The sequence below is a fragment of the Podarcis erhardii genome (genome assembly GCF_964252035.2).
Source record: "Podarcis erhardii genome assembly, chromosome: Z".
Classification (NCBI taxonomy): Eukaryota; Metazoa; Chordata; class Lepidosauria; order Squamata; family Lacertidae; genus Podarcis; species Podarcis erhardii.
Genome location: NC_138504.1, coordinates 8621809 through 8910166, shown reverse-complemented (window position 1 = coordinate 8910166; position 288358 = coordinate 8621809). Strand labels below are relative to the sequence as shown.

General features: G+C 42.8%; 4 protein-coding genes and 5 long non-coding RNA genes across 30 annotated transcripts in view; 4 read left to right on the top strand and 5 right to left on the bottom strand.

The window, feature by feature from the left end:
- Positions 1 to 47450: 47450 nt before the first annotated feature.
- On the bottom strand, positions 47451 to 101782 carry LOC309334075. Its single transcript, XR_014152841.1, has 3 exons — positions 101719 to 101782; positions 81443 to 81546; positions 47451 to 48787 (listed from the first exon to the last, which is right to left on the bottom strand). It is a non-coding gene; the product is annotated as an uncharacterized lncRNA (long non-coding RNA).
- On the bottom strand, positions 50380 to 73609 carry LOC309334071. Of its 2 annotated transcripts, XR_014152834.1 has the most exons (4): positions 73539 to 73607; positions 66924 to 67045; positions 59276 to 59369; positions 50380 to 51330 (listed from the first exon to the last, which is right to left on the bottom strand). It is a non-coding gene; the product is annotated as an uncharacterized lncRNA (long non-coding RNA). The 2 variants fall into 2 exon arrangements; XR_014152833.1 differs by lacking the exon at positions 66924 to 67045 and having other exon boundaries at positions 73539 to 73609.
- LOC309334058 lies at positions 72042 to 189375 on the top strand. 8 transcript variants are annotated; one of them, XR_014152813.1, is made up of 6 exons: positions 72053 to 72066; positions 122681 to 122771; positions 131274 to 131379; positions 150102 to 150194; positions 152040 to 152122; positions 167802 to 168312. It is a non-coding gene; the product is annotated as an uncharacterized lncRNA (long non-coding RNA). The 8 variants fall into 8 exon arrangements; XR_014152810.1 differs by lacking the exons at positions 122681 to 122771; positions 131274 to 131379; positions 167802 to 168312 and adding exons at positions 180263 to 180477; positions 187972 to 189375 and having other exon boundaries at positions 72042 to 72066; XR_014152812.1 differs by lacking the exon at positions 131274 to 131379 and having other exon boundaries at positions 72048 to 72066.
- Positions 136531 to 206126, bottom strand: LOC309334045. Of its 12 annotated transcripts, XR_014152795.1 has the most exons (5): positions 200659 to 200788; positions 198688 to 198759; positions 180783 to 180872; positions 138090 to 138139; positions 137517 to 137531 (listed from the first exon to the last, which is right to left on the bottom strand). It is a non-coding gene; the product is annotated as an uncharacterized lncRNA (long non-coding RNA). The 12 variants fall into 12 exon arrangements; XR_014152792.1 differs by lacking the exon at positions 200659 to 200788 and adding an exon at positions 205989 to 206073 and having other exon boundaries at positions 136531 to 138139; XR_014152793.1 differs by having other exon boundaries at positions 136531 to 138139.
- LOC309334035 (protein EOLA1-like) lies at positions 200828 to 211975 on the top strand. Of its 3 annotated transcripts, none has more exons than XM_081848220.1 (3): positions 200828 to 200953; positions 207082 to 207368; positions 209341 to 211975. In XM_081848220.1, the coding sequence occupies exons 2-3, from the start codon at positions 207116 to 207118 to the stop codon at positions 209562 to 209564; spliced, it is 477 nt and encodes a 158-aa protein (XP_081704346.1). In that variant the 5' UTR covers positions 200828 to 200953; positions 207082 to 207115; the 3' UTR covers positions 209565 to 211975. The 3 variants fall into 3 exon arrangements, with proteins under 3 accessions (XP_081704346.1, XP_081704345.1, XP_081704344.1); XM_081848219.1 differs by lacking the exon at positions 200828 to 200953 and adding an exon at positions 201085 to 201148; XM_081848218.1 differs by lacking the exon at positions 200828 to 200953 and adding an exon at positions 201085 to 201148 and having other exon boundaries at positions 206997 to 207368.
- A 2323-nt stretch (positions 211976 to 214298) lies between these two features.
- On the bottom strand, positions 214299 to 218817 carry LOC309333978 (heat shock transcription factor, Y-linked-like). Its single transcript, XM_081848103.1, has 2 exons — positions 217997 to 218817; positions 214299 to 215172 (listed from the first exon to the last, which is right to left on the bottom strand). Exons 1-2 carry the CDS (start codon positions 218558 to 218560, stop codon positions 214393 to 214395), a joined length of 1344 nt encoding a protein of 447 aa, XP_081704229.1. The 5' UTR covers positions 218561 to 218817; the 3' UTR covers positions 214299 to 214392.
- Positions 218818 to 220187: 1370 nt separating this feature from the next.
- TMEM185A (transmembrane protein 185A) lies at positions 220188 to 231543 on the bottom strand. The gene is made up of 7 exons (XM_081848127.1): positions 231383 to 231543; positions 225935 to 226111; positions 225068 to 225275; positions 223864 to 223947; positions 222439 to 222615; positions 221655 to 221778; positions 220188 to 221494 (listed from the first exon to the last, which is right to left on the bottom strand). The coding sequence occupies exons 1-7, from the start codon at positions 231418 to 231420 to the stop codon at positions 221250 to 221252; spliced, it is 1053 nt and encodes a 350-aa protein (XP_081704253.1). The 5' UTR covers positions 231421 to 231543; the 3' UTR covers positions 220188 to 221249.
- Positions 231544 to 250119: 18576 nt separating this feature from the next.
- Positions 250120 to 252289, top strand: LOC309334043. Its single transcript, XR_014152786.1, has 8 exons — positions 250120 to 250192; positions 250314 to 250416; positions 250516 to 250599; positions 250836 to 250940; positions 251236 to 251287; positions 251389 to 251478; positions 251558 to 251640; positions 252162 to 252289. It is a non-coding gene; the product is annotated as an uncharacterized lncRNA (long non-coding RNA).
- Positions 252290 to 276108: 23819 nt separating this feature from the next.
- Positions 276109 to 288358, top strand: part of IDS (iduronate 2-sulfatase) — a 12571-nt gene continuing 321 nt past the window's right edge. The window contains exons 1-9 of the mRNA XM_081848044.1: positions 276109 to 276547; positions 277930 to 278066; positions 280126 to 280303; positions 280446 to 280534; positions 281915 to 282115; positions 282982 to 283152; positions 284403 to 284529; positions 285789 to 285962; positions 287746 to 288358. The exon at positions 287746 to 288358 is cut by the window's right edge and continues 321 nt beyond it. Of these exons, the coding sequence (XP_081704170.1) occupies positions 276124 to 276547; positions 277930 to 278066; positions 280126 to 280303; positions 280446 to 280534; positions 281915 to 282115; positions 282982 to 283152; positions 284403 to 284529; positions 285789 to 285962; positions 287746 to 288260 (2016 nt within the window). The 5' untranslated portion in view covers positions 276109 to 276123 and the 3' untranslated portion in view covers positions 288261 to 288358. The remainder of the gene's footprint in view (positions 276548 to 277929; positions 278067 to 280125; positions 280304 to 280445; positions 280535 to 281914; positions 282116 to 282981; positions 283153 to 284402; positions 284530 to 285788; positions 285963 to 287745) is intronic.

Sequence of the window (288358 nt, the reverse complement as noted above, 5' to 3'; positions counted from 1 at the left end):
GTCCTCTTATTCCTTAGCCTTTGTGTGGCTCTTTTAGAGAGAAGGGAGCATGGGGACAGGGCTAGGATGAGTTGGCTCTTCCTGTCATAGGCTCTGCCTTGATCCAGTAGCATAACATGGGTTGCTAGTGCCTGGGACAAGACAAGTATCCTCAGCCCCACCACCAATAAGCTGGAACGAACAGGCAATAGCTCAGTGACCTACTAGAGTGGCAGCCACGGTGCCCCATTAGAGTTGAGCACTCCTGAGAATTTTGTGCCCATGTCATCTTTCCCTTTGGCCCCACCCATCCGACACCACTGTCTTGATCTACTGTTTGGGCTACCTGAATTCCATCCCACCAGTCTCGATGGGCACCTACCACCACTGCCTCAGGGCTAGATCTTAAGATACAGGAAGGGTTACTTAGGTGAAGGTGGATTTTGTATATATTGGGTAAGCTCAGGTGAGCTTCTTTTCATTGTTAAAATATTCTCTCTCTCTCTCTCTCTCTCTCATTTTATTAAATATTCTGTTTCACAATTTAGAATACTCATTTAAACACCCTTAAAATACCAATGACTTCCCCTCTTCTCTTTCCATGGTTCATTTTGCATATCATAAATCCCTGCATATTTTACATAAACTAAACCATTCAGTATTCCATTATTACATCCATCAAAACTTATTCACACTGTTGAATTTATCTTAATGCTGCCAACGTCAATTTCCCCCATATATTCAATAAATGTTTTCCAATCTTCTCTAAACGTATGTTCTTTTTGTTCTCTTATTCTATATGTTAGGTCCACAAGCTGCACATATTCCATCGGCTTAAGTTGCCATAAAATACTCTGATTTTCTTGACAGGAAGATGGAATGAATATATTAATTCCCTTTCATTTTTCGTTATGTTTTCAGGATCTACCTTATATTCGTCACTGTAATGTGTGTGTGTGTGAGACGTGTGTGTGTATACAGCTTTTAATACTGAATTTAAAAATGCTGCAACCCACCTGGGACCTGATGGTGAAGAACGGGTAATAAACTCAATAGTGCTTATGATGCTACAACTGGTTTATCAGATGGTTTTAGCCATTCAGGCATTTGCCAGTTAAATAGAATATGTCTTTCCGTGTATCTACACTTTGCTTTCCCATTGGCTGTTTCATGTGGGATAATAAAGAGCACTTATCAGCTGGGGGAACCAGCCCCAGGCTGGAGATCATAACTGAAGCTGATCCCATATGACGCGTCAAAAATGGAATAAGCTAATTTGTCACTGTTTTGTTATGACTGGCATGTATGTGTTTAAAATGAAACTTAATTTAAATCCAATTTGTAGCATCTCTGTGGGTGGGACTATGGGATAAATTAGTTCAACACTACGCTGTGGTTGGAACCAAACACTTGATGGCAAGGCTGCTGTTGGAAATTGGACTTGATATTTACCAACAGAAAGTTCATGGGTTTTTCTTTTTTAAAAAAACAACCCCACATTATTAAACATTGTATCCGCCACCATCAATATTATTATTAATTCTGCACAATTCCCCAACACACACACACCCAACAACCAACTACAACACAGGCGCTGCCTAAGTCATCTGTTGTTCTGGAAATGGAAATTCAGTCATGGTGGCATCAAGTGATAAAAGAAGCTTTTTTATCGAGACATTTGTTTCAGTTGCCACTTCAGAAAATGGAGATGAATTAAGAGAACTGGCTGTTGTGTTTTGATATGAACCAGAAGAGTCTAACTGGAATAAACAAGTATGAAGCCTTGTGGGGGTTGATTAGTCACACACTGGGAGGCATTCTTGGAGCGAGGACTGTTCACTCTACTTTCTTCCTACACACACACACACACACACACACAGGGAGGGAGGGAGGGAGGGAGGGAGGGAGAGGCTGCTTCAGCAGTAGCATCTCCCAGTCTGACAGAACCGCAAAAAGCAGAAAATAGCACAGTAGCTTTGCTTCAGGGCTCAGAAGAACCTTATCAGGAACTATAACAATAAAAACTCTCTCTCTCTCTCTCTCTCTCTCTCTCACACACACACACACACACACACTCACATCATATGACAGCTGGGTACCACCAGTAAGCTCCATATAGTTTAAACAAGTGAAGGGAAAAGGGTACATCCTCTAACAGTTCTGGAGGCATGTGATGGGCAGCCATGATTGGCTGCAGCTTTCTGGATCCTGCTCACCAAACAGTGACCTTCTAGGAATGCTGACTCTCCCTAGGGAAGTGTTTCTCAAGCATGGTTCCCCAGCTGTTGTTGTACTACAACTCCCATCATCCCTAGCTAGCAGGACCAGTGCTCCTCAAGGGTGATGGGAGTTGTAGTCCAACAACAGCTGGGGACCCAAGCTTGAGAAACACTGCGCTAGGGAGTATTTTGGAGGCATGCAGGAGCCTATGGCACAAGGTCAGAGTGGTGAGAAGCACAGAGAACTCTTGCAGATATGGGTCATTGGCTGAAGCCGAGATGTCCGTTTCCCCTGTGGCCCAGCATGCAACTACACACCTGAGCTATAGGGAAGAGCTGGATCGTCTCTATTGAGTTAGAGCTGGTTGTCGTATTTGTTGTACAAACTACATTTCCCTATGAACAATTCGTAGCATACTTGTGGAACTGAATATGAAACAGTCATTAACTGAAGTGTTATAAATCTTTTATCATTCTATTCTTTAGGTGTTAATGCTCTTTGATTGAGTTTTATTTTATAAATGTGCATTTAATATTGTGTATCTATGCCATTTCCTCCTTTGGTATATTTACCATGACCAGGATGTATATTTCTGTTTTTGTTTTTTGCTTCTGGCCTTTCTTTCTTAAAGAAGAAAATAAATATATATAGTTTAATAAATTCCTGCGTTATTTCAATCCTCTGATTATCTGTGTTTACTGAAATGTTCACTTTGTTACCTGAATATGTTTACTTGAGTTATTGCCCAGCTTTCCTGCAACTTATCAAGACATCATCTGTGCTTCTTATCGTGAAACTGTTATTTACCTGTATTCCTACACCAATTACAGTGGGCCGATGTTTTTTGTTTTGCAGTTTGCTGTGTATTTATTTCAGCATGCATTAGCATTACCTAGGAGTCAACAGGGCTTGTTGCGAACTCTGAGAGAGACATGTTCTCTACTGAGGTATTAACACTAATCTTGAAAACACATATTATTAACCCACAGACAGTAATGGCTACCTTAGGAGCTGTTATAGTCCATCTTGTAAATCCTTCCTTAGTGCATGGATTATTAACCCTGTAGACCATAATCACTCCTTTGGAGGCGCTAGAGCCATAGTATGGCTATTCAGCTGCCATGCATGGCCACCAAGGGCATGATCAAACTCCCTATGAAGATGACAAAACTGCTTTCATACACCTTAGTAGGAGCAGAACACACACTCCACTATTTGAGAGAGGGAAGTTGGTATACAATAAAAAATCAAGCGAGAGGTAAAATAGATTTTTATTAAGGTTACCATGACACCACTTTGGGCTCCTCCAGATCACCTGTTTATTCATCCAGATTTGTTTGTTACAAAGCTTACATGGAGAATAGAAGATATCCAGTCTTTATTGAGCAGAGACGTTACATGACAATGAGCATCTGTCCAGATTTGCTTGTGTATTAGAAGTTATCCTGTTAACCATTCTTTTACCCTTATACACGTCAGTCCATTTCCCCCTCACTTTCCTAACTGCAAAACCTCTGTGCACTTTAAAAGAGCATTTGTTGCACAAAGGCAACAGTGTACTTCAATCCACTTTAAGCCTAACAGCAAGGGAACACTATTTCCTCCATGTCTTTTTGAGGGCTTGCCAAGGGCATCTGGTCGACCACTGTGGGAAACAGGATATTGTGCTACAGGAGTTTTTGGTCTGATGCAGCCAGCCTCTTCTTACATTTTAATGATGGGGCAGTAGAGAAAAATGACTCATGTGAAACAGTGGAATCAGGCACCTGCAGATAATCTAACAGAATAAGGGAATTTGGCCCTGCCAGGCAGAAGAGGTGATGGAGGAGGAAGAAGAAGCTGGAAGATACTTGTTTTGCCTCAACAGACACAAAACATCCTTACAAGCCCCTCCAGGAAAGAAAGGATTTCACCACCTTCAGTTGTAGGCAAGCCTCTGTGACCTTGGTAGGAAGGTTCGGACAGAATTACTGGGGGGTGGGGGATCTCATGGAAGGTAAGAAGTTAGCAGAGGAAATTTGTCTGCAATGCTAGGTTTAGAGTACTATTCTTCACCAAACCAGGTAGCTGGATTAGCATATTGTGGTGGTGTAACCCTCACATAAGGGACGTGGGTGGCACTGTGGGTTAAACCACAGAGCCTAGGACTTGCCAATCAGAAGGTCGGAGGTTCAAATCCCCACGATGGGGTGAGCTCCCGTTGCTGGGTCCCTGCTCCTGCCCACCTAGCAGTTCGAAAGCACGTCAAAGTGCAAGTAGATAAATAGGTGGGAAGGTAAACGGTGTTTCCATGTGCTGCTCTGGTTTGCCAGAAGCAGCTTAGTCATGCTGGCCACATGACCTGGAAGCTGTATGCCGGCTCCCTCGGCCAATAAAGCGAGATGAGTGCTGCTACCCCAGAGTCGGCCACGACTGGACCTAATGGTCAGGAGTCCCTTTACCTTTAACCCTCACTTAGTAAACTGTATTGGGGATTTTACCTGCTTTGCCTTAGTTCATGGGTAGGCAAACTAAGGCCCAGGGGCCGGATCTGGCCCAATCACCTTCTAAATCTGACCTGCGGATGGCCTGGGAATCAGCGTTTTTTTACATGAGTAGAATGTGTCCTTTTATTTAAAATGCATCTCTGGGTTATATGTGGGGCATAGGAATTCATTCATTCCCCCCAAAAATATAGTCTGGTCCCCCACAAGATCTGAGGGACAGTGGACCAGCCCCCTGCTGACCCCTGCCTTAGTTCAAATCTGTGGGAATATTTAAAAGGGAGATCCCTGTTCTCCTTGCTACACCCTCTGAATTGAAAAGCACGTTGTGATTGTACTTTTGCTTGTCACGAACGCATCTCTGTGTAACACAGAGGCATCTGAGGCCAGCACATTCATGAGTTCCACATTCAGAATATGGGGATGAACCTTTCTGATGACTCAGGCGATCTGATAACTGCAATTTACAGAAGCCTGCCTCCTGGGAGTGGGTAGGCACATCTCAACACAGGTTCAGTATCATAGTTCAGATCATGTCTGCCCCTCTGACATGGTTTCTCCCTTATCACATACGTGTACCTGAGCAAGGTGTGGAAGAAACCAAGTAATGTGGAGACCTGGCAGACAGATTACCGATGCAGCAGCCCAGCCAAGGAATTTTCCCAAGAAATCTTGAATGAGCAAATTGATTGATTATTTAATTTCTGTTCTGCTTGATATATTAAAAAGATCTGTAAGCTGGAGCAACAACAGACAGCTTAAACAAAATATTAAAAATATACACACATTAATACAAAGTGAATACAGATTCATTTTCCTTCTGACACACCTTCCCTTACAGTCTCTGGGCTTTCACTCAAACGAATTCTCAGCTCACCCACTGGAGTCTCACAATGAGAAGAGTTCCTGCAAACAGTGGATTTCACCCTAGTCTCCCACTCAAGGCTTGTTTCTAATGGGCAGGTCCAAGGTGGATGGTACTGTATTTCCTCAGGCTGCCCATAGCTGCATTTTGCACACCCAGTTCCAGCAGCAGCAGGGGGCCAGAGGATGGGAAAAGGGCCCCCCTCCACTCATGGCTCTTCCTTTACTCTCCTCCAGCTGCAAATGTACCTTAATTTTAAAAACAGGAATACAGTGGTACCTCGGGTTAAGAACTTAATTCGTTCTGGAGATCTGTTCTTAACCTGAAACTGTTCTTAACCTGAAGCACCACTTTAGCTAATGGGGGCCTCCTGCTGCTGCTGTGCTGCTGCTGTGCGATTTCTGTTCTCATCCTGAAGCAAAGTTCTTAAACCGAGGTAATATTTCTGGGTTAGCGGAGTCTGTAACCTGAAGCGTCTGTAACCCGAGGTACCACTGTAGTTACTAATAATAGTTAACCATGCTCTGTCTGAAAGATTTCTGAAACTAATGTGTGAGAGGGTTCTGTTTTTTTTAAATAAACTGTATGAATAGCAGGGTTTTACTTTTAATTTAAAAATTAATTAAATACCAAAATGTCATCCTTATTTTTTGTGGATAATTCTTAAATTAATTTTAAAATTAAAACTTCAAATTTTTAAAGCGGGTTTCACATCAGTGCAATAAGATACTTCTCGGAAGTCTGAAAATTACTGTATGTCTAATAAGAAAAAAGCACTGAAGAGTCAATGTTAAAAAAATAATAAATCTTTTGTTCCCACCATGACTTCACAAATGGTCGCTTTGGCTGAAAAGGATAAGATCATCTGTGATGTTGATAAAGCGGTATTCTTGGAGACTCACAGGGTACCATCAATCAAGCGCCTTTTTTGTTGGCTTCTTCTGTTGACGTTCCAATATTACAACAGCAAATCATAATCCTAGCAAAGTAAATAGGCTCTGGGGAGAAGGAGTCGTAAATTGGGCCTGCCTTGATCAAATGAACTCTATCATGAAGGTCTCTTAAGTGCTGAATGCCATTCACTTTCCAGAAGAGGGGGAGAAATTCAAATTTGAAAGAGGTGGGTGGGCTGAATTGAAATGCAGCAAATTAAAAGCTAAGGGCCAAGCAGATTAGGAATAGGCTGGATTTGTAGCAGTAATTAGCATCATTATATCTAGTGAGTTATTGCTGTGTGTTGTGTTTGCTCAGCACCCCCTCCCAGCTTATTATTTGTTTAGCTTACTTCTTCTTCTTATCATTATTAATTATTATTATTATTATTATTATTATTATTATTATTATTATTATTAATTTTGTGGCCCACTTTTTGGTTGCTATCAATCCTTGCCATCAAAGCTGCTTCCTGAATATCTAGGGAGTCTTGCATGTGAAGCACCTATGGGCTTTCTTTCCCTCCAGTAATGCTTCTATAATAATGCAATTAGTGAAAAACCCCAGCTTTGCTTGATTTGCTAAGCAAAAGTTTGCTTCACTTTGATTTTTTTTTAATTTTTATTTTTTTGCTTAGCTTGATTTTCTAAGTTTGGTTACTGAAATCTGGACCCAATAAATTGTTTTCAAAAGACAAACACACACGACAGCACTAAGCAGCTGAGGTGGCCAGTTAGCAACACCATGATCATACTAAACCACATTAGAAGCCTCACTTTGGTTAACTCACGACACTGTTTTATTTATTAGAAAAAATATTTTCAAACTATCCTTCATCCTTCTGGAGACCAGAGCGGTAGTTAGCCATACTATAATAAACAAATTAATAAGCACAAACTTTAAAATAGCAGAATACAGTGGTACCTCGGGTTAAGTACTTAATTTGTTCTGGAGGTCCATTCTTAACCTGAAACTGTTGTTAACCTGAAGCACCACTTTAGCTAATGGGGCCTCCTGCTGCTGCTGCGCCGCTGGAGCCCGATTTCTGTTCTCATCCTGAAGCAAAGTTCTTAACCTGAAGCACTATCTCTGGGTTAGCGGAGTCTGTAACCTGAAGCGTATGTAACCCGAGGTATCACTGTAACAGCATAAATGGTACATAGGATGCCTGGGTGAATAAAATGGTTTCAACCTAGTTCAAAAAGGACTGTAAGGATTTGAAGAGGGAGGGGAAGCTGGGGTATGCTACCCTCACCGTAGACTCCCTTAACATGTAAGAAGCACAAACCCTCCAACATTTTCTGATGAAAATATGGACATCCTATTCTAATAATAATAATAATAATAATAATAATAATAATAATAATAATATTCTCCCCCTCTGAGTGGGCAGCCTCATTGAGTGGGTAGTCCCACTCAGCAACTTCCAACATATATATATATATATATATATATATGCAGGTTTTGGTGTCCTCGGGTGTCTTCCCGTGTAAAAGTTGGGGTGTCTAGGCGACGTTTCGACGAGGTCTCACTCGTCATCTTCAGGCTGGTGCTTTCGGCTTCTTGTTACTGGAACAGAGCAGGATCTCAGTGTTTGAGTTCCTATAAATACTGTAGAGGGGGTGTGGTGTATAGCCTCCAATGTTCTGGGCAGAGAGGAAGTTCCCAGGCTAGTGTGCCTTTTCTTCTTTTGTTCCTTAATTACTTGAGAGATATCTTGAGTGATTTCTTGAGTGATATCCTGAGTACCACTTAGGTGGGTCATTAGGTGTGGATTAGTTGTTAAAGTCTTTGTGTCTTGACCTCTTGAACTTTGTGAAGAGTTTTCCTGAGAAGATGGCTGTACTGTACTTAGTTGTGCTCTGGCTTGGCTTCGTGTATAGGGGCGAGCTGTGGTTTTGTGGCTTGTGTCAGCCAGATCTGTGTAGGGATTGCAGGGGGGTGCAGCATCCGGAGGTGCCACCATGGATTGGCTACTGGATGGTGTCTGTAATTCATCTGTGGAGAGGGTCTGGGTTTGGGTCTGGTGTGGTTGATTGGTGTTGGCGTTCTGTGTGCCTCTGGATCTGGTGTCAGTTTTTGTGGGGAGGGCTAATTTCCAGATGTCTGGCAAGCGGGATGTGTCGTCACGCTTGTTCATGTTGTGAGGGTGTTTCTCTATCTCGATGGCTTCCATGATTATTCTCTTGTGGTGATGTTCCGTGTTAAAGAGCAATTTGGAATCTGCAAAATTAATTTCGTGTCCTGTTTCTTTCATGTGTTGGAAAAGAGAGGAAGTTTTTTCTTCTTTTTTTGACGGCATTCTTGTGTTCTGCGATACGTGCATTTATTCGTCTGTTTGTTTGTCCAATGTACGTGGCTGGGCAGACTTTGCAGGGTATTTCATAGATCCCTTGGTTTTCCAACTGGATTTTATCCTTGGGGTTTCTGAGGATATTGGCTATTTTTTGGTTGGTGCAAAAGGCTGTTTTGATATTGTGTTTATGGAGGATTTTGCTAATTTTATCTGTAGTGCCCTTGATATAAGGAAGGAGGGCCATGCCATTGTTTTCTTCTGTGTCTTGGTTTTTGGGGGGTGTTTCCTTTTGGATTAGCTTCGTAATCCTGTTTTGCTGGTATCCATTGGCAATTAACACGTTTGAGAGATTCTGTAACTCAGTTGTCAAGTGGTCTTTGTCAGCCAGGCGTTTGGTTCTGGAGATGAGAGTCTTGGCTACGGAGTTTATTTGTGCAGGGTGGTGGTGTGATTGTGCATGTAAGTAGCGGTTGGTGTGTGTTTTTTTCCGGTAGATAGTGTGTCCTAGGGAGCCATCAGGTTTTTTGTAGATTAGGACGTCAAGGAAGGGAAGTTGGTTGTTGGCTTCTATTTCCATAGTGAATTGTATTTTGGGGTGTAAGTTGTTGAGATGTGTGAGGAAGCTATCCAGTTTTTCTTTCCCGTGTGGCCAAATTACAAAGGTGTCGTCAACATATCTGAGCCAAAGTTTGGGTTTGTGTTCTGACTTGTCTAAAGCATTGGTTTCAAAGTGTTCCATGTACAGGTTTGCGATGACCGGTGAGAGGGGTGATCCCATAGGTGCTCCTTCTATCTGTTTGTATCTTTGTCCATTGTGGATGAAGTACGTGTTGGTTAGGCAGTGGTTGGTCAGGTCCAAGATGTATTCGGGGGGATTGTATTTGTTTTGAATAGCTGTCAAGGCTTCATTAATGGGCACTTGTGTGAAGAGAGATACAACATCGAAGCTCACAAGTAGGTCATTAGGATGTAGGTTTTGCTTCTTTATTGTTTCTATGAACTGGAAGGAGTTTGGTACGTGTGAAGAGATGGATTCTGCATAGGGCTGAAGTTGCTTGGCGAGAAATTTAGCGAGATTTTGTAGAGGTGAGCCTATGGAGCTGACTATTGGTCTGAGTGGTGTTCCTTCTTTGTGTATCTTGGGGAGGCCGTAGAGTTTGGGGCATCTGGATGATTTTTCTCTGGGGATGATTCTTAGCTGGATTTCTTCACTGATAGGAGAGGCTTTTATTTTGGATTTGGTGGTTTTTTCCAGGTAGGTGGTGGGATCTGTTTTTATAGGTTTGTAGGCAGGATCTTGGAGTAGATTTGATAGTTTTGCTTGGTAGTCCCGAGGACACCAAAACCTGCATTCCTGTACCCGTGAAAATCTACGAAAGCAAATATATATATATATATATATATATTTGCTTTATATATATATATTAAACATTAAAAAACCTTCCCTATACAGGGCTACCTTCAGATGTATTCTAAAGGTTGTATAGTTACTTATCTCCTTGGCTCAAGGGTTGCATAGCTCTATACCCTCCAACATTTCTCTGATGAAAATAGGGACGTCCTAAGGAAAAGCGGGGCAATCAGAGATCCAGTCAGAAACTGGGATGGTTTCTGTGAATCCGGGGCTGTCCCTGGAAAATAGGGACACTTGGGGGGGGGTCTGGGTTTCCAAACAGCTCTCTTCCTGTGATCTTCTTGGGGTGAGAACGTCCTTGCAGAAGGGTGATGAAGCCGTGACAAATGCCCAGCCTTGCCAGTCCCTGGAGCCATGAGGCTGAATGGTTAATTCAGTCCTGGATCTCCGTGACACAAGCAATCCAATCCTGCTCCTAATGAAGTCGGCAGTAAAAGTCTAGTTGATTTCAACAGAGCACAACAGCAGCCAAGGGAAGCCCTGGCAGTTTGTGCCATTTCATTATGCTAGAGGTCTACCCTCCAGTTAGGTTCCCAAACTATTTACAACAGTCCTCACGGATGCACAGGTGTCGAAAATGCAGCACACACTATTGCACTGAAAAAGTAACTTTGACAGGCCTAATTTACCGAGACTGATTTATGTGACAGCGTAAACAAATCATTCTTGTCAAATTCTATATTGAAAATGGAGTAAATTGATTGCAGAGTCAAGTGCACTAGTAATTTCAGGGAGAATTGTGATTTCATTTGTAAAACTCTGCGGCAACAACAGAAGACAACCCCCTCTCCCCGTCATAGTGCTGGCTGTGGTACTTGAAGAGAGATTGCCCCCCCTTCTTCCTATTGGCAGTGCTTTTCCTGCTCTGCCTTATAGCTGTATGTTCAGGGAAGTAACATGAGAATTCTCCAGAGATCCTTTGTACAAATACACAGCGGAGATCAACAAGAAATCCTCTGAGTGAACAAAACATTCTCTGTGTGTTTTCTAACTCCTCTCACAGCAGAACATGGTGGCAGATGAAAGAATAGCATGTAGATTTCAGATGGGAATCATTTCTGTGTTAAGGAAGAATGACAGAAGCCATGATGGAAAGGGAAGGAAATAAGTATATATGGCTAACAAACAATGAGCCATGTGCCGGGACCCTGCACGCATTTATGCTTGTTAAATATTGTTAAAAGTTAATGCCCTTCACTCAGCTGTAACTGTGGCCAATAAGTCGCACAGAACCGGTTATGATGTGGATACGCATTCTCACACCACTCAGGAGACACAAGCAATCAGTTCAATGGGTGATGCACCTCCAAATCGTCATCTACACAGGCTGCAAATATGGGCAATCCATGCAGAGATCTCCCTTGGTGGATTAGGGCAAGTGTGTGCAGGGTTGTGAGGGCTCAGTCTTGTTAGTTTAGGAGCAGTAACATTCTTCTTCTTGCACTTCCTTAAGCTAAGCAGTGGCTGTGTACACTTGACTGTTAAGTGGGCTCCAGTTTGCTCCCACTACTGGTCCCTGAAGCCAGAATCCATACCTATATGGCAGTTTTCCATACCCTCCAACCTTTCTCCAATGAAAATAGAGATGTCCCATGCCATAATGATAATTTTACTAGTTCTACCCCACACATCTTACTGGGTTGCCCCGGCCACTCTGGGTAGCTTCCAACATATATAAAAACATAATACAACATTAAACTTTTCCCTATTCAGGATTGCCTTCAGATGCCTCAGGGGTTGGATAACTCCATACCCTCCAACATTTCTCCAATGAAAATAGGGACATCCTAAGGAAAAGTGGGACATTCTGGGATCAAATCAGAAACCGGCAAGGCTTCTCTAAATCAGGGATGTTCCTGGCAAATAGGGACACTTGGAGGGTTTGGTTTCCTGAGAAATTCTTCCATTCAAACCAGCTTCCATCCAATTTGAATTCATAAACCACATTCATGTGCATATCTGAGGCAGCTGCTGCACATGCCAACTTTATGAACAGGTGTTGGAGGGTTGCAGGTGTGGAGAAGGAGGGGAAGACATCCTTGCTCCCTCTATGGTGTGTACAGCAATGTGGAGGTGCAACTTGAAAGACAGTGAAGGGAGGCGGGGGTTGACCTTAATGCTTTTGAAGCCACTAACGTTTACATATCCTGAGAGAGGTAGCTCCCAGGAACTGTGGTGACAGGCAGCAGGGAAAGATGCAGGAAGAGAAACTTTATAAGAAGCATGGTGTTAGGGAATGACAATGTATTTGGGATATGCAGACATATGAAGAACCTGAGCTCTATGATATGTTGAAGTCTCACCCATCTACAAAAAGGGAATGTGAATATTTGGGGCACCTAAAGAGGCATTTGACCTAGTACCCCTCAGTACTAAAACACCTTACTTTTGTGGGGTTCATCAGAACTCTGACCCAAATATAGAATCATGGAACTGCAGCATTGGAAGGAACCACAAGGGTCATCTAGTCCAACCCCCTGCAATGCAGGAATCTTTTGCACAACCTGAGGCTCAAAACTATGACCCTGAGACCTTCTGATCAGCAAGTCCTAGGCTCTGTGGTTTAACCCACAGCGCCACCCGCGTCCCTTGACAAGGATTAAGCGCATGTAATTAAGTATAGGTGTGAAGGATGCGCTATGCTTGTTGGTGTGTGTTCTTTTTTAAATCAACATTTTATCTGTTGAAGCTGCAATCCTATATGCACTTACATGGGAGAAAGCGCCATTGAACTCAATCAGAGTTCCTTCCGAGCAAATATTCATAGGATTGCATTGTAAATTGGGTAGAGCTTTTAAAATGCTTTCTAGTATTTAAATTACTAAGTGGATTGACCCCCCCCACCCACATCATCCCCCCCCAGCCCATACACCATTCTCCCTTATGTATTTCTGCCTCATTTTAAGCAATGACTTTCACAAACAAGATCACAGGGGTCAATATACTGACAAATACCCCTTCCTCTTGGTTCATGTGGGAACCAATGACACTGCAAGCAATAGCCTCCAGAAGATCAAAAGAGACTACGAGGTTCTGGGCAGGAAATTGAAGCAATTAAATGCACAAATTGTCATCTCATCTGTCCTCCCAGTTGAACGACGTGGCCCAGGGAGAGAGGGAAAAATAGTGGAAGTGAACAGCTGGCTTCGCAAATGGTGTAAACAGGAACGGTTTGGATTCTTAGATCACGGACTGCAGTTTCTTGAAGATGGACTTCTGGCAAGCGATGGGCTGCACCTCACAACAGTTGGGAGGAATGTTTTTGCCAAAAATCTCAGAAACCTCATCAGGAGGGCTTTAAACTGACTAATGTGGGGGAGGGAGACAGTGCTCCTGAAGGTAGGAGTCTATCAATTGATGAAGATGATCATCCAAATGTCATAGACCAAATGGAGCAAACAGCACGCAGACTTAGTGGTGGGAGGAAAAAATCCTTAAATAAGAGACATGGGGGAATGATTAATGGACTTCAATGTCTGTACACTAATGCGCAAAGCATGGGAAATAAACAAGATGAGCTTGAGCTCTTGGTACAGCAAACTAAATATGACATAATAGGCATCACTGAAACCTGGTGGGATAAGTCCCATGATTGGAATGTAATAATGGAGGGATACAATCTATTTCAGAGAAACAGACCAGACAAGAAAGGAGGAGGAGTGGCGTTATATGTCAGGGATGTGTATACCTGTGAAGAGATCCAAGATTTAGAACCTCAAAGCCAAAGTGAGAGCATTTGGGTCAAAATTAAGGGAGAGAAGAATAACAGTGACCTCATTGTGGGAGTTTACTATAGATCCCCAAGCCAAACGGAGGACATAGATGATGCCTTCCTGGAACAGATGGCCAAGCATGCAAAAGGAAGGGAGATAGTAGTAATGGGGGACTTCAATTACCCGGATATTTGCTGGATGTCAAACTCAGCCAAGAGCATAAGGTCAAACAGATTCCTCACTGGCCTTGCAGACAACTTCATTGTCCAGAAAGTGGGAGAAGCAACAAAAGGAACAGCCATTTTAGATCTGGTCCTAACCAATGTTGATGACCTGGTTAGTGGGGTAGAAGTGGAAGGATCATTAGGTGCGAGTAATCATGCTCTTCTGAAGTTTACTATACAGCGGAAAGGAGCAGCCAAGCATACTAGGACTGAATTTCTTGACTTTAAGAAAGCCGACTTCATAAAACTTAGGGAAGTGCTGGGTGAGATCCCATGGACAGTAATACTAAAAGGAAAGGGAGTTCATGATGGCTGGGAGTTTGTTAAGAGGGAGATAGTAAAAGCACAACATCAGGCAATACCAATGAGACAGAAACATGGAAGGTGCCTAAAGAAGCCAGGGTGGCTATCTAAAGAACTTTTAACTGAGTTAAGATTAAAAAAGGATGTGTACAAAAAATGAAAAAGGGGGGAAACCACCAAAGAGGAATTCAAACAAATAACCAGCACGTGTAGACATAAAGTCAGAAAACCTAAAGCACAGAATGAACTCAGGCTTGCTAGAGAGGTTAAAAACAACAAAAAAGGCTTTTATGGGTATGTTCGTAGCAAAAGGAAGAAGAAAGAAACAGTGGGGTCACTCAGAGGAGAAGATGGTGAAATGCAAACAGGGGACACAGAAAGGGCTGAACTCCTCAATGCCTTCTTTGCCTCAGTCTTCTCCGATAAAGAAAACAATGCCCGACCTGAAGAATTTGGAGCAAATGATTCAGCAGAGGAAACACAGCCCAGAATAACTAAGGAGATAGTACAAGAATACTTGGCTAGTTTAGATGTATTCAAGTCTCCAGGGCCAGATGAACTGCATCCAAGAGTATTAAAAGAACTGGCAGATGTGATCTCAGAACCACTGACAGTCATCTTTGAAACAAAACAAATTCCTTCCAGTAGCACCTTAAAGACCAACTAAGTCAGTTCTTGGTATGAGCTTTCGTGTGCATGCACACTTCTTCAGATGAAGAAGTGTGCATGCACACGAAAGCTCATACCAAGAACTGACTTAGTTGGTCTTTAAGGTGCTACTGGAAGGAATTTGTTTTGTTTTGACTATGGCAGACCAACACGGCTACCTATCTGTAACAGTCATCTTTGAGAATTCCTGGAGAACAGGCGAAGTCCCGGCAGACTGGAGGAGGGCAAATGTTGTCCCTATTTTCAAAAAGGGGAAAAGAGAGGACCCAAATAATTACCGCCCAGTCAGTCTGACATCAATACCAGGGAAGATTCTGGAGCAGATCATTAAGCAAACAGTCTGTGAGCACCTAGAAAGGAATGCTGTGATCACCAATAGTCAGCATGGATTTCTGAAAAATAAGTCATGTCAGACTAACCTGATCTCGTTTTTTGACAGAATTACAAGCCTGGTAGATGAAGGGAATGCAGTGGATGTAGCCTACCTTGATTTCAGCAAGGCATTTGACAAGGTGCCCCATGATATTCTTGTAAAGAAGCTGGTAAAATGCGGTCTTGACTATGCTACCACTCAGTGGATTTGTAACTGGCTGACTGACCGAACCCAAAGGGTGCTCATCAATGGTTCCTCTTCATCCTGGAGAAGAGTGACTAGTGGGGTGCCACAGGGTTCTGTCTTGAGCCCGGTCTTATTCAACATCTTTATCAATGACTTGGATGATGGACTCAAGGGCATCCTGATCAAATTTGCAGATGACACCAAACTGGGAGGGGTGGCTAACACCCCAGAGGACAGGATCACACTGCAAAATGACCTTGACAGATTAGAGAACTGGGCCAAAACAAACAAGATGAATTTTAACAGGGAGAAATGTAAAGTATTGCACTTGGGCAAAAAAAAGGAGCGGCACAAATACAAGATGGGTGACAGCTGGCTTGAGAGCAGTACATGTGAAAAGGATCTAGGAGTCTTGGTTGACCACAAACTTGACATGAGCCAACAGTGTGACGCGGCAGCTAAAAAAGCCAATGCAATTCTGGGCTGCATCAATAGGAATATAGCATCTAGATCAAGGGAAGTAATAGTGCCACTGTATTCTGCTCTGGTCAGACCTCACCTGGAGTACTCTGTCCAGTTCTGGGCACCACAGTTCAAGAAGGACACTAACAAACTGGAACGTGTCCAGAGGAGGGCAACCAAAATGGTCAAAGGCCTGGAAACGATGCCTTATGAGGAACGGCTAAGGGAGCTGGGCATGTTTAGCCTGGAGAAGAGGAGGTTAAGGGGTGATATGATAGCCATGTTCAAATATATAAAAGGATGTCACATAGAGGAGGGAGAAAGGTTGTTTTCTGCTGCTCCAGAGAAGCGGACACAGAGCAATGGATCCAAACTACAAGAAAGAAGATTCCACCTAAACATTAGGAAGAACTTCCTGACAGTGAGAGCTGTTCGACAGTGGAATTTGCTGCCAAGGAGTGTGGTGGACTCTCCTTCTTTGGAGGTCTTTAAGCAGAGGCTTGACAACCATATGTCAGGAGTGCTCTGATGGTGTTTCCTGCTTGGCAGGGGGTTGGACTCGATGGCCCTTGTGGTCTCTTCCAACTCTATGATTCTATGATTCTATGATTCTAATATCATCTAATAAGATACCATGGGGCAATAAGAGATTATGGCTGCACACATATTACCAGTTTAGGTCATTCTTGTTCTTCATTCAGATAAAATGTGGTAGCATCTCTAAACTTCATCAAGTACTTGAAAATGTGGGAGCCCGCATAGCCAATCAGATCAGCCAATCAGTGTGTTATTAGGCAGTGATTCTGGACAGGCTGACATCACTGAACATATAATGCTGTTTTCATGTCATTTGTAAACCACTATGAAATACTTTCGGAGTGTGTGTCGGTGTGGGTGGGTGTATGAAATGTGGTATAACAATTTAACAAATAAAGAAATATGCATGAGGACAGAGAGAAAAAAGGTTTAACAGACTGGCATTTGCTTTTGCATTATTCTTAAAATGCTATTTGTAATCCACCTTGTAAGGATTTTGTCCTCAAAGGGGTCGTAAACATGTTTTCGCAAGAGGGAGAATGATTGGGAACCTAACCTAGAAAAATAGATACTCAAAATAAATACTTGGTTTCTTCTCGGCTAGTCAAAAGAGGGAAATAGAAGAGGCAAACAGATCATAACACTTGGCTCCTGACCAGCTAACTCTTCTCTAAGTAGAGAAAATCGAGCCAGTAAGTTATGCAACATGGACATTTCTGGAGGACTTTGGGGTCAGTTTTACTAATCCCTCTCTTGCTTGCTTTCAGAATGTTACTTGAAGGTACAAGGCATGTAAAAGACAGACTAAAATGAAGTGTGCCACACGTAGCAATTCATAAGAAAAAATAACCAACACAGCACTGGACGGAATGAGAATTTTCTTTTTCTAAAAAAAGGTGAAGGGGGAGACTAAACCTTCTGGTGCTGTTGGCAAACAGTACTGAATATCTGGTTGCTGAGCATGTCTTTGTCCTATTTCAATATTTTATTAGATTTTATTAGCTTCTTCCTTCAACTGAATCCTTGGATTCAAATTTAAAGTGAAACCCACGATATATTCCCATTTTTGGGATCTCTGGTACATTTTTAAACCCGAGTAGCAAAGAACCTTCTGCTTCCCAGGAAAAGTAATTCCTTCTGTCTTGCTAATATTCACCCTTTGTATTAATCTTTCAGAGATTTCTAAGGTCAATATGAAGTAAGGAAACAGAGCATTAAATTTCTAAAATCAATAGCATGTACATAAATTGACATTCATTACTCTACAGCAATTTCCAGTTTCTCCTTGATTGATTAAAGCCAGGGGTTGAAAATAAGTGCTTTTCCCCTGCCTGGAGAAATTCCCAATTGTCCATGCTGTGAACCTTCCATTATGAGACATGAGACAGCGGTAGCAGTCCATGGTTCATTTCACACTGCCACAAAATAGACTTGTCATTCCACAATCGAAAGTAAGAAACCTGATGGAAGAGCAATGTGTCAAAAACTTGTCAAAAGAGGCCTTGTGTTCAATGACAATAGAGAACAAGGAAGCTATGCTTGGACATTTATGCCAGCCAGCTTTTGCACACAGGCGATAATGCACAAAAATTATCCCTGCAATTTGTTACTTACCGTTCAAATGTGCTATTGAACAGCTACTCACAATTTCTTGCTAATTAATCCCGAGCCCACATTAATTTATAGAAGATAAACATTTGCAATACAGATGAAATGAGTCAATTTAGAAAAGCCAAAGAAGCAAAACACTTGACTAAATAGCTGCTTAAATGAACAATAAATAAATGAAAAGTATATTTTGTTTGTTTGTTCTGAGACTAAGGGCTTATCTACACTTCTCCTTGTCCTAGTTACAGGCAGGTAGCCGTGTTGGTTACCCCTGGGCCGGTAAGATACAATCTAAGTCAAATCCCTTATGAATACACAGTGGAAGTGAGGAACAGATTTAAGGATTTAGATTTGGTGGACATAGTGCCTGAAGAACTATGGATGGAGGCTCGTAACATTATACAGGAGGCAGCAACTAAAACCATCCCAATGAAAAGGAAATGCAAGCCTACCTACCTAGCAACTATTACTGAAGTTCCTCGAATGCTGCAACAGAATTTAAACTACTATATTTATTTTTCAGATATTCTTTGAAAACCTCCCAATTAGAAACAAATTCCTGTTTTGATTTATTCTTTATTTTTTCTGATAAACCATCTAATTCGGCATATTCTGTCAGCTTTTGGATCCAATCTTGTATAGAGGGGATTTCATTACTCTTCCATTTTGCTGCAATCAAAACTCTTGCTGCCGCCGTCGCATATAAAAAGATACCCTTCCTCTTTTGTGGAATATCCAAATCTGTTATTCCCAGGAGGTAGGCCTCTTTTTTTTATTGAAAGAGATCTTTAGCATTTTTTGCAGTTCTGCATGTATACTCTCCCAGAATACCTGTATTTTCCTACATGTCCAGCACATATGGTAGAATGTTCCTGAATCTCCGCATCTCCAACAATTACTTGACACATTTTTATACATTTTTGAAAGTTTCCATGGTGTTAGATACCATCGATGTTGCATTTTTTGAAAGTTCTCTCTAATCGTGTAACAGTTTGTGAATTTCCAATTGATCTTCCATAAATTTTCCCATTGGGCCATGGTTATTGAATGGCCAAAATCCTGGGACCACCTCACCATTGCCACTGTTACCTCCTTTTGGAAAGAGTTTTTCTTTTAGAATTTACAAGATCAGATTCGAATCGGGAAATATCTACTGAGAACCCCTTTTGTTTGTTAGATTTAAATTTTTCAAATAACTGATGGTATTGGAACCAGTCTGAAATGTGTTCTCTTATTTCCTCAATTTTTAAAAAATTTATTTGGTTATCTTCATTTTTTAGAAGTATTTTATATGTTGGCCAGCTTTCCTGAGTATTTTTCCGTTTTACTGCTATGGCTTCTACTGGAGAAGTCCACCACGGGACTTTAGGCTCCATCAGGTCTTTATCCCATACAGCGAAGAGTGACTTTCTTATTATATGGTTGGTAAATTTTTTATGAATTTTCGCTTTTCCATATATTAGGTAGGCGTGCCATCCCCAACGGTTGTCAAAACCTTCCAGGTCCAGGAGGTCCGGATCCCGCAACGTGCACCAATCTTTTAGCCAGGTGAAACAGGCTGCCTCGTAGTAAAGTTTTAGATCAGGTAGGGAAAAGATAGAAGAAATTAGATTTATTGAGAATAAGTTTTTTTTAAAAAAAATATTTTATTAGGATTTTTAAACATAAATGCAAAGATAAAGAACAGTATAACATATATCATAACATACTTTCTTAACATCTTTGGACTCCCTCACACCTCCCGCTCCCATTCACATCGTTGTCAATTCTTGCCCGCAATTTATCATCTTGTTTACACTCTTGGGTCAAATTCATTTAAATATAGTCTATTAATTCTCCAATAGGTTTATAATTTTTCCTCAAACTTACTTATCATCTTAATTCCATCTAGTTTAGTGGTGCACAATTATTTATGATCTAGCATCCTTTCTTAACATTCAACCAAATTACAGTGTTTTTTTAGATAAATCTTGAATTTCTTCCAATCTTCTTCGACCCTCTCCTCTCCCAGGTCTCGGATTCTGCCAGTCATCTCGGCTAGTTCCATATAGTCCATCAGTTGCATCTGCCACTCTTCCAGTGTGGGTAGATCTTGAGTTTTCCAGTTCTTAGCGATGAGTATCCTTGCTGCCGTTGTTGCATACATAAAGAATGTTCGGTCCTTCTTTAACACCTTCTGGCCGACAATGCCCAAAAGGAAGGCCTCTGGTTTCTTGGTGAAGGTATACTTAAATACCTTTTTCAGCTCATTATATATCATTTCCCAGAAGGCCTTCACCCTAGGGCAGGTCCACCAGAGGTGAAAGAATGTTCCTTCATTTTCTTTACATTTCCAACATTTATTATCAGACAAATGGTATATCTTAGCGAGTTTAACTGGGGTCATGTACCATCTATATATCATTTTCATTACATTTTCCTTCAAAGCATTACATGCAGTGAAGTTCAACCCAGTGGTCCACAACCTTTCCCAGTCCTCAAACATGATATTATACCCAATGTCCTGTGCCCACTTTTTCATAGCTGATTTAACCATTTCATCTTGTGTGTTCCATTTTAACAGCAAGTTATACATTCTTGAAAGTACCTTAGTCTTTGGTTCTAACAATTCTGTTTCCAACTTCGATTTCTCCACCTGGAACCCTAGCTTTTTGTCGTTTTTAAAGACTTCTTTAATCTGAGCATAATGTAGCCAGTCTCGCACTTTATCCTTCATTTTCTCCAAACTCTGCAATTTCCAATTGTCTCCATCTTTTTCTAGTATTTCCCAATATTTTGGCCATTTGGCCTCCATATTGGGTCTTTTTCGGGCCTTAGCTTCCAGAGGTGAAAGCCACCTTGGAGTTTTGTTTTCCAATAAGTCTTTGTATTTTGTCCAGACATTAAACACTGCTTTCCTGACAATATGGTTCTTAAAGGCCTTATTGATCTTAACCGTGTCATACCATAAGTATGCATGCCAACCAAAAGCATTGTTAAAACCTTCCAGGTCCAATACATCAGTGTCTTCGAGGAGTAGCCAGTCTTTTAGCCAACAGAAAGCTGCGGCTTCATAATACAGCTTTAGGTCTGGCAGGGCAAAGCCCCCTCTTTCTTTCGCATCAGTTAATATCTTAAACTTAATTCTGGGCTTTTTGCCCTGCCAGACAAATTTAGAGATATCTCTCTGCCACTTCCGGAAGCACTCCGTCTTGTCCACAATCTGTAATGTTTGAAACAAAAACAGCATTTTTGGCAATACATTCATCTTAATAGCAGCAATTCGGCCTAGCAAAGATAGCTTCAATTTTGTCCAACTGTCCAAGTCTCTCTTAATTTCAGACCAACATTTTTCATAGTTATCCTTAAATAAATTCAGATTTTTTGCTGTTATGTTTACTAGGTATTTTACTTTTTTAACCACAGTTAGTTCTGTCTCTCTCTGAAACCGTTCTGACTCTGTATCTGTCAAATTTTTTCCCAACACCTTAGTTTTCTGTTTATTTAATTTAAATCCCACCACCCGACCAAAATCTTGAATCAGTTGTAATACTCTTTTTGTACTAGATTCTGGCTCCTGCAGAGTCAAAACTAGGTCATCTGCAAAGGCTTTAAGTTTGTATTGTTTCGCTCCGACCTGAATCCCTTCCACCAACCGGTCCCCTCTGATCATATTCAAGAGCACCTCCAGAACCGAAATAAATAACAAAGGGGAGATCCGGCAGCCTTGTCGTGTTCCTTTTTCAATTTTGAACTCTTCTGTAACCACATTGTTAACTATCAATTTAGCCTTTTGTTCTGAGTATATTGCATCAATCCCATTCTCAAAACCCCGTCCCACTCCCATTTCTTTTAGATTTCCCTTCATAAATTTCCAAGAGATATTATCAAAGGCCTTCTCCGCATCTATGAAGATTAACACTGCTTTTGTGTTTATTGAGAATAAGTTTAATTATGAAAAAAATGTGCATTGGCAATAAGTAATATGAATTTGAAATATGGAATAGACGGGAAGTTGGGTCTTTAGTGTTAAGATCAATAGATGTTTTATTGTTTGCCAAGAAAATTATGTGTCTATGGTTATTTTTGTAATTTGTGTGTAATTTGGTATTTGTGTTTTTTGTGTGTTTTTTTTCTTGTATAAATAAATATTAAAAAAAAAGAAAGAAAAGGAAATGCAAGAAAGCAAAGTGGCTGTCTAATGAGGCCTTACAAATAGCGGGGGAGAGAAGGCAAGCAAAATGCAAGGGAGATAGTGAAAGATACAGGAAATTGAATGCAGATTTCCAAAAAATAGCAAGGAGAGACAAGAAGGCCTTCTTAAACGAGCAATGCAAAGAAATAGAGGAAAACAATAGAATGGGAAAAACCAGAGATCTGTTCAAGAAAATTGGAGATATGAAAGGAACATTTCGTACAAAGATTACCATAATAAAAGACAAAAGTGGAAAGGACCTAACAGAAGCAGAAGACATCAAGGAGAGGTGGCAAGAATACACAGAGGAATTATACCAGAAAGATATGGATGTCTCGTACACCCCAGATAGTGTGGTTGCTGACCTTGAGCCAGACATCCTGGAGAGTGAAATAAAATGGGCCTTAGAAAGCACTGCTAATAACAAGGCCAGTGGAAGTGATGATATTCCAGCTGAGCTATTTAAAATTTTAAACGATGATGCTGTTAAGGTGCTACACTCAATATGCCAGCAAATTTGGAAAACTCAGCAGTGGCCAGAGGATTGGAGAAGATCAGTCCACATCCCAATCCCAAAGAAGGGCAGTGCCAAAGAATGCTCCAACTACCGCACAATTGCACTCATTTCCCACGCTAGCAAGGTTATGCTTAAAATTCTACAAGGCAGGCTTAAGCAGTATGTGGACTGAGAACTCCCAGAAGTGAAAGCTGGATTTCGAAGGGGCAGAGGAACCAGAGACCAAATTGCAAACATGTGCTGGATATTGGAGAAAGCTAGAGAGTTCCAGAAAGACATCTACTTCTGCTTCATTGACTATGCAAAAGCCTTTGACTGTGTCGACCACAGCAAACTATGGCAAGTTCTTAAAGAAATGGGAGTGCCTGATCACCTCATCTGTCTCCTGAGAAATCTCTATGTGGGACAAGAAGCTACAGTTAGAACTGGATATGGAACAACTGATTGGTTCAAAATTGGGAAAGGAGTACGGCAAGGCTGTATATTGTCTCCCTGCTTATTTAACTTATATGCAGAATTCATCATGCGAAAGGCTGGGCTGGAATTAAGATCACCGGAAGAAATATCAACAACCTCAAATATGCAGATGACACAACCTTGATGGTGGAAAGTGAGGAGGAATTAAAGAACCTTTTAATGAGGGTGAAAGAGAAGAGCGCAAAATATGGTCTGAAGCTCAACATCAAAAAAACTAAGATCATGGCCACTGGTCCCATCACCTCCTGGCAAATAGAAGGGGAAGAATTGGAGGCAGTGAGAGATTTTACTTTCTTGGGCTCCATGATCACTGCAGATGGTGACAGCAGTCACGAAATTAAAAGACGCCTGCTTCTTGGGAGAAAAGCAATGACAAACCTAGACAGTATCTTAAAAAGCAGAGACATCACCTTGCCGACAAAGGTCCGTATAGTTAAAGCCATGGTTTTCCCAGTAGTGATGTATGGAAGTGAGAGCTGGACCATCAAGAAGGCTGATCGCCGAAGAATTGATGCTTTTGAATTATGGTGCTGGAGGAGACTCTTGAGAGTCCCATGGACTGCAAGAAGATCAAACGCATCCATTCTTAAGGAAATTAGCCCTGGGTGCTCACTGGAAGGACAGATCGTGAAGCTGAGGCTCCAATACTTTGGCCACCTCATGAGAAGAGAAGACTCCCTGGAAAAGACCTTGATATTGGGAAAGATGGAGGGCACAAGGAGAAGGGGACGACAGAGGATGAGATGGTTGGACAGTGTTCTTGAAGCGACAAACATGAGTCTGACCAAGCTGCGGGAGGCAGTGGAAGACAGGGGTGCCTGGCGTGCTCCGGTCCATGGGGTCACGAAGAGTCGGACACGACTAAACGACTAAACAACAACAACAGCCGTGTTGGTCTGCTGTAGTTGAAACAAACAAAAAAATTCCTTCCAGTAACACCTTAGAGAACAACTAAGTTTGTTATTGGTATGAGCTCATACCAATAACAAACTTAGTTGTTCTCTAAGGTGCTACTGGAAGGATTTTGTTTTGTTTTGTTTCCCCTTGTCCTGTTGCAGTGCCCTTGGGGGAAACTGCCCCTTAGCGCTCCATTGAAACAAACAGCAATTGGATTTTCTGCAGATTGTTGTTTATTCCAATATAGAGCTAAGGAATGTGTTTTCTCTGAGAAAGGAGAGGGCAAGTGGAAAACCACCCTGATCCGTGTTTTCTTGGCAGAGGACAAGTGGAAGTGTGGACATGCCCTAAGAAGATAAGGAGGTACAAAAGTACAGGATGCTAGCCTTAAGTGCAGCCGTTCCAGCTGTCAAAAGAATGTACTGATTCACACAGTTATTTGGAGGCCTGTCCCTACATTATGACTTTGTTGGCATGGTTAAGAAACTCAAACCATGAGGGGTAGCCCCTTCCCAGAAATGGTTTCCCACATGATTAGGAGGCCAGACCCCATGCAATTTGCTTCCTTTGGTAATTCTGCTCAGGACCATAGCTAGGGGTGGTGAGGTGGGCCCCCTCCAGGGGGTGAATTGAATGGGTGGAAGTGGAGGGAGGTTGGAGGAGAGGCGGAAATAAGAGCTAATTTGTCCTTGGTTAGGGGGTGCAAGCTGGACGGTTCTGCCAGGGGTGCAAAATCACCTAGCTATGGCTCTGATTCTGCTACCAGCATAAAATAGGGATAACTCTTTTTCAGAAGAAGAAAAAAAGAGGTGCCAATACTCATTTAACTCATTTAACATTGTGGGGGAGGGGGGAGATGCTAGTCTGTGTACCTTTGAGTACCCCTAGAAAAGAAGTACTGGGAATAACAAACATTTTGTATGGTGAGATGGGTTATTAAAAAAACACTATTGAACCCACTGCAAAATGGTGGTTACTTTGGCATAGTGAGTCATAATCTGGGCCGATGGCAGTCGGATAACCACTTTGGCTCATATTCGCCATACTTCAGTTGTCTGGTTGACCCAATGCTTCCTTGCAAAGCATAGCAAATCATGGGTACTATGAATGTAAACAGACAAGAGTTCATAGATAACACAAAAAGTCCCTAAGCAGAAATTGTAGCTAAATCTGTAGAAACTACATTTGTTTGCGGTCAGCTCAAAGACAACCTTGAATGCTTGGCTGGCTGACTAAATTCCCTTCAGGCTAGCGTTTTCCATCAGACCAGCATAGTGGCTGTCCAACAGTTAGCTCCTACATGATTTTCAGTAACTTACATGCTCATTAAAAAATAAACAAATAAACAAATAGATGTAAAGAACTATTATATTAAACATAATGAACAATGGATATAAAGAAATATAAGTGCATATGCACACATATAGTATAATACTACTGAAATAAATAATATTTCATTAGTTAACAGCTTTCATTTTATTCTCAGCTTCTTCCATGAGTATTATATTTATATCATGTGAGGAGGGTAACGACAGAAGTGATGAAGGGCAGGGTGGAATTTTGCAGATCAGGTATCATTAACAGGAAGTTCCTCTTTGCACAAGCACTTACCGTATTCTCCCGTGTATAAGATGACCCCTATTTTTTTTAACCCAAAATTAATAAATCAATATTTTAAACATCAAATAGAACAACTTTGATATTTTATTAAATAGTCATAGCACCGGCACTGGCGTAGCAACCCCCAGGGACACCTGGGGGGCAGGTGTGTGTGCGCATGTGTGGGGATAGTAGCGGAGCTTGCCCCACCAACATCCGAGATTAATTTTTTTAAGCAAAAAACATTGTCTTATATGTGGAAAAATACGGTAAATACATGAGCAAACCATCAAAAATGAAATCTGGATGGGTCCAAGATCAGAGTATTCAATTCTCTATTTTTTAGATTTTCCAGCGTTGACCCTTGACAACTATAAATATGGTTGGCAACATGTGACTAAAGCATACTTCTAAGTTAAGTTTATTGCTTGCAGCCTCCCACTCCACTAAACATTTCCACCAGTTCAAATGTTGCATCATTAGTCCATTTAATTGCAATCTGCACAAAATAATCCATGGAAGTGTAGTACAGCTGACAAGGCTTTGAGAAATAAAAACCATGTATGTATTTATCCTTTCTGCCTTCAGGAGGAGATATAATCTGTTCCCTGTCATGCTATGATGATGCCAAGGAAATTGGAAGAGCAAAGAAACCTTCGAAAAAGTACGTGTGTGAGAAGATTTTAAAAATCACTTGTTTTTAAACTTTGGTTTCCTAGAAATTTTCCTCTATCAATGATTTGCAAACAGGTTCTATTCCTCACTTTAAAAATTCCTCAGAGCAATTGCATTCTGTTTCCCATTTAAAAGGCCAAGTCACAAGCTTGGAGGTGGATGGAAAAAACATTTTTAAACCAAATGAGATTAGCAATTGTTTTCAGATTTATTTCAGAAGGTTATATGCACAAGGGCCTGAAAATGAAGGAGATATAGAGGACTTTCTTAAGAAATATGGATTACAAAAAATTTCGCAGCAAAGTATGTTGATTTTAAACGAGAAAATAACAGATAAAGAAATAGAGGGTGCCATTCAAAATATGCAATTAGGGAAATCTCCAGGGCCAGATGGACTAACATCCAGATACTATAAAACATTGAAGGACTGGTTAATACAGCCGCTTAAGGAGGTTTGTAACGAAATACTAGAGGGGGAAAAGGCACCTGAATCGTGGAAAGAAGCTTTTATCACACTTATACCAAAGACTGAAACTGAAAAAAATCAGATTAAGAACTACCGCCCTATATCATTACTAAATGTGGATTACAAAATATTTGCTGATATTTTGGCAAAAAGACTGAAGAGAGTGTTAGTGGAGGAGATTCATAAAGATCAGGCAGGCTTTCTCCCAGGAAGACATTTATCAGAGAACGTAAGGAATATAATTGACATTATGGAGTTGTTAACTGTAAATATTAATACAAAAGCGGTGTTGATTTTTGTGGACGCGGAGAAAGCCTTTGACAATATTTCTTGGAACTTTATGAAAAAGGATCTCCATGGGATGGGGGTAGGCCAAAAGTTTGAAAATGGTATAGGTGCAATATATTCTGAACAAAAGGCAAAACTAATTGTAAATAATGTGGTAACTGATGAACTTTCCATAGAAAAAGGGACACGGCAAGGGTGCCCAATATCCCCATTACTTTTTATATCTGTCCTGGAGGTTTTGTTGAATATGATTAGGGGGGACTAGCTGGTAAAAGGAGTTCAGATCGGAGCCAGACAGTACAAACTGAAGGCATTTGCAGATGACTTAGTATTGACCTTGCAAGAGCCGGACACTAGTACAAAGAGAGTTTTAGAGTTAATTCAAGTCTTTGGTCAGGTGGCAGGATTTAAGTTGAATAAACAAAAAACTAAAGTTTTGGAAAAAAAATTAACAAATGTTGAAAGAGAGAGTTTTCAAAATGAAACTGGATTAACGGTGGCAAAGAAAGTAAAATATTTGGGGATTAATATGACATCCAAAAATGTGAATTTATTTAAAGACAACTATGACAAATGTTGGACAGAGGTAAAGAAAGATCTAGAAATATGGTCGAACTTGAAGCTTTCCTTGTTAGGCCGAATTGCAGTGATCAAAATGAATGTATTGCCTAGAATGTTATTTTTGTTTCAGACACTACAAATTGTGGATAAACTAGATTGCTTCAAGAAGTGGCAGAAAGATATATCTAAATTTGTCTGGCAGGGCAAAAAGCCCAGAATAAAATTTAAGATACTTACTGATGCAAAAGAAAGAGGGGGGTTTGCCCTGCCGGACTTAAGATTGTGCTATGAATCAGCAGCTTTCTGCTGGTTGAAAGATTGGCTACTTCTTGAGAATGCAGACACGTTGGATTTGGAAGGATTTGACAATAGGTTTGGTTGGCATGCATATATATGGTATGACAAGGTTAAAGTTCACAAGGGTTTTAAAAACCATATTGTTAGAAAAGCATTATATAATGTTTGGATTCGATATAAGGATTTGCTGGAAAATAAAACTCCTAGGTGGCTATCACCTATGGAAGCCAAGGAGGTGAAGAAACCTAACATGGAATCTAAATGGCCAAAATATTTTGAAATTTTAGAACAAGAAAGTGGTAAATATAAATTACAGAGCTATGAGAAAATAAAGTCTAAAGTACGAGATTGGCTCCATTATTATCAAATAATGGAGACTTTTAAACAAGACAGGAAAATTGGTTTCCAGGTGGAGAAATCGAAACTAGAGACAGAATTGTTAGAACCCAATACTAAGAATTTATCAAGAATGTATAACCTATTGCTGAAGTGGAATACAATAGACGAAACTGTTAAGCCAGTTATGATTAAATGGGCACAGGACATAGGTCATGACATTATGTTTGCGGACTGGGAACAGTTATGGACCACCGGTATCAAATTTACGGCATGTAATGCCTTAAAAGAAAATATTATGAAAATGATTTATAGGTGGTACATGACCCCAGTCAAGCTCGCGAAGATTTACCATCTGCCCAATAATAAATGTTGGAAATGTAATGAAGCCGAAGGTACCTTCTTTCACCTTTGGTGGACCTGCCCAAGGATTAAGGCCTTCTGGGAAATGATTTATAATGAATAATAATAATAATAATAAATTTTATTTATATCCCGCCCTCCCCAGCCGAAGCCGGGCTCAGGGCGGCTAACAATAATCAAATAATCAAATAATCACACATTCAAAATATTCATTATAAAAATTAAAATCAAATTAAATTAGTGGCAACCAATTAAGCAATATTCTGTGCAGGTTGCCAGAGGAGGGAGTCAGGCTGCGCCCTGACCAAAGGCCTGGTGGAACAACTCTGTCTTGCAGGCCCTGCGGAAAGATGTCAGGTCCCGCAGGGCCCTAGTCTCTTGTGACAGAGCGTTCCACCAGATTGGAGCCGCAGCCGAAAAGGCCCTGGCTCTAGTTGAGGCCAGCCTAACCTCTCTGAGGCCTGGGACCTTGAGGATGTTATTATTTGCAGACCGTAGGTTTCTCTGTGGGGCATACCAGGAGAGGCGGTCCCGTAGGTACGAGGGTCCTAGGCCGTATAGGGCTTTAAAGGTTAAAACCAGCACCTTAAACCTGATCCTGTACTCCACCGGGAGCCAGTGCAGCTGGTATAGTACTGGATATGTGATCTCGCAGCGAAGACCCCATAAGGAGTCTCGCCGCGGCATTCTGCACCCGCTGGAGTTTCTGGGTCAGTCTCAAGGGCAGCCCCACGTAGAGCGAGTTACAATAATCCAGTCTGGAGGTGACCGTCGCATGGATCACGGTGGCTAGGTCAGGGCGAGAGAGATAAGGGGCCAACTGCTTAGCTTGGCGGAGATGAAAAAATGCCGCCTTTGTTATAGCTGTAATCTGCGCCTCCATAGAGAGGGAGGTATCGAAGATTACACCCAAACTCTTAACGGACGGTGCTGGCACTAATTGCACCCCCGCAAGAGATGGGAGTTGCCCCCTCAATCCCATATCGTCCCGGCCCAGCCAGAGGACCTCTGTCTTCGAAGGATTTAACTTCAACCGGCTCCCACGTAACCATCCAGCCACAGCTTCCAGGCATCTCGCCAGTGTGTCCGGGGCCGAGTCAGGATGGCCATCCATCAACAGATAGAGTTGGGTGTCATCAGCATACTGATGGCAGCCCAGCCCAAAACTCCGGACAAGCTGGGCGAGGGGGCGCATAAAGATGTTAAAAAGCATCGGGGAGAGAATCGCACCCTGAGGCACTCCACACACCAAGGAGTGGCGCGATGACAATTCCCCCCCAAGCGCCACCCTCTGTCCCCGACCAGAGAGAAACGAGCGCAGCCATTGAAGGACTGTGCCCTGGATCCCCACGTCGGCAAGGCGGTGGTCCAGGAGTTCGTGATCGACCATGTCGAAGGCTGCTGACAGATCTAGAAGAATCAGCAGCCCCGACCCGCCTCGATCAAGCTGCCTGCGGAGATCATCTGTTAGGGCGACCAGAGCCGTCTCGGTCCCATGGCCAGCGCGGAAGCCGGACTGGAATGGATCCAGAGCAGATGTTTCATTCAGAAACCTACCAAGCTGTTCAGCAACCGCTCTCTCAATCACCTTACCCAGGAATGGAAGATTCAAGACCGGGCGGTAATTGGATAGATCTAAGGGATCTAATGATGTTTTCTTTAAGAGCGGACGCACCACTGCCTCCTTCAGTTCCCCTGGGAATATCCCGGTGCCAAGGGACAAATTGATGATATCCCCCAGGGGGGCCCGCACCTCGTCTGGACACGCTCTAATCAGCCATGACGGGCACGGGTCAAGAGGACAGGTGGTGGGCTTTCCAGCTCGGAGGAGTCTGTCCACATCGGCTGGAGATATCCGGTCAAAGTGGTCCAATACTGGACCCGAGGACAGTCGAGGGGCCTCCAGTTCCTTTATTGTATCCAAATTGGCAGGGAGGTCATGGCGGAGCAACAGGACCTTCTCCGCAAAAAAGCTCGCAAATGCCTCACAGCTGTGTGTCAGATTATTATTTAAATTTGGCTGTCCTTCAAGGGACGTTAAAGACCGAATTATACTAAATAATTGCGCCGGGCGAGAGCTAGCGGATGCAATGGAGGCCGAGAAGTAGGACTTCTTAGCGGCCTTCACTGCCATCTCATAGGTTTTCATAAAAGCCCTATAAGATGTTCTTGAGGCTCCGTCACGGGCACCCCGCCATACTCGCTCTAGCCGTCTGAGGTCCCGCTTCATTTTCCGAAGCTCCTCGGTAAACCAGGGAGCCCGGTTTCTGCGGGGTCGCAGAGGGCGCTTAGGTGCGATCTCATCGATGGCTGCCAGGAGCTGGGTATTCCAGCCCTCAACAAGCTCAGTCAATGAGTCGCCAGGGGGAGCAAGGTCCCGCAAGGCTTGACGGAATCTATCAGGGTCCATCAGCCTCTGCGGGCGAGCCCAAATCGGCTCACCACCTAAGCAGGGTGGGGGTGGAAAGTCAATCCTAGCTTTCAGAGCGTAGTGATCAGACCATGGCACCTTCATCGGAGGAGACATGATCACATCTATACCGGCGCCAAAGATCAAATCCAGCGTGTGGCCTGCTTGATGTGTGGGGCCCGAAACAAACTGGGAGAGCCCTAGTGTCGCCATGGAAGACACCAGGTCCAGAGCCTGTGAGGAGGGAGTGGCATCAGCATGGAAGTTGAAGTCTCCCAATACCAATAGGTTAGGGAACTCCAAGGCCCAGCCGGCCACCACCTCCAGCAGGTTTGACAGGGTGGCTGCTGGTGCGCTAGGTGGCCGGTACACCAGCCAGACAGCCAAGCTCTCCTCGGAGCCCCACACTAGGCCAACACATTCAATGCCGGGGATCGATGGCGATGGTAGAGCCCTGAAAGAACAATCTTCCCGGATTAATAATGCCACCCCTCCCCCCCGGCCCACAGTCCGTGACTGGTGGAGGACGGAGAAACCCGGGGGCGCCATCTCTCGTAAGGTAACAGTTACCCCTTCGCGCACCCAGGTCTCCGTCACACAAGCCAGGTCGACCCCCTGCGAGGTAAAGAAATCTCGCAGGGTGGCGGTTTTGTTGCCTATAGACCTGGCATTGCACAACACCAGTGAAGGAGGTGAGTAATCCTTGCTCACCCTACCCTCGTCTCTCGGGATGGGGCGCAGATTGGAAGGGGTACGAGCATATCTGTATCTCGATCCCCTTCGCTTATAACATCTGCCCCCACCGCCATACCTCCCTCGCCCCTCCACGGTAGCAATCCCAAGCCTCATAATAACCTCCATTTACAAAATAGAAAGACAAAACAACCAAAAAACAATTGTGCCCAAACAAAAACCAATCCCCACCCCACTCAATATCCCACCCCAAAACAGAACAAGATAGAACAAAACAAGAATACATAGATAAAAACCACCATTCACGGTGGTACAACAAAATAAGCAATAAAAACATGTTTAAGACATTTTAAAATATATAAAACATCTTTAGCATTTACTGCAGCAGCACCGTCCTTAAAACTATCAGGGAGGTGAGCCTGGACCCCGCCCCCTAGGCCAGATGGAGTTAGCCTAAGGAGGGAGAGGCCTTACACTCCAAGCACTCACGATGCAGCAGCAGCAATGTCCCTGGCCTCAATGAGGCCTCTTAAAGCCGTGGCGAAGGTGAGCCTGGGCCCCGCCCCTAGGCCAGGTGGAGTTAGCCTAAGGAGGGAGAGGCCTTACACTCTAAGCACTCACGATGCAGCAGCAGCTTAATGAAATTAAGAAGGTACTTAAATGTACCTTTCAAAAGAAACTGGAGGCATTTCTCCTGGGCATGGTCGGCCAATTGGTTCCAAAGAGGGATAAGATTTTCTTTATGTACGCCACTACAGCAGCAAGGATCCTTCTAGCAAAGTATTGGAAGACACAAGAATTACCCACACTGGAAGAATGGCAGGCGAAAGTGATTGACTTTATGGGACTGGCAGAAATGACCGGCAGAATCCGCGACCAAGAGAAAGAGACAGTGGAGGAAGATTGGAAGAAGTTTAAAGTATATCTTAAGAACTGTTGTAAAATAGAGGAGTGATAAAATGTCAAGGGGAAGGAAGACGCAGAATTGCAGCTAAAACTGTTTGATGATTTAAGGTGAAATTGAGAATGACAATGAGTTTAAATTTAAAATTTAATTGGCAAAAAGGGTTGTTGAAAAACTGTAAAACAAGGATGCAAAAAGGGTGAGGTATGGGGAAGTCCGAGAAACGAGGCGTATGAAAATGAGGTTAAGAAATGATATTTTGTTTGTGTGTTTGTATTTGTTGATGTTTGTGTGGTGTTGCTGTTTAGTGTTAAAAATTGGAAAATTAATAAAAAATTACTTTAAAAAATAAAATAAAAGACCTTGCTGGAGTTTTTTTAAAAGACTGGAGAACAGCCTTTACCAAAGTTGTCCTGGGCTTTGAAGATGCTTGAACTGAGGACACAAGGGAGAAATGTGCTAGGAAGAAGGCATGCTTGGCAAATCCACACTGGGTCAGCTCCTGCCTGGAAACCAATGTCCCCACTGTGGAAGGACATGTGGATCCAGAACTGGCCTCCACAGTCACTTACGGACACACTGTTAAAACCGTGTTCATGGAAGACAATCTTACTCAGCTATGAGTGATCACCAAAGAAGAAGAAGAAGAAGATTCAGTGAAGAAAATTTTTGCTTCAAGTGGCGAAATGGGAAGTGCTGCCCTACTCCACTGCCTCTATGTTGCTCCATCTGCCCTGCTGCCTCTGCCACCGGCCTTGGCGCCAATTTCTGCCAAGCTCTCACCAGAAATGAGTGCGGATGCTCCATCACTGGTGGACGTGGTTGGGAAGGCAGGGCACCTGTGGGGCCTTCCACCTCCCAAGGCAGCTGCCTCACCCTGCCACATGAGTGGGCTGGGCCTAGGGAATTCCAAAGGGTAGATGCTGGCACACTAAAGGCCAATTCTGACATTGTGCATGGAACAAACCTCCTGGTAATCCGCAGGATGAAGTGATCAGCTCTGTATGTAGGGATGAGATGATCTTTGGACAACCTATTTGATGGCATTTACCAATCGTGCAGATCCATGCCTTAGTTAAACCAAGCACATATCTTAATCATTTTCACCTCATAGTGCTTTTTAAAAAAACATCGAAATAATGAGCTTGCTATTGCAGACCAAATTATCCCAGAGTTAAACAATTCAAAAAACAGATTCTTCAGGGAAAAGGTGAATCTGCTGAGTGTTTCTGCTTGGCATATTCCACTGCATGCCCCTCCCCACCTCCTAAAAAGCTCAGGGCATCTTTTTAATGCATTCAAGGGTGTTGTGTGTACCACCTGTCACACATGGCTCACTCTGGGAAGACGCACTGGGTTTCTTTTATATAAATGATGCTTGCATATTGCAAACAAAGGGCTCAGGTCAAGACTAGTGAACTTTGCCTTGAGTCAAAACAAAATAAAAAAAATCCTTCCAGTAGCACCTTAAAGACCAACTAAGTTAGTTCTAGGTATGAGCTTTCGTGTGCATGCACACTTCTTCAGATACACTGAAACAGAAGTCACCAGACCCTTCTATACAAAGCCATTTTTCACCTTCTCACCCCTTGCTCAACTTATTTTGCCGCTTTTATCAAAATTTATACCCCTTCAACATTATTTGGAATCCTCCCCCGAAATTCTGCAAAAATACCTTCTGGAAGATTCCTCAAGCTCAATATCATATGAGGTGGCCAAATTTTGCACTTTAGCAATCAGGAAGCGTAAATCTCTTTTGTTGAACGGCACACTGTGAAGCTCCCTTGTGTAATAATTTTCTTTTTCTTTTTTTCTTCTTCTTCTTGATGCTGTTGTTGATTTCCTTTTGTATGATCTTGTGGTGTTCTGTGTCACTGGCTTTTGCCGCAATAAAACTTAACTTGACTTGCTTTTTCCTGTAAGACCTATTGCAGTCGTTAAGAGTCGTCAACAGGCTCATCACAGCTATCTGCCAATCACCCATTCCCACCACCCTTCTGAGTAATACCCCTCCCCACCTTCTCACTATATAGAAGGGTCTGGTGACTTCTGTTTCAGTGTATCTGAAGAAGTGTGCATGCACACGAAAGCTCATACCTAGAACTAACTTAGTTGGTCTTTAAGGTGCTACTGGAAGGATTTTTTTTTTATTTTTTTTTTACTATGGCAGACCAACACGGCTACCTATCTGTAACTTTGCCTTGATTGTTATTTGTTTATTGTTATTGTTGCATTTGTTTTACACGAAACCAATAAAATACATATTATATTAAAAACAGGAAAACCCCCAGAAACCCAGAAGACTAAAGTCAGAGATTGATGTGCATTATAATGAGTGAAATAAGTATTTGATCCCCTATCAACCAGCCAGGTGTCAGGCTACCTGGTATCTTCACTGTATGTTACGAGCTGAGATTAGAAGCACCTATTGTAAGGGTGAGGTCTTACCTGCAATCCCAGCTTATTACAGTACCTGTACAAAAGACACCTGTGGACAGAAGCAATCAATCCAGCAGATTCCAAAGTAGCCACCATGACCAAGACCAAAGAGCTGTCTTGTCAGGGACAAGACTGTAGACCTGCACAAGGCTGGGCTGGGCTACAAGACTATTGCCCAGCAGCTTGGTGAGAAGGTGACAACAGTTGGTGCAATAATTCGCTAATGGAAAAAACACAAAATAACTGTCAACCCCCCTCAGTCTGGGGCTCCATGCAAGATCTTATCTCGTGGAGTTGCGATGATCATGAGAACGGTGATGAAGCAGCCCAGAACTACAAGGGGGGAACTTGTCAATGATCTCAGGGCAGTTGGGACCATAGTCACCATGAAAACAGTTGGTAACACACTACGCCGTGAAGGACTGAGATCTTGCAGAGTCTGCAAGGTCCCCTTGCTCAAGACAGCACATGTACAGGCCCATCTGCAGTTTGCCAATGCACATCTGAATGACCCAGAGGAGAACTGGGTGAAAGTGTTGTGGTCAGATGAGACCAAAATCGAGCTCTTTGGCATCAACTCAACTCGCCGTGTTTGGAGGAGGAGGAGGAATGCTGCCTATGACCCCAAGAACAGCATCCCCACCGTCAAACATGGAGGGGGACATATTATGCTTTGGGGGTGTTTTTCTGTTAAGGGGACAGGACACCTTCACTGCATCGAAGGGACGATGGACAGGACCATGTACTGTCAAATCTTGGGTGAGCACCTCCTTCCTTCAGCCAGGGCACTGAAAATGGGTCAAGGATGGGTATTCCAGCATGACAATGACCCAAAATACACGGCCAAGGCAACAAAGGAGTGGCTCAAGAAGAAGCACATTAAGGTCCTGGAGTGGCCTAGCCAGTCTTCAGACCTTAATCCCATCAAAAATCTGTGGAGGGAGCTGAAGGTTTGAGTAGCTACACATCAGCCTCGAAATCTGACTGACTTGGAGAGGATCTGCAAAGAGAAGGGGGACAAAATACCTCCTGAAATGTGTGCAAACCTGGTGGCCACCTACCAGAAACGTCTGACCTCTGTAACTGCCAGCAAGGGTTTTGCCACCAAGTACTAAGTCATCTTTTGCAAAGGGATCAAATACTTATTTCACTCATTATAATGCACATCAATCTCTGACTTTTGCCTTTTGGGTTTCTGGGTTTTTTTTTCTGTTGTTATTCTGTCTCTCACAGCTACAATAAACCTACCATTAAAATTATGGACTGGTCATTTCTTTGTCAGAGGGCAAACGGGCAAATTTAGCAGTGGATCAAATACTTTTCCCCTTCACTGTAATATGCTGCCAATACCTATTGCTGTTGTCTGTTAATACCCCCCACATTTATCCTTTTTGGGGTGGTATGTACAAACAATGGAGGTGCTACTGTGTTTATTATTGGGGGGAAATGTATGTTTGTGGCAGAGACTGAGAGCATTATGTTGAATGGGGAAGTGGGGTTAGACAACAGAATTCTGCTCTGAAGCTCTCCACCAGCCTCATATCTAAGTTATGAATATACAAGTTTGGACTTAACTGAAGTGACATTCTCAGGTACTTTCCAGTGTTCAATTCTGGGTTAAAGAAAACATGCAACTTCAGCTAGCATTATGTGTAGTTCCCATATAGCAATTGCTGTGAAATATAAGTTCATTGCACGCAAACTTAGTTTTATCCATTTACTATGTACTCCTGATATGCCAAAGCAGGACCATAACCACCTTGATATGATAATACGTGCTCCTTTGCTTATGCTTGCCATTGTTTTTTTAAAAAATATCTCTCACTCTGGCTCTGTCTTCTGGCAGAGAAAAGGCAGGCTATTAAGCTTCTTTGCCACCAGGTCAAACTTTGTTGATTGCTGTTTGAGAGGTAGTGGATGTTCTTTCAAAGTGATTTGACTATGCTTTCTGGCTTACAGATCTGATTGCTGCATCCACAGGAATCTGCTTTTCTCCTTTATTGAAGGCTACTAATACGAGAGCAAACATTTTACACACTGGCATGGTGACACATAAGATGTTTTAATGATGTGATTATACTAGCTTGTTGTATTGTGCTTGCTGTGTGTGGGCAATGATGTTATAAAAGAGAATGATGCTCTCCTCTGTAACCAGATGTTTTCTGTAAGCAGAAGACCAGGCCTTTGAATGACATGTAATAACCCATAGAAAAAGAGGGAGAACAAACCTTTCAAGCATTTATTTGACACTCTTCTACACCATTTAAGGGATTGGGTGAATGCCAAAGGGTGGCAGGAAAGAACATTAGATATTTTTCTACTCCTTTGGTAGTAATGAAAATATTTCTTAATCAGTAACAGTCAAAAGATATTTGAATGTCTCACAACAGAAGCTGCACCCTCCCCCTGTGGAGACAACACTATATTTCAGTTGTTCACAGTTGCAATGAAGGTGCTCCCTGGGTTGTCTTAGATGACAATCTAACACAGGCATTTAGTAGTGTTCAACTTCCAAAATATTCAGTCTCCAAGGCTATAAAGATAAACAGCTTTAAGGGGAGTTGGAAATAAATAAATGAAAGGTAGCAATCATTGCAGTGATGAATGTGAGGGAGGGCAAGAAGATGAGTTGACAAGCTTCTACACCTGGTTATCTCCCACTTGCGACTACCATACCCTCTAACATTTCTCTGATGAAAATAAGGACGTCCCATTCCATAATGATAATTTCACTATTTACAGTGGTACCTCGGGTTAAGAACTTAATTCGTTCTGGAGGTCCATTCTTAACCTGAAACTGTTCTTAACCTGAGGTACTACTTTAGCTAATGGGGCCTCCCACTGTCCCGCCACCATGCAATTTCTGTTCTCATCCTGAAGCAAAGTTCTTAACCCGAGGTAATATTTCTGGGTTATCAGAGTCTGTAACCTGAAGCGTCTGTAACCCGAGTTACCACTGTATACCCCACACATCTTATTGGGTTGTCCCAGCACTCTGGGCTGCTTCCAACATATATAAAAACATAATAAAACATTAAACATTAAAAAAAAAACCCTCTTCCCTATTCAGGATTGCCTTCAGACAGCTCAGGGGTCAGAAAACTCCATACCCTCCAACATTTCTCCCATGAAAATAGGGACATCCAAAGGAAAAGTGGGACATTCTGGGATCAAATCAGAAACCAGGACAGCTTCTCTAAATCAGGGATTTCCCTGGAAAATAGGGACACTTGGAGGGTCTGGACTACTGCAATGTGCTCTATGTGGGGCTATCTTTGAAGGTGACAGAGAAACTACAACTAATCCAGAATGTGACAGCTAGACTGGTGATTGGGAGCGGCAGCCAAGACCATGTAACACTGGTCCTAAAGGATCTTCACTGGCTCCCAGTACATTTCCAAGCACAATTCAAAGTGTTGGTGTTGACCTTTAAAGCCCTAAGTGGTCTTGACCCTGTATAACTGAAGGAGCATCTCTGCCCCTATTGTTCTGCCCAGACACTGAGGTCCAGCTCCGATGGCCTTCTGGCAGTTTCCTCACTGCAAGAAGTGAAGTTACAGGGAACCAGGCAGAGGACCTTCTTGATAGTGGCACCCTCCCTGTGGAATGCCCTCCCATCAGATGTCCAGGAGATAAAGAACTACACAACTTTTAGAAAACACCTGAAGGCATTCCTGTATCAGGCAGCTTTTAACGTTTGGCCTTTTTTTATATGTGTTGGAAGCCACCCAGGCAGATGGGCAGGGGATGATGATGAAGATGATGCTCCTTCAGTGCAGAAGAGTCTCTTTAAACCTAAGGCAATGATTCTACAATCCAAGTGTTAAAATAATAAAACCAAACACAAAATGGCCAACAGTTCTTTTTCTTCACACCTGTACTACATGAATTGATCCAAGGTTGACAACAAGGTATTATAAAAGCAAAAATGTTCCTGTGATGTTCTGCTTTGCGGGCACATACTAGGAGTGAGACTGAAAAAAAGGCTTTGTTAAAAGGGCAGGAATACTACTACCATTTCATATTGAAAGTTAAGTGGCATACTTTATGTCATTCTATGCAACTCCTACTAATGGAAGGAGAACAATAGATCCCTTCAATAAGGGATATCAGAGAGGCCATTCCACTCTATACAAACTTGATAGCTTGTGAATTTCCTCTTTTCAGATACCTTTTCTGATCAGGAAAACAATTAACACCAGAGAGAAGCAGTCTCAAAAATAGTCCTTGTATACTAGGCCTTTCATATCCCCCCCCCCAATACCTAAATTTAGGGAGAACTATCTCCCCTGCTTACAGAACTGAGAACAGGATAGGTAGTAAGGAATCAAAAAGAAGGCATCAGGTGTAAGAATGAAAGGTGGGAGGAGAAGACCCTAAAGGTGCATAGAAGACTATTTATTGCCCCAAATTTTTGAGTTCAGAGGTGACTCTCAAAAAGGTGCTTTCAAGAAGAAACCATACAGTCAAAGGCAGTTTTTATTTTTCTCCAAAAGAACTCAGTAAGAATTACCCTGAAAGAAGAACTATGCATTGTAGTAGTTAAAATGTGTTGGGCAATAAATTATCTTCTGTGAACCTTTTAGGTTCCCCCTCACTTTTGGTTATCATTTTTCAATAAAGCCCTACTGGGTGATTTTACTCACTGAAATTAATGGATCTAATGTCATGTCCATTACATTTGAATGTTTAGCTAACATTGGATATAACCATCTTTTTTTGTGTGTGTACTCAACTACATGAAATACCCAGGGCTTTCTTGAAAGACAAAAGCAAGAAAAAATTGAGTTTTGCATGAATTATGCAAAATAATAGAAACTGAAACCTGGGTGAATCAGTCTTGTGGCCTCTGTGACACTTGGACCCAGGGACCTGCAGGCATTCTGTCTGTCATTAATACAGTACCACCTACTTTCCTGCTGCATCCCCATCACTCTATGCACGCAGATACTCACAAAACCACCGTAACTCTCCCAAACTCTTCATTAAAGAAAACTGATTTTCCTTGGGCTGCCTTGAACTTTTCACTGGCCAAAACACATTAATTGGTTCTACATATATGCTTACCTGTACATGTGTTGCCCTTCTAAATTGTGTCTAAAATGGCCATAACATACAATTTGAGGATTGGATAAAATTGTGGAAAGTAAATTTGAAATTTACAGACTGCATATTCTTGAGAATTATATGAAAATGATGTATAGATGGTACATATCACTGGTTCAACTGGCAAAAAATGTATAAAAATGAAAAGAAAGAGTGTTGGAGGTGTGAAGCAGAAGGTACGTTTTATCATATGTGGTGGGACTGCAAAAAGGTAAAAGCTTACTGGGAAATGATATATAATGTGTTGAAGAAAATGTTGAAAATAACTTTTGTAAAAAAAACCAGAAGCCTTTCTACTAGGTATCTAAGGCCAAGACATACCGAAAGAAAAGAGGGCTCTATTTATGGATGCCACTACAGCTGTGTGAATGTTGATTGCACAGAATTGGAAGACTGGAGAAACACCAACTAAAGAACAATGGCAAGAGAAGTTGATGAACTATGCAGAACTGGCAAAAATGACAGACAGACTACGAGAAAAATACAACAGTGACTTTGAAAAAGAATGGGAACCATTTATATTATATTTGCAGAAACAAAGTAAGTCTATAGACTTGATGGCATGATTTAAATAAACATTCACATCATTAGTATTAGAAAATGTGTAGAAGATAGAGAAATAATATGGTGTACTTATTTTCATTTTTATGTTTTTAGGTTAGATGTTATTGTATAAATATATTATTAGTATTAGTAGCAAGGTGGGTGAAATGAGAAACATACCAGAAGCGGAAGTTGGGGGAAGCCTAGGAAGGGAGGGAGAAAAGAATACATAGTAAATGTTATGGATATGAGATGTATGTAATGAATGAAAAAGAAAACTGAATAAAAATTAAAAAGAAGAATAATTGTGTCTAAAACAAGTGCATGCGTAGGAAGAAATTTTGTTATGGCGTTTCTTTTTCACTCTGAGTGGAGGTTTAGGAGAGATGTTAGCTGTTTTGCTCTTTGCAGCAGAATTGCACTCAAGAAGTGATAATGACAATAACACCCTCATTAAAAAATAAAGCAGGCATTAGGCTTTGAGAAAACTGAAATGCTTTGCATGGACTTAATGTTGTGAATACTGAAGTCAAGGAGACGTTGCCCCACTGACTTCAAGGATGCTGAATGTATGGTAAACTTTATTTATGTAGGAAAGAAATATCAGACCAATTAAGAGCAAGCAACAAGAAATGATCTAAAGACTTGTGCAGTTGGTAAATGGGGAGATGAAGACAGCTGCTTCATACCCATCATATTCTTTAGCAAGATGCCCGAACAGATCCCTGCTCTTTCCCCTTCTTTTCATCCTTTTACCCTGCTCTCTCTGCAGTGCAACTTCTGCCCCCAGTTACACATCACCAGTATTTCATGTTCAGGCATCTCGGCAACAGGAACCTGAGGTCTTGGGCAGAAAATAAGTTTGCTCTCATTCTAGCATAGCAAAATCACTAGCACTGGAAATGGCCAGCAGTGATGTTTGGGAAAGATGGCATTTTGGGCATGCATCTCAGTTATTCAATGGGTGGACCAGGAGTCTTCTTCTGAACAAAGAAATCACATATAGATTGTGTGCTGTCAAACATATAGCACTGGATTTTTCTTATAGGTACATGCCAATGGTGGGAATTTCCACAAATATAACAGTTTTGGAAGGTAACTTTTAAAGAGATAACTTCTGAGTCAATCCCAATAATCCAAGCATTAGCCTTACTTAATTTATATACTTCACATATGGACCAATTAAGAAGTATGGAAATAATAACACATTTATTAACAGCAGCTAGAATGGTAATAGCCAAAACGTGGAAAACCTTTCAATGAATGAATATTGATCACTGGTATAATATAATCTGGCAAACAGCCAAAATGGAAAGGCTGTCACAAAAACTGAAGGTGGCAAGGGAAGAGAAAAAAACAAGATAATTTTTACATGTATGATGTGACTTTACTAAATGAAACAACACAGAGACCTACAGCGTATCTTGCAATATGGTGTAAATAAGCAAGCATTACTCATTAGCTCACTCCTATTGCAAGTAAAGTTTTGAGTAATACTTGCAACCAAAGAACTCATGGTGTACATGGAATAACCTAATCTATGCTACCTTAAGCTACTTAGCAGAAGGGTGTGAAACAAAAGTGATAAATATGCAAACAATTTTATTTTAAAAACTGAGCAGAGCTTCTATAGTGGTTTACAAAACAAGATAAAACAAATATAACACAACACAACATAACATAACAATATATCATAGTAATATATAACGTGTTGAATATAATGTTTCCTGGGGGTGTTTTACCTGAGATCCATATATGTAAATTTTCAATATCACTTACGCTGTGAGCACATAACATTTTATTCTGGAATCAGTGGAGACTACTTGTTGATACATACTCTCTATTAGAGAGAGTTGATACATAGTTGACACATACTCTCTATTATCTAGATTGCATAATTTTGCCCCTTCTTGAAAAGCTGGTTTCATTTTAAAAATTAAAGCTCATTGAAGACTGATTCTGCATTATTCTGCAATATGGCCTTTCGGATTTATTTATTTATTTTAAACCCCCATAGGTGGTCCCAACAATGGGAGGTGTTGTTAAGGATGATTGTTTAATTGACACTGAAATGAAGAATGGCTACAGTAAATGTGTCCTACTGAAGGCTTTAAGATGGGGATTTCCCATGGGGCTATATTAAGCTCTCTGAACTCCTAGATAGGTTGACAACTACTGTAACAGTTACAGATAGGTAGCCGTGTTGGTCTGCCATAGTCAAAACAAAATAAAAAAATTCCTTCCAGTAGCACCTTAAAGACCAACTAAGTTAGTTCTTGGTATGAGCTTTCGTGTGCATGCACACTTCTTCAGATACACTGAAACAGAAGTCACCAGACCCTTCTATATAGTGAGAAGGTGGGGAGGGGTATTACTCAGAAGGGTGTGGGAATGGGTGATTGGCAGATAGCTGTGATGAGCCTGTTGACGACTCTTAACGACTGCAATAGGTCTTACAGGAAAAAGCAAGGGGTGAGAAGGTGAAAAATGGCTTTGTCATGTATAATGAGATAAGAATCCAATGTCTTTGTTCAGACCAGGTCTCTCCATGGTTTTAAGTTTGGTAATAAGTTGCAATTCAGCAGCTTCTCTTTCCAGTCTATTTCTGAAATTCCTTTGTAATAGAACAGCTACTTTGAGATCTTGTATAGAATGTCCTGGGAGATTGAAGTGTTCTCCTACTGGTTTCTCTGTCTTGTGATTCCTGATGTCCGATTTATGTCCGTTTATTCTTTGGCGTAAGGTTTGGCCTGTTTGTCCAATATAGAGAGCTGAAGGACACTGTTGGCATTTGATGAGATCTCGGGACTATTTAATTGCTCATCGTCTAATATTGTGTATGCCATCAAATGCCAAACCTTATGCCAAAGAATAAACGGACATAAATCTGACATCAGGAATCACAAGACAGAGAAACCAGTAGGAGAACACTTCAATGAGTGAGTGAGCCTGAGTGAGAGAGAGAGCTATGTTTGTCAGCTCTAATTATGTTATTTTATTTGTAAGATGCAGAGCCTGTGCTGGACATGTACAAGATATTGTATGGAATTATTTGGGTGTATCTTTGAAGTTTTTGTTCTGTTTTGAAGAAAGTTCTGCAAATAAAGTTTTGAATATCTAATGTTTTATTCCAAAAGGAGTCAGTTTGTATACATCCAGTTGCTTCAAGCTGCACAGTATTAACATCTGCAATAGGTGTATCTACACCTGCCCAATGATATTGTATATGGGCATTTACCAAGATTATCCTAATTCAGTTGGAACATGTAGACAGGAAAAGGTGTGGATAATGTAATTAAGGGGAGAGTTTTCAAATATGCATCAAATAACCACATCCATCCTTATGTAGCATGCTGAGGATGAGCATGAATGATTTTTGACTTGGAAAAACTCTGCTTTTATGCTTTAAACAGGTTAGTGTGTACACAGCCTTTCTTACCAAGTCCACAAGAAAATAAAGGTAAGGAAAACACCATCAGTAGAATTAAGAGCAGAGTGTAGTCGTTTAGTCATTTAGTCGTGTCCAACTCTTCGTGACCCCATGGACCGAAGCACACCAGGCACTCCTGTCCTCCACTGCCTCCCACAGTTTGGTCAGACTCATGTTTGTAGCTTCGAGAACACTGTCCAACCATCTCGTCCTCTGTCCTTGTGCCCTCCATCTTTCCCAACATCAGGGTCTTTTCCAGGGAGTCTTCTCTTCTCATGAGGTGTCCAAAGTATTGGAGCCTCAGCTTCAGGATCTGTCCTTCCAATGAGCACTCAGGGTTGATTTCCTTCAGAATGGATAGGTTTGATCTTCTTGCAGTCCATGGGAGTCTCAAGAGTCTCCTCCAGCACCATAATTCAAAAGCATCAATTCTTTAGTGATCAAGCTGAGCGACCTTTTGGCTTTGGCCCAGCCCAGCTCTGGATCTACTTGTACTTGTCCTCCGCTCTTCCTCAGTAGCATGTTGGACACCTTCCGACCTGAGGGGCTCATCTTCCAGCGTCATAACTTTTATATGCCTGTTGTTTTCGTCCATGGAGTTTTCTTGGCAGGGATACCGGAGTGGCTTGCCGGTTCCTGCTCCAGGTGGATCACGTTTAGTCAGAACTCTCCAATATGGCCATCTTGGGTGGCCCCTTCGCCACGACAAGGCAGTGATCCATGAAGGAGAAGAGCAGAGTACAAATCTGAAAAGGGTAATTAAATAGAGATACAGCTCACTAGTGTAAGTAGGGTAAACACCACCTAATTCACTTAGTCAGCAAAACCATTCAATCTGAAATACATATGTACCATACACAAGCTAATCAATGTATAAGAAATAATGCATGTTGAGACGTCTTGTAAAGATACACCTTAAGAAAATCAAACATGCATAATAATATTTGAATTCATGGTATAAAACGCATGTTAGAATGTCTTCCACTATTCATAAGCACAGCAATATCTGAACTAGGAGGAAATGGTTTGCAGAGCATCTCAGAACTTGTCTAATGCAAAGAAATCCCATAAACCCAAAACCAGTTCTGCATGTCTTATGTACAAGTTTGTTAAATCTTGTGATACTTCAGAGAATGATTTCACTGGGGACAAAATGTTGAGTAGCATGAAGCTGGCCGACTGCTGGCATAGAGTATGTACTCTCTCCCACTGCCAAAGCTGCCATTGCCCCAGTTCTCTCCACAAGCTGCCTACCGCAGGCCCCGCAATACAACTACCAGGAATCCTAATGCTACTGCTGTATGCATGTCAGTTTAATGTGCATAATTTTTATAATTTCTGTAATGCATTCTGGTTACGTAATCTAGATTTTCTGCTCATTGAGTTTAAGGTGCTTCATTGGGGGAATATATAATTTATGGCACAGAATCTACAAGACCCAGCCAGCTCTCTATACTCACAAATGAAATAGCAACTTGGTACGATCTTCAACTGCATCAGCTCCCACCCACCAAGGAAGGGTGCTGCTATGCACAAGGACCCATTTACAGAGCCATATAAGATGAGCTCAAAGCACCAAAATGTTGTACAGTGGTGCCCCGCAAGACGAATGCCTCGCAAGACGGAAAACGCGCTAGACGAAAGGGTTTTCCGTTTTGGAGGTGCTTCGCAAAACGAATTTCCCTATGGGCTTGCTTTGCAAGACGAAAATGTCTTGCGAGTTCCTGCGGGTTTTTTTCCCTCCCCCCCCTTTTCTAAGCCGCTTATCCGCTAAGCTGATAAGCCGCTAAAAGCCGCTAAACTGCTAATAGAGTTAATCCGCTAAGCTGTCAATGGGCTTGCTTCACAAGACGAAAAAACCGCTAGACGAAGAGACTCGCGGAACGGATTCTTTTCATCTTGCGAGGCACCACTGTATATCCTTTTTTGCTTGGAGAGAGAGAGAGAGAGCACCATGCAAAGTTGTCACCATAATTTGCATCATTACCAGTTAAATGTGGGCTATAAATTATTTCAAATAAATAACTAAATATTACTTAAAACTTTCTGTATCAGAGATTGAAGAGGATTGTTCTTGCCTGGTGGTTAATGGTGGAAATACGTCTCTATACCTTTAGGCACCAGGTGATATCGTTCCTCTTCAAACAAGCCTTTGGCTGATTAACATCCTATATCCTTTTAAACGTGCTTGTGGGAGGAGGAGGGTTATTCTTTTGTTTTTGCTCTTGTGTTTGTGTATTTTGGGTTTTTATCTTTTATTTTTATGATGTGGACCATCCTGAAATCTTCAGATAAAGATGATGATGATGCCATCAATATTTGAAACTTCTCCACAACGAGATTTGAACAGATTTCTATGCTGTTTTGTATCCCTCTCATTCAAAGACCAAACTACAAATGGCACTAAAATGTCTCACTGGAAGTTCCCTCTCCTCTAAACAGCCACTGCAAGGGGTAATCATGACCAGAGCCACAGTATGTAAAGTGGGGGGGGGGCTGTCCACACATTTCAGAAGCTCTGGTTCTGATTATAATTGCACCCACCCACCCCAGCTGCTATTTGTTGCAGGATAGATGGACCCATTATCTGAGACCTCAGGGTATAGAGTGGTATATATTATTATTATTATTATTATTATTATTATTATTATTATTATTCCCATTATAAGCAACGGGAGCATCTCTCTATGCCAAATAGCAGCTAGACTGTCTGGTCTGTGGTGTGTGAGGAAAGTGTTAACCTCCTATGTGCAAATACACACTATTTGGAATGAACTATTTGGAATAAAAGGGACGCGGGTGGCGCTGTGGATTAAACCACTGAGCCTAGGACTTGCTGATCAGAAGGTTGGCGGTTCGAATCCCCGCAATGGGGTGAGCTCCCATTGCTCGGTCCCTGCTCCTGCCAACCTAGCGGTTTGAAAGCACATCAAAGTGAAAGTAGATAAATAGGTACCACTCCAGCAGGAAGGTAAACGGTGTTTCCGTGCACTGCTCTGGTTCTCCAGAAGCGGCTTAGTCATGCTAGCCACATGACCCGGAAGCTGTACGCCGGCTCCCTCGGCCAATAAAGCAAGATGAGCGCCGCAACCCCAGAGTCAGCCACGACTGGACCTAATGGTCAGGGGTCCCTTTACCTTTATTTGGAATAAAAGAACAAAAAAAGGATGCAACTTCCAGGGATGCATTTAGTGTCACGTCCAATGTGGCCCACAGAGGAATGCTGAGTGGAGTTCTGCAACTAGAAATCCATAGGTCCAATCTGGCTCTGCTCTCATGAACACTTAGTTAATGGCTAGGGAAGAACCAGTGTGCTGCAGTAGCCCAAGTTATGTGTATTGGGGCAAACATAAATAACTCTTAATTTGACATGTATGCTTACGGCATTTGATCAGGAATGAAACCTGTTTTGCAGCAGGAAACTTTGCAGCAGGAAACATAAATTGGCCTCAGGTTAAGGAACGATTATTGCCCCCACTCCAGTACCTAACTTGAATCCCTCTTCTAGAATCTTAAATAAAATCATAAGACCATGGGTAGAATAAGCTCACGTTCAAATGTGGGGGCATATGAATTGCTGTTGAAATGCTTCCTGATGTTTCTGCAAATGTGGGTTAAGCAAAGACTCCCCCCTCTTTCAAATTTAGTAACGAATAAACAAAACCGTCAGTTGTTTTTTGAACGAATGTTACATTTTATTCTTTCAAAAATGCAACAAGAGTGCTGGCATTGTGCCAAGAATTTAAAGTCCCCTTAAGGAAATTGCTCAGTTTTCCTGTCGCTTGCAAAAGAGATGCAAAAGGTTATGTTTATTTAGGATGAAGATGGACTTGTCAAGTCACTGTGTGGTATGATCCTCATGGAAATGCTAATGCATTAAGTCTAAAACGTTTCTGCACTATCAACAGCTTCCATTCCACTCACCCCCTGGAGAACATAAATTGACAATAAATGATTGACATTCATAAATGTGCCTTCAAGCGGATTGGGGATAATTAGTAAAGCATGTGGATAACCACTCACAGAAGCCAATTGTGGCAAATCCACAAAATAAGGAACTTCTAATGCACATCAAGAGTGGCTTAGTTGTCTGAATCCTTCTTTTCAAAGGTTTCATGTGGGTTTGATTTACCTCACCACATTCAAGCTGAACATCCTTCCCACTCTCCCACACAAGACCTCTATGTCTTGACTTTCCGGGACCAAAACAGGAATGAAATAGCATTCCTGATATTTCACATGTTAGCAGTCTGAATGTTTCCAAAGACACCATATTTTCCACATGTCAAAGTCCGGGAATTTAGAGGCACTTTTAGATTGCCTATACTGCAAAAACTCCCAGGGTTTCTGAAAAGAAAAATATGCATAGTTATGGGGGTTCCCCCTTCAATTTGACTAGGGAAGTCAGCAATGAAGGTGGTGGATATTGAAATATTTAAAATGAGAACAGCAGCAACATTGTTGGCCTTGAAAAATTTGGGATTAGAAGATTGAGGAAGAATATAACCAATTAAACTCTCCTTCCTATCTGATCTTCATTAGCTGCGAAACATTACTCAAACCCCTCAGCCTCTTCGCTGGCTGCAATCCTTAATGAATTTACTCTCCCTGAAGCAATCTTCCTGACTTCAACTGAGTTAACCTGGATCGAGTGGTCTGTGGATTTGTAGGCTGTTCCTATCTTTATGCTACCCCACCCAAAAGAAACAAGAAACGGATGTTGGCTTATTTCATGGGTGGATGTTCTGTATTATTTTATTAATACAATCATGGCAAGTTTGCAATGGCCTTTGGCTGGAACAATAAACTTATGAACTAGAAAAAATAAAAACCCTTAAATTAGGGGGAAAGTAGAAGTAAGGGGTTTCAAGGATAACTCCCACAGTATAATGTTTTATGAATGACAATGCTTTATGTTATCTGTCATGGGTATATTCAGTGTTAATGATACACCACATCTGGGATGTCAAAATGTATTAGAGCAATGAAGGAAAATGTAAACTAAACCCCACTGTCTTTAGAGTGGGAAAAGGTATCTAGGGTAGTACAGAGATAGCAGAAGCCCTCATGAATGAGTAATAAGTGTTTTAAGCTGGCAGCAAGAAACATACCTTATGCTGATAGCAAAGAATTGCAACCAAACCTTCTGGTGTTAATTAGGACAAAAGAGTGTTACCCGCTGCAGAAATTGGTGATAAAATGCTCTGATTTTATTTACTGTGGCGTGCTATGTGCTAAAAATTAAGTATATCAGTGACAGTAGTAAAAAAATAAGTAACATGACAACATCAAAATGGGCTGTTCAATGATAAATGTGTTTCTCTTGAAAGGTTTTAAATGCAACAAAAATTTCAGAGAAAGAAGCCAAAGGTAAGCATTTCCAAGTCCAATTGAATTCAGTAGAAAAAAACCTATGTGCACAAGTAACATTCGCACTGAGACCAATGGGACTTAGATATGCTTAAAATCATGCCCATTATTTCCAACTTTTAGATCCCATTTTTAGATAAGTGTGTTTTGCACATACAAATACTAAAGGCTCATCCACACTTACCTTTCCTCCACTCTTCAAAGGCACGGCACATGATTTGAGGCTTCATGTCCAAGCACCCCCCTTTGAAGGTGACCCAGAAACTACAACTAATCCAGAATGTGGCAGCTAGACTGGTGACTGGGAGTAGCTGCCAAGACCACATAACACTGGTCTTGAAAGACTTACATTGGCTCCCAGTATGTTTCTGAACACAGTTCAAAGTGTTGGTGCTGATCTTTAAAGCCCTAAGCGGCCTTGGCCCAGTATAGCCGCTCTGAGCCCGGCCATGGCTGGGGAGGGTGGGGTATAAATAAAAAAGTATTATTATTATTATACCTGAAGGAGCGTCTCCACCTCCATCGTTCAGCCCGGACAGTGAGGTCCAGCTCCGAGGGCCTTCTGGCGGTTTCCTCACTGCGAGAAGCCAAGTTACAGGGAACAGGGCAGAGGGCCTTCTCAGTAATGGCGCCCGCCCTGTGGAACGCCCTCACAACAGATGTCAAGGAAATAAACAACTATCTGACTTTTAGAAGACATCTGAAGGCAGCCTATCTAGGGAAATTTTAAATGACTGATCTTTTAATGTACTTTTAATATTTTGTTGGAAGCCGCCCAGAGTGGCTGGGGAAGCCCAGCAAGATGGGCAGGGTATAAATAATAAATTCTCATTCTCAGTGCTCTCCTTGCAAAACCCCCCTCTTTAAGGCTCAGTTGGAGCAATCAGCAATCTGTGGAAAACGCAGACTGACATTTGCTGTGATTCAACATTAAAGAGCGGGTTTTCGTGGGGAAAGCTTGGGACAAAGCAAGCAAACAAAAACCTTGGAAATAAAAGGCAAAAGGTATGTGTGGATAAGCCCCAAATCCCCACCTTAAGTAGACAAATTTCAATTTTCTATAAAGATCTAGTTTATAGAAGTAAGAGGATCAACTAGTAAAGCTCATTATGGCAGGTGGAGGAAGACAGAAGGACCTGTTTAGTTAAATATATTATTGTAGGGAATGCACTAAATGGATCTGTGGCCCATGCAGATAGCATTGCCTGCATTTTCCATTCAACTTGATGATGTTCCGCACAAGAAAATTAATGTGACCAAGAGATGGAATTGAGGAATTGGCCTTTGCAGACAGTGCTAGGACATTTGTTGGCTGCATTCTCTCCCTCAAAGTCCTTTTGTACTTCATAAAACTCACACCCACATCACCAAAGGCCCTTGCACATTATTCTGGAATTGGCATTTATAAGCTTTCTTAGGAAACGGGGTGATTTTCAGTTTGATGTTCCTAGAAATTATTTGTACTGATGAGGCGAATCCAAATGATCCATTTTTAATCAAGGGATTCCTGGAGTGAAGTACTGTGGTGAGAAGAACCAAAACAGATTGGTCTTTAGCCTTAATTAACATGACAGTCTCTCTCTCTCTCTCTCTCTCTCTCTCTCTCTCTCTCTCTAAAAATGCTAAAGTCAGGCATTTAGGAAGAATTAGGAGCCTGGATACCCTCTGTAAATGCTTTCTGAGCAGAGTTCAAATGGGTTTTTTCCCCTTATACAAAGCTAGCAAATCTTCTTTCTTTCCTGGGCTGTCTTTGTTCCTAACATTGTGGCCACTGTGGAAGGTCATCACACCTCCTGGCCATATCAAGTAGAGAGCAGTGGAGGGTCTGAAAAACACCAGGGCACTTGTTAGTTAAGAACTCTTGAGTCTCTAATGAAGTACTAAAAAGTTAATCACTGAAAAGGTGGCCTCCTAGGAGGATGAGAATATTTGGTTAAAAAGCAAAGCTTGGGCTGGAGGAAGGAGCAAATGCATCTGTTTGTTTTATTAAGGACTGCAGAGAACATACTAGAGAGTTTAACTTAAAATATGCACAGCAACATGCCGTGACTGAATTCACTGCTGTCTGACAACACAGACAATGCTCTAGATATGCAAAGTATTATATTTAAAATTATAGTTGCACTGCACATCAAAGGGGGGAATGTTTTGTTCTTTGTTGCAACCAAAACAAAAAACAAAAACCCATCCACCCCACCCCACCCTCACATTCCTGAGCTCTAAATTGAAAGTAATTTAATAGTCATATTTAAATGCATGAACATTATTTATAATGGGTTTCTGAAAAGCAGTTTTGCTGAACAAATGACAATAAAACAGTGCCTGAAACAAATTTACCTACCATACCTATTATCAGTAAGCAGCTTATATTTTATGGAAGGATTATTTCACAACTAGGACAAGGCTTTCAGAACAGGGTTAGAAACACCAAACAGTTTCGAACACAAAGAATTACAAGTGCATCTCAAAGTACCAGTGTGCCATGGAAAAGAAACACTTAATTTACTATCGAACATTTCAGCAGTCAGTGTAATCTGTTTGAGTCACTCTTACCAGGGATGACACATCTTCCACCCCCCACCCCACCCCCTTTAGAGCAAAATATGGGCTGGAATACATTGCTTCTTGCTCAGTAGGAAGAAGTAATTCTGACATCATGTTTACCCCAGCAACCTCTTACAAAAAAACAATTCATGCCCTCAGTAATTCCTTCAGAATGGAAACCAGTCAGTTAAGGGTGTCAACCTGTAAACTATTTTTATGTACCGATAACAGTGCTGTACATGCTTTTACATGGCTTACAATAAAGGGGCCCATTCAGGGAAGATTTCTAAGTTGGTGTGTGTGTGTGTGTGTGTGTGTGTCCTGCTTTACTTGGCAAGTATGTTTATTGCAGTTAGTCTGGTGTTCCACTGTTGTTTCCTATTACATTTCACTTTTAATTTGCATACCACCTTTTTATATTACTATACACAAGGAGGTTTACAAGCGGAAATGATGATGATGATGATGAATATAACATGTGGAAAGGAGATCCACTTCTCCTAACACTTAGTGATATGAAGGATGCATGTGCTGGGGAACTGTGGCTCCCTGGCACATATCCATTACGCGTTAGGAGACATGTGTCTCATTCCTACACTTTTAAGTATTTTACTGCAGCAGAGGCGGATTTACGGGAGCATAACTGGTTCAGTCACACAGGGTACAGAGACTTGGGGGTGCTGCAACTATTACACAGCATGGAAGGCAAGAGGCGGGGTTGTTGTTGTTTTTGCCAAATTCTGGCATCACACAGGGTGTCACTGAAATTTGAGACCTCAAGGTCTGCCACCAACTGCAGCCTACACTAGTTTAGCCACAGCAAACATTGTTTCTGTGTAAAGTAGTCAAAGGGCCAGAGACAACAAGCACAGGTTCCACTTACCAGGAAATTGTTAAAAATATTATCTTTGCAGTAGCTTCCTCCACACAGTCTTCCATGCTACTGAGCAAAACAGCAGAGGAAAGGCAGAATAGAACATGTACACCAATAACACACTATCACTTCTTTGGATTACATCACAAATGCAAAGTTCACAAAGACCCACATCTGGAATGTGGACTGTTTGGGGCTCTATATGAGTGTCCTGCATCTTCTGCAACTGGCTGTGCCCCATCAGAAACCTCAAACAGAAACACTTTACTACCACCTGAGATGAGAATGGCAATAGCCTGTTTACACCGGACCTTAGATTTATTTTAATGTGACCTTCCCCCATAGCTAATCTAAATACTTTGGGTCAGTGTTTCCCAAACTTGGGTCTCCAGCTGTTATTGGACTATGACTCCCATCATCCCTGACCACTGGTCCTGCTAGCTAGGGATGATGGGAGCTGTAGTCTACACACAGCTGGAGACCCAAGTTTGGGAAACACTGCTATAGACCTAATATTTAGCATAGAAAAATGCTGTCCACTGAAACATGCTGGTTTCTTTTTAACTTAGTTGCCATTCAAGCAGCATCTGTTGTTTAACTGTAGTTTTATTGTGCTTCTATTTTTTTGCAGAAAAAAGTCAAATGCAGCAGTTTGACTTCACCCCTGAGATGCACTCTACTGTCTCTCAAGACAGATGGATGGCAACAACATTTTGTGTGTGTGTGTGTGTGTGTGTGTGTGTACCTCGTTATTTCATTTGAAGGGAAGTATAATTTTAAGTAATAAACATTACTAAAAACAGCAACAATAATTAATAACATGCTGTACTGGGGTTAGTTTGCAGAGTCAGCTCCTGATCATCAAATGCTGATAAACCAGGTGTTGAGAATATATGCATATGAGCCAGCCCAGTAAGGGTTTTATGTGTGGGTTCAAATATTTATTCCTATGAGTGTGTGTGCTTCACATTCCCCACCCCACCCAGTCTTATATGCACTGAATTAACAACACTGATTTCAGTGGCTCTTAGGGCTCATCTGCACTTTCATTTGTCTCACTGCTTTCCCCCCAGGAAAACCCATTGTTTAGCACTGAATCAGAAAGTGTGGCAATTGGGTTTTCTTTGGATTGCAGTTTGTTCTGATTTAGTGCTAAAGAGTGGGTTTTCCAGGGGAAAGTGGCAGGGCAGAGGCAAAACCACTTGGACCTGTCCCTAGAAAGCATGGGACAAACAGAAGACCACTCTGAGGGTGCAGAAGAGTGCAGCTTGACTTAGGTAAACTCCATTTTAAGAAATGTTGGTTGCAATATAAATTTCCGGGGCAGAAACAGAAGATTTATAACAAAAGCATACATTCATAAACTCTTGATTTGGCGCCAAAAAATAAAATAAAAATCTTGTATAAACAAGGCAAACTCTTTCAGTTGCCAGATACAGTACAAGGTTTTACCCGGAACATCCAAATGGAGAAATCTCTCCTAGCTTGGTTCCGGCTGGGTCCTTCAAGAAGATACAGCTGCTGTATGAAGGGTAAAGCTGAAAGATGAGTGGCTCTAGTGCTTGCTTACTCAGAAACACTTTAAAGCTCAGAACAGGGGAATCTCTTTTAATAGCAGGGTTCACTTGATTTGATTGCTTACAGTGAATTTTGTAAAATATGTAGGAAAGGCAACATCTGGTTTGGTTTATATCAGCTGTTTACATAGAAGACACTGGAAGCTACCACCTGAAAAAATATTATAATCCTCATTCAAAGGGAACTTGTCTCAGAGTACTATAGGACACATCAGAATCTGCAATTAGCCAGCTTTTCACCTCTGGGTGCTGCTACACTTGGGAATAAATAAAAACACGAATCCTTTAAGAACAGCTCAAATGTAATTTTTGTTTTAGGAAAACATACATAGAACTATTCTGAAAAGCGATGGGTCTCTTTTATACTTGTCTTTCCTGATTCATCCTCTATCTTTCATTTGCAGTTGATCTCTGATTAAACAATCACCAGGCTATCGTGGTTAGGAAGACTACTGCAACAGTGCATTGCTAAAAACTGAGCAAGCATAAAAAGCAGGTAGTAGTCCTTTGTGCCAATTTTTAAATCCATTGATCTCTTTGATAAATCAGAACTAAAACAGAAAGACAAAGGTGATGTTTTCTAGGAATGATAAAGTCAGAAATCAACGTTCTAAGGTTACAGTCCTAAGCACATGTTAAGTAAGTCCAAGGAAGTGAGTTGAACTTCTAAGTAAACATGGATTGGATTGAGTTTTAAGAGGTGGCTTTGCACAAGTCCAATTGCCAAGGGTAACATGATGAGTATGGGGGTAACATGAAGGAAGTGGCAATCGCTTCCTGCACTGTCTTGAAAATCTGAAGAGAGAGTGTGTGGCGAAAATAAAGGGCTTACAATGTGGCTGAATTCATACTGAAAAAATGCTGTATTGAAAACAATATGCCGTTTTTAGGGACACGGATGGTGCTGTGGGTTAAACCACAGAACCTAGGACTTGCCGATCAGAAGGTCGGCGGTTCGAATCCCCGCGATGGGGTGAGCTCCCGTTGCTTGGTCCCTGCTCCTGCCAACCTAGTAGTTCGAAAGCACGTCAAGTGCAAGTAGGTAAATAGGTACCGCTCCGGCGGGAAGGTAAACGGCGTTTCCGTGCGCTGCTCTGTATCACCAGAAGTGGCTTAGTCATGCTGGCCACATGACCTGGAAGCTGTACGCTGGCTCCCTCGGCCAATAAAGAGAGATGAGCGCTGCAACCCCAGAGTTGGTAACGACTGGACCTAATGGTCAGGGGTCCCTTTACCTAACTTTTATGCCGTTTCTACTTGTGATTTTTGATCTGCAGGGACTCATTCACATGTGCAAATCCTCTGAAGTCTACAGTCATGTGATTATCACTTATGTCAGAATGGTCTCTGTCCAGTTACAGGCATCACCTACTCTCGGTTTTTAAGGAGTGGCCACATGCCTAGTAGTTGTCTGCTTCCACTTCATTTTCAAAAAAAGGCCCTCTGAGTTCCCTTCATCTTTACTGTCTGTTAAATGCTGTCCTTTGAAGTGGGTGGGGGATTTTGAGAAGCCACAGATGAAATGCAGTACAGTTTCAATTCCAAATCCTGGCTTAAAACAAACACCCTCTTAATTGCTTGCAGTGCATTTGCTGGCTGGGATTCCGGGGGGTTTTCCCAGCCAATTCTTCAAGCAAACTACAAAACTACACAGAATGCCAGTGAAATTGTGAAAGCTGTTTACCCTGCATTTCTGAAGATGGAGCAATGCTAAAATCAGTGCTCAACATCTTCTAAAGCTGGGATCTCCAATGTGGCACCCATGGGCGCCCTGAGACAGCCACCTTCCCATTTTCCTTCTGTTAAATTAGTAGTCTATGGTCTTCACAACTGTTTCTTGGATTTCCAAATGTGGTCCTGGGCTTAAAATGACTGAGAACCTCTGTTCTAAAATTCTCAAGTTTTAAAGCACTAAACAGGCTATGACAGGATTCCAGAAAATGTGCAAGAACCCATAAAAGAAAAGAAACTTCTGCCCTCAATTTCATAATGAAAAGTCTGTTTTGTGGACTTTTTGGCTGACCTGATCCTCTTCTATGGCATTTGGAGAACCAGTGCAATAACTTTATTTCCAAATTCTTTCAAAACCTCAACGCAGATATGTCTTTAACAGCTTTCACTTGTGTTTGTAGGAGGCAGGGTGGAGTATTTGTGGAAGGTGAAAGAAAACCATAGTCAGAAGTATTTATGTGAGATTGGTAAGGAACCGTCAAATAAATCCCAGGATCAGGTTGTTACCATGCAAACACATATTCTCCCAGTCTTCTCTTTCATATAAATCCCAGGATCAGGATGCAAACACATGTTCTCCCAGACTTGTTTTAAGGTCCAGCCTTTGTTTTTGTACTTGCACTTATATTTGCTTCCCACTGATGTATGATTTCCTTCTATAGGGTACTAATGTTCCTGCTCTCCTGTTTTGTTACAGACGTGTGGTGGTTTGATGTCGACTTTATATTTTCTGTTTGTTCTCCATACAACCGAAAACAAAATAAAAAAATGTTTTTAAAAATATTCAGGAAAATACAAATGTACTTCTTTTGGCTGTGAAAAACAAACAAACAAACAAACAAGTTTCCTTCAACTTTGCAGCCTATTAAATGTATTTCCTTTTAAGTGGGAACATGACATGATGATACTTTGGTTAGAGTGGGTTCCTTAAAATGATGACTCACAGAGGTACATTTAAAGCGCTTGAGAATCAATTCTTTTCGTAAGCTCTTAAGCATTATTTCAAGCATGAAATGCACTGGTTAACTAGCAAGTAGTAGTGAAGGCATATCCATGTAATAGATGCCATAATATTTTCCTTTCAAAAGCCCAGCCCTTGACTGAGTTGGAAAACCCCAGTGTTGGGTGTTAACGATGATGCTGAACATGGCATGCAGCACTATTATATGCTACCAGGAGGAAATATCTTCTGCAGCTGTTGCATGAAGAGGAGGTACCCAGACTCAGCAATGGGTTAGTGAATGTTGCTGCCACTACAGCAGGGGTGGGGGACATTTTTCAGCCAAAGGACCATCCCTTTCTGGCCTACCTTCTTAGTGCCACACGTGTCAGTGGTAGGTGGGACCAGAGGGAAAACTGGGTAGAGAATAAATGTCAGGGTGGGTGCCTGGAGCAGGTTGGAAGCAACTCAGACTGTGTCAGTGAAGTTAATGAGCTTTATTCAAAGAAACAAAACAGCTCAGGAGGGCAGGCTGAGTGAGCACAGCAACTCTTCCCAGTAGACGTCTCATGGAGGTACTCAAATGATAAGTGCAGGTTCCGGATTGGTTCACTCGGGGAGAGGCGGTCCTTCAGGTATTGTGGTCCTGAGCCATTCAACGCTTCATAGGTCAAAACCTGCACTTTGAATTGTGCCCAGACACTAATTGGCAGCCAGTGCAGTCAGGCTAGGATTGGCATTATACACTCAAACTATCTTGCCGCAGTAGTGGAGCCAACTTGAATAAAATATTCAAGTGTGTATGTGTGTGTGCAGGTAAGTCCTGCCCCATATAACTGATTGACCCTGGCATCTAGGAGTTGGCTCCTATGTGCCACAAGTGAGTAAACTGGCCACCAAATTCTGCACCAGGCAAAGTTTCTTAACTGTCTTCAGAGACAGTCTTATGTATAACATTGAAATATGTATAGCATTGCAATAATCTAATCTAGAGGTTACCAGAGCACAGATAACAGTATTTAGGCTATCTCTGTCCAGATAGGGATGCTGTTGGGCCAGCAGCCAAAGCTGATGGAAGCCATGCTACCAAGGCCACCTGAGCCCCAAGGGATAGCAATGAATACAGAATAACCCCTAAGCTGCATATACACAGACTACAAACAGTGCATTTTTTCTTTTAGGTAAAAACACAGTCAGCTGACAGTGATATCAGTCATTCATCTGCATGCTGAAGAATGCATACAATGCCATTGGGATATAATAATATTAGTAAACACATATTGCATCCTGCGAACAGATATGAGGGTTGTGCAGCAGCTCTGTGTATACCTAACATTATGAAACAAATTGGAGTGATTTGGGGAGAGGTTCTGACTATTCTGAGCCAGATCGCACAGTTGACAAGTTATCTTGAGTCAGATCAAAGACTGAGTGGCTCTGTAGCCTCAGCTGCCCACAAAATGTGCAACCATTTGTTTTTGTTTTCCAAAACACAACAAACCAACTGAGGAAACACCCAGAACTTGAGAGGGAAAGTGGTGGTGGGATCTTTCATCTTGAAAGACTGGTTTAGCTTTTCATCACAGTGAATTATTTCCCAAGGGCATTCCAATCACATTGATTTGGGGCAAGGGATTTAAAACTGTGCTTTAGTTTAGTCTATCATAGTATCCCCCAAAATTCATGGGAGGCAGAACCCCACCCCCACCCCTTGAGGTAACAGGGCCCTTGCCAGGAGTTTAATTCCCAATGCAACTCCGCCGCCTCCCCCCCCCCCCCGTGATTCTTATTGTACTCACTCCAAAACAGTAGTCTTCTCTTGGGAGAGAACCATTTTAACTATCCTTCTAAAATCTGCCAGGCTTCATCCCATGTCTGCAAATGCATCCAATTCTGGCAGAAAAAGAAAAAGGTGCCCTACATGAAAATCCTGGGATGTATCCACCTACAATTTGGTAAGTTAAATCCACTTTAGAAAAGCTGCTATGCCTGCAAATTCCATCCACTCTGTGAAAAAGAAAAAAGTTATAGCCACTTTAGATTTCCTGTTGTAGTGAATAGGGTGTATGGGATGAGAACTTCATTTTTAACAGATCCGATTTGGTATCAAATAACAAGTCAAATCGAAAAGATACATGTGGCTTCCAAACAAGTCATGCTGCTTCCCAACATGATAGATACAAATCAAATCTTGTGCCTGGTGCACATCCCCAACAGATACCGTATTGTTCGCTCTATGGGACACACTTTTCCCCCTCCAAAAATGGAGGGGAAATGTGTGTGCATCCTATGGAGCGAATGCAGGCTTTCGCTGAAGCCTGGAGAGCGAGAGGGGCCAGTGCGCACCGACCCCTCTCACTCTCCAGGCTTCAGGAAGCTATCCGCAAGCCTTCTGAGCGCGGCGGGAGTTCAGGAGGGAGGTTCAGGAGGGAGGTTATCCAGGCTTGGTGGTGTTCCAGCAACTCTTTTAATACTCTTTTGGTACGATATGCATAGCAATAACTTAACAAATCTGGGTTTCCTGGATCATACTTCATTCAAAAAATGTCAAACTAAATGACTTTCATATTCTTTAAATTTCTATGGGTTGCAGATAGCCTTGGTTCAGATAAATTGAATTCTACTGTAATCCCCGAGTACTTAAAGGATTTTGAACATTATCTTGATAATTATTTTGTCTTCTTTTTACTCATTTACTGACTTATATAGGATTTATAGTATTTTTTACTGTGAGAGCTTCCCCTGCAAATAAGCAATCCCATTGAGACTTCATATATTACTGTTTTGGAGCATCTTTCTTGCTATGGTAATATTTCCTAAATTGCTTTTGAACACAGTAAAGAATTCAAATGCTAAGTTCTCAAGGCATTAAGGATCAGCTGGTGCCTCCTGCAAAACTCTTGACAAAATCCCATTAAGGAAGGAGGGAGGGAATTCTGCTGATACAATTCATCATACTGTGCATTTATCTAATTCTTTTCCCCTCAGTGCTCATTATGAATTTTAGTAGTGAGACAGACATTTCACTTCTAAATATTTCAGTGATGTCAACAGCTTATTGGTTCTTCATATTCTCAAGCTGAGATCCACCACAGACCAAACATCTGTCAACCCAAAGGAATTGGGTTTGGAGGTACTGCAGTATCTCCCCCACCCCCCTTTAAACATGGTATCTGAAAACAGAAAAACCATAATCCTGAACCTATCTTGCCAATGAACAGAAAGGTTGAGAATAGTATGCACTGATCAGTCGACTATGCAAGTCAAAACTTGCCCCAGGTCCTATTTGCAAGAAAAAATGTAGAGGATGATGATGATGATGATGATGATGATGATGATTTAATATCAATGCACACATCACAGTGGCCACGTTATCCATGTCCAGGAAAGGGTCAGTTGATGCACCAGCTGATGATAGGCATTTTTTTTACCATAGAGGCCATAAGGGCCTCCATGGATAAATATGGTTTCAAGAACATCCTACACTTTCAGAGGGAGTGCAACCATATCTAGAACAGGCAGACCTGGGAATCATTTACCCATAGTGAAGCAGGACTCAGCTTCAATGTATTGATCCTCATCTACTCCACCACTGTATCCAGTCATGTGTTCAGCTTATGCATGGCCTCCCCTGACTCAAATTTAATGGAAAAGTAGAGCTGTAGACATGTAGTCCCCTGATGCTATTCTCTGGTAACGGTCATGCAAGAAGGAGCAGAACCACTGTAAAACAGTGCCTCCAACTCCCAACAGAAATGCTCCATTGACTATGGTCAATGGTGTCAAAAGCCACTGAGATATCCAATGGTAGCAGTAGGGTTGCACTCCTCCTGTCTCTCCCTTGAATGAGCTCTTATGTCAGGGTGAACACGGCTGAATTTATGCCCAACACATGCCTGAAAATGGCAGGAATGCCTGGAATGGTTCCTGGTAATCTGTTTCCTCCAATAGTGACTTTAGGTGAACTGCCGCTGTCTGCTTGAGCCCCTTACTCAAAAAGGTGGTATTAGACACTGGACGATAGTTATCAACACCTCAGGGTCTAGGGAGGATTTTTCCAGAAGGGGGCATAGTACTTCCTCATTCAAGACAGTTAGGACAACCCAGCACCAAAATTATGTGTTAACCATCACCTGGACTTCCCCTGACTAGATCCTCCCCACTTGCCAGCTTGAATGGACAAGCCAGGATAGGCAAGGGTCAAGAGGTGGAATGGACACTTTGAAGCACAATGTCAACATCCTACGGCCTCAATAGCTGGAACAGATCCCACAGAACTGGATAAGTCAGGATAAGACAGAAAGCTCACCAGCAGTGGCTACCATTTGCCTTCTCCATGTGCAAATCAGCACATGCTGCTGCTGCACATAAACTAGGTGACCTATACATGGGAGTGCTGGTGCAAACTGAAAGGGGCAGTATGCACATAACTGCATAAAAGCTCTCATTGCCATGCAGAATGCAGGCAAAGGAGAACAGGCTCACATGTCTCTCAATGCAGAAAAGAAAGTGTATCTTCTCATATGTATTGTGCATGATTCTCACCAGCGCCACATCTGGTTGAATGTGGCCATCTCTGATTGAGGCCAAAGTAATTTGTCCAAGGTCACAAAGTACATTTACAGCAGTGCACTGAACTGAACATTGCACCTCCAGATTTCAGTGTAATGCTTCAAACCTTCATGATTTTTAACAAAGTAGTACCTTAATGCCATTGACCCCCCCAAAAAAATTTTAAAATGACAATGACAAGATCTCAAACATGATTGGAAGTCAATTCCAATGAGCTTAGTTGGGATTTAATCATAGGAAAGCACTTAAGTGTAGTAACTCATCTCAGAGTACATAACAGAAATGGTGAATCTAAGCAGCATGGATGCAACAGTACCTAGATATGGCACTAGAAGGGAACTTATTTTAAGGTCACATTCTTATGTGTATCTACTTAGGAGTAAGTTCCATAGTATTTTCTAAGGTTTACTTCTAAGTAATCATGCACAGAACTGGGCTGCATGCTTTCTAAACAAATAACAGGATATAAGAATAATACAAAAGTAACAATGGTTGCAGCATAAATTTATGCCTCAGTCAAATCAAGACCGCTTGACCCTGTCTCATTGGAATAACTTACTGATATATACATCTTATCAGTCTGACAGATCTGAGCTACAAAGCCAGGTAGGTGTGGATTAAATAATCTTAAATCACAGTGTTCAGTTAAGTGAGCTGCAGACTGCAAGTGAGGCTTCTTAAAGCATTTACCTGTTCGGTGGTGTGCAGCTATAATGAGGACAGGTAAGAACTTTCAAAGTTCTGAAGATAATTGGCTTTGCTACTAAAGGGTTCCAAAATCAAAATTATCTCTCATTTCTGAAAGGATAAGGATCAAAACGATCCTTAATGGTGACAACAGAAAAAAATCAAAGCGCTTGGATTTTTTTTGTTATTGCTAAAAATAAAGTAATAAATTACAGAAAATCAACAATATGCTATTGTATAATTCTTAATAGGGAGAATTCCACTATTCCATCAAGGGCCTCTTCAAATTTCCTTCAGTTGGCATTTCCTTCATTTAGTTCTTTTATGCAATGGGTGCACTGACCCCCAATCTGCAGAGACATTTGGGAATATAAAAAGATAATTTCACATCCACTGTTTCCCCTTAGCTGTAACAAATTAGCTACATTTTATACTTTTGTCCTGCTCTTTTTATGAGCATGGAGAGTTTAAACAGAAAGCATTCACAGTACATAGATTAATTAGATGTTTCATTTAGGGGGGGGGAGGAAAATGAGCTGCAGAGTATAATATAAAACACAGCAGGCTTTGACTTTCTGCCTGAAAGCGGTTTTAAAGAAATAATAATAATTAAGAGGGAAATGAACAGCACATGGTATTCTATGCATAAATCAGAGATATTAAAGGCAAATATTTGCTTTTAGATTATGAAGAACTGAGATTTAGCCATAAAAAAGGACTTGAGATGTTAATTTAGCTAAACATGAGCTCTAATCAGTCATTCGTCCTGCGTCTTATTCCATGGCCACGTGTAACAAAAATCAGAGGCAATAGTATTATAACTCAACCTTTCACTGCAAGATGGAATTGGGAAACGTCTCCCCCTCCTTATCTCCGAATCCCTTTGCACACCTCTAAGCCCCATCGCACATTTAGAAGAAGCAGTTAGAGAGCTGTATGGAATGCAATAAATTAATCTGGACTTAGTGGGTGGATAAAAGGTTCAGATGGGGTTTGTTATAGACCTGGATAATGTGAATAAAGAGGAAAATGGAATCTTGCATGAACATAACGGGAAAGCAAACAGAGGCAGTGAGGTGGCGATGGCAGCTTTTTGTATTTTAAATACTGGTATTTAAACAGCAAAAATCCAACTTCAATCATCTGAGTGCAAACAAATATTGAAATACTGCTGCCCTGACTTCAGAGACCCAACAAATAAGAAGTTGTGTCCTCGGACAGTGATACACAGTGGGCCCAAGAGCATCAACATGGGAAAGTGGTTTTCTTGGGGGGGGGGGGCGGAATTCCGAACCAATTCCAGGCAGCTACAAATTCAAATGTCTCACACTACAGCAATTAAATCAAGAATGAGTTCAAGGTTTAAATAAGAGAATATGAATTAGTTTAGAACTATCCCCAAGGCATTGTAACCAGTGTACAAGACAGCTACTGATAAAGTGCGACTGGAATTCAGCTGTCATGGAATGTGGGAGTCAAATATGGGACTGGCTCCCTCCAATGCAGCATTCCAAATGGCCTATTTTTATGTGGTGACATCATAGCAGACAATTCAGGATGCACCAAGAAGTCTGCTAAATGAAAAGCTGAGGATTTTTTGTTTAAAAAAGTATATGTTGTGTAGTCAGGCAGTCAGAACTTTTAGATTAAACTAGCTAGTCTTATTTGTTCACCACATTTGTCCTCCTTCTTCCAAGAGATAGCATTTGTTATTGTTGTTGTTGTTTAGTCGTTTAGTCATGTCCGACTCTTCGTGACCCCCTGGACCAGAGCACGCCAGGCACTCCTGTCTTCCACTCCCTCCCACAGTTTGGTCAAACTCATGCTGGTAGCTTCGAGAACACTGTCCAACCATCTTGTCCTCTGTTGTTCCCTTCTCCTTGTGCCCTCCATCTTTCCCAACATCAGGGTCTTTTCCAGGGAGTCTTCTCTTCTCATGAGGTGGCCAAAGTCTTGGAGTCACATGTATGAGATAGCATACATGGGAGTAATTCCAATTAATCCAGAAACCAGCAGCTAGACTGGTGACTGGGTGTGGCCGCCGGGACCATATAAAACCGGTCCTGAGAGACCTGCATTGGCTCCCAGTACGTTTCTGAGCACAGTTCAAAGTGCTGGTGCTGACTTTTAAAGCCCTAAACAGCCTCAACCCAGTATACCTGAAGGAGCATCTCCACCCCCATCGTTCAGCCCGGACACTGAGATCCAGCGCCGAGGGCCTTCTGACAGTTCCCTCACTGCGAGAAGCGAAGTTACAGGGGATCAGGCAGAGGGCCTTCTTGGTAGTGGTGCCTGCCCTGTGGAACGTCCTCCCAGCAGATGTCAAGGAAATAAGCCACTATCCTACCTTTAAAAGACATCTGAAGGCAGCCCTGTAGGCAGGGAAGTTTTTAATGTTCAATGCTGTATTGTGTTTTAATATTTGGTTGGGCAGTGGCGTAGCGTGGGGGGTGCCAGGGGTGCCGGCCGCACCGGGCGCAACTTGGGCGGGGGCGCACTCGCACTAGCAGCTCTCTGCCCCTACTAAAATCCACTGGTTAGGGAGCCCGCGCTCGCTCGGCTTGGCGAGGAGGTCGCAGAAGGGGGAGAGCAAAGCCTTCTGCCGCTGGCAAAAAAAGGAGAGGAAGCCGGGCGGGCGGGCGGGCTGGCTGGCTGGCGGGGGTCTGGCTGCGCCTGCTGCTGCCGTTGCCGCTGCTGCCGGGCTTTGACAGCTTGGCGAAGCGGAGGGAGAGGTAATTGCGTCTCTCTTTCCACTGGCCGCCTGGGTAGTGAGCCGAGCGGAGCAGGGAGTCTGGCGAGGGGGCGGGAAGAGACTTTCCCCCCTTTTTCCCACCTCGCCTGGTCAAAAAGGAGAGCGGAGTCTCCTCAGGGTGCCCTCAGGCAGGGCAGGGCAAGGCAAGCAGAGCGAGGAGGAGAGAGAGGGGAAGGGGGGGGGAGCAGCCAGGAAACGACGCGGTGTGGAGGGGGAATCAATTAAGGAGAGAAGCCTCGCTGCTGCTGCTGCTTGGGAGAGTAAATTACTGTACTTGCCTTGCCCCGGGTTAGGGGGCGCAAATTATTTGCCTTGCCCCGGGTTGGGGGGCGCAAATTACTTGCCTTGCCCCGGGTGCTGATAACCCACGCTACGCCGCTGTGGTTGGGAGCCACCCAGACTGCCTGGAGAAACCCAGCCTGATGGGTGGGGTATAAATAATAAATAATTATACAGTGGTACCTCGGGTTAAGTACTTAATTCGTTCCGAGTCTTGGACTTGTGAACCAAACCCTGTGGCTTGGTTCACATGTAACATTAAACTATTGATTTAAACAAACTGGAGTTTAATGTGAGCAAGCAGCATGTTCGTACACCCTCCGAAACCATAGTCTGGTTACAGGGAACCAGGCAGAGGGCTTTTTCGGTAGTCACACCAGCCCTGCGGAACAGCTATGTTATTTTTAAAAGACACCTAAGGCAGCCATGCTCAGGTAAGTTTTTAGTGTGCGATGTTATATTGTGCTTTTACTATTTTTTGTTGGGAGCTGCCCAGATTGGCTGGGGCAACCCAGTCAGATGGGCAGCATATAAATGATTAAAGTCGTAATAAAATACTTATCTATCTATCTATCTATCTATCTATCTATCTATGAAACACCAGTCAATCAGGTGTTCCCTGCTGCAGGCACCTGTTATATTTAAACACACATTCAAATATAGCAAAGTCACTCCCCCCCCCCCCTTGCATGTAGGATATGGGTACACACTAAAAACATAACATAATAACCAGAAGTACATAAAAAAAGGATTCATTAGCAGCGAAATCAAATTAATGTTTCCCAGTCTGCAGAAGATAGCAGCGAGGAACATAAGAGGTCAGCTGCTATCAGCTCTCTGTACAATACTCTAGATGGCTTCAGAACCCCAGAGATGCTAAGTAAGTTGGACAGTTTAAAATGACTCCAGGACATGGAGGCAGAGTTCACTTGGAAGTCATGAAATTTCACTGCATCTATGATGGCTGCTTTGCGGCATTATAAGAACAAACACTCACAGCACTCACATCAGCAAGCAACTTTGAGACACTGTTCTACCTTCTGTACTTAGCTAAGCTCTTATATTTTTAAACAGCAAGAGAGGGAGAAAGAGGAACCATCAACATGCATTTTTTAAATATGTTCTTTTCTGCAGTTCCAATGCTGAAATCACATTACCTCAAAACTAATAAATGCTTTTCGAAATCTGCCAGAGCAGGAACAGTATTTCTTAGGATTCGTGGCTTCCAGTGCAAAGGGGAGGAGTCCACTTCCTGTGTGGTCAAGTGTTGTTCCATCTCCTAAGCAGGAGTGGAGAGAAGAGCAAGAAGCAGTAGGTTCTTCCATGGTGTTCCTTTTGCAAGAGAACTTCCCAAAACATTGTGTCCAATGCATTTTCTGGGGGATCTAGTACATTGGTACCTTGGGTTACATACACTTCAGGTTACATATGCTTCAGGTTACAGACTCCGCTAACCCAGAAACAGTAGAACTTTGCTTCAGGATGAGAACAGAAATCATGCTCTGGTGACACAGTGGCAGCGGGAGGTGCCATTAGCTAAAGTGGTGCTTCAGGTTAAGAATAGTTTTGGGTTAAGAACGGACCTCCGGAATGAATTAAGTATGTAACCAGAGGTCCCACTGTAGTTACTATGTCTTACAAGATGGTGTCACATGCTAGGTCATCTCAAGATGGGATTTTACAATAACTGGGAGGTGCCCATAAAACTCTCACATCTGTCAGAAGACATTTTACTTTCCATTTTTATTGGAGCCACTTACACTGTTAAAACTTCAGTCTATCTGGGTCGTTGTTTTTGTGCTATACAGTGGTACCTCGGGTTACATACGCTTCAGGTTACATATGCTTCAGGTTACATACGCTTCAGGTTACACACTCCACTAACCCAGAAATAGTACCTCGGGTTAAGAACTTTGCTTCAGGATGAGAACAGAAATCGCACAGCAGTGGCGCAGCAGCAGCAGGAGGCCCCATTAGCTAAAGTGGTGCTTCAGGTTAAGAACAGTTTCAGGTTAAGAACAGACCTCTGGAACAAATTAAGTACTTAACCCAAGGTACCACTGTATATGTATGCAAGCATATGCACATATAATGCAGAGATAATGAGTGACCCGTGAGCTTTGCAGCTATGCATGGTCCCCCCCCCCATCTCTCTCTTTCATTAGATTTTAAAAAATATTTGCACAGAGGTTTCCATTGCTTTTTTAAAAAATGCTGACAATCCACACAATAAATTTATTACAGAGATAAATCTGCCGACAATATTTTTTATTATTCTTATTACACTCTGTATGCCGCCCTTCTTCCAAACACAAAATACATAATAAAAGCAAGAACCAAAACAAAAACTAACCAACAGCTCAGCTGGTTAGAGCATGGTACTGATAACGCCAAGGTTGCAGATTTGATCCCTGTATGGAACGGCTGCCTATTCCTGCATTGCAGGGGGTTGGACTAGATGATCCTTAGTGTCCCTTCCAACTCTACAAGTCTGTGATTCAATAACACCTCTCCCATTTTATCCTTTTGTACCAGCAGGGACATAGTTGGGTGTCACATGGCTAATTTGGTAAGCCAATGATCATGGTTTGTTGGTCCTGCCTTGCACTGGGAGATCAGCAAAATGAAAGTGATATTTCCATTCATGCTAAATGATATAACATGCCAACAGGGCCACTACATCTCTCAGCTTTTACTTTGGATGCAAAAGTCCACAGAATATTAAGTGATTATCTTGCTAAATCCTCTTTAATTATTATCCAAAGCATTCATAGGGCTTGTTTTGTGCCAAATGACCATTATCTTAAATTTTAATTTATGTAATGTTCCTAGGCTTAAGAAAATAATTGTGTGATATAAAACAGGACTGACTCTCTTTAAAACACACACACACACACACACACACACACACTCTCTCTCTTCTGTAATTGAGCTGAGCATACTAGTTCCAGCCTTTTCACAACATAATCTGATATGGGACTTTATTTTCTCAAGGGACTCCCTTGATCGTCTCTTTATAGACATTCAGTCTCTGCAAATATGCTTGTGGTTTCTTTATCAGTAATAGTATTAGGCATGAATGCTTTGGTATACAGTATAATGGGAAATTAAAAGGACTCTCTGTATATACATTTTAGTACAATGGGAAGAAAATGAACAAACATTATAAAGGACTCTGCAAGCAGAAAACACTGTCTAAAGGTTTATCTTGCTTTTCTTTTTTAAAGAAACTGGTAATTGAATATATTTAGACTATTTTGTTTCCTTTTTCACCCATTTGAACTTTGCTACTCAATATCTGACTCTCGGTGTTGCCATGGGGAAGATTGTAATGCCATGAATTCAGGGAAGTAAATTTGTATGTGTAGTTGTTTAATTTGACAAAACCATTAACATAAATTAACTCCTTTTATAGTAGATTCTCTTCTGAAACAACTAGATACAGACACATGCATACACATACACAGGATCTCTCTCTTGGCAAGACTGTTTCCAGGATTTTGGAAAATGGGCTCTCTTTGCCGGTGAATGTAGATGGACAGACAGCACATGAACCAAGTGAGTGCTCAAAGGTACTTCTCCCCATCCACCCCTTTCCAGAAAACACTCTCTCTATTCTTTAACCTACCTCCTTACTCCTCTAAGAAATCCAAATTTGGGATGCGGAGGAAACAAAGGTATTCTCACTTTTTGCTGGGAAACTTGAAACTTTTTGAGAGTTCAATGCTAAATCAGAATAACGGCACAGTCAGATCAATGCATACTCCAAGAATCTCTGGCGCTTGCCCAACCCAACTGATTTCTAGTGCAGTTAATTAGATATCACACCAGTTGAATGTTTCCTGTTTTAGGGAAAACCACCACATTTCCCATTTTGCAAATGCAAATGAATGGATCTTTAGTCTTAACTATAACTGAACCTCCAGCAGCAACCAAAAGGTTGCACTAGAAGATCCTCAAGGTCCTTTCCAGCTCTACGATTCTATGATTCTATGAAACTCATTTTCCAAGTGTGGATCCTTATGAAACCAAAACCCAGCACCATCCACCCACAAGAGGGAGGTTATCAGTGTTGGAGAAGCAAACCCCTGGCTTAGCATTATAGATAAACTGGGGGTTGTGATTTGTTTTGCCCTAAGCAAATTTTGATAAGGTTTGTTGCTATTTTACTGATAACAGTTTATTTGGAGCAAAATAAACCATATTGCTTCATTCATAATAAGGGTTGTGGTTTGTTTTGTCCACATGATAAACTATGGTTTACTGTAACATGCAAACTGTGGCACTGTGTGGAAAAGTACCATATTTTTCCTTGTATAGTACTGTATTTTTCTGCCCACGTGTATATTTTTGGGGACTACAAATTAGGAAAATGGGGGGAGATTGCCCAGAGTTGTTGAGTTTTTTTGGGGAGGGGGGATGAAGGAAATTGCTCACTCGAATTAACTACACTGCCACTCGCACACCCAATCATCACTAGCCCTTGGCGCAGCCACTGATAACACGCCCAAAAGCCTCTGACAATCTCCGGCTCACGTCCCCCCTATGCACTATCGATGTATAAGACGACCCCCCCAATTTTAAACATAATTATTTTATTAAACAAACCTCGTATTATACGCAGAAAAGTACAGTCCTATCCTGTTTCTTCCCTGATCTCAGCTTCTGCTACTAACAAATGTTTTCATTGAGCAAACCCCTCCTTCAATGTATTTGAATAGGAAGTAAATCAGATCTTTCTCTCTCTCTCTCTCTCTCTCTCACACACACACACACACACACAGAGAGAGAGAGAGTATGAGGCTATGCACACAAAGTAGTTTAAAGAAGATTTTATACATCTCATATGCACATGTTCTTTGCATGTTCCACATGATGTTGTCCTCATCCCAGGGTCAGCCCACAATTTCCTCCTCAGAATTTAATTATGATTTTCTAGATTTCCTGGATAATGCCATAAGGGGGGAAATCCAACATAAAATCACATGGATGTACTGAACATAAAATCATGTGGATGTACTGAAGCATATTGTGTGAATGGTTTTGTTTTGTTTTTACAGCTGTGGTGATGTTTTGCTGGGTGCCGTCTATTACTACACCCCCTCCTTCCATTGGCAAGGAGTACCTTGGTGGGCTGCTGATGGAGCCAGGAACAAGAGACGCACTCACACAAACACACGTTTGTAACCTGCTGCTCTGTGCAGGTCTGGTATATTGGAAAACCTGTATCGGGGTGGGGGGGTGGGAAGTGGCCACATGCACAGCTAAGCAAATAACTGCACGAATGTGCACAACTGACTTCGGGTTTCCGGAACTCAAGGTGAGTGGGGAATTATTATTTGAGTAGAGGTGACAACACCCAGTCAAATGCATCCCATCAAGCACTGCCCACTAGTGTACATGAGAAACATTTGAGTTCAACTGAAAACAATCATGTGAAGATGAACATGCACAAAACCACACATAGATGAATTGGATCTGTGTAACCCGGGTGCAAGTAGATAAATAGGGACCACTTACCAGCGGGAAGGTAAACGGCGTTTCCGTGTGCGGCTCTGGCTCGCCAGAGCAGCAATGTCACGCTGGCCACGTGACCCGGAAGTGTCTCCAGACAGCGCTGGCCCCCGGCCTCTTGAGTGAGATGGGCGCACCAACCCCAGAGTCTGGCAAGACTGGCCCGTACGGGCAGGGGTACCTTTACCTTTACCTTTAACCTACATGCACATTAGCATGCTGTTGCGTACACAAGTGAAGTATATCAGATAAAATGCAGTGGCAATGAATAAACCAGGATAGAATCAATATGAGATTATGCGTTGCAGTCAATCTAATACTACCCAGAGAAGCCCCACTGAAATTAATGGACGTGACTAATTTAGGTCCATTAATTTCCATGTGTTGTTTTTAAAATGCAGCTCTTGGGTAGAACTTTGTAATGCTGTATTTAAATTGTTGCAACGCATCCTTGGATCTTCTGGTGCAGGGCAGGTAAGAAATCAAATTCATGTTACCATTATTAATCATAATACTAATAAGGGTAAATTGGATACAGCCCTATGTCTGCTAACCCTGTGGAGCTGAATGATTTGTTTTGATGGATTAACTGTAGAATAGAAGAGGAGCACTTCTAAGCAGCACTGAAAAGACAGAATGCAGAGACTGCCTGTTCTTTGCTACAGTCACATGTTAATCTCATATTTGGCTGATGGCCGTGTGTTGTGCCACCCTGTTCTATATTTTGCATGCTGATTGGCTTGTTATTCACTTCTCCCCCAGTTGGAAGCCAGAGCAACTGACGAGGTAAGAGCTGGAAAACAATTACAGTCTATCGAAACAGCCACATTGGTGCTGCGTGTGTTGCAATACTTTATATAATTTATTGGCCATTACTACATTTGCCGGCATTTTTTTTATTTTCTTTTTTAACAAGATCAACATTACGCATTTCTATGAGGACATTTGGGAGGAGACTGGAAACAAGGCTCCAAGAAGGCCTGCTTTAAAGAGTACTACATTTATTTGGTCCACAGTGAAGTCTTGGCTTGGTGCTGCTACTAGGTCTCAGCACACTCTGTACATCTATGAGGCAAAAGGACAGATTTGATTGAACTAACTAGTTAAGGTGCTACAAACTTTGCAAACTTGCATATTTGCAAGACAACAGGGGATCAGTAGTTGTGTTGTTTTTAAAATGCTGCTAGTGAGTCTTCCAAAATGATGGCTACCAAGCCTGAGCTGCCGTTCTCAACACAGAGGCTGCGAGAAAGCACTGTGTAAATTAGATTAAGTAGGGGATTAGGTTACGGTTCTCTCCCAGAGCCTGAAAATCTAACAAGATCTATTTTTATTCTCATCTCTTTTCCTTGAACAAGATAGCATGGCAAGACAGCAGGGCCAATTTGCTCAGTGGAAAGGCACAAACTGACATAGAGAGAATTGTATATTCATTCTCTCACTAGGGCAGAGTTGTGGACTCTACAGTTTGCACTGGTCTTGTGAGCTGGACTTTGTGCCAATGTTGCAGCTCCCAGTTTCTGAGTTCTTACACCACTTTTGATATTTGAGACCTCAGCATGGCACTGAGATAAATAGCAAACTGATGGGAAAGTCACCAGAGGGTGATCTTTTAGGAGACAGTGGTAGCCAGGGGTGTGCCTGTTGGACTACAGCTTGCATTGGATCTAGCCAATGTGGCTAATGGCTAGGGCTGATGGGACATGGTCCACAAAATCTTGATGGCACTGTTTTACAAGAAGTGTCCATTCTTTTGGATGCTCTGATACAGATAAATGGAGAGATTAAAACATACCAAGTGGGTGAATGAGCAGGTGAGTTGCAAACATGTTCACACATGGATAGTCACCACATCCCAAAAAGTCACCATATGGCTGTTTCACTATTCCAGCGAACAAAAGCTGGGAAATATTGCAGACTGATTATGTGTACATGATACAGGGCCACCTAAGCAGCTGTTAGGGATTGATGTGGTGTTAAAAGGGCTGAGGAAAGCCTACCACAGAGATTACAAAAGCTAAGATTAGCACCGCTGCCTTAAGAAACAGTCACACTTTTGAATCTATTTTGCTCTGAGATTCTGGTCTACAGTACCCTTTTTACTTTAGTTTACTCACTGTAAAAAAAATATTGCTTGTTATGAAAAAGAGTTAAGATGCTATAAAACACACTTCCTAATGTACACTAGTCTTTGTTGCCTTCCAGATGTTTTGGACTACAACTCTCATCAGCCTGAGTTGAAACAAGCCAAGCCCTACCTTGCGGGGAGTCCTCAATCATAGCTTTGTCTGAATTCACTCATTGGCAACACGTCCCCAACCTTCCCTGTGAAAGTAAGATGAGACTAAAATCATGCTGTGGTAGAACAATGATTAAAAGGAAAAATGAGATTCTGAAGCTCATTTTTCTGTAGAGTAAGTGCTCTGTAATACACATCCAGACAGGGGTACTGATACCCAACGCAATGGAAATGTCTGTTAGAGTGGCTCCTAACTGCTTATCCATTTAAAAAATTAACATTTAGATTAAAATTTAATTTTTCTCCAAAACCAATCCAGTGCTGCTAAGGTCAGGTTAGCTAGCAAATCTAATTATTTTAGAAATGCAGCCAACTGAATGCATTATAAATAACAACACATTTCCATATTTTTCCATACCTGATGGGGGTGACAATACATACATGACTTGGAAGTCTTTTAATGACAGCATGGGGAAGTACTTTGGTACTTCAGAGACAGCATTAGCAACCAGTCCACAGGTGTGATTATTTTATATATTTAAAACAGCTAAAACAAATGAACGGAGATGAATATGACAGCAGCAGAAGAGTCCTGCTAACAGTCCTTCTAGTCCAGCATTTAGTTTGCCACAATGGCCAATCAGATGGTTCTAGGAAGCCCACAAGCAGCGCATGGAGATAGCCCACATTTACAGTTATTGTGCAACAACTGGCAATCAGAGGCACTGTGTTTTGGGAGTCCCTTTTGGTAAAGCACACTCTGTCAGCTTCCCCCCACTCCCTGAATCTACCTCCTCCTGTCACCACGTGTAGCTGCTTCTGTTCTTCCCCATTTCTTTCACGTTACTTGCCAGGCTGAGACCCACTAAGCACACAAGCAATGGCATAGAATCATAGACTCATGTACTGCTCCTCTTCCCAGGGGCATAGTACTGTCCACAGGTGCCTGGGGCAGGTGCGTGTCCAAGTGGGGACAGAGTATGCTTACCCATCCCTCGCCGCTGCCAGCGCTGGGCAGGGGCAGAGTGTGGAAGGTGCTCTTCACAGTGTTATTATTGTTGCCAATTTCCTTTGTATGGTGCTTTATATTTCAAAGGAAAAAATCTCAAAGTAGTTTACAACTTACATTAAAACACCAAATAAAACAATCTAGAATAAAACATTACAGGAGAAAGTCAACTATAAAGTATACATTCAAAGCAAAACTAATTAGCAGGAAACTAAAATGCTATCTTAAAGATTTCGAAATAAAACATTACAAAGGAGGTCAACTACAGAATGCACATTTAACACAGCAAAGTTAACAAAAAAAATCTTCAAAAGAAAATGTTACTAAAGGAAGTCAAATATGCACATTTAAAACAGCATAATTAGCAAGAGACTAAAAATATTACTTTAAGTGTAGAACGTATCTGCTACTGTTGCTGCCAACCCTGCCAATGGTGGTTCATGGCGGCTGTGGATGCTCAGGTTCGATGACCTGTTTCTGAACTAAGGAACAACCAATATGGTCTCTGGCTTCTTCAGCAGCCTCAGCTTTTGTAGCTGGAGTCAGTCAGGGCTTCACCCTCCCAGGCCAGGTGGGAAAAGGCCTGCAAGGCAGGAAGCAGCTGTTCTAGGACTCACAGCCAAGATGATTTCTGGCCTCTTCAGCAGCCTCATCCAGCCTTTTGCTAATGATTCTGAATTGTTCAGGGTCATTAAAATAAAGACAGATTGTGGTGAGCTCTAAAAGGACCTCTCTAAACTGAATGAATGGGAGGTAAAATGGCAAGTGCAATTCAATGTAAACAAGTGTAAAGTGTTGCATGTTGGGGCAAAAAACCATAACTTCACATATACACTCATGGGATATGAACTGGTGCTAATGGACCAGAAACAAAACCTTGAAGTCATACTAGATAGCTTTATGAATATGTGGACCCAGTGCATGACAGTGGTGAAAGAGGCAAATTCCATGCCAAGGATCATTAGGAAAGGAATTGAAAATAAAACTGCTGGTATAATAAAGCTGTTACACAAATCTATGTTGTAACGGCATTTGAAATAATGTGTATAGTTATGGCCACCTTACTTCAAAAATGGATATTGTAGATTGGAAAAGGTTCAAAAAGGGGCAGCCAAAATGATGAAGGGGATGATAGACTCCCTTATAAAGAAATGTTGTAGCATTTGGGACTTTTTAATTTAGAGGAGACAAGAAAAAGTTGACATGATAAAAGTTTATAAAATTATGCCTGGCATGGAGAAAGTGGATAGAGAAAAGTTTTCCTTTCTCTGTCATTACAGTCATACCTCGTTACGTTCGGTTCAGGTTATGTCCTTTCAGGTTGCATCCCGCAGCGACCCGGAAGTACCGGAAAGGGTTACTTCCGGGTTTCGACGGTGCGCATGCGCAGATGCTCGAAATGACGTCACGTGCATGCACAGAAGTGATGAATCGTGACCTGCGCATGTGCAGACGCGGGTTGCGTTCTGCTCATATTGCGAACGGGGCTCCAGAACAAATCCCGTTCGCAACCAGAGGCACCACTGTATAGTAGAACTCACTGACATCCAATGAAGCTGAATGTTGGAAGATTCAGGATGCTAAGATTCAGAGGGTGGGTTTGTTTAAGGAAGTTTTGAATATTTGATGTTTTATTGTGTTTTAAATATTTTGTTGGAAGCTGCCCAGAGTGGCTGGGGAAACTCAGCCAGATAGGCAGGGAAGAAGAAGAAGAAGAAGAAGAAGAAGAAGAAGAAGAAGAAGAAGAAGAAGAAGAAGAACTTATTTACAAAGCACTTAGTTAAACTATGGAACTTTCTTTCGCAGGAGGCAGTGATGGCCACCAACCTAGATGGCTTTAAAAGAGGATTAGACAATTTCACAGAGGCGAGAGCTATCAGTGATGGCTATGCTCTGACTCCAAGTGTTGGACGCTTCTGAATATCAGTTGCTGGAAACCACAAGGGAGAGTGCTCTTGTGCCCAAATCCTGCTTGTGGGTTTCCCACAGGAATCTGGTTGGCAATTGCAGGAGCAGGTTGGGCCACTCACCTGATCCAGGAGGCTTTTCTTATGTTCTTATGCATAACTTTAATAAAGTTTGATTGCATCCTCTCTTAACTCCCCAAACATAATCCTTACTTTAAAATACTCAAGTACCCTGATCATTCGGGTTGCCCCTTTCTGCACCTTTTCCAACCCTGCAATATCCTTTTTGAGATGCAGCAATCAGAACTGTACACAGCATACTATGTGATTTGTTGTTGTTTAGTCGTGTCCGCCTCTTCGTGACCCCATGGACCAGAGCACGCCAGGCACTCCTGACTTCCACTGCCTCCTGCAGTTTGGCCAAAGTCATGCTGGTAGCTTCAAGAACACTATCCAACCATCTTGTCCTCTGTCGTCCACTTCTCCTTGTGCCCTCCATCTTTCCCAACATCAGGGTCTTTTCCAGGGAGTCTTCTCTTCTCATGAGGTGGCCAAAGTCTTGGAGCCTCAGCTTCAGGATCTGTCCTTCCAGTGAGCACTCAGGGCTGATTTCCTTCAGAATGGAGAGGTTTGATCTTCTTGCAGTCCATGGGACTCTCAAGAGTCTCCTCCAGCACCATAATTCAAAAGCATCAACTCTTCAGCGATCAGCCTTCTTTATGGCCCAGCTCTCACTTCCATACATCATGTGATAATCCCTCCCAATTACTACTGTTTCTCCTAACATGGGGATGGGATATATATAAAGGAAGAAAGCACCCTCCCAGTTTGATGTGATTCAGATTCCTAAGCTGTACTGGATATAAATTGTGAACTGGGTTTTGCAAAGAGTTTTACAAAAACAAGACTTGAAAGTTACCAGCACCAGCAGTGCTATTTTTCCAGAAGAAGAGGTGCCAGAACTCATCACGAACACCACTCTTGCTCTCTTATAATGGTAATGGCACCCACCTGAGAAGTGCCGGAACTGAGTTCCTGTCAGTTACGGCTGGGGAAAAACCCGTGAGCAACAGTGAGATAAAGTTATCTTTTTAGAGATTCATTTCTGTGCTCTAGAGCCTTGTAGACAATGTAATTTTAAAAATAATAATTGAAAAGAAGGGTAGCTAAGCATATGGGGGAAGAATCTAATTGTCTCAACAGACTCATAAAGGTTGTCGGTTTTGAGGTGATGCTGATGCCAGCCTAGTTTCACTAACCTTAAAGCCATTTTCAAGCCAGCTGCAGAGAAAGCAGATCAGCAGGAAATAATATCAGTGACTCAGCACTCTGCAGCAATGACCAGCAGGGTGCTTGTGCAGAGTCATCAATTTCCTCTCTCTTGATAGGGAGTGGCAGCTCCATTCACACTGCGGAAAAACCTTCTTCCCACACATCATTGTAGCAGACATACACACACAAAAGCAAGCTTCACTGTCAGCAATGCAGACGATGGGTGGGTTGCTTGGTTTGTTTTGCAGATTTAGAAAACTGGAGCATCTATAGTTTATGTATAATATAACTATACTTTGAAAGTAAATGTGTTCAGCAAAGACAAGTTTTCTTGTATGAAAGGGACAAATCAAATTATCATTAGAAACTACTCGTATATAAATATATAAAATATATAAATATATAAAACTATGTGTGTGTGTGTGTGTGTGTGTGTAAAAATATAAATATAAAACTAAATGTAGTTTTCTATTTAACATTATAAGCAAGTTTGAAACAAAAGATATGACTCTAAATGTGCTTTTTTTCATTCCCCAAGTCTGAAAATGTGCTCATAAAGCCACATAGCATGGGTAGCATGGATACAATCTGCCCGGAAATTAATGCCCCATAAAAAACAAGTGTCAGCTTTGGTTCATTAAAATGCAAGCTATCTTATACTTAAACACCTCAAAAAGACTTCTATATTGTAACTATCAAACAAAACGGTAGAAGGGCATTACAAGAAAACTGTCCTTTTATGGCCTTTCTCTTGAATATTTTTTTAAGACTGGAAATGGGAAGCACCAGAGATATAATCAAAGAATGAATCTGGGACATAGAATTCCAAACTGATTTTACCCAATCTTTTAAAATCTATAAATCTCTACACGAAGCCCAAAGATCCCATCCAGCAAATTACTTAAGTGCCCTGGATAACCCTAAAGTATTGTTGGGCATTTTCCAGAGCCAGTTTTAATGCTCGCACTTTAGAACTACTAGAGGGCAGATATCATGACATCCCAGTTGAACAAGATTACATCCATGCAACTCTAATGAGATTGAATCCATTGGGCACGTTCTTCTATACTGCCCGTTGTACCGTGATACCCGAAGAGAGCTAATTTTACCATTATTAAGGAAATTACCGGTATCTGGCCAAACAGAGGAAACTTATGTTAAATACCTTCTTGCCAATAAAGATCTGGATATCATCAGGCCTATTGCGAAATTCTGTTTTATAGCAACAAGGACAAGACAGGCTGTGGTGACAGCGATGGCTGGAAAATGAGTACTGATTTTAATCTACGGAATACAGATTTTAGCTGAAGGAGTGTTATTTTTAATGTAAATAAGTTTATAGGGAATTTTTAATTACTTTTGCTTCTTTATGCAGTTGTGCTGTATGTTGTTGTTATTAACTCTGCTGTCTGGTCTTTGGCTGCAATAAAGATTGATTGATTGATTGATTGATTGACTGATTGATTGACTGACTTCTATAGTGGAGTTTGGGGTAATTGATACATTTAAGTTTTGTTAATCAGGTGCGGGTGATAAACTAAGACGTTCAAAAATATCAGCTAGATACACTTGTAAACACAGTCCTAAACATGTTTACTCAGAAGTAAGCACCTCAGGATTCACTAGGACTTTATCACTAGTTTGCACTCAGGACTGCCATCTTATGATTAAAGCCTGTAAAAATGGATCATGGTTGACTGAAATGCACTCGTTAGAAAAGCAAAATATTGAATTGGAAGACTTACATTTATCATGGGTTGAGCAAGATCCAGCTACTCAGCTCTGCACCTACCTCAAAGAACTTTTGTTGACTAGGAGGAGGTTAAAGGGCAAAACCAAGGAAGACCAAGGATAAAGGCAGGACTTGAATAATCCTGGCACCACAGAGACACTCAGTCATTTCTGTTCTTGTTACCAGATCTGAATGAAATTCTTACTGTAATAATTGTTTATGAGTTTATGAGCCAGACTGAGAACTTCACAGGGTTCTAAATCAGTGATCTAATTTAATTAAATAAATTTATTAGAAGGGCCATTTCTTCACCCTGATATTGTGTGTGTGGCAAAAATGAGAGCAGCCATCCAGTTCGGGGGGGGGGGGGGGAATCTTACAGTTCAGGTTTTTTCACTGTCTTTGACAATTTTAGCAAAATCTCACAAGCCCCTTTTTCCCTACTCAGAGGCTGTCTGAACCGGAGGTAAATTACCCCTTTGGCACAGCAACTGTCCTGGATTTTGGGGTGTGCCCTCAACTGGCAAATTACATTTTCAAAGTTAACTCAGCTGCACACTAGAAACTCCTCTTTGATCGTTGGCTGCCCTTTCCTAGTAGGCATGAGTCCATTAAAGCTTGTTTGCTTTACAAAGTGATCTCATCTCTTGACTACAATGGTTCCTTATTAGAATTGGGCAGAGACCATGAGTTTTTGGTGTGCGTAGATTTTCCCAAATACTCACAACAGCAGGTTTGCTACTCCTTCTGTATTTATTTAAAGCTGCACTATTTAAAGAGACCCAAAACAAGGGTTGCCTTCTGTTGGGACCCTTCCATATAATCAACTTTGCAGGTGCTTGCTTATGTCCAATACAGAGGGTGGCAGAACCAGGGTCACTCACAACCATCTTTCCCAGATAAGAACCATTTAAACCACTCTGCCAAGCATACAACTACTTCCAATTGTTCCTAGGGTTGTGTCTATAATATTACTGCAACACATTATATGTAGTGCTGCATCTGGAGACACTTTGGAAACTTCAGCTAGTTGCTCACTGGGGCAAGGCGGTTTGAGAATATCACACTGATTCTGCCTCGACTGCACTGGCTGCCAGTTAGTTTTCTGGTCCAATTCAAAGTGCTGGTTTTGAGCTATAAAGCTTCAAATGACTCAGGACTACAATATCACAAGGACCACCTCTCTCCATATGAACGAACCTGGACCCTGTGATCACCATCTGAGGCCTTTCATTGTGTGCCTCTTTGAGAACATGAGAATGGGCCTTTTCTGCAGTGGCTCCCCTTTTGTGGAATACTCTCCCCAGGCAGGTTCATTACACCCCTTTAGGCACAAGGCAAAAATGTTCCTCTTCAACCAGGCCCCTTTAAATGTGTTGCGGGAGGGGGTTTGTCACTTTTGTTATTTTTTATGTATTTTGTGGTTTATATATTGTAATTTTATTATGTGAACCACCCTGAGAGCGATGGATAAAGGGCAGTATACACATTTTAATAATAATAGTAATAATAGTAATAGTAATAATACCACCCATTGAAACAAGTTTCAAATCCATTTTTATAGCTCTCATCTAGGAAATAAGAGAAATCCAGCTCTATAAAGCTGCTAGCAATCTAGAACTCAATTTTCTCCCCCCTCACAGAACAGTTGCCATGGTTCTTTGGAAGAAGTCATGGCAGTTAAAGTGGTTCTGAACTGAATTAAATAGGCCGCAAAAGTCACACAAAGGGGCCAATAGATTTTCTGCTTGTTCTGTGCTTTCTAGACATGGGTCTGAGCGGTTCAGCGGCAGGCAGCAAGTTTTCCCAGGAGAATGAGCCAGGGCAAATGGAAAACCACTTGGACCTGTGCTTTAGGACAAGTGAAGTGTGGATCAGCTCTCAGTCATACTGAAAACAGCTTTGTGAACAAAAATATTCTGTTCTCTTCTAGTTTACATGGAGAGGGGAATCAGAGGTTGCTATGGTTTTAGTTTGTTTGTTTTTTTACATCCCATCAAAACAACTTACTAAAAATGTCCAGCCATTAAGTTTGATTACTTCTATTGATGAGGTAGGATAGAAGTCTTTCACAAGTGCAGCTGGGCACTATTCTGGATCACATCCTCTGAAATGAACAGTGAGATGATTTGGTCCTGGTAGCAGGAGAACCCGCATGACTGGGTAAGTTAAATTGGACAGCTTTTTAGCATGCAGTCAAATGGATAAATCAGACCGATGAATGAATCAATGGCTCAGATAAGAAAAATGGGATTAAAATGTTCAAAGAACTATTTGTATCTTGCATCTATTAGCATGAAACAGTTTGGTGCAAGTGTGGGACGGATGGACGGGGAGCAGAGAGCACATTACTTGAAATAATACTACAAAGTTCAGTTACTACTATAAAAATGTGTTTCTCCAGCCCTTTGAGTGGTTTTAAAAGTTGTCTGTGCCAGAATAGAAAGTTTCCATTGCCTCATACAATCTGTCAAGGAAAACTCAGATCATATTGTTTAAATCATCTTTTATTAATATCTTCCTACATTTAAGAGATCAGAACAGCTTAAAGCTAGCCAAAAGTGGAAGTGGGGAAGCTGGAGGGAATAAAAGTGCTTTTATAACTGCACCAGGGAATTAGTACTTGACAAAGGCTGTGCTTTTCAGATTGCTTTTCTCTGAGCTAGTCCCATGGAGGCAAATGGGGCTATTCTGGACTAAGTGGCTTGAAGGCTGCAGTGATAGGCAGATAATATTAACAAGGGTCTGTCTCATTCTTCCACTGAAATCACAGAGACTCTTGATGTACACCAGCAAAAGAGCAGCATCAGCAGTGACTCTAAAATATAGCATACTTGATGTTGTTTTCACACTTCAGCAAAGTACAAATAAATAACAGAAAGAGCAGCTAAAAATTAGTAAAAATGGAACACCCATGTAAATAATAACTATGGAAAGGGGGGGGGGGCATTAATTTTCTGTTATAATTTAAAAGGCATTTTTTCCGGTTATTGTTATTTCCAAAGGAAAAAATGTGGGGAAAAGATTTCAGTGGAATAAGGGTGATAGCCAAGTAGAAGAATACCATGCTTTGTTCATACACGTTCCTAGCCAATAGTGATGCAAGAAATCATGCATTTGTGTGTTTGCTACTTTGTACTTGAACTTCTGGCGATATCCTGCTGAGTCTCTATGCTGCAGCTTAGAACAAACTTTTACCTTTCCACCTGCTGTCTCTTTAGTGCCTTTGGAGGGACAGCGTTTTGGACTTGGTTCTGGTAACAAGGGGAAGGGGCCAAGCCTATGCCAAGAAATGGGCGAAGACATGCCAAAGTCATGTTTCAGTGTGTCGTTTTGATTCAAAATGGCGGCCTGCATCCAAATATCAAGGAAAAGCACTGCCTCCACCTCAGGAACCCTTGTGCCAAATTTTGTAACGGTATCTTGAGAGGCTGCCAAACACATAGAGAATAAACAACCCAACATCCAGACATTCAGCCAAAGCACTTTCCAAAATATATAGTAGGCTAGTCTGGTAGCCATAGGCTACCAGGAATTCTGTCCAGGTGAGGAAGTGGGTTGGTGGACTGCTCCATCCCTCCTCTGCAGCCAACACAGAAATACAGCTCTCACTCCCTCCCAGCCCCTGGCAGGCCTATGATGCGCAGACTGATAACTGTTGAGTGCTTATTTATAAAGCTGTGTTAGCATCACTGTTAATCTCTAAACTGAATAAATGATTCTGCAAGATACACTTGAGTTACAGGAGGCTTTTCTATGTAAATAGAAATTTGATCAGGTTTAAAATATGAATATTTGCACCCTACCTACAAACACAGGGTTCTATCCAACACAAGTCCTACTCAGAGTTGAAATTAATAGACATGACTAACTTAAGTCCATTAGTTTCAATGGGCCTACTCTGATTATTGTAGCATAGGCATTGTGTCCCCACCTAACAAAAAATAAACTCCTCTGGTATGCCCAGTAACTTTCAGAAATGCTTCAACCTATCAAAGTCAAAGGACGCTTCATTCTTGTTTGCTACCTTTTTGTGAGTGTTGGACTGAGACAAGGCAGAGGGAAGCAAGAAAGGAACAACACTGAAAAGAAGAGTGGAAAACAAAATTTTGCAGCATTTCTGTACTTTGCATGTTTCTGTATTCCAGAACTTCAACTACAATCTGGTAGAAAGCTGCACAACAGGACTCACATCTGATTAAACATACGTAGGATTGGACTGTTAACCTTACAAACGGTCATGGATTAATGGTTAATTATAAGAAAGATCCTTTATGGGAATATTTAAAAATAGGTTAAAAAAGTAATGCTTGCCAACAAAGAGATAAAAGGCCTGGTTGTAAAAATGGAATAACACTCTAAATAATACTCTGTTTAATTGCAAATCAACATGGTTTAGTGATCAGAGCTGCACCATTGTTTAGGAAACTCTGAAAAAGTACCACTTGGAAACTTGATTTAAACGTTTATTTATATCAGGGTTTTTCCTAGCTGGTTTAAATAGCCTTGATTCAAAGCAATTTATCCCGTTCACAAGTTAGGGCTGCAATTTCACTTCCATTTTGCACTTGGATGCAGAAAACCTGAGTTTAAATTCCTGCTCAGCTCAGCAGCTCACCTTTGAAATTTTTCTCTTCCTCTGCCTAGCCTACCTCAAAGGGTTGCTGAGAGATGCAAAATGTTCCTTCAAGCTTGTTGTCGAATGATAAAATACAAATGTAACAAATGGCAGTATTTATGTCTACATCCATGTAAAAAAATATATATAGGGGTACTCCTACTCACAGGTAGCCCCACTGAAAATAATGGACATGACTAACACGCAGCTATTAATTTCTTTTTTAAAAAAATAATGTTTATTACTTTTAAAACTTACAAAAAAGAAAGAGAAGAAAAAAGACAAAAAGAAAAAATAAAGAAAGGGGGGAAAAATACAATACAATATATAAACAATACAAAACACATTGACACATTGACCTAAACAAAACAAAACAAAAACAATTTAAAAACATACATCATACCATTTCAGTACTCTATCTTTCATACCCTTGTTTCATCGACCTCCTCTCACCTCCCTTTTTGTATTCCACTTCTATTAATTGTTTCAGCAATTCCTTTCCATCTTTCTCTATTTTCTGTCATATAAACAGCTTAACTTATTTTTACCCTTATTTTCCATTAATACTATAATGCTTATTTATGCTTAACTCCTTATAACATTTCTACTAAAGCCATAAGATTTCATTCCAACATTTTTCTAACTGTCAGTAATTTTACAATATTTCTATTTCTAAAAATAAACTTTAAACTTTTTCCAAACTTCTTCCACCATCTCTTCTCCCTGGTCTCGGATACTGCCAGTCATTCGTCAATTCCATATAGTCCATCAACCTGGTGATCTTCTGTCCGAGGCTCTTAACTCTTTTCCAAGTCCCTTCTGCAGGTCTTCTTCATATTTATACATGCACTTTACTTTGTCTTCTACTGATCTTGTTCTTATTTTCCTTCCTTTGATACTGAAGAGCAGATCTCGGGGAGCTCCAACCTAGCAATGCTTATTCCTTCTCGACAGGCCAACCAAATCTCCATGGTTAAATCTAAAATCCATAAGGTATTTCAGGACATGTTTCAAAATTCCTCCAAATCTAAAGGCCCCCACAGCTCCAATCTCCTCACGACCCAAGTCCAAATCCCAAAAGTCAATAAATCCCTGCATGAAGGGATCTATCCAACTTTCCTTCTCCAGTCCAGGCAGGGCTCCGATCCTCAAAATCTGACTTTTTCTAAATTCAATCATAAAAGGCCTCAACTTATGGTCCTCAATTTGCCTCTGTAAGGCTGGGGCTCCCACTTGTATTACTTTAGGTTCAACAACAGCAACTTTCTCCTTCGCCTTCTCGACAATTTGCCCTGTCAAAGTAGATTCCTGTATCAGATCCTGAATAATTTCTGTATTGATGTTCACGTTTTGTCCCAAATTAGTCACTTTTTGTCCCAAGTTAGTCACTTTTTGTCCCACGTTATCAATTTTAGTAGTCATAACATCTGTCTTCTTGTGGAGTTGTTCCAACGAGTGACTTATCTTGCATAATGCAATCACTAAAGCTTCTTCTGTCGACCTTCTCAAATAGTCCAAGGTCAATCCCTGATTCTCACAGTCTCTTATCTTGCAGCTGGTTCCCCCAGCTCAGCTCTTATAACAGTTTCAAAAGCTCCCTCTAGAGGGAAACAGTTTCTATTTGTATCAATCCTTTTAAGCACAGTTCAAACAGTAAATATAGTTTCAATTTTCAGTTACTTTTCCTCCTTTTTAAACGCAGAAGAGGACAATGGAAACAATATATTTCTCTTATTTAGCTAACTGTCAAGATATGTTCTATTCACAACCAATGAACTTCAAAACGTCAATCTTACTGGCAGCCCCTTTCCAGGTTCAGAGCGGTGGTTATTTAATTTTATCACTCTCTCCTGCAGGCTTGCGCGATCCAAAATTTCCCCCCTCTTCTCCTGCTTCCAAGGGGGTTCAATAGTTTTAATCGATGGAAGTTTAATCCTTTGCGGAAGACTTTCCAAGACCTTAGCTTGCAGCGTCTTTGCTTCAATCTATTTACAAAAGGGGAAGGCGGACTTCCTGTTTGAAACCTTCCCGTTTCGGTGCCAAATTAAGACATTTATAGATCCAATTTTCCGTTCTACTCACGGGTAGTTGTTTAAAATCGAATTGTCCACAGGAAAAAGTCAGCGCTCTCCGGCAACAGCAATGCGGCTTCACTCCGTGAAAAAAGCAATCAATTCGAAGCACCGCGCTGCTCACCCCACGTCGCTCCGGATCCCCGAAACTGGGTTTCCCCGCGAGTAGGGGAGGCGCAAAAGGTGCCAGCCGAATCCCAGGTTCACAGGCTTCTCTCGCCTGTGATTTTTAGTGGGTCTCCACCTTCGCCGTGGCGGCCAGACCTTGTTTCCATGGAATAAATTCCTCCCGATCAGAGAAATTCCGCCATTGCCAGAGGTGCTAACCCGGAAGCCCTCCGCAGCTATTAATTTCAATGGGTCTACTGTGAGTAGGACTTAGTTGGATACATGCCGTAAACAAACTCCATAGTCTATACAGTTGCTTCAACAGCCACATAGTGTAGCTGGTGTTACTTAAATATCAAAGCCAGCTCTAGAGTTGCATGACTGAAAACTGAAGCTCAGTGTGAACAAGTAGAGGCAGGCAGAAGGCCCCTCAAGAATGGCTAGAGCAGCAATGTACAAATGTAACAATATATTTAAAATGTTCAATGTCAGAGGTAAGAGAAAAATTACATTATGCACCAGCAATACTGTAGAAGTATCTACAAAGGTTTCATCCAATTTTAGATTAAAGGTTCGGGCAACTTTGAGTGCAATCCCAATCCACAGCACTCTTGTTCCTTGCGAAGACTGCACAAGTCAGAGTTCTTCCCTCTAGCAACAGTGTGCTAGCTCTCGGTAAATCAGAAATGGCTTAATGAATTTAAATCATTTTCTGGCATCCTGATTGTTGAAACTGGATGTTCCTGCCATTTCAGATCAATTAAGATCTGTAAAGGAAATGTTTGTTTAACCTTTATGATGCTTCTCATTTGCAATTGCATCATACGTTATGAATTGTGGGCAAAAGGAAAGGCAGTGTGTAAACCAGCATGCATACAAAACTGTTCACACACACCTGGAGAGCATGGCACCTTTTAGAAAGCCTGCATGATCCACTGAAGTGATCTAGATGTTCGAATATGAGTAAAAAAAACACCCATGCGGAGCAGAGAAACATGTTCAAATTCTATTCCATGCACTCTCCACTTTACAGAGCCACAGCTATATGGTATCCATGGTTTTCTATCACAACACTCATTCATAATTATTGCAGAAATATGAGTCTGACCCTGAATGAACTGGTAGCACTTCCTACTGAGTCACTAGTCCTATGTAGCAGATGCCCTTTGTAGCTGCACTTCAGAGGAGAATGAAAGAGCTGGATGGAGCAGGGCCAGCCCAAGTCATTTCAACACCTGAGACGAACCACAAAATGGTGCCTCCCTCCCTACCAGGGTGGAAGGGGTGAGAGAAGTTCTACATCAGGGACAAGATGGGGAATAAAAATCTACACTGGGATCTGCTGCCCCTATGGATCCTGCTGCCCCAGGCAGTCACCTCATCTTGCCTCATGGATGATCTGGCTCTCAGCTGGAGGAGGTATCATGAACATCTTGAAAGAGATAGTGAATGTATTGAAGACAATGCTTTGGGAAGAGTAGCCCATGACTCCAGGATTGGTTAGGTGAGCAGAATTGCTCATTTTAATGCCTATAACTATTAAGTTTTTTAAAAAATCTTTAAATGGAAGTTGGGCCAAAGTGGATCCCCTGATCTTGCCATTGTTACATTGTTTTACTCATATTAACCCTAGCCTGAAATAGGTTTGTACAGTGGTGCCTCGCAAGACGAAAAGAATCCGTTCCGCAATTCTCTTCGTCTAGCGGTTTTTTCATCTTGCAAAGCAAGCCCATTGACGGCTTAGCAGATTAGCGGCTTTTAGCGGCTTTTAGCGTCTTATCGGCTTAGCGGATAAGCAGATAAGCAGCTTAGCGGCTTAGAAAAGGGGGGGAGGGGAAAAAAACCCCGCAGGAACTCGCAAGACATTTTCGTCTTGCGAAGCAAGCCCATAGGGAAATTCGTTTTGTGAAGCACCTCCAAAACGGAAAACCCTTTCGTCTAGCGGGTTTTCCGTCTTGCGAGGCGTTCATCTTGCGGGGCACCACTGTACTGCCATGACAACAAACCAAAACAGCTTAAGGATTGTTGTCCTACTCTACCTCTAGAAAAATGTTTGTGGAAAGGAAACTAGAGCCAGAACATTTTTTTTGCAAGCAAGCAACATATGCACACCAAAGTCTGGTTTATAAATCTGTAGCATCAAATGATTGTTTGCTCCTCTTAGGACCCTAAGACATTAATCACCACAACTACAATATTCATTAACATCTGACGCTAAGTCATGAGCAATAAAGATAATTAAGCATTGGTTTAGAGAATTACCAAGTGATTAAATGTATGTGCAAGCCACCTCTTAGGAGTACTGCACACATTGCATATTTTAAGTGCACACCCAAGAACTTCTAAGGATAAAAACAAGGTTTGTGAATACATAAAGTCCCAAAGGTACTGATTGAATGTATCCACTCTTAAGTGTATACTCAGATGCAGGTTGTTCTGCACAATGTGTGAAATGGCTCTCATTAGAAGTTTTAACAAATTTAGAAGTCTTAATTAATATACTTCTGAGTTTATCCTCCGAAACTTTATAAAACTGGGTTCTATAAAGGATGGGAGAAATAGTTGTAGGGACATGAAAATCCTGCGTTAGCTTTAAAGGATGCTTTCAAATCAGAGCTGAATCTGGCAATCCATGCAGGCTAGGAATCTATCTCCTGCTTGTCACATCTATATTAAATTATCCACTTTCTTTCCATTTTACAAGGAAAGATGTCAGTAGAACATTACTTATCTGTCAGGCTACAGGCCTTGGATGCTGAACAAAGTGCCAGAATCATGGCACTACAAGGCTGCAAATCTACCACAAAGGTATCAAGAGCAGAGGGTTATGCAAAAGTTGTACCTAGGATGATTCTTGGAAGACAGTTTGCCAGCTGACTGTTCTGACTGGGGTTGTGTGTGTTTTTTTACCTGAGGTTATATTTAAATTTTACACAGCACCTGTGACCTGGAAAAGTGCCTGGGCTCTATTGATATCAGGCAGACACCTTCACTGTACTCTTTGGCACCTGCTGAAAAACATTTTTATTTTGATGAACCTACCCAAGTATCTAGAATGCTGATGTTTTTTAGTTTATTGGGTTTTTTATTTTTTAAACATTTGTTTTAATTGCTGTTACCGATAATTTTATTGCCCCCCCCTTCTGTAAACAATTCTGAGGTCCTCCCCCAATCAAGCGGGATATAAATTTTAATGGCATAAATAAATAATAAAGTCCCAGTGTTTAGGATCTCAGTTCCCATACCTGCTGGGCTAAGCTGCCCTTAATTGCTGTGGGACTGCTCCATTCTTCAATGCACACTTCGCACATTATAGAAGGCTAACACTTTTCTCAGATATAGCTCTTCTGTGAGAGGACAGCTGTACTCATTTCAACCACTGTGGTTGTTGATGTTGCGCGAACACTATACCCTTTACAGCACATTCAAGGCACATCTCCCCCCTCAAAGAATTCTGGGAACTGTAGCTTGTTAAGGGGTTGCTGGGAAATGTAAATTTTTGAAGGGTAAACTATAGTGGTCAGAAACTTTTAAGGGAAAGAGTATGCCTTGAATGTACTTTAAAGATATAGTGTGTACGCAGCAGCCTAAGTGCGTGCGTTCCACTACTGAGGGAGCAAAAGCATCCAAGCTACTGTAGCTGAGGGGAAAACTGCTGCCAAGGACAGACACACAGGAGTGTTTTTGCACTTGAGTTATAAACACCAAGAAGGGGTTCGTACTGGAAAAACAATGCTCACAAAATGGTATGGGCAGATGGAAGGAGTAACTGGGGTACTGGTTAATATACGAAAGGTACCTGCAACCATTGCACAGCCAACTTCAAAATCCTAGTTGCAATAGAAATGGTAGCAGTGGGTAGGGAGTGTGGATGCTAACAGTCACATTGCAATGTGATTTGAGTGATGGCTAAAACATGGCACCCTGGTAACAGAGGCCCTACCACAAAAGAAAAAAAGATTTCTGGCTCTCCCTGCAACAGCAAATAAACCATCTAATCTCTATTATGCAAAAACATGTCCTTGGTGGGGACAGCACCTATTCAATTGCCAGAAACAAGCAGTGTCGTTGCCAGCCTCAAAAAATGCTGACTGTGTCGCTTTCTTGTCCCTCCAAGTTATCCCCCTTCCCTTTCAAGAGTCCTGTCAGCATTTTGTGCTTTGCGTAGCCCTTGATTACACACACGCTTGCAGCACTTGTTTGATCTTGTTTCCTTACCTGAGTCATGGTAGACTCATGAGATCTCTTTTCCTGCTGGTGACAAGGGCTTCCAACATTCCCTTTCTTTTCCTTCCAGGAGCCTCTCAATGTCTTAAATGCTGGCCACAGAAATGCTGCCGTTTGATTCTTTCCACTTTCTCATCCAACACATATAGACTTCTTGCTGGGTGCTTTAGGGTTCATCAAAGCTCCTGGAGCCTCAAGCCATGCTAAACAAACTCGCCCCCTCCAAATATTTGCCATTGTTCCTTCATTCTTCATCTTTAAAGAGACCCAGCACACTTTTTACTTTCCTGGTGCCTTCAGGGGATTCACTCAGGAATCTGTTTTTATTCTTTCCCCACTTAAAAAAAACACAGCCACACTCTTTCTTACATTTTTCTGAGATTTTATTAAGAGTTTATATTACATTGTGCATGCATAAATTGTTTTTATTGGTATTGTTGCTGCTGCTTTCTTATTTTAAGCTAAAACATGTAATAACTGGCCTGGGTCACAGCGCCCACAGGTTTCTCTGCATTATGGACATTTTTACATCTGAAAAATGATGGTAGGCAGGCAGCCCAGTTCACGTGAAACCCATACACAGAAAACAGATTTTTGTGCATGTTTTCCTTACTTGATGGGTGGTTCTTTCATAGACAGACAGACAGACAGACGATAGATAGATGATAGATGATATAGATAGATGGTAGACAGATAGACGCAAGGTACTGGGTAGGACCTATCTATTTGCACTGTACAGAGCAGATGGTGATGTACTTTCCAGTCCATCTTGCACCAATGGGGGGACTCAAGGGTACAGAGTAACAGCAGCTTTTTATCTAAAAGAAAAGCACTGGTTTAAAGTGTGGCACTTACTGTAACAACTTCATAGCACTTGCAACAGATAGGAAGAAATGGCAACCTGTGGAAAACCTGTATTGCCATTTATGCTGATTGAGCGCTAAAGAGAAGTTTTCCTTGGGGATAAGCTGGGGAACTCTTCATCCAATATGCCAGCTGCAACCTTACTTGGATGGAGATACTTTAGCTGCAATTACTGAAGGTCTGCTAACATTGGGCATGGGTCTACCTCTAAAAACAATCCAGAAGCTGCATCTGGTCCAGAATATTTCTGCAAGATTATCACCTGGGACTGGGACCATGTTATGCCTATGTTTTGTCAGCTACATCCACTCCCAGTCTGTCTCCTGGCCTAATTTACAGTGCTGGGTTAATATTTAAAGCCCTAGCTGGCTTAGGACCAGGTTACCCAGAGGACTTCCTTCTCACAAATGGCCTTATGCTGCTCTAGCCATTAGGGAGGGTGTTTTTGGTAGCGTCACCCTAGTAATTGCACAGCCTTCCCAGCAGCACCTTGTTGGTCATTTTGGCTCTAGGATCAAATCTTTCTGTTTGCCCAGGCCTTTTATATAATTTACAAAGTCTGGGCCTCCTATCTTAAAAGTCTGTGTTTCAATTTCAGGGGTGCAGTGATTTATGATTTTGTGTCTGTTGCATCCATGTATTTTGTGGTTTATTTTATTTATTTATGGATTGCTTCCTAGGGAGCATTTTTAATAGATTTAACAACACAGTAAAGCATTTCTAAACCAAATGCACATGTAAGGATAATTTTTGAAATTGCATATATAAAAATATACAAAGCCAACGGGAATAAAAACACTCCACTTAGAAGGCTTGTTGAAAGAAGAAAGTTTTCAACAGGCACTAAAAGACGATACAAATGGTGCCTGCCTGATATGAAATGGAAGGGAGTTCTAAGGGGCAGGTGCTGTCACACTGTAGGCTTGATCAGATGGAACAGACCTCCTAATGATATGGTATCTGTGAGTTGGCCTCTGCTGCAGAGTGCAGTGATCAGTTGGGCATATAAGAGATTAGACAATATTTTGGGTTTAATTTTTATTTATTTATTGTAAAAGCTTTATGCTACGGAGCAGCAAACCAATGTAGAATACAGAAAATATATTTGCAGACTGCCATTCTTTGGCACAATTGTCTTTGTACACACTAAGGATGAGATCATAACCCCACTTACCTGGGAGTAAGACACACTGAATTCAATAGGCACACACAGGAATTTACTACTAGAAAACATCCTTCCCTGGCAATTAAAAGCTTCACACCCAGTGAACAGTTTGGGAGTATCTGATGTACAAACTTTGATCTAAGTGGATTTGGGCCTGACTGGTCCTTTTGATAAAAGGCCATATAAGCAATTAAGAATATTTTGTTAAAATAGAAGCTTTAAATAAAATCTCCAATCACTTCAGTTTTTCCTTATAGATGATATTTCTAAGAAGGAAAACACAATTCAATTGAAGCCCCACAGTCTTCAGCCCAGAGCCCACTCAGCCATTAGCCTCTGGTTCAGAAAAGGACAACCAGAATGATCAAGGGGATGGAGAGATTCCCCTATTGGGAAAACTGCAGCATTTGGTACTTTCTAGTTTAGAGAAAAGGCAAGTAAAGAAGTGACATGATAAAAGTTTATAAAAATATGCATGGCATGAAGAAAGTGGACAGAGAAAGTATTTTTTCTTTTCTTTCTCTTCTAACACTAGAACTCGTGGAGATCCAATGAAGCTGAATGTTGGAGAATAAAAGAAAGTAATTGTCATGCAGCACATACTTAAGATATGAAACTCCTTCCCACAAGAGGCAATGATGGCCACCAACTCAGATGGCTTTAAGAAAGGACTGGACAAATTCAGGGACAATAAGGTTATGCTCTGCCTCCATGAGCCGAGGCAGTAACACTTCTGAACATCAGTTGCTGGAAACCTCAGGTGGGGAGAGTGTTCTTGAGCTTGAGGGTTTCCAAAAGACACCTGAGTGGCCACACTAAGAACAGGATCCTGGACTAGATGAGCCACTGGCTAATCCAGCAGGGTCCTCTTATGCTTTTAATAGCTGCATTGCGCACAAGTAGTGGGGTGAGACAAGAAGTAGGGAAACAGCTTCATATTCACATTCGGAAGCTTTCGGGGAATGCATACCCCCATCAACACCATTTGTGTTGATAAATTAATGGGAGCTCAGATTCTACTTTTCCTGATCATCGTGAATAACCAACATCAACAATAACCAGCAACCTTGCCATTTGCAAAGAAAAGCAGGGTAGGTAGTATTTGTACACCAGTTTGGAGATACGGAATTTGAAGGAAAACACATTCATTTGAACAGCATGAATGTTTGCCTAGGCAGTAAAAATATACTCCACATAACCCCTCTCCAAGATGGTAAAGTGACAAATATGCAAAAGAAACACACATTAAATCTGCTGTGATTTGGCTGGAAGAAAACCTGGCAGCCTCTCCCTCTCTTGTAGATACAAAGGAGATTTTTTAAAAAGTTTGACTACATCAGAAGGCAAATACACTTGAGATTTTTATATTTTAAAAAAGGTTTTGCTCATTTAAAGACACACACAGCACATTAGCAGCTTCTGACTACGAATAAATTTAAACTGCCAGTCCATTATTTTAACTCTCCCCTAACCAGCTGTTGAGAATGAGATTTCCGTCCATTCTTATTCTCCCCACCAAATAGCTTACTGAGGTATGAAGTCTGAACATGAGATTGAACTCTCACATCAACCCTAAACTCACTCTCACCTTCAGCCCAACAGTAGTCTGCAAAAATTGAAATAATAGCATATCAGGAAGATTTTGGGCATCACATAGCAGGACAGAGTCTCAAACAAACATGTGCCCTTATAAGACCACATTCCCAGCATGTTCACACTTCTGTCTCAGCGATGTTTATAATGGTTTGGTCATGTGCACGGAATGGAAAATTGGTTGGTGAAGATGTACCTTTTTGCCCAAGCCTTTGGAGGGTGCTAGGACCTATAATGAGTCACTCAGTTTGAAGTTGTTTGCCATCTGCTGAACTTGTGTATCTTAAGGATGCTTTATAGAGTGTGTGATACATGTTTGTGTGTGTGTGTATATATATATATATATATATATATATATATATATATATATATATAGTATTCAGGCCCAGGACCAGTTGGTGCAGTGTGCAGTGTAATGCGTTACCATACAGAAGCTACATATAGATTCTGGCAGCTCCTAACTGTAGCCTCACAAGTCCCTCCATACACAAGGCTTGAAATTCCAGTCCTTGCAATAAGTTGTCCTGCTTTCCATGACAATTTCTGCAGTCAGAGTGACCTAAATAATTTCTTTAACTTGCATAATTTGGTGCAATTTGGGCTCCCCCCCCAACTTTCATGCATAATGCAAATAGTCCCAAATATTTATTGCATTTCACAGCTTGAAAGCAGATTCACAATTCTAAAATATAATTAAGATAAAGGATCCAATACCTGAACATCCCTGGTCATCAAATGCCAACCCCAAGATAAACAAGTAAGATAAAATCTTCTGGTGCTTATAAAAGCTGCTCAGGATTTAGTAAACCTTCAAGAGAAACATCACGGTAGAACATCTCCCTTCTTCACCTCTGAGTATGAAGCACAGATAGTATTGTCAAGAGGGTGATTCTAGTCGATCTTAAAATATCTGAATTGGACCCAAGGGAGCTGAGCTGTCTTTCAGGTATGAAGAGCCATAGCATTACCAGTTACAACTGGAAAGCTATTGGCAGCCAGCACTGGTATAATGCACTCCTAGCAATCCAGTCCCATAAGGAGACAGGTGGACACATTCTGCACTGGCTGCTGTCTCCAAACAGCCATTAAGGATAGCAATGTACAGAGCGTGTCTCAGCAGTCACAGCCTCAAGGTCATGGAAAGCATGAATGGCAGCTGCTGGTTCCAAATTGGGGGGGGGGGGAGAGTTGAAGTTTTGCCACCAGTTGGTGAACATTTCCTCAGTGTGAAATTGCCACCACTGAAACAAATCCAAGAGCACCACAAGGCTGAGAAACCATGGGAGACTAAACAAGAGAGAGAGAGAGAGAGAGAGAGGGAGGGAGGGAGAGGGATGGAATGTTCTACTACAGGTTGATAGAACCAGCAGATCTTTATTATTTTTATCAGCATCCTTTGTCATTTTCTGCATCTGTTTCTCAGTAAAGGACAAACACATGTTGGCTCTTCCTTTATTTTCTTTCAAAAATATGTTGAAATAGCATCCAGAAAAGAAATGGCATTTCAATTTTTTAATCAGGGGAAGGGCAACAGCTAATTGAAAGAGCATATGTGAGAGATTTTTGGTCCAATCCCTAGCACCTCCAGATAGGGATGAACAAATTTCATTTTCTCATTTTCCAACCATAACAATTTGCATTTTTAAAAAATCCTGATCAGTACAAATTTCTACCAACGCGTACTTTTGAATACAGTTTTAACTAATACAGTGGTACCTCAGGTTACAGGTGCTTCAGGTTACAGACTCCGCTAACTCAGAAATAGTACCTCTGGTTAAGAACTTTGCTTCAGGATGAGAACAGAAATCGCACGGCGGCAGTGGGAGGCCCCATCAGCTAAAGTGGTATCTCAGGTTAAGAACAGTTTCAGGTTAAGAACAGACCTCCAGAACGAATTAAGTTCATAACCAGAGGTACCACTGTATATACATATTTTGAAAGGAATCTTTCTTAATATAATACATTTTTATGTTATTTCCACTGATAAATGCATTTATTTTGAACACTTTCCCCTAATATAACAATTTTGGTGCATATTGTTTGGGTGGAGAATCACATCACAAAATTCGGAGAAGTGTAAATTTTGAAAGATAGCTGTTACTTTGGTTTTCATATTGGTTCAAGAAGTGCAAAATAGACAGGTTTCCATTAAAATACACTCCAAATTGAATTTCTTCCCCGAGCTGCTGTCATAGACTGGCTGGATGCAGAGGAGTGGTGGGGAGGAACCATCTGGGGAACCCCTAGAGGAATATGGCACAGAGCCTGGGGAGTGGTGGTGGGACAACAATGAGAAGTCAGAGGGAGAAGAGGGAGCAGACTGGGAAGAGGTGGTGTTGGAAGCTGAAGGAGCAACAGGGTTTAGTGAGCAGGAAGAGGTTGTGGCAGACAGCAGTCAAGGATTAGAGGCAGAAGAGGAAGCTGGAGATGATGGGGGCCAAGAGGATGCAATAATGCAGGCTGCTGAAGGATCTGGGGAGGGGTGTCCTCCCCCCCCTGCTGTGAACAACTCCTCTCCCCCCCCCCCCGGTCTCTCAGAACATGCACAGAAAGGAACAGGGTGGACCAATGAGATACAAGGTGATGAAGCCTTGGGCTGCTGGGAAAGGAACTGGAGAGGACCCTTAGAGACCAGTGGGAATGCTGGTACCTTCAGTCCTTGCAACTGCCTCACTGGGGCAATACTTAGTGGGAAGGGTTGCTGTGACCACTAGGACTGGGCTGTTTTGGTTGCTTTGAATAAAGAGTTCACGAACAGTAGGTGTTTTACTGACCTACTCCTGACTCTGGCTCCTGACAGCTGTCAGGCAGTGTCAGTAATACTGAACTAGATGAGCTCCTGGCCTTAATAAGCATACAACTTCTTCCAAGAGATTCTCCACATCAGGAACATGGAAACTCCGCAATTTGATGAGCCATCTGTGTAGGGAACCATCCTAAACTTAAACAGGGGGAGGTACTTATCACAGGAACACCTGTGATGTCATCCCCATGGCATTTCTGCATTTCATACAGCACTGAACACAATACCAATCTAAATGTAACAGTATCCGTAGTGCCTTCTCTATTTCCACAAAAATGAAGCATGGCTTTCCAACATGAAACACAGGAGTATTTTCATGCCTGAAGGAGTGGGTGGAAGCCCTTTGGCAGTGCTGGGATCTTTTACTTTGGAGAGTATTTTCAAGCCATATTGTGCTTACAGAGACTTTTTGATACCGCTCCAACAGAGGAGGGGGCTGCATATGCAATTCTTAAAATCCTTCCAAGGGAAAAAAGTTTTAAAATAAGAATTAAAGACAAAGAAGTAGCAGATCATACAGCTATGGCCAGAGGGGTATGTGCGTGTATGGGGGGGGGGAGAGCAGCAACCCCATCTGGCCACTTAACGGCATTTCCCATTAAACCTTGCAGAAGAAAAGCAGGCCCTGTGCAATCACAATGAATTTACCAACTACAGATGTCCTCAACAGGCAGGCAAAGAAAGAAAGGATTGCGCCCTCTCCTGGTGGTGCTTAGTGCTGCAGGCAGCTCTCTCAAGCATGCCTGAACTCAGCACGGTTGCTCTCCCTTCATACTGGCTGACGTGAAGCAATCCTGCTTAGCTCTGGGTCCCTGATTTGTGCTCCTGAAAACCAGCTGATCTTCAGGCGCTTTGGAAGCTTCACAAAACAACTTTGGCCAATTCTAAGCCTTTTGGTTGAGACCTGCCCTTAGCTTCATGACATCAAGTGTAGCGTGGGTGGCCATGCTTTGCCCAAAGTGGCCTCTATCAATGAATTGTCACATGTCACATTGGTCACATTACATTGGTCATGGGTCATTTGCCATATAACCTTTTCTCCCCATTTTCTAATAATCATTACCATACATTTGACACTTGCCTATGAAACATTAGCTATTTCTGTATATTGCCATAAATTGGGGGTAGGTTGGGGTGATGTGATTCATAGTTTTAGAGAAAGCACTTATCTACAAGGCTACAGATACATTTTTGAAGCTGAAAAACTGTTACCTGTGTCACAGCTTTTTAAAACACATTTAACAAGAAAGCATTTAAACTACTAGTGACATACTTCTTGATTATTTTTGTAGGGAAGATCAAGGTACCTAACAAACAGGTAAAGGTAAAGGGACCCCTGACCATTAGGTCCAGTCGTGGCTGACTCTGGGGTTGCGGCGCTCATCTCACTTTATTGGCTGAGGGAGCCGGCATACAGCTTCCGGGTCATGTGGCCAGCATGACTAAGCCACTTCTGGCGAACCAGAACAGCGCACGGAAACGCCGTTTACCTTCCCGCGGGAGCGGTACCTATTTATCTACTTGCACTTTGAAGTGCTTTCGAACTGCTAAGTTGGCAGGAGCAGGGGCCGAGCAACGGGAGCTCACCCCGTTGCAGGGATTCGAACCACTGACCTTCTGATCGACAAGTTCTAGGCTCTGTGGTTTAACCCACAGCGCCACCTGCATCCCTACCGAATAAATAGTTTAATGCTAACTGGAGTTAAAAACATGAAACATTATGTAAAGAAGCTTACAAAAGTTACATTGGTCACTACAGAATGACCCTGTTGTCAAAGGAATTAATTTAAACATATCCATAGCAGCTACATCAGTTTCTTGAGAAAAGTGAAAATACATGGCTGAAAGTAAAATGTACTTTTGGAAAGCAGAGGTGTAAGCTATGATGGCATTCTAAACTGTTTCCTGTATTGCTGCTGTGGCATTGCCCCCCCCCCCCATGCAGAATGTGAGGTTGTTCTCTCTAAAGCTAGCAATGGCCATAGTCTAATAATGTACCTCCAGGAGTGATTTCTTCTCATTTGAATTCTCCTGTCCTTTGCAAAAAGGTCCCTGTGAGACCCATCTTATTGTATTTTTCTCAGCAGTTGCACCTCAGCTAGAGAAATCCTTCCCTCAAAAAAGGTTCATCTAAGCCTTACCTTTTCACATACTTAAGTGAAAACTATTTTGCTTAGGTGGGCACATGTACACAAGGGTAAGCGTAGGCCAGCAGATTTTTATAGCAATGTTTTTGCTGAATTTCTTTGTAGATGGATCTGCCTCTTGGTGGAATTTGAGTCTTAAAGCAAAGCTACTTCCTTAATATATTCTAATATTTTTGTTTTGGATTTCAGGCAAAAATGCTATTTGTGTTTGGCTCAAAAGGATGATCCTTCCATACCTTTGGTGGGGGTATTGTTCTTTCATCTCTGAATGGGTTGTGGTTTCTACAAGAAAATAGTTCTTGGGTTTGGATACCATGCAGTATAATCACTGGGGGAAACAGACTGAAAGTTAGGTGTGTTTAAATTACACTGAAATCAAGGCCTTGAAATATGTGGCGACATCCCACGTATGCGTAGTCAGATCAAAGTCCTTCTGTGTTCACTGGGATGCTTCCAAGTGTGTGTAAGACTGCAGCTTTAGTTCCACTAATGTTGTTGGGACTTAAGCATGTTATGCACATCTACTCAGAAGTAAGTCCTACTGAATCCAGTGTGGCTTATTCCCATGTAAGCATGCATTAAGACTGTAGTCAAGGCGGGGCAGATGAATACAAGAATTGAATTTAAAGGTGTGGGAGAAAAATGGGGTGGCTAGATGCAAAAATAGGTCAGGTATTAACTAAAATGGTTGTGTAGAATAGGAAACCTATGGAATGTGTAGTAGGAGTGCCAACTCCCTGGGGCCATGAATGCCCTAGCCCCCACATTTAAAATGGGGGCCAGGATACCCACAAAGTGCAGAAGCGTGAGTGCACTACCTGCACAAGTAATGTCAGCATGCCCCTGAGCATGCACACACATCCTGGTGATGGCATGCAGCCCCAGGTAGTTGCAGTCGCGGGCGCAAGCCGGCGCTGCTGCGGTGTAGCTTGTTGTACAAGCTGCACCTGATGAAATGATCTCTTCTATCCTTTTTTGTTATTGGCCATCTGAGTGAGGTAATGATGGGATATGCAACACAATCCTATGTAAGTGTACTTGGAAGAAAACTCTACTGACTTCATTGGGTTTTACGCCTAAGTAAGTGTACACACAACTGGAATCTATCCTCAGTTTCCTGGGCAAGTTACTCATAGAATAGAGTCTCATAGAATAGAATAATAGAATTGAAGAGTTGGAAGGAACCCTGAGGGCCACCTAGTTCAACTCCCCGCAAAGCAGGAATTTCAACTAAAGCATCCATGACAGATGGCCATCCAATCTCTGCTTTAAAACCTCCAAGGAAGGAGAGTTCACCACCTTCTGAGGGAGTCCGTTCCACTGTCAAACAGCTGTTACTGTCAGAAAGTTCCTCCTGTTGTTTAATCAGAATCCCCTTTCTTGTAACTTGAAGCCATGGGTTCAGGTCCTACTCTCAGTAGCAGGAGAAGACAAGCTTGCTCCATCTTCCATGTGACAGCTCTTAAGACATTTGAAGATGGCTATCACATCTCTTCACACTCTCCTCTTTTCCTGGCTAAACATATCAAACACCTTCAACCATTCCTCATAAGGCTTTGTTTCCAGACCCTTGGTCATCTTGGTTGCCCTCCTTTGCACACATTCCATCTTGTCAATATCCTTTTTAAATTGTAGTGCCCAGAACTTCCCTTGATCTGGTCACTATGCTTCTGTTGATGCAGCCTACAATTGCCTTCTGGGAAATTGTTTTATGAACGGTTTTGTTGTAAGAGCAAATGCCATTAACTTCACCTGATATTACCCCTGGCTCTGCCTAGTTAGCTGCCATGCACTCCACCCTTCCTGGCCAAATGAGCACCATCCACCACCACCAAGAATCAATAGCTTTTGCAACACACACAGCAGCAGCTGGCTGCCACGAGGACTACTGAGCTAAGGTCAGAAATGCTGTTTTCATGAATATATGACTATGTCACACTTCTAGCCTTGTAAAAAAAAAAAGTTGAGATTAAAGCTAGTCATTGGATGAAGCTATACTGGCTGCTGATTTACACCAGCTGAGGATTTCTAATTTTATTTCTGCTTGACACTTCAAAATTAGATTCTTTCTTTTAAAAAAAAAGAAAGAAAAAGAAAGGCATGCTGCGTCAATGTGTAGGCTGCAAGTGGAACAAGAGGGTTTGCTTCCCTACAGGCTGAAAATGGAAACTATCATTAGTAATAATGTTCTGATTTCTAAGATTCTCTGAAGAAAAAACTTGCATTCGGGAAAGGAAATCAGGCTGAGGTTTATCCTAGTTGCACACTACTGACATAACACTGTTCCTTTTCTCCCCCTTCACATTTCTCTACATCAGAAACACATCTTCCCAAATATTCCATACATGGATTTTTTTCTGTTGGCTGCTTTGTCATATGACTTGCAATAGCTACTGAGTGACAGGAAGGGGGAACAGGGCTTTTTCTGTTGGCCCTGCCTTATCACTTAATGTTCAACGGAAGTGTGAAAGGAGTTGCCCACAAATAAGCTCCTCCACACATTCAGGATTTCTAGTTATATAATTAGGACACTACAATCTACCGTTATACGTGCATAAAAGGCCCTTTCACACTTTTGCTGGTGGTACATTTCTACTCCCCCTCCCTCCACACATTCAGCATATGAATGGAAGGAACATGGGAAAAGGGCTTAGGCGAAACAAGAATGGACTCAGTCCTTACCTTGCTGGCTGTAAGAGGTCATCAGACATGGCCATCCACAGAGTACAGTTACAAGCTTTTTCATGCAGGACAGTCGAAGCTGTCCTCCACAGGAAGTATGTCGGGCATGGAACTTTAGAGACTTGATCATCATGTTAGATGATCTCTTTGTACCACTCAGTTTACATTGTGGTTCAGCCAAGTGTGAAATCTTCTTGTTATAGCTGCTACATAGGTCCAGTTTGACCAATAAGCTACCCTGCCTATAACAGCATTTCAAAGGGATCACAGAACTGCAGCAAGGTAGAAATATTTCCATCCCTCAGCATGGCCTTCTTGCATATATTTTGGCTGCTGAGTAGCAATGCAAAGAGGAAGGTGCTATGTACTATGGTACATGAGAATGTCTACACTATATATACTGATACAGATTATTCCCTCACATAATGGTGGGAGTTGTAGCATACTCTCCAAAATTTCTCCAATGAAAATAGGGCTGTCCTATTCCATAACACCTGCCCACCTAGCAGTTCGAAAGCATGCCAAGTGCAAGTAGATAAATAGGTACCGCTCCGGCGGGAAGGTAAACGGCGTTTCCATGCGCTGTTCTGGTTCGCCAGAAGCGGTTTGTCATGCTGGCCACATGACCCAGAAACTGTACGCCAGCTCCCTCGGCCAATAAAGCGAGATGAGCGCCGCAACCCCAGAGTCGTCCGCGACTGGACCTAATGGTCAGGGGTCCCTTTACCTTTATTCCATAACAACAACAACAACAACAACAACAACAACAACAACATTTTTTATTATTTATACCCAGCCCGCCTGACTCAGTTGCCCCAGCCACTTTGGGTGGCTTTCAACGTATATAAAAACATAATAAAACATTTTAAAAACTTCCCTATACAGGGCTGCCTTCAAATGTCTTCTAAAGGTTGTACTTACCTCCTTGACTCAGGGGTTGCATAACTCCACACCCGGCAAATTTCTCCAGTGAAAATAGGGACCTCCTAAGGAAAAGGGGGACATTCCGGGGTCAAATCAGAAACTTGGGGCAGCTTTTGTAAATCCAGGACTGTCCTGGAAAATAGGGACACTTGGAGAGTCTGTTGTAGTTTATCAGAGATTTCTAGGCCCCATCACAGAACTACAGTTCCCAGGCTTCTCTGGGGGCAAGAGAACAACCATTATCCTAGTTTAATGGCTCATCCACACTTACCTTTTGCCCCACACATACTACGCAAAGGTCTGTACTTTCCTGGCCCATGTCTGAGCACTACCTCCTTCTTTTGCTCCACTGCTTTCTTCAAGAAAAACCCACTCTTTAGTGCTGAATTGGAACAAATAGCAATTCAGGTTTTCTGCAGAATTTTTTTCAGCAGTAAAGAGTGGGGTTTTTTCAGAGAAAGTGTTGGGGCAAAAATAAAAAAGTGCTCAGACAGAGAGCTTTAAAGTGTGAACCTGTGCCTAGAAAAGCAGCACAAAAGGAAGTGTGGATGAGCCCTAAGTGTGGATATGCCCTGTACAAAGACCTGTCCTTTCAGTGCTGAAGTTGTGCCCTGAAAGCACATTACATAAATGTAGGAAAGACTCATTCCACATGGCATTAAAATTAAGCTGTTTCTTGAACAGAACAGAGCAGCTGGTAAGCAGTGCAACAACAACACTGTGCAGCCGTTTAGGGCACATGGGGACAGGTAGGAAGGAGAACCAAAGCTAATTGAAATTTCAGGGAAAAACAGAGAAGCAGGAAGTTATATGCTTCTGGGGACGCCTCTCAAAATGTCCTTGTGATCTGATCAGTTTATTTACCCTGTGTTGCTGAAAACGAGTAAATAAAAGCCTACCACATATACAAAAAGGCAATTAAAATCTGCATTCATTTCAGCATTTTATTCTAAGAAGCAGGATTTTAGATCTAGTTCTAAGAAAAAATATGACAAGAGAGAGTTAAGGAGTGTATGTACGCATTTAGAAATCTGAATACTGATTCAGATAAATAGGGGGCTTTATAACTCTTTTCACATAAAATCCAAAATGCGGGTTTTAATCTGCATTGTTTTTGGTCTAGTTTCATTGTTATAAACAGCAAGCAATGTCTTTTAGACTTTTTTTTTATTAACAATGAATGTCTTTTCTTATTTTTATTAAGAAAAAGAGTCATAAATTAAATATCTACCAAATTCCCACCTATCCTAATATATTGTAATGTTTGCCAGACAGCCCAAGGCACAGCAGTTAATCAACTCAAAATCTTACATTGGTCACCACAGTATTCTGTAGCACTTGCATTTACTTTTCTTTTTTAAAGAAACTAAACAATACATTTCATAGCACTTTGTCAAGAACCAGTTTCCCTCTTGCTTATTCTTCTCTACAGCCTCGAGAGACTAAAAGAGAGAACCAAACTGTTTCAGAGCTGTGAAATTAATCAGAAGCCACAAAACCAGTCCAGAGGCCCAGAAGCAGATGCCCTACCTGAGATTTCCTTTTAATCCATTCTCTGAAACCTAGCTAAATTTCAGATTGCCGCAATCTCTTTTAAATTAGATATTTATTTGCTAGAGAGAAAACACACACAGAGGATGGAGGCTCTCTCCCTTTTTTTCTGCACAACTGCTCCAACTGGAATGTCTCTGTCTCTTTTTTCAAGGAAAACTTTTGTGACAGAGGCCGTGTTTGTCTTCTGTGGCAGTTCTTTTCTCTGCTTCCATTTGGACATTTGTTACGGGAGCACAGCAAAATTACAGCTAATGAATGAGAAATGAATAAGGAGCCACATTATTGCCAGCAGTGAATGTCTGTTCTGTGCTCGTGTGAGTGAAATGGGGGTGTTTCCTCAGCTTGGATTTGAATTCCACATGAAAGTATGAACTCTACTAAATCCTCCTCACACACTGCTCTCTATGCAATTGTTATATGAGTCTTCAGTCCCTTTGTTATGCAGCTGCACAGCAGTATACATGCACTAGTCTTGTGTAAGGACTGGAGTTCCACTGGAGTCCTGCCTTAACAAACACATTTTAGCAAACAAAGCTTGGGGTCTGTTTCAGTCGAAAATGCACTCTGTGTCTTTTTAACAACTTTTCCATTTTGTTCAGGAGTGCACACATCAGCTCTCCAATATGATTTCTCACTTCTTCTTTTTCAATGCCTTTACAAATGTTTGAATATATAGTTCCCATTGTAAATTCAAGCCACATTTCCAGAAAACACATTTCCAGTAATGAAGGACATGATTGGCAAGGTATCTAGGATGCCTCCAGGCTGTTACTATTTTGTAGTAGGGACTTTAGGTTTGCACAACTAAGGTGGATTAAAGTGCTCTCTTGCCCTAGTAGAACAGATGTACTTTACAAAAATCCTGGACTTTTTGTGGTTAGGAAAGTGATTGTGAAATATACTGAAAAGATGTGGGGTGAGCAAATGATTAACAGGGAGAAATATAAACACCCTGTAAGCAAACAAAGATGAGTGCAGGATGAATGCTCATTGTTGTATAACTGCCCTGTAAACAAATCAGAATGAATGCCCAGTAGAGACTGGACATAGTCGAGCTTCCATGTAAGCTTTGTGCAAGCAAGGCAGGATAAACCAAGAATAAACAAGGCATCTGAGGATATCTTAGTATGCTTCCTCCCTTTTCTGCAAAACCAAACATGGTTAGTGATATGGGGGATAGTGATGAGGGGTGAGCATCAGGACTCGCACTTGTGGGCACTTCCTATATCTTAGCAGGAAGCTCAGGTATACAGGGTCCACCAGATCATTTCAACAGTGTCTATGGAAACTGTGATGGGATAATGAGCTGCTTGTGCGTAAAAGCTTGATCCCTCTGGGGTTTGGCTGGTCATCCAAACCGATGCACTAACGGAGCCCCCAAAGCATGACTCCGTCAGTCGCTGGTAGAATCTGACAGTGGGCGTCTACGGAATTTACGCCAACATAAAAGCTCTTTGACAGACATGCGCTTTCGAGACTCTCTGCGTGACAGTTTCCGGCGAAGGGTGGGCGTTCCCAACGGGGGTCCCGTTACCTCTCCACTACTCTCACTGGAAGCATCCCAGAGCCTCCCCTCCGCTGTGACTCCTGCACTCCCCCTGCTGGTTCCCTCTTCTGCTGCAGATTCTCTCCTATTCTCCTGGAGCCTGTCCACCACCTGTCTCTCCGATGGCAGTTCCCTGACAGAAACTATCAAAATATTCTAGAACATTAGTGGGGAAGGACTTTGCAGAACCCAGTCTGACTTCTCTTAACAAAGGTTTTCTTCTGTATTTTTAATAATTCTAGATTTTATTATGCATGGCCATGGATTTACTTGGGACACAACTTGGACTAAGGAGTTTGTCCTCTGGTATGGAGGTTGGTTTTTAGTGACAAGTTGTATATTTTTGTTTGAAGATAAAGAATGCTACATTCTTAAAAGATTCATGCAAAGAAGGCATACAGAGCTGATAACTTACTAAAATCTGACAGCTAACTCTACAGCTCCGTCTTTTCATCCCTTCTGTTTGACTTGTTTCTTCCAACATCATCCATACAAATATCCTGATTGGGGGAATATGGATATTCAGGGCCATCCTACCCATGAGGCAAGGTGAGGCAAGTGCCTCAGGTGGCAGGATACACAGGGACAGCAGATCTAGCCTTCAAGGAATACAGTGCTCCTTGGAGGCTAGATCTGTCATCTCTTTGGCATGCCCCATGCCAACACTACAGTAGCTTCTTGGCAAATAGGAGGTAATACCCTTGCTCCTGATGTAGATCTTTACTCATCCATTTTTTTCCTGGCATAGAAGACACCATTTTGTCATTCACAGTGGTACCTCGGGTTACAGACGCTTCAAGTTACAGACTCTGCTAACTCAGAAATAGTACCTCGGGCTAAGAACTTTGCTTCAGGATGAGAACAGAAATCGCACAGCAGTGGCGTAGCGGCAGCAGGAGGCTCCATTAGCTAAAGTGGTGCTTCAGGTTAAGAACAGTTTCAGGTTAAGAACAGACCTCCAGAATGAATTAAGTTCTTAACCTGAGGTACCACTGTACTTCAGGTGCCAAAATGTCCTGGGCCAGCCCCGCTGCTACTCTTTAGGAAATTGCCTTCACATGTACAAGAACATGAGTTTTTAAAAGTGATATATATTGTCCATAACTGTTTCAACAATAGCTGGGGGAAGGAAATCATTTCCTATTGCATTGGTAAGAGTTTTAGCTACTGAATCATATATCAGCAAATATGTCACATGGCACATATAGATGTGCTGGTGTCTCAATAGATGTGTCTTACCTCTAGGCCACATTGTCTAGACAATTTTTCATTTGCTATAAGACTACCAAGGACTACAATCGGAGCTGGCATGTGCATAAACATATTTTAGTTAATTATTTTAATACATTTTTGTAACCATTCCAGTAGCATTTTTTTTTACATTTGTCACTATTGTGTGTACATTTTCTGAAGAGGACAGTGAAAGACACTTTCCACTGCACATTTAGCGTCCAATAAAATGCCCTCTAAAAGTCCACATATCCCAAAGAAATAGAATGGGCATCTACCACTAAATTTCCCACATTATCTAGAGCAGTAGTTCCCAATTGGTGGGACCAATTTGTGGCACCATTCACAAAAACTACAATGACCGCTCCCCACTTAAAACGGGGGGCGCCTTTTGCGTGGACGCGTGCAGCCCTGGATCTGGAGTGGCCCCATCAGCATAGGCTTTGCCTTCCCTCAGGTGGGATACCTGGAGGTCCCCGCCTACCCCAGCGAGTTGTCCAATCCCACCTGGGGGAAGTGTTGCCAGGGAAACCAGGCCAGGTAAGGGGAGGGATTACCTGCCCACACAATAGAGGGTGGATCTTAATTGTTAATCCTCACTTGGCTCCAGAGCTTCTCCCACCCTACCCACCCTCAGTTAATGTCTTCTTTTGCAGGTTAACTTTTCTTCATAGGTTTTGCAGGTTAACCTGTCTCCACAGGTATGCGGGCGCTGCTACGATAAGGTCGCTGTTAAAGGGCCGGAAAGGAATTTCCCTGCATTGGCAGGTTTCGCCTTTCCCGTAGCAAAACGTCACAACTTTGGCGGTATCAGGCCTTGGGCGGAATCCTTTAGTCCATCTTCCTCTTTGCGGCGGCGATACCAGGGTTCCCCGTTAAAGGGGTTTTTGAAGGGAGGCTTTGGCCGTACGCCGAAAGGTCGTCATTGCTCTCCCCTGCGGCGGCGTAACGGGGGCGGCTATCTCTGCTTGAACATATGTTCTCCAGAGCCGGCCAATCCCCCCCACACACACTGGATAACCCTGATGCTCCCTAGGTCCCCGGCTGGGGACTAGGGAGGGAGAACGCCCAATGCCTGAGCCAAGGTCTACCCACATTTGAAATTTAATAAAGTTGTGGCCAATTTAATCCCATAGCACGTTGTCTAGAGTCGTTATTCCACATGACGGGGGGACCACTCGGGATCTGGGGACTCCGCCTGTCCACGCAATAGAGATATCAACATTTTCAAAAAGCGGGAGGGGGGGGGGCTTTTGAAAAACAGGAGGTCTGCAATACTTAGCTAATTGGGAACCATGGTCTAGAACAATCCGAAAGAGTAAGTGTTGCTCTGGTTGGGTTATATAGCTGGTCTGACAAACAAAATATGTTTCCTTCAGGAAAAGTCTGATGAACTCTAGGAAGCTGTTTTTCTTCCCAGCCAACGATCTCAGCAATGCTCAGGGGCAGAGATCCTCATATGAGATAGAGAACAGCAACCCAAGCCAGCAAAAAATTCAGTTCCTGGCAAATATATTATAGTCACTGCTACTACTCTTTTTTTTTTTTAGGTTGATTTCTTTTATATATATATTATTCATTTTAAAAAACATTTATATTGTCATACATTTTACAAATTTCCATCTCTTATACCAGTGTTTCCCAACCGGTGTTCCGCGGCACACTAGTGTGCCGCGAGACGTTGCCTGGTGTGCCGTGGGAGGGCACACTCATTGAAATTAGAATTAGACTTTTGCCCCCCGCCCGCCTTCAGAAGAGGTCCAGGACCTCTTTGCTCCCCCCTGCCTGCCTTCCCGGGAGAGCGGAGAAACGCAGCGTGTTTCTCCGCTGTCCCGGACAGCTTTTGAAGGCAGGCAGAGGGGAGCAAAGACTTTCGCCCCCCGCCCGCCTTCAGAAGAGGTCCAGGGCCTCTTCTGAAGGCGGGCAGGGGGCAAAGGTCTTTGCTCCCCCGTGCCTGCCTTCCCGGGAGAGCGGAAGGTCTTTGCTCCCCCCCTTCAAAAGCCGTCCGGGACAGAGGAGAAACGTGCTGCGTTTCTACGCTCTCCCGGGAAGGCAGGCAGGGGGAGCAAAGACTTTTGCCCCCCGCCAGCCTTCAGAAGAGGTCCTGGACCTCTTCTGAAGGCGGGCGGTGGGCGAAAGTCTTTGCTCCCCACGCCTGCCTTCAAAAGCCGTCCAGGACAGCGGAGAAACACGCTGCTTTTCTCCGCTCTCCCGGGAAGGCAGGCAGGGGGGGAGCAAGGACTTTTGCCCCCCGCCCGCCTTCAGAAGAGGTCCTGGACCTCTTCTGAATGCGGGCGGGGGGCGAAAGTCTTTGCTCCCCTCTGCCTGCCTTCAAAAGCTGTCCGGGACAGCGGAGAAACACGCTGCGTTTCTCCGCTCTCCCGGGAAGGCAGGCAGGGGGGAGCAAAGACTTTCACCCCCCGCCAGCCTTCAGAAGAGGTCCTGGACCTCTTCTGAAGGCGGGCGCGGGAACAAAAGTCTTTGCTCCCCCCGCCTGCCTTCAAAAGCCGTCCAGGATAGCGGGAAGCGCTTCCCTGCTATCCCGGACTGCTTTTAAAATGCTGGCGGTGGGGAGCAAAGCCTTTCAGCCCCCGCCGGCCTTCCTGGACCTCTTCTGAAGGCCGGAGGGGGGGGAAGGCTTTGCTCCCCACCGCCAGCATTTAAAAGAGGTCCCTGGAGATTTCCCTATAGGCTTTCTTCTTGGGAAGCAAGCCCATAGGGAAATTCATCTTGCGAAGTGCCTCAAAAAACGGAAAACCCTTTCGTCTTGCGGGTTTTCAGTCTTGCGAGGCATTCGTCTTGCGGGGCACCACTGTATATATAGTCAATATAGGCACAGAGTTAATTTTTTAAACATTTTCTAATGGTGGTGTGCCTCGAGATTTTTTTCATGAAACAAGTGTGCCTTTGCCCAAAAAAGGTTGGGAAACACTGTCTTATACAATCTTTTGGACTTCCTTCAGCTCCTCTGATGATCTCCCATCTTTAAGATTTCTCCTGCATTTCTTAAATTTATATTACCTTTAACCTCATATCCAATAACATCCTTTTCATTCAGTAAGGCAATAAGTCAAATTATTCCCCTTATAAAACTTCCTGCAAACCTATAAATGTAATCGAATTGTCACAATTACTTTTTATATAGTCCGTAAATTTACGCCAATCTTCTGTAAATCTCTGGTCACACTGGTTTTGAATTCTTCCCGTTAGTTTGTCAAGTTCTGCATAGTCCATCAATTTCATCCTCCACTCTTCTTTCGTTGGTAATTCCTCTTGCTTCCATTTTTGTGCCAATAAAATTCTTGCTGCCGTCATTGCATACAAAAACAACTTACAATCATTTCTATTTATATCAGTTCCTACAATGCCTAATAAAAATGCTTCTGGTTTTTTAATAAATGTATATTTCAACATTTTCTTCATCTTGTTATATATCATTTCCCAGAAGTTTTTAACCTTTTTACATTCCCACCACATATGATAAAATGTTCCTTCTTTTTCTTTACATTTCCAACATTTATTGCTTACCTTACACATTTTTGCAAGTTTGACGGGTGTGATATACCATCTATAAAACATCACTGCTACTACTCTTACCAGTATGGGTAGTAGCTTCTTCACTCATGATTCTACCCATAGGAACTGTGCTTCTGACACACTTTGTGCATGTCAATATAACATAATCACTTCAGAAATCACCCAGAAAACAGGGCTGGGACAGTCACCCCAATAATTTCCTCCCTCTAGTCCCAACTAGTTTTCGTTTGCAGAGTTATCACAAAATACCAGCTACCAGTGAAGGAAGGCCTACCTTTATCGTCTTCATCATTATATATTAAATTTGTATACTGCCCTTCACCTGAGGGTCACAGGGTGATTACAACATAAAAATACAAAAAGGGGAACACAAAACATATAATAAAACTAACCCAAAAACAAACTAATAACTTCCCCCCAAAAAAGTTTTTATTATTATATTTATCATGGGCTGAGACAGATCCAGATGCTCAGCCTCACTCTCCCTGGCTTCATATATCATTTGTATCTCCTTGTATGTAGTACTGCCTACTAACAGCAGTTCCTTCCATTTTCTGAACCACTTGAAAATGCTAGATGATGAACATCTTCTGGCTATACTAATTGAATGCTCTTGATTCCAGTTCTACCAATTCTGTCTTTTCATCACTGGATGACTACTACACTTGGGTACTTTCTATTTTTGGAAAGCTAACAACAGATCCATATTCAATGTTCTTTCAAGATGGTTACTACATGAATTAGAGCAGATTAATAGTGTTTATCTATGAAGAGCAGGTTGTGTAGGTGGATGCTGTCAAGCAGAAGTGAGTCAGCCTGTTTATGACTGAGGATCACAAAGGGAAAGTATCAAAACAAGATGGGTTGCAGTTAATGCATTTAAGCATGAAGGTCGCAAAGTTAATGTGACCTTCTTGTATTTTCGAAAAGCCAAATACATTTTAATAGTAACACAAAAAGATACTTATTTCAGAAATTACGGTTACATAATTAGATGGACGCAATAAATAACTGCGAACAATCAGCAATCATGAATGTTGATGGAAGTACATTAATAACAAGAACAAGCACACATTGGGAATATGAACAGAGAACATATGGGCTGACCATTAATAAAGAATAGTCCTATGCTTTGGAAAAGTTTCTCTGGCAAATAACTACAAACTTTTTACAGTTCAAATATAGCAGCTAATGCTGCCAACTGATTCACAAAACATTTTTTACCACGTGTTTAGCTCCCGTTGCCAACACTTATGTGACAAGGAAACTGCATGCTGGACATTTTCATAAAGCCATCCTCTATATGTAAAAAAAAGAAGAAGAAAAAGTTTTATAATGGTGAGGAACATGGTTGTATGATTCCATCCTACAAAGTGTTATTTTCTCTAAATCTCATGCAAATGCCAGGTGAAAGTTTTGTTTTGTTTTACATGTGAACTCATTGCTGCCATGATACACTGTGAGATATGTAAAGGAAAAATGTGATAATGAGTTTTATTCCCCTGAGGCTGAGTAATATAGGACACAACATGCTCCATACATCTGCATTCACTATAATGGCACAGCAGAAACAAACCTCACTGGACAATCTGGGAAACCACAACCAATGCTAGCAAGCATGTAGCCCATGGGAGGTTTTCCTCATAGGTGTAGCTGAGAGGGGCAGGAGGGCAGCTGCCTCCCCCACCCCCCCAAAAAAATCAAGTAAATAAATAAAAATACTTAACTAACTGACCAAATGTTTCCGTGGGTAATTTGGTTTTGCCCCCGTAACATAAAGCCCCCCCCCCAAATAAATCCTAGTCACACCCATAGTTCTCCTTGCTCGTTTTTGTGCTGTTATGTTGAATACCAACAAGGAAGTTAGTACCAATAAATAAATTTTCTAGATAAATAAATATAAACTCCAACTTCTTTCAGCTTTTGTAAAATTATTATTCCTTATCTAATGGCCTGCTTTGGTGACTTTAAGTTGCTTCCATCTACCATAAGTCTACAGACAGGAGCTCCGGCATAATAAATTAAACATGAATACTGGTTTCTTCCTCTCCTTTGCCTAGCTGCTATTTTGCTCCCAGAGAACCACCATTCAGTTCAGAACACTTACAGAATTAGCTTGCTGAGCATCTAACTTTTCCTCTGTTGGTTCGTCTCTCTCTCCTGCTTTGAGAAAGTGCCACTTCTGCCAACATGATGTGCCATGGCTGAAGTCTGTGCATTTAAAGCCAATAAATCAGTAAATGTGAGATAGTGATTCCAAGTCACATTTCATACACACATGGTGACTTTTGTAAATAACACTAAGTGCATACATGTGCAAAAGATACTCTGTTCAGATGTGAGTAGTAACACGAGGAAGCTTCTTCCATTAATTTAGATGCTCCATATACCCCATTAAAAATAAATTAATGGAAACACTCCTTTCAAGCTGTGCATTACCTCCCACCTAGGAAACAGAGGCACAATAATCCACAGTTAAGCATTTTTCAGTCCCACTGATTTCAATGGAAGCCTGTGGGCTTCTACTGAAATCAATGGGACCTTCAAATGCTTAATTTTGATCTGATTTTTGCATTTTAGAGACTGTATGTTAAATAAAATCAAATAGTCACTACTGTAAGCAAAAGGTTAAAACTCATCATAGTATATTTTCAGCTGGTGGACCAGGAACTCTAACAGCAGAGTATCTATGACTGGATGATATGCCCAAATATTTATTTTTTGCCATTTGGATTTTTGGTACAGTAAAAAAACAACAACTAGGCACATAAGTATGCAAGGCTTTTGAAGAAACTCAGACATGGTCATTCAATACTTTCCTACAGCTTCCTACAGCTACTGTACTGATCTTTACATTGGGTAGCCTGGAAGAACTATGGTATAATTCCATTTGGCATAGTGCACAACAGGGAACACTGGGTAGGAAAAAGTAACATTATTGGCTTCTTTGGGATATTTTGTGTATTTCTAATTTATCACAAGTACTGAACCAGCAATTTTGGTAGAACCTATGAGGACACACCATTTATAAAACAGGCCAAGCCATTGACATCTGGCAAAGACAACAACCTGGTTCACAAGTCACACTAAGTCAAACCATGGCCTTGTGTGATCATGCGGGCTTCTGAAGAGGTGATTGCAGTTGCTTTGCTCCTCCCTGGCCATTCTGCTGCTCATTCTGCTGCTGTGGTGACCTAACCTATGATTTTGCTTAGCACAGGGGTTGGGAACCTCAAGTCCATGGGTGTAATTACACCCCACCAGTTGCCCTCATTTGGTTCAGCAGGCCATTTTGGTCTAGCCGCACCGACTTTTATATGACATGAGATACAGGGTAGGGAAAGAAATTGTGGCTGGGCCAAAAAGGGGGCTGCAAGTGCTGCCAAATCAGCTGATTGGTGGGACCCACACAGGAATGAATATTTATTTATTTATTTATTTATTTATTTATTTATTTATTTCCCGCCCACCCTGGGAGGCTTCCAGCAGAATATTAAAATACAATGATTCATCAAATGTTAAAAGCTTCCCTAAACAGGGCTGCCTTCAGATGTCTTCTAAAAGTCAGATAGTTGTTTATTTCCTTGACATCAGGTGGGAGGGTGTTCTACAGGGTGGGCGCCACTACCAAGAAGACCCTCTGCCTGGTTCCCTGTAACTTCGCTTCTCGCAGTGGGGAAACCACCAGAAGGCCCTCGGAGCTGGACCTCGTGTCCAGGCAGAATGATGGGGGTGGAGACGCTCCTTCAGGTATACTGGGCTGAGGCCATTTAGGGCTTTAAAGGTTAGCACCAACACTTTGAATTGTGCCTGGAAACGTACTGGGAGCCAATGTAGGTCTTTCAGGACTGGTGTTATGTGGTCTCGGCACACAGTGCTTTGAGGCCCTATCAGCTGATTGATGGGGCTCTCTGCAAGCAGTGATCAGCTGACTGCCAGTGCCTGCTGGCACTATTCAGCTGACAGTGATGACAATCAGCTGGGATTGTGCAGCTGAGGGGGCTGGAGGAAGCAGCTTAGATTCAAAGCACTGGAGGATGTGTTTCTATGCAGGAGAGAAAACATATGAACCCAGACTTGTGGTTTGGCTCTCCTGAACAAACCACAAACCATACACCACAGCACAAACCTTAGTTACAGCTCACGTATAGTCTTGAGAGAGCTGAACTACAAGACCAGGTTCAGACAACGTGCTAAATCAAGCCATGACTATGAACAGTAGCAGAATGACCAGGAAGGAACAAAGCAGCTGTAATCTCCTTTTTGGGAGCTCACAGAAAGTCATAGATTGGTGTAGCATGATGTGTGAACCAAGCCACTCAACATCTGTTCATTTCATAACACTTGGGCAAATAAGTAAGACAGCTAGTGAGCAGGCTACTGCCCAGGCACAACTCCATAGAGACTTCTTTCAGAATACAGTATTGCACTTAATAAGCACCTTGAAAGAACCACTGATACGTGGGTGTGAGGTAGACTTATGCTCAATCTACACTGCTGTACCTAAACCACAAACTTTAGTTGTTGGGTGGGTTGTGTTAATACATCTAAGGGTTAAACTAGCCTCACTATGACCACCAAAGTATTTGCTGAGCTAGACTAATAGCATATTTTGTTCAGTGTGGCTGTTCATATTGGTTTTATTAAATGTTTTGAGCCTGGGATGGCACTCTGGGTTTCTAGATGGAATCAAAACATCTTCTATTTATGAAATCCATTTCAGACACTTGCAAACACTGTTCTCTAGACATGCGTACCACCTAATGGCAAAGTAAACCAAACCTATGTGAATTATCCATGCTTCTGCTATGCATACATTAAAAAAAATTCAACACAACCTTGGCCTAGTGCCTTTCCCCAGCTTAACCCAACCAATAGTGCCGACAGACAAACTTCCAAATAGCAATATTAATAGAAGATGATTCAAGTCTGAAAAAGAGCCTGCTTCTTTTTGTTTTTTATGACTAACACAGGTGCCAGCTACACGGTAAAAATAAACATAAAGTGCTGGACGTTCCAAAAGTGTGAGATGATTAAGATCACACCGCCCTCCACAATGCTGGGTAAATCTATCCTATAATTTTCTTTAATATTTCTGTGGGTTTGCAATAGCAAACAATAACTTAAAATACAAAGAACGCACAGATCTGGAACCTCTCTCGTGCAGGATTAAGGGCATCTCTCTTACACATGCACAGACACAGACACACCTGCTAAGTGTATCTGGCTATGACTGCAGTTCTAATCTCAGCTCAGCCACAAAATCACTAGATTGTATCAGAAAAAGCACTACTCCTCTAGCTTCAGTCCTTCATCTGCAGCAGGAGGAGGCAGTGCTAGCTTAGTTTAGAGGCTGCAGTGAACAGTCCTGTTGTTGGCATTTGTCTGTCTTGAGTGACAATAGAGTGCACCTCCAGGGGTAAAGTCAAACCTTTGTGTTAGCAGCACTGAAGTGACCTCCCTGGGGTGCAAGCCTGGGCAGTGTGTTTGGACTTCTTGGGCTGCCCAGGAGACAAGACCCCCCTCTTGTCTCCAAAGAAAAGCAGAGCAATATGTTTGGTGCCAGTTTGGCTGCAGGAATTGCTGGAAGGAGGCGTACAAGATGCCTTCCAACCCTCTTGGGACTCCAGATGTGTGTAGAGACTACTTAGCCTTTTCTTTCCCCACAGAATATCCCAGAAGGCAGTGGAGGTTTAGGATCAGAGTCTTCCTCCTAGATGGACTATATTTCCAGGTTGATGAGCCCCAACAGCCCTATAAGTCACTGACATTGCTTGATGTGCTTTCAATATTCAAAAGTGTTATTATTTATACAGTATCAGTGAATACCACCTTTTCAGAAGAAAAGCAGAATACAGACACCACTTTTAGATTTTTTTCTTGCAACTAAGCAGTACATAAATTTTATGAAATAAATGAATCAATTCCTGTTCTGAGAAGTTTGCAACTTAAGTTTAGCAGGGATGTAGAGAGAGACAACCAAGGCAAACAAAGGATGAATGTGGGCAGATGAAACTACACATGCTTAATTATCATCCCCATCCTACGTTGAAATGAAATGTCATGGTTTGAGCCAAAGGCTTTGTGGAATGGCCTACCTGCCCAACCATCTTTTACCTGCTCCACCTGGGCACAAGCCTGCTTAAGCCCCTACACACACAAAAGCTTGTGAACACTAGAAGAGCCCTGGTGGCCCTTGCCTTGGCGCTGACAAGTCATATTTGAAATTTCAGGTGGATAAGGTGTATTTTCTATCCCACCTCTAGAGCAATTGGCTGCTGTGGGAAAGAGTGGCTCCTGCAATTTCAGATGTCCTGGTTGCCAAGCTGGCTTTCTGTGCCACTCATGTGTGCCACTAGGAGAACCAGAACTTGCAGCTGCTTCATCATCACATTGCCAACAGCTCCTATGATGGCACAGAGGCATTCTGCAGCCCCAGTTCCCTTCTAGGTCTGGTACCACTGGTTTCACTCTGTTTTAAGACATCTTGACACAAGGCTTCCCTTTAATCAAATGAATTGCTATTGTACACCACTATTCTTTGCTGTGCCTGAGCAGAGTTCTTAAGGTTGGGCACAGGCTGTCCCATGTAGCTCACTAGGCCACATCCCAGCCTCAAGGTCATTACAGCCCTTGTTCAACCTCTTGAATCTCTGACAATATGTCATGGACTGGTTGAATGCAGAGGAATGGTGGGAGGAACCAGCTGGGGAACCCCCAAGGGAAGGAGGCTCAGAGCCCGGGGAGTGGTGGTGGGGCGAAGATGAGTGGTCAGAGGGAGAAGGGGGAGAAGATTGGGAAGAGGAGGTGTCGGAAGAGGTAACAGGGCTTAGTAAGCTGGGTGAGCCTGTGGCAGAGAGAAGTCCAGAATCAAAGGCTGAAGCAGGCGAGTAGGAGGAGGGAGGCCAAGAGGCAGAGAAGAGTCAGGCTGGTAATGAGTCAAAAGTGTCTTCTTCTCTTGCTGCAACAAACTCCCCTCCCTCCTTGTCTTCAAGATCCAGAAGAGGCATGAAATGGGAGGAGCAAAGGCAGGCATGCAGGCACAGTCTCAAATTGTTTGAGGAAGAAGCTCTGAGAGGAGGAGACAGATGACTGTGAGGAGGTGGAGACCTTTAATCTCAGCAACTGATTCATGGACACACCACCATGCCTTGGCAGATGGTGTTTTTGCTATTAAAGAGTTAACTCCAACTTGCACAGTGTGATTTACTAATGCCTCATTTCTGACACAATATGACCCATCAATCTCCAGCACTAAGATCCTATTACCTGGCTTAGCAGTTTCCCTTCAACTCTGAAGCTGTAGCTAAACTCCTGCTCTTTGTATCATCCTTTATGCCGTTCTTACCACTTCTTTCCATTCTCAAGAGCAAATGCTAACCCGGTTTATATTTTAAAGCTTGTTATGAATGATACTTTGTTTAGGAATGAAGAGGTGACCAAGTAGGCGCAAAAAACTCTAAGAGACTATTTTGAGATAAATATGAATACTACAGTGGAAAAAAGAGTAATTTGGGACGCAAGCAAAGCGGTTATGAGAGGATTCCTAATACAACAGAATGCAATTAAGAAGAGAACTCAGAATGAAAAAAAGGATAAAATCCTGGGGAAAATAAAGGAAGGAGAGAAGAAACTCAGAGCAAAACCAAAGTCACAGGAGATTCTGAAAGAGATAAAGTTATACCAAGTACAATATACGAAGTTGATGAATCAGGAAATAGAATGGAAGATTAAACAGATGAGGCAAAAGTCATTTGAATTGGCTAATAATTGTGGAAAATTGTTGGCCTGGCAAATGAAAAAAAGACAAAAACTGAATACTATTACGAATTTGGAAGTGGAAGGAAAGAATATACAGAACCCAGTGGAGATCAGGAAGTGTTTTCAGAGGTATTTTAAACAACTTTATACACAGGAGAAACAGAAAGAAATGGACATTGATCGATTTTTGAAAATAAATGGACTACACAAAATCTCTCAGGAAAAACAGCTAATGTTGAATTACAAAATAACGGATCAGGAGGTGGAAGGGGCCATTCAGAACATGCAATTAGGTAAATCTCCAGGACCAGATGGTTTGACTTCAAGATATTACAGATCTCTGAAAGAATGGTTAATACAACCATTGAAGGAAGTCTGCAATGAAATATTGGAAGGGAGAAAGGCACCAGAGTCGTGGAAGGAAGCTTACATTACACTTATACCGAAAACAGAGACTGAAAAGACACAGCTTAAGAATTACCGCCCCATATCGCTGCTTAATGTGGATTACAAAATTTTTGCAGATATTTTGGCTAAAAGATTAAAAAAGGTGTTAGTAGAAGAAATTCATAAAGACCAAGCGGGCTTTCTCCCGGGCAGATACTTGTCTGACAACACGAGGAATATAATTAATATTCTAGAAAAACTACAAGTGAATATCAATACCAAGGCAGTTTTGATATTTGTGGACGCAGAGAAAGCCTTTGACAACATCTCTTGGAGTTTTATGAAGAAGAATCTACAGTGGTATGATAAGGTAAAAGCACACAAAGCTTTTAAAAATCATATTGTTAGAAAAGCATTGTTTAATGTTTGGATAAGATATAAGGATTTGTTAAAAAAGAAAACCCCAAGATGGTTGTCACCAATGGAAGCGAAGGCACAGAAAAAACTCAATATGGAGGCCAAATGGCCGAAATATTAGGAAATTTTGGAACAAGATGGAGACAGAATAAAATTGCAGAGTTTTGAAAAACTGAAAAATAAAGTGCGAGATTGGCTCCATTATTATCAAATAATGGAGGCATACAATTTGGACAAAAAAGTTGGCTTCCAGGTGGAAAAATCAAAATTGGAAACAGAATTGTTAGATTCAAAAACTAAGAATTTGTCAAGAATGTATAACTTGCTGTTGAAATGGAACACTCAAGATGAAATGGTGAAATCTGATATGATTAAATGGGCACAAGATGTTGGACATAACATAATGATGGCTGACTGGGAACAGTTATGGACCACAGGTATGAAATTTACGGCATGTAATGCCCTAAGAGAAAACTTAATGAAAATGATTTATAGATGGTACATGACACCAGTTAAGCTTGCAAAAATTTACCATTTGCCCGATAATAAATGTTGGAAATGTAATGAGATTGAAGGTACATTCTTTCACCTTTGGTGGACATGCCCAAGGATTAAGACATTCTGGGAGATGATTTATAATGAAATGAAAAAGGTATTCAAATCTACCTGCCTGAAGAAACCAGAGGCCTTTCTCCTGGGCATGGTTGGCCAATTGGTGCCAAAGAAGGATAGAACTTTCTTTATGTATGCAACAACAGCAGCAAGAATACTCATTGCGAAGTATTGGAAGACACAAGATTTACCCACCCGGGAAGAATGGCAGATGAAGTTGATGGACTATATGGAACTGGCGGAAATGACTGGCAGAATCCGAGACCAGGGAGAAGAGTCGGTGGAAGAAGACTGGAAAAAGTTTAAAGATTATTTACGTAAATACTGTAAAATTAATGAATGCTTGAAAAATGTTGGAATGAAGTTATATGGCTTTAGTAGAAATGTTATAAGGAATTAAGTATAAATAGATTAATAGATTAATAGAGTATTAAAAGAAAAAATAAGGTTAGAATGTGTTAAGATAATTATAGGATAGAAAACAGAGGAAGATGGAAAGGAATTGCTGAAACAATTAACAGAAGTGGAATACAAAAAGGGAGGTGTGAGGAGGTCGCGGAAATAAGTGAATGAAATATAAAATACTGAAATTATTTGATGTGTTTTTAAATTGTTTTTGTTTTGTTTTGTTAGTTTAATGTGTTAGTGTTATGTAGTGATTTTGTATTGTATTGTATTGTTCTTCTTTTTGTAGTGTTTAAATTGTTGGAAAACTAATAAATATTTTATATATATATATATATATATATATATATATATATATAAGCTTGTCACATGGCAGGCATCTATTTTTCACTCATCAAGCCAGCCACCATTGAAACAACAGATGCACTCCTGCGATTGTCAGCTCACGTAGCTTTTTTATCTGAGTAGGAGAAGGAGGGATGAAACAGGATCTAACATGCAAAGCCTGGAAGTTATTCAATTAAAAGAAAAAAGAAACTAAGGGGGCGGGGGGAAAGATTCGGCCACAGATGCTGGTAACTGCATTTCTGCATGTCCATTAAAGACATTCTCATAAAAGCCGGAACAACACACGTCACTGGTGCAACTATGAAGAACGCTGAGAAATCAATAGTCATATAACAATGTCTTCCTTTTTAAAGAAATCTATCTGTAAGATGAAAACTGAGTGCAGCTAAGGCTTTCTCCTCCACTAAAGAGCTAAAAATTTACACGCGCTGCCAGTTCAGATCGGACCTACCATGTTTAATATATTCTGGGTTATATTTTTTCCTAGCTAAATCAATAACAGGCAGCTATTCCCCAAGGTGAAAATATACATTAAGGAGGGAAGACATGAGACTAGACAACCTTCTAGTTATTTGTTAAAGGAGGGGAAAGGGGGAAAAAGGGCTTAGAGATTTTTTGTGCTTGCTTCCAATCCACGTAGGTGGATTATATCTCTGGTGAAACATCAGCATGCAATGTAACACTGTTAGGAGCAGCCAAATGACACTCCTCCCTGTTTGATAACACGATACTTACTTTGCCATTATTGATTCTTCCACATAAGTGGCTTGTATAGAACATAACATGCTGCTTAGATTATGCTTCACAATGCCTGAGACAAAAAAAGCAAAGTAAGTGAAAGGATCCCAGCTGCCTAAACAATAATGCCTTGCTTACAACCTGATAATGGCATGAGGATGAAACAGCTGTATTAGCCTTGGCAGAAAATTATTTCAGACACAGCTATGCTTGATTTATGGCTTAAATCCTTGAGCACAGCACCTGATACAATTTTCTGAAGTCCTGTGACATTTGAGCATCTTCATGCAATCTAGTCCTTGCTGTGTGAAACTGGACTAATGGATGATAAACAACCAGAAGCCAAAAGGATGGATTATTTCACCTGGTTCTGTACATTTTGCAGCTCCACTCAATACATGTTGGTTGTCTTAACCCCCCACACCCACCACCTCCCCAAATACATTTCTTGGAATGCTGACTGAGGATAACGTAAGCCATTCTTCCAGCAGCTAAGGATGGTTAGATCTGGCGATATGCAAGCCAGTGGAGCGAAAGTAAAAGTTCATTTTTATTAAGTTTGAGGCCAGATTGGGCAGCAGCAGTCCTATCACTCCATAACCCATTAAAGGCCCCCTCCTCAGAGCATTCCATTCTCTCCTACGCCTCCACTCCAAGCCCTTGCAGCTGCATTACACACACTAAATGATTTAGCACTCTGTTTTGAAGACGGCCAATAAAACACACACACAAAAATGCAGTGCCAAACTTTCTAGTATTTCTTGCCAACTTTTTAAGCTTTATGGATCCTAGTGTCCAGACTCTTCTATGAAGGCAACCGACTCCAATATGGCTAACCTCCCCAAATCTGAAAAGGAAGCAGTTATCCTTGACAGCAATGTTTCCTTTCCAGGCAAGACAAAGTAAGGAAAACTTTAGTGGCATGCTTTAAGTGGCAGGACAAACTTAAAGCCTTTAGAAATAAGATGAAAACCAGAGGACCAAACCAGGCTTAAGCAAACAGACAAATGACAAGGGGGAATCTTTCATCTGAAGAAGACAGTCATCTTCAAGAGAAGAGAAATGGGGAGAGATTAAACAATACAAAATAATTAAGCATGTGAAATCAGGAAATGGAAAATTTATATATTTCTCTTCAGAAACAGGAACACAAGAACATGTAGTAACACACAAAGGGAACACATTCTACTCTTTTAAGAAATGAAATAGGCACTTAGTATTTTCTCCTGTATTTATGCTAGCTGCACTACTGATGTCATCAGTTAAGGTAGACTTGACTAAACCATGTTCAGCAGTTTGTAATCTGTTGCAATAATCACTACAATACGTAAGAAAGTTATTTCCTTTCTGTTTCTAGCATATGAGCACACCCACTATGAGTGCTGGTTGACACAGCATATCACAGAGAAGACTCAGCTGAACGCTTCTCTAGATGTTTGAAGTGCTATAATCCAAGAAAAGGTTTACCGCATTTCTGATTGTTGTTCTCTTCTATCCCCCCAGCTCACTCACTCAACTTGTTCTACCAAGTTCCCGTGTAATTCCCTTTCACATTATTCTTCCACATAAGTTCTGTGTGAAGTTCCAATAACAGGTAAGCAAAGTAACTGGAGACCAACAAAAACAATACTATCCTATACATGTGCATAAAGCAGCAAACAGCTTACAATCTGCAAAAAGCCTCCAATCTGAAAGAAAACAACCTGCCACAGAATGGGAATGAAATCCATTTTGATAAAGCACATGCCTTTGTGAATCATAAGCAGACTTCCTACAAAACTCTTTTTCTCCTGATTCCCTGCAGACATGTGCAATTTTCACTGCCTGTCAGTTTATCAAAAAGACCAGGGCATCAAATTTCAGCTCTGGATTGTCAGGTCTGATCCCCATTTCCTTTCAAATTCCAAAATACTGACACATTGATTGGAGTTCATAGTGTCAGACAACAGCACTTAAGAGCCTTTGTGTGTATGTACTAAAATATATCTTCTGATCTATCTTTTATGCTTTTTAAAAACTTTTGCAGCCTCATGAGTATTGATTGATTGGGGCTCATTTATATATGATTTCCACCAAGTAGCAGGCAATTCAGTCAAACTAAACCATTCTTTTGTGTAGCCCTTTAAAAGGGGGGCCTAGCTCAGGGTATAAATTCTTGTTCAAACTGCAGTGATGTCCCAGTGGCTGAGCTTTTCTTAGTGCTCAACTGCTAACTTAAAATCAAAAAAATACACTCTAAATCAGGAAGTGTTTACTTGCTTAAAAAAAAAAAGTTTCAGAAACTTAAGATTGTAAAAATGAGGAAGTCCCTCCATAAACAGGTTGTCTATTAATGACAGACTTTAAAAGGGGGGCGGGGAAAATGTAGTGTTTCCTACTTCATGTATGAGGATACGCACACCACGGAACAATGTTCTTAGATCTCTCTTAATAGGAATGTTTTCAGTGTAAGTATTTGAGCCTGTAAGACCCAGTTCTATATATTTCAAAAAATCCTCCTCCTTAAGACATTACCAATTGTCTTTGCTCAATAAGAACATTCATCCTGTCTCAGCAACAGAAGATGCTCAGAAAACACTATAAGCAATGTGTCCCTTCTTGCTAGAGATCTAAGGATTTTATTGAAAGCCAAGCCTGACTTGTATGTACAAGCAGCACCCAGCTGCAGTTACATTCCCGACGCAGTTGCTGAAAGGAAACCAAATCAAACACCAACCAATTCATTTTTTTTATTATAAATATTTATTAAAATTTTTGAATACAAATGCATAAATAATAAACAACATTACTTATATCATAACATAATTTCATCACTTCTTTGGACTCCCTCACGTCTCCCGCTCCCACTTGCATCGTTAAAAAGTTTTTTCAAGCAAATTATCATCTTGTTTACAATCTTATATCCGCTCATTTAAGTATAATCTAGCAATTCTCCAAAAGGTTTATATTTTCCTTAGTCTCACTTATCATCGAATTCAAATCAAATTTAGTGGTGGACAATTTTTTATGATCTAGCATCCTTCTTAACATTCAACCAAATTACAATATTTTTGTAAATAAATCTTAAATTTCTTCCAGTCTTCTTCAACCCTCTCTTCTCCCAGGTCTCGGATTCTGCCAGTCATCTCGGCCAGTTGCATATAGTCCATCAGCTGCATCTGCCATTCTTCCAGTGTGGGTAGATCTTGCGTTTTCCAGTTCTTAGCGATGAGTATCCTTGCTGCCGTTGTTGCATACATAAAAAATGTTCGGTCCTTCTTTAGCACCTTCTGACCGACAATACCCAGAAGGAAGGCCTCTGGTTTCTTAGTGAAGGTATACTTAAATACCTTTTTCAACTCATTATATATCATTTCCCAGAAGGCCTTCACTTTAGGGCAAGTCCACCAGAGGTGAAAGAATGTTCCTTCACTTTCTTTACATTTCCAACATTTATTTTCAGACAAATGGTATATTTTGGCAAGTTTAACTGGGGTCATGTACCATCTATATATCATTTTCATTACATTTTCCTTCAGAGCATTACATGCAGTGAAGTTCAGCCCAGTGGTCCACAACCTTTCCCAGTCCTCAAACATAATGTTATGCCCAATGTCCTGTGCCCACTTTATCACAGCCGATTTAACCATTTCGTCTTGTGTATTCCATTTTAACAGCAAGTTATACATTCTTGATAGTACCTTAGTCTTTGGTTCTAACAATTCTGTTTCCAACTTCGATTTCTCCACCTGGAACCCTAACTTTTTGTCGTTTTTAAAGACTTCTTTAATCTGAGCATAATGTAACCAGTCTCGCACTTTATCCTTCATTTTCTCCAAACTCTGCAATTTCCAATTGTCTCCATCTTTTTCTAATATTTCCCAATATTTTGGCCATTTGGCCTCCATATTGGGTCTTTTTCGGGCCTTAGCTTCCAGAGGTGAAAGCCACCTTGGAGTTTTGTTTTCCAATAAGTCTTTGTATTTTGTCCAGACATTAAATACTGCTTTCCTGACAATATGGTTCTTAAAGGCCTTATTGATCTTAACCTTGTCATACCATAAGTATGCATGCCAACCAAAAGCATTGTTAAAGCCTTCCAGGTCCAGTACATCAGTGTCCTCCAGAAGTAGCCAGTCTTTTAGCCAGCAGAAAGCTGCGGCTTCATAGTACAGCAAACACCAACCAATTCATAAACTTTTTCTCTTGTATGAAAATGCCCCCTACCCCACTACACACACAAAAATAATCATAATCATAATCTTAAAGGGAAGCCTTTATGCTTGAAGTTAGCCAGGCAAAGGTGAGGAACATGTCTTTTTCTATAGCAATGCCACAGCTGTGGAACTCTGATTCAATCTTTGGCTATTTTTCAGAAGAGAATAATGTTCCTTCTCCATTAAGCATCTGAAACACTGTAAAGTTAGTCATTGTGAAAAAAGCAAACGCCAGAGACTATGGATGAATCAATCGGTCAATTTTGGTTTCTCTGTTTTTCCTTCTTAAATTCAGATCTCCTCATCAACTTGATTTTTTTCTCATGAAAATTCACCAGCACTTTGGTGCCAATTTCTCCTAAGACACATTCTGATAGGTAATTTTGCCTTGTTGTTGGTATCCATCTGTCTCGGGAGACAATGGAAGAATGTGCCTTCGGAGGTGAAGTCTAACCGTTGGAGAGTCACAGTGCCAGCTGTGGCTGTAGAGACCGATATAGAAGAGACATGTTTTATTGCAGCTGGGGCAGATGAAGGTGTCTGGTTGTGCTGCTGCAGATGCACCATGGTGTTTCTTTTTTTAAAAAAATAATATTTATAAAAAAATTTAAAGGTTACAAAAAGCAAAAGTAAAATTAATAACACCATATTAAACAAAAACAAAACAACGCATCACAATAAGGAAAAAAGAAGAAAAGGGAAAAAAAAACCACAACTAATCTTCCCATAACTTATCTTTCATTTGCTTGTTTCCTTGACCTCCTCACACCTCCCTTTTTTGTATTCTAATTCGGTTAACTATTTCAGCAAATCCTTTCCATCTTTTCCAATTTTTGTTCTGTAATTTATCTCAATATGATGTAACTTTACTTTCCCTTCTTTCACCAATTAACAGCCTTATTTTTTCCTAAACCCTTATAACATTTCTGCTAAAACCACATAACTTCATTCCAACATCCTTCTAACATTCATTAATTTTACAATGTTTCTGTAAATAGTGTTTAAATTTCTTCCAGTCTTCTTCCGCCGACTCTTCTCCCTGGTCTCGGATTCTGCCAGTCATTTCCGCCAGTTCCATGTAGTCCATCACCTTCATCTGCCATTCTTCCTGGGTGGGTAGATCTTGTGTCTTCCAGTACTTTGCAATAAGTATTCTTGCTGCGGTTGTTAGATACATAAAGAAAGTTCTATCCTTCTTTGACACCAATTGGCCGACCATGCCCAGGAGAAAGGCCTCTGGTTTCTTCAGAAAGGTATATTTAAATACTTTTTTCATTTCATTATAGATCATCTCCCAGAAAGTCTTAATCCTTGGGCATGTCCACCAAAGGTGAAAGAACGTACCTTCGGTCTCTTTGCATTTCCAACATTTATTTTCGGGCAAATGGTAAATTTTTGCAAGCTTGACTGGTGTCATGTACCATCTATAAATCATTTTCATTAAGTTTTCTCTTAGGGCATTACATGCCGTAAATTTCATACCTGTGGTCCATAACTGTTCCCAGTCAGCCATCATAATATTATGTCCAACATCTTGTGCCCATTTAATCATAGCTGATTTCACCATTTCATCCTGAGTGTTCCATTTCAACAGCAAGTTATACATTCTTGACAAATTCTTAATTTTAGGATCTAGCAGTTCTGTTTCCAATTTTGATTTTTCCACCTGGAAGCCAATTTTTTTATCCAAATTATATGCCTCCATTATTTGATAATAATGGAGCCAGTCTCGCACTCTATTTTTTAGCTTTTCAAAACTCTGCAGTTTTAATCTGTCTCCCTCTTGTTCCAAAATTTCCCAATATTTCGGCCATTTGGCCTCCATATTAAGCTTTTTCTGAGCCTTCGCTTCCATTGGTGACAACCACCTTGGGGTTTTATTTTCAAGCAAGTCCTTATATCTTGACCAGACATTAAACAATGCTTTTCTGACAATATGGTTTTTAAACACTTTATGTGCTTTGACCTTATCATACCACAAATATGCATGCCACCCAAATACATTGTTAAAACCTTCTAAGTCCAGCACGTCAGTGTTTTCAAGAAGCAGCCATTCTCTCAGCCAGCAAAAAGCAGCTGATTCATAATAAAGTTTTAAGTCTGGCAGGGCAAATCCACCTCTTTTTTAGCATCAGTTAATATCTTAAATTTTATCCGAGGCTTCTTGCCCTGCCAGCCAAATCTAGAAATATCTCTCTGCCACTTCTTGAAACAATCCATTTTATCCAAAATTTGCAATGTTTGAAACAAAAACAGCATCCTTGGCAATACATTCATTTTTATCGCAGCAATTCGGCCTAGCAATGATAGCTTCAGATTTGACCATATTTCTAGATCCTTTTTCACTTCCATCCAACATTTTTCATAATTATCCTTAAATAAATTCACGTTCTTGGCAGTCATATTTACCCCTAGGTATTTCACTTTCTTAACCAGTATTAATCCTGTCTCCTTCTGAAACCTCTCTCTCTCAGTCACTGTTAGATTTTTCTTTAAAACCTTAGTTTTCATCTTATTCAACTTAAATCCCGCTACTTGTCCAAATTCTTGGATCAGTTCCAATACTCTTTTAGTACTAGATTCTGGCTCCTGTAATGTCAATACCAAATCATCAGCAAATGCTTTCAATTTGTACTGTTTAGCTCCGACTTGTATACCTTTAACCAATTGGTCCCTTCTAATCATGTTTAAAAGAACCTCCAGGATCGATGTAAAAAGCAGTGGAGAGATTGCGCAACCTTGTCGTGTTCCTTTCTCTATCTTAAATTCTTCCGTCACTACATTATTCACAATTAATTTAGCCTTTTGTTCTGAGTAAATTGCACCTATACTGTTCCCAAAACCTTGACCAACCCCCATCCCCTGTAGATTCTTCTTCATGAAACTCCAAGAAATATTGTCAAAGGGCACCATGGTGTTTCTTCTCTTTCCACTCCTCCCGGAGGTTGTTCTTCCTCTAGTCACTGCTGTGGATACATGTCTTTACTGTCTATCTCCAGGCACTGTGGTCATCTGCAAGGGATTATCACATGTCAATGTTGGTGTTGACAGCATTAATATCTCATTTGCAGACATCTTTATAATGAAAGCCAGCTTCTCATAAAACATGTCCTTGGGGATTCTGCCATTTTCCATTCTGTGAACATGACCAAGCCAGTGTAGATGTCACTAAGACAGGAATGTAAACATGTGAGCACATCTTTATTTGAGACTCTGTCCTGCCGTATGATGTCCAAAATCTTCCTAACTCAGCACATGTGGAAGACATTGAGGTGTCGCTCCTGGCAAGTGCAAGTTGCCCACAACTCACTTCCATAAAGCAGCATGCTCAACATGGAAGCCTGGTAGACTTTCATCTTGGTATTGGACATTAGCATCACATTCTCCCATACCCTGTTGGAGAGGTGAGCCATTGTCATAGTTGCCTTGCCAATACACTTGTCAATGGAGAGTTTGCTGGTAATGGTGGAACCTAGGTAAACAAAACCGTCTACCACCTCAAGCGTGTGGTCACCAATGCTGATGTGTAGTATGCTGATTATGTCCTGACCCAGAATGTTGGTCTTTGTCAGGCTGATGGTAAGGTCAAATTCTCTGCAGGCTTGGAACAAAAAGGTTGATGAATCTCTGTAGATCTTTTTTGGAGTGTGCTGTCAAGGCTGCGTCATCTGCAAACAAAATCTCTCAGATCCACTTTTGTCTTAGCATGGTGACGTGCCAAGCTGAACAGACCCCTGTCACCAAAAGCATATGAGACCACCAGAGAGAATAACATGCCAAAGAGAGCTGGGACGATAACACAGCCCTGTTTCACACTGCTCTTTATAGGGAAGGCCTCCGAGGTTGACCCGTCATACTGGGCAGTGTCACACAATCATACTGTGAGGTGGGCATCCTATCTTGTTGAGAGGTGTGAAGAGTCTTTTCAGCTGATGAGGTCAAAGGCCTTCATCAGGTCTATGAATGCATGTACAAAGGGTGTCTCTGCTCTCTGCATTTCTCCTGCAGCTTACACAGTGAGAAAACCATGTCGACTGTTTATCTCTGAGCTGTAAAGCTGCATTGTGAGTCAGGATAGACCCTATCAGCTACTGATTATAGTTTGTTGAGAACTGTGTTTTCCTGTGAGTACAGTTCTTGATAGTGCTCTGCCCATTGCTTCATCTGCTTGCTGTGGTCTGTGATGATCCCTCCCTGTTTGACTGGAGAACTGAATTGCAAAATTTTAAAAAACGCAAATTTTGAAGGACGATTGTACTTTGGTTTGAGTAGGTGCAAAATCAGAGAGTTTTGACTTTAAATGCAAACTGATTTAAATCTTCCCCCCCATCCCTACCTGAGGCCCACATTTGTTGCAGGACAAAATATTTACTTGCAATCACTGTAGATTTAAGCAAAGTACACCCAGTACTTTGCCCTCGAATACAGAACTTCATCTACTGTTCTTATGTACTCTGTTACCGAGAACTAAAAGGTTACTTTGCCATGGAATCCTCAGAGCACACAACAGCTACAAAGCTAACTGAGAAATTTATTGTCTCTCCAACTAGGACAGAAGAGGAACAGAAAACCAAGACACAACTAAGTTTAGGGCAGCACAGTGATTAAAATAGAGCCCTGTTCAGGTGGTCCCTCCGTATTTAACTGGTGTGAAGGAAAGACTGGGGGTGCCCTCTGAGGCCCCATCTGCTCCAGTGTTGCACCATCACCCCTAGAATAACTTCCATGTACTCAATTGTGTGGGGAGACTACACAAGTACAGCTGACAACACTACTGCAGAAGTTCAGCCCCTGATAAATAGGAGGCAGGAACAGTGATGCAGTATGATGGAGGGGTTGGGGCCAGAATCATACCCCTACTTTTCCCACCCACACAATGGTAATCATGTTAGAAGAGCTTGCTGGATCAGGTCCATCTGGTCCAGTTTGTTGTTCTCACAATGGCTATGCAGATACTTGGGGGAAAACTGCAAGCAAGGACCCAAACACAAGAGCACTCTTCCCCACTGCGGTTTCCAACAACTGGTATTCAGAAGCATTATTGCCTTCCTCTAGGATTGCTTGATGGTTAATTTAAAGACAGTATCAACTCAGTCCTTATGAGTGCCTTTACTTTTTTATGCTGGTTTAAATAGCTCCACCTTCAAGTATTTTACTGTTCTAGGTCTAGTTTCAGTGCTTTCATGTTCAATTTATTGTGCTTGTTTTATTGCATCTTGTAACTCAGCTCAAGCCATTGGTATGGAGAAAGGTAGATAAGACAATGGTATCAGAAGGCATGTTTTGGATTTGTCAGGCACTAAGAACAAGCTGGACCATACAGAAGGCTGATCGCTGAAGAACTGATGCTTTTGAACTGTGGTGCTGGAGGAGACTCTTGAGAGTCCCATGGACTGCAAGAAGATCAAACGTTTCCATTCTTAAGGAAATCAGCCCTGAGTGCTCACTGGAAGGACAGATCGTGAAGCTGAGGCTCCAATACTTTGGCCACCTCATGAGAAGAGAAGACTCCCTGGAAAAGACCCTGATGTTGGGAAAGATGGAGGGCACAAGGAGAAGGGGACGACAGAGGACAAGATGGTTAGACAGCGTTCTCGAAGCTACAAACATGAGTCTGACCAAACTGCGGGAGGCAGTGGAAGATAGGAGTGCCTGGCGTGCTCTGGTCCATGGGGTCACGAAGAGTCGGACACGACTAAACGACTAAACAACAACAAGGACAAGCTGGGTCCATACAAAATGGGTAGGCTGAACATGAACCAGAGTACAATCATAGTATTGGCACTTGAAATTTAAAAAAGTGGCAGAGCAGCTTTTAAACTAATCACTGTGGGAAACAGGAGCTAAGGAGCTTCTGCTTCAAATAAATTATCCTTAGGGAATTTATGATTGTTCAATAGGTGCAGCATAGATCTAGGTGGTGAAAGTGCATGGGGACATGGAAGGCATTCAAAGAGACCACAGAGGAAAATTCACACATCAGGAGCAGCTGTTGTTCTTGTTGAGGTAATTTATATCTTGCTTCATATTACAAAAAAGTCTCTAACCGGTTTGCAACATTACAAAACAATATAGATTCCAATCAGATTGGATCAAGAAATAAATGGAATATCCCTAGGAGAGAAAATATACAAAATAAGGGCATTTGCAGATGATTTAGTCTTAATGGTGGAAAATACAAAGGAAAGCATAGCAAAGGCTCTAGAAAAAGTGGGAAACTTTGGAAGGGTATCAGGTTTTGCTTTGAATAAAGAAAAAACGAAACTAATGGTAAAAAACATGGGAGATCAAGAGAAAAAGGAACTGGTAGAAAAATTTGCATTACAAATTGTAAAAAAAAGTGAAATATTTAGGAATACAAATAACAATGAAAAATATAAATTTGTTTGAAGATAATTATAAAAAAAATTGGGAAGAAACAAAAAGAGAAACGGAAACTTGGACAAGTTGGCGCCCCGGCAATGGCGGAGCTCCTCCGATCGGGAGGAACTTGATCCATGGAAAGTTGGGTCTGAACCGCCACGGCGAAGGCAAAGACCCATTGAAATCACAGGCAGAAGAGCTTGTGAACCTGGGATTCGGCTGGCACCTTTTGCGCCTCCCCTACTCACGGGGAAACCCTGTTTTGGGGATCCTGAGCGACATGGGGTGAGCGGCGCGGTGCTTTGAATCGACCGCTTCTTTCATGGAGTGAAGCCGCATTGCTGTTGCCGGAGAGCGCTGACTTTTTCTTGTGGACAATTGGATTTTAAAGAACAACCCGTGAGTAAAACGGAAAATTGGATCTTTAAATATCTTAATTTGGCATCAAACGGGGAAGGTTCAAAACAGGAAGTCCACCTTCCCCTTTTGTAAATAGACTGAAGCAAAGAGCTTACAAGTTAAGGTCTTGGAAAGCCTTATGTAAAGGATTAAACTTCCATCGATTGAAATTATTAGACCCCCCTTGGAAGCAGGAAAAGAGGGGGGAAATTTTGGACTGTGTATCCTGCAGGAGAGAGTGATTAAAATTAAATTACCACTGCTCTGAACCTGGGAACGGGCTCCCAGTGATTGACGTTTCGGGAGAGTTCATTGACAGCGAAGAGAACGGATGTTGACAGTCAGTTAAATAAGAGAAATATATTGTTTCCATTGTCTGCTTCTGCGTTTAAAAGGGAGGGAAAGTATCTGAAAATTGAAACTATCTTTACTTTTTGATCTGTGTTGGAAAAGATTGATACAAGTGGAGACTGTTCCCCTCTAGAGGGAGCTTTTGAAACTGTTACAAGAGTGGAGCTGGGAAATCTCCAGCTGCTTGATAAGAACTGTGAGAACTAGAGATTGACCTTGGATATTCAAGAATGTCGACAGGAGAAGCCTTATGGACTGCATTTTCTAAGATAAGCCACTTGTTGGAACAGCTTCATAAAAAGATGGATGCTATGACTACTAAAATTGACATTTTGGAACAAAAGTGAGCACCAATACAGAAATTATTCAGGATTTGGCACAGGAATCTATTTCAACAGGACAAATTGCTGAAAAGGAGAAGGAGAACATTGCTGTTGTCGAACCTAAAGTAATACAAGGGGGAGCCTTAGCCTTACAGAGGCACATTGAGGACTACAAGTTGAGGCCCTTTATGATTGAGACTAGAAAAAGTCAGATTGTGAAGATCGGAGCCTGGCCTGGACTAGAAAAGGAAAGTTGGAAAGATCCCTCTATGCAGGGATTAACTGACTTTTGGAATATGGACTTGGGTCAGGAGGAGATTGGAGTTCTGGGGGCCTTTGGATTTGGAGGATTTGGAGGAATTTTGAAACATGCCCGGAAATACTTTATGGATCGTAGTTTTAATTATGGAAATCTGGCTGACTTGTCAAAAAGGAATAAAAGTATCGTTGGATTGGAGTTTCCCCGAGATCTGCTCTTCAGCATCAGAGAATATGAAGAAGACTGGCAGAAGGAACATGGAAAAGAGTTAAGAGCCTTGGACATAAGATCTCCAGGTTGATGGACTGTATGGAGTTGACGGAAGTGGCTGGTAGAGTCCGAGACTGGGGAGAGGAGATGGTGGAAGAAGATTGGAAATTTAAAGTCTATATATAGAAATATTGTAAAATTAGTGAGTGATAGAAAAATGTTGGAAGGAAATTTTATGGCTTTAGCTGAAATGCTATAAGGAGTTAAGCTTAAATAAGTATACTAATTTTAATGGAAATAAGATTAAAAATATGTTAAGACATTTATATGATAGAAAATAGAGAAAGATGGAAAGGAATTGCTGAAACAGTTAATGGAAGTGGAATACAAAGAGGGAGGTGAGAGGAGGTCAATGATACAAGGGAATGAAAGATAGAATATGGAAAAGGTATGATGTATGTTTTTTAAATTGTTTTTGTTTGGTTTGGTTTAGTTTATTGTGTTAGTTTAATGTGTTAAGGTTGTGTTTTGTATTGTTTATGTATTGTATTGTTTTTTCTCTTTTTTGTTCTTTTATCTTCTTTCTTCCTTTTCCTTTTTGTAAGCTTTAAAAGTAATAAATATTATTTATATATATAAAAAAACAAGATTGAAATTAACACTCTGGGGTAGAATTTTGGCTATTAAAATGAATATCTTACCAAAACTTCTGTTCCTTTTTCAAATGATTCCCATAATAGGTAAAGATGATTGTTTTAAAAAATGGAAAACGGACCTAACAAAGTTTATATGGCAAGGCAAAAAGCCACAGATCAAACATAAATTATTAACCAACATAAAAGAGCGGGGAGGTTTTGGACTCCCAGACCTGAGACTATATTACGATGTGGCATGCTTTACTTGGATCAAGGATTGGATCAAATTGGATAACAGTGACATTTTGGATTTGGAGGGATGGAACAACAGATATGGTTGGCATGCCTATCTAATTTATAACAAAGTGGCAGTCCATAAAGAATTTCTAAGCCACGTAATTAGAAATGCATTATACAAGGTCTGGGTGAGACATAGAAGGTTGTTAGAACCGAAAACCCCATTGTGGGTCTCACCGCTAGAAGTAATATCGGTTAAAAAGAAAAATACTATAGGAAGAATGGCAACATACCAGCAGCTCCTAAAGGAGGAACAGCGCCAATTAAAACTAAGACCATACGATGAGGTGACCCAATACTGTACCACACGGTTACAATATCACCAAATTGCACAAATATTAAACCAGGATAAAGTAATAAGATTTGAAAAAGAAGAATCAAAATTACAAAAAGTATTATTACAAAACTCAAAAAATATATATATCCAAAATGTATAATTTATTATTAGAATGGGAATTAAAGAATGAAGAATTAAAAGAAGTTATGATTAAATGGGCATGTGATATAGGATATGTAATTCGGCTGGACCAATGGGAGAAATTATGGAAATATGATATTAAATTCACGGCATGTTATACAATAAGAGAAAATTTTATGAAAATGGTGTACCAATGGTACTTATCTCCGGTAAAATTGGCTAAAATTTACAAATTAAAATCGAATACCTGTTGGAGATGTAAAAAAGAAATAGGAACAATGTTTCACATGTGGTGGGAATGCCGACCTATTAAACAATTCTGAAATGAAATCTATGAAGAACTCAAAAAGATGTTTAAAATATCTTTCAGTAAAAAACCGGAGGCATTCCTTTTAGGTTTAATTACAAATGATATCCCCGAAAATCAAAGGAAAGTATTCCTTTATGCAACAACAGCTGCCAGGATGCTTATAGCTAAAAACTGGAAAGGCAGAAAAATTCCATCAGTGAAAGATTGGCAAATTAAATTTTGTGAATACATAAATCTGGCAAGACTCACAGCTTACATAAGGGGACAATCGGACCAGAAATTATTAAAAGAATGGGGTTGTGCTAAAGAGTATATGAAAAAACATTGTTCTGGAGTAAGTATATTGGTATGTAATGAATGATGCTTTACAGGGTTAAAGAAAAAGAAAAATGGTGTAAAAAAAAAAAAGTACAAAGGTGGAAGTAATCTAATTAGACACAACAATACAGTAAGAGTAAATTTTTTGAGGTCTTAGAACAAAGGAAGGAAGTTAATTTGTGTTTATGTACGTAATGATATGGTTTTTTTCTGTAGATGTGTGCTTTTTCGTTTTTGTTTAGTTTAGTTTTGTTTCCTTTGCTTTTTTCCCCCTTTTTCTTTTCTATTTTTTTTTTTTAATGTTCCGGGGGTTTTTTTGTTTGTATAGTATTATTTTGGATTCAATGTTTGTAATTTTTGTTATGATTCTGCATTGAAAATAAATAAATAAATAAATAAATAAATAACAATATAGATTCCGCATTTTAAAATAGCACAGGGCAGTTAGATAAGCTTCTCTTAAACACCACTATAAACTAAAATGTTGTTGTTGTTGTTGTTGTTGTTTTTATCATCATCATCATTATCATTGTTAAAGGTAAAGGACCCCTGACAGTTAAGTCCAGTTGCAGACGACTCTTGGGTTGCGGTGCTCATCTCGCTTTACAGGCTGAGGGAGCCAGCATTTGTCCACAGACAGTTTTTCCAGGTCATGTGGTCAGCATGACTAGGCCGCTTCTGGCGAAACCAGAGCAGCGCACGGAAACGCTGTTTACCTTCCTGCCAGAGCAGTACCTATTTATCTACTTGGACTTTGATGTGCTTTTGAACTGATAGGTTGGCAGAAGCTGGGACTGAACAACGGGAGCTCACCCTGTCGTGGGGATTCAAATCACCGACCTTCTGATCGGCAAGCCCAAGAGGCTCAGTGGTTTAGACCACAGCGCCACCTACATCTTCGTTACCATTATACAATTATTTATACCCCTTTTTCCCTGACGAGGACTCAAGGCAGAGTTTTAGTGGGGTGATTGTTCTTAAAAAGGAGTCCAAAGATGTAGTGGGTACTACAGAAACTTGTTGGAATTGATAGAACTAATAGGATATGGCGATGGATACAAACTCTGGATGAAGGTCTGGATGTTGCTCTGTTCATCAAAAGTATTAAGAGTCATATGAAGTAGAAATCCCCAAAGTGGCAGAATTACTGACTGGGAATGCTGCTGTCACACCCTAAAAATAATTTAAACTGGTATTCAATTAAATTTTCCTCAGAGAGACCTATTGAAATTAATTGCCCTAACTTAATCGTGTACATTTATTTCAACAGGTCTGCTCCAAATAAAATTTAGCATCTGGTATGCATTTACACTACCACTATGCTGACCAAAACACCTACGATGATCAAGGAGGCATCCAAAGGAAGATGCGTTCTTGTACTAGATGGCTTCAGTTATGCTCATACTGGGTAAATGCATGCTCTGATCATGACAAAGAATTGAAATTTCTACAACAGTTGATCACAGAACTGACCGTCTGTATGAAAGATAAAATTTAGAGTCACCATCCAAGTTGATAGCTATTACAACATTTTCCCACAGTTTAGTTATGTGTTGTGTGAAGTACTACTTCCTTTTGTCTGTCCTGAATCTTCCAATGGTCAGGAAACTTCCTCCCTCCACTTTCTCCACAATATGCATAGTCAATGTTTCACATACCCCCTTACACACCTTTCCCCCTATCCAAACCATTGATCATTTTCTTCAGCCCTTGGTCATTTTGGTTTCCCTTTTCTGATCCTGTTCCAGCTCTACAATAATCTTTCTGAGTTGCAGTGACCAAAACTATGCACAAATGCAACTGAAGCACAGACTTGTATAACAGCACTAATACTGGCAGTTTTATTTTCACCCCCAGTCCTTGTTATTCCCAATATGAAATTACCCATTTTTACAGCTGCCACACACTGAGTTGACATTTTCACTGAGCTATCTACAATGACTCCAAGACATTTTTGATGTTTAGTCACTACCAATTCAGACTCTGTAACCACATACAATGTGTGGCTTTTTGCCCCAGTGTGCATCACTATACAATGGCATATGCTAAATCACTCTATGAGAATGACTTCTTGTTGTTTCCAACTGTCTCGAAAGTCAATGGACTGCACTCCCGGGGTGTAGTCACACCACTGTGTTCGCAGCACCAAAGTTACCTCCGCGTGTTGTATGGAGGTCCTGGGCTGCCCTGATGAAAAGCACACACACACACACACACGGCCTCACGAAAGGTAAGGAAAGCAATACATTTGGCACCAACTTGGCTGCAGGAGTTGCTGAAAGAAAACATACAAGGCGCTATCTAGCCACCTTAGCAACTCCACTCCTGATTTGTGTAGGGTTTACTCCTTAGCCATCTCTTCTCCCAAATATATCCTACAAGGCAGCAGAGGTTTAGGACCAGAGTTTTCCTTCTTTTAGATGGGCTACCTTCCCAGGTTAACGAGGCCCATCTGCCCCTCACTTCCCTCTACAGCACGTGCAGAAACTGCTTTCTTGGCCGTTGGACCCACTATTGGTCTCATCCGCTCAATCCACCAGAGGCTGTTTTCACATGCAGGGGAAGTCCTTAAGTCATTGAAGGTTTGAGACCCATCAGCTACCCTCACTTGGTTTAGCTGGCCAGTCCAAGTCATTCCTTGGACGTGGCCGCTGTCACATGCTGACAGCTTCTAAGAGCCACAGGAGAGAGCTGACTGCAGGTTGGGGACCAAAGGTGGACAAACTACCCCCAGAAGCATGACGGCTCCCCCACCCAAAGTACTGCCTCTCTCCTAACACCCCATGCTTCTCTTAGTATGACTAATATTGAATATAGCCCTTACATCTCATACCTGGTTTTGGGCACTCCTCCATATTAAGTCCAGGGCACAGGTTATAAACGCTATTAAAAAGTCAGAAATTAAATTGTTACAACAAAGAAAAAATAAAAGCTTATATAAAAATCCATATAAACTCATTTTTGCTCTCTGGCGCCATCTGTTGTTGGATGTTTAGAACACATTCAAAATGTATTCTTGTGACAAATTTAGCTGAGTGCCAGGGTTGCCTCCTCTCCGGTCGTTCCATGACCAACTATTTTAAGGTGCAGTCAGTTAGGCTGCCTATAAATTTTACCTCTTTATCATGATTGGAATATGCATTTACTCTGGATTTTGTCAAGGATGCTGGACTCAGTGAGCCTTTGGTCTAACCCAGCAGGGCTCTTCTTATATTATGAGTGAATTTTTCTCATTAAGTGTAAGTATATTGGACAGATGGAATCAAACAAGAAGTACTCTTGATGCCACATGGTAAAGTCAAGCTTGGTAGGACAGAACTGATGCAAATTCACACCAGTAGTTCCTCTGGACTCTTATATACATTAGACTCTTATATACATTACAAACTGGAGTCTTATATACATTAGAGAACAGCACAGAACATGGTCATGCTACTGCTGCATCCTATGGAATATCTATGGACTCACACTGGGTTTTATGGACAGAATAACACATGAAGCAGCAAGAACAAAAGTCAACCCATAAACAAGAAGTAACAGACTCTTTAAGTACAAGTGAAAAACCTTTGAGTTCTACACATATTTTTATGCTGTAAACTGCCCTGTGATCCTTGGATGAAGGGCGATATAATTATTTATTATTAATTGCATTTATATAACATGCACATATCAAATATGTTATACTCCCTTCTATTTTCTCTGTACTATATGCTTTGAAAATCCAACAAGACTTCACTAAGTGCTCTGGAGGACATTCCAACCATTAGGATAATCAAAAGCTAGGGCTTTGTGCCATCCAACAGATGGCAAGAGCCCAGGCAGTCCAGAGTCCATCATGCATGTGCATCAATGTGGGAGTGGCAGAGAGCAGCATACCCAGATGGGAATATTCACATGGCCATCCATCCTGAGTTCACACTTTGACAAGAGAGGGAAAAAAATATCTCTAATCCTGGTTTGAGCTGGATTAAGCCAGAAGGATAAAGAGCAGGTTCAAGATCTACCTTAGACTGGTCCAAGGGATTTGTAAGGGATAAAGAAAACCACTTCCTAGTGTCCTGAGCCTGTCTGTCTGTCTGTCTGTCTGTCTGTCTCTCTCTCTCTCTCTCTCTCTCTCTCTCTCTCTCTCATATATATATATATTGGAGCCCCTCATTGAAAAGTATTTTCCTCACTAGGAACACATAGCAAAAGAGAAGCTATTAGGAAGATGGGAAGTGCCACCTAAAACAGGGGTAGGGAACTTTTGTCAGTCTGAGGACCACACTCCATGATGATTGGCAATTTCTGGGGGCCACAGTAATGGGCAGGGCAAGAGCCAAAAAAGAAGAAGGGGGGGGGACAGGCAAAGCGAAAGATGCAACCCTTGACATTGGACATTGTACAAGTGAAAACTGGATGTTTCTACGCATTTCTTTCAACCCTCCATCCAAGTAAGCAAGCAAGAGGCAATTTCACAGTTCAAAGACACATTCCAAGCCAGAGCACTAGAGGAGGGAGCAGAGTGAGAGCCAGTGGATGAGGCTTGGGAAGATGGAGTGTGGCCCACAGAGTTCCAATGGCCAGATAAAGAAACCGGGGGTGGGGTGGGGGTGGTCTGCATTCGTGAGAAAACACCTCTCCCCCCCCCCCACTCCTGATCTATACAGTACATAGTTTAACTAAGACTCAGGAGCCATATAACATTAAAATTGTGATTTCTCTGAGGGTTGGTTTGTTTTTTATGATGGAAGACACCAAAGATGTGTAACGTAAGCAATTATTACAGGGGCATGCTGCAAAATGAAAATGCCACTGTGATCACCAGTCCTTCCCTCCCATTTTGAAAATATTTTAATACGCAATAGTGGGTGAGTTTACACAACGATTTTTGCCACCAGTTGTCCATCCTTCCCCCTTTCCACTCTTGCTCCTCTTGGATTGAATTATGAAGGAACTCCTGATATTTTTTAAAAGTGCATTTATCAAAAGTAGAAGTCCAACCACATAACCACTGCACCCCAAATTTCATTTGCAAAGCTGTGGTACATTCTTATTAAAGTAGATACTCTGGAGCCTTCTTTGACTATTCAATAATTCACTCTCCTAACTGCAGGGCTGTCTGAAAAGAGTTAAAAGAACACATAGGGACTAGTTTGCTATTTTAAAAAAATACCAACCAATGCAGTGTACAAATTAAAAAGACAAGAAGAAATATAACATGCATAAAACCAATTCAAGTAAATAAATAAATAAACAGAAGTAAAACTCAGACTATGATTTTCAAAACCTTGTCAATAATTTGTTACACAATAATTTGGTGGAACAGGGAGGTTTTCACTATTTTCACTTTGGCCAGGGCACAGCCTTTGGCAATCCTCACAGAACTCTAGCCCAATGGTTGCCATTAATTTGATTTGAACTGATTTTATAATGAAATGGTTTTAGAATGTTGTATTATTTTACTGTTGTTAGCCGCTCTGAGCCTGGCTTCGGCTGGGGAGGGTGGGATATAAATATTATTATTATTATTATTATTATTATTATTATTATTATTATTATCATTATTACTACTACTACTACTACTAAAGGTAAAAAGAAAGGTGAGGTAAAGGACCCCTGGATGATTAAATCCAGTCAAAGGTGACTATGGGGTGCAGTGCTCATCTCACTTTTCAGGCCGAGGGAGCCGGCGTTTATCCACAGACAGCTTTCCGGGTCATGGGGCCAGCATGACTAGGCCACTTCTGGTGCACTGGAAGACCGAAACCAGAGCAGCACATGGAAACACTGTTTACCTTCCCGCCGGAGCAGTACCTATTTATCTACCTGCACTGGTATGCTTTTGAACTGCTAGGTTGGCAGGAGCTGGGACAGAGCAACGGGAGCTCACTCTGTTGTGCAGATTCCAACCGCCAACCTTCCGACCAGCAAGTCCATGAGGCTTTAGACCACAGCGCCACCTGTGCCCCTAAAACCTAAGGAGAAATATCTACATAGGGCTCCCTAGGTCATTATTTTGTTCCTGCGAGGGAGAATGCCATGCTCCAAGCATTCATAGATCAAATCTCAGATAGATGTGGAATCCTTAACAGGGCCACCTGGCCAACTCTTATTTCTCTAACACTGATTTTCTTTTTCTCCCACCACACAGACAGTTCCAATGCAATTACTACCAGAGGATTGGCAACTCCTGCAGCCAAGCTGGTGCAAAATTTATTGCTTTGGTTTTTTTTGGTCCACATCAATGAAGCCAAGGGGTCATCTGGGAAGCCCAGGACCTCCATACATACTGCCCAGGCTTGAACCATGGAGAGGCCACTTCAGTGCTGCAAACGCAGCAAAAACAATGCAGGAGGCAGCTGTTACTAGTTACCAGTCTCTGCAGCCACAGCAGGCAATGTGATTTTCCAGTCGTCTGACTCCACCCCAGGAGGTGCACCCCATTGTTTCTCAAGACAGACAGATCACAAAAAGATTTTCTCTTTCTCCCACCACATATACAGCTCCAGTGCAACTACCACCCCAGTAACCCCAGATACTATGAATCTTAGATTGACCAAAGTGTTTAATTCAGCATATCTGAGAATGAAAATAATACCATGTGGATATACTCTCTTTTTTGTCTCGGTTATAGCTTAGAATATTAGTGGAGATGGATAAAGGTTCCCTTTAATCCTTCAGAATGATTCAGCACTTCCCATCTGATTAGCACTTAAATCTCATTTGACAATGGACAAGCTAGAACTCTTGTCCAGTATATCTAAAATTTATCATCAGTACTAAGCTACTTGTCTTTCTGGTCAAGATCTAGATAGAGTAGCATCCTTTTGCACAAGGTAAAATCAGCCCTCTCTAATAACATTGATTTGATAAGGATAGGGGGAAATAACATTTCTCTTTCCATCCTCTTTCATGCTGAACACAAGATCTCCAAAAACAAGGAAAGAATTTTGCATTGCTACTGATTTCTATGTAAAATTAATGAAAATAAAGGAATTGTGCTTCACCATTCATAATGAATAACTATGCCAGCTTATATCAACCTTTTCAGTTTCCACCTCTAGAGGGCTTTTAAAATGGGGTCAACAGCAAACATATCTTTACATTTGATCTAAGAGCAAGGAATACAAAACAACAGAGCTTACCCAGAGTGAATAAACAAAACAAGACCTTATCCTGATGATGAAAAATCATGCAGAATACTAACTACAGCTCCCACCTTTATGCTAGATATGGATTGCATAGATCAAGCTGGTTAGAAAAGAAGACAGAACAGTGAGCAAAGATACATGGCCCCCATTAACAATGCTGAAAGATCAATGTTAGCTAAGCATAAGAATGACAATCCCATATGTCTGATTCAATAGGACATAGAGCACCTGCTAGCTGAAGAATACAATGCACAGAGATGATGGAAGGAAACAGATAAAAAAACTCGTATCACCTCCTAAAACTGACAGCCTGCCTTATCCTCAAGTGACACAATAGCTAGGTCCTTGAAACAGACAAGGTATTAAGGCATGAGCCAAAAGAGCAAGGCCTTCCAAGATTAAAGCCTCTCATTCACATAAGTAGGGCTGCTTCAAACTCTGCCCTTTAATAGAAAAAATTCCCCAGGACTTAAAATTATTAAAAACAGCAAAGATAACATTAACAGATTAAACAGAAACACACTGATTAATAAACTTCAGAATAAAGAGAGCATTTGAAACAGAGAGTGGTGTAATGTTATGTATTTTGGCAGATTTTAATCTATTGCAGTTGTGTGGATAATGTCATTATACAGTTTACTCATTAGGTGGCACTGGACTTATTGTATCTTGCTAGTTTCCTGCTGTTATTCTGCTCTTGTTGGAGGGAGACAATTTAGTTGTACTACTTTCTGACTAGTGCGTCTTTTAGTTTAGGATTTCCATGACAGCAGCGCTTTTCATACCAAGCTCTGGGGCACTGCATTTTCTCCCTGAAGGACGGCTTGCCTATTATTGCTTACCTCTCCATGAAGTGCACAACTCCAGTAGTTTTGGATGTCATTTAGGGATTAGTCTCAGTTCCCGTAGGCTCTGTGTCAAGGAGCAACAGTGAGGCTGCGAGTACTGAGTATGCAATATGAATAGATTCTTTGGCAGACAACTCAGTTTTGCACAAGGCTCAATCAAGCTAGAAAAATTTAAAGCCATTGGACTTCAAGCACAATTGCACTCTCCAAATGGTGAATATTTAAAAATGTGGCAGCTGCTATAAAAGGAAATGTCAAAGGATCTGCAGGCTGAGCACGTGGTGTTCTTCTACTTCTTTGGATCATGGCCATAACAATTTCAGCTAAATTAAATAAGCTACTATAAGCAAGCTAACATTTCAAATGTTTTCATTCATTGTTTTGTGGAATCTGTTAGGCCACTGCCTTTCTTTGATGTTCCCACCCAATTCTCACCCGATCTTCTTTGGAAAGCGTTTGATGAGTAGAGTATTTTGAGAAGTAATTAATTTCACTTGGCAAATGTGAGGTAGATGCATTCTTTGAGATCACACAGTTGTAGTGCCCTATTGTATAATCATGCCAGAGATATTTCTTTGTGAAGGTTTATTTTTCCTTTCTGGCTGAGCTACTGCTAATATCCTGGCTTTTTCATTTGTATTGATTTTGCTGTAAGTGCTGTGTAGCATATATTCTGCCTTTTAGGCAGACAGAAGCTGTTGGGTTGCATTCTACTCCCAAGCACACTGGCGTGGTTGAGAACAAATGCTGGTCCTAAATTATTATTCAGCTTTATATTATCAGAAGCTTTTGAATAGGATAGTCAGGCAGAATTTCAAGCTTGCAACGGCTCGGAACTCAAGCATAAGCAAGTATGAAGGAGATTACAACATTTTATACTTTGTCACTGATGGGGACATAAGTGTTACCCATTGTTGTGGCAAGATGAGTGGTAAAGACATTCTTTACAATAAAATAACTAAGGGCTGCATCCAACTAAGCTTTATTCTGAGTAGATCTATTGATCTTAATGGACCAGTGATGCCATGTCCTTTAACATCAGTGAGCCTACTCTGGGTAGAACTAGCACAGGATATAGCCATGTGTTTCTATTGTGCTACGCCTGCTACTGAATCTGGAATCTTGAAGAAAGCAACTTTCTGGCTCATAGGGCTGCAGAAAGTATTAATGAATGGGCAGTCTGCCAAAGGCCTGGGAAAAGGCCATTAGTGAATGGCACAACACCTTGCCTCACATCATTTTCCTGCTCATTGAGCACCAGATTTTGGGAAGCCCTGAAAAGCATACAACCACCACACCGGAGGCAGACTGTGGTCTTTCAAATTTCAGTGGCATCCTGTGCAAGGCCAAAATTTGGCATGTGCCCTCACACCTTCCATTCTGCTCAATTCACTATGTCTTGGTGGTGATGCTCTGTGGCAATCCCTAGGCTCAGCACCCAGGGCAGCGGAACCAGTCACACTTCCCTAAATCCGCCTCTGACAGCACAACGCAAAATAAGTCATTCCATGTCAGTCTGCTAGCTGAACTGTCCCCTTGACACATACATAACAATACTTAATATTTGCACAGTGCTTTCAAGTGTTCAGAGCACTTTGCATGTATCAAGTCACTGTCCTTACCTAACCCTATTAAGCCTCCTGAGAGAAGTCAGCAGATAGAACTCCCATACTATAGATGAAATGTGTAAGACAGCGAGTAGCTGGCCTAAAGGCAACTACTGTGTTCGTGATGAAGGCACCATTCTCATCTGACTTCCTGATTTGCAACCAAGTCTCTCAGCCACTACACAAGTGAAGATTTCTTACTCACATCAGAATGCATAGCCAAAACAAAATAAAAAAATTCCTTCCAGTAGCACCTTAAAGACCAACTGAGTTAGTTCTAGGTATGAGCTTTCGTGTGCATGCACACTTCTTCAGAATGCATAGCGTGCAGTTTGGATCCCAGTTTTTATCATCCTGGGTTGCTTGGGAATGTTTTATGTATGTTTAAGGGTCATGCAACAGTGTAACTGTACCTAAAGTGCAGACAAGTATTTAAGGGTGTGAAAATACATACCTCTATGAGAAAGAGATATGTACATCTTACTATGGGAGCTGCAAACAGAGAGCTGACAGGCTAACATCCATGAGAAGGGACTCAGAAGCAGGTGCCAGGCTAACTAAAGAAACTTAAATTCACTCTCTCATTTATATCTCTGGGGAAGTAGCAAAAGAAGGATATTAATAAACACTTCAGACACCAAGGAATACTATGCTGTTTATGCTCTTCTTTTATTAAAGAGAAAGACCCAAGCTTTATATAGTGATTTGATAAATATGCAGCAGTCCTGAAGTTTCAGTTGCCTACACAGTGTGTGCTTAATTGATCAGGTATCATGCACAGCCTTGCAGACAAGTCCATGAAAGTTAGTAGCCTACAAAAAATGATGCCCTGGCCCAATTCCCCAGTCATACCTATCTTAGCATTCAAACATACCTTACAATAGCAGTTGCCATGGCCTCTTTTTTTAAAAAAAAATACTAATGAGGTGAAACCAGCTTCCTCAGGCCTTTGTTGCTCCTGCAAATTAAGCTGTGGAGCCAGCTGTGCAGCCCTGATTGGCTGGTGCTTGTGATCATTCTTCTTCCCTATCCTTGAGTGTTACAACATTTTACAAAATGAATGTTCTGCTTTGTTGTTGTTGCTGCTGCTGCCTTTACAAAGAAAAAAAAGGTGCAGGAATGATATTCCTATAGCATTTATCCATTAACACAGCAACTTCATTTTTTTTTTTTTTAAAGTGTATCTCATTTGTAAAAAATAGTAAACCTGTTTTGGGATCAGCAGGACAAGAGTTGTTAGCTAACCAGCATAATATACAGCTGTCTCCAGGTATATGGATTCCTCATTATGGAGGGGAATCAGTGACTGCATCCAGACTTAATGCTGAACCATAGTTTAGCATATGGGAATGAGTCTGGTGAAACTCAGGCACATGCACTTCTCCTGAACCATAGCTGATTGTAACTAACAATGGTTACTTGTTTAATCTGAGCTGAGAATTATGGCTAGTGTTAACTGCAGTTTAGAGTGGGGAAACTATGGCTATCTGGATGTTGTTCGACTCCAACTTCCACCAGCCCCATCCTGGCCACGGATGAGAAATTGGGGAGCTGTAGTTCAGAAACATCTGGAGACCCACATGTTCCCCATTCCATGTGTTAAAGGGAAGTGTGCTGAAGTTGGGTTTCCTTATATCACAGAGAGCATTAACCAGTTTGATTTGGACATAACAAGTAGTTGAAAATGGAAGCAAACCCCCCCCCCCATCTCCTCTATGTGGCTGTGCTGGGGGAGGAGAGGGAAGGAGGGAGTCCATGAGCCAGAATCGACGGACCCATTAAATTATGGTCTGTCCCAATTCTACATGGGAACAGGACTTAAGTCTGTCCCGTCCTGTTTCTGTGCAGATTTTTAAGTGAGGAAATATTCTAAGTAGAATTGTATGGAATAACATGGCTGCCCCCAATTTTCATATGGGGGCAACCATGGTATTTTTGTACAATTCCTCCTGAGAACAAGGAAATGCCACCAAGTTGTGCTGCTCCCAGGGGAACTGCCTGTATTCCATTCAAAGCACACAGAAACAAGGAACCCCACGTGCTAGCCGCTTCAGGCTGTGGGTAACTGAATTGCACATTACAAAAAGTTTAAATGTAAGAAATATATCGTACATGAACAGATGCAGCGTTGCAGCCCTGAGACCACATCATAAAGTGGTATTTGCTGCAGATTCTGAAAGGAACCTATAATCTGATCCCAATCATGATCAGATCACATAAGGTCACTTTGGAATCTGATCTTAGTGGATTCCTCCCCCAAATCCTGAGCAGGAGCCTCATGGATGTAATGCTAACCCATAATTTAATGTTGCATGCAAGCCAAGTCAATAATGTATGTCAACAACATGGTGAGCAAACTCCCCAGAGTGCAGCTATTTGTGTTTTATAGGTATGTGCCAATTGTGGTGTATCAATGTGCTAAGAAAGAAAAAAAGAACACAACTCTCTTCCCTAGTTAGAGGAGTTTCTGTTTTCTTGTTTGCTGCATGCAGCTGGTGGGAGTGATGCTTTCCACTAGTAGTATGTGGCATGCTCTGGTGTGGTGTACTTTGTTTACTTCTGCTCTCAACTTACAGCATATATGCACATATACATATGGACACATCAATCTGTTTGACTCTCACTTCATTTAAATCAATAGGGCCCCAATTGGATTTTAGCAAGGATGCATCCTACCAGTGGTGAACCTATGTTTTTAGGGCCCTGAAGTTTGAAATGTCATGGGGGCTCCTTTGTAACCAGCAACGGGGTCTGGCTAACCCCTTGTTACCTTCTTCAATGGGGTTGTTCCATGACAGATCACCACAATTAAAAAAAAATTAACTACTTCGTCTCAGATTTTGATTAAATTGGCTGTCCTGGATTATCTCACCTGTCAAAGTCAGTAGGGGAAACAAAAATGCCTTATGCCTTATAGTTTTTGAGCCCCACGTTGGGCAAAAGATTCCTGAATTGAAGCGAGTTGGGCTACATGATCCATAGGGTCCCTTCCAACTCTAAAATTCTATGGTTTGTTTTTCTGGATTTTCTAGCAACATATTCACAATCAGTTTCATCACTGGAGAGCTTCCTTGCAATGTCATTTTCTGGAGACAATATGCAGAAAGAATTTAAGCGCTCTTCAGCGGAACAGCCAATTTACCACAACGCTTCACCTTTGCAGCACCTATGCAGTTTCAAGTCTGTTGAAATATATACCACCAAAAATTAATTGATTTGAGTCATGCTACTCAAATTGGGTCTATTGGGTCCATTTTTTTTTAAGCAATGAGGAATAAAGTTGCTTCTGGGGCCCCTCTGGGACCTGAAGCTTAAGCTTCATTAGTTTCATAGTAGATTCGCCCCTGATCCTACCCAGTCTAATCAGCGAGATGATTTGTGGTGCTCAGCTTTGATATTAAGGGTGGGGGGACCAAGCCACTTTGCAAAATGTAGAGAGGATTTCCTGAAGTATATCAAGGATATATCATTAGAGGATGAAGAAATTAGTAATATCCTTCAACACTTCATCTAGTCCTCATATATATATATATATACATATATATATGTTATTATTTACAGTTTGAGAGTAGAGTTGAATAAACAAGAAATAATTTAATGAGGGCGTTTTTGTATTTCTTGGGGGGGAAATGTAAACAATTATTTTTTTAAATGGGGTCAGAGACGATGGCCTTCGAAATCTTCAATACATCAACATTTCAGCATTTCTATACAGGCTAAGATACACGTCAGCCAAACCAGTTAGCTAACAGCAAGAAGTCTATGATCAGAATATTTTATTTTCCCCTTCTGTGGGCTAGAGGAACATCTCTTTGCTTAATCCTAAAGAGGTAGCAAGCAGTATGCAATCAATTTCTGAAGATGTTCCTGGAAAATGTGAACAAACAGTGCCACTAACATCACTTGCCTCCGGCAGCAGGAAACCTATCTCTCTGCTCTGCTTGATGTCAGGTTAGGCATACTGTGTGGCATCATTACCAGACATCAAGAACAAGTGTGAGTTTAAAAGTATATTCTTTTCCTTGGTGAGAAAAGAACATATAATCATTTACCCTTCAAACCTATAAAATTGGAGTGGGACGAGACCTAGCTGTTAGGGAATGTTCAACATTTGTCTTTTCTTAAGGTTTTCCTGGTAGCAAATATGTATTCTCTCTATCTCTCTCTCTTTCATTTTCCCTCTTCCCAGCAGATAAAAGGGTAATAAGCAAAAGGCTGAGCATGTCCTCCCTAAAGTGATTGCTGGTGGTTTTGGTTTTTTAAAAACAGTAATTGGTGGAAAGAGAGAAAGACTAGAATTGTTGGTATTTCCTTTGGACAGGTGGTGAACTGGATCAGAACAACCCACAAGACCTTTAACAATATTGTTAACTGAAATACAAAATAGATCTCCCCACCCGCAAATTCTTCTGTGACTATGTGCTACAATAACACACCTCAGTCTTTAAGGTGCTACAAGAATCTTCATTGCTTCTTTGGGAGTAAGAGTTTCCAGTATTTTGAGTTACTCAGAACTGTGTGTTTCCCTACACATTCCTGCATAGGCTGGGTGGCTTTCTAAATGACAGCCTATGTAATTAAGATGTGCAGCTATTCAGAGTATTGCCAGATCTAGGTCCGCCCCCCCCCCAATTTTTATTAAACTTTTAAACTTGTATGTAGTAGGTTACAGAATAAGTAGTAGGTTGCAGCCCATGATAAGAGGACAAAACAGCAAAGACCTTTTTCCAGAAATGAGCACAGATGGATGGCGATGCCCAGTAAACTTCAACTAGGCCAGCACTGAGGTGATAGTGTGGAGTCGATGAGAGTGTTATCCAGTGCCAGTACAGATAAACCTTCAAGATTGCTTCTTGGTTTCTAGCTGAAATAGATTTTAACAGAGGACTTACTTACCCATAGTCTGTCCCACACCTGGTTCTCTATTTGGATGCCAATGTCTGGTTCACAGTAATTTTTGAGTGCTGTGGATGACCCCATATTGATTTCTATGAGAAGTTTATAATTCTGAGCTACTAAGCCCTTATAGTCTGGTGTTGATTATGTGTACAGATACACATAAAAATGTCTGGGTGCATCAAGGCTGTCTTTGTTTGTAAAGTTTATTGGGAAGTGTCCAGATCTGTAGGCCTTGTAGCTGGGTATGAGGTAAATTTCCTAATTTAACAGATAGCATTTCCTTGTCTATGGGTCTGCGCTTTGGGAGGAGGTCATAAAGTCTATATAAGCTTAATGATTCCCCTTTTTTATATTGTAGGTATTTGTCTTCTTGTCTGAATCCTGGATGATTGAGGAAGCAGGCAGCCGTGGATGGAGGTGTTGCCAGGAGAGATGACCATCATTTCCAGATGTAGGTGTTTGTATCAGCATTTGCATTAGAGTTGGGCATTTAGTTTTGTATTTTAAAATTTCCATAAAATTACAACTACAAAGATTACATATCAAACAAGTAGAGTATAGAGCCCTCACTTAAAAGTAATACTTAGCCCTTACCAGCCACAGAGGACAGTAGCTCCTCCCAGCTCTCACCTGGGATATTTCCTTTCTCCTCCCAGCCTCTCACCCTGGGAGACCAACATTATCTTGTCTCTCATGCAGGATCCTCCATCAACCGTCCACTACCACCATGAATATACAATCTCTGGAGGGAGAGAGAGAATTTTTAAAAAAGACTAAAGAAAGAAATATATTAAAGATACAAACAAAAAACTTCTGATTTTCCATTTGCCAATTACAAAAGAAGAAAATATAATTATTTAAAGTATTCAGTCCATGCTAACATCATCTTCTGTTAATCAATAGTAGAGGGGGTTAAAAAAATAATACTTAAAGTCTTCTCTCTCTTTTTGCTATAATGCAGGGGGAAAATGGCAAAATGAAAAAAAAACAAAAAAACAAACAAACCTGTGTTGCTTAACCATGAGCGATGTCAGCAAAGAACAGTATCATTGCTGCTGTTCCTACAGCCAAGAGGGCTAGATTAATAAGAATTCTTACATGAGGCAACTGGCTAGAGCCTTCATGGTTGCAGGGATCTACCCACAATAGCTTTCATTTAGAAAAATGAATTTCTGACTTGCAATGCTCAGAATGTGTGTGACTTGTGTTGTGCTGATGTCTTAAAAATTCAGTGCAATTAAGCCACTTGCCCTGTTAAGAGTGTCATCCGAACTGGCTGGGTAGTTGAGAGGAAGGAAAACATGGCTTGTCTCAAGGCCAGTACCTCTAGCAAAGTTCTCCTGAAGAGCTCACACTTAGGTCTCCTTCCCACTTCAATAAAAAGGACTGTGTGTCAGCCTTCCACTATCGCCTGCCACCTCTTTGCTTACCCTTGCACGTATTGGAAGCCAAACCTTGAAAATGCAGGGCCAACTGCCTTGCTTAGCAAGAGCTAATTAGTGTGTGCAAAACCGGAGAAGCTACTGAATTTGTCTGCAGTTTTGCAAAGACAGCCCCCTTCTGTTATAAAAGGAATAGCCAAGTGATGCCAGCTCCGAAGAGGAGCCTACGTTGCATTAAAAACCAACTGCCATGTGCAACTAATTGCTCCACACACAGCATAGTCCAAAAATAATTGACTCTGCCTGTTTTGCTATTTTGGGGAACCAAAGAAGAATTAGCATGCCAAAACAAAGTGCCACTTATAAGGGAAGGGAGGAGAACCACTGTGGCCATCTGCTTTCTATGTCAGTGGCAATATAAATACTGGTAAAGAAAAATAAAATAAAAACCTCTCTCTCTCTTTCCTTCACTACTTGCAACATTCAGAAAGGTCCTTTGGTGAGTTAATGCACTTGTGGCATTCTGAGGACAATCCTCTCTCATACCGCCCCTCTGTTGGAAAACACCACTATGGCTCAAAGTACAGTGTACTTGTATGCTGTTTCGGGGCTAGCTGCCCCAGCATATTTCTGAAGGTTATCGCCAGGAACTGGCGACAAAGCACGTTAGACAAACTTTGCTGGCCTGTATTGGCTTCTAGTAATTTTCCAGACTGAGTTTAAGATTCCACTTATCACCTTTAGAGTCTAAAGCCCAGCATATATCTGCAATAATACCTCCTCTCATATTTTAGTCTCCCTAATGTTTAGGATATTTTGTGCACATCTGCCTCTGGGCACCTTCTTTTTGAGACGGTGCCCAAAGCTAGGAATCTCCCTCACCATTCTTCTCATTTCCCCTTTGTTTTAATCAGTTTCATCAGAACTTCTACAACATCCATGTCAGAGAGAGGGAGAAATGCCAGAAGGAAGCCCTTAAATGCCATTCAAGTGAGAGGTGAACATGGTGCACTGTAAAATATTACAAGGTTTTAGGATGTTACAAGGAGTTTACAGGAGTTGGGATGTACCTGCATCAGGACTTATTTTATTCTGCTTATGCAAAGGGCAAAATGTTCTGATGATCAAGATAAGCCCTTATTTCTATGGTCTCATGTTTCCCTGGGTTGTTCCTAGGTCAACTGCAGGCAGTATGTGCAGGATCATATTACTTCCAGCAGTTCTTAAAACAGAACAGGCTGCTGTGCTTAGAGTTTAACTACAACATATCCCCCTCTCTCCCTATGCTTCCTTGTCAGCCTGCAACACCCTGTTGTACACTGTTTTGTGGGGGATGTATGTGTATACCTTTACCTTTTGCATAGCAGGAATGTAGACTACTGTACAAAGTTCTGCCTACCTTTGCCTCTGGCCCCACCAACCACTCTCATATGGTCCCTGGAAGGTTCTCCAGAAGGCAATGTGGCCATTGAACTGAAAAAAATCACCCACCCCTGCATTAAGTGTTCAGATACATAGGTAAAATGTTATTCTACTTTTTATACATTTGGAGCCTAAACAGCATCGCCAAAGGATCTCACCCTTCAATACTTCCCAGCACTACAAGAGACCAACCCACAGGAGAATCTCCACAGGCTGCCAAAATACTCGCTGGTAGACAAAAAACACCCTGATATGATTTACAGTATATAATAAAAATCAAGAGTTGAGCAACATGAGAACCGGGAACAAAACTAGCATAATTTACAAGACGTAATAAAGGAAAAGTTGAGCAATAAGAACAACAGAAATATGACTAGTAGCCCTGTTGTATTTTAAAAATACTCTCTCATGATATGCATGTGCAAAATATCCATGGATGTTATTTTGATTGTTCTGGAAAAGCTATTTTTAAAAAGCATCAAAAGAACATGAAAAAGTAAAAAGTCTGCACTATGTTCCAGTAGCATCTGCCTCAGTGACTGCTCAGTGTCAGGCTAGGTAACATTCTGGTCTCGTCTTCATTTCATGAGAACCCTCCCCTCATGTCTAGCAGATGCTAAGCTATTGTACCATGTGGGCAGAGTCTGAGTGAAGAAGACAGCCATGTCACAAAGAAATGTTTGTCAGAATAATCACAGAATGCAGCACACCATTACACCCATCCCCTCCTCCTCCTCTTCATTCTGTTATGCTAAGGCTTGTAACAACTGTGGAGTTCCTGCAATACCAGGAACACAAGTTTAATTAACAGTTTGCGAACTAGCAAATTGTGATGTGGCCAGAGTCAAGTCCATACAGTAATATCAGACAGAAGTGCTCAGATGGGAGAATAAAACTATGTATGTTAGACCGAAGACAGGCATTAAAAGTGGGCAACCTTTGAGGCATTTTATACATGGAACATCATCAACTTTGCTGCAGTTAACTTCAAAATCTCAAGGGGAATGTTCTCAACTGCTCAAGTATAAATCAAATATTCATAGTTCGGGACAGGTGGTTGGTTTCCATGTAATTAAAGATCTATATATTTTGGGAAATAGTTTACCTGCCTGTCCACCTGTTCTCTATGAGTTTGGGCACCTATCGAGCTACTGCTGATAAGTGTGACACAAGGTTTCCCGAGATGGGGGAAGGAGCTTTGGTCAATTTTTGGATGCTGCATGCCATTTTAAATCAAGATGGTGAACGGAAACATGATTTTGGCACGACTTTGCCCTTTTTTGGCATAGGTTCAGCTGCCTCTCAAGATATTGCCATAAAACAGCAGTATTCACTGACACTTTTAATTATTTTTTTCCATAGAATTCAAGGTTGTCTCCTACATGGTTCTCTCCCACCCTAATTTTGTCATCACTACAACCCATTGAGATAGGCCAGACTGAGAGAGCATGACTGGGCCAAGGTTTGCTAGTGAATCTTGTGTCTTCTCATTCTTCACCACAGTGGCCCTCAGCACTATATGAAAATTAAATTAATTTACCATTTTTGGTTTATAATCAGTATGTTTGCCAGGAATTTAGAACCAGTGTCATTTTCATTGCAAAGCATTAGCCTTTTATGTGAATCATAACCCAGGAGACAGTACCATGCTGGGCTGTCAAACAAGTTAATATTCAAGACAGTACACTTTTTCAACTGAAAGAGCAGCAAGGCTTTAGCCACACTTCCTCTTGTGCCACTGCCCCCCCCCGCCCCGCCCCAGGAAACCTGCTCCTTAGTGCTTAATCAGACCAAATGACAACTCAGGTTTTCCCTGGATTGCCATTTGTTCTGATCTATCACTAAAGAGTGGGTTTTCCCTTGCAGAGTAGGGCAGCAAGGGGAGAACTGCTTGGACCCATGTATGGCACCAGTGGATGTGTATATGAGCCCTAAATCTGATCCACCCTTGCCTGCTATGTTGAGTATTCAGGGTGCTGTGGTCTTCTCAGATAAAAAAAAGTTCGCTTCAATTTTCCATATCGTTTTTGTGCATAATGATTAGTATGGAACAGGATTATATGAACATACAGTGGTACCTCGGGTTACATACGCTTCAGGTTACAGACTCCGCTAACCCAGAAATATTACCTTGGGTTAATAACTTTGCTTCAGGATGAGAACAGAAATCGTGCGGCGACGGCGGCACGGGGGCAACAGCAGGAGGCCCCATTACCTAAAGTGGTGCTTCAGGTTAAGAACAGTTTCAGGTTAAGAACGGACCTCCGGAACAAATTAAGTTCTTAACCTGAGGTACCACTGTACTAGAACAGGCTCAGTCACTTCAGAGCATGCCAGATAGAGAAGCTATGGTTGCAAAATAGCACCATCTAATGGCTTTATACTGTCATTGCAAGACTGGAAAGCAAATAAAATAAAGTACAATGGTACCTCTGGTTACGTACTTAATTCGTTCCGAAGGTCCGTTCTCAGCCTGAAACTGTTCTTAACCTGAAGCACCACTTTAGCTAATGGGGCCTTCTGCTGCTGCCACACCGCCGCTGCGCGATTTCTGTTCTCATCCTGAAGCAAAGTTCTTAACCCGAGGTACTATTTCTGGGTTAGCGGAGTCTGTAACCTGAAGCATATGTAACCCGAGGTACCACTGTAAGCTGATCCAAGACTGGAATTCCATGAACAATTAAGTAGTTGGCAGGCATGTCAGCAGAACTCTTTAAAAACTTTTAAGAGTTTTATTCTGTCTTAATGAAACAGAAAAGAAAAAACCACTGCAACCAACCAGCCACACACATCCTTCTCACTTCTCTCTAGTGATATCTGAACTTAAAGACATTCAAGATTTATAAGTTCACAGGTGTGGCTCATTTCCTCAGAGAAGCATTGTGCAGTGCTCCACTCCAATAAGTAATTACTGCTGCTTAAGTGCACCGGGCACAATCACTACACCTGTGGTTGTGCTAAACCAGGGACAATCGTAATCATTATGGCTATTATTCTTATTCTACAACTACAAATGAGGTGATCTAGGGTCTGATGTAATTAGCTTCTCAAACACTACAAGAGTCCCTTTTCTGATAGTCACACTCTCCACTTATACTGGCACACAAAAGTAGCCATACAGACCTCCACGAATGAATTCATGGCATTTGTGTGCTGCTCCATAACAAAAAATTCTCTGGGCAGCTTATGTAGGAAAACAGATTAAATATGAAAACAAGACATGAGCCCAAGCCAAAATAAAAAGCAACAAAAACAAAACTCACCATACTCCAAAAGTTAAAATAAGGAGATATTATGATGGAGATATATATGATGTCCATAAATAATGGTTGAACAGAAAGATCTTCACCTGGTGCCAAAGGGACCGAAAGGAGGGTACCAGATGAACCTCACTGGGACAGCTGTTTGGTAGCCAAGATGCCACTATTAAAAGTCCCTCTTCTCACTGGTGGTGACCCACCTTACTTCCTTTGGTGGGGGAACTCAGAGGAGAACCTCCAAAACAATACAGTGGTACCTCGGGTTGCATACGCTTCAGGTTACAGACTCCGCTAACCCAGAAATAGTACCTCGGGTTAAGAACTTTGCTTCAGGATGAGAACAGAAATTGCGCTGCGGCGGCGCAGCAGCAGTGGGAGGCCCCATTAGCTAAAGTGGTGCTTCAGGTTAAGAACAGTTTCAGGTTAAGAACGGACCTCTGGAACGAATTAAGTACTTAACCCGAGGTACCACTGTATTAAGATCAGAATTGTTACATATTGGAGGAGGTGATATTTCAGGTAACCTGGTCCCAAGCCATTGAGGGTGTTGAAATCTTGAAACCAAATAGTTCAATGTCACAGGAAAACATGTGAGCCATGAAATCCCTGCTCAAACAAAATGTCACATCAGCCATAAATTCACTAAACAAGCCATAACAAGTTACACCTACTTCAGACTTAGTCCACTACCCGATCTGCCAATATGGGATTAATAATACAGACCTAACACACAGGGTGGTTGAAAGAGCTCTCAAAACTTTTGAAATGTGCCATACAATAGTAAATATTGTTACTCCAGTCCAATAGCTGTCCCCAGTTCCTACAAGTGAATGTGAACAGGGGTAGGGCAGGGGCAGAAAAACCATGGCAAAATTCAAAACAAAAACATTTTTAGCAGTGTCCATTATATATCATAGGGGCAAGAAACAGAAGCTATTGCCCAAGGCATTTGCAGCAACTTCTTTCCAGCTCTGAAGGAAAAATAAGCTTATCAGGAGCAGGCAAGCATCATAACCTCACTCGCTGTGTACCAACAAATGACCAGGGACATGTTCTTTCAATAATAGAATGGGTAGAAATTGAGGGAATGTATACTGACAGTTAAACTGGAAGAACAACCTTACAGAGTAAGGGGCAGCTGTGTAGTGATAATCTAGGATGGTGCCTGAAAGCTCCTTTTTCTTATAGTGCTTCCAGTAAGCAAAGACTTCCGAGTAATAAAGGGGTAATGCTCCTGCTTAAAGTTTATAATGCATTGGGGTGGGGGAAATCAGATAGGCATCAGATAGGAGTGGTTGGGGAATCTGTGACCCTCCAGATATGGCTGGACACCAGTTCCCATTATCCCCGCCTATTGACCATACTAGTTGGGGGCCATGGAAGTTGGAAACCACCATTTGAAGGGCCACTTATTTCCCATCCTGTATTCAAGGGTTCCAGGTGCAGATTTCAGTCTAGTGTGCTCACTGCCTGTCTCAGCAGAAGCAAGCCTAACTTGGCAACAATTAATTTCAAAAGTATTCCTAGGTCAATCAAAAGGCAAATTTGTAAAAGCTTTTTTTTAAAAAAAGGCTACTGTAATTTCTAGCACTTCCTACTCGCATGGAAGAGCAATATGGGCATATATAGTCTGTCTACCTATTGTTGTTTAGAAAAGAAAAACATCAAAGTGTTTTGTGGCACCCTAAGACTGACAAATTTATTGCAACAGAAGCTTTCATGGGCAAGAATTGGCTTTTAGGTTAGGGTTACCAGACGTCCCCAGTTCCTGGGGACAGTCCCCGGATTTGCAAATTTGTCCCCGGACAAATTCTGTCCCCGGAATATTCCCAGATTTGCAAATCTGTCCCTGGGAAACGTGGCAACGGCAGCCTTAGCAGCCCGGAGCCAGCCTGTTAGCGCAGTTGGCTCTGGCTGGCTTCAGGAGCTGCTTGCTGCCCGCCATTTTTCCTGCGCTACGGCAGCGAGCAGCTCCTGTAGCCAGCCAGAGCAAACTGCACTACCAGGCTGGCCCCTCCTGGGCAATGGCTGCCTGCCTGTGACTCCCGAGCCTCTCCTGATCTGTCAAAACAAAGGGGGAAGGGGGAAGGAGATCAGGGGAGGCTTGGGAGTCATGGGTGGGCAGCGCGCTGTTGCCCAGTTTTTAAAAAACTGCATTTATGTTTCACAGGGTGTGAAAGAAGGGCTTTGCACCTTTATACAATATGCATGTCTGCTTGGCCCAGGGTTTTTTGCCTCACCATCCCCACTACTAACGCCTTGTTGCTACTCAGCTTCCACAAAAAAAAAAAAAAAAAGTGTCCCCGGATTCATTGAAAAAAATCTGGTAACCATATGTTAGGTACTTGTGACAAACTGCAGCTTTAATGTATATAAAGCAGTAAGCATCACCATTCACAAAACAGTGATGACTTTAAAACAAACATTCTGGCATTGGCAGGGGTGGACTTTGGTCTTTCAAATTTCAGCAGCTCTCTGTGCGAAGCCAAAACCCACCCCACCTCCTTCCATTCTGCTCATTTCACTATATCAGAGTTGCAACACCTTGCAGCCCCCCTAGGCTCAGTGCCCAGTGCGGTAGAACTGGTCATGCTGCCCTAAAACCGCCTCTGGCACTGGTAAGGAAAAGATAAAAACCTTTTATCTTGATTCAGGCCACAGGTGATTTAATTTCACATGTAGTTGCTTTCTCACAGTCAGACAGAGATAGTAGCCCTCCCTCCTAATCAAGTTTATGATACAATTTCCTTTGAAAAATCTATGGGCTTAATGGAAGCAAGGGTTAACTTGACCCTTCCATAGTTCTGTGCTCACACGTGGCCTTGGGTAAATCACACTCTTTTAACCCCACATTTCCTAATGTGTGTAACATGTAAACAGTGCAACTCAGGACTAGGTAGGTGGATTGTGTACTTAACCAAAAAAAGGGGGGGGGACACCACCACCACCCACACTGATTTATCGCTTAAGGCTACAATTCGCAGAAGGCAGCAAATGAAACGGTTCTGGTTTTAGTGACATAAAACTTTTAACACCAAGCCTGTAATTTTGTTCCAAGAGGATTCTTGCTACTAGCCTTGCTAAAATTGGATTATCTTATCACATGTTAGTCTACTGCTTTCTTTACTAACAAATTAAAAAGTCTGGTCATCAGTTAGCCACACACACACCTTGCAGAGATAAGTATTGATTTTCTGCTCCACAGAAACAAAGCCTTAGATGTTCTGTTAAATGATTGACTGCAGCTGAGAGCCCTTCTTAAAAGCAGAGATCTTAAAATACATTTGTCATGCCCACATCCTAACAGCTTCTGTACACATGGTTCTCACTGTTCTAGATGGTGCTCTGGCACACCTTCTCACAAGTTAGTTTGTGAATGTAAACTGAAGCACAGGAAGTATAAATGATGGTTACCTTTTCCCTTACATAAGTCAGACCAGTACAATTTATTATCTATCTCTGTGTGTACACTGCCAAACACATACAATGGTACCTTGGGTTACAGACGCTTTAGGTTACAGGCGCTTTAGGTTGCAGACTCCGCTAACCCAGAAATATTACCTTGGGTTAAGAACTTTGCTTCAGGATGAGAACAGAAATCGCACAGCGGTGGCGCAGCAACAGCAGGAGGCCCCATTAGCTAAAGTGGTGCTTCAGGTTAAGAACAGTTTCAGGTTAAGAACAGACCTCCAGAACAAATTAAGATCTTAACCAGAGGTACCACTGTACATCTATAGTCAAGGCATATGCTGTCCCCTAGTTGGGTAAAAGTGTTCAATAAAAAAAGAGGCAAGTGTGTCTGTGCAGAGGAGAAATTACTGTTTTGCTCATTCCTTTGAAGCCTTCAGTGACTAACGTTAACATTATATTGTCAAAAATTCAGCAGGCCTCTGAAGGATGCATTGTGTTTGTGAGCAAACACATTTGCATCTCAAGAAATCTGAGGTTTATGCAATGAGATTTAAAGGGAAGAAAACACATGTTGTTTATGCCAGATGAACATCCATGCTTGCTGTTTTCCTCCTACATTCAACATTCAATTCACCTGGGAGGGAAGGGAAGGAATTTACTGCATGCATAGAAGAAAAAGGGAACAAAGCCCCATAGAGACGTGCAGAACAGAAAGTTGCCTTATACTGTAGTGAGAACATTGCTCCATCTAGCTTAATATTGTCTGCACTGACTGGCAGCATCTCTCCAGGGTTTCAAACAGGAATCTCTCTGAGCCCCACCTGGAGATACCAGGGATTGAACCTGGGACCTTCTGCATGGAAGGCAGGTGCTCTATCACTCAGTTACAGCCCATTCCAGGTGGATGCTGTCCTAGGTATGTAGGATGATACCCTACCCTTTCAAGATGAAAACCTTTATCACCATTTGGCCATATATAAGTGTTTATCTGTGCTTCTCACTAACCTGCTCCCTTTGTCAGTCAAAGAATAATGTGTGTGCAACACCATTTTGGAAGCATTATCGCAGAATCATAGAACTGTAGAGTTAGGACCCCAAGGCCCACCTAGTCCAACGTCCCGCAATGCAGGAATCTCAGCTAAAACATCCCTGGCAGATGGCCATCCAACCTCTGCTTAAAAATCTCCAAGGAAGGAGAGTCCACCATCTTCTGATGGAGTCCATTCCACTGTTGAACAGCTCTTACCGTCAGAAAGTTCTTCCTGATGTTTAGTCAGAATTTCCTTTCTTGTAACTTGAATCCAATGCTTCAGGTCCTAGCTCCATCGCAGGTTAGGTATAATTAAATTTGTGCCCCAATTCTTAACCTCCATTCTCAACGCATTCCTAGAGTTGACTAGCTGTTGATGGCTTACTTTATAATTAATATTTTCAAATTTCTGTACATAAGTCAATGATCCTGAAACATCTATGGCTGGCCTTTCTAACATTTTCAACATCGATAATCCTGTAAAAAAAAACCACCCAGTTATGTAGAGCTTTAATTTTCTTAAATGTTACCAAAGGAAGAAGTGGCTGAGCTATACATACAGAAGCAAGTATCTGTCTCAAGATTCAATGAATCTGTTAGCTGAGATGGAGTACATTATATTAAGTAAATGACAATTCATAATAGGATCTATCAAAACAATGGGTCTTAAGTTTTCCCTGGCAACTTCCAGTATTCAAAGCTTATTTGTTGGCATCTTTGATACTTCTAAAGCAAGCAAGCAAGCAAACAAACAAATTGAAACCTTTCATTTTACTCTAGGACCAACTAATTCAATGACATAGTCATATCATAAAAATAAAATTTTATTATTAATAGTTACTAGAACAAAAAGGCTCAGAAACATTTTTTGCATAGAGTGTTTGTGGTTTTTTTGTTTTTTAATGTCCACAAGAAGTGCCGTGAAGGGTTAGGTGTCCATTTCAATGAAACCATTTGGATTTACAAATTGAAAAATACATTTTAGCCAATCTATAATGAACTACCAGAATGGGAATGCATTTTGAACTTTCTGCCTCAGGCCACTGACCACCTCTTTCTCACACAAATAATAACTAGCGTTTGGTGTTTTTTAAGCAGCACATGTCTTTAAAGGCACCCAGGCAGAAGCACTCTGGAGCAGATCCCTGCTAGGTAAGCAGAATGAAATGTGTGATGATTAGATGACACCTCTAAGAAGTGCCCTGATTAATCAGGCCAAAGGTCCAGCTATCTATCTGCTCTGTGGGCAATCTGATGCTTAAAGGAAGCATGCAAGTGAGAGCTGACAGCAGTGGTCTCTGCCTCCTTGCGATTACTAGCCACTTCACCTGGAAAACAGAGAAACTCTTTCGTACTTAAAGCTACTAATATGCTACATTTTAAGTTGTTTGAGGACTCTTCATTGCTTTTATTCCTTTGGCTTAGAAAGTTTAGAAACCTCTTCAACACTTTATGCTATGTTTTCCCCAACACCATGTATCTGATGAAGTACACTGTTGTCTTCAAAAATATCATGATGCAGCAATCCCATTTGTTTTGTAAGGTGCACAAGCACTGTTAGAATTAAAAAGACTGCTCTTCTCCACCCACCCACAATACTTTATTGTTTTCACTTGTTTATACAAGGAACAACAATCAACAGTAAACAATCCAACACACCCCAGCAGAAGCACCTAGTGTCTATTTACATATAACATTAGACTGCTCTTCTAACAAACTGTACGTTCTCTCCTGTTGCTCTGCCACTCCCTCTACACCTGGGCAGTTTCTGCTTAGTGAGAAGAGAGCTTAACCATGACTCCCAGTTCAGATGATATGCTAAGCCAAACTCTGGTTTAGCTTGGAGCTTATCCAAACTCACATTTCCTCCATGCTTTTCAGGTATTGTCCACACTTTATAGCTCTGTGTCCAAGCCCTCTTTTTAAATTTTTGCTCTAGAGCTCTCCCCACATAAACCCACTTTAAATCTGAATCAGACCAAACAGCAATATGAAGAAAACCTGAATTGCTGTTGGCTACACTTTGGCTTTAAAGAGTGGATTTCTGATGCAAATAATAAAAAATAAAAGAGTGATCGGAGACAGAGCTTTAATTTACTTATTTATTTATAATTTGTAATTTATTTATTGCTACACCGCCCTTTTCCCAATGATCATAGGGTGGTTTACAATACTGTGCAGTCTGGTGTCTCAAAAGAGAAGAGCAAAAGATAAGAAGCATGGATAAGCCCTCAGTGTGGCAGTTAAAACCAGGTGCAAACTCTTCTCCGAGAGCCCTCCCATTTGTATTGTGTTGGTTAACCATTGTTTCACTTTCCATGTTGTGCAAACTATCCTATTATGTCAGAAACATTAAACATATAACATTAGCTCAGTTGACAGAGCATGAGAATCTTAATCTCAGGACCATGGGTTCAAGCACTGTCACACTGGGCAAAAGATTCCTGCATTGCAGGGGGTTGGACTAGATGACCCTTGTGGTCCCTTCCAACTCTACAGTTCTATGATCCTGTGATTAGGGCTTACCAGGGATTGTCATTTCAAAGCCCAGTTATTGCTTTTGCCCAAAGACCCATGATTAAGGCCAGAAGTAGCAATTCATACTCTTGAAGGTATGTGTGAGAGAGATTCTGTGGTTGAACCATGGTAAAGCAATCACCAGTTGTATCTGCATTTAGCCCAATACGTAACATAATACCAACCCTTCATGTGATTATCATAAGAATGAGATTATAAACGTTACACTGCAGATCAGGCTGCTACTGGGAGATTGGATAAATACTGTAGGTTCAAATTTGTGTTAAAAAGAAATTGGTATCCTTTGTATCAGCGCATCGTGAATTCTCATAGATTAAAATGACACCTCCTTTCCAATTAGGCTTAAGTTATCCTGATATTTTCAGAGATGAACATACAATTATACAGATTTAAAAATAAGTATATTTTCCACTCAATTAGTAACCATTTCATTTTCTGTACTGTTTCAGAGTGTGAAACAGTGAGCCAACATGATGATGGAAAGCAGCTGAACTGGGGAGCTTTTAAGAGAATACACTCTAACAGCACACATAACATTTGAATACATAAGAAAAGTTTCCAGTCTATATGCCTTTCTGCCAGGGAGCCAACCAGCAAGAATTCACACAAAGTGAAGTTAATTCTTTATTAAGTAAGGCCTGCTCAGGAGTACCAGGCCTAATGGGCACAGCAGCTCCTCTCGGTATGTCTTGCCCCTATGAGGGAGTTGTGGACACTTGAACTCTAAGGCAGAGAGACACTTAACTCTTAAGGTCACTTCTGCACCATACATTCAGAGCACATTACTTCACCCGAAGAATCCTGGGAACATCTCACAGAGCTACAATTCTCAGCACCCTGAACAAAATATAATTGCCAGGATTCTTTGGTGGAAACCATGGGCTTTAAATGTGTATTAAATGTGCTTTAAATGCATGGTATGAATGTGACCTATATCAAATGTCAGAGAGGAAGGATTTGGCGGTGGAAAGAATAGCAGAAATAGAGAAGTATTTTTAAAATAAATCTCATTGGAATTGCATTTTTAAAATAGAGGGTTTAATACTTTGAAATCATGAGGATTTCCTAAATCCTGAAATCATGAGGTCTCCCTAAAGAATTTTAATGGACTTTCCATGAACCAAGTCTGCTCAATCAATGTTTTGATATTTTCTGCATGCTAATTAAAAAACAGTGCTTGCTAGATAACAGAGGTTTCTGCAAGATCATCCAAGTTCAACTTTGCTGTACCTAAGCTGCTAAGTAACTTGTCAGCAATGGTAAACAAGGGTATCAAGATGAGAATTTGCACCCACAGCAGAAGAATTACATTCACTGAATTTAAATCCTGGCAACAATGAAACACCCTGCAGTGAGATCCTAAACATGTTTACTTAGAATTAAAACTAAATTCAATTAGACTTAAAGGTAAAGGTAAAGGTACCCCTGACCGTTAGGTCCAGTCACGGACAACCCTGGGGTTGCGGCACTCATCTTGCTCTACAGGCTGAGGGAGCCGGCGTTTGCTCACAGACAGCTTCTGGGTCATGTGGCCAGCATGACTAAGCCGCTTCTGGCGAACCAGAGCAGCGCAGGGAAACTTACTGCCACGTAAATGTGCTCAGGATTGCATTGTGTGTGCGTCTTGTCATTTTTCCTAGATCAGCAAATTAATTCACATAACAAAAATTACAACAGAGTGTGAACAGCAGAGAGGAAAAAGATGTGAACATTTCTCCATCACTGAAGTAGCCAAGCAGTGCATGATCAAAGTTAGTATAAAGAAATACAAAATGTAACAAGCAGTGCCATAAATTGACTGCAATCCACCTCTATATTCTATACTATAATACCCTTTGACACCCAGGAGTCTTCCATAGAAAACTGCAGTTTTGAGGGTTCACAAAACAAAGAATTAAATCTAATTTTGAAACATCAGTACATTAGTTTAAACTTTTAAAATATAGTACATTGAAATTTATTTGCAAAGTAGGCAGATTTTAAATAATTATAGGTTTGATTCTTTTTAATCAGCAGCAGTAAGATTGTGAAGGCATGCACATTATATTATTCAAGGAACAACTGAATCATCATGCAATCTTTAGGAGGCAGATGCCGGATATTAAGAAAACCTTCCATCCATGGAGCAAGTTGGAAGAATGTTAACAGTCATCTCTCCTATGCAGAATGCTGACTTAGCAAGTCTGTATGTGAAACATTACATTCTTTATCAGAGTATGAACCACACATAAGGGTTTTTTTTAAAAAAAAAAAATAGTGCAAAATATGAGAATAAAGATCAAGACCAAGCAAAGAGTCATAAACTTCTCCAGTGAGGTAAAACATCTTTGGACCAATATATTTCTGGGAATCTCAAGAATGAACACTGAAAGTGGGGGGAAGACATTAAGTGATCATAGATGTCAGACACTTGACATCTGCCACCACAGGATAGTTTTGTTTATATAAGGGCTTTCTATCATGGTTAGGAGGAAACTCGACAAATTCCACACATCAATTTTTATTACTAATGTCTGCACTGCAAGCACAGGGAGGCAACCTAAGTGGTGTTTTGTTCTTATAAACATTCAGCTCAATGCTAAATATGTTAACCCAGAAATGGGGCTGTTTCCTGAGATGTTTGCCTAGGAACAAAAAGTTTTAGTTTCTGCACATCTTTTTAAATTGAATTTAGGTTCACAACCTAAACTTAAGCCTAAAATCTTCCTGTATGCCTATATAAATCAAATTAACAGCTATTTGATCAAGCAACTTTTTTAAAAAATCATCTGACAGCCCAAGTTATAAGCAAGTAGAAAAAGAACCAAAGTGGTTAAATGTAAGAGGGAAAGCTTTAAAAAAAATAAGGATCTAATGAATGGATACTTTTGCATCTGTTGTCTGCAACTAAAAAGGCTCAGATAAAAACTTGAAAAAATTCCATTCCTCCCCACTGCCAAGAAAATCCCCAAACACCCTGCTACATCGTGCACTACAATTTGATGGCATTCCATCCTGAATCTCACAACATAATTGAGTAAGAACTGATGTCTTCTTTTTAGGATACAGTCAAGACTGAGTTCTTCATAGTATCATAGCATCCTCATTCTTGGATGTAGTGTACATTGTTTTCTATCTTCCTTGTGCGTGCATGCACACACACACACACACACACACACACACACACGTACATGTGTGTATGTGGCCATATTCTTCTACCAAGGATTACTGCAGGATCTTAATGGCAGGCTCTACACTCCATGGTGCCTCAGTATTCTTCAGGCATGAATTTATGTGCACTAGACTAAACTGATGATGTACTGTATTTTTCCTTCTATAACACGCAGATTTTTTCTCCTAAAAAGGAAGGGGAAATGTCTGTGCGTGTTATTGAGTGAATGTGTGGTCCCTAGAGCCAAATGGCGCGAGGGGAGGCAAAAAAAATCAGGCAAAAATCAAATCGCGCGTCTCGGAGAAGGGAAACCTGAAAAGAGGAAGCGGCTGCTTTCCTGCATTCTGCCTCAGGGTCTTACTGCCCACCCTCCTCTGTTTCCTTGCTGTGTTTGCTCAAACAGAACAAAGAGCAGGGAAAGCCCCTCCCCTCCAGGCAAGCAGAGGGGAAAGCAGAGTGTCGTCTCTGTGCTCCGTGCTGCTGAAAACATTCAGGAGGGAGAGAGAGAGAGAGCGCGCGCGTGAGCTGGCTGGCTTGGGTGGGTAGGTGAGGGAAAACTTTTGCCTTCCTTTCCTCCCTCCCGTTATACCCCTCTCCTGCATTCTTAGCCAGTTGCTTCTCTGCACACCCCTCTCGTGCTCCTTGTCCGTTCTGGGTTTTTCCTTCCCTCCCCACTTAAAATGTGGTTAAAAAGCATGGATCCACATGGATCCTCAGGATCTTTGCATTGGGTCACCCCAAATTCACCATCAAATCACATAGCATGTCCATGGCTACAGCCTGCCCCCCAAAAATCACGCACCCACTGTTGCCTGGGGCTGCAATGGTGCAAAAACGTGGTTACAAAACATGGATCCACATGGATCCTCAGGATCTTTGCATTGGGTCAGCCCAAATTCACCATCAGAGCACATAGCATGTCCATGGCTACAGCCTGCCCCCCCAAAATCACGCACCCACTGTTGCCTGGGGCTGCAATGGTGCAAAAACGTGGTTACAAAGCATTGATCCACAGGGATTCTCAGGATTTTTGCATTGGGTCACCCCAAATTTACCATCAGATCACATGTCTGTGGCCACAGCATGAAGCACAAAAATGATACATCCACTGTTTCATTTAGAATGTTTTTTCCCTTGTTTTCCTCCTCTACAAACAATGTGCGTGTTATGGTCAGGTGCGTGTTATAGAGCGAAAAATATGGTATATACTCAGCACTAGTGAGCATCTCTGGGAAGAGGGATGAGACCTGAAGAATTACATCTCTAGAACACACATGAACATATTCCCCGCCCCCCTACAAAAAAAAAAGAACACTTCCAGAAAATATCAAAAAGTAAAACTGGGTGCAGTGATTTACAAGAAAACCAAGATGGTCCCCGGTAAACAGGGATTGGAGGAGGGAAACTACTGTTAGGCTTTATTTATCAGAAATGACCTGTCATGCCTATTTAATAACTACAACCACTTGCATATTTTAGGGAGCAAAAAACATTGCACTGTTGCCTAACAGTATTGTGATTTGCATATATAGTTTATTACAAGCTGCAACAACTCAGAGACACAGCAAGTATGCCAATGAAAAAAAATGTTTCCGGCTTTGGTTTTTATTAAGGACAAATTAGATATTTCTGAATTGCTTTTAATGTCTGCAGACAGTGCTGCTCTCTCTTGGGCATGTCTTATTTATTTGGATATGTTAAAGCCTGCCTCATCCTGAGGCTTCCCACAAAAAGCAACAACTTGTAGTATAACACAAGAATGCTAAATATATGTTTTAATAGCACCGTATTAGCTTACCCCAGTCAGATTAAACATTAAAAAACCAAGATGAAATTGTTTGATCTTGTCACCTCTCTTTTTTAGGGTGTGAACAATATGCTGCCCACACTCAGTGATACCTCACTTTTTCAACTTACCTTGGTTATACAATGTCAGTGATTACTTTGCATTTGCCCATAGAGAGAACCCATAACAAAGACAAAGTTTAAATCTATTTCCTCTTCATTTGAGTGAAGTCACATTATGTGCCTCTTAATCCACAATCCTAGTCCAACACTCTAACCATTACAACCAGCCTGGAATGAATAAAAATGCCTTCAACTGGGACTGAAAGGTCACCAATAAGAGGGAGGGATCGAATTCACAGAGGTGGTTCCAACTGGGGTGATACCACTGAGAAGGCCATGCCCTGAGTCATCATGGCACATACTCCACCAGATGTGAATCTACCAACAGGGCATCTCCCATGCAGCAGAGGTAAGAGGACAGAAAAACAGAGGAATTCTTGCAAGCCACCCTTTCCTTAGATGCAGTCTACTAAGGACAGACTCTCTACCTTCCACTTCCAGAAGCACTTTTTTGCTTTCCTGCTTGGGTTGCCAGGCATGGAATGTTTTTTATTCCTATATAAAATACATTTTAATTGTTTTTCTTTTTCTTTTTAGTGCACCCTCTCCACCCAAAAAAGTCCATTACCTGCCTCAAATCTTAGGGAAACATAATAAAGTATCTGGTTTAACCCCCTACGTATCGTCCAGTGGATGGAATTGACTATGTGTTTTTGAATAATTCTTTGCTCACATAGTTTACAAATATACAGGTCAGCTGAGACAGGGTGGGGGGTGGGGTTGGTGTTACATGCCAATGTACTCTTGACAATGCAAACTGCCTTTTGCTACTAAAATGGAGAACTGCAAAAAAACACACACCAAAAAACCACACACACCCCAAAACCCACCTTTCTTTGAAAAAAGGTGGTGTGTTTTGACTATTTGTTCCTACTAAATCACACACACATTTCTGTGGGACATTCAATAATCATATATAAAGCAAGTCACACCCTGCTTCTTAAAGAATACTCCACAGTGCAACATCAGAACACCCACATAACTCTTTTCTCTCCCTCTCTTCCCCGCCTTGGTAAACAGAGCCCTATGATTAAAGTCTGAGCTCCCATGGTTATCACGCACACAAGTATGCATTACACATACTGTCTCAGCAGGTCCTCATTATGTAGTCACAGCATAGAAAAAATAAATGCCTCACTGAACAAGGCGGAAGGGGGAGATTTTTCACTAGCTGTGTGGAAAAGCATTAACATTTTAGAGAAAAGGACAAAAGGTAGGATGACCACATTTCCTTTTTTTAATCCCCATTTTCAGAATGTTTACTGATAGAGCAGAATAAATGCTTCGGAGTGAGAAAAAGTGCTCTCTAGAGGTTTTACACTAAACACTTTTGTTAGGTACTAGCTTATTGGCTAGCTGTGAAACCTTGTGGTTTCTTCTGCTGTTTTGGGTGATGATGATGATGGTGATGATGATGATTAATAATAATAATAATAATATTAAAACTTGGACTAAGCACTGCGAAACCAGAATAAATTATTAATTTGGGTTAAAGCAGAAATAGCAATCTGTTCTTTAAATATTTAAATGGTAAAAATGACAAATTTCAGGTGCCCCAGAGAGACACTGAAACACATGTTTTGGAAACACCGTCTACTGCTCACAGTATATTGAACCATACCTGTATGTTTAGCCCACTGCTTTCAGAAAACAAAGCCAAAATTTCATCACTTCATTTTGTTGATCAGGGACCTTCATTCAAAACCTTCAGATGCTGTGTTCAACGTAATTTCTTTCCCAAAGAATTACAGGTGAATTAACACTTGTAAAAAAATTACAGGTGTAGAGACAGAAGACAGCCTGACTGCCAGTGGTGGAGCGTTCCTCACTGGCGCCCAGGGTGGGCGCCATGGTGGTGAGGTGCACGGCCGGAGCAACCCTTGCCCACTGGAGCTAAGTGGGGAGCCCAGCCAGCCGATGCGGCCAATAACACCCTGCTTTGAGGGGCACACTCACAGTGCTCCTGAGAGCCCAGCACTCTGCAGCATTTAGAGAGGCTGATGCATTTTAGGCCTCTATCACACCCACTGAGTTTCTATAACTTTTAAACCCAAGGCCAGGCTACTGAGGCACTTTTCAGACCATTGCTGTTTTGCACGTGGGATTCAATCACATGCCTGTAAACTCACACCACACAATTAAAGTGGATTTGGTGCATTTCTGCAACAAATATGAAAAACCAAGTTTGTGTTTTATGGAAAGTGAAGGGTAAATGCTTTCCCCCAAAATAAATCAGAACAAATGCTTTACTAAGCAACTTGACTTACTTGCAAGGGTTAACAGCGTTATTGTGACATCAGGGCACTTCAGCTATTGAAAACAAGAATGCAGGGTTATCAGGAACAATGCTCAGCAACATGCACATCTTGACATATTCTTGAATCCTTAGGTAGGGACCAAAAATATGTGGGCATTATGTCCAATAAAAATCTAATTAACTTTAGTTTGAGAAGGCAAGGTTAAATGTGCTTGAGAAAGCCATATATGATTGAGGTAGCAGTTGGTCAGCGGGCAATAACAAACCACTTCAGTTTTCAGTACATTGCTATATATTGTGCACCAAGGATGAGCCAAGGATGCTTTGCAGATAGATTCTATTTTTGCAATACTTGAGGAATATTTAGAAATCTTATTAATTCTATTTATCATGTTATTCTTGGTGGGGGGAGAGAGAGAGAAAGAAAGAAAGATTGCTTTACTGTCGTGACTGTTGCATGCGTAGATGATAGAATTACCGTATTTTTCACTCTATAAGACACACTTTTTCACTCCTAAAAATACAATAAAACAAGTAGACAAATAAAGAAAGTTATGAATCTAGAAGCATTCAGCAGAGGCGTAGCATGGGCAGGGCTGGGGGTGCCATCATCCTGGGGGCAGTTTTTTAGGGGGGCACAACAGTGTTGTGAGCTGTTGCATCCTTCTATATATTTTTTTAAAATGATATTTATTGGAAGTTTCAAAAATTACAGAAAAAAGCAAAAACGAGAACAGCAGAAAATTAACCAAACATACATAACAGTACATCAAAAAAGAAGGGAAAAAAACAAGGAAAAAAACACATAAAAATCAATAAACCAATAACAATAAAAAAACCACACATCCAATATTCCATATCTCCATCCTTCATTTACTTGTTTCATCGACCTCCTCACACCTCACTTTTTGTATTCTAGTTTAGTTATTTGTTTCAGCAAATTCTTTCCATCTTTCTCAATTTTTATTGAGTAATTTGTCTTAACAGTCTAACCTATTAGTTAACGCAGCAAATCCTTTCCATCTTTCACTATATTCTGTCATTCAATTTACCTTAATTTATTTTAACCTTATCTTACCATAAAATACCTTAAAGCTTAAAACTTAATATTTATTTGTACATAATTCCTTATATCATTTCTGCTAAAGCCAAATATTTTCATTCCAACATTTTTCCTAATGCTCGTTAATTTTACACTAATTCCCAAAATAATTTTTTTTTTTTTAAGTTTTCTACCAATCTTCCTCCAGCGTCTCTTCTTCCTGGTCTCGGGTTATGTCAGTCCTTATTGTCCATTCCATCTAGTCCATCAACCTGGTAATCTTATGTCCGAGGCTCTTAAGTCTTTTCCATGTCCCTTCTGCAGGTCTTCTTCTTGTTTGTACCTGCACTTTACCTTATCTTTTGTTGATCTCTTTCTTAATTTCTTTCCTTTCTCATTGAGGAGTAGGTCTCAGGGATGTTCCAACTCAAAAATATCTCCGTCTCTCCTCAACAGGTCGGCCCATTCCCCACAGTCCCATTCCCCACAGTCAACAGTGTAGTCCAGAAAATATTTAAAGGCATGTTTCAAAGTCCCTCCAAACTTAAGGGCCCCCACAACTCCAGACCCCCCCTGGCCCACTCCAGATTCAACCTTCAACAACAACGGCTTATGCTCCTGTAGGGCCTCGGGCGTCTCCATTTGTATTACTTGAGGTTCAACAGCAGCCTCCTCCATTATCTTCTGCATTTGCACTTGCTCTGTCAAAACAGGTTCTTGAGTTGACTCCTGGATGGTTTCTGTATAAGTATTCGCTGTTTGTCCAAAATTTTTGACTGCAACAGTCATCAAATCCATCTTCTCATGCATCTGCTCCAACAAAGCGCTTGTCTTGCAAAAGGCAAGCACCAAAACTTCTTCCAAACACATTTTTGTTCAAGGTCACAGTCTGATCCCACGATCCTTAGCACCACAGCTGTAGAGTCCCCAGATTGACTCCAGCAACAATTTAACAAGCTCCCTCTAGAGGAGACAATTTCTATTTGTATCCATCTTTTGAAAGCATATCCAACAAAAGAAAGTTACTTTCATTTTTCAAATTTTTTGTTTCTTTTAAATGCAAAAGGCAACATTGGAGACAATTTGTTTCTCTTCTTTAACTATCTGTCAAAGGATGCTCCTTTCACAGTCAATGAACTTCACCAAAAATCTCTGTCTCTGACACCCTGTTCCCAGGTTTGAGACGGTGGAAATTTATCTTTCTTTACTCTCTCTCCTGCAGGCTTAAACAGTCAAAATTCCCCCTCTTTACTCCTGCTTCCAAGAGGGGTTTAGATGGTTAAAACAGGAGGAATTTTAAACCTTTATGTACAACTTTCCAGACTTTAGCTTGCACAATTTTTGCTTCAGGCTATTTACAAAAGCGGAAGGCGGACTTCCTGTTTAGAACCTTCCCGCTTGAGTGCCAAATTAAAATGTTTCTTAGCCCAATTTTCCGTTCTACTCACGGGTACTTGTTTAGAGTCCAATTGTCCACAGGAAAAATGTCAGCGCTCTCCGGCAACGGCTGTGCGGCTTCACTCCACAAAAATAGCGGTCGATTCAAAACACCACGCCGCTCACCCCACGTCGCTTCGGATCCCCGAAAAAGGGGTTTCCTTGCGTGTAGGGCGGCGCTCCTGGTGTCAGCCGAATCCCACGTTCCCAGGCTTCCTCCGCCTGGGAGTTTTAAAGGGTCTCCGCCTTCACCGCGGCGGCAAGACCTGATTTTCGTGGAGCGGGTTCCTCTGGATCAGAGGAATTCCGCCATTGCCGATGGCACTAACCCGGAAGTCCCTGTTGCATCCTTCTAACCCACCCTCCAACAAGAGAGAGGCTTGAGCAGGATGCAAAAGGCATTTGCACTGCCAGATCCATGCTGCTTTTGCTAGTCTCGCAAAGACTAGCTGGGCTTTGTTGAGCCTTTCAGTAAGCTTTGTGGCTAAGTGAGGATTCGAACCCTAGTCTCCAGCAGTCTAGCCACTACCCCAGATTACCAGTCTAGCCACTACCCCAGGTTCCTGTCACCAGGAACGCCCCAAGAGATTAATCAGGCTTGCCCCTTTATTACCAACTCCAGTGAGGAAAACTGATTTCCAACTACTGTAGGTAGTCATTTTTTAACTACCCCACATGTCCTTGGGAATCTCATTAGCACCAGCATTTAGGGAGCTTTTTCTTTTCTTTTTAAGATTACTGTATTTTTTCGCTCTATAAGACGCACCAGGCCATAAGACACACCTAGTTTTTGGAGGAGGAAAACAAGAAAAAAATTATTCTGTGTTATGTACTGAAGTTCTCACCCTGGGCCAGCAGGGGGATACTGTAGATAGTTATGCAAATGAAAGATCGAAAGTGACGTTCAGTGATCGGATGGTTTTAGAAAGTTGCTACAGTAACAGTGTACTAGAGCTCTATATAAGCAGGCTGACTGAGCCCAGCAGCGATTCCTCTCACTGTTCTGGGATAGCTGTGTAGCCTCTTCAGGGCAGCGGGATGAATGTTCCCCCTGCCCTGAAGAGGTTGCGCGCGGCTAAGCCAGAAGCTAGAACAGCGAGAGGAAGCGCTGTGCAGCGATCCCTCTTGCTGTTCTGGCTTGTGGGATAGCTGCGCAGCCTGCATTCGCTCCATAAGATGTATAAGACACACATTTCCCCTTACTTTTTAGGAGGGAAAAAGTGTGTCTTATAGAGCAAAAAATACGGTAATTCTATCATCTACGCATGCAACAGTCACGACAGTAAAGCAATCTTTCTTTCTTTCTTTCTCTCTCTCTCTCTCCCCCCACCAAGAATAACATGATAAATAGAATTAATAATTAATCCCCTTCATGGATCACTGCCTTGCCATGGCGAAGGGGCTTGAATAACTCAGAGAAGCTATGAGCTATGCCGTGCAGGGCCACCCAAGATGGACAGGTCATAGTGGAGAGTTTTGACCAAACGTGATCCACCTGGAGCAGGAACCAGCAAGCCACTCCAGTATCCCTGCCAAGAAAACTCCATGGACAAAGGCAACAGGCATATAAAAGTTATGACGCTGGAAGATGAGCCCCTCAGGTCGGAAGGCGTCCAACATGCTACTGAGGAAGAGTGGAGGACAAGTACATGTAGATTCAGAGCTGATGAAGCGGCTGGGCCAAAGCCGAAAGGACGCTCAGTTGCGGATATGCCTGGAAGCGAAAGGAAAGTCCAATGCTGTAAAGAAAAATATTGCATAGGAACCTGGAATGTAAGAACCATGAACCTTGGTAAGTTGGATGTGGTCAAAAATGAGATGGCAAGAATAAATATTGACATCCTGGGCATCAGTGAACTAAAATGGACGGGAATGGGCGAATTCAGTTCGGATGACCATCATATCTACTACTGTGGGCAAGAATCCCGTAAAAGAAATGATGTGGCCCTCATAGTCAACAAAAGAGTGGTGAAAGCTGTACTGGGATGCAATGTAAAAAATGATAGAATGATCTCGATACGAATCCAAGGCAGACCTTTTGACATCACAGTAATCCAAGTTTATGCACCAACCACTGGTGCTGAAGAAACTGAAATTGACCAATTCTATGAAGACTTACAACACCTTATAGAAATGACACCAAAGAAGGATGTTCTTCTCATTATAGGGGATGGAATGCTAAAGTAGGGAGTCAAGAGATAAAAGGAACAACTGGCAAGTTTGGCCTTGGAGTTCAAAACGAAGCAGGGCAAAGGCTAATAGAGTTCTGCCAAGAGACCAAGCTGGTCATCACAAACACTCTTTTCCAACAACACAAGAGACAGCTCTACACATGGACATCACCAGATGGGCAGCATCGAAATCAGATTGATTATATTCTCTGCAGCGAAAGATGGAGAAGCTCTATACAGTCAGCAAAAACAAGACCTGGAGCTGACTGTGGCTTAGATCATCAGCTTCTTATAGCAAAATTCAAGCTTAAACTGAAGAAAGTAGGAAAAACCACTGGGCCGGTAAGATACAATCTAAGTCAAATCCCTTATTAATACACAGTGGAAGTAAGGAACAGGTTTAAGGATTTAGATTTGGTGGATAGAGTGCCTGAAGAACTATGGATGGAGGCTTGTAACATTATACAGGAGGCAGCAACTAAAACCATCCCAACAAAAAGGAAATGCAAGAAAGCAAAGTGGCTGTCCAACGAGGCCTTACACATAGCGGAGGACAGAAGGCAAGCAAAATTCAAGGGAGATAGTGAAAGATACAGGAAATTGAATGCAGGTTTCCAAAAACTAGCAAGGAGAGACAAGAAGGCCTTCTTAAACGAGCAATGCAAAGAAATAGAGGAAAACAACAGAATGGGAAAAACCAGAGATCTGTTCAAGAAAATTGGAGATATGAAAGGAACATTTCATACAAAGATTACCATAATAAAAGACAAAAGTGGAAAGGACCTAACAGAAGCAGAAGACACCAAGCAGATGTGGCAAGAATACACAGAGGAACTATACTAGAAAGAAATGGATGGCTCGTACACCCCAGGTAGTGTGGTTGCTGATCTTGAGCCAGACATCCTGGAGAGTGAAGTCAAATGGGCCTTAGAAAGCACTGCTAATAACAAGGCCAGTGGAAGTGATGATATTCCAGCTGAACTATTTAAAATTTTAAACGATGATGCTGTTAAGGTGCTACACTCAATATGCCAGCAAGTTTGGAAAACTCAGCAGTGGCCAGAGGATTGGAGAAGATCAGTCTACATCCCAATCCCAAAGAAGGGCCGTGCCAAAGAATGCTCCAACTACCGCACAATTGCACTCATTTCACACGCTAGCAAGGTTATGCTTAAAATTCTACAAGGCAGGCTTAAGCAGTATGTGGACCGAAAACTCCCAGAAGTGCAAGCTGGATTTAGAAGGGGCAGAGGAACCAGAGACCAAATTGCAAACATGCGCTGGATTATGGAGAAAGCTAGAGAGTTCCAGAAAGACATCTACTTCTGTTTCATTGACTATGCAAAAGCCTTTGACTGTGCTGACCACAGCAAACTATGGCAAGTTCTTAAAGAAATGGGAGTGCCTGATCACCTCATCTGTCTCCTGAGAAATCTCTATGTGGGAAAAGAAGCTACAGTTAGAACTGGATATGGAACAACTGATTGGTTCAAAATTGGGAAAGGAGTACGGCAAGGCTGTATATTGTCTCCCTGCTTATTTAACTTATATGCAGAATTCATCATGCGAAAGGCTGGGCTGGATGAATCCCAAGCTGGAATAAAGATTGCCGGAAGAAATATCAACAACCTCAGATATGCAGATGACACAACCTTGATGGCAGAAAGTGAGGAGGAATTAAAGAACCTTTTAATGAGGGTGAAAGAGGAGAGCGCAAAATATGGTCTGAAGCTCAACATCAAAAAAACGAAGATCATGGCCACTGGGCCCATCACCTCCTGGCAAATAGAAGGGGAAGAAAAGGAGGCAGTGAGAGATTTTATTTTCTTGGGCTCCATGATCACTGCAGATGGTGACAGCAGTCACAAAATTAAAAGACGCCTGCTGCTTGGGAGAAAGGCAATGGCAAACCTAGACAGTATCTTAAAAAGCAGAGACATCACCTTGCCAACAAAGGTCTGTATAGTTAAAGCCATGGTTTTCCCACTAGTGATGTATGGAAGTGAGAGCTGGACCATAAAGAAGGGTGATCGCCAAAGAATTGATGCTTTTGAATTATGGTGCTGGAGGAGACTCTTGAGAGTCCCATGGACTGCAAGAAGATCAAACGTATCCATTCTTCAGGAAATCAGCCCTGAGTGCTGACTGGAAGGACAGATCGTGAAGCTGAGACTCCAATACTTTGGCCACCTCATGAGAAGAGAAGACTCCCTGGAAAAGACCCTGATGTTGTGAAAGATTGAGGGCACAAGGAGAAGGGGACGACAGAGGATGAGATGGTTGGACAGTGTTCTCGAAGCTACGAACATGAGTTTGACCAAACTACGGGAGGCAGTGGAAGACAGGAGTGCCTGGCGTGCTCTGGTCCATGGGGTCACAAAGAGTCGGACACAACTAAACGTCTAAACAACAACAACAAAGAATTAATAAGATTTCTAAATATTCCTCAAGTATTGCAAAAATAGAATCTATCTGCAAAGCATCCTTGGCTCATCCTTGGTGCACAATATATAGCAATGTACTGAAAACTGAAGTGGTTTGTTATTGCCCGCTGACCAACTGCTACCTCAATCATATATGGCTTTCTCAAGCACATTTAACCTTGCCTTCTCAAACTAAAGTTAATTAGATTTTTATTGGACATAATGCCCACATATTTTTGGTCCCTACCTAAGGATTCAAGAATATGTCAAGATGTGCATGTTGCTGAGCATTGTTCCTGATAACCCTGCATTCTTGTTTTCAATAGCTGAAGTGCCCTGATGTCACAATAACGCTGTTAACCCTTGCAAGTAAGTCAAGTTGCTTAGTAAAGCATTTGTTCTGATTTATTTTGGGGGAAAGCATTTACCCTTCACTTTCCATAAAACACAAACTTGGTTTTTCATATTTGTTGCAGAAATGCACCAAATCCACTTTAATTGTGTGGTGTGAGTTTACAGGCATGTGATTGAATCCCACGTGCAAAACAGCAATGGTCTGAAAAGTGCCTCAGTAGCCTGGCCTTGGGTTTAAAAGTTATAGAAACTCAGTGGGTGTGATAGAGGCCTAAAATGCATCAGCCTCTCTAAATGCTGCAGAGTCACAAACAGGTTTATTAAATTGTTACTAATGATATATAAAAAAATATTGATCAAGCAAATTATCCAATAATGTACACATTCATTCTTAAAGCACATGCTTAACTGTTTGAGGCAGTTACATATTGGGAGCAGGTTAACTACATTTCAATAAATGTAACTTTCTGGAGTTTTTAAAATTAAGATGTTCACCATTAAGATGTTGTGTATGGGGTGTTAGGGGAGGAGTAGTGCCTCTGGTGGGGTACACATCATGCTCCTTCTGGGGCAGTTGGCCACCTTTGGTCCCCACCCTGCAGCTCTCACCTGTAGCTCCTAGGAACCGTCAGCACGCAACTGTGGCTCCACCCTAGGAATGGAACCGACTGACAAGCTAAACCGGGTGAAGGTAGCCAATACATTTCAGATCCTTGGTGAATTAGGGACTTCCTTGCTTGCGAAGACAAGCTCTGGTGGATTGAGCAGATGAGACCAATAGTGTGTCCAACAGTCAAGAAGGCAGTTTCTGCCCATGTTGTAGAGGGAAGTAAGGAACAGATGGGGCTTGTCAACCTGGTAGTCCATCTAGAAGAAGGAAAACTCTGATATTAAACCACTGCTGCCTTGCAGGGCATCTTTGGGAGAAGAAAAGGCTCAGGAGTAAACCCTACGCAAATCCAGAGGGGAGTCCCTAAGGCAGTTAGATGGCTCCTTGTACAGCTTTTTCCAGCAACTCCTGCAGCCAAGCTGGTGCCAAGTGTATTGCTTTCCTTACCTTTCATGAGGCCGAGAACAACAACTTCATGACACTGACTTCCAAAAAGCAATTCAAATAAATTTGAACAAAAATAGCAAAACAAAACAAAACAAGAAACCCTCAACAGGTACCAACCCCACAAATGAAGGTTATTTATTCATTTTGGTAAATTAGTCAAAAGCTAGATTGCCCTTAGTGTAAAGCATTCATCAGATCTTAAAAACAAAAAAATTGTATGTGGAAAATACAAAGTGCTACATGAGCTTCATTTTAGAATTTTTAAGAATCCAAATCCCTAGACTATGTGGAAACAAATATCCTCAAATGCAGCTAGCATGGGGGGACAGGGAGAGACAGCTGCCCCCCTTAAATCAATAAAAATACATAGCTATCTGAGGTCCCCCCCCCAACAAAAGGCCTGCACCCCAAACAAAAGGCCTGCCTGCCCCTAACAAAACTCCTGGCTACACCCATGGATACATAAATGAAAGCTGGAGACACATACATGATTCCCCATATTATAAAGCACAGCATTTTAATTGGCTACATGTTTGATTTGCCTGCACAAACTATCACTTTTTTAAAAAAGACTAAAATGGGAAAAAATAGAAGTGAAGACCTTGTCTCAATAAGTTTACCAACAAACCAGGCAAGAAACTTTTAGAATGCAAGTTTTAGGCACTTTCAAATAGCATATAACAGCTATTAGCATCTGGAAACAAAAGTGTTAACTAAAACAAGCCTTGACTATGCTTAAATATTTAAACACAAACAGGGGTAATAATTAGTCTTTGATGCAACAGTGGTGTAGCATTACACCTGCTAGCACAGTTACAAAGCTAAGCAGAGTCTGGGATGGTTTCCAGATTGGATGGAGGACTACATGTTGAGGTGCCGGCATTGCAGGGGGTTGGACTAGATGACCCTCAGGGACCCGTCCAATTCTGTTCTTTATTTTTTTAAAGATGCATAAAGGGCTGTTAACTGAATAAACTATTATTCTACCCTTTATTCATTGCCACTTTGAAATGGAACTGGAAGAGAAGGGAATGTAGCATCAGCATACCATTCATGGAGTTTCCCTTTTACTCACTATGAAAGCAGCAATTTTCCTGCCATGTTTCGGGAGCAGCTCTTTATTACACACATGTCTATCAATACAAACTCTGCATACCATGCTGTGCCTTGGATAAATTCCCATCAAAACATAAATTCTGTTAATGCTCTAAAGGTTTTTCAAAGTAGTGTCACATACATTCACCCTCTCTTTAATACATCTCACTGTGTTCAGTTTCACATGCTCAACAATTCACTGCAGGTCATTTGTAAAGATCAAAGGTAGAGGCACCATGCCAGCAAGCACTTTATTTTGCATTAAGTGAAAACTTGAAATCAGGAGTAATTTCAGTCATTCTGACACAAGGATATTATTTAGCAAGTTTTAAGTAGCTGGCTCCTATTGGAGCCCATCACTATGACAACATACAATGTATTTTTAGCACTGTTCTGTCCATACTACATGCACAATGAGCAAGACTTGTTGACTTAAAGCAACACACACCATGATCCAAGGACCAAGAGCTAATTAATGGTGCAGCAGTGTTTTGTTTTGTTTTGTTTTTTTTAAATGCCTAGCCATGCTACCAAAGGAAGTTGTTTTTACCAGCTGATGTAATGTGTTGTTGTGTTTAAAGTGACCACAGCTCAAACAGTTGAATCCAGACTTAAGAATATAAGGAGAGCCTACTGGATCAGACAAGTGGCCCAGCTAGTCCAGCATCCTGTTCTCACAGCAGCCAGCCAGATGCATGCAGAAAATCCACAAGCAGAATCCAAGCACAAGAACACTATCTCCTCCTAAGGTTTCCAGCAACTGGAATTCAGATGCATTACTGCTTTTGACTATGGGGTAAATACTGTTTCACGTCACACCAATCTCTGAGCAGCATGAGATTCCAAGGGTCCAGGCACATACTCAGGGTTCGTGTTTCCTTTGGAAATGAGACACAGTGGAGACTGTGGTGCCTTTATGATACATGGTTCATTTACAAATATATACCAACTGTCCATTTGCTCAGCTTGCTGCATCTAACAGGTTGCCACTTTTTCTCTCTGGGCTCACGTTACTACTATTGCAATCCTAAACTCAACTCTGCTTACTATCTCTCAGTTGAAGGAGCGCTAACACTCATTTGCTTTGTTAATCAACATTACCTTCTTTTTCTTCTCCTTGATGGCCCTTCTCCCAGGTGATTTCCCAAACTTGAAAAAAATGCTTTGGTTTGCATTTGCTAAATCCAGTGCCTGGCATTCAGGAATTTAAAAGGGGTCCAGGAATTAGAAGGGGGGTCCAGACACCTCATAAACATATAATACTACTTTCTCGAAGCCTGTGCATTGCTGTGTGTATAGTCATCATGACTAGTAACCTCTGATAGCCTTATAATCCATCAAACTGTCTAATCCCCTTTTAAAGTCATCTGAATTGGTTGCCATCACTACATTTTGTGATAGCAAATGAAATTGTTTAACTACACACTGTGTGAGGGTGCTGTTTCTTTTGTCTCTCCTGAACCTTCATTCAGTGTGGCTGGATGGCCCAGGGTTCTTTTATTATCAAGAATGGGGGAAAGTCTTCTTCCCCAAAACTTGCACAGGAGGAAGACTGAGAGACAACTTCTCAGCTGATACTTAACCATGAAGGTTTGATTGTACCTTTTATATATATGCCATGTAATATTATTATGCTATTTACTGCATGTGTGCTATTCATGTACTCCCTAAATAATATTTCCTGTTCCCCATCCATCAGTGGAACAGTACTACTCACTCAGACTTATTTCACTTCATTTTCCCCTTCTACCCATCAACACCTCAGCACTCTTTTCATACTAGCAGCTGGTCCAAGCATTAAAAATCAGGCAGAATGCTGGCAATTCTGTTTACTGGATAAAACTTAAATCATTTGGATCTTAAAGCTAGAAGGCATAGCAACATCTAATTTCAACATCCGCACAGAACAAATGCAGCTTGTCTGAAAGGACAGGAACAAAACAAATGCTTGGGGCGATCTTGTTTTAACTTAGAAGGCAATACCAGTGTGAAAATCCAGGAAGTGTATGTGTATATATTCCTATTTGTCGAAAAGGTGAAAACGAACAGACTGTTCTAGGGAAACATTTGAGGATGACAGGAAACTTAGGCCTACCAAGATACAAAAGAACATCACACATTTGCAAGTGACTCTTCACTACTGACATGTAGAAATGTCCAAGATGACTTCTTTTTTTTTTGTAGATTACCCCTTAATCACAACACTGCAATATTTCCATGTTGCTATAGTTATAGCTTCTAGTGAGAGCAGAGGTCAGCAGCTGCAGCCTCCTTCTCTAGTGATTTCAGTCAGCAACTCTATTAAACCAGCCGACATTATTGTAGAGCACATAATAATGGGATAAAATCCAGTTTCCCTCTCACCCACCACCTTTCTTTTAGGCGAAGCAACTTTGGAATCACAAGTCAATGTCACATCACATGTTGATTCAACAACTACTGCTAATAGAAATTTGGTGCTTAATTCTCAGCTATTAGGCTAGCTGATAAGTGAAGTTTGTGCACTTCAACTGGGACCATAATGTGTGAAATGTGCCAATCTTTAAGAACCACTCCTGAAAAGGGTGGCATCAGCAAGGTTTTGGAATACTATTAGAACTGGACTTGTGTGTGGTAATTCGTTTCTATGGTTTTAACACAAATACTGTGAAATGAAAATAAGTGATTATAAGCAACTCAGCACTTATTCCAGACATATGTGATGGTCTAGTGCAGTGGTTCCCAATTAGCCAAGTACTACTTTTGAAAATTTTGATACCTCTATGGTAGTTTTTGTTATGCAAATAGTGCCATGGACCCCCTGGGTGGGTTATACACAGATGTCCTGGGGTCTGTGGAACACCAATTGGGAACCACTGGTCTAGTGGAGAACTATGGAAATGAACCGTTACATGGATGTCATCGTATCTGTACACTACGAGCCAAGGCGAGTAAGAGGATAAGAAATTAGTGATCACCTATAATAGCCTACACACAAGCACAGAAACACACACCAAGTAAATATTCATAGTAATTGCATTTAGTTATTAGGGACTGGATTTTTGTAGAACAAATATCCACCTTAGCAAAAATATAACTAAAACCAGAGCTCAATAGTTTGCGAGAAATTAAAAAGAGAGCAATGACAAACATATTTTAAATATCTTTGCTCTGGAAGCAGATGAGTGGACAGGTAAGTGGAAACCTCAGAGCATTTTGTACTGCTTTACTGCTCCAGTGAATGCCAGAGTAGGTAAGCAGAGGGCCAGTATCAGTAAGAAATAGCACTAGGCACAATGCAGATGATGGTTACCAGCACTTTTGCTAGTAGTAATTGAGTTCCCTATTCCATCATAACATTTTGCAAAGATTCATTAACACATCAACCGTCAGAAATGCACTCTAGCAAAATGGAGAGGAAACTGACAGGAGAGAAGAAATAAGAGAGCAATAATAAAAGATATTGTTGTTGTGGCCTCAGGCATATTTTGGGGTTTGGTTGTCAAGCTCAATTTATTTCACTGTTTTACTTTTAATAGCTCACTTAGTTTAACTTCCAGCTAAAACACACAAAATACTTTGGGTGGTAGTTTCCTAGCTGAGGCCTTACTCTATATGGCATTATAAGTTGGGGAGGGACCCCCCTAAACCCTAGAAATGAATAAATGGTGGTGGCAGGGCTTTATTTTCAGCTGGAACCTGCAGGAACCTGCTACTGGGTGGCTTCCAACGGAATATATAAAGAAAGCAACAACACATCAGACTTTAAAAGCTTCCCAATACAGGGCTGCCTTCAGATGTCTACAGGAGGTTGCGTAATTGTTTGTCTCTTTGACATCTGATGGGAGGGCATTCCACAGGGCAGGTGCCACTACTGAGAAGGCCCTCTGCTTCAGTTTGCCTTTGAATTCTACAAGGGTGAGAGCAATGACTTCGTATTTATGTTCCTTCCAACTATTGTGTACATTTTACTGTTTTATCTTGCAGGCTACCCAAAATCTAGCTTCTATAAAACAGTAAGGCAAACTTGTGTGCAACGCTTCACTTGAAAAATGTAAGCTGCTGTGATTCTTGCTCATTTGTGAGCTAAAATTACTAATGCCAGATACACAAAGGTTAGAAAACATCCCCGAACTTTATTCTCTATGGAGAGAGCTAACATGTCCCATGCAGAGGAGTCTGAATCCAGACAAATACATAATCAATTCAGCAGGTAAAACTGAAGGAAAGAGGCATAGTGATGCTTGTGTTGATTTCTGGGCTCAAGATCACTCATCGTTCGCTAGATAAGGGAAAACTCTTTTTTTTTAAAAAAAAATATTTTTATTAATTTTACAGAATAAAAAAGAACAAAGAATAAAATACAAAAGTTTCATAAATCATATTTCTTTTACAGAATCTTTTGGACTTCCCCACATCTTCCCGAATCTGCGTTATTTATAATACCAATTTCAGCATTTTGTTATCTTATTTCATCACTTATTGTATCTTTCATTTAGTCATGTTACCCTTTTCAATATATTTATAACCCAATGTTCATAATACAAAATCTTCAACTATTTATTATCTTATTTCATTACTTATTGTATCTTTCAGTTCATTATTGTATCTTTCAATTTCATGTTACCAAAGTCAAAGATATTGTGACCATGATCTTATATATTGTGATTAAAACGTAATGCAATAAAGATTTTTCTTAATTTCACCTCTCTTTTCTTGTGCCTTAATTTTAATTTCACCTAATTACCATTGCTGGGGCTAATATTTCCTAAAAAGTGCATTTTCTTAACATTCATACAGCTTATAATATTTTTGTAAATAGTCCTTAAATTTTTTCCAGTCCTCTTCCATTTTTTCTTCTCCCAAGTCTCGGATTCTGCCAGTCATTTCCGCCAGTTCCATATAGTCCATCAACTGCGTCTGCCATTCCTCCAGTGTGGGTAAATCTTGTGTCTTCCAACCCTTTGCGATGAGAATTCTTGCTGCTGTTGTAGCATACATAAAAAGAGTTCTATCCTTCTTTAACACATTCTGGTCTACAATGCCCAGAAGGAAGGCCTCCGGTTTCTTAGGCAAGGTATATCTAAATACCTTTTTTAACTCATTATAGATCATTTCCCAAAAGGCCTTCACTTTCGGACATGTCCACCAGAGATGAAAGAACGTCCCTTCCGCCTCTTTACACTTCCAGCATTTATTATCAGACAGGTGATATATCTTAGCAAGCTTGACTGGGGTCATGTACCACCGGTATATCATTTTCATAATATTTTCTTTCAGGGCACTACATGCCGTGAATTTCAATCCGGTGGTCCATAACCTTTCCCAGTCCTCAAACATAATGTTATGTCCAATATCCTGTGCCCACTTTATCATGGCGGATTTGACTGTCTCATCCTGTGTATTCCATTTAAGCAGCAAGTTATACATTCTTGAAAGTAATTTGTCTTTAGGTTCTAACAATTCTGTCTCTAATTTCGATTTTTCCACCTGGAACCCAACCTTTTTGTCTGTTTTGAAAATTTCCCGAATTTGGGCATAATGCAACCAGTCTCGCACCTTACTTTTTACATTTTCAAAACTCTGCAGCTTCCAATTGTCACCATCTTTTTCTATTAATTCCCAATATTTTGGCCAGTAGGCCTCCATGTTAAGTCTCTTACGTGCCTTGGCCTCTGCCGGTGAAAGCCACCTTGGTGTTTTACTCTCCAATAAGTCTTTATATTTTGTCCAGACCATAAAGATTGCTCTTCTAACAATATGGTTTTTGAACATTTTATGAACTTTAACCTTGTCATACCACAAATACGCATGCCACCCAAAAGCGTTATCAAACCCTTCCAGATCTAGGACATCGGTGTTCTCTAACAAAAACCAGTCTTTCAACCAGCAGAAGGCTGCAGATTCATAATATAACCTCAAGTCTGGCAGGGCAAATCCCCCCCTTTCTTTCGCATCTGTTAGTATTTTAAACTTAATTCGGGGCTTTTTGCCCTGCCAAACAAACTTAGAAATATCCCTCTGCCACTTTCCGAAGCATACCACTTTGTCCACAATCTGCAGGGTCTGAAACAAAAATAACATTTTCGGCAAAACATTCATCTTTATAGCTGCTATTCGGCCTAACAAGGAAAGTTTTAGTCTTGTCCAAGTTTCCAAATCCCTTTTGATTTCTGACCAACATTTCTCATAGTTGTCCTTAAACAAATTCAAGTTTTTAGAAGTCAAGAACACCCCTAAATATTTTACCTTTTTAACCACATTTAATCCTGTCTCTTTCAAAAACTCATCTGTTTCTGTAGACGTTAGGTTCTTAGCTAAGACCTTAGTCTTTTGCTTGTTCAACTTAAATCCCGCCACCCGACCATAATCAGATATTAAATCCAAAACTCTTTTTGTGCTAGAAACTGGCTCCTGTAATGTTAGTACCAAATCATCTGCAAATGCTTTCAGTTTATATTGTTTCACTCCGACCTCAATGCCCCGAACTGACCGGTCCCTTCTAATCATATTCAAAAGCACCTCCAGGACCGAGATAAACAATAATGGGGATAGAGGGCACCCTTGTCGTGTCCCTTTTTCAATATTGAATTCCTCCGTCACCACATTGTTTACTATCAATTTAGCTTTTTGGTCTGAATATATTGCTTCTATACCATTTTCAAACCCCCGTCCCACTCCCATCCCTTCCAAATTTTTCTTCATGAACATCCAAGAAATTTTGTCAAAGGCTTTCTCCGCATCAATAAAAATTAACGCCGCTCTAGTGTTAATATTTGTTTGTAAGAGTTCCAAGATGTCAATAATGTTTCTCGTGTTGTCAAACAAATGCCTACCCGGGAGAAAGCCTGCTTGGTCCTTGTGAATCACTTCATTCAATACCTTTTTAAATCTATTTGCCAAAATGTCTGCAAAAATTTTGTAATCCACGTTTAGGAGTGAGATGGGACGGTAGTTCTTTAGTTGAGTCTTTTCAGTTTCTGTTTTAGGAATCAATGTGATGAAAGCTTCTTTCCACGTTTCTGGTGCCTTCTTACCCTCCATAATCTGGTTACATACCTCCATCAAGGGTTGTATCAAATAGTCCTTCAAAACCTTATAATATTTGGAGGTAAGTCCATCAGGGCCTGGAGATTTGCCTAATTGGAGGTTCTGTATGGCACTCTCGATTTCCTGCTGTGTAACTTTAACATTCAGGGTTGTTCTCATTTCCTGAGGAATTTTTTGTAATCCGTTAGTTTTAATAAATTGATCTATCTCAGATTCTTTCTGCGGCCCTTGTGCATAGAGATCTTTGAAATATCTCTGGAAACATTTCCTAATTTCTTCAGGCTTCTGAACCATTCTTCCTTCAATCTCTAGATTTGTAACTGTATTTAATTTTTGTCTTTTTTTCAACTGCCATGCTAGCAGTTTTAGATAAGGGAAAACTCTTGCTCGGATTTCAAACAGAGCAATTTTGACATATGAAAAAGAGCAGGAAAATTGTCTGCATTAGTAGCAGAGAGAAAATTATATTTCCTAGGTAGAATTTCATTCTAAAAAATGGCGATACCATCCTGTATATAGTATGATTAGAAAGGTAATTAAGGAAGCAATTGCTTGCTGTGCTTCAAATCTGGCTGCAAGTGGTAGTATTGCAGAATTAGAGACTAGATGTGGGGAAGAATGCAAACGAAGATACAGCACGACAAAGCAACTGTTTCTTATTCCTTTGTTCTTGAAATTGCAGAGATTACTATCTGCTTGTAGAAGCTGGTAATTACAGGCAACAAAACTTGAAAAAGAATAAAATTATAAAAGGAAATGCATTATTAAAACCAAAGTGAAATAATTCTTTCATCAAACGATATAGGTAAGAGTGGCAACCTCTCAGCAAAGAACCCTCTTCAACTATTTCAACATAGGTTTGTACCACAAGGCCAATTTGGCCATTGGGATGCCCACAATTGGTAGAGCAAACCAAGTTGCCACTGTTTGCATCAATGAATTTTGTTTGCACTAAAGTGTATGCAAGCAGCATACAAATACATTGGATATAGCCCTTCACATCCACAAGGCCTCTGCAGACATGGTTAAGATCATGGATAATACCCCCAGGATAGTTGTAAAAAATATATATGATACTTTGCTTGTGCAAAATCACTATCACAGTTCTGCTCTGGTGAACAGAGTTTTACTATCACATGAATGCAGCAGCAGCAAGCTTATTGAATGATAACTTGAAGTTACCATCTTAACTGGCCATACCCTCCAGCTGCAGGTATTTTATAGGTATCATTACAGCATATTTATCCTACTATTCCTCCAGGTAATTCAGGATGATGCACATGGTTCTACTGCATCTTCACAACTGCCATAGTTCCTTGCAATGAACTGACTCTCTCAAAAAGGAGATTTTATAGCCTGCATCTTTGTTAACCCAAAGACTGCACAAGCCTTTTTCGTAAGGAGACAAAGTTCTTTCCTTTTTAAAGTCACTTGTAGCTTTTTCTTCTTCTTTGTTTTACTACCAATAGATGGAGATTTGTTTGTTGTAACTTCTGAAACCTCTGTGAGTAAAATATCCACTTATTTGAAAAGCTAAGTGTCTGTGATTTAGTCTAGCCTAAGTATTTTCATGAGGAATGGTTTGTTTAAAAGTGGATGAGGATGGATGTAAATATAACCAACTTTATGCATGGAACAATCGCCTTTGTGCTAACTCTGCTATGAGATAGTAAGAATCTATTTTCCAAAGCTCTCCCTCCAACCTTAAGGTACCAACACATGTTCCTTGTGTAAATCTGTGTAATCATTTACATATGTAGACAAGGATGTGTGTTGAGAGGGGAATGAAGCATGGGGAAAGCAACTCACCATTTCCTCTCACTTAGACATGCGACATACTGTCAACATGTTCCCAGAATTCTCTCTCTTTGACAAACTTAAGAGCAGAGACGATATAAGTGAACCCCACACAAGGAACACAAGCAACACACTTAATCTACTTCATAGATTTCATTTGCTTCCTGAAAGGCTCTCATCTGTTATATGCATGCACATCTTAACTTAAGTGAGCAGCCCTTCCACAGCAGCAGTGTTATGTGGCCTTTTCTGTACAAGCCCTTCAGCCAATACAAACCCCAGCCATAAAAGATTGATGCTATTGTAATGTAGCCCCTCTATCCATACACAAAACATCTGCTGTTATTTAAAATGACAGGTTTCTTCAAAACACAGGGGTATGGTTGTGCATTTGGAGCAAGAGTTTCCCTTAGGAATCACTGAAGTGTGATAGCTACTGCAGATAAAAGAATTCCTGCCCCAGTCCCTAGGAAACTTCTGTGCCACCCTTTGGGGATACAAATACTGTGGCATTTGCTCTGCCTCTGAATTTACTCACAATACTGTGCTCCTCTTATTTTATAGCGGCTCAATAGTGACATTAATAATTTTCCATGCAATTTAACTAATCCATTCAGACAGGGAAAGCTGTAAAGATCAGTACAGTGGTACCTCAGGTTAAGAACTTAATTCATGCTGGATGTCCGTTCTTAACCTGAAACTGTTCTTAACCTCAAGCACCACTTTAGCTAATGGGGCCTCCCGCTGCTGCTGCACCACCGCTGCGCGATTTCTGTTCTCATCCTGAAGCAAAGTTCTTAACCCGAGGTACTATTTCTGGGTTAGTGGAGTCTGTAACCTGAAGCGTCTGTAACCCAAGGTACCACTGTACTGCCAATGAGTCTCTGCCACCCCACCCCACGCTTTTTCTGCTGCTGCTGCTGTTCTATTGTTTACACACACACATACAGACACACACAAAAACAGCCATGTGTAATACTTAAAGCTATGTAACAGGTAGCTGCTACATTTCTTTCAATTTTCTCCAGGAAATTGATACATATTTTGTCATAAGGACTAGGAGCAGAATGATTGCATTTATGCTTACTGCTTTCAGGAAGAGAAACTGCATTGCCATCCTCAACTAGGTTGAGATTTCTTAAAAACTACTGTTTCATAAGACAAGATGAGAAAGGTTGCCTGACAGTTCAAAGCATGAGGAAAGGAAGTGATGGGAACATGTTTTTAATCACTTAGAAGCCTGAGATTCTGTTATGTGGGTTCTGGGGCCACCTAGGGGAATGCCAGGAAGGCATAAAACACTGTTTAATATGGTTGCATCAGCATTAACCAAGCATTCTCCTTCAGATCAATATCTGAAAAGGCACAACATCCCCAATCCTTTTAAAGGTCATCTTTATTGATTTGGATTGTTAATTTATTAGGATTTTCAGACTACCCTGGCAAATTACCCAGAGAAGGTACAAAAATTATCTGAACAGACTACTCACAAGTTTTCTAGTGGAATGAATGGCCTGAAGAGAGCAACCATCTGGTGGGAATTTTTAGGGTCAAATGGGATATTTCACATCCTCAATCTCTAGGGATCATATGGGTGAAACTGTCTCATGTGCTCTTCCTACATCTTTGTCTCCACACTGACTTCGTATGAAACCTTATACCCAGGTAACTACATTTACTGACCCAGCTGTGTTTCCAAGACAAGCAGCCAGGAGCTGCTCTAGAATAGCCAGTTCTGATATGCAGTATATTTCTTTGCCCATCGCTTCAGCTTCAGTCAATGATGCCAAAGTTCTCTGGGTCCCTTGTCCAAGCTGTATATTTGAGCAGAATGTGACCTTGTTCAGGATATTCCACAGTGCTGTTATAGGTTTCGGGGGCAGGGACCCCCTAATCCCTAAAAATTAATAAATGGTATGATTCTGATTATTTGGGATATGAAGGGAGTACAACCTGCTGAGGAGTTCCTGGGCTATCCTATGCAAAATGACTTGGCCAAGCTAGGGCAATGAAGAAACAATACAGGGCCTCTGAGGGCCATTGGCTATGCAAAAGAACTGTCCTTCCCCCTCACCTTGAGGTGTGAACAGACACTGGGGATTTCGAAGGTTGCCAGGGTAACTAGGCATGATTTCACAGGAAGAGTTTAGGGCCTTTGGCAGGAGGCTTAGACTAGATGAAAAAGGCCAGAGCGATCTTGGCTGGCTGGCTGAAGGCAGAGTTGAAGAGATCCTTCGGGCTTGGGCTTCACTGCTGGATGTGTGGGGGAGCCCCACTTAAGGTGACCAGGTTGTAAAATCTGTACTCCCTCTGTACTTACATCTGTACTAAAGGTGTAAATATATGTCAATTAAACCATATTTCTAAAAGTACGATGGTCTGTGCTGCATCTTGATTCTCTCTGGAACACATAGCCTGGAACCCCCTGGAATCTTGCCATGTTTGGCAGAGATTGGGTGGGTGTGGTGTCTAACTTTTGTAACAGTTCTTTTCCAGGATTCTGTGCCGCCTCCAGCCTGCATGGCATGAGGGCTTTTCTTTATTCGTTTGTTTGCTTCAGAGTCTGGTGGATGTTCTCTTCTGCATTATTTTCTTGCTGGTAGAGGTGAAATACCTGTGAACCTACTTGGACTCTGAAATCATCATCTGATGCCCTTCTTCGTGTACCTCCTCCTTGAGAGGTCAAGAGGGTGGCAACATGAGCACAGGCCTTTTCTGCATGTCTCCTATTTGTGGCAGTTCGAAAACACGCAGTGCAAGTAGATAAATAGGTACCGCTCCAGCGGGAAGGTAAACGGCGTTTCTGTGCGCTGCTCTGGTTCGCCAGGAAATGCTTAGTCATGCTGGCCACATGACCCGGAAGCTGTACGCAGGCTCCCTCGGCCAATAAAGCGAGATGAGCGCCTCAACCCCAGAGTCGGCCACGACTGGACCTAACGGTCAGGGGTCCCTTTACCTTTACCCCAGGGATGCTCACCCAGCATCTTCATTATCCACCTTTAGGTGCGTGGCAAAAACATTCCTCTGCAACTAGGCCTTTGGCTGATTAACATCCTGCATCCTTTTAAATGTTTTTGTGGGAGGGGGTTTTGTTTTGTTTTTGTTCTTGCCTTTATTATGTATTTTGTGTTTTTATCTAGTATTTTTATGCTGTGAACCACCATGAGATCATCAGATAAAGGATGGTATACAAATTAAACAAACAAACAAACAACTAATGCTGTGCTGCCTCTAGCTAGACACCAAAACGGGAAAGATTTCATTGCTTGCTTAGTAAGTATCTCCATCATAAAAGGAAGAAACAAATGCCAAGAGTTTGAGACAAACAAGGCCAGATCCATAAACAAGGCCTTCACATAGTCAGGATTACTGCACTAAATTAAAAAAAGAACTATCCTACGCAGCACTGTGTTCTACCAGAACACAACCAGGAAGAACCAGGAAGAACACAAACAGGCAGCCCTCCCCTGTTATTTGTCCCCAAAATCATGTATTCAGAGGTACACTGCCTGTGAACATGGAAGTTTTATGTTAATTATCAAAGCTAACATAGCAAGCTTCTTGCAGCTCTCTTCCCAGAAATCCCCATTCTTAAATCCCATTCGTTACAGCTACAGTATCTCATCTTCACTCTTTGTTCTTCTCCAATAGTGCCAGCATTGCCAAACACACAACCAGACCATTACTCTTTCCATCCCTCCTTCAGTTCCTTCAGTCTCTCTCAGTATCTTATTTTATTAGATTTATATACCGTATTTTCCGCTCTATAGGACGCACCCGACCATAGAACGCACCTTGTTTTAGAGGGGGAGAACAAGAAAAAAAAATTCTCCCCCTCTTGCTCAGCGCCCCTTCAGCGAAGCGGCAGAAGAAACGGAGCCCCTTCCATTTCTCCTGCCGCTTCACTGAAGGGGTGCTGTGCAGAGAGGGGGAGAAATTTTTTCTTGTGCGTTCAAGGTGCATTCACCCAAAGCCTCCAGAGCGCAGCAGGAGTTCCTTGGAAGCCTGGAGAGTGAGAGGGGTCGCTGCTCACTGACCCCTCTCGCTCTCCAGGCTTCAGTGTAGGCAACCCGAAGCCTCAGGAGCATGGCGGGAGTTCCCGCTGGGCTCCGGAGGCCTGGGGTTCCTTTTGACCTGCTCTTTGGGGCTGGCGGGGGAGGGGGAGTGCTGCTCTAAGACCGTCAGCCTCAAAGACCAGGTCAGGGAGCAGCACAAAGGCTGCGCGCCGCCTTCCTGCTGCCCCCCGAGCTTGTGGGGCTGGCGGTGGGGGGAAGCACTGCTTTCCCCACTGCCAGCCTCAAAGACCAGGTCGGGGAGCAGCGCAAAGGCTGTGCGCCGCCTTCCCGCTGCCCCCCAAGCTTGTGGGGCTGGCAGTGGGGGGAAGCGCTGCTTTGCCCCACCACCAGCCTCAAAGATCCCTGAAGCCTTCGGAGCGCAGCCCAAAGGAAAAATATGAAGAACAGAAGTTTTGACAAATCGACTATCAAAAACTCGTGAGGCAAACGGTGGAAGTCTTTTAAAAATATTTTAATTAAGATAGATAAGGATATGATGACAATACTTAACTGAACATAAATATAGATTGGAAATGGCTGTGTATAGTGAATACTTATCTACTTTTAAAATTCTCATTCTTGATCTTATTCTTTATCTTCTTCTTTTTTTATCTTCTTCTTGTTCTTTTCTTTTATATTTTACCTTTCATTTCTTGTCTTTATTGTGAATATTGTTTTGTAGAGGTGCAAATAATTGTAAATATCAGAAGAGGTAAAATGTTTTCTAATTTTTTATTGGTTACATGTGTTTTCCTTTTTTTGTATATTTGTATTTTTTTCTAATTTGTACTCAATAAAATTAATAATAAATAAATAAATAAATAAAGCTCATCACGTGTCCATCTCCTCGTCCCACTTGGCAGCATCAGGCAACTTCACATTTTGTCACATAAAATCAAGGAACATGGAGGCCTGCAGTAACCGGCCCAGCCTCTGTAAGTGCCGTGTATGGTAGGAGAGACTCCACAGCTGCTTTGATCCCTTCGTATTGCAAGAGGCTCTCTGGCGTCTCATGCTTGAGGAGGGTTTCCACCACTGCCTGAGCCTCGAGTTAGTTCTGCCAGTTTGTGTTCCACGTGATGGAAAACTTCAACACAGCCTCTGGAAGAAGGGGTTTGGGGAAGACACGTCAGGAAGGAGTGCAAATTGCAGGCAGCGTGGCCACCTTGAACCAACACACCTCTCTTGCGAAGCGTGGCCAGGTCTGGGCACACATCTGACCTGCGCCTTTCTTCAAGGCAGGGAAGCAGATCCAACACCCCTCCCCACCTAGTAGAAACAATTAATGATGGGAGGGGTGACTGAGTTTATTCCAGACTACATGGCTTGCAGGAATGGGTTTTATAATATTTATAAAAGTACAACAACAACAATATGCATTATCTTTGCTCTAGTATTACAGAACTGATGGAGCTAATTTGAGGCTGTGTACACACCATACATTAAAAGCATTATTGCTTCTCCCCTGTAAGAATCCTGGGAACTGTTGTAGCACCCTTTACAAACTGCAATTCCCAGGATTCTTTGGGAGAAATGTGCTTTTAATGCCTGTTTTTCCTGCAGCAGGCATGCTCAGCTACCCCTCTGGAAGCTCAATCCCACAGAAAGCTGTGACGGCCACCAGCTTGGATGGTTTTATGCAGGAAAGGCTATCAATGGCCACTAGGCACGATGGCTATGCTCTACCTCCACAGTCAGTGGCAGTAACCTTTGTGAACAGTAGTTGCTGGAAGATGCAGGAAGGGAATACAGAATGCTCTTGTTTCCACAGGCCTCTGGTTGGCCACTGTGAGAACAAGATGCTGGACTAGACAGGCCAATCCAGCAGGCACTTCTTATGTCCTTACATGGTTCAAGGGTAGAGATTGTGAGAAGGCATCTTCCAAAGCAATCCCACCCCGCAAATAGCTTTGGAGCCTTCTTGCCTTTAGCCTAGCCCTCACCCCTTTTCCTGTTCCCGCTGGAGTCTCTTTTGCTTGCCACACCTGCGGGCTCTCTTCCAGCCAACGGTGCCAATGACAGATCTTAAAAACTTGGAGTCGGTGAGATTTGGCAATCACAGCACCTTGCGCCTGCTGGACCTCCTGAGCGGAGCGGGTTGTGTCTTGCTCCTCGTGAAGTAGGGTGAAATGTGAGGAGTGTTGCAAGCCGGTGCAGAGGCAGAAGGTCTGGCCGAGATGGTAGAGCACGGCTTCTCTGTCAGGGGCTTCTTCCTAACCCAGTGGAGCACCAGTATCATATGCCTCTTAGATGGGTTGGACATGCTGAAGAAGGTGCTGGAGGCCCAAAGACCAGGGTGACTTCAAAGTGGAGGATGCAGCAGGCAGTTCCCTATCAATGGTGCCAAATCCAAGCAAATGTTAGCTCCAGTCCTGTTAAATCGATCCAGCAATTATGAATGTTAAATAAGGGATTAATTCCTCAGGCAGTATGAAAAGACTTTCTGTGGCTTTTGAGTAGATGGGAGCCCCCAACTACTGCCACTGTTGACAGCCTGTTGCCCCCTCACTCTGCTTGAATGGATTATGTCACAATGGTTCCTTCATCAGGTGTTTGTGAACATGAAAATGCTGTTGGGAATTTCAGCAACGAAGGCTCAGGCATAACATACTGTTTGAAAGTCTGAACATTTCCTCTTTTTTTATTTAACAAAATTTATATACCACTTTAATAATTTATATACAAATTATTAGGAGAGTAAGTTAAAAATATACTGTAGTTTATTCACTTATAGGCTAGTTTACACACTTTATTCCTTCTTATGCTTCTATCCCACCTTTCCTCCACAGAGCATACACACTTCAGCCTCCACCTTCTCCATTTTATCCTGACAGCAATATTGTGAGCTAGGGCCATAGCTCAGTGGTAGAACAACTGCTTAGCATGCAGAAGGCATCAGGCTCAGTCCCCAGCATCTCCTGGTGGGACTAGGAGCGCTCCCTCTGCGCTTCAGAGGCTATCGCTGAAGCCAAGGAGCCTGTATTCACTCCATAGGACGCACACACATTTCCCCTTAATTTTTGGAGGGGGAAAAGTGTGTCCTATAGAGCGAAAAATACGGTACTACCCTTCATCACAAGATCTCAAGGCACTTCACAAGATAAAAATATAAAAAGTAAAAGCATAAATAAATAGTTAAAACAAAAACAACACAATAATGACACACGCACCGCAAAAACATTTAAAAGGCTGTAGAATGTTAATCAGCCAACGCCAGGTTGAAGAGGCACCTCAAGATATATAATGAAGACACCAGACAAATCTCCCTTACACCAGAATGAAACAGATTAAAAAACCTCAAAGCTATCCAAATTCAAAGCTCATTTTCTTGGATTATGGACTCTAGAATATTCTTTAAGGACTTCCTGACTTTCCACAGAGGACTGTAGGGCAATGAATAGGCAGGTTTAGTCCTAACAACTAGGGAAACAGACCTGCAAGTATTCAGTGTATTCAGAAGCCAACATGAACTGCCTGTAGTTTTTTCAGCATGCACTGAGGTGAAATTTGTAGCATTAATCTCTGGCTATCTCTGGACTGTTATCCTCCCTAATTATCCATTGCCTTTGTGCAGCTAGTTTCCAATTAGAAATGAAACTTTCTCTCTTCATCAACTACAAATTCTGGAGTCTGAATCAGAATATGTTGATTCAAGACACTGAGGGATAGCATGAGACTCTTAATCTCAGGATAGTGGGTTCAAGCCTCACATTGGAGAAAAGATTCCTGCATTACAGGGGTGTTGGACTAGATGACTCTCATGGTCACTTCCAACTCTACAGTTCTATGATTCCATGAAGTACTGAAGCCAACGGTGGGGAACATCAAATTGCAATGGGCTTCACTTGAAAAAAGAAAGGTACAATTTACAGGGAGCATGGAAATACCCTTGCCTTGCAAGGGTAAAATAATTTTAAATGCAGAATGAACATTCCATTCACAGCAGGTATCTAAAAGTCTTTTTTTTTAAAAGCAGTAATGAGAAGACATGATCCGTACTTTTGAGGTCACCATCTTTGACTGTGGATACAGAGGACTTAATCTTTATCCTACCTATCTTTAAAAATATTTTCAGCTAGCAGCTACAGAGGACATTCTCAGTTGCTTCTGGAAGAGGACATAATAATGAGTAGAGGAAGGAGAACTCATGGTAATGAGTTCTTCTTCCTGCGCAGATTACCTCAGCATGAAGCCAAGGATAAAAGAAAAAGTGGTGCTGAAGGCATCTTATTTCTCAATCAGCAAATGTGCAAAATCTGATGACTTTCCCGCATCTTTCCAAAAGCCGAAGGACAATTATGAATATCTGAGGTATATATCTTTAAAAGCAACCTGCAGTGTTACCCCAAAGAAGCCCTTTCTTTCAGCAGTTTGAACCCCAATGCTACAAATGGGCATCATGGTACCCTCCAAATGTTGTGGCTCAGGTTTATGAGAATTGTAGTCCACAGCACCTGGAGGGCACCACTTTGCCTACCTCTGTTGTCCTGTACTGTTGAAATAATAATAATAAAAAATCCAAATTAATTTAATTTTTTAAAGACAAATAGCTTTTCCTGCTCTTACCTGCATTCCCCGCTGCATCTCTAGTAGTGTGAGCCAGGGCTTTTGCCAACTTAGGCAAGGCAAGAGAGACAGAATTCTTCTTTCCTTTAGTTAAATTAAATACTACTGGCTTCAAAGAAACTTTTGGAAGATGTGAACACACAAAAAAGTCTGTCACTCGCTCACTCCATTTCCCTTTACCTAATACAGCTGTTTTACCCAGGAACTTTTACTGAGACACAACATTCCTAACCGCATCCCTACTCTTAAAACTCTCTGACTTATACTACTGATGAACAATCTCAAAATTACACTATGAATTAAGGTTACAAATAAGCAGTGATTGTTAAAGGATTATTTTGTTGCCTTCTGTAAATGAAAATGCATTTTCCAGCTTCAGATACAACAACGTACCAAGACTACTTATAAAATCAGACTTATGCAATAGTATAGTTCTGAATAACTTGACAGTTTTGATTTTTGATATCTTGGCATATCTTCCTGGATATTTAATCAGGAAAAAAACAAGTACTGAGTAGATTCAACAAAAACATATCTTCCATTCCTGTATTGCAGGGGGTTAGACTAGATGACCTTTGGGTTCATTCCAATTCTACAATTCTATGGTTCTATGATCCTATTCATATCAGTTGAGACTTGATAAATATTAAATAGGCATTGTCATAGCAAATTATGTAAGCAAAAACTCAATTTCTTCCTTTTTAACACATCATATGTAGATAGAATCAGGTAACATTTAAGATACGCAGATACTGACGATATCACAAATCTATGTACATTCAAATCCACAAAATAAACAGATAGTTTCTGTAACTACTAGAACTTCATATTGACTTATCTTACATGGCTATTGTAAAGATTGCTGTGGACCCTGAAGAAGAACAGATTTAACATTTAAGCCCTGGCATAATGCAGAGGGTCTTACTTTCAATCAGGGCTGACAATGTGAGGCAACTGCCTCAGGCGGCAGGATCCACAGGGGCTATTAATGAATGTACTGCCCACTGCTGCTGCCGTGGTGGCAGCAACAGCTGTTTTGCGCTCCTTGGAGGCTGGATCTGGTCCCCCATGCCACATCTACAGTAGTCTCTTGGTGACTAGGAGGCACTGCTGGTCTCCTCCACCCTTGCCCCCAATGTAGATCTTTGTCCCCCTGAAATATACTCAGAGTCGCAAAGTGATTTCATGCTCTTTATTCAGCTCATAGTGGTGAGGAGGAATGAATGAATGTCCCCTCAAAGTATCTGCTTTATATACATTATTTACACAATGGGCTGCACATGATTGGCTAATTCTGGAATTCTACTGTAAGCCTATCAGGTTGTGGATTCACTTCTATCTGGAGCCTGATTGGGTGGTTCCTGCCAACCAATCATACTGCTGCATTGTTCTAGGACCAATCAGACTGCTGCATTTTGGAGCCTATTGTTCTGGGACCAATCAGACTGTTGCATTTTGGATCCTATTGTTCTAGGACCAATCAGACTGCTGCAGTTTGGATCCTAGTCAACTCAGTACATAACACACACCCCTTGCCCCCAATGTAGATCTCCACTTACCCCTTCTTGCCTGGCAGCAGGTAGACGCCATTTTGTGGTTTCCCTCAGGTGACAAAATCTCTTGGGCCAGTCCTGCTTTGGACACATGGTACACAACAGTTTGGTCAATTGCAATAACAAAAGAATTAACTAATCAAATGAAAGTTACTCAAGGCAAGTCAGCTCACTTTTCCTTTTACAGTATGGTTACCAGATTTTTTTCAATGAACCCAGGGACACTTTTTTTGGGGGGGGGGGGGAAGCTGAGTAGCAACAGGGAGTCAGTAGTGGAGATAGCGAGGCAAAAGCACACATGCATATTGTATAAAGGAGCAAAGCCCTTCTTTTGCACCCTGTGAAACATAAATGCAGTTTTTTAAAAACTGGGCAACAGAGCGCTGCCTGCCTGTGACACCTGAGCCTCCCCTGATCTCCTGCCCCCTTTCTCCTTTGTTTTGACTGATCAGGGGAGGCTCAGGAGTCACGGGCGGGCAGTGCGCTACTGCCCAGTTTTTTTAAAGAAACTCTGCACATTTATGTTTCACAGGGTGCAAAAAAAGGGCTTTGCACCTTGCCTGGCAGAGAAACCATGCGCCTTTCACCCCTCCTGGGCGACACCCGCCCGCCTGCCCGCATGTGACTCCCAAGCCTCCCCCAATCTGTCAAAACAAAGGGGGAAGGGGGCAAGAGATCTGTACCACCGGACGGCCCTAGTTCCCCTTCGGCAGTGGCAGAGGCAGCAAGCAGCTCCTGAAGCCAGCCAGAGCCAACTGCGCTACCAGGCTGGCTCCGGCTGCTGAGGCTGCCACTGCCACTGCCACATTTCCCAGGGACAGATTTGCAAATCTGGGGACATTCCAGGGATGGAATTTGTCCAGGTACAGATTTGCAAATCCTGGGACTGTCCCTGGGAACCAGGAACGTCTGGTAACCCTATTTTACAGCACTTGGTAACCGTTTCCAGACTAGGTGAAAACAGAAGACCACAAAAGATCACCACCACACTCTCATTTAAGCTTGTAGAATGGTTTCTTGAATTAAGCCAATACAGATATATGGAACATTCATAACTTTTATTCTTGTAGCATGTTGTGTCGACTAATATGTTGTAATGTTCTTTGTTGGTTGTATAATTCTGTTGACCTAAAAATGAATAAAAACATGTATATTAAAAACAAAAGTCCTGGCTGGATCAAGCCCTTGGCTCATCTAGTCCAGCATTCGGTTCACAGTGGCTGCCAAGGTGCCTATAGGAAACCCACAAGCAGAACCTGAATGCAGGTTTCAAAGTATTTCAAAGTTAATTTTCAATGTGTTGTGGAAAGTACTTTGGTTTGTCTGCCCTCTTATCTGATTACTAGAAATATGTATCTACAAACGCACACGATTACCATATTCACCATTGGCCAAACCTCCATATTTCTCATGCTGGTTGGGTGTTGCCATTTAGCACTCTTACACAGCTCCTCAGCTTATCCAAGTGAAGGGTTGTTACTTCATCCTGGCCATAACATGATCAGTCTGATGATCATGGACTTACATTGGGGTGCTGGGCTTGGTGGAGAGGATTAAATCTGCCCAACCTGGTGCAATATACCGGTATTTGCCACCAATATCTGTGGGGTCTTATCTTATTGGGTGCAGAAAAAAAATCCTGGGAGTGCTGCATCAGACCTGTGCCAGGGGTTATTTATTCCTACATTATATAAATAATGATGATGATGATGATGATGATGATAATAAACAACTTTATCACTAATCGTTATAAGAGAGAACTCTACAGCTAGGTCACATTTCAGCAACTTGCACTATGTCTAGATGAGATATATGACAGTGAAATAAACCCACACACTGTTTAAAATCCGTATCCCTCTGGAAGGGGATTGCCATGCTGTGGATGCACGACCTGACTCTGTCGCGGCGCGACGGCCGTCTGAAGAGATAACTACACGGCAGGGAATGAAGACGACAAAATCTCTCAACCTGGCCTACCTCGCAGGGCAGTTGTGAGGACAGACGTAGAGGGGGATTACGCCTTCGCACGCCGCCTTGGCCGATTAAAGCGAAGCGAAGCTGCTAAATAAAACTCTTCCCTGCAGGCGCTGCTCGCCATTTCCTCTGAGGCGAAGCGGCAGGGGAAAGAGACTCCCCCCGCCGCTTCCGGCGCCATGATTTCCATCTTATGAGGAGACCCCCTGTAGGGAAGAAGGGAGGCGAGCATCGTATGAATAAACTGCGCTCTTCGCAGCCTGGGCAACGGCGGAGCCGAGCATTGCCGCGGCGGGAGGTGAGGGCGGTGCGCGGAAAGCAGGACAGGGGGCGGCAGAGAGGCCGCGGCTTCGGCCGGCCTCCAACCTTGGCGGGCGAGGGCGGGGGCGTGAAGGGACAGGAACAGGCGCCATCGTTGGGGACGGGGGTGGGGAGAAGTTCAGCGCCCGTGGTCGGAGGAAGGCGAGAGAGAGAGAGGCCTGGGCGCCGTGGAGTGAGCTGTCTCGCGGAACTCCCCGCCTCAGGATTTCGGAGGGGTGGGGGTGGGGGGTACCCTGTGAGCGCACCGGGGGCAAGAACAAGCAGCAGTACACCTGCTAGGTAAGCAGGAAGCTAGACTCCCTCGGGAAGTTTCAAAACGGAGATTGGGCGACCCTCTTCTGCGATTCCTGCATTGCAGGGGGTTGGGCTGGATCAGGGGCGTAGCAACGGGGGTGCGGCCCGCAGCAGGTGCCAGGCTGAGGGGGGGTACCATTAGGCGCGCCCCCCCACCGCCCGCGACCCCCCCCCCTCAAACCCAGAGAGTGGCAAAGCGGCTGCTGCCGCTCTCCCCCTTCCCTCGGCTCCCTGTAGGCTTGGGAGTGGAGGGGGGGGGGGACGCCGAATGTCACTCTCTTTCAGCCTGAAAGGGGGGGGGTCCACATTCGGCCCATAGCTGTCAACTTTTCCCTTTTCTTGCGAGGAATCCTATTCGGAATAAGGGAATTTCCCTTTAAAAAAGGGAAAGCTTGACAGCTATGATTCGGCCCCATGGGGCAAGTGAGGTGGTCTTGCCCAGCCACAGGATCTGCTGGGATAGGAGTGTACCAACGTCCGGAAATGGGTGGGGAGGCCAAAGCCAAAACGAGGGACTGAATCAAAGGCTAGTCAGTGTTACCACAGCTTTAAAGCAGAAAGCTTCCAGGGGCGAATAAGCTCGAGAATAGTGGCTGGGGAAAGAGCGGGCACCCCCCGCAACCATGATCTGCTAATGGCACGGTCTGAAGAGATTGAGTCCCGCGCATGCGGGAGAGCAGAAACACGGAAATAAGAGAAGTAAAGAGTCAGTCCTATGAGCTTCACTTCCCTTGCGCTTTGCTCGCCGCTGCTCTTTCCTCTCCTCAGCCTTCGCACTAGAGGAGAGGGTTGGAGGAGCCAGGCTGCAGGTTTATGCACACTTCCCCGCAAGTAAACCCAGTCGAAGTTTGTTGGATTCACTTGCTGAGTAAATATTGTTTGGGGCTGCGCTGATAATAGTCCTCAATTTAAAAGGAAGAGCCAGGATAGATTGCTTTCTCCTCTTTTCCTTAAAGAGAACTTAATGCACCTTTACCAAGTGCATAATGACAACAGCCACACACAGAACACCAGGTGGAGGAGTAGGTTCCCCAGCCTGTACGTGCTTCACCTAAATTTCGTACTGTGCTGCTGCTGCCAAAAGTACAAGCGCCCATCCCTTTAGTAAACCTGCTTTTGGCTAGTGCCTTGTGATGGCTTTGTAGTACCAGATCTTATAACATTTCTTTAAAAAAAAGAGAAACAGCACCCCAGTGTCCCCCTTCAACCAACCAACCAAAAGTAAATATTCCTGCAGAAAGATGCATATTATAAAAAGCAAACCATAGCTGTGTCTATAGGAAGAATATTCCAAGCTCAACAGTTGGGTAATAACCTTTATTAGGGTCAACTTCAGAAGCCACAAAAAAGGGGGCAAGCTTTAGAATTCCCCAGATAATTTATGGAGAACTTAAAAGCACAGTTTCTGTGACACCTCCCCTAATTTTTTTAAAAAACGGTCTTTAAATGGCTTGCAACTTCCTAGCTGAAACAGGGTTTCAGGTCTGATGGGAGCTGAGCTGGGGAGGGGGCAAAAGGAAAGGTTTTGTGGGAGCTCCTGAAACATTGGAGGAGTTGATGCACGTGCGGAGGAGGAAAAACACAGGGAGAAAGAAATGGCAGGGCGGAGAAAGCTGAAAACAAAGAAAAAAATTGCAAATGGAAAGCAGTGAGGAGTCATGGCCAGGGGGGGAGTGACAGCAGGTCATGAGCTTAAAATAGTTTTAGTTAATAAAAAGGAGTGTTCAGGATGCTACTGGTCTTCTCTGGACACCTATTTTGGGGTGGAGGACAAAGTCCAGCGGGGTCACCTGCTTCCTCCCCCCCCTCCACCAATGCTCTGCTTGTGGGCTCCCCAGAAGTGAGAAAACAGGGTGCTGGCCTCTTGCTGGGACTCCTCAGAGGAGAGAGGGAAGGGGAAGAGGAATTAGAAGTCAGGCTAGGACCTGGGAGAACCAGGGTTCAAATCCCCACTCAGCAATCAAGCTGCCTGGATGACCTTGGAGCAGTCTCTCAGTCAACCTTGCAAGGTTGTTGTTGTGAGTGGGTGGGGAGAACCATACAGGCCACTGTGACCTTGCAGGAGGTGGCGTATAAATGTAAAAAGTAAAAAAATAAAATAAAGGGCCGTCCCTCTTTGCGTGATTTCCCTCTCCCTCTGCCCAACTTCATCTCGGACTCATGAAAATATTGCAAGCAAGAGTGCCCCTGAGCACATGCAGACAGCACTTTTTCTTCAGTAACTACAGCCAGTCCTGACACATCAAGATTCAGGGAGGAGGGCTAACCCCTAGGTGAGGAGGCCGGGCAAATCGGAAGTCGCTTGAAGGCACCCACAATATGTTTCTTTCGGAAACTCGAGCATCAAGTTTACCCTATCTCCCATTTCTATTTATTATTATTATTATTATTATTATTATTATTATTATTATTATTATTATTTTAATTTGTTAACTACTGTTCGCTCTAAGGCCCTGGGCTGGGTTGCAGACATTTAAAATACAGTGTTAAAAGCAATTTTAAAATTACAATCACTAAAAATAAAAAGAAACAGAAGCATCTTATAAAAAATACCATTGCTGGGCTTTATTGGAAAAGGTTCTGTTTTGCAGGCGTTAAAATAGTTAGGTGTAGAATGTGATTCTATGTGTGATTATTCAGAAGCAAGACCCCGTATTAGTACTAATGTCTTATTAAAACACCTGAAGCTGCTAAAAGAATGAAGAAACCAGGACCACTTTAACAAATTTATTTAGGGGTCCACATGGCACCATCATAAATGCTAAGCCATCTTTCTGACGCTAAACTAAAACTTGATGGATTATGATTAGCTTGATAATGGCCTATTGGTTGAAATATTGCAGGGAGGGGGTTCAGCTGGGTCTGTTTATGTATTACTGAAATGGTGTTACTGAAATGTATTGTTACGGTTTTGTCCTACACATTTGTGCCTTAACTTTTTTATGTTGTTTAGAGATTTATTGTAGTAAGTGACTAATAAGTCATATAGGTAGCAATACTAATATTCAACATGTTTTTAACATTGGAGTAAAATGACTATGGGATGTATAAAATATAGGCTGAGATTATTATGCATTTATTCAACAGAATTTGCATGCCAATTAATTGTAAAGAAAATCTCTTAAGTGGTTGAGTTTAAAGTATGCGGCAAAAACACTGATTATTCAGAACAAAAGTAATTAGTGATAACATAATCAGCCTTAATTTGCTATGTTAATTAATATATGTAGTTAGATAGAAAACCACTACATTTATAGCTATAGATATAGACGTTATCTTCTTTTTTAACAATATTTTTATTCATTTTCAAGTTGCACATCACACATAAAACATAACAAACAACACATTAACTACATTGCTTAAAATATCAAATCAGATTCTTACAGTTCACGCCAAAAAAACTTCCCACATATTACCATGAGATATCGGGGGGTTAAAAACATGATCTTCTCAGTTAAGGTTGGGGGGGGGGCTGTTGCCATTGGACAACATCCCCCCGCCCTTGCCCCTATGGCTTTTTGGAAATCAGGGACCTCTAGCAGCCTAGGCGCTACGTAGGGAGCTCGCTTTCCCCTCCGGAACCAGCCCGATCACCCAGCCCAGACAGGCGGGGAAAGCGCTGGATGCGGCCGGACATTGCTGGCAAGGCGCAAAGGTGCCTTTGGAGACTGGGCCAGCTCCACTGGGCGGGGGTGACAAAAAAAATTCTGCACTGGGTACCACCAGACCTTGCTACACGTACTCTGGGCTAGATGACCCATCAGGACCCCTTTCAACTCCGTGATTCCATAATTCATTAACTGCTTCCTGCACTGCAGGGGGTTGGGCTAGATGACCCTTGGGAACCCCACTCCCTCCCTTCCCTCTACGGCGACTCCCAGTCCTGCGCATGGCTGCAAGGAAAAGCCATGGGTTAGCCAGGTGAGGTTTAGTCCCTTTCTGTAACTGGCAACTCACACTCTGGTGTTAAAAGGTGGAGGAGGTGCGGAGGGTGGTGAAGACAAGTGCAGCATGGGCTCAGGAGGAGGCTTCACTCAGAGAGAGAAAAAGGAAAGATCCTGCTGCATGCCATGGGAACTGCTCCCCAGGAAGCATCCTTTCTTAAAATTCCTCCTTTTTGGGGATTAGTTTTAGTTCCCAAATTGCATAGTAATAGCCCTGGGCTGCTTGGCCTTTGATTAGTTCTGTTTTCCCTCCTGTAGAAACTACGCAAGACCCTCTCCTTTAAAAGTTTACATCAACTTCCCAAGTGTCAAAAAAGGTTATTTATGTATGCCATTACTGCAGCCTGTGTTAGCCCCAAAATGGAAAACATGCGAGGTCCCAACTAAGTGGCATCTTAAGTTGACGGAATATGCACAACTCACAGATTTAATATATAGAATAAGAGAACAAGAAGAACATACGTTTAGAGAAGATTGGAAAACGTTTATTGAATATTTTTTGGGGGGAATTGTGTACACTTGAAAACGTTAGCAGCATTAAGATAAATTCAGCGATGTAAATAAGTTTTGAATAATGGAATACTGAATGGTTTAGTTTTTGTAAAAGTAAAAAAGCAGGGATTTATGATATGCAAAATGAACCATGGAAAGAGAAGAAGGGAAGGTATTTTAAGGATGTTTAAAGCAGTATTCTAAATTGTAAAAGAAGAAAAAAAATTATACACACACACACAAATAAAGTTTAAAACAACACCTGACGTTTACTTAGTGTACTTGCAGCTGCAGATTAAATAGGTAATGCATACGGTCGATTTTTCTTGAATTGCTAACATGGTCTTTCCATAGCTGTCAACCTTCCCTTTTTTTTGCGGGAAATTCCCTTATTCCAGCGCCACTTCCCGCTGCTATCCCGGATTGTTTGATATCCCGTAGACTGTTCCCAGGACAGGTGAGGCTGCTGATCCCTTACTTTCGAGGCTGCTGATCCCATATTTTCAAATCTGAAAGTTGACAGCTATGTCTTTCGTAGATTAAAGTGTCACAGACTAACCGACTCTGAGGCGGCACAACAGAACATAACCTGCTGCTCTAACTGCTAAGATGTAACTGCCATAACGGTTCCAACTGCCCAACTGCCGCAGGGTGTATGACATCACTGGGTTCTGCAGCTCTTGCGATTAAACCTTTACGCATGCATTTTGGACGCCAGCCTCCTGCCCCCTGCACTTCTGTGCACATGGGACTAAAATAGTCAGCAAAGGGTCTGCCTCACAAGCCAAGGTGGGCTGGAATGACAGCTATTTGAAATACTGTGCTGTGTAAAATAAGAAGAAGGAGATTCATGTGGTAGTTGAGGATCTCTGTGGCATCGCTTAGGGCACACCATTTTAGCGGGCGAGACATAGCTTTAGCAAATGTCCTCAGTGAGAAGAGGTCTTGAAACATGTTTTTGGGAGTGAGAAGTCCAAATGCGCTGCTATTTTTGTGATTTAGACAGCATTTCACTTGGTAAACCTACAATGGAGGAAGAAGCCCATAAACTGCTTTCAGAAACCAAATAATTTCAATTTCATCTTCTGAAAAGTCAGGTAGTACTTAGTAATAATTATATTACTACATAATATAACTGCAACTATTTAGCAATCATTTTTAATGTTTTCTAAACAATTTTACACACATTTTACTTACAAAACTAAATTATATTAATTCAACTGAAATATCTTTTGAATTCCCAAGTCATGTTGCAGCTTTTAAGCACCCCTCATTTTTTAAATTTGGCAGGCAGATTCATGCAATCGCTGAACACTTGCCGAGAGAGAATATGTGTTCCTCATTCTGGTTTTAAATTGTTTGTTTGGAAATAAAGGTGATGCAAGAAAGGACTAAAGAAGTAAAGAAGAATGAAGTTTCCCTGCCTTTCCTTCCGGCAACCTTATGCTGGGTTGGTTTTAAACGAAGTAAAAACAATAGAGACCCGTTGGCGACCATTGCTGGCCCAGTACGAGTCCTGTACCATTGCTGTCCACATTGCTTTTAAAGACTGGGACGACAAAGCCTGGAAAGACATCCTCACAAACAGGCTTGGGATGACAGTGACTCAAATTGAAGAGCTATTGGATGCAGGTGAAAGGTTTGGAAGAGGTGTTGTGGCAGGTAAGTGACAGTGGCTCAACTTTTAAACTTCCAGTAGACATGAAATGCTGACTTTGTAGAGTACAGTCATACGTCGGGTTGAATACGCTTTTAGTTGCACTCCGTGGCAACCTGGAAGTAACGGAGCGCATTACTTCCGGGTTTCGCCGCTTGCGCATGCGCAGACACTCAAAATGACATCACACGCATGCACAGAAGCGGCGAAAAGCGATGCATGCGTGCACAGACGTACCGTTGCTAGTTACATTTGCTTCTAGATGCAAACGGGGCTCCAGAACGGATCCCGTTCGTATCTAGAGGTACCACTGTATTATTATTATTATTATTATTATTATTATTATTATTATTATTATTTTACTTCTGCCCACCCCAGTCTACAGAATCTGCTCATATTCTATCATGAGGATGGTGAAAGTACGTCTGGGAAAGTATATCCTGCACAGATCAAGGGGAAGGGCAGAGAAACTGGAAGAAGGTTCATCAAATGGTGCGGTCCCTTTCAAGGCTATGGCCATAAAGTAGGAAGCAAATTAGCTAAGACAGCCTAGTCCCCTAGTAAATATTCAGGTTACCTCCCTGAATGTTCAACTTCTATTAAAAAAGAAAAGAAAAGTTATGCAAAGAAAAGTTATGCATGCAATCTGCATTTTAGCCAGTTGCACACTGAGAATTTAAAGTAATACACTTAACTTCTGTATTGTAGGTTCTGTGTTTTATAAGAAACTTAAAGAAGGCCTTTTGTCTTACCTATCAAGGCGCATTTACTCTGCTGTCACAGTGGCTAACCAGACTGAAAATTCACACGAGTGCAATAACACTCCCCTGTTTGTGATCTTTCTAATCCTCTCTTGAAGTTTCCCAAGCTGGCAACTAGTGCTACATCTTGCGGTAGCAAATTTCATCATTTAAGCATGTGCTGCATGAAGACGCACTTCCTTTTTGCCTGTCCTAAATCTCCCCAAATTTAGCTTTATTGGTGTCATTAGGAAACGGCCATTTTGTTGCTTACACCTAACTCCTGATCATTTATGAACAAGTTTAAAAAGGCACTGGTCCCATAGCACACTATTGTGAGGACTACCTATTTATTCCTACTACTCTGTGCTTCCTGTTCTTTACCGGTAGTTACTGATCCACCATAGGACCCACTCCCTTATCCCATGACTGCTAAGCTTACTACAAAGGCTCTGGCTGGAAGCACCATTTGCAGCAGCATACAAAGAGGACCAATGGTTTCTATACTCCTCTCATAGGTAAAGGTAAAGGTCGAGTCGTGACCGACTCTGGGGTTGCGGCGCTCATCACGCTTTATTGGCCGAGGGAGCTGACGTACAGCTTCCAGGTCATGTGGCCAGCATGACTAAGCCACTTCTGGCAAACCAGAGCAGTGCACGGAAACGCTGTTTACCTTCCCGCCGGAGCGGTACCTATTTATCTACTTGCACTTTGATGTGCTTTCAAACTGCTAGGTTGGCAGGATCCAGACTCCTCTCATACACACTAGTAAATAGGTTAAAGAGGGGAAAGGAAGCACTGGGGGAATGTCACAAAGCAAGGGAAAATGCACGAGAGAGTTGGAACTATACCACAAATACCAATTCCCCCATCTGTTAGCCTATTGGGTATCTACTTATTGTGAGAGCAAGCAACTTTTCCAAAGGGTTCCATTTATGGAGTTTGTTCCTTGCGAAGGCTCATGTGGTATCCATACTATTATCGTTTAGATTCCAGGAGAAGTCTGCCCACCCAGATCTTTTTAATCTCTTTTATCTCCTGACTTTTTAAAGTTTGATGCTGTCATTAAGCATTGTATTCTTCTTTGTCTTATTACTGTATTTTATTACATTCTGTAAACTGCCCCAAAAGCTTCAAACTGAAGGGCAGGATAAAGTCCTGCAAATAAAAATAAATAGGCCAGTAATTTCATTTTTTTAGGAAGAAAATTATAGCAATATTTGTGTTTTAAATACAGGACTAATTGACATTGGGGAGACATCACAGTGCCCAGAACTCTTGCCTCCTGAAGACATTTTGGTACTAGAAAATAAAGCCATCCTCTCAGGCCTGGAGCAGAAATACCTGACAGTTATTTCAAACCCCAGATGGTTATTGGAACCTATTCCCAAACGAGGACGCAAAGATGTCTGGCAGGTGGACATCCCAGAGGAGCTGATTCCTTCTTTGGACTACTCCTGAAGATTTTTTTTCTTTATGGTCCCTTAACTCTACATTTTCCAAGCTACTGAAGTGGAATAATTTTCTTCTACTGACCTTAATGTAGACCACTATTATAAAGTGAGCAAGTGCCTTATACCTTGGTGTTATCACTCTTGCAAATGGAGAACATTAATGGAATAGTTGGGGTCACCAGTAAAAGTATGCTTTGTTGAAGCTTCTTAGATGTGGATTATTGTGAATTATCCATCTTAGGTCCAAGCTATCTGAAAGACCGTATCCGCCCACACAAACCTGCCCAGATGTTGAGATCTTCATGGGAGGCCTTTCTCTTTGTTCTGCCACCTTCACAGGCATGCACAGGAGGGGATGTAGTGGAGGGCCTTCATGGTGGCTGCTCCCAGACTTTGGAACTCCCTTCCTAGAGAAGCTAGACTGGCTCCCTCCTTGTTGTCCTTCTGCCAACAGATGAAAGACGTTTTTGTTCCAACAGGCTTTGGGAAACTGACTGCTTTTAATGAAAGGGCTGGTGCCATGCCATTTTTCTGTAATTATTGGCATGTTTCAAACAGGTCTTAAATACGTATGTAGTTTTAATTCTATCATTGTTTAATTGTAGTTTAATAATTGATTTTCCTGTTTTTAGTGGTTCTTGTTTTTATCTGTAAACCACCTTAAGTTCCATGGGGGGGGAGAGGAGTATAAATAAATATTAATTATCATTTACATGCACATTATGGAATATTAAACACTTTTTCTTAATTAAGTGAAATAAACAGATCATCAGTTACGGTAATCTCCCTCCCTCCCCCAGAGCTTTCACTCTTAATTCCTCTGCTCCTATTGGGTCTATGGTCTCATCACAAATGGCTAATCCATGCCCTGCACCCCTTTTTAGTAAACTCATTTAAATGCTCCATTCAGAGTCTTCCTCACTACTTTGCAACTGCCCTTTCAGCTTCCTATGCCCCTTGTGCTATTTGTGGATGTAATGCCGTACACAGTACTATGCTTCTATAGAAATGGATCCTGTTACAGTGGTACCTCAGGTTACATACGCTTCAGGTTACAGACTCCGCTAACCCAGAAATAGTACCTCAGGTTAAGAACTTTGCTTCAGGATGAGAACAGAAATCGTGCGGCGGCAGCACAGCGGCAGCTGGAGGCCCCATTAGCTAAAGTGGTGCTTCAGGTTAAGAACAGTTTCAGGTTAAGTACGGACCTCCGGAACGAATTAAGTACTTAACCCGAGGTACCACTGTACTTAGAAATGCTATGGATGTTTATTAAACCTGCTAAGGAGGATGTGGTCTACTTTTCTTTCGATCAGGGGTGGGTAACTGATAATACTCCAGTTGTTCCTGGGGTAGAGTTCCCATCACACCTGGCCAGGAGTCATCCTGGCTGGTGCAGATGGAAACTGGAGTCCAGCAACATCTACAGTGCCAAAGGTTCACCATCTTTTGTTTTATTATGCTGCTCAGCCACACTCCCTTTCCCCATAGGTCAGTGGTGGGCTCTGTTATGTTGACCAAGACTAAGGATGAGGAAAAGAAATGCCACCTCAATGACCTTGGCACCATAGGGATGTAAAGGTATTTCTGCTTCCCATACCGGAGTTCAATGTGATGTTTTATTCTAAGAATGTTTGGCAGGTCACTTGGGCCTCTCAGAGGTATAAAGTGAGATTTTTTAGCATTCTGAATTTTCTTTGGGCCATTGCATTTTTAGTGTGCGCATATAAAATCATCTATGTAAAAAGCATTTATGAGTTATGACAGCTAGTTCAGATTCACATGGATTGCACCATTTTTAGAACTCCCCTACTAATTGAAATTGAAATACTTTATTGTCACTTGTACAACTTGTATACAGTGCGATTACACGAGCACCCCCCACTCATCTCTCTTATTTCCCCTCGTTTACTGACACTCACCCACATGGTTTTCCTCTGCAAAATGAGCTACAGGACTCTGCAGCTCCCAGCCCGGAGAACTACATTCTGGCACCTGAGGCGAATCACAAAATGGCACCTTCCCTCCCCACCAGAAAAGAAAGGGTGATTGAAGATAGACATCAGTATCTGCTGCCCTGTGAATCCTGCTGCCTAAGGCAGTCGCCTCACTTTGCTTCATGGGTGGGCCAGCCCTGAAGTGAGCCCTGGCAAGCAAAGTATTTCAAAAAGTGATTATATCCATTCCTTCCTTCTTTCTGAGTAATTCTGGACATCTTAAAAGCTTGTTACATCTACAGGTAGATGTTAATATTTAACAGTCCAACTGCTCTTTTAGAATATGACAAATTATTATCTATGCTTTAATATTACTATGTAATTTACTTGCTATTATTGTAATTTTGATATAATGTGGCATCCAGTGTACCGGTACTTCTGAAATACTCCACAATAAAAACAGTAGCTACATTTCAATACAGTACTGTATATGAAAGTAGGATTATTAGAAACACTGGTTTTTATTTCAAAACATTTGTTGTTGTACTTCCAGACATGTATTTGCCCAATTATCTAGAATCTAGATCTCATAACAGAAGCTGGCGCCATGACAGAAATCTGAAGCAGTTTATAGATGAATGTCAAACCTCATAATGAACACACAATATATTATTTATTATTGCATCATATTAGGATCTTTTTTGGGGGGGGGGATTCTGTTTCATTGAGTATCTGCACACTGTCCTAGATTTTAAAAAGAGCATATATTTAAAAAATATACAAAATAAACACATGAAAGAATTAAGTAACAAACATGAGGCTTTCACTGTAAAGCAAAATGCCGCTTTAAAACTAGCTGAAAACTACCACAATGGTATCTTTCACGTCTTTTGTGACCTTAACATGTCAACTGTGCAGCAGTGAATATGGCAACTTCCCTGGCTTTTTATAAAATCCAATCATTGGTTATTCAATGTCAGAGCTGGCTTCTCATGCTAAGTATTTGGGGATGAGAGAATAAGGCCCATATATGATGTGTTCCTTTACTATTTGCTTGGATGCATATTTATTCTAGCGCCATTTAACAAAAAAGAAGGTGGAGAGCAAATTTCAAATTCCTTCAACAGGTACAGGAACGGCACACTAAACTCAAACCCTTTAAAGATTCTAACTATCCTGTCTTTGATCCCTTCAAAATAGAGCTTCTCAGCATTGCAGGTGCTGACCTGTTTAACTGCAATACAAACATGACAAACTGAAATGAGCAAACTATAAATATGGCTATAAATGCAATAGTGGGTAATAATAAATGAAGTTTTAAAAGTTGGACTTGACATACCAAATGTAAAGGAGTTTCTTCAACTACTGGCACTGACGTCCTTGACAGGTTTAAGTAGCCAATAACTCTGTCCCATGGTTTCTCCTTATGGAGATGATGATTAATTAATTAATTAATTAATTAATTTAAATTTCTATACCATCCTTCATCTGAAGATCGCAAAGTAGTTTACAATATAGAAACAAAAAAGTAACATAGTAAACAAAAACGCACACCCCACAGACAGTTTAAAAGGTTTTAGCCAAAGGCCTGCTTAAAGAGAAACATTTTCACCTGCTGCTTAAAGATATGTAATGAAGGTGCCAGGCGAGCCTCTCTGGGGTGACTATTCCACAAGTGGGGAGCCACTGGAGAAAAAGCTCATATTTGTGTTGCCACCCTCCAGACTTCTCATGGAGGAGGCACGCAAACAAAGGCCTCAGAAGATGATCTCAGGGTCTGGGTAGGTTCATGTGGAAAGAGGCGGTCCTTGAGGTATTGTGGTCCTGAGCCATTGAGGGCTTTGTAGGTCAAAACCAGCACTTTGAATTGGGCCAGGAAACTAATTGGCAGCCGGTGCAGTCAGGCCAGGATTGGTGTTACATGCTCAAACTGTCTTGTCCTGGTGAGTAACCTGGTGGCTGAATTCTGCACCAGCTGAAGCTTCCAAACAATCTTCAGAGGCCACCCCACATATAACATGTTCGCATAACAGCTATTTTAATACACACCAGACCACGCCTTTTGACTGTTAACTAGAACTAACACACTCTTCTCCCCCACCCCATCCCTCGTATCGTATTATCTAATTCAACATGTCATCTAACATGTCATTGAGGCCAACGCCTGTTCTTCTGCTCTGTTGGTCTTGTAGCAGTTATCATTGACTCTGCTGAACTCTCAGTGTACTTTATTTTGGTGTAGAAGATGCTTATTGCAAACTTATCCTTTTTTGTTTTTGATTGCATATCAAACAAAACATGTGAAAGGTTTACAAAGGACAGTATTGAATGAGAGATAATTCAAGTGTCTCCATCAAAATCTGCCCTCTCCCGAAATAAGAGTGTGTGTTATACCTGGCAAAGCCATTCCTTCTTAGGTTATAGTGCTACTCACTCATTTTTAGAACTTCAAACTAGTTTTCAAAACCATCTTGGCCACTTGTTTTCTCATGCCATCATAAAGCATGAGGTGTTCCTATTTTGCTTGGGCTGTATAGTTCAGCTAATGCATTCCTTCTGGTGGCAATCCACTTGCTTCAAATACTCCCATTGGATGACAGAGAAAACTCCCAAGTAAGTGTGCATTACAGTTTTCATCTGCAGGAACAGCAGAAAGCTGGCAACCCAAATAAAATTGACTATTATCCTACTATTCCCTTTTTAAAGTCTACACTTCACACAACTAGACCATTGTAGGAAACAAGTTACTCCGAATCCCTCTATGATGAAATACAAACAGTTAACCTAGGTAGACAAGACAGGAGGAAAGGAAAGAAAGAGGTTTTATTCTTCAGTCCACGTCATTCTGATTTTCTCTATTTTAAAAAGGGGTGGGGGTTTTCCAGTCTGCCCTCTGTTTCATCGATGGTAACCACTGTAGTCTGCCGCTTTGGGTCCAACTCCTTTGGAAGCAGAAGTAGCATTTGAAGCACAGTTGCAATTAGGGCAATGGTGGTATGAAGGAGTTCGATGATGATGGGAAGATCTTGACATGGAAATGGCAGAAGCCGCTGCTATCATGGGCATGGAAAACCATGGGTTACAGAACGGGAGTAAACTGGCCCAATGAGCCTGCATGGCTGATAAGTCTGGGTACATGGTTGGAAAGGCTGGCAACCCCATCACCGGTGCAAAGGGGCTGTTGGGTACAGGAGGTATGACATGATACAAAGAGGTAGCAGATGTGGTGGTGGTCGAGTCGATCTCATGTGTGCTGACTCGAGCATGATTGGTGTGCTGGGGCAAAAGGAAGGGAGCTAGCTGGTTCACTTTGTTGTCATTGTCCTCCGGGGCTGCTTGGTCAGAGGACCTCAAAGGGGTTGGAGGGGAAGCAGCGTATCCACTTCTCAGCCGGGCTGCTGCTCCAGCAAGGCCCTTCGGCATAGTAGGTTTTCGGAGTCCAGCTTTGTGCATTTTGTCCTTTGGGGAAGCTGCAAGGAAGTTACTTTCCCTAGTAGCAGGACCCAGAGTAGTTTGACCTTCTGGGCTTCTTGACCTGCTCTTCAAGCAGCTTTCACTGAAGTCCTCATCTAAGGAGAAAGCAATGGGTGGTGTGTTTTTGATTCCAACTCTTCTCTTGCACCTTGCAAGAAGGTGAGGACAGCCTCTCTTAAAATTTGGGTTGTGGTAGAACTGTAACTAGAATAAAAACAGAGGATGGGATGGAGTTAACATAAGGTTTCAAAGAGAAATGCAACAGCGAAGCAATGCAAAATGACAGTCTCTATGTTTCAATTTTCACACAATGGTTCTGAATTGTGGGATTTTACATCCTACCTCTATTGATTCAGTTCTGTAATCTTATAATTATGAACTGAGTTGGTGGAAACTGGCATAGAGTTTGCTACAAAGCAGGAGGAAGGAATTTTGTGGCGCACATGTTGTCAGCATAATGCCTTTGGGAGGCTTAATAAAAACAATAGCTAAGTGATATATTTTCAAAACTTGAGTACAGATCTTGTTAAATGTACTAGGAGCTCAGAAACTACAAAGGGAGTGGATGTATTGTTCTGAAGAATCTAGACTTAAAATCCAGAATATAGGTTTTTCAGATTCAGGTAGGTAGCCGTGTTAGTCTGACACAGTCGAAATATATATAAAAAAATGTCCAGTAGCACCTTAGAGACCAACTAAGTTTGCATGCACACAAAAGCTTATACCCAGAAAAACGTAGTTGGTCTCTAGGGTGCTCTTGGACAATTTTTTAATAGGCTTTTCAGATTAGGGTCCTGCCCCCAAAGTAGGATGCTAGGATGCTAGGGATTAGTGTCATAGGGAATCTGTGGCCTGTTTCCCCATTAGGGGTAATAGGCATGGCCCTACTAACTCTACTCTGTCCTCAGTCCTCCCCCACCAGCCCAGGGAGTAGCACTGCCTGTCAGTTTTCTCCTTCTTAGTGTCAATGTTGTCCTTGCAGAACTCAGCAGGGAGGAAGATGGGAACAAAACTAGGAATAGTTGGCTCTGACTCCACTTACCGTTAGTCTCCCTGCTTCCCACCCTACCACATTCCAATGAGCACCAGCTACCACTTCATAGAATTATTGAACAAGTGCACATATTAGTTGGTTGCTTTAGCAAATAAACCATTTTGTTTGTTTGCAACTAAATTGGAGTCTTTATACTAGACAGAAGCATAATAGAAAACCCCTAGTCACGTATCCCACATGCCTTCTGCACTAAGAACTTTTTATCTGTTTGGGGAAACAGTTGCAAAACTAGATGGTTTTTGTTTGCCCATATAGGGACACCTTTAGCATCATAATTTATCTGAAGATGAAGTGCCTAGAACATTCCTGAAACAAGGACTGGCAGTTACTGGTAAAAAGTGTCTTTCTCCAGTCATGAAAGGTTCAGGATGCTTGGTTGTCAATTTGAATAAATGCCATATTTATATTTATTATTATTCCCCCTTCTTTAACTCAGTGGGCATAGTCCAGGAAAATTTAAATGCTTCTATATCCCATTGGTTTCAGTGAGAGATATGTACACAAACTGCATCCTATGCACATTTAACGGGGGGGGGGGGGAGTCTCAACAGACACCCATAGGATTCTGTTGTAAATCTTTCATGCTGTAATAAATGGTTTAGGAGTGCTTAACTTTTAAGAGACAGAATGTAGATCTGAATGCATTGATATAACTTCCATTTATCCAATCTAAATAATTTGCTATTTTGTGCAGTCTGTGCACAGCATTAAGCTCACACAGAACGTGTTTTGCTGCTATATTTAGTATTCACACTGAACAGGCACTAACCTTACGATGACATTCCTGAGCAATTTCCATTTGCGTGAATAGCTCTTCTGGATATTGTACCACATAAGTTTCCCTCCCCCTTTATCAAGGCCTTTCAATTATTTTGCTTAGTTGATTTAGTAATCAACATTCACCTCTTCATGGAATTCTATGTATTTTAAGATTTTGAACATGCCTTCCCATCACAAGAGCCTTTACAGAACTAGCTTTCATTTTGTTTATATTTAATGTGCCTCAGTGTTCACTTCTACAGGGGTACTCGACTGGCTACATCCAAATTTGACTTCAAAAATGAAAATAATGGCCTAGTAATCTTTAAATGAGGTAGTGCAAAGATTCGGGGAAGTAAACTATCTTTAAGAAATATAACATTAAGGATTGCAAAGGCATCATAGAATTATAGATGCAATGCAAGAATAAGCAGGTGGCCTGTTCGGGGATCAAACCCATGACCTTTTTATTATCAGCACCATGCTCTAACCAAATAGAGTTGTGCTCTTACACTAACTGCAATGTATAATAGCCAGCCAGCCATTTTTTTTTCTGTGCAAGTTGCAGTCCATAATTGCAAAGTACAATATGAAGTACACTTTTCCAACTTATCCAGAAAAGCCTCTTGTCACAGCAAAAGTTGGAGTCAGCTTTTGAGAAGCTGCCATAATGAATCATGAGTGGCCTGGCAGAGCATGACTCAGATGCCTTGAAGAGGGCTTGTGAGAATTAAGAGCAGATACAGAATGAACTGTATTCATTGTGAGTGGCATATAGTGAGGATGCTTTTTAGCTGATTATCTTAGGTTTCAGTGGATTTGTAAGTCCCATGTTGAATGAATTTATCTAATTCACATGACAAATTAACCCCTCCTTTTCAAATATGTTTAGCAGCTTAAAAAGAAAAGGAGGTAAAGCTTTGAAGTAGGCATTATTATTATTATTGTGTTGTATTTGGGGAATGGGGAAACATTTGCGACTTTCTGGATTAATCTAATTACTAACACTATATACATTGTCTCAGTTGTGTCCACTCAATTGTGTCCTGGCCTTGAAGTAGCTCAATATCCACTATTTTTCCTCATTCTCTTAAGTACCTGTTTCCATTCTGTGTTGCTTTTTTCCCTTTTCTGGAGAATGACTGATCTTGCACAGTAAGCAACCTGTGAACTTAGAGCAATGTCTACCTTTTAAAAACCACACCATGGTCTTACCTTGCTAAATGCATAAGCAGCTTTTTCTTCTGCTAAAAATTCGACAAGGGAGGCAGACCTTTGAAAATTCTGTCTCATCTTGCTAAAGCCATAGAGATTGAGCTGACGAATGAAGCTTTTCATACAGTCAGTTTCAAAAATGCGCAATGGTCCTTTCCTCTCTAGAACCTCCTTTTTAAAAAGTTCTTCATCTATCACTACACAATTCCCATCGTCATCCCACCACAGTGACTTAAACTGATCACTTTCAACAATTTTCCAGAGTTTTTTTGGGAAAGTGAGGGATAGGAAATCATTGTCTTCAAGAGAACTATCATCACAGAGAGTAAGCCGTGGTCTTTTTGCCCAGGGTCCATCATTCAAAGCCTGAAAAGCATTTTCTTCTATCATAGACCTCAAGACTGTGTCACCAGCTGCAGTTTTATCATGCAACGGAGTAGATGAAATTGAGATTGCAGAATGAACTATTTCATCTTCAGCTGAAAAGTGTTGAGTCTGTGCAGCAGGAAGGTCCATGTCTATTTCTCTCTTCTCAGTCTGGTAATTTTTTTCAGCTGTAGCCATTTATACTATTAGTCAAACCATGCTGATAAGGCAGCAGCAGGCCTATTAAAAATGATGCTAGCTTGTAGGGAGCTTCAATAGGGAGTTCTAGAACATCACAATGAGACCTATCTTGTGCAGGTGTGACATCACAAAATGAACTCTGGTTTCCTAGCGAACGATTTCATAATGACTGAACAGTATTTATGCATCTTCACTGAACAAGGAAAATTAGGACAAAGCCTATCAAATATTTGCCTTAAAATATGCACCATAAAAGCATCACATACCCACTGGACTTTAATTCCAAGAGTGAGGGCACAAGCAAGTTCATACTTCCATTTTTTTTTAAAGAAAATTTGTTTGTGTAATTTCCTGCACTTAAAGGTGGTTTTACTCGAGGTGTTGCATGAATGCTATACAAAAAACCCCACGGCACACTCTCTTAAGAAAAGTGAATTGTGTCAATATCACCACTGCATGTAACACAGTTCAGAACAAAATTGGGGTATAATAACCCCAGAAACTGGAGTTATTCTAGGCTATTTCAATCTGTAATTTTATAGTAAGGAACAGAAAGCTAAGAACCCACCCTTCCTGCTCTTACAGAAAAGGAAGCATGTTTGACTTGCTAGATCCACCTTGTTGTTCTGTGTAGCTTAATTGTGCATCCTCATTTACAAGCAAAAGTTCATTAACAATTTAGGTGTAGAGTGACAAACACTACTTCAAGTCTCCACTCCCTTCAGCTAATACTATTTGCCTAATACATACACTAAAGTTAAACACTAGATGCATACTGAACCTTGGTTAAATACATAGCTTTATGAGAAATATGCAAATGTGGTTACATGTGCTTAAAATTTGTCACCTGGTGAAGAGGAAATCTGTTCCACGCAAGCTTGTGAATAAGGAGGCAACTTCTCATTTGCTATTCCAGTACAAGCCCTGCCTGCACTGAATTTTCTATCATTGTAATTAAACCGTTCCTTTTTCAGACAAAGGAAGTTTTATGCCAAATTTCAAGCAACTTTGTTGTACAATAACAGAAAAATGGCTTGGGTTAAAAAGTGTCCTTCCATACATGGAATGGCTGTTTCCAACCTAGCTGAAGAATGGAGCATAAAAAAGTGACCCTAAATGCAAGGAAACTCTTCCATGTAGTCAAGATTCTTTCACAAAGCTCTTTTAAAGATCTGCTAGTGTTCATCACATGGCTGTGTCTTTATCCATTATGTTTTTGATATTATAATCTGAATATTCTAATGCCCCCTTGAAAAATTGTGGCACTGCCCTGCTAGAAGTCTTCTGCAAGTGTTCACAGAACAGAACCACTAAGTTTTTGCTTTCTGCTCAGTTTTTGAACCGAGCACAATAGGACTTCTTAAGTTGATTTTTACTATTGTTGTCATTTAGAACCTAAATGGTAAATCTAGAGAATGCCCATGTCATCACAAAATGGCTTATAAATGAATCCTATGTCATGTATTTTTCTTCCATTAAAGATCAGGAATTTTACCAAACAGAATATGGTACTTCATCATGGGCACATCCCAACCCTGGTTCCTAAACAAATCAGGGAGTTTGGAAGTATATCTATGAAACTATAGAGTTATTATATGCTTTGTAGAAAATAGAGAGCTAAGCAAGCAATACAGGATACTTTATTGACCAGCCAAAAATTTGGAGACTGAGAAATAAGATTAACGAACAATTACATTTTAACAAAAGTGGAAAAGCAACTTTTCAAAAAGCTAGTACTTTCCCTTTTCCTCTACAGTACAAAGATTGTGGTTATTTACACAATAATTTACATATCTTTATCAAGGTAATTTGATCCATTAACAGTGGAAGAACCTAGAAGTCCTACCTGAGAACATGCTTGAAGCACAGTGTTCATGGTTTAATAGTGAAATTAAGAGGCTAAGGAGCATGCTGATATACCACCGTGTGACTAAAATTATTATTATTATTAAAACTCCCTGACTATGGTATATTAACATAAATGGAAGTTGAGTGTACAGATTGACACAAAATATGTCACTCACAATAGATTATGCATTTCACACAGCCCTTTAAAAAAATACTTTTACATATTTATACTGTACAGTTTTAAAATATATTACATTGCCAAAATTCACATAAATACTATACAGGCAAGCTTTAATTAAAACAAAGCAGGAAGATTAACAAATAAAGCTGCATTTTCCACTTCTCTAAAACACTGTGGGTACAATCCAGCCCACAAGTTACATGTGTGCAAAGGCCACTGATTTCAACATGCCTTGCCCATCTGTAACTAGGCAGGTTTGTTAGGTAGGATAGTTATTTTAAATTCTTAATTGTACTGTGTAAAAACTTGGACTCCGTAGCTAACAAACTCTACACTGATGGTTCAATGCTCACGGCCAAACCAAGAGTATATGCCATAAACATGAGACCTGATAAAATGCTTTCCATTTGTGAACCTTATCCCAGCTATTGCATTCTCATTTGTTTTACTGGCGTGGTATTTCATATGCAAATACACTGAAACTCTCTAATTATATTAAAACAAATCTACATTATCTACATTACAAGCCATTAAAGCAGACACTGCTATCCATAAACAAAAACGAAGGCATGACATAAAAGTTGGCCACTGATTCCCAGTTGTGATTTAACAGGGAGTAGTCAGTCCTAGCTATGTGCTACATGGCCGAGTTCACTTTTAATCTGGCATATCAATGTTTAATTTGGGAGGCGGTATAACGTATTTCCCAGGACTCTGAGTAATGACCACTCCAGTCTTCTTCCGAAACATTGGAGCTATTTTCGGAGGTTCTGGGACAGGGGTTTCTTCTGCTTCTTCATTATCTTCATGATGCAGATCGTAAGAAATATTGCCGTACTCTCTTAGGAATGGGAAAATTTCAAGTAGAAACTGACAGAAGTCTTTGCGGATTCCAAACCACCCTGTACAAACAAAGGATTATTGAGACCTTCAGTCTAAAATGAAATTGACCAAAAACCAAGAAGCAAAACAAACAGACCTCTTTCTGCTGCACGTAAAAATGAAAGGATGTTATTTCAATATGAGAAGAATAAGGAGAAGGCTTCTCTGCAGAATACTTACAATGATTGCCTCCTTTCTGTCCAAATGTTGTTGCCATTAAAGTTATCAGTGAGAGCCAGAGAGGAACAAATATGGGTATATATGAGAATGTATTGTGTCCATCCAATCTGTGCACAAGCAGGATCTAGAAAGACAATTAGGGAGTTTCAGTTTCAAGCTTAATACATCCCCTTCCTTAGGAACACTAGATTATTTTAATGTGAATTTTTTCCAAACCTAGTAGGAACCCAATTCTAGACATTATCTTACATTCACAGGTCTCATAGGGCTAGCAATCTTTTCAGACAACCATGTGTCTGTTTTCAAGAAGGCCTTTTTCAGTCATGACTGCATATTTGACACAGTTTGGTACTGGGTGGAGAATACTGACAACCTCAGTAGCTTCTAGTACTTGCAACTACAAATATAGTTTGAAAATGTATTTGTAGTTGCAAGTACTAGAACCTAGTTGCAAAATAACTCTTTGCAACTAGAAGTGAAAGAAGCTATGCAAGATGCCTATGCACAAATGTGCTTAGTATGTACAATTTACAGAGATCACAGAATTCATAATCCTCTCACACAACTATCAACACCGCTCTAGAAATCAGGCACTCAATACTCATTGTTATGCCCTCCCAACACTAAGACACACTCCTCATTTTGATGTGAAAATCTTATTCACAACAGCAGCTCCATTTGCAACTGTGACTGCCTCTAAAAAGGCACACTATTAAAAGAACTGTGAATGATCTCCCAGACAATATTCCAACCTCACAAGGTAAATAGATAGTGTTTTGCCTACTTCAAAGGTGAGTAATGGAACTACGATTGTCATCCAACTGATGGCCATCGTTATGTGAGTTCTTCTTTGCTCAGCAATCACATCCATTGAGCGTAAGAATAGGACTGACCAGACAATGTAATAGAGCACAACCAAACACAGAAAGGACATCAGGATCCACAGAGGGACACAGACAACCTGCAAATAAGTAGGGAGAGAATGCTTTCACTTATCAGTCAGAAAAGCTGCCCAGTTTTCCTATGAAGGTAGTACCAGTTCTGAAATTTGTCATTATGTTTGAAAATCCTTTCAGTGCAGCTCCTTTAAAACCCTACAGAGACTCTTTACCTTTAACAACAGTCATGCAATCAGATGAACCTACCTCAAAGAACACACAGTACTTGGAACTATAAATCTATCTCCTCCCCACCACAGCTTTAAGAAGTTTTGCCTTAGTACAATACTTAAACAAGATTTATCTTAAAAGATGAACTTTGCTTCACTTGAAGTCTAAAACTTAGAGAGGAGTTTCTTCATGTACCCATATACTAGAAAGTGGTGTAGGGTGAGGGGTATAATATAATGGAGATATCAGTTGGGGGGGGGGCAACTGGTTTCACAGAGCTTACAGTGTCAATATTGTCTTCATATGGAAGACGCATTATGAAGCAGGAGACTAAGATAAACCCACCACTAATGTGCTCGATGTCTTTCAATGTAATTTGCACCTTACATTCTGAAGACCATATCAGACACACATCTGAAAAGGAGACCTTTATAGTTTGTCCTTGCAGCACAGAAACCCTTATAACGTCTTATGGACATCACGGCAGCCTAAATTTCATTTACTGTTTATTCTGCTCACGTCTTTCTTCAGCGTCTTCAGCATCTTCCAAACTCTTTGTTATTCATCCGAGGCCCTCTGAATTCCCACCACCACCTGAATAAGTACATGGTGACCACAAAGAGAGCTTTCTCATCCACCGTACCTTAGATATAGAATGCCTGGGACTTACTTATGGATTTTAGAAAGCAGGCAATTTTTTTAAAAAATTGCCATGGTATTCCATTATGTTTTTATCACAAGTTATAAGGTTGCTTTATGATTTTAGTGATATTTTTGATATTTTGATAGTTTTGCTACAGCTTATGTGCTTTCCATTATGATTTTGCCATACTTGTTTTTTAGTTGTATGTCACCCTGTTAATAAAAGTGTGGCTTGTAAATTGAAGAAACAATAAATACAGAAGGCTCACCTACTATTTACGATGCATCTTAAGGTTTGTTAAAACAAGTGGTCAATTTGCTTCGTGGATTATTGCTCAGGTTTCCATGTATGCCATAATTAAAAAAACCATTTTCCTTAGATAGCCATCACACTTAGCATTTGCATAAAACCTTACAAGCTTTGAAAATAGCATTAAAAATGAGCACAGTTTACGTACAAGCCATGGCCACTTGATAATTTCATCCAGTCGGAGTGCAATGAATATGAACTGGAGAATATTGACAGAACACAGGATTTCCAGCTAGGAAACAATAAAAGCAGGCATGTCAGAATCAAATAGGGTTTTATCCTCACCCCCCTAGAATGCTACCACAGTCAAAATACACTCAACACAGCACCTGTACATAATTTTTGAGCTAAACATTTTGCTTCTTGAAGGCAAATTCGATAATATATTGTGAGTGTGCCACCACAATTGAAACATAAACAGGAAGTTAATAAGGCCCTTTGGGCATTCTAGCCTAGGGGCCAAATCTGGCCCAATGTTGTTGTTGTTTAGTCGTTTAGTCATGTCCGACTCTTCATGACCCCATGGACCAGAGCACGCCAGGCACTCCTATCTTCCACTGCCTCCCGCAGTTTGGTCAGACTCATGTTTGTGGCTTCGAGAACACTGTCCAACCATCTCGTCCTCTGTCGTCCCCTTCTCCTTGTGCCCTCCATCTTTCCCAACATCAGGGTCTTTTCCAGGGAGTCTTCTCTTCTCATGAGGTGGCCAAAATACTGGAGTCTCAGCTTCAGGATCGGTCCTTCCAGTGACCACTCAGGGCTGATTTCCTTCAGAATGGGTGCGTTTGATCTTCTTGCAGTCCATGGGACTTTCAAGAGTCTCCTCCAGCACCATAATTCAAAAGCATCAATTCTTCAGCGATCCACCTTCTTTATGGTCCAGCTCTCACTTCCCCATTTGGCTCATGATGCCATTTTTGGGAAGCCATGCCCACCCTGCACCTGACATCATACACAATGTCCTGCCTACCTGTCAAATTTGGCTCACTGGGGCCAGGGCATGCTGAAACTAAAAGTGTGTTCTGTGGTTTTCCATAGAAAACCTGTCTGGGGAAGATAAACCATATGACTGAATTTGGATGTAACACCCAGCCAAAGTATGGTATAGCTCAGGGCAGCAGGTCTGAAGTTGGAAAGCCACCCTGATCAACTCTCTAGGAGCCAGCACAATTACTTTTCCATGCTAAGCAATATAATATGATATAATATATACATCTACTAAAAATTTATTTGCAACATGATTCAAAAGAAAACTGAGATAGAAACAGAAATTTTCAGTTTATAAACTACAATTATAAATTAGAGCCCTCAACCCCCACCACAGCACTAACCCACCCATCCAGCAGTCTCACCTCCAGAGATCTGTCATGCCGAAAGCCCCAAACACAAGCTGCAACGGATACCGGAGACACAAAGAACAATGGCATAAAGACTAGAAGCCAGAAGCGGGTTCCTCTCTCAATCCCATCACAGACTAGCACTTCAAACATCAGGAGTAACAAGTGGATGCCAACTGCAATTAACATGGCTTTGAACTCCACACATGTTTCTCCTTCTGCACTAAAGGGGGGCAGAAAAAAAATATATACAGTATTATGTTAGATGAACAATACAACTTTATCCACATATTCACGGGGATTTGACTTAGCCTGCTCTCTACATATTACTTATACTTTCTGCAAAGATGCTATACCCTTAGAGGGAAAGGTCACCTGTTGTGTTCATGGGGTGTACATAGATAAGTAACCACAGGATAATTGCTAACATGCCATATTCCAAAGTGGCACTAACTGCATAGAGGACTTGTTTTTTTGGTTAAGGTCATCTACTAAACTACCATGCTCCTATCCCCATCTGAAAAGCAGTATTGCGAGGGAACTAAGATTGTGTAGCAACAGGGCCCACACAAGCACTCTCAGTGGTTATACAGTGGTACCTCAGGTTACATACGCTTCATGTTACACATTCCACTAACCCAGAAATAATGCTTCAGGTTAAGAACTTTGCTTCAGGATGAGAACAGAAATCGGACTCCGGCGGCATGGCAGCAGCAGGAGGCCCCATTAGCTAAAGTGGTGCTTCAGGTTAAGAACAGTTTCAGGTTAAGTACGGACCTCCGGAACGAATTAAGTACTTAACCTGAGGTACCACTGTACCACAAATTTTACATGAATTAACCCACAGATTATTTAAATACACAAAAAGTATATTACTCTTACCGATACTGTGGGTTTCGTGCCCATACTCCAGTTCCTACTGAGGCGCCCACAATTACCATCAACTTCCACAGCCATATTGGAGCAAACACTGCCCAGTAGCTCCACTGAATCTTGTCATCCAAACGAAGAGAAAGCAAAACTGAGAAGAGCAGCAGGCAGGCATAGATAAGAAATTTGCTGGGGGGGGCGTTAAAAAAGAGAGAGAATTATTTATTTATACACACTAGATTGTAAAAAAATCTAAGCAGTTTACAAAAGATAAAACAGTAGAACCAAAAAGAGTTTACAACCCTACTTTAAAACATGCAAAAGTTAAAATACTAAAACAGATTAATATTACCTCAACTTTCCAAGCATCTGGGTAAAGATAAAGGTAAAGGGACCCGTGACCATTAGGTCCAGTCATGACCGACTCTGGGGTTGCGACGCTTATCTCACTTTATTGGCCGAGGGAGCCAGTGTACAGCTTCCGGGTCGTGTGGCCAGCATGACTAAGCCACTTCTGGCAAACCAGAGCAGAGCACAGAAACGCCGTTTACCTTCCCACCGCAGCGGTACCGATTTATCTACTTGCACTTTGCAATGCTTTCAAACTGCTAGGTTGGCAGGAGCTGGGACCGAGCAACGGGAGCTCAACGGGGATTTGAACCGACGACCTTCTGATCGGCAAGCCCTAGGCTCAGTGGTTTAACCCACAGCGCCACCTGCGTCCCGCATCTGGGTAGGCTTGTCTAAATAGGAATGTTTTCAGCAGGCACCAGAAAGGGCACATTGAAGGAGCTTTCTTCATCTCAATAGGCAGGGAGTTCCAAAGTGCAGGTACTGCCACACTAAACAACTGAGATCTTAGAAATGAAGAATGGGTATGATATGGCACCTGTAGTAGTGCCATTTCCACCAATCCAAGCCATCAAGTAGGCACATGTAGGGTAAGACGATATTGTAGGTTAACTGGTCCCAGGTTGTTAAGGGCTTTATACTAATAGTAACACCTTGAACTTGGCCAGTAGCAAATCAGCAAGCAGTGTAGATCTGTAAGCACAGGTGTTATATGCTGATAACGCCTCGCTCCAGTCAGCAATCATGCTGCAGTGTTCTGCACTAACTGCAGCTTCCGGATCAAGCGTGAAGGAAGCCCCACATACAGAACATTGCAGTAGTCCAGTCTTCTAGTAACAAACACATTAACATCAAGGAATTTACATTTTTAGGGTATGTATGTTGGTGTCCTAGGTATCTTTATAAATTCAATATACATCTAAAGCACTGAACAAATAAAGATCCAAATGCACTCTGACTCAGTCTACCTGCACACCTAGGTCCTATCACATGAGCAGCAAAATCTTCCAAAAGACCCATATATTATACATTGGTAAGACTGTACTAATAAGCTAAGGAGCTATTTCTATTCCAAGAACATAGCTCAGCTATCTGGCACTACACACCAGGTATATATGCCTTGGGAAGCTTCCTGCATTACTTTTTAAAGTTCCAGGCATGCTCTTAAAACTCAACAAATTAGTTGATCTATCAAAACACTTTTGCTACAACAAAACCACTTGCCATAGAGCTGTAGAACCAATTGGGCCAGACTCAATTCTCTTATAAGAGAATGTTATAAGAGAATTCTCTTATAAGAGAATGTGCTGGCCACATGACCTGGAAACTGTACGCCGGCTCCCTCGGCCAGTAAAGCAAGATGAGTGCTGCAACCCCAGTCATCCATGACTGGACCTAACGGTCAGGGGTCCCTTTACCTTTAACCTCATAACAGGGTATGTATTTGCTTTTTCCCTACTCCATACCAAGGAGTTTGGCAAGTAATGATGAGTCATAAAATTCAATTCACAATAGATTAATTCCATTTTACCTTGTAAAAAGCAATATGTTTTTAAAACCCAGCTGTTTCCCCACAATATTCAGACTTTCCTGGCACTAATTCTATTCAATGTTTTTTTTAAAAAAAACCCAAAAAACACTTTTCTGGTTTTCTCTTTATAAGATTTAAGCCTTCCATAATTTATATGTCCCAGTTTTCATTTGTTGCTCCAAAGAAGTAATAGATAGGGTGTGATGTACAAGCTAAGTGACATAAAGCTCTACTAGCTACTTAGTCATAATAAGAACCTTGGGATCCAGAGATAGAAAACCTTTGAACACTAGTTGTCATGAGACAAACAAGGCAGGGTTATTCCTTTCAAGCAAGTCTGTGGTCATCCTGGAAGCATCTGGCTAGCCACTAATGGAAACAGGATGCTGGATTAGAAAGACCTTTGACTGAAACCAGTGCAGCATGTTTCAAAAAGTCCCTGTATCAAATCTCACCTCTTTAAGTTGTTTTAGTCAAATCACTCTCTGTCAGCCCATAACTACAATATTGGAGAACCTGAATGCTGGCTTGCCTTACAGGGCTGTTGTAAAGATTACCACTTTGAACTGGACAATATTAACAAAAATCACTAAAATGCCCTAACCACACCTACTCCACAACCAAACTTTGTATTTAAACCACAGCCTGGCAGCCATGACATAAATAATGAATTCCATGCAGGTGAATAAGCAGACTGACAAAAGAGGGATGGAGCTCTTCATTCATCTGCTGTCATCAACACAGAAACCAAGCAGGCTGCCAGAAGTGGGATGCCACCTGTTCTGCACCTACTACAGAAATGCAGATGTTGAAGGAAGGATGGACCCCTGTTTCTTTTCTGCCGGCAGTAATTTTTATTACAGGCAACCCGCCCCTAAATTTACATATGTTCAGTACATGCACAACGGTGCATCGCACTGAACCCAAGTGACCCAAAAAAAGTATCACAAAAAGGGGCTAGACAGGGTGACGTGTTTGCAGGCTTTTCCAATGGTGTTTAAAATTTACGTGATTTCACTGTGCCTCAGAAGTAATCTCCATGTAAATGGAGGGTTGCCTGTACTCACCTTATTTACAAGGCCAGTGTAGCTGACAGCATGGCCTTGAATCAAGCTGGGCTGTGTCTCAAGTCTCCCTTCAGCCACAATGATTCCAGGATGGCTGCAATCTCCCAACTTCATGTGGTGTCCATATTTTTAGGTATTTATAACTCACACTTGCATCTTCCTACGTGAGCTTCTAGAAGGAAGATGCAAGTGTGAGTTATAAATACCTAAAAATATGGACACTGATGGCTTTGTACTAGGAGTGGAAAGCTCTTCCAGTCATGTAGGTCACTCAATTTTCACTGATCCCCCTATAACTACTACGGTCTGCTGTGCAATATTCCATGCTCTTCCAGGGAGTTTCCTAACCCTAAAGTACCGTTTTTCAGGGGTCTGAAGCTGGTAGAGAGACTGGCAAAAAACATGTGCTGCACCTTACACAACAAGTTACCCACTCTAATAAAGCTACCATTGGTTTTAACCTAAGGAGATTCTCCTTCATGTCACTGCATCCATGCTTAAAAGGAACTCTCCTTGGGAATGCAAGCACATGAGCCCTGCTGATCAAACCAGAAGCCCATATAGTCAAGCATCCTGTTTTCCATGGTAGCCAACCAAACGCCTATGGGAAGCCCACAAACAAGATGTGAGAGCAGTATGTCTTTTCACCTGCTGTCCCCTAGTAACTGGTATTCAATGGTAGGTAAGCATACTAGCAGCCACTGAAAGCCTTATCAGCTCCATGAATTTATCTATTCCCCTTTTAAATCAAACCGAAGTTGTTAGTATGTCATACATAAATGGGGCTAAATGTATTGCTTTTCTCCCCAGCAGCTTAGCTATGGGAAATACTTCTCTCCTGCATTCCACTACCCCAGATACTTGCTTCAAGTTCAGGAACACCTTTTACCACCCCCAGGCTCCATGCAGCATCCACAGCTACCAGCCAATAGACCATGGAACTTCCAGCTGCAAAGGCAGCATACTTTTCAATGCCATACACTATCCTGTGCTCCTAGGAGAATGTTATGAATGTGTATATGCACTATATATATATATATACACACACACACACACACACACACACACATACACACACACACACACACACACACACACACACACCCCACACACCGTTAGCTCATGCCACTCATGCTTAATGAGAGATTCTCTCCCCCACACAAAAAAATTAAGTTGCTTTGGATTGCCCCTGGGCAAGATAAAGCAACTAGTAATTTTATTTTATTTTAAAAGAAGAGATGTCATGTGGAAAGATGAAATCTCACATTCTAAAGCATGATTTTTGTGCTGATTGCACTTCTGCCTGCCTGCCTGAATGTGCCCCTTGGCAGGCCAAACCATTCAGACACCTCACCCTTACTATGTAACCAGCATCACCAAATGTCAAATGCAGAAAAAAGCATTTATAGTCCTGTGGTTCCAGCCTGTGCACTCTGCCACATTCAAAGGAAGATATCTATCTCCACATACTTTGTGAAGTGGAAGCTTGTCCATGTGGAGGCAATGTTCCTGAAGATCTACCAGGCTACTAACTGGTTTAGACCAATCCACAAGGACCTAAGAGCAGGTCTTGTTCAAAGGTTTAAAGCTCTAGGTTTTAGGAGGTCAACTGTGTATCTGATTTGTATTATTGGGGGCACTCTCCCAACAGTTTGACTTCACTGTCAGAAGACAGACAGATGTCAACAATTGGGGGGACATAAGCGGCCTGCTTTGGAATTTGAAAGCAAATAATAATAATAATAATAATAATAATAATAATAATAATAATAATACCCCGCCCATCTGGCTGGGTTTCCCTAGCCACTCTGGGTTGCTTACACAGTACATAAAAAAAAATAGTAAAACGTCAGAGTATGTGGGGATGTTATGTTAAAATCCATCGGGAGAAGCGGGTTCACTCATCTGACAAAATTTTCTGGTTTCCATTTCGTCTGCTTTGCGTATTTTATCTTCTGCAATAGCTTCAGCGGGACGAGACAGATGAACAAATAATGCCACACACACACACACACACACTTCTGTTTACTTTATAAGGTATAAGCACTGGTTTATGGTTTGTTTTTTAAAATGCCATCCGTTTTATTTTATTCACTTCGTAAGACTTATGCACCACTTGATTGTTTTAAAAAAGGAGAGAGAGACACCCCTCGAGGCGGTTTGCAACACTCTTACCTTCCCCGCCCCCCGCCCCAGTAAAATCGAGGAAAAATTCACAACACGCGGAAGCCGAAATGCCAAAAAGTGTTTAGGATTCGCCTCGGCTTCCTCCTAAGCACCTGGGTGGGCTTCCCACCCCCACCCCCCGATTAGCAGGGGCCGAAAAGAGTACAAAGCGCAGCGAAGGCGCCTCCTTGACCTCAAGGGGCAGGGAGTTCCGACGGTGCGGGCCAAGGAATAGCAGCCATGAAAAGAACAATAGGGTTTCTCGCGAATAACAATAGCCGCCCCTCCGAGGCCCCTCTGAACCCTCACAGAACCGGTCTCCGCCTCGGCCCCTTTCGGCCTCACCTGGGATTGAAGTCCTGAAACAAGCCCCTCAGGTTCATGGCGATCCGCCTTCCGCCGCCCTTCTCACAGGGGGCGCATCGCGGGACCCCCCAAAAAAATGTCCGCCGCCCGACAGCCGCCCGCCCTGTCCCGTCCCCTCACAGCGGCCGGGCCGCACTGCGCCTGCGCCGCCGCTCGGATGCGCACGCGCGAGATCTCGGAGGCTGTTCCCAGCTACCCCTCCTCTCCCTACTCCCTTGCGCCCTAGGCTGCTTTTTTCCCCCTCCTTCCCCGCCCACCACCGAAAGCTCTGGGCCCCGCCCACCTCCGCCGGATAAAGGAGTTGGGAAGGCAGTGCGCGTGCGCGGCGACCAGGCGCCTGCGCCGTAAGCGCCGTCGAAGCTTTGCCCGGTTGCAGCGCAGGGAAGGGCAAGGGGATAAAAGCTTTTTCTAAGCAACTGGGGAGGGAATCGCAACATAGGTTAAGGGACCACAATCCAGCGCCCAACCCCGTCTCCGTGCAATGCAGGAATTTTTTTTGCCTAACTTGAGGCCGGAATCCACGACTCTGAGATTAATGCTCAACCGGGGGTCTGGGTTAAAGGCGGATCGGCACGGATCCTCAGGGATCCTCCACTTTTTAAAAAATAACTCCAACAAATCCAGTGTCATATCACATCTGGAAGGCACGCCTACAGACTGGACTATAAAAAACGTGGATCCAACACTTAGCCGCCCTGCAGCACCACAAAAACAGATCCTCATGAATTCATATGATTTTTATATTGAAACAAAATAAAAACACCATGATACTATACACCACGTGTCTGTAGGCAGAACCATGGTTAAAAAACATGGATCCTCATAATTTTTGCACTAGATCAGCCCAAAGTCACCATCAGATCAAATATCATGGCCATGGTCACAGATTGCACCACAAAAATCATGTATCCACGGCTTCCTGGCAACTCCATGGCCCAAAAACATGATTTTGAAGCACGGATCCTCATGGATCCTCATGCTTTATGCATTGAGCTACCCCAAACTCACCATCAATTCACACATAATATCCAGGGGCATAGCCTGCACCACAAAAATCATGAGTTGCACTACAAAAATCACAAAATGCCCTTAGCAGCACTGTTAATGTCACCACTGGAACATTATTATCAGAGCCGAGAGGAGAATGTACGACTATATATTGTACCAAGATATGGTTCATCTTCAAGAACAGATCAAATACATGCCGAAGTATTAAAGAGGAGAAAAAATATGAAACTGCTTACATACTGTCAACTAATATTCAGATTCAAGAAAGACTGTATGGCAAACAGTTAAATCAGTGAAAAGACAGAATTTGAGTCCATCATATAAATTTTACCTTTTGGGTAAAATTTATAAACTATTACTCAAATATGACACCGAGCCCGAACCAGCAAAACATTATATGACAAAATGGATGCAAAAATTTTAAGAACAGTTTACAGTGGAACAATGAGAACAATTATGAATAAAGGAATAAAATTCACTGCAAGTTAAGCCCTAAAACAAAACTGGTACAGTGAAACCTCGGGTTGTGGACGTAATCCGTGATGAAGGCATGTCCGCAACCCGCAGCGTTCACATCCTGAAGTGTTGCATATGCGCAGGCACCGGCACAATTTGGCGCTTCTGCGCATGCGTGAGCGGCAAAACCCGGAAGTACTTCTGGGTTTCCCGCAGTCTGCAACCCGAAAACACGTAACCTGAAGTGGCCGTAACATGAGGTATGACTGTACAAAAATATTCTTTCAATGGTATATAACTTTGAAAGATATACAGAAGATGAATAATGAAATGAATGGACATTGCTGGAAATGTCATAGACCTCAAGGAACCTTCTTCCATTTATGGTGAATGTGTGAAAAGACCAAAAAGTTTTGGAGGAAAGTTCATTTTGAAATGAAAAAATGTAAAAAAAAAAACAACCCCAAAATTTGCATTGGACCCCAAAACTATGCCGTTGGGAATCACTCCTTCAGCTACTGTATTGTGAAATTGTCAGTGGAACTATTTAGTTATATGACCACAGCAGTCAGAGTGGTGTTGGCTAACGTATGGAAATCTGACATATGTCCTGGAATAGATAAATGGAAAGGGAAAGTATCAGAATACGCAGTAATGGCAAAACCTGCGATAGACTCATGGCAGAACATAAAAAAACTTGGAATCTTTATAATTTGTATACAACTTAACAGAACTGTTGAGGCATCTAATCATAAGCCTGCATTTTTATCAAAGCATATATATATTTTATTAAGGCTTGCTTGTATTTAAAATGAGCTTTAAAAAGGATTTTCAAATGTTTCATGCCAGGCAGAAAGAACCTTGGCAAGATGTTTTTCCTCCTAAGACAAGGGCCCCCCCCTGATTTATAGCAGGAAAAACAATTCTCAAAGTCATAAAAAAAGGAATTACAGACAACTGACCTTGCAGATTGTAAAACACAATTAGGAATGGGCAAATAGTAAAATGATACCATGGGGCCTCTCTTAAACCTTGAGTTGTATTTTCAAAGGCCAGGAGCAAATGGGGAAAAACATTTAGCTGACAGAAAAGAGAGCATTTTTGAAAAGTCTTTTCTAAAGCTGTTTCTTTCTTAAACTGAGAGAGTTAAAAAGGTTAAATGTGTTAAATATTGGGAAAGGCAACTGGCTTGGCTGTAGAAGAAGTAGCTTCTTTCTATTTTATTTTGAGGCTGGAGAGGAGGGTGAAAGGGGGAGGTGCAAACTGAAGAGGCTTCTTTTAAAAGCTGTTTTTTTACTGAGTTCCTTCCTTTTCACTTTGAGAAGCTTTATTCTTTTAAAAGGCTACCTATGACAAATGTATGAAATATATTAGCTTAAATATATTGGCTTAAATGTAATTATGCAAAGGATTTAAGAAATGCTAGATTCTTATTTCATAGAGTCATATTGTAATAGGAGACCAGAGGGGCAAATGAGCCTAGCCCCCCTGCTAGACAGGAGACGCCATAGAGCACTCTTGATATATAGTTGTCAGGCATTTGTTTAGAAACCTTCAATTGAAGGAAATCTTTCAATGTTGATGTGAACTCAAGATCCTTGACATCTGTTGAAGATAAAAATGTAAGATTAACCATTTGTTTTAGAAGGCAATAGGGCAAGGAGGGTAAGAGGTGAGCTGGTAATTAAGATTCCATGTAAGATATATTATTACTTATTTGTCATTTATATATAGCTCTTTGTCTCCCATATAAGGACAGAAGGAAGTGGGTGTATCTTTTGTGATTGGTTCTAGCAAACAGCCAATAGGAATTTCAACCAGGCTGATTGGACAGAGGCAGCCACAGGAGGAGCAAAGGGGGCTGGATTAAGGAAATATAAGTGCTGGCCAGGATGGCAGGAGGCCAGGCCAGAGCTTGGTAACCATGTACCACTGTGCCTCTTATTTATTTGTCTGACAAATAAATTACTATTTTAATTTCTCTATTGCTGCGTTGAATATTTCATTCCAGCTAAGCGTTAACCACAAGCAGGGTGCTACACTGTAACAAAATGAACATCTGTATGGATTTGTATAACAGACCTTAGGTTACAAAAATATTTCCTGTTTAAAAATAGAAGCTTTCTGTGTATGTAATAAAGAAAGAACTATATCGTAGAAGAAATCTTGTCTGTCTGATCTAGAAATGAAATCATATTTTAAAATAATTTTTGCTTTAGATTTTTATAATCATATATGGTATTTCTCCAGTAGAAAACTACCTAGAATTGGAAATAATATTTAGTACACTAACCTTTGTTTAACTCTTGATAAATGTCAGCTTGCTGAGTTATTTTGTACCATTGTGATTCAATGTTATATTTGCCAGCAGGCAGACCCAGCAAGAGATTTGGGGAAGTTGCTACCGTTCTTCACTGTGATCAGATTACACACTGAGTACTCATCTCCTGTTTACTGTGCAAGCAAGTCAGCCAGGCCATAGCATGAGTACCTGCCAGCAATCTCATCCTAGGTCACCTCCTATGCAGTATCAGGCAGGTGAAGTCACTAACATCCATGAAAAACTATACCTAAGGCGAATTCTGGGACTCCAGAATCCACAGATATCTGCACAGTCTCTAGCTCAGGTGTGGGGAACCTCTGGCCTTCCAGATGTTGCCAAACTCCTGCTTGCTGGAGTTGACAGGAGTTGCAGTCTAAGCAAGAGCTGGGGTGGCCAAAGGTTCCCCACACCTCACCAGAGGAAAAGGATTCTGCATATGCTCAGGAGCACATTTGCCCTGTGGTCTTTGAAATGCTACATCCCCCTTGGAGGTCAATGATTTCTGTGCATACTCCAGGACACTCAGCCAAGGGGCCAGGATTTTGATCAGCCCAAAGGTAGCTGCTGCACTCTTTAGACACAACGTCTGCTGAAATTGCTGATAAATTTGCACTGGCTTCCTCGCCCTTTGAGACTATCTGAGGGGGGGACTGGAACAGGCATGCCTCTTTGAGGACTTGTTAATTTGATTTTAGCACTCCTTTGGAAGGAAGCAGGTATGTGCTCTTTGCGACTGGACATATTTCCAAATGTGAATTCTGCAAAAAAACAACAGACTGTGAAGCATTCATGTGCCCATGGCTCTGGAATTCATGTGCTCCCATGCCAGAGAGGTTTTATGAGCAAATTTGATGGTTCCTTTCCCCACTTAGGCCGGACAGGTCCCCAACGCGCCTGCCTTTAGTGTTATGGCCCACCATTAAACTTGCATGCACTACGAAATGTGCCACCCACATGGAAAGAGCAGGCTGCATTTACCCTTTTCTCTCCCGATTTGAGTTCCACCAGAAAATTATGTGGCAGAAGTTACAAATGCTTGCAAATCCATGCCCTGCTTAATTCACAGAGTGCAGAAGGGTAGTGATATTATTAAGCCCCCCGCAGCAAACGTAGAAAAAGAGAGCCACCAAACACCTTAGAAACAAATGGATTTATCGTGGCCAAGCCAGTCGTAGGGCTAGAGAGTTTGGGATTAGAGCATTCTGCAGGCGGAACATCAGGTGCCTCCGAGTTCTGACAGAGGAGCATCACCACTCAGGAGGGGCCAGGTGCGGCCAGGTCCTGGTGTGTGGGGGGGGGGGTTGCCACGGTGACAAGGACCCGCCCTCCTTTGTGACATCTCTTGCTTCTCCTTTAAAAGCCACTGGCTTGCAGGCGGCCATTGTGGGTTAGTGAAGAGAGGTTAGAGGAGAGAGGTGGTGGTGGCAGTTGGTGGTGGCAGTTGGTGGAGAGTAAGAGGAGGATTAGTGATTTGTTCTTTTTTCGTTTTCTTATTTTGATTTTGATTTCATTTATTACTTTTATTTGATTTATTTGATTTGATTTATTTTGATTTTCTTTTCTTTTAACACTTTTATTTATTTTATTTTATTTTTTATTCTTTGTTTTAATATTTTTGCTTTTTGTTTTTTGTGCACACCTGTGCATGTTCTGTATATATTTTTATTTTTTAGATAGAGGAATAGTTAGGGTTAAGTGTAGGGTTAGGGTGGGGGTTAGGTATAGACTTAGGGCAGGGGTTGGGGTTGGGGTCAGATTTAGGCTTGGGTGGGCATTTTAGATAGTTACTTTAGATAGGAGGGTGGGATCTTTTCGTTGTCAACATGGGCAGACTGTAAGTAGCATCCCTTTCTCTTCATCTCTGGGGGGGGGGGGCAGTGTCACAAACTGGGAGGTTTTTCTGGCAGACACCTGAGTATCAGGTTTGTCCCTGTCCCTCCCTTGACCTCCACCTTACACCCATTAAGTAAAACAAAGAGAAATATATGCATGGTCCTGTTTCCCAGCCAAGTTGAGTACCCCCTATTGTCCTGGCCAAGTCCCCAATCCATGTAGGTTGGATCCACTCTTGGCCTTGAGATGGCTACCTGTCTGGCACTCAGAGACCAGGAGGGCAGTGATGATCACCCCAGCAGAAGGGTTTCTGTGTATGTGGTCTCATGCTTCAGGGATGATGGCTGCCCCTAGCCATGTCCCAAGTGCTTTCTCTGGTAACCATCTTCCTTCTGAGCAGAACAGCATTGGAACGGTGTCAATCCGATGTTGGATTGCTTTTATATGAATATTTGAAGGTTTCCCCACTGCAAGAATAGGTGAGTGCTACGACCAGATTTCTTCTTCTTCTTCTTCTTCTTCTTCTTCTTCTTCTTCTTCTTCTTCTTCTTCTTCTTCTTCTTCTATCACTCGTAGCAGAGTAAGATTGACTTCCATGAACAGTGGGTTTTAACCGTGAGTCCATAAGTGATTGTGGAGGCCAATTCTGGATCCACACGTCCTTCCACAGTGGGGACATAGTTTTCTGGGTGGGAGTTGATCACAGTGAGGGTTTGCCAAGCGTGCTTTCCTCTTAGCTCATTTCTCCCTTGCATCCTGAGTTCAAGTGTCTTCAAAGCCCATGACACCTTTGGTAAAGGCTGTTCTCCTATTGGAGCACTCACAGGCCAGTGTTTCTCAGCCATTGGACATGACCAGTCCAATGAAGTTGGTGTTGAAGAATCATTGCTTCCACACTGGTGATCTTTGCTTCTTCCAGGACACTGGTATTAGTTCGCCTGCCTTCCCAAGTGGTGTGTCACATTTTTCGGAGACACCATTAATGGAATCTTTCAAGGAGTTGGAGATGGCGTTTATAAGTGATCCATGTTTCACAAGCATACAGCTGGGTTGGTAGTGCAAGAACCTAGACTGAAACTGTTATGTAGTGAAGTTTCACCCTGGGCCAGCAGGGGGATACTGTATATAGTTTTCACTCAGGTCTGGAGATAGTTTTCACTCAGGTCCACGTCGGTTATTTTAGGCGGGAACTCTGGGCTGTTGTTGCTACAATGTTGACAGCCGGCTGCCTATAAAAGCAGGCCGGCTGAGCTGTTTGCAGTCAGTTCTATTCCAGCTTACAAAATAAAGAGCTACTTGGAGAAATCGCTGTGTCGTCTGCTATGTCAACCCACAACTTAACACTGGCGACGAGGATGGGATTGATGGACATCAGAGCACAGCCAGATGCGGCCAGCCTCTGAACTGAGCTGAATCACTGAGCTGAATCACAGAGCGAAATCACTGAGCGAAATCACTGGACAGAACCAATTCAGAGCTGACTGTTCTGGCTAAGAGCACTGTGTTCCATCCATCGCCCTTCACGCCGGCATCGGAATCATGGCTTCACTTGTGCCTCTACCGCCGTTTGCGCCAGCCTCTGAATCATGGGACTCCTACCTCGCTCGGTTCGACTGCTACCTCCAAGCCAACGAGCTGACAGCAGTATCAAAGGATCGGAAGCGGGGCCTATTCCTCAGCCTCTGTGGGCCTGAGGTGTTTGAGACGGCCCGAGCATTGGTTGCGCCTGAAGCAGTCCAGGCAACACCATGGGACACGATCCAAGAGAAGCTCCACAAACACTACGCACCAAAGCCATCCAAGATTGCTGCCCGCCATGCGTTCTACCACCGGAACCAGGCAGAGGGGGAGTCAATCAACAACTACACCACCGCCCTGCGACAGGCTGCAATGCACTGTGAGTTCCGGGTGTGATGGCCTGGGATTCCGAGTCTGAGAGTGATCCGGAGGAATCCCAGCCGGCGCAGGAGTCCCCGCCTCCAGGGCCGGCTGAACTGGGGCAAGGCCTAGTTGCTGAGGAAACTCAAGAGCAGGCACCAGGTGAAATCATTCAGGCCCCAGAGGTGCTGGAAGACTCAGTGGCTACAGGTGAGCCTCCCCCGGGGCCCAGTAACCCTTCGGCCTCTCCTGATCTGCAGAGGCTTAGGGCAGAGAGGCGAAGGGAACTGGTGTCTCCCAGGAGGAGTGCTCGCCTTAAGGCCAAGAGAGGCGGGGCTTCTGGGGGTCGGGACCGCCCCCGGCCTTAGAAGAAGATAAAGGTCAGGCAGCCCGGTCCCAGGTTGCGGGAGCAACGTCGTTGTGAAGTATCTGCTTTACCCAGTCCTTGTTCGGTACTCCCAGTGTGCCTGTTCCTCGCCCGGCTTCCTGCTTCTGCCTTACCAGTGTTCCTGTTCCCCGCCTGGACTCCTGCTTCTACCCTACCAGTGTTCCGGTTCCTCGCCTGGCTTCCTGCTTCTGCCCTACCATCGTTCCTGCTACCCCGCCCGGCTCCCTGTTGATCTTGGACTACGGTAATAGTACCTCATCCCCCCTGGGACCAGCACACCGAGACTTAGACGATGCCCTGATGGATCGAATCGTCTGTGGGGTCCGGGACATCCATCTGCAACGGCGTCTCCTCGCCAAGCCAGACCTCACGCTACAGAAAGCCATTGAGGAGGCTGTGGCCTCAGAAGCTGCTGAACGCTCCGCCCAGGAGATCCGCAAGTCCAGCAGCCCGCGTCTTGCTAGGGAGCCAGTTCCGGTGCATCATGAAGAGGCCAGCAGTGATGAGGCATCCTCCAGTGAAGACGATGACGTGCACCAGACAAAGCGGGAGCGCAGGAAGTTCCAACAGAAGTCCAAGGGCCAACCGGAATGTGCCGGCTGCGGAGGCAACCATTCCCGTGCCAAGTGTTGATTCAGAGACTCCATCTGTAGGAAGTGTTCCAGAAGGGGCCACATCGCTAAGGTCTGCCGATCGGCTCCGTCTGACACCCCCCCTTCATCGACTCGCAAGTCCAAGTCTTCACTCCAGTCTGCCAAGGAAAGTTGTTTCGCTCTCACCAACTGCCGCTGCCCGTCTGGAACCACGATTGGCCAAACCGACTCGCCTACGCGACGCAAGCTGAACGTCACGGTGCTCATTGAAGGAGCTCCATGTGACATGGAGATCGACACCGGGTCTGCCCTGTCCATCGTGTCATGGAGCACCATCAAAAGACTGGTACCCAGAGTGTCCAAAAGGCAACTCGACTCTCACCGCGTACACCTGAGAGACTACCAGGGAAACGACATTCCCGTGGTAGGCGTTGGCCGTTTCCGGATCGCCTTCAAGGATTTCTCGGGCCTGCTCCGGTTGGTGGTGGTCGAAGGTCAGCGGCCAAGCCTCCTAGGGCTAGACTGGTTTGATGCCCTCGGCCTGGAAGTCACCGGCATCAACTGCATCTCTAACGCAGAGACTGAGGGTCTGGTCAAAGACTTTGCCGAGGTTTTTGACGGCACCTTGGGGCAATATACAGGTACGCCCATCTCCTTTAGCCTTGATCCACAAGTCGCCCCCATCAAGCTAAAGCCACGCTGGGTTCCCTTTGCTCTCAAGGCTAAGGTGGACGAACAACTGGACAAACTGATCGCCCAAGGAGTTTTGGAGCCGGTTGACCACGCCAAGTGGGAAACCCCCATCGTCACACCTGTCAAGCCAGATGGGTCGGTGAGAATCTGCGCTGACTACAAGTGCACGATCAACAAGGCACTTCAGCAGCACGCTTATCCGGTTCCTGTTGTCCAACACCTGCTGCATTCCCTGGGTGAGGGTAAGGTCTTCGCTAAGCTGGACCTTGCCCAAGCCTATCAACAACTGCCCGTCGATGATGCCACTGCTGAAGCCCAGACGATCGTCACCCACCGGGGGGCATTCCGTTGCCGCCGATTGCAGTTCGGGGTGAGTGTGGCTCCTGGCATCTTCCAAAGCCTTATGGAGCGTCTCCTGCAAGGGCTTCCGGGCATGGTACCATATTTTGATGACGTCTTGGTGTCTGCAGACTCACACCAGCAGCTGTTCGAGCGCCTCCGTGCCGTGCTGACCAGGTTCTAAGAGGCCGGGCTCAAGGTAAAGAGGGAAAAGTGCCAGATCGCCGTTCCACAGGTAGAGTTCCTGGGCTATCTTATCGATGCCTCCGGCCTTCACCCGACCACATCCAAGATCCGCGCTATCCAGCAGGCCCCCACCCCAAAGAACAAGACGGAGCTGCAGGCGTTCCTGGGGCTGCTGAACTTTTATAACATGTTCCTGCCCCACAAAGCCACAGTGGCTGAGCCTCTTCACCGACTCCTTAGCACAAAGACGCCTTGGGCCTGGGGTCATCGGGAAACGGTGGCCTTCAACACGGTCAAGGCTCTCCTTTCATCAGACAGTGTGCTGGTACAGTACAGTGAATCCAGGCCGCTGGTCCTTGCCTGCGACGCCTCACCTTTTGGCATCGGTGCTGTCCTTAGTCACCGTTTTCCAGACGGAAGAGAAGCACCGCTCGCCTACTTTTCCAGGACGCTATCTCCGACGGAACGGAATTACAGCCAGCTCGACAAGGAGGCACTGGCACTTGTGGCTGGAGTGAAGAGGTTCCATGAATACCTCTATGGCAGGACTTTTGACCTCATCACTGACCACAAGCCACTCCTGGGCCTCCTCGCCGGTGATCGTCCAACTCCACCAGTCCTCTCGCCACGCATGCTGCGATGGACTGTTTTCCTGGCTGCCTACCACTACCGGCTCATCCATCGCCCGGGGAAATCGATGGGCCATGCCGACGTCCTCAGCCGTTGCCCTCTTCCAGCATTTGTGGAAGACCCGGCTCCAGCTTCATCGCTCCTTCTGATTGAGGATCTTCCGGCAGCGCCTGTATCGGCTGCCACTGTGGCCTCCGCGTCTGCCCAGGATCGCACCATCAGCCGGGTGCTCAACTGGGTGTGGAGGGGGTGGCCACAAGGGCCTTTTGCATCGGAGTTCCAGCCCTTCGCAACCAGACAACATGAACTCTCAGCTCATCGCGGCTGTCTGCTGTGGGGAGACCGCATCGTGATTCCCCAGGGACTCCGTCAACGCGTCCTGGAGACTCTGCACGTTGGCCACCCAGGAATTGTCAAAATGAAGGCGTTGGCTCGGTGTTACGTCTGGTGGCCTAATATGGACGATGCCATCACTGCCTGGGTGTCCGCCTGTCAAGCGTGCCAAGAGTTGAGGCCTGCACCACCGGCAGCTAAGGGACACACCTGGGAGACGCCAAAGACACCCTGGTCGAGGGTGCACATCGATCTGGCTGGCCCCTTTCACGGCCGGACCTTTATGGTAGTGGTGGACGCCTATTCCAAATGGCTGGAGGTCGCCCTGATGCCCTCTACCACTACCGAAGCTGTCATCCGGGTGCTGCGAGGCCTGTTTGCAACGCATGGGTGTCCTGATGTCCTTGTCTCTGACAACGGACCGCAGTTCACGTCAGGCACGTTTGAGCGGTATCTTTTGGGACTGGGTATCCGCCGTGCCCTAATGGCACCCTTTCATCCATCCAGCAACGGGCAAGCGGAAAGAATGGTGCGCTCGGCAAAAGAGGCACTGGCGCGCCTGGACCGGGGAGACTGGCATGAGCGGGTCGCCGAATACTTGTTCGTGCAACACATCACCCCTCATGCGGCCACAGGGAGGAGTCCTGCTGAACTGCTTATGGGCCGCCGCCTCAGGTCACCGCTCGACCGGCTACACCCGGACTTTGCCGTGGCTGAACCCACAGGCTGTGCCAATGCGCCACGGTCATTTGTCCCGGGAAACCAGGTCTTTGCCCGGAACTATGTGGGGGACATTCTTTGGGTGCCAGCCACAGTAGTGGGAGTCACTGGACCTCGCTCGTACCAGGTGGCACTCGAAGACGGACGCTTGTGGCGACGGCACATAGACCAGCTTAGGCGCAGGGTTGGGGACTTGGACACTACCGAGGTGCCCCCAACTGCTCTTTTTTTTTATAATAATTTTTATTGGGTTTTTACATTTTATAACAACAGACACACACACAAAGACAAAAACACACAGATACAATTTCATACCCTAATTTTCTTTACCCACTTTCATTGACTTCCCCCCACCCCCTCCTCTTACATCCCAGTTCCAATAATTAATTCAGCAAGTTCTTACCTAACCTCTTAAACATATTCATATTGCTTTTAAAAATTTAATTCTTTTTGTTTATCTATATTCAACTTATCCAATTCTCTTATAATCATTAATTTTTTTTTTTAAGGTTGATCTAACTTCCCTTCCACAAATTTTTCCCTTTATTATATTAATTATAGGTCACATTGACCAAATAAACAAATCATAACATTTTATAGTTCTATTCTCTCTCCCCCCCCGCCCCAGTTTCTGTCCCTTCCCAAACAAATGTCCAAAAAAAAAAACAAAAATAGTTCTTAGCCCGGATTCCTCACGTCCGAGGCGTCTGATTCTCTGTCAGTCCCTCTCTGCCAACCATATTGGTAGTCCTCTTTGTTGGTCCTAAGACCCCGAAGGAGTTCAGTCAGAGTCACATCATATTTTCTTTCATCCAGAATGTTTAAAAGTGGTTGCTGCGAAAGATCATCTACTTTTCCATTCTCAAGAGGAAAGTCCCAATCATGTTGCTTTATTCTTTTTAGTTTTAATATTCCAAGTACTCCAGGGACTTCCCTCTTCTTCTTTCTCATCTTTCGCAGGTTTGTAATCCAAAGGTCTTCTTGCTCGTACTCTAACAGTGTAGATTCCTGGTTGATATTTTCCACTTGTAGTGTCTGCACTCCTTCTTTCTTCTCTGTCAATTCCAAAAGCATCTCTTCCTGCTCAGCTGCAGAGTTTTTGTCATACGTCTCCTTTGTGCATTCAGCAGAGTTGTTTGTTTCAGAATTCAAGGTCATAAATACTTTGCTCAGAGCCATACTCTGCTCTTGCAGGATTCCCACGAGAAAGAACATTTTTTCTATCTCCGCCAGTAATTTTCCCTCTGCAGCCATTGTAATGTCGCTAATTCCCCCTAGGGGGCTTTCAGTTATTTAGTAGTCCTTTTCCAATAATCTGTTACTTTGTTATTATCACTACTTTGTTTCCAATCACCTCAGCTCAAATGTATCACCTTTAATTCAGAGAGTTGTTAAATAACAAAATTCTTTACTTTGTCCGCCCGTTTGACAGCTTCTTTGACAGCTGTCAAACTCCTTTCACTTCTTCCTCCGGCACCCAAACAGGACACTCCCGGGTTTTGGGGGGGATTACACACAAAGTTCCAAAGTTCCTCCCTTTCTCTCCAGCACGAAATCTTCTTCTATCAAATTTGTGAAAAACTTTTAAATCATCAAAACAGTATTCATTCCGCCTTAATTCTCCGTTCCTTGCTTTAAATCGTCTATAAGTAGAGGGGGTGCGGACTTCCCTTTAACACATCCCCCGATCGTGCCGAATTCAAAGGGTAAAAATTTTTTAAAGTCCAAATTCCACTACTCACGGGTCCTTTGTTATCCAGTCCAAATTTTGGGAAGAAAGTCAGCGCTCTCCGGCCATGGCTCGCGGCTTCGCTCCACTGAAGTAGCGGTCTACTCTCAGCACCACGCCACTCTCCGTACCCTCTCCGTAGCCTTTAAAAAGGCTCTTCGTGGGTCGGGGAGGGCGCTTAAGGTGCCCACCGAGTCACCAGGTCCGCAGGCTTCCGCGCCTGCGGTTTCTGAGGGTCCCCGTGTCGCCGGCACGGCAAGACCCGTCTTCAGCGGAGCCGATTCCCTCCGGAGCTCGGAGGGAATCCGCCATTAGCCGTTCGCGCTAACCCGGAAGTCGCCCCCAACTGCTCTTGCAGCTCCAGAAGAGACACGTACAGATGGCGAGGCCCCACCTACACCTCCCTCGCAAACTGCCAGCGTGGAGCTGAACCAAGCCACTTCAGAGGGTCTGCCAGACTTACCACAGACTCAGACCACTCCACTTGCAGAGGCTCCACCCACAGCAGCGGATCCAGGGGAGTTGGTTCCAACGCCACCTAGGGTCGCACCACAGCCTCAGCAAGAACTGGGTGGCCCTCCGGACTTGGCTACCAGTCCCCGGCGGTCTGGCAGAGTTCCCAAGCGCCCAACTTATTTTAAGGACTATGTTGTTGGACATGTATCGCTGTTGGTCTAAGTATGGGAAATGTAACCGATATGCTTTTGTGCCTAATTGAACCATTACGCGTAGTGCTGTATATAAGGAAACCATTACGATTGTAACTAACGCCTTATCTCGGTGGGGAGGGGTGTTATGTAGTGAAGTTTCACCCTGGGCCAGCAGGGGGATACTGTATATAGTTTTCACTCAGGTCTGGAGATAGTTTTCACTCAGGTCCACGTCAGTTATTTTAGGCGGGAACTCTGGGCTGTTGTTGCTACAATGTTGACAGCCGGCTGCCTATAAAAGCAGGCCGGCTGAGCTGTTTGCAGTCAGTTCTATTCCAGCTTACAAAATAAAGAGCTACTTGGAGAAATCGCTGTGTTGTCTGCTATGTCAACCCACAACTTAACAGAAACTTTAAAGGCTAGTTTCAATGGACCAAGAATGGTTTTCATGGCTGGTTCTGACTTTCCCCTTTTCCCAGTGGGAATTCCTACTTGTAGAGCAGAGGCCATGGCTGGTTGGCAGCTGCAGTGCCTGTGTGCTTTGTTCTGTTGTTGTTGTTTAGTCGTTTAGTCATGTCCGACTCTTCGTGACCCCATGGACCAGAGCACGCCAGGCACTTCTGTCTTCCACTGGCTCCCGCAGTTTGGTCCAACTCATGTTGGTAGCAACGAGAACACTGTACAACCATCTGGTCCTCTGTCATCCCCTTCTCCTTGTGCCCTCAGTGCTTTGTTCTAGAGGGTGCTGTTTCGTGGCGCTCACTGGTTGCTATTGGACAGTTCTTTGGATAGTCTGAGCGGATTGGTGCGCCTTGTGAGCGAAAGGCTCGGCCTTCATTAGAGCAAATGTTCTACCCTTATTTATGGGAGCCTTTGGAATAGAAAAAGGAAAGGACTGTGTCAGGATGTGTTTTGTGCGGACATTTGTAGAAGTGAAGGTGTTGATTTGGGGTACAATCGGAGGGGGGTATGGTGCCTGCTGGAGGGGGAAACCCCCGCCACCCTTTCCAAAAAATCTGGTAACAATGTTAAGAATGACCAAATTTCATTTGCTTCATGAAATTTATATACTACTTGACTGCATGAATGAGTGGGCCAGGCTCTCTGGGTCCTGGCATGGCCATAGCTCTTGAACCCAGAGCACTTGGGACCTCCTTTCTCTCTCTGCCAGCCCTTCATGCTCTGGGCTGCTTCTTTCAGGCTCTGATGATGCCCCTTCAGGTCAATGAACTGCAGAGAGATGGAAGGAATTGGTCATGATGGGCCAGCAAGGATTGATTAGGCTCCACATATATATTTCCGTTCTGCCAATTCGGCAGTGGTTCACTGTTTTCTCCAGACTCCCCTCCTCACACCCAAACACCCCCCAAGAATTGGGGCTGCCGGCGTCTGAGTCGCTCTCCCTGCTCATCTCTTCTAGGATCAGGTGCTTAAGGCACCTGTTCAGGCGCTGCCACAGGGTGGCCCCCCAGCAAGACCCAAAGCAGCCCGTGGCTCCAGGTAAGCCAGTGGCCCTCCTTTTTTGGATAGAGGAGGGCAGGAATGGGCATGGGGGGCAACTAGTCCAAGGATGCAAAAGAGGACTCACACCTGTTCCCATGTCCTTCTGTTTGCAGTTCTGCTGCGGTTCCGCATCCCAGCCCCAGGGGTGAGTATTGGAGGAAACAAGAGCAGGGACTGGATCCCTCAGACCTGCCCTCCGCTGCCTGGGCTCTTTGCCCCCCACTCTGCACTCTCAGATGCGGAGAAGCCCTCCCCTCATGAGGAACTGACAGCCTGACTTTTGCATTTCAGCTGCTGGAAGATGAACAGGTCTACCTCCTGGGGGTCATCCAGAGCTGCTAGGCAGCTGAGCTCAGGGGGCTCCGATCCCTGAAGTGCTCCAAGCAGGAGACGGCCCAAGCCATTCTGGTGAGTGATGGGTGGTGTGGAGGGAAGGGGTTGTGAAAAAATCCTTAAATAAGAGACACGGGGGAATGATTAATGGATTTCAATGTCTGTACACTAATGTGCAAAGCATGGGTAATAAACAAGATGAGCTTGAGCTCTTGGTACAGCAAACTAAATATGACATAATAGGCATCACTGAAACCTGGTGGGATAAGTCCCACGACTGGAATGTAATAATGGAGGGTTACAATCTATTTCAGAGAAACAGACCAGACAAGAAAGGAGGAGGAGTGGCGTTATATGTCAGGGATGTGTATACCTGTGAAGAGATCCAAGATTTAGAACCTCAAAGCCAAAGTGAGAGCATTTGGGTCAAAATTAAGGGAGAGATGAATAACAGGGACCTCATTGTGGGAGTTTACTATAGATCCCCAAGCCAAACGGAGGACATAGATGATGCCTTCCTGGAACAGATGGCCAAGCATGCAAAAGGACGGGAGATAGTAGTAATGGGGGACTTCAATTACCCGGATATTTGCTGGATGTCAAACTCAGCCAAGAGCATAAGGTCAAACAGATTCCTCACTGGCCTTGCAGACAACTTCGTTGTCCAGAAAGTGGGAGAAGCAACAAGAGGAACAGCCATTTTAGATCTGGTCCTAACCAATGTTGATGACCTGGTTAGTGGGGTAGAAGTGGAAGGATCATTAGGCTCGAGTGATCATGCTCTTCTGAAGTTTACTATACAGCGGAAAGGAGCAACCAAGCATACTAGGACTCAATTTCTTGACTTTAAGAAAGCCAACTTCATAAAACTTAGGGAAGTGCTGGGTGAGATCCCATGGACAGTAATATTAAAAGGAAAGGGAGTTCATGATGGCTGGGAGTTTGTTAAGAGGGAGATAGTAAAAGCACAACATCAGGCAATACCAATGAGACAGAAACATGGAAGGTGCCTAAAGAAGCCAGGGTGGCTATCTAAAGAACTTTTAACTGAGTTAAGATTAAAAAAGGATGTGTACAAAAAATGGGAAAGGGGGGAAACCACCAAAGAGGAATTCAAACAAATAGCCAGCACGTGTAGACACAAAGTCAGAAAAGCTAAAGCACAGAATGAACTCAGGCTTGCTAGAGAGGTTAAAAGCAACAAAAAAGGCTTTTATGGGTATGTTCGTAGCAAAAGGAAGAAGAAAGAAACAGTGGGGTCACTCGGAGGAGAAGATGGTGAAATGCAAACAGGGGACACAGAAAGGGCTGAACTCCTCAATGCCTTCTTTGCCTCAGTCTTCTCCAATAAAGAAAACAATGCCCGACCTGAAGAATTTGGAGCAAATGATTCAGCAGAGGAAACACAGCCCAGAATAACTAAGGAGATAGTACAAGAATACTTGGCTAGTTTAGATGTATTCAAGTCTCTAGGGCCAGATGAACTGCATCCAAGAGTATTAAAAGAACTGGCAGATGTGATCTCAGAACCACTGGCAGTCATCTTTGAGAATTCCTGGAGAACAGGCGAAGTCCCGGCAGACTGGAGGAGGGCAAATGTTGTCCCTATTTTCAAAAAGGGGGAAAGAGAGGACCCAAATAATTATCGCCCAGTCAGTCTGACATCAATACCAGGGAAGATTCTGGAGCAGATCATTAAGCAAACAGTCTGTGAGCACCTAGAAAGGAATGCTGTGATCACCAATAGTCAGCATGGATTTCTGAAAAATAAGTCATGTCAGACTAACCTGATTTCGTTTTTTGACAGAATTACAAGCTTGGTAGATGAAGGGAATGCAGTGGATGTAGCCTACCTTGATTTCAGCAAGGCATTTGACAAGGTGCCCCATGATATTCTTGTAAAGAAGCTGGTAAAATGCGGTCTTGACTATGCTACCACTCAGTGGATTTGTAACTGGCTGACTGACCGAACCCAAAGGGTGCTCATCAATGGTTCCTCTTCATCCTGGAGAAGAGTGACTAGTGGGGTGCCACAGGGTTCTGTCTTGGGCCCGGTCTTATTCAACATCTTTATCAACGACTTGGATGATGGACTCAAGGGCATCCTGATCAAATTTGCAGATGACACCAAACTGGGAGGGGTGGCTAACACCCCAGAGGACAGGATCACACTTCAAAACGACCTTGACAGATTAGAGAACTGGGCCAAAACAAACAAGATGAATTTTAATAGGGAGAAATGTAAAGTATTGCACTTGGGCAAAAAAAATGAGAGGCACAAATACAAGATGGGTGACACCTGGCTTGAGAGCAGTACATGTGAAAAGGATCTAGGAGTCTTGGTTGACCACAAACTTGACATGAGCCAACAGTGTGACGCGGCAGCTAAAAAAGCCAATGCAATTCTGGGCTGCATCAATAGGAGTATTGCATCTAGATCAAGGGAAGTAATAGTGCCACTGTATTCTGCTCTGGTCAGACCTCACCTGGAGTACTGTGTCCAGTTCTGGGCACCACAGTTCAAGAAGGACACGGACAAACTGGAACGTGTCCAGAGGAGGGCAACCAAAATGGTCAAAGGCCTGGAAACGATGCCTTATGAAGAACGGCTAAGGGAGCTGGGCATGTTTAGCCTGGAGAAGAGGAGGTTAAGGGGTGATATGATAGCCATGTTCAAATATATAAAAGGATGTCACATAGAGGAGGGAGAAAGGTTGTTTTCTGCTGCTCCAGAGAAGCGGACACGGAGCAATGGTTCCAAACTACAAGAAAAAAGATTCCACCTAAACATTAGGAAGAACTTCCTGACAGTAAGAGCTGTTCGACAGTGGAATTTGCTGCCAAGGAGTGTGGTGGAGTCTCCTTCTTTGGAGGTCTTTAAGCAGAGGCTTGACAACCATATGTCAGGAGTGCTCTGATGGTGTTTCCTGTTTGGCAGGGGGTTGGACTCGATGGCCCTTGTGGTCTCTTCCAACTCTATGATTCTATGATTCTATGATTCTATCTGCGGAGAGGAGGACCCTGCCAGCTTAGGGCATGGGGTTGCCATTCCCCTGGAAAGCCAAGCCTGGTGTTTGGGGTCGGAGCTGATTTTCCTCCTCTGTTCTCTTCCATAACATCTTGGGGCCCTTGGAGCACTTCAGGGATCACCCCCTGACCCTGGCCCTTGCCTTGGAGGCCCTCCTCCAGCTAAGGTGAGTGGGGTCTTTGGCGTGGATGGGGTTGTGGGTGGGGGGCAGAACTCCAGGGGGAAAGAGCAGGCGGGAGGGAGATGGGGCAAGGGAGATTCTAACCCTCTCCCTTTCATTTCTGCAGCACGATGAGGCCCAAATTCAGCTGCGATATGATCAGTGCCATCCTGCACAGGACGTTGGAGGCCGTGCTGAAAGGGGCCGCCGAGGAGGAGGAGAAGAGAGAAGTATGTCCTTTGTTTTGACTTCCCTTCACGGCTCTTCTTCTTCGTCACACCCTTGCAGAATCCAACCCAGCATTCAAACTTTCTTCTCTCTTCCCGCAGGAACTGAAGAGGCACTTCCGGCTCCTGTTGGGCAGTCTCCTTATGGAAGCCCCCAACCCTGGCACCCTCCTACACCTTCTCAGTGTAAGTGTCCCGATGGCATCAGGGGTGGTTTTAGGGTTGTCGTCCCCCCGCCATCCCTTACCCAATGGACTGCCCCATTTCTGGGGCACACAGCCTGTTTGGCCCCCAATTTGGTCCAAGACCAAAGCTGGCAAACCCTCATGGTCCAGAAGTGCCAGAGACTCCGTGGTGGGGGCAGTGGGGGCTGCTTTGGCCCAGACTGGCCCCTGACTCTGAGACACTCTTTCCTCCTTCAGGACCTCCAAGGATACGCCCTGGGGGAAAGTGGGGAGGCTCAAGAACTAGCGGCCAGCAGCATTTCCTTGCTGCTGGCCGTTGCCCGGAAATACCCCAACCTCTGAGTAAGTACCTTGCCTTCTGCTATTCATTTCTTTGGTAACTTCCATCCCTCCAAGATCACACCCCCAATTGATCTTTAGCTCAGATGATGCGGGGTGTGTCCCTGGGGGCCAGGATGAAGCCAGAGGCTTTTCCTGCCCCCTTTCCTCCTGCTGCCCTTCCACCTCTGCCCAGGAGGCTGCAGGGCCCAGGGAGGTCCTCTGGAACAAAGGATTGGGCCCAAGACAGAGGGAGACCCATCCTTCCTGACTTGGCGCTGCTTTTCCCATCTGACCCCGATTTTTCTTTCCTCTGCAGATGACAGTCGTTCGGCCGGACCTGGCTTGCTTCCGCCTGAAGCCGAAAGAAGGTAAGCCCCACACCTGGAGACAGCACCCTTTGACTAAAGGCCTGTGGGAAAATCTCATTTTCATTTTCATTTTCTTCTCATTCTCATTCTCTTCCATCCAGAGGACATCATCATTGAAGATTTATAGGTAGTGCGGACCTCGGGCTTCACTGGGCATCAGAAAGAGGCCAACATCCAAATGCACTCGGCAGGTAAGACTTCCTCAAAAGCCCATCTGTAGTGAGAGAAGCAGGCACTCCTGGCGTCCTGCTCACCTTTTTTCTCTTGCAGGTGACAGAATGATGCTGGCAAGACCTCCTTCTCCATCTTTTCATGGCGGCAGAAGGGAAGCAGTGGCTGTGGGACCAGATCAGGTAGGGGGAAGCTGCCTTGTGGGGACAGAGGCCAAGGGGTGGAACGGTGTCATGGTCTGGTTGGGCACAGAGGAATGGTGGGAGGAAGCAGCTGGAGAAACAGGAACAGAAGACGTCTCAGAGCCCAGGGAGTGGAGGGGGGACAAGGAGGAGCAGTCAGAGGGAGAAGAGGCCCGGGAACCAGGGGAGGGGAGCCAATGGGGCTCAAACCTTCGGTGAGTGAGGGACTTTCCCCTGTGTCAGAAGACAGGCTCCGGCAGAAGGAGCCCTATACAGATGCAGAGTGGAGTCCCTAAGATGGTTGGGTGGCATTTTGTAGGCCTCCTTCTGGCAACTCCTGCAGCCAAGCTGGTGCCTTATGCCTTGCTCTTCTTTCCTTTGGACCACCTCAGGGAGCACAGGGTACAGGGTTGATACCTTTGTTTTGCAAAAGACAGGGCAGGGGACAGAGGGAGATCCGAAAGTTGTTACTATTTTGCCTCAAAAGATCTCACAGAATCTTGGGTTTTTCAGTTCCTTAGGATATATGATCTACCCCCTGTGTAACCCCACGTGTCAAGAAGAAAAAGAACTGAGAGAGAATGGAATAAAAATAAATATTTTTAAATGGATTTTGAATAAATGCACAATAAATTGTTACTGTTTTGAATTTCATTGTGTTATTGTCTTCCATTGATCTGGATACTTTTGTTGTTGCATTAGCATTTTTTGCTGCTGCATCACTCTCAGGTTGACTCATTAAGCTTGTGGTCCACTAAGATCCCTAGATCCTTTTCCCTACCAGCAAACCAGGTGTCCCTCATCTTATATTGGAGCAGCTGGTTCTTCCTGCCAAAGTGCAGAACCTTAGATTGGCTAGAGGTCCTCTTTGCTCACCTTCAAGATGTGACCATGTCGCAGTCAGTGCTGTGGTAGCTCCGTGTGGCATTAACACAGTTCAGTGCAATTGCCTGGTGACAATCCAGTCCAACTGGTGCCAGTGACCTGAGATCTAAGATGTCTCCAGGACACTGAGTGTTTTGCCTTGGTAGAGCACACCATGTTCGTGACGCACAGGCTGTGGTATGAGCACAGTTCAGGTAGCCTTTGTCCGTTCTTGTTCAGGCTCCCGATACCAAGGGGGCCTCTGCGGTTATCCCATCTGTGATGAACTCTTCCAGCAGGAATAGTAATAGTAATAATAATTTTATTATTTATACCCCGCCCATCCGGTTGGGTTACCCCAGCCACTCTGGGCAGCTCCCAGCAGAACACTAAAAACAGAATAAAACTTCAAACAGGGCTGCCTTCAGATGTCTTCTAAAAGTGAGAGAGTTGTTTATTTCTTTGACATCTGCTGGGAGGGCATTCCACAGGGCAGTCGCCACTACCACGAAGGTGTTTGCAGTCTCCTGACATCCTGGTCTAGTTCCACATTTGTAAGCAGTTGATCTTTTAGTGTGGTAACCTTCACATTTTGGAACTCCCTGCCTACTGACATCAGGGGACTGCTTTCCCTGTACAGTACTCTTCTTGGTGCCAAGCCTGTTCAGGCATGTAGAATTTCATTCTGGTTTTTAGCTTGATGTTGATTTTTTTTTTCTTTTTAATGTTTTAAACAGTTGGGAATTTTTTTAATGTCTTTTTTTTTTTTTTGCTCATTGTTTTGTTCTTTGAGGTTTTATTACAGTCAGGAGGTACAATATAGTAATCTTATGAATTACATAAACGAGCTCTCATTGGGCCCTGTCAGCCTAACAACAGCCTGATCCCCTCATCCCCGTTGCAGAATCTGGAACACTGATTACACGACCCTTTTGCAGAGAAAGTAAGTGATCGGTGGGATGATCCCCGCCCCACTCACCCACACTCAGCTGTTGCTGCGCATTGCAACTAAATTTTGCGAAACAACATAAAACCCAACCCTAAGCTTTACATGCATTTATTTGTCTTCAAAGAAGAGCGGGTGGCGCTTGAAAATAAAGACCAGAGCAACAGGGGTGCAGAGCCTGGGCGGTACAAATTACAGCAGCCGCCGCCGCCTCCTCTTGGAAGGACACCGGGCACGCTTGCGTGCAGACATTAACCTCTGCTCCAATACAGCCGAGGAGGCAAAGAGAGAGAGCGCTTAATCACACCGCCCAAGGAGTTTAGGCTGTATCCCCGCGCCCTGGCAGTCGAAGTGTTACACGGCAGAAGAGTCCCGAGCCCATTCCGAAACAGAGACTGGGCAGAACGCATGCGCGCCCAGGGGACTCAGCTGCGACTCCTGGTACTGTATGCAACTTTTCTCCTGTCTCTTCTCTTTTAGTCGCATGCCGGTTGTGATGTCTAGAGGGGCAGAGCGCTGGAGCGATCCTTCTCTCTCGTTCCTCTCACTGCCTCGTGGTGAGGAGAAGGAGGAGGAAAAAGAAGATGCAGACTTTTGTCTCCCCAGTGGCCAAGGCGATCTTCGTGGCTGTCTTCCTCTTTGCTATCTTACTCATTCTCTGTGTGATCCTCTGGTACATTTGCAGAGACCCAGACCACGGCGTCGTCTGAATCTATGAGGGACAGAGGAGCGCCTCATTTTCTTGCAAGGTAATGACGGGCTGCGCGTCTCCTCCACATGGGTAGAAGGGCAATTGGCAAGGTGACAAGCAGGGGCATAGGAGCCGACTCCTAGGGGCCGAGGGGTCTTCAGCCTCCCTTCATAAAATATTTGAACCCCCCCCCCGTTGATGCTGTGCGTGCACCGTGTCATGTGATCGATTATGTTGGACGGGGCTTAGCCCCCCATATTTTATTCAAGTTGGCCCCCCTGAGCAGGGGGCAACAAGCTCAAATCTTGGACTCCCACAAAAAGTTTTGCATGGATCTATTAGCATAGGATCCTACTCCTAGGGGCTGAGGTCCCTTCTGCCCCCCAATAAAATATTTGAGCCCCCCACCCCCAAGTTGATGGGTATTGCCATTCAAATGGTGTGTGCGTGCTGTGGCTTGTGATTGATTATGCAGAGTGGGTCCATCTGGTTCAGCACTGTGTTCATTGACAGGCAGTTTCTCTCCAGGGTTTCAGAAACGAAGTCTACTGGGGACTGAACTCGGGACCTTCTGCATGCAAACATATTACTGCCCTCCCTAATATGTTTGCCGTTTTTAATTGAGCCACCTTCTTTACTAAAGTAACTTTCAGTCCAAACCTTGCTGAAGCTTAAGGGATAGCATAGCAACATGTGCAGTCTTCTTCTTAGAAAGCCTATTTTATCACATCGGATGCATTCCCTATGGGAAATGAATGTCACAATGAATTCCTTAGGCTCTAAAGTGCCACTGATTTTCTTTTCTTTTCTTTGCTTCCGGAAGACAAACAACATAATCTTTTTTTTTTATTCATCTGTGATATCTCTCAGGGAGTGTCTGCATGGGGTTAGGAGTGGTGGTGGCCTTAGAGGACTTGATCCCTCCAGCTCACCTTTGCAAAAGAGTTTACAGACCCTCTTTCAAACTGCATTGCTTCTGTGTCAAGTGGAACCTGTAAACAAAAAGTTGCAGTGTGGCGTTCTGCTGTTCCAGTAAGGCAGCACCATGTCTTTCTTCAGAATATTGCAGACCACGTCTGCTCCCCACCCCAACAGTCATAATTATGTGGATCACTGGTGTGATTCAACCACATACTAGCAAATTCAAATTGCACAATTGTAGTTGATTGGGATGTCTTATAACAAACCCACTTCCTCGAAAGATTGGATTTCTTTTTTTCTTTTCTTTTTGTGATGGGAAAATGCACTGGAAAGTGTGGGATAATGCTTAGATGCAAAGTTATCTAAGCTCCCAAGCAAATCATAATCATTAAGTAGCCAATGCTAGCGAATCTCGCTGCAAACAAAGCAAGATGAATGCCCAATGAACTGGTTGTCTGGAAGGGACTCAGTTTTTTTTGGATGTTCCTTTCTCAGGTTTCATTTTTCCTAAGACTTTGGACTTCTTTTCCCTCTTCCCAGTGCAGTTGATTCATCTTCTTTGTGCATGGATGGTACTGTTTAGGCTGTGCACTTGCACTGGCCCCTGAACATTTGAATTAGATGGAGTGATGATTATGTGGCCACACAATCCATCCATTCAGGGACAGGAGCAAAACAGTTGCTCAGAACCATGTTCCACATCTTCCCATGCTACTGCTTTTGCCCAAAGCCTTTCCAAATCCTCTATGTCTTTGTTTCCAAACTCTCTATTTTCCAGGATCCCTCTCCATATTAACATGTCTACTATGAATTCCAGAGGCTTCCAGATCACTGAAAAGCTGGGTGTTGTTGTTTTATTGTTTATACAAAAAACAATGCAAATAAAGTAATGTTCAAACAAACTAACTAACAGAAATAAGATAAAAGGGAAAGTTAAAGGAAGGAAGGAGGACAACGGGAGATTTTGAAACACAAGCACACTGGATTGCTTACTATGAGGCATAAATCTCAAGAAAAACTGTTCGTTTGGGCCTGTTACCCATGCTCATGTAGCTCGCCAACCCTAGCAAACCACTTAACAAACCACCCCTCTCTTTACACCTCAATCAGCCGCCCCATATCCTTACAGCTCCTCTGTGTCCCTCCATCACTGCTTTATTCAAACCTCTGCTGTTGTTTAAAACTGCAATTCTAAAAAAAACCCCTTTCTTCTGCTCCCCTCCCCTTGCCCTGACTTCTTGCAAATCTAAGATTGTGTTGCAACTCTTCAGATTTTCTAATGGGTGCTACGGCTTTGCAATGACAGCCTGACATTTGTATGTATATAGGAATATTTATATACTGCTTATAAGCTGAAATGTGTTCTGAGAGGTTTATCTTCTTTCAGTTCTCATTCATATATTGCCAGTTCAGATATGGGAGATTAAAAACCCATTATTATATGGAAGGTGAAGACTTCTTTCAAGTGGAATGGGTTTAATAACATTCAAGTCTTAATTTGAGCTGAGTTTTACCAGAGCTGGAAATCCTTCCCCTCAGTCTCTCAAGCCTGGTCGTAGTGCCATAATTCTGCTCCTGGATATGACAGTAACAATGGAAAAAAGACTTCTTCTTTTTTAGTGTTTCTGGTCTTTCTTCAGCAAACCTTGTGCATTCTCCCAACCAAGCTGATTCTTTCCTCTTATTTCTAAGTGGTGCTATTTTGGCTACAATCCTTTTGGCACTCATTACCTTAGTTCACTATTAGAGGGAGTGATAAAGCTTAGTATCTATTCACAGAAGCAGTCATTGGAAATAACACAAAATATCTTCCTTTACTGTGCCAACTTTAACTCTTGTAGAAGAAGAGAAAAGTGCACCATGGTCTTGGTTGATTGATTAAGGTTGTAGACCAATAAACCATGGTATTGCTTTAGGGCCCAGTCAAGACCCATCTCCACTATAAGTGCTAACTAAGGGCTCATCCAGACTTCTTTTGTGCTGCATTTCTAGGCACAGTTCTGGACTTTGAAGCTCTGTGTCTGAGCACTTTTTATTCGCCCCAGCTCTTTCTCCAGGAAAACCCACATTTCATCGCTGAATTGGAGCGAACAGCAACTGGGTTTTCCATGCATAGCCATTTGCTCTGATTGAGCGGTAAAACACTGTTTTTCCTGGGAAAGGCACCAGGACATTAAAACAACATGCCATACCCTCCAACATTTCTCTGATGAAAATAGGGACGTACCATTCCATAATGATAATTTTACTATTTATACCCCACACATCTTACTGGGTTGTCCCAGCCACTCTGGGCAGCTTCCAACACATATAAAAGCATAATAAAACATTAAACATTTTTTAAAAACTTCCCTATACAGGATTGCCTTCAGACAGCTCAGGGTCAGATAACTCCATACCCTCCAACATTTCTCCAATGAAAATAGGGATGTCCTAAGGAAAAGGGGGACATTCTGGGATCAAATCAGAAACTGGGATGGCTTTTCCAAATCAGGGATGTCCCTGGAAAAAAGGGACACTTGGAGGGTCTGACGTGCCTGGACATGGAACATTAAAGTGCGGACCAGTGCCTGGGAAACGTGGTGCTATAGGAATTCTGAATGAGCCCTTAACGTAGCAAATCTGGGAAGACAGTGCTATAATCAATTGCTATTTGCGAATGATCACTGCATTCTTGTGCATATTGAACCGTTGCACAATGCTTTCTGTTATGTAGTGAAGTTTCACCCTGGGCCAGCAGGGGGATACTGTATATAGTTTTCACTCAGGTCTGTAGGTAGTTTTCCCTCAGGTCCGCGTCAGTTATTTTAGGCGGGAACTCTGGGCTGTTGTTGTTACAATGTTGACAGCCGGCTGCCTATAAAAGCAGGCCGGCTGAGCTGTTTGCAGTCAGTTCTATTCCAGCTTACGAAATAAAGAGCTAGTTGGAGAAATCGCTGGTCGTCGGCTATGTCAACCCACAACTTAACACTGGCGACGAGGATGGGATGGATGGACATCAGAGCACAGCCAGATGCGGCCAGCCTCTGAACTGAGCTGAATCACTGAGCTGAATCACAGAGCGAAATCACTGAGCGAAATCACTGGACAGAACCAATTCAGAGCTGACTGTTCTGGCTAGAGCACGGTGTTCCATCCATCGCCCTTCACGCCGGCATCGGAATCATGGCTTCACTTGTGCCTCTACCGCCGTTTGCGCCAGCCTCTGAATCATGGGATTCCTACCTCGCTCGGTTCGACTGCTACCTCCAAGCCAACGAGCTGACAGCAGTATCAAAGGATCGGAAGCGGGGCCTATTCCTCAGCCTCTGTGGGCCTGAGGTGTTTGAGACGGCCCGAGCATTGGTTGCGCCCGAAGCAGTCCAGGCAACACCATGGGACACGATCCAAGAGAAGCTCCGCAACCACTACGCACCAAAGCCGTCCAAGATTGCTGCCTGCCATGCGTTCTACCACCGGAACCAGGCAGAGGGGGAGTCAATCAACAACTACACCACCGCCCTGCGACAGGCTGCAATGCACTGTGAGTTCCGAGACTTAGACGATGCCCTGATGGATCGAATCGTCTGCGGGGTCCGGGACATCCATCTGCAACGGCGTCTCCTCGCCAAGCCAGACCTCACGCTGCAGAAAGCCATTGAGGAGGCTGTGGCCTCAGAAGCTGCTGAACGCTCCGCCCAGGAGATCCGCAAGTGCAGCAGCCCGCGTCTTGCTAGGGAGCCAGTTCTGGTGCATCATGAAGAGGCCAGCAGTGATGAGGCATCCTCCAGTGAAGGCGATGACGTGCACCAGACAAAGCGGGAGCACAGGAAGTTCCAACAGAAGTCCAAGGGCCAACCGGAATGTGCCGGCTGCGGAGGCAACCATTCCCGTGCCAAGTGTCGATTCAGAGACGCCATCTGTAGGAAGTGTTCCAGAAGGGGCCACATCGCTAAGGTCTGCCGATCGGCTCCGTCTGACACCCCCCCTTCATCGACTCGCAAGTCCAAGCCTTCACTCCAGTCTGCCAAGGAAAGTTGTTTCGCTCTCACCAACTGCCGCTGCCCGTCTGGAACCACGATTGGCCAAACCGACTCGCCTACGCGACGCAAGCTGAACGTCACGGTGCTCATTGAAGGAGCTCCATGTGACATGGAGATCGACACCGGGTCTGCCCTGTCCATCGTGTCGTGGAGCACCATCAAAAGACTGGTACCCAGAGTGTCCAAAAGGCAACTCGACTCTCACCGCGTACACCTGAGAGACTACCAGGGAAACGACATTCCCGTGGTAGGCGTTGGCCGGTTCCGGATTGCCTTCAAGGATTTTTCGGGCCTGCTCCGGTTGGTGGTGGTCGAAGGTCAGCGGCCAAGCCTCCTAGGGCTAGACTGGTTTGATGCCCTCGGCCTGGAAGTCACCGGCATCAACTGCATCTCTAACGCAGAGACTGAGGGTCTGGTCAAAGACTTTGCCGAGGTTTTTGACGGCACCCTGGGGCAATATACAGGTACGCCCATCTCCTTTAGCCTTGATCCACAAGTCGCCCCCATCAAGCTAAAGCCACGCCGGGTTCCCTTTGCTCTCAAGGCTAAGGTGGACGAACAACTGGACAAACTGATCGCCCAAGGAGTTCTGGAGCCGGTTGACCACGCCAAGTGGGAAACCCCCATCGTCACGCCTGTCAAGCCAGATGGGTCGGTGAGAATCTGCGCTGACTACAAGTGCACGATCAACAAGGCACTTCAGCAGCACGCTTATCCGGTTCCTGTTGTCCAACACCTGCTGCATTCCCTGGGTGAGGGTAAGGTCTTCGCTAAGCTGGACCTTGCCCAAGCCTATCAACAACTGCCAGTCGATGATGCCACTGCTGAAGCCCAGACGATCGTCACCCACCGGGGGGCATTCCGTTGCCGCCGGTTGCTGTTCGGGGTGAGTGTGGCTCCTGGCATCTTCCAAAGCCTTATGGAGCGTCTCCTGCAAGGGCTTCTGGGCGTGGTACCATATTTTGATGACGTCTTGGTGTCTGCAGACTCACACCAGCAGCTGTTCGAGCGCCTCCGTGCCGTGCTGACCAGGTTCCAAGAGGCCGGGCTCAAGGTAAAGAGGGAGAAGTGCCAGATCGCCGTTCCACAGGTAGAGTTCCTGGGCTATCTTATCGATGCCTCCGGCCTTCACCCGACCACATCCAAGATCCGCGCTATCCAGCAGGCCCCCACCCCAAAGAACAAGACGGAGTTGCAGGCGTTCCTGGGGCTGCTGAACTTTTATAACATGTTCCTGCCCCACAAAGCCACAGTGGCTGAGCCTCTTCACTGACTCCTTAGCACTAAGACGCCTTGGGCCTGGGGTCATCGGGAGACGGCGGCCTTCAACGCGGTTAAGGCTCTCCTTTCATCAGACAGTGTGCTGGTACAGTACAGTGAATCCAGGCCGCTGGTCCTTGCCTGCGACGCCTCACCTTTTGGCATCGGTGCTGTCCTTAGTCACCGTTTTCCAGATGGAAGAGAAGCACCACTCGCCTACTTTTCCAGGACGCTATCTCTGACGGAACGGAATTACAGCCAGCTCGACAAGGAGGCATTGGCACTTGTGGCTGGAGTGAAGAGGTTCCATGAATACCTCTATGGCAGGACTTTTGACCTCATCACTGACCACAAGCCACTCCTGGGCCTCCTCGCCGGTGATCGTCCAACTCCACCGGTCCTCTCGCCACACATGCTGCGATGGACTGTTTTTCTGGCTGCCTACCACTACTGGCTCATCCATCGCCCGGGGAAATCGATGGGCCATGCCGACGCCCTCAGCCGTTGCCCTCTTCCAGCATTTGTGGAAGACCCGGCTCCAGCTTCATCGCTCCTTCTGATTGAGGATCTTCCGGCAGCGCCTGTATCAGCTGCCACCGTGGCCTCCGCGTCTGCCCAGGATCGCACCATCAGCCGGGTGCTCAACTGGGTGTGGAGGGGGTGGCCACAAGGGCCTTTTGCATCAGAGTTCCAGCCCTTCGCAACCAGACAACATGAACTCTCAGCTCATCGCGGCTGTCTGCTGTGGGGAGACCGCGTCGTGATTCCCCAGGGACTCCGTCAGCGCGTCCTGGAGGCTCTGCACGTTGGCCACCCGGGAATTGTCAAAATGAAGGCGTTGGCTCGGTGTTACGTCTGGTGGCCTAATATGGACAATGCCATCACTGCCTGGGTGTCTGCCTGTCAAGTGTGCCAAGAGTCGAGGCCTGCACCACCGGCAGCTAAGGGACACACCTGGGAGACGCCAAAGACACCCTGGTCGAGGGTGCACATTGATCTGGCTGGCCCCTTTCACGGCCGGACCTTTATGGTAGTGGTGGACGCCTATTCCAAATGGCTGGAGGTCGCCCTGATGCCCTCCACCACTACCGAAGCTGTCATCCGGGTGCTGCGAGGCCTGTTTGCAACGCATGGGTGTCCTGATGTCCTTGTCTCTGACAACGGACCACAGTTCACGTCAGGTACATTTGAGCGGTATCTTTTGGGACTGGGCATCCGCCATGCCCTAACGGCACCCTTTCATCCATCCAGCAACGGGCAAGCGGAAAGAATGGTGCGCTCGGCAAAAGAGGCACTGGGGCGCCTGGACTGGGGAGACTGGCATGAGCGGGTCGCCGAATACTTGTTCGTGCAACACATCACCCCTCATGCGGCCACAGGGCGGAGTCCTGCTGAACTGCTTATGGGCCGCCGCCTCAGGTCACCGCTCGACCGGCTACACCCGGACTTTGCCGTGGCTGAACCCCCAGGCTGTGCCAACGCGCCACGGTCATTTGTCCCAGGAAACCAGGTCTTTGCCCGGAACTATGTGGGGGACATTCCTTGGGTGCCAGCCACAGTAGTGGGAGTCACTGGACCTCGCTCGTACCGGGTGGCACTCGAAGACGGACGCTTGTGGCGACGGCACATAGACCAGCTTAGGCGCAGGGTTGGGGACTTGGACACTACCGAGGTGCCCCCAACTGCGCTTGCGGCTCCAGAAGAGACACGTACAGATGGCGAGGCCCCACCTACACCTCCCTCGCAAACTGCCAGCGTGGAGCCAAACCAAGCCGCTTCAGAGGGTCTGCCAGACTTACCACAGACTCAGACCACTCCACTTGCGGAGGCTCCACCCACAGCAGCGGATCCAGGGGATTTGGTTCCAACGCCACCTAGGGTCGCACCACAGCCTCAGCAAGAACTGTGTGGCCCTCCGGACTTGGCTACCAGTCCCCGGCGGTCTGGCAGAGTTCCCAAGCGCCCAACTTATTTAAAGGACTATGTTGTTGGACATGTATCACTGTTGGTCTAAGTATGGGAAATGTAACCAATATGCTTTTGTGCCTAATTGAACCATTACGCGTAGTGCTGTATATAAGGAAACCATTACGATTGTAACTAACGCCTTATCTCGGTGGGGAGGGGTGTTATGTAGTGAAGTTTCACCCTGGGCCAGCAGGGGGATACTGTATATAGTTTTCACTCAGGTCTGTAGGTAGTTTTCCCTCAGGTCCGCGTCAGTTATTTTAGGCGGGAACTCTGGGCTGTTGTTGTTACAATGTTGACAGCCGGCTGCCTATAAAAGCAGGCCGGCTGAGCTGTTTGCAGTCAGTTCTATTCCAGCTTACGAAATAAAGAGCTAGTTGGAGAAATCGCTGGTCGTCGGCTATGTCAACCCACAACTTAACACTTTCATTAACTATAAAAGGTAAAGGGACGCCTGACCATTAGGTCCAGTCGTGACTGACTCTGGGGTTGCGGCGCTCATCTCGCTTTATTGTCTGAGGGAGCCAGCGTACAGCTTCTGGGTCATGTGGCCAGCATGACTAAGCCACTTCTGGCGAACCAGAGCAGCACCCGGAAACGCCGTTTACCTTCCCGCTGGAGCGGTACCTATTTCTCTACTTGCACTTTGACGTGCTTTCAAACTGCTAGGTTGGCAGGAGCAGGGACCGAGCAACGGGAGCTCACCCCGTCGCGGGGATTCGAACTGCCAACCTTCTGATTGGCAAGTCCTAGGCTCTGTGGTTTAACCCACAGCGCCACCCACATCCTTTTCATTTACTATACTTGGGTTCTATTGTTTGCAACATTTTTCTCTATACCCATTTATTTTATGCTTTTGATTCTTATCCTGCCTCCTGCATGACTTCAGATTCAAGCACAGTCCTGACAATCCCCCTTAATGGAAACACTCATCTACCCAGTGGGTGTGTTAGGGCAAATGGGGCATTGCCCCACCAACCTCAGTCTGCCCTTAGCCAGCCTCCACCTGCCGGCCTGCCTTACTTGACCAGGGGGTGACCTTAGCTGTCAGTTTCTTCCTCCTTTTTCTCAGTGCTGCCCTCACAGAACTCAGGATGGGGATAAAAGGAGAATTAGCCTGTGCTTCCTGTCGTTGGTTCTGGCTCAACTTCCTGTTTGGGCTCCCTGTCTTAGGCGCTACCAGTCCCAATAGGTACCAATCACCACTGCTCGATTCCTTTGAAATCATTGCATCACCACTGTTAATTCTGTTCGATATAGGAGGTTTTTGTTTGTCATCTGCTAAGCATTTTTTCATTTCTTTTTTTCCCGAAAAGGGCATCTTTTGGCTTTTAAAAATGGAGTTTATCATCTGTCAAGCATCACTAATGCTCTGCCATTTCGTAGGATTTGCATGCATTAGATTTAACATTAATTATGCAAATCTGTTCCCTCCCATACTCTGGTTCTCAGATTATATGTCTGTATGCATTAACACCAAATAAAAAGTTAGGGAAGAAGAGGAAAACTTATTTGTTTGTTTTTTACAACCCCCTCCCCCGCTGCACCTCTCAAAGAGCTCCAGGGAGGCTCTCCCCTTTATTCTTTCTTGTTTTTAGGTTGCTGCTGCAAGGCATATATTTGTGTTTGTTTTTGCTTGTTGACTGTGTATTTGACAGCACAATCCTATCCATACGTTCACGGATGTAGTCAGTAGGACTTGCTCCCTGGTACATGTGTTCAGGATTGCTGCCTCAACCTTAGTTGAAATCTACTTTAAAAAAGAAAAGAAAAAAGAACGAGGTGATATTTAAAGAGAGAGCCAGTGTCGTGTTGTGGTTAAAGTGTTGGACTTGGACCTGAGGGTAAAGGTAAAGGGACCCCTGACCATTAGGTCCAGTTGTGTCCGACTCTGGGGTTGCAGCGCTCATCTCGCTTTACTGGCCGAGGGAGCCGGCATACAGCTTCCGGGTCATGTGGCCAGCAGGACTAAGCTGCTTCTGGCAAACCAGAGCAGTGCACGGAAATGCCGTTTATCTTCCCGTTGGAGCGGTACCTATTTATCTACTTGTGCTTTCAAACTGCTAGGTTAGCAGGAGCAGGGACTGAGCAATGGGAGCTCACCCCGTTGCGGGGATTCGAACTGCCGACCTTCTGATTGGCAAGCCCTAGGCTCTGTGGCTTAGACCACAGCACCACCCGCGTCCCTTGGACCTGAGGGACCAGTGTTCAAATCCCCATTTAACCATGACATTTGGGACATCCAGATTTGAAAGGTCTAAAGAAACAAAATTGGAGTTTTTGCTCTTGAATACAGAGATTTGGATGGAAAAAATGGGCCTTTTTGAGATAGAGTTTTTCCAAGGTTGGACGTTCAAAATTAAAGATGACCAAAAAGACGGCAAAGTGGACTTGTGAAGGATTTCGGCCTAGATGTGGGATCTCCAGGATGACAGCAGGGATGGACACTGGGGAACGCAACTGGGAAAGGGGGGGGGGGGGATATTGGAATCCAAAGGGTGTTAAACTATACTTTATTCTTTTTTCTATCTTTTTTATTTTAACCTGTTCTGCATATTAAAGAGGGGAATTCGTGGAAGGGAGCGGGGTCAATTTTAGGGGATGGAAAAACATTTTTAACATTGGGTTAATCATAATAAGTTTAAAATTTGGGGTAAGAACTTGTTGAATCTATTTGAAGGAATTGGAATACAAAAGGGGGTGGGGCGGGGAAGTCCTGAAAGGATATCAATGAAAATAAGGTTATAAAATGGATGTTTTATTTTTCTTTTTTCTTTTTTCTGTTATATTTGAAAATGTTCAATAAATATTATAAAAAAACAAAACAAAACAAATCCCCATTTAACCATGAAGCTCACTGGGTGACCTCAGGGTTGTTGTGGGGAATAAATGAGGAGGAGGAGAATTATGTATGCCACCTTGAGCTTCCTGGAGGAAATGTGGGATATAAATGCAGAAAAATAAATCAAACAATAACCTTGAATGGTAGGCTAGGCTGAGGAATAGGGTCTGGCTCAAAATTCCCCACTGAAGCTTTCAACTGAGTGGTGACTTGGGCCCAGGCCTGAGTTCAGTGCTATATCATACTATTTCAATGAGACAGAGCCCGTTAAGCTATGAAAGTGAAGAGTAAACTGAGTGGTTTAAAAACAAGAAAAGTCCTGTTGCAGCTTAAGAGGTCTTGCCAAATATTCTCTCAGGTCAAGGAACCACAGAGGAAGCTTATACCAGCCTCCTGCAAGCTTACTCCATTTATAGAATCATAGCATTGTAGAGTTGTAAGGGACCCCAAGTGTCATTTAGTTCAACTCCTGCAATAATTTCACCTAAAGCATACCTGACAGGTGGCCACCCACCTCTGCTAAAATAAAATCTCCAAAGAAGCAGAGTCTGCCACCTCTCCTTGGAGTCTGTTCCACTGTCAAACAGCTCTTACATACCCTCCAACATTTCTCCAATGAAAATCCCTATACAGCGTTGCCTTCAGATGGCCTGGGGGTTAGAAAACTCCATACCCTCCAAATTTCTCTGATGAAAATAGAGACATCCTAAGGAAAAGCGGGACCTTCCAGGATCAAATCAGAAACTGGGACAGCTTCTGTAAATCTGGAACTGTCCTTGGAAAATAGAGACACTTGGAGGGTCTGCTACTGTCAGAAAGTTACCTTATGTTTAGCCAGAATCTCCTTTCTTGTAACTTGAATCCTTTGGTTTTAGTCCTACCCTCTGCAGTTGGAACCTAGTAATTTTAGACCACGAATCCCATCAGCACTGGCTAGCATGGCTGAGGCCAATGGGAGTTGTAATCCAGAACAGCACCTAGATTTGGAAAGGCTGATTATATCATATGTTTGAAGGTGGCCCAAGGCTATAGTACTTGTAGTGGTTTTGCTACAACATACTTACAGGGTTAACGCTTCTGAAATTTCATTGACTTTTCAGATTCATTGATGTCAATGATTCAGGAAAGCTAATGAGGTCAGCCATAAATGTTTCTGCTTACAAACAGCGATGTTAAATTCCTTTCTGTCATTGTCCATTCAGCTTTGTTTGCAAAGATGTAAGAAGTGACCCAGCCCTGCCTGTTAATTTGGAAATAGCTGCATTATGAGTTATACCAGTGTTTCCCAACCTTTTTTGGGCAAAGGCACACTTGTTTCATGAAAAAAATCTCGAGGCACACCACCATTAGAAAATGTTTAAAAAATTAACTCTGTGCCTATATTGACTATATATAAAGTAACTCTCTTTAATAGGAATCAAATAAACACAAAGAAAGTATTTTATAATTACTTTATTATGAAATAGTAAGTACCGTATTTTTCGTCCCATAGGACGCTCCGTCCCATAGGACGCACCTACTTTTTTGAGGGGGGAAATAAAGGAAATTTTTTTTTCCTTTATTTCCCCCCAAAAAAACCAGGTCGGGGAACAGTGGGATGGCGGTGCTACGCCTCCCCGCTGTCCCCCGAGCTTGTGGGGCTGGCCCATGTCTGCCTGGCGCGAGGGGCGCTCTGCTTCAGGGCGCCCCGCGCGTCCGGCGGCAGGCTACAGTCCGCAGCATGGGGAACCCTCTGTTTCAGGGCGCCCCATGCGCCCCCCGGGTGCGCAAGGCTTGTGGACACCTGCGAAGGGCGCCCCGTGCTCCGCGCTGCCAGCTGCCGCCCGCAAGCCTTGCGCTCCTGGGGGGAGATCCCCCGGGTGCGCAAGGCTTGCGGACACCTGCGTGGAGCACGGGGCGTCCTCCGGAGGGCGCCCCGTGCTCCGCGCTGCAGGCTGCTGCCCGCAAGCCTTGCGCTCCCGGGGGGAGATCCCCCGGGTGAGCAAGGCTTGCGGACACCTGCGTGGAGCACGGGGCGTCCTCCGGAGGGCGCCCCGTGCTCCGCGCTGCAGGCTGCTGCCCGCAAGCCTTGCGCTCCCGGGGGGAGATCCCCCGGGTGCGCAAGGCTTGCGGACACCTGCGTGGAGCACGGGGCGTCCTCCGGAGGGCGCCCCGTGCTCCGCGCTGCAGGCTGCTGCCCGCAAGCCTTGCGCTCCCGGGGGGAGATCCCCCGGGTGCGCAAGGCTTGCGGACACCTGCGTGGAGCACGGGGCGTCCTCCGGAGGGCGCCCCGTGCTCCGCGCTGCAGGCTGCAGCCCGCAAGCCTTGCGCTCCCGGGGGGAGATCCCCCGGGTGCGCAAGGCTTGCGGACACCAGCGCGGAGCACGGGGCGATGGGATGTGGGAGGGAGCTCGCTCCCCGCCCCGCGTGTGCTCGCCGCCGCCGCCCCGCCTCTCGCCGCCCGACTCGCCCGCCTCCCTCCCACGGCACACCAGCCGACGTCCCGCGGCACACTAGTGTGCCGCGGAACACCGGTTGGGAAACACTGAGTTATACCATAGCAACAGAATTTACAATTGTTTACTGTAAGATCATTCACTGACAGTCCAATCCTATCTATGCGGTTTACTCAAAAGCAAATCCTATTATGTTCTATGAGACTTACTCCCAAGAAAGGGGAGTAAACTCTCCACAACTCCAGAATAGTGTCCTTAAGACAGATGGATGGTGCCTTGTAAGCCTCCTTCTGGCAACTCCTGCAGCCAAGCTGGTGCCAAACATCTTGCTCTGCTTTCCTTTGGACCACATCAGTGAGGCCGAGAGGAGGGTCTTGTCAGGGCAGCCCAGAACCTCCATATACACTGCCCAGGCTTGCACCCCTGAAAGGAGGCGCACTCCATTGTCTTTCGAGACAGACAGATACCAACAAAAAATGTGACGTGTAAGATGGAGCAAGCTTGATTTCTCCTTCTTCTGGGAAGTTAAACCCAAACCAATGGCTTCAAGTTACAAGATTGGAGATTTTGACTGAACATCAGAAAGAGCCTTCCGACTTTAAGAACTGTTTGACAGTGGAACAGTCTCCCTCAGAAGGTTGTGGACTCTCCTTTCTTAGAGGTTTTTAAGGAGAAGTTGGATGGCAACTTGTCATGGCTGCTTTAGGGCTACTCTACAATTCTATAATTCTATGAAATAAACACTTATCTCACCAGGAAATGCTGGCTTTTTTGTTTAGAAATTGCTAAATGTTGGTTGCTTCAATAGGACAATAGCCCTCTTCTGTTTGTGATACGCAGGATTGTGATATTCATGGAATGTTTGCCAAGTCCCAGAAGGCAGAATGTACAGGAAACATAATGTTATAAGATTGGGGTTTTAAGCTGGGTGCCAGACCCCTCTAAGACTTCTCATTATTGGAATGGCCAGGCTAACCCCCTGATGAGGTGATAAACTGGGTGATGAGCCTTTATGGGGGGGGGGATTAAGGAGCTTGGTGCAAGATGGCAAATGGGCGGGTGGGGGGCCTCCCTCAACAGATAAAGCCTGAATTTAGATAATAGAGTTTGGAGCACTGATGTGACCCAGAAGGAAAGCCGCAAGCTGGTGAGAGAGTCAGAGAGCAATGTTTGACTTCTATTTTAATCCAAGGCTGAGGCTATGGGAGAAGCAAGACCTTTTTGAGGTGTTGATGCTGTGGACCCCTCCACTGAAGCCACAGTCTCTGTGGTCCTCATTCAAAAAACAAAAACAAAAAACTAACCTTAGGTAGGTGCCTGGAACCCCTAGGGTCTAGCAAGGCTCGGAGACTGGGGATGGTGTGCAACAATAGGAACATAGGAAGCTGCCTTAAAATGAATCATACCTTCAGTACTGTCTATACTGACTGTAAGTGGCTTTTCAGGGTTTCAAAGAGGGATCTCTTCCCGCCCTACCTGGAGATGCCGGGGGTCAAATTTGGGACCTTTTGCATGCAAAACAGGTTCTCTGCCACTGAGCTAAAGCCCTTTCCTAAAAGGGTACAGCATTGTTGTTAACCCCGACAAAACCCCATCAGCCGATGTGTCCTTTGCTGGATACAGCATTAGCAAAACTTGTGCCCATTCTTTTTAATGGCCCCACTCCCATGTTACGTATTTATTGTTTTATTTATTACAATTACATCCTGCTTTTGCTTCTATGGAACCCAGGGCGGTGTCCATTTATTCATAACCTCCTTGTGCTGCTGCCGATGACTCAAAGATGCATAATAGGACGGCATCGGTAATAACAATGGTGCGTGCAAAACATAAGAATTAATTGGCTTCTGTAGATGATGAATAAAATAATTCTGGCAAGGAAAGGCCTAATAAGCAATTATAAAAAGAAGCTATGTTTTTCCCTCCTGTGCTGTTTGCATTATCTTACTGGGATTCTGACTGCATTATGTATCACAGCAAACGTTTAGGTGCCTCTCTCAGCCTTGTTTTTAAATACACAGAAGTTCCTGTTTAGATGATGTATTTATGCCAGCTGTATTCACAGAAACAGGAGGAAGTGGAGGAGGGTGAGGCAAGATTGCACCTGTTGGCCAAAACTCCCCTGTGCATGTTCACAACAACTTCAGAACACAGTGGTGCAGCTAGGGTTGGACCTCAGGGTAGAAGTGCAGGGTCCTGCAGTTCAGGAACACCTCCCCCAAGTGACCACCCAGTGATTGGCAGGTGATGGTGCATGAAGATGCTGCTGCTAACATGCCAGGGCCCCACAAGACCAGAGCCGGTGGTCAGAGCTGCCTCCTCCTTGCTTGCATGCCACAGAAACAGAGCCATGAGCCAAACACAGGCAGAAGTAAAATGCTGGAATGTGTCTGCAGTTTCTGCCTCCATCTGCCTCTGTGTACTTTTTTCCAGTTCTTCAAGTGTTTTGATATTTCAGATTTTTTAAATAGTCAATTGTAGGTCCATGTTGTGTTTTAATGTATTTTACAGGTTGTTTTTTTTACTTTTGTTGTAAACCGCTTTGAGATAATAAGTGGCCTATAACTTGATTAAATAAAACAATAAATAACATCACCATCAACTAGTACCCTGGAGCATGATGCTTCTGATTCCGGAGGTAACGTTTTGACACTTTTTCTTTAATATTTGTAAAAATATGCGGAATGTGATTAATAAATAACTACATTATTTCTTTTGTTCTTAAATTCATCTTCTGTTTTTTTCTCTGTGTGCGCTGCTTTTAACTGTTCCTATTATATTTTGTCCACTGCCTTGGGACATATGTGGAAGGCAATTAATAAATAACAATAGCAATTCAAAATTCAAAAACTTTTCACAAGTAGCACTGTGTGGCTGAGTCAGAGAAGTTATAATGTCTGATGTGTGTGTGTGTGTGTGTGTGTGTTTCTTATATTCTATTGGAAGCTGCCCAGAGTGGCCGGGGCAAGCCAGTGAGATGGGTGGGGTACAAAATATTATTATCATTATTATCATTATCATTACTGTATTATTATTATTGGGGGCTGCCTACCCTGCTTTGCCGCCTGAGGCAAAACAGGAAGTTGCCATTTCCTGCCCCCACTACCAAAGCCTCACTTACAGGGGTGTGCAGTGACCTGAATCAAGATCTTGCTGGAAACTGCAGCAGTTGTGCAATCCTGGCAGGGGCGGAGCTCCTGCAGGAGTGCTGCCCCATGGGATTCCGCTGCCTCAGGTGGCTGCTTCAGTCTGTCTTATAGGTGGGCCGGCCCTAGGCCAAATCCAGCTGACATTTTCCACAATGACCCAGGATCATGCTCTGTAAGGGGAATTGTGGGTGATGATTATGGCAGTTCTAACCAGGGAACTGATGATTGCGTGCCACCCCCCAACATTTCTACGATGAAAATAGGGACACCCTATTCAATAATAATAATAATAATAATAATAATAATAATAATTTATTATTTATACCCCGCCCATCTAACCGGGTTGTCCCACCCACTCTGGACAGTTTCCAACATGTATAAAAACATGTATAAAAGATTAAACATTAAAAACACCCCTTATATAGGGCTGCCTTCAGATGTCCTCTCAAGGTTGCATAGTTACATATCTCCTTGGCTCAGGGGTCAGATATCTCCATACCCTCCAACATTTCTCCCAAGGAAAAACAGGACATTCCCAGATCAAATAAGAAACTGGGATGGCTTCTGTAAATCCAGGACTGTCCCTGGAAAATAGGGACACTTGGAGGGTCTGTGATTATGGCTGTTCTAACCAGGCCTGCTTGTTTATTTACATTGCTTAGAGCACCACAAAAGTGTACATTTTACACTCCTCATTAAAACTGAAGGAGTCTTGGCTGTGCTTTGCCTTTCGATTTGCACAGAAACACACTCCCCGCAACTGCGCCACTATGTAATTTGTTCATTGATATTCCCCTCAGACCCTTTGTTGTAATCACCATTGAACTCTGGGCTGCCAGAATTAGAACAGCACAGATTTTTGAATTTTCCTTTCCATTCACAGTTTGTTCGGTTACTTAATTGCTCAAACTAAAAAAGCCTATCTAAATTCTAACCACAAGCCAACTGAACTGCCAGCCAGACGGCTTGCCCTCCCTTTACTTAATTCACTCTTGAAAGCTAAATGAGAATGGATTTTTAACCAGGAATACAAACTGAACTATGAGGTACCTGTGCTATACCTGAATTGGCAGGCTAGTGCTTAAGCCAGGCTTGTAAAGACCAGGCTTGTAAAGCCTGGTGTGTGTGTGTGTGTGCGCGTGCGTGCGTGCGTCTGTCTGTCTGTCTGTCTGTCTGTCTGTCTCTCTCTCTCTCTCTCTCTATCAGATCTGGCCTTGGAGGAAGATGACAAAAATCAAGGATTCAGAGATCCGAGTTATTCAGTTCCCTTCCTTCTCGCAAAATTGATAAGATGGCTGCACCACTTCAATTTCACAGAGACTGCTTAGAATGAACCCTTAGCATTCATTTTAGGAGACTAGAGGCTTGTTTTTTTTAAAAAAATAGCAAAGAAAGAAAGCTCAGTGTCTGGGATCCCTGCCCAGGGGTGCCACCGGAAGACTGAATGGGTGGCGTGGCACCCATGGGCTGGTGACTCCTACTGAATAAACTGGTCCCTGTCAGTGGTCCAGCTGCAGTATTCTGGAACCAGCTGAACTGTCTCTGTCTGGAAGACCAGGCTGAGGGTTATACCTTCTGATCTAGCGAAGTGGCTTTCAGGCGTTGCTGTGGAGGTTCTGTAATGCAGGACTGTTCCCAGGTTCCCTTGTCTGGTGCCCAGGGAGCCTGAAGAAGCAGCCATCAGGAGGTAATTAATGGAGCAGCTGAATATCATTTAATAAACCTAGGACAAAACGAGAGAGGCTTGCTAATGAATAACTTACACAGAATACTTGCTTCTTAGCCTGGGAAATTGTTACCGTCTTTTGAGATGATGTCTTGCAAGGATTATGTTTGAACCAGGAATATATTATTGAATGCTTTTGCATGTACTTTCCAGGGCTTTGCTCTTGGGAAATGATCTGTATTGGGGGGGTGGGCAAGAGGGAAGGCGACAGCAAGAGTGCCTTGCCATTTAATTATTAGAATGCTAATGAAATGTGGCAAATTTATGCAAATCCGCCTCTCCGCTGAAGCTGTGCCTTTGGCTCAACCTGGGATGCAGAGGTTTATGAGAATCTTTGCATGCTTCTCCTGTGGTTCTGAGCTCAGGGCTCATGAATCTTTCAGAAACATTTTTTTTAAGGAAACCACCCCACCTCCTACAAAAAAGTACTTTAGGATGTGTCTTAAATAACAAAGACAGCAAAGTTTGAGCAGCATGGGTAATGAGTGCCGGCCTTAAAATAAAATGAAAAACTGAGCTGGAGGGATATTCCTTTTTATAGCAAGCAGGGAGGTAACAGGCTGAGGCTGCTGGATCAGACCAATCTGATGGAGCCTCCTGCTTCCTACCTCAGCCAGTCAGATCACTCTGGGAATCACTGGTATTCTGATCTGGAGCCTTTTCCTCCATGCATCTGCGTAATCCCTTTTAAAAGCTGCCTGTGACCTGACCGCATGCTACTCCACTGAGCTAGCAGACCACCCCATATAAGACCTTGGCTCAGATATAGCCAGGGGCAGCTCTGCTATGAAACTAATGAAACTTCGTCTTTAGGGCCCCTAATCCCAGAGGGGCCCCAGGAGCAACTTTAGTCCACATTGCTTATTGTTTCGGGGTCTAGTAGACCCAATTTGAGGGATTTTTAATGCTCCATTATTTGAGGCAGCTTCTGAGGACTGATTGCTAGGAATCACAAGTGGGGGAAATGCTGTTGTGCTCAGGTCCTGTTTACATGCTCCTCATAGACATCTGGTTGTCCACTATGAGAGGATACGATACGATAATCTTTATTGTCACTACAGAACAACGAAATTGAAAAAAAATCTACATCAGACATTCAAAAACCAACAAGCCTGCTATCCCAGCCTGGTTAGCCCCCTAAAAACTCTGATACTCCATAATTAAATACAATATACTCCCATAGAGACTACCTTCCACTGCGTTTAAAACAAAAATCGCATTTGGATAGAAACTGTTTCTCAGGTGGCTATTCCTAGTCTTTATAACCCTGTACCTTCTTCCAGAAGGCAGAAGCTGAAAGAGATCGTTTCTGGGGTGTGTACTATCCTGCACTATCTCTGCAGCTTTCTTATGACACCTGGAAGCATAGATTTGATCCAAGGATGTTAGACTAGGTGGTCCTCTGGCCAGGATAGATCTTCTTAGGTTCTTCCCATCCTGTGTTTGGCCTTTGGGTTCATGCACTTCAAGGGGGAAAGAAGATGTGAATTCTTCTGTTGCACTACCCATATCAAGATTAAGGTTTGGACTTGTAGCAATGGTGCTGAGCTGGCCCTACTATTGGGTGAAATGAGGCAATTGCACCAGGCTGCACAATTCCTGGGCCCTACTCGGCAGAATAAGCAGGAATGTCTTCATGAAGCAGTGCCCCAAATTGAAGTATCACTACATCTCGTGGGATGTTAGGACCATAGTGGGATGTGTCTTGACACCTGACTGCAGAGTGGAAGGAAAAAACTTCAGTAGTTGTTCTCTGTTCACTTTGTCTCAGAGATGGTGCAAAATCACACCCCTTTTCCATCTAACAAAAGGGTCACTGGACCCCCCCCCCATTCAAATGGCTGCCTTTTATCAACTAGTAAAAGCCAAGGCCCATTTAGTCCAGCACTGTGTTCTCACAGCAGTGAGATGCCTCTAGGAAGCCTACAGGCAGAGGACCTGAGCCCAACATCTGTTTCCCGGGAACTGGTATTATTTGATCAAAATTATTTGCTGGATGCATGAGACAAACCTGTAAGATTTTGCCTTCCTCTCCTGAGACACCATTTCCTACAAATCAGATCCCCTTCAATGACACGTATGGAAGCTCATGGCAGGGCTCGGCTGCAAGTCATAGTTAAATATGAGATCAGAGTATGCAGAGAAGGCCTGTTTATTGGGGCATTGCTGCCACCTGGTGGACAATGCTGGTATGAGGAAAAAGATGTTTCACCTAGGGGAGTTTCTGGCTGGCTGCTTCCAAACCCAAATAGTGCAAAGAGGGCCTGAGGGACTGGAAGACTCTTTGAGTCTGTTTTTTTTTTTTTATCTTCTGTGATTTTTCCCCCCCAATGCTCGAAATTAGTTGTTTTAATTGATTTTACCAATTTTTTTTGTTTTATTCTTTTTTTCTTTCCTTTCCTTTTCTTCTTTAAGCCTCCTTCTGGCAACTCCTGCAGCCAAGCTGGTGCCAAGCATCTTCCCCTACTTTCCTTTGGACCACACCAGTGAGGCTGGGCGGGGGGGATCTTGTCTTGGCAGTCCAGGACCTCCAGACATGCTGCCCAGGCTTGCGCCCTAGGAAGGTCACTTCGGTACTGCTAATGCAGTTTTTTTTTTCACCTGGGGAGGTGCCACGGACATAGCAAGGATTTCTGTTGGGGGAGCAGGACTTTTGTTAGCGCGGGGGGAGGGGGGAAACCAACGTTACTGGTTACAGTGGTACCTCAGGTTACAGATGTTTCATGGTACAGACGCTTCAGGTTACAGACTCCGCTAACCCAGAAATAGTACCTCGGGTTAAGAACTTTGCTTCAGGATGAGAATAGAAATCGTGCGGTGGCAGCACAGCAGCAGCAGGAGGCGCCATTAGCTAAAGTGGTGCTTCAGGTTAAGAACGGACCTCTGGAACGAATTAAGTTCTTAACCCGAGGTACCACTGTAGTTAGTTAGGTATTTCTATTGTTTTACTTGATGGGGGGCAGCTGCCCCCCCCGGCAATGCCCAGGGCTGGATTTAGATTTGATGAGGCCCTAAACTACTGAAGGTAATGGGGCCCTTTATATGTCCAGCTGTCCTTTGTCAACAACAAATTGTTGCTGTTTTTTGTGTTGAATATATGCTATATGGTAATTTGTGGAACTAAAAGGTATCTAAAGCCATTTGCACATAACAAAATATGTATTTTATCAAAGTAATTGTTGAACTGAAATACAGTTAGGGAGAAGTATATTAATAGTGAATTTTTGGGGGGGTCCCCAAGAGAGTGGTGCCCTAAGCTATAGCTTGTTTAAAGGTAAAGGGACCCCTGACCATTAGGTCCAGTTGTGACCGACTCTGGGGTTGCGGCGCTCATCTCGTTTTATTGGCCGAGGGAGCCAGCGTACAGCTTCCGGGTCATGTGGCCAGCATGACTAAGCCGCTTCTGGCGAACCAGAGCAGCGCATGGAAACGTTGTTTACCTTCCTGCCGGAGTGGTACCTATTTATCTACTTGCACTTTGATGTGCTTTCGAACTGCTAGGTTGGCAGGAGCAGGGACCGAACAACGGGAGCTCACCCCATCGCGGGAATTCGAACCGCCGACCTTCTGATCAGCAAAACGTCCGCGTTTCATTAGCACGACCCCAATTAAAGACACCCAGATGTTCATGCAACATCTGCTCGCAATGCAACTCGTAAATGCCAAGGAGAACAACGACGCTTACTCTCAGGGCAGCGCGTAATAGGACGGCGACCTCGCAGTTCGATCCTATGCTCTGCGTACCAAGGATCGGCAGAAAGGCGCAGGAACCTCAGCTGCGCCCTCTCCCGGCCGTCGGCAGCCTGCCGCTTCTTCCAGATCGCAGGAGGCACCTCCAGAGCCCAGCCTCTTGCGGGGTGGAGCCCCGGAACGCCGCCCCGCGCCCGCTTCCTCTCCCGCTCCTCCTGTCGGGTCGAAGTGGGAGGATCCCGGCAATCCCCATTGCTCCCCTGGTCTCTTTCTGGAAGGGAGCGCAGCTCAGCGGCTCCTCGGAGATGGGGATGGAGTGGCGGGCGCGCGTCGCTGCTGCGTTCTGCCTCCTTTGCGCTGCTGGATCCGTCCGGGCAGGAAGACCACCGTCAGGTGCTGTTGGAAGCGGGGCGGGCAAAAGAGGAAGTTTAGCGGGATTGGAGGACTGTCGGGGAAAGCCTAGAAGCAGGACCTGCCGCTTGCAGATAGATGGGGAGCGGGGAATTCGGGACGGGTACGAGTTTGGGAGCTTGGGATGCTAGCAGTGCCTCTCCACCCCCCACCCCGCAAAAAGAAACCCCAAAACCTGGCTGTCCCTGCAGGTATTTTGTACCGCAATCCCTATTGTCCCTGCCCGTTGACGGGGTCCACTGGTGTAGATGGGAGTTGCAGTCCGGTAGTTTCTGGAGATCGCCAGGTTAGGAAAATCTACTTGTGAGGAGTTTGCAGGGTGAATGGAGTGCAAATCAGGTGAGCAGAAGGATCCAGGTGCCTTTATCAAGAACTGTTGCCTGCAGAAGGGAGACTGTCCAGGACTGTCCGGAGGTCACTGCGGTCAGGTAGCTTGAGGCCAGCACCCCAAGCAGCTGGTTTAATCCTATTTGATTAATTTTGCAACCTCCTCTGAGGTATTCTACAATCAAGCAGCATATAAATTTCATAAGGTCTGTGAGGTAGTTTTGGGTGTCATGGGAGGTTAGCAGGGGGTCAGTTATTAAATTCATTATTAGCTCAATTGCAAAGATATTTAGGATGGTTTGGAGGTCATCCTCAGAGTGTGCACACACTGTGTTGTCATCAGCATAGTGAATGGTTCACTTTGACAGCCATTGTTATCTGTGATTGTTGCTGTCATATTATCATGGAGGAGCCGAATGGTGTTCACAAATTTATCTGGGCAGACAAAATTGGCCTCCACAGTCACTTACAGACTCACTTTTAAAACCGTGTTTATGGAAGACAATCTTACTCGGCTACACATGATCACCAAAGAAGAAGAACTCAATTGGCATAGTTACAGATAGGTAGCCGTGTTGGTCTGCCATAGTCAAAACAAAATAAAAAAATTCATTCCAGTAGCACCTTAAAGACCAACTAAGTTAGTTCTTGGTATGAGCTTTCGTGTGCATGCACACTTCTTCAGATACACAGCACCTTAAAGACCAACTAAGTTAGTTCTTGGTATGAGCTTTCGTGTGCATGCACACTGATTTCTGCCTTGAATACCAAAATGCTCAGCGCATTACATTGCAACAGTGCCATTTATTTCTTCAATCCCTTTGTAAGAATGCCTAAATATCCCTTAAGTTAGTTTGATGGTGTTAATCCCTTTAAAATGGTATTATTGTACATGGGGCGTTGATCTGCTGCTAGTTTTTCTAACAGGGTTAAGCAGTTAAAATTAGCGACTGATACATCCCACTCTCCTCATTGTTTCCGTCTAAGGCATTGACTGATGCTGCTAACACTTTCCTATTAACTCTTTGGCTTTCAAGATGGCATGAACGTCCTTTTCATCGTTGCTGACGATCTGCGGCCTGCATTGGGCTCTTACGGCGACCCAGTAGTGAGATCTCCAAACATTGATCAGTTGGCTTCGCGCAGCGTTGTGTTCCAAAATGCTTTTGCACAAGTAAGCAACACAACATTATGTAAACTTTTACCACTCCCTCTGTTTCTGGTGCTCAGGTTGTGTCACTTTGTGTAGACAAAATGTCTACCAACCCATTATATTCATATGTTGGTAATCTCACGTTTCTTTGCTGACGACAATCTGCAAGGCCATTTACAGTTTTCCCCTTTTTCATCTGGCAGGTGTTGACTAATCCTAAAGGATTAGTTGTAGTCATGGAGAATGGAGTTATCCAAGGCTGTTCATGATTTTTGCCTCAATGTGTCTTCGTACAAACTGGCTGGGCAAAGGAAAATGTGTCACTTGATTTTTTATTTTTTATTATTAAATATTTATTAAGTTTTCACAAATTATATAAAGACAAAGCAAAGCAACAATACAAATAAGCATAAATCAGACAAAAACAAGTATAATTTCATTCCCTTATTTTCAAAGACCTTACTTCCCCGACTTCCTCACACCTTCCCTTTCTGTATTCCAATTTCTAATCAAAGTTCAGCAAATCCTTTCCTTTAATCCTGTTTAGATCTTTACCTTTCTTTTCTTTTCATACCCATTACAGCTAGTAACCACATATTTTCTTAACCAACATCGTTTCAGCATTCATTAATTTTACAGTATTTTTTAAGATAGTCCTTAAATTTCTTCCAATCTTCTTTCGCCGTCTCTCTTCCCTGGTCGGAAAATGTGTCACTTGATGCTTAAATATCAGTTCATTGTGGTGTCAGGTGGCCTTGGTGAAGACTTGATGTTTTCATCCGCAAAAAAATGTTTTTGATTTGAGTTCCTACTGAAATGAGGCTGCATTTTAATGTTGTATTTTAATCTTGTTTTTAAGTTGTAGTTCAATTAATTGTTTTATACCTGGTGTTAGCCGCCCTGAGCCCAGTCTTGGCTGGGGAGGGTGGGGTATAAATAAAATTTAATAATAATAATTTAATAAAAAGCCGTCCCTGTCTGTCAAAGGTAGGCCATAGGGTGGCAGGTAGGGAAGGCAGGGGTCTGGCCTCTTCGCGGGATTGGCTCAGATGTTCAGGAGCACTCAGTGGTTTGCCACTGAATAGCAATTGCTGGAGCGGGGGAGGCTATTATTGTCATGTCCTTGAGGTGTCTTAGCAACCAAAGATGTTGAATGTTCCTGCTTCAAACTGATAGTGAAGGCCACTTGATGAGAGACTACATGCTGTCCTATGAATCTGCTTGCTTGCTTGCTCAGATTAGTACCAGAGAGCTACTTTACACTGAAGTGGACTGTTTGCCTTTAGAGCTCAGTGTTGTCCACTCTGGCTCACATCAGCCCTTGGCCTTATTTCATGCCAGTGGCAAAGGAAGGAAAAACTGGGAGGAAAAGGGATGGCAGAGGGAAAAAGAGAGAAGCCCCGGCTGCTACTGGTTCTTTCTCCCATTCGCAGTCAGCATCTAGGCTCCAACAGATTCTCCTTGACAGAACGTGGTCCTCAAAACAGTTTCTGTGTCCTTTGGCAGAGAAAGGACTGCCCCTTCAGCCTTTGCCTGGAGCTATCAGGGACTGAACCTGAGACGTCTTGCATTCAAAGCATGTGCTCTGCCAGTGGTCCAGGGCTGCAGGAGGTCAAAGACTTGTTGCTATTTCTGCAGGAGAGTCCCTGTCTCCGGCATCCCTGAGCCAATCAGCATCAAATGGATGATTCTTGTCCTCTGTGTGCTCCAAAGGGAAGCATTTAGGAACACCAAAATCACAAGGGGCTTCCATTCCAAGAGAATGGTGAGCAAGTCATGTTACATACAATGCAACTTCATGGAAAACACAACTTACGTCACTCTAAAAGAAGCTACTGGAGCCCTCCAAACCATTTGCCTATGCACATGTATAGAAAACAGCTGAAAGGCAACATATGGGATCTGTGTGGATCATTACAATCCATCCCTCGTTGTAAAAACTTAGAAGGTTGTATAATCTTAGTAAGGGGGTGCAGCTGGGGTGTAGCTGCGACTACCATGAGGGGATCTTGCACTTCTGAATTTGCCACCACACTATTGTCTACCACTGAGCTATGGCCTTCCTCTCCTTTCCCCCCAGCAAGCTGTCTGTGCCCCAAGCAGAGTGTCATTCCTCACTGGGCGGAGACCTGACACCACCAGGCTCTATGATTTTAATTCCTACTGGAGAGCACACGCAGGAAATTATTCCACGTTGCCGCAGTACTTCCAGGAAAATGGCTACATCACGCTCTCTGTAGGGAAAGTGTTTCACCCAGGTAAGCTCTGAATTGGAAGGATGAGATCTCTGCAGAACCCACTTTTCCGTAAGCCGGTTGGCTTTTAGAATTTGGAGAATTAATTTGAAAGGATTCCCCCACTCCACTCCTGGACATTTATTCTGCTGCTTCTGTTTTTCAGGGGTTTCATCAAACCATAACGATGACTATCCGTACAGTTGGACCACCCCTGCTTTTCATCCCTCATCCGAAAAATACGAAAACACAAAGGTGAATGGATGCTATGGCTAATTATTTCTACCATTATTAACTGGGCTGCACTGCTGGTGTGCGTGGCTGATTCGCAGAGATATGGAGGCTACAGTGCTGTGCCTAGTTAACTTGGGAATTATCTTAATTGAACTTAGTGATATTGCCTTCTAAATAGGCATGTGTAGGTTTGTGCTATTGGACAAGTCTTGCTTTCAAGGACTTTGCAACCTAAAGCCAGTAGTGCAAATTTAAACCAAACTAGACTTTATTTTTTGTTGGATTTAGCCAACAATAAAGCTTTTGATTTATTTATAACCAGCACCCACATACCCATTGTTGCTTGGGAATTCTAAGAAACAAACAAACAAACATCAGTTCAGTTTCTAAGTCAGTGGTTAAAATCAGATTGAAAGCTTCAATCTGCCATCTTGATTTAAAATGGCATCCAGCTGCATCCAAACATAGATTAAAAAAAAAAACCCTTCTCCTTGATCCCAGGAACCATCATAAAAAAATTGATGACAATACCTTAAGGAGCCCAAATGCATGGCGAACAAACAACTTTCCAAAATATATAGTAGATGGGTTATAGTGTGTTTATCATTTAAATGTTGTACTGTGCATTATCGTTTTTAATGGTTTCTAAACTACATGGAGAATTCTTGTTATATGGGTGGTATAAAAATGGAAAAAAGGAATGAAATAATAAGTAAAGAAAAATAATTTGTATTCTGCCTCTCCCCAAAACATAAATTTGTGTTCAAAGTGGCATACAAATTCAGGTCTAATCTAACTGTAAAGTAGAAATACATTGGAATGAGATGAGGATAAGAAGGAGTGTATGTGCACAATTGCTGCTACAGTTAAATAAAGTTTGGAGATAGCTGGGAATGAAAATTAAGAAGATAAGCCAAAGTCCATGGGGAAGGGTTAGATTTTGAGGAGGGCTTTGAAGAAAGAGGGGAGATGAGATATATGGGAAAATGACTTTGGCAGGTTATAGGGACATATTTTTGTTTACTCACGGGACCATTAAGAAAGTCTTCATACATGAGTAGCAGCAGTCAAAGTGGTGTGGGCAGGGGGAGATGAAGGCCCCAAAGACCCTCCCAGCTGCGCAAGCTACCCATAAGCAATTCGCTTGGGGGTGGCAGGTGCCAGATTTTCGACAGGGAACATGCTTCCATTCCATGGGAGGACCACTAACAGTGACTCTGCTGAAGACCTAAGGGATAAGGCAAGGATATCAGGAGGGTATCAGGAAATCCTTAAGGTATCCCAGTTCCAAGTTGTTAAGGACTTTGTGAATCAATACAATAGGCTTGTGTTGATTTCACTGGGACTTTTTGCCTTTTGATCCCAGTGCCCCTTTCAGGAGACTGTTTTCTTCTTTTAAAGGTTTGCAAAGGGAAAGATGGAGAACTTCACGCCAACCTTATCTGCCCAGTGGATGTTTCAGAGATGCCCGAGGGGACCTTGCCAGATATCCAAAGCACCGAGGAAGCGATTCGTTTATTGAACATTGTTAAGGAGAGCAAGAGCAAGTTCTTCCTGGCTGTTGGGTATCACAAACCCCATATTCCATTCAGGTACCCCCAGGTAAGGAAGCCTGAATAGAAGAGCCCGCCTGAAAGAAATGTGCAGTCCTAGACAGTTGTTCTAGATCAATGAAAATCACATGGGGTTTGGCATTTGGTTGGCCAAAAATGGTTTGGTTGCTTGACCCTCTAGATCAAGTATGGGAAACTGCGAGGTGGACAGTCAATGGTGACTTATCTCTCCCATTTGACCATCCGAATCAACGCTAGTGAAACTGAACATGCTGCCTTTGGCAATGAAACAGGGGAAATTCCTGAAAATACAACTTGTAGAGAGACCGTGCCCCTGCGGTCAGAGGCAGATAGAATCAGTCATGCATGTTCTTTTGCACTGCCCCCGGCATCAGACAATTTGATCTACGTTTATAATCAGTTGGTTGTTAGTAGGGAGTAGCATGCAGAGGAATGGAAAGTAGCCTTCCTTATGTTTTCTCAGGAAGGGGGTAAGATGGAGATATTAGCCAGGTTTCTGCAACATGCAGCGAGGGTTTGCGAATGTTATACAACATTAACTCAAGTGTTAGATGCAGGTTTTGATGAGTGATTTTATGGTATGTGCCAATAAAGATTTGAGAATTTGAATTTGTGTGGGGAACTGGATCCGGTCAATGGGTTGGAGCCTTATCTCCCTGCACCCACAGGGACCAATTTTCACAGGTGGGTGATGCAGTCAGTGGCTCCCATGGATGGAGTTGACATCTAGATGGAGTTCTTCAAAGTTCTCCCTAGTCACAACACGGCTGCTGCCACATGCCAAACACAGCATGTCGCCTGGTTGTAAGAACCACTGCAGAACAGCAGTAGAAAACCTGCAGCCTGTTTTTGTTTGCAAGCCTTGAAATGGCTCTTCTGAAATCTCTGCTCCAGGAATTTCTCAAATTGTACCCCTGGGAAAACATCACACTGGCCCCTGATCCTGATGTTCCTAAAGGGCTCCCTTCTGTGGCCTACAATCCCTGGATGGACATCAGGCATAGGGAGGATGTTGCAGCACTGAACATCAGCTTCCCTTATGGGCCAATTCCAGAGGACTTCCAGGTAGGTGACATATTCCCTTTCTCTGCACTTAGCTGAAGTGCAAGTCAACAATCTGGCCGCTCTCTGCTCCAGGTTTTGCAGGTCCCTTGGGCAAGGTGCAATTCTTGGGCCCCCTGCTCCCTCCCTTTGGGAGTCTATATCCTTATGACCACCAGCTGCTGCTGCTCTTCTTCCTCATCACTGCTTCCACCTATTTCCTTGCAAGGTATAGAGCTGCTGAGCAAGCAGGCAGCAACACCCACCTCTCTTGGGCACCAGCACGGTTGTCTGGACCAGAGTGAGAAATAGTGGCTCACGCAGTGCTGGACAGGAGGAGCAGGCCTGAGGGGTGTTCTTGTCTGTAGCTCCCTTGCTGGGCTGCTGGCCTTTGGCAGATGTCCAAGCATGCAGATCCTTAGTGCTCCTGGATCTCGTTCTGATATGGGAGTAGGGAACTTGGGGAATCCTTAGCTTTTGGGGTTTGTTTTATGGCAGAACATTTCAGGGCATGCTTCAGATTTGGGGGGAATGCGGGTGGCACCAGTCACAAAGTAGCTGCCATGGTGGTGGCAGGGGTGGTGGGCATGTGACATAACACCAGACAGGGACCGTGGCATAACACGAAATTAGAGAGACAGCCGCCTCGCAACAGCCTTATGCTTGGCATGGGAAAGTCAGCTGTGACCTGGTTGGTCCTTAGTATGGAGAAATAACATAATATTGATTACAAACACACACAGAGCCTCTGTTGTGATCTAATAACAGACAAAAGCTCCTTATTAATACTGGGATGGAGCCACTTGTGTCCCTTCCAGATATTGCAGGACTACAACTCCCATCAGCACCAGCCAGCATGGCCAGTGGTGAAGGATGATGGGAGCTGTAGTCCAACACCGTTCAGTAGGTCACAACTTCCCTAACCTTGGTATAATAAGTTGGGCAAGTAGGTTGCAAGCAAGTCTTCAGTGTGAAAAATACCCCGATTCATAGCTGTCAACTTTCAGATTTGAAAATAAGGGATCAGCAGCCTCGAAAATAAGGGATCAGCGGCCTCGAAAATAAGGGATCAGCAGCCTCACCTGTCTCAGGGACAGTCTACGGGATATCTAACAATCCGGGATAGCAGCAGGAAGCAGTGGGAAACAGCACTGGAATAAAGGAATTTCCCACAAAAAAAGGGAAGGTTGACAGCTATGCCCCGAGTCCTTATAGATGGTTTTTAGATAGTCCGTATAGATAGTCCTTGGATGCTTTTCTAATTTTTTTTGCAGCGGCAGATTCGTCAAAGCTACTTTGCATCTGTCTCTTACGTGGATACGCTGGTTGGGAGGTTGCTAAGTGCCCTAGATGACATGGAGCTGTCCCACAACACAATCGTAGTGTTTACCGCAGACCACGGTAAGTTGTCTTGTTGACATATTAATACAGATCTTTCCAAACACTGTGTTGTGACACATTAGTGTGTCACCTGCAGTGTGTAGCTGTGTTGCATGAATGCTCTTCCTGGAGCTGGAAAGGGGTTAGTTTAACCTCTGGTTTGCTAGTAAAACTGAATCACTGGATAGCGAGATGATGCCTGTCTAAAAAGTGTGTCACCAACATGAAATTTTGGAAATCAATGGGTATCAGTGGCTATTAGTCATGAAGGATATATATAGTAACTGCCTCCAGGACCAGAGATAGTTTACCTCTGAATACAAGTCACCTAGAATCAGGATTAGGACATTGCTGATGGACTTGGGTCCTGTTTGTGGGCTTCCCATGGGTTTCTGGTTTGCCACTTTGAGAACAGGACGTGGACTGAATTGGCCACTGGCCTGATCTAGCAGGGCTCTTGCGTTCTTACAAAGAATTGGCATCTTCATATATCGCAGGGGTAGGGAACCGTTGGCTCACCAGATGTTGTTCAACTGCAACTCGAATCAGACCCAGCAAGCATGGCTAATGGTCAGGGATGGTGGAAGCTGCAGTTCAGCAACATCTGGAGAGCCAAAGGTTCCCTACACCTGTTACATGGCATCACCTCTTTTTTTTTGCTGGGTCAGGCTCTTCGTTCAGTGAAGGGATGGGAAACTTCTAGTCTTTCACATGTTACTGGACTACAGCTCCCATCATTCCTAGCCATTTGCCAGGCTAGCTGGCGCTCATGAGATTTGGAGTCCAGCAGCGTCAGGAGGACTACAGGTTCCCTATCCTTGGCCTAGCCCAATACTGGCAGATATATCCTTTGATGCAAGTTCCACCATCCCTGGCTATTGGCTGGCAGGGGCTGATCAGTGTTGGGAGTCCAATATCATTTGGAGGGCTGTGGGTTCCTCATTCCTGGTGCAGGTCAAGTGCCCAACTCTATATAAGGCAGTTTGCTACTTCCCTGCACTTTTTATTCACATACTATGTAGGGATATATTTTTTTAATTAGGCAACTAATATTGTAATTAATAAATGACTAAGTTAAAGTGGGCTATGGGGGGAAATGGAAGTTCCTCAAGGGTTCCTCACCAATCAGGTAAGTGGCTGTTTAACAAGCTTGTTTTTGTGGGTTCTGAGATAGTTGACTGAAAAACCTTAGTATCTGCTTTACCAATGAACATTCGTGTCCCCCCCACCCCCAACACATAGATGATGCTCTTCCTTCAATGTTTCTTGATCTTATCTAGGCTGGTCACTGGGCGAACATGGCGAATGGGCGAAATACAGCAACTTCGATGTGGCGACCCGGGTGCCACTGATGTTCTATGTTCCAGGAATGACAGTCCCCACCTCTCACCTGGGAGAGAGGGTTTTTCCTTTCATCGATCCCTTCACACAGGTTTCAAGCCCTGTTGCACAAGGTAAATCTTCAGAGTTTAATTAATGATGTAAATATTTGGGCTGCAACATTTAATTGATTATTTGGTTGACTCGTTTTAAAACAAGCAAAGCAACAAACCGTTTGGTCAGCGATGAAGGTGCCCTGGTTAAGTGGACACATTACACACATTAATGTTTTAAACATACAGACATTAATGTTTTAAAATAAAAATATTTTTCTACAAAGCACTGTAGAGGGCCATCTTCAGAGCCATTTCACTTTTTTTCACAGGAAGGAATCCCTATTCCAAGATGATGCTTTGTGTTTTGTTAAAAATATTATTTTACTTATGCACATTTATGCCTCTTTAATAGTTTTACTTAATGACAGCACAACCTGATATGTTTTTCTACTCATCCATAGCTGTTGTGTGTGCCGTTTTAAATACTGGATTTTTTTTACTGTCCTTCTTAAAGTGTCGTGATTACTCGAAGCAATGCGATATAAAAATCCAGTATTAAAACCTAGCAGAACAAAGCCATAAAATTCTCATGAAATCCCATAACTACAATCCAAAAGCAGTAGGAGCAACACAGTTCAATTAATGATAGCATATTAAATACCTGGGTTGCTTTTTGAAAAAATCAAATTTGTTTCAACTTTTCAAATACCACAATGGCACAATGTCAGTATATAAGCAAAACACATGATACAGAAATGCTTAAACATTTGGGCGCACGCACGCACCCACCCACCCCAACTGTTGGTAGTATTTCTTAAAATCCTCCATCCCACCCAATCCCCCATCCCCAAATACATTAAAAAAGGTAAAGGACCCCGACAGTTAAGTCCAATTGCAGATGACTCTGGGGTTGCAGCGCTCATCTCGCTTTACTGGCCAAGGCAGCTGACGTTTGTCTGCAGACAGTTTTTCTGGGTCATGTGGCCAGCATGACCCAGCCGCTTCTGGCGAACCAGAGCAGCGCACGGAAATGCCGTTTACCTTCCCGCCGGAGCGGTACCTATTTATCTACTTGCACTTTGACGTGCTTTTAAACTGCTAGGTTGACAGGTGCTGGGACCAAGCCATGGGAGTTCACCCCGTTGTGGGGATTCGAACCGCCAACTTTCCGATTGGCAAGTCCAAGGCTCAGTGGTTTACACCACAGCGCCACGCTCCCCAATACATTAAAGGTAAAGGTACCCGTGACCGTTAGGTCCAGTTGTGGACGACTCTGGGATTGCAACACTCATCTCGCTCTATAGGCCAGCTCCCGTTGTTCAGTCCCAGCTCCTGCCCAAATACATTAGACGACTGGAAAACATGAACGTAACACCAGTAACAATATAAAAGCAACTCTTGAACTTTGGAAATGACTTTCCCTTTTCACATCACCATTTGAAGTGAAGTGACCCAATTTCTAGAAAGTTGACATTTCCTCTGTTTTGCCTCCCGCTACTATGATCTGTTCAGTTAACTTGCCCCGAATTGCAAAGACCCAGGAATGACATAACCATTGAGTTAGAACAGGGAGTTTACTGGACATCTGTAATTAGGTTCCTCAGGTTTTTATGGGAAGAAGTCTTGTTTTACTTCTGAGCTGAGAGATGCAACCCATTGATTTTTTGCGGAACGCTCAGATAGTCATAGAAACACTTATTCTCCTAGTACTAATTTAGCAGCAGGAGGGCTTACTCCTTAGGCAATAGGCATGGCTTTTCTTTCTATTTGCAGTATTTAATTAATTCAAAACAGCTGGACGTGATCTGCTGAACTCTAGGGATGCTCTCTGACCTTTTCCTTAATGCTTCCTCCCTCCTAGGCAAATCTGGAGAAATTGTTGAGCTGGTGTCCCTCTTCCCGACGCTCGCTGAGCTCGCTGGATTAAAAATCCCCCCTGTATGTCCCCAGCCTTCATTTCACATCCCCCTGTGTGCTGAGGGGCAAAGCTTGCTGCGTTATTTCCCATCCATCCATGGAGGCCAAGAAAACAACAGCCAAGGAGCAAAAGGTTCAGATCCTCCAGTTGCCTTCAGCCAGTATCCCCGCCCAGGAGACACTCCGGATTGGAACTCTGACCTGCCTCTGCTTAAGGACATAAAAGTGATGGGTTATTCTATACGTACCCCTGACTACAGGTGTACGCTGTGGCTTGGGTTCAACCCCAGCAACTTCACAGTCAATCTGAACGACGTCCACGGAGGGGAGCTGTATTTCACAGCGAGTGATCCCAGTCAAGACCATAACAAGTACAGAAGCGACATGCACGGCTCCTTAGCCAAAAAGCTTTGCAACGTCTGGGAGCACAGAATTTGGGGTTCACGTCCTCTTCTGTAAGACACTGCTGCTCAAGTAGTAAAAGACATACAGACCTTTGCGTTATACTCAAAGACGTGTCTTGAATTGTAGCGGCTCTTGGAGCCAAATCTAAAATG

Coding starts and splice junctions, on each gene's coding strand:
- LOC309334035 (XM_081848220.1), top strand. CDS start 207,116: ATGAAGTTTCCCTGCCTTTCCTTCCGGCAACCTTATGCTGGGTTGGTT. Junction 207,369..209,340: donor TGGAAGAGGTGTTGTGGCAG/GTAAGTGACAGT, acceptor TTTTAAATACAG/GACTAATTGACATTGGGGAG.
- LOC309333978 (XM_081848103.1), bottom strand. CDS start 218,560: ATGGCTACAGCTGAAAAAAATTACCAGACTGAGAAGAGAGAAATAGAC. Junction 215,173..217,996: donor CTGCTTATGCATTTAGCAAG/GTAAGACCATGG, acceptor TTTTTATTCTAG/TTACAGTTCTACCACAACCC.
- TMEM185A (XM_081848127.1), bottom strand. CDS start 231,420: ATGAACCTGAGGGGCTTGTTTCAGGACTTCAATCCCAG. Junction 223,948..225,067: donor GGCATGACAGATCTCTGGAG/GTGAGACTGCTG, acceptor ATTGTTTCCTAG/CTGGAAATCCTGTGTTCTGT. Junction 221,495..221,654: donor ACAGAAAGGAGGCAATCATT/GTAAGTATTCTG, acceptor TTGTTTGTACAG/GGTGGTTTGGAATCCGCAAA.